General features: G+C 40.1%; 24 protein-coding genes and 41 non-coding genes across 76 annotated transcripts in view; 20 read left to right on the top strand and 45 right to left on the bottom strand.

Annotated features, from left to right (window-relative positions):
• The window catches only part of LOC108111612 (lithostathine-1), a 647-nt gene extending 528 nt beyond the window's left edge, over positions 1-119 (bottom strand). Inside the window, exon 1 of the mRNA XM_017221140.2 lies at positions 1-119. This exon is cut by the window's left edge and continues 528 nt beyond it. Coding sequence (XP_017076629.2) covers positions 1-99 — 99 coding nt within the window. The 5' untranslated portion in view covers positions 100-119.
• Positions 120-6325: 6206 nt separating this feature from the next.
• Positions 6326-6444, bottom strand: LOC121530098. The gene has a single exon (XR_005993780.1). It is a non-coding gene; the product is annotated as a 5S ribosomal RNA (ribosomal RNA).
• A 289-nt stretch (positions 6445-6733) lies between these two features.
• On the bottom strand, positions 6734-6852 carry LOC121530096. The gene has a single exon (XR_005993778.1). It is a non-coding gene; the product is annotated as a 5S ribosomal RNA (ribosomal RNA).
• A 290-nt stretch (positions 6853-7142) lies between these two features.
• On the bottom strand, positions 7143-7261 carry LOC121530095. Its single transcript, XR_005993777.1, has one exon. It is a non-coding gene; the product is annotated as a 5S ribosomal RNA (ribosomal RNA).
• Positions 7262-7552: 291 nt separating this feature from the next.
• LOC121530094 lies at positions 7553-7671 on the bottom strand. Its single transcript, XR_005993776.1, has one exon. It is a non-coding gene; the product is annotated as a 5S ribosomal RNA (ribosomal RNA).
• Positions 7672-7961: 290 nt separating this feature from the next.
• Positions 7962-8080, bottom strand: LOC121530093. Its single transcript, XR_005993775.1, has one exon. It is a non-coding gene; the product is annotated as a 5S ribosomal RNA (ribosomal RNA).
• Positions 8081-8371: 291 nt separating this feature from the next.
• Positions 8372-8490, bottom strand: LOC121530092. The gene has a single exon (XR_005993774.1). It is a non-coding gene; the product is annotated as a 5S ribosomal RNA (ribosomal RNA).
• Positions 8491-8780: 290 nt separating this feature from the next.
• LOC121530091 lies at positions 8781-8899 on the bottom strand. Its single transcript, XR_005993773.1, has one exon. It is a non-coding gene; the product is annotated as a 5S ribosomal RNA (ribosomal RNA).
• Positions 8900-9189: 290 nt separating this feature from the next.
• On the bottom strand, positions 9190-9308 carry LOC121530090. Its single transcript, XR_005993772.1, has one exon. It is a non-coding gene; the product is annotated as a 5S ribosomal RNA (ribosomal RNA).
• Positions 9309-9601: 293 nt separating this feature from the next.
• LOC121530089 lies at positions 9602-9720 on the bottom strand. Its single transcript, XR_005993771.1, has one exon. It is a non-coding gene; the product is annotated as a 5S ribosomal RNA (ribosomal RNA).
• A 291-nt stretch (positions 9721-10011) lies between these two features.
• On the bottom strand, positions 10012-10130 carry LOC121530088. The gene has a single exon (XR_005993770.1). It is a non-coding gene; the product is annotated as a 5S ribosomal RNA (ribosomal RNA).
• A 291-nt stretch (positions 10131-10421) lies between these two features.
• Positions 10422-10540, bottom strand: LOC121530087. Its single transcript, XR_005993769.1, has one exon. It is a non-coding gene; the product is annotated as a 5S ribosomal RNA (ribosomal RNA).
• Positions 10541-10833: 293 nt separating this feature from the next.
• On the bottom strand, positions 10834-10952 carry LOC121530085. Its single transcript, XR_005993767.1, has one exon. It is a non-coding gene; the product is annotated as a 5S ribosomal RNA (ribosomal RNA).
• A 291-nt stretch (positions 10953-11243) lies between these two features.
• On the bottom strand, positions 11244-11362 carry LOC121530084. The gene has a single exon (XR_005993766.1). It is a non-coding gene; the product is annotated as a 5S ribosomal RNA (ribosomal RNA).
• A 292-nt stretch (positions 11363-11654) lies between these two features.
• Positions 11655-11773, bottom strand: LOC121530083. The gene has a single exon (XR_005993765.1). It is a non-coding gene; the product is annotated as a 5S ribosomal RNA (ribosomal RNA).
• Positions 11774-12065: 292 nt separating this feature from the next.
• Positions 12066-12184, bottom strand: LOC121530082. The gene has a single exon (XR_005993764.1). It is a non-coding gene; the product is annotated as a 5S ribosomal RNA (ribosomal RNA).
• A 292-nt stretch (positions 12185-12476) lies between these two features.
• On the bottom strand, positions 12477-12595 carry LOC121530081. Its single transcript, XR_005993763.1, has one exon. It is a non-coding gene; the product is annotated as a 5S ribosomal RNA (ribosomal RNA).
• A 290-nt stretch (positions 12596-12885) lies between these two features.
• Positions 12886-13004, bottom strand: LOC121530080. The gene has a single exon (XR_005993762.1). It is a non-coding gene; the product is annotated as a 5S ribosomal RNA (ribosomal RNA).
• A 292-nt stretch (positions 13005-13296) lies between these two features.
• On the bottom strand, positions 13297-13415 carry LOC121530079. Its single transcript, XR_005993761.1, has one exon. It is a non-coding gene; the product is annotated as a 5S ribosomal RNA (ribosomal RNA).
• A 290-nt stretch (positions 13416-13705) lies between these two features.
• On the bottom strand, positions 13706-13824 carry LOC121530078. The gene has a single exon (XR_005993760.1). It is a non-coding gene; the product is annotated as a 5S ribosomal RNA (ribosomal RNA).
• A 292-nt stretch (positions 13825-14116) lies between these two features.
• LOC121530077 lies at positions 14117-14235 on the bottom strand. The gene has a single exon (XR_005993759.1). It is a non-coding gene; the product is annotated as a 5S ribosomal RNA (ribosomal RNA).
• A 291-nt stretch (positions 14236-14526) lies between these two features.
• Positions 14527-14645, bottom strand: LOC121530076. The gene has a single exon (XR_005993758.1). It is a non-coding gene; the product is annotated as a 5S ribosomal RNA (ribosomal RNA).
• Positions 14646-14936: 291 nt separating this feature from the next.
• Positions 14937-15055, bottom strand: LOC121530101. Its single transcript, XR_005993783.1, has one exon. It is a non-coding gene; the product is annotated as a 5S ribosomal RNA (ribosomal RNA).
• A 292-nt stretch (positions 15056-15347) lies between these two features.
• LOC121530100 lies at positions 15348-15466 on the bottom strand. Its single transcript, XR_005993782.1, has one exon. It is a non-coding gene; the product is annotated as a 5S ribosomal RNA (ribosomal RNA).
• A 292-nt stretch (positions 15467-15758) lies between these two features.
• Positions 15759-15878, bottom strand: LOC121530099. The gene has a single exon (XR_005993781.1). It is a non-coding gene; the product is annotated as a 5S ribosomal RNA (ribosomal RNA).
• Positions 15879-16167: 289 nt separating this feature from the next.
• Positions 16168-16286, bottom strand: LOC121530097. The gene has a single exon (XR_005993779.1). It is a non-coding gene; the product is annotated as a 5S ribosomal RNA (ribosomal RNA).
• Positions 16287-16575: 289 nt separating this feature from the next.
• LOC121530086 lies at positions 16576-16694 on the bottom strand. Its single transcript, XR_005993768.1, has one exon. It is a non-coding gene; the product is annotated as a 5S ribosomal RNA (ribosomal RNA).
• A 290-nt stretch (positions 16695-16984) lies between these two features.
• On the bottom strand, positions 16985-17103 carry LOC121530075. The gene has a single exon (XR_005993757.1). It is a non-coding gene; the product is annotated as a 5S ribosomal RNA (ribosomal RNA).
• Positions 17104-17719: 616 nt separating this feature from the next.
• Positions 17720-19843, bottom strand: LOC108110338 (probable cytochrome P450 6w1). The gene is given in 3 exon segments (XM_041818493.1): positions 17720-17761; positions 18461-19237; positions 19382-19843. Coding segments are annotated over 3 exon segments (1281 nt in total).
• Positions 19844-21096: 1253 nt separating this feature from the next.
• On the bottom strand, positions 21097-21169 carry Trnar-acg. The gene has a single exon. It is a non-coding gene; the product is annotated as a tRNA-Arg (tRNA).
• A 116-nt stretch (positions 21170-21285) lies between these two features.
• Trnak-cuu lies at positions 21286-21358 on the top strand. Its single transcript has one exon. It is a non-coding gene; the product is annotated as a tRNA-Lys (tRNA).
• A 303-nt stretch (positions 21359-21661) lies between these two features.
• On the bottom strand, positions 21662-21734 carry Trnar-acg. The gene has a single exon. It is a non-coding gene; the product is annotated as a tRNA-Arg (tRNA).
• Positions 21735-24844: 3110 nt separating this feature from the next.
• Positions 24845-24918, top strand: Trnai-aau. The gene has a single exon. It is a non-coding gene; the product is annotated as a tRNA-Ile (tRNA).
• Positions 24919-28949: 4031 nt separating this feature from the next.
• Positions 28950-29022, bottom strand: Trnak-cuu. The gene has a single exon. It is a non-coding gene; the product is annotated as a tRNA-Lys (tRNA).
• Positions 29023-30790: 1768 nt separating this feature from the next.
• On the bottom strand, positions 30791-30864 carry Trnan-guu. The gene has a single exon. It is a non-coding gene; the product is annotated as a tRNA-Asn (tRNA).
• Positions 30865-31126: 262 nt separating this feature from the next.
• Positions 31127-31200, bottom strand: Trnan-guu. The gene has a single exon. It is a non-coding gene; the product is annotated as a tRNA-Asn (tRNA).
• Positions 31201-31339: 139 nt separating this feature from the next.
• Positions 31340-31413, top strand: Trnan-guu. The gene has a single exon. It is a non-coding gene; the product is annotated as a tRNA-Asn (tRNA).
• A 1118-nt stretch (positions 31414-32531) lies between these two features.
• Positions 32532-32604, bottom strand: Trnar-acg. Its single transcript has one exon. It is a non-coding gene; the product is annotated as a tRNA-Arg (tRNA).
• A 5108-nt stretch (positions 32605-37712) lies between these two features.
• On the top strand, positions 37713-43554 carry LOC121530073 (ecdysone receptor-like). Its single transcript, XM_041818494.1, has 4 exons — positions 37713-38614; positions 42537-43033; positions 43103-43269; positions 43361-43554. Exons 2-4 carry the CDS (start codon positions 42594-42596, stop codon positions 43363-43365), a joined length of 612 nt encoding a protein of 203 aa, XP_041674428.1. The 5' UTR covers positions 37713-38614; positions 42537-42593; the 3' UTR covers positions 43366-43554.
• Trnan-guu lies at positions 41125-41198 on the top strand. The gene has a single exon. It is a non-coding gene; the product is annotated as a tRNA-Asn (tRNA).
• Positions 41488-41561, bottom strand: Trnan-guu. The gene has a single exon. It is a non-coding gene; the product is annotated as a tRNA-Asn (tRNA).
• Trnan-guu lies at positions 42415-42488 on the top strand. Its single transcript has one exon. It is a non-coding gene; the product is annotated as a tRNA-Asn (tRNA).
• Positions 43555-53227: 9673 nt separating the features above from the next.
• Positions 53228-53300, top strand: Trnak-cuu. The gene has a single exon. It is a non-coding gene; the product is annotated as a tRNA-Lys (tRNA).
• Positions 53301-53409: 109 nt separating this feature from the next.
• On the bottom strand, positions 53410-53482 carry Trnar-acg. The gene has a single exon. It is a non-coding gene; the product is annotated as a tRNA-Arg (tRNA).
• A 3751-nt stretch (positions 53483-57233) lies between these two features.
• On the bottom strand, positions 57234-58360 carry LOC108110346. Its single transcript, XM_017219379.2, has 3 exons — positions 57870-58360; positions 57389-57677; positions 57234-57335 (listed from the first exon to the last, which is right to left on the bottom strand). The coding sequence occupies exons 1-3, from the start codon at positions 58281-58283 to the stop codon at positions 57325-57327; spliced, it is 714 nt and encodes a 237-aa protein (XP_017074868.1). The 5' UTR covers positions 58284-58360; the 3' UTR covers positions 57234-57324.
• Positions 58361-66177: 7817 nt separating this feature from the next.
• LOC108110345 (ecdysone receptor) lies at positions 66178-101668 on the top strand. 2 transcript variants are annotated; one of them, XM_017219375.2, is made up of 6 exons: positions 66178-67006; positions 74217-75175; positions 98809-99326; positions 99436-99579; positions 99640-99792; positions 99852-101668. In XM_017219375.2, the coding sequence occupies exons 2-6, from the start codon at positions 74506-74508 to the stop codon at positions 100962-100964; spliced, it is 2598 nt and encodes an 865-aa protein (XP_017074864.1). In that variant the 5' UTR covers positions 66178-67006; positions 74217-74505; the 3' UTR covers positions 100965-101668. The 2 variants fall into 2 exon arrangements, with proteins under 2 accessions (XP_017074864.1, XP_017074867.1); XM_017219378.2 differs by lacking the exon at positions 74217-75175 and having other exon boundaries at positions 66179-67006.
• Positions 101669-108114: 6446 nt separating this feature from the next.
• On the top strand, positions 108115-113932 carry LOC108110352 (serrate RNA effector molecule homolog). Of its 2 annotated transcripts, none has more exons than XM_017219391.2 (8): positions 108115-108187; positions 108525-108677; positions 108732-108919; positions 108978-109254; positions 110708-110774; positions 110829-112816; positions 112873-112974; positions 113717-113932. In XM_017219391.2, the coding sequence occupies exons 2-8, from the start codon at positions 108535-108537 to the stop codon at positions 113784-113786; spliced, it is 2835 nt and encodes a 944-aa protein (XP_017074880.2). In that variant the 5' UTR covers positions 108115-108187; positions 108525-108534; the 3' UTR covers positions 113787-113932. The 2 variants fall into 2 exon arrangements, with proteins under 2 accessions (XP_017074880.2, XP_017074878.2); XM_017219389.2 differs by lacking the exon at positions 113717-113932 and adding an exon at positions 113321-113641.
• A 47-nt stretch (positions 113933-113979) lies between these two features.
• LOC108110353 (SET domain-containing protein SmydA-8) lies at positions 113980-115975 on the top strand. The gene is made up of 2 exons (XM_017219392.2): positions 113980-114540; positions 114607-115975. Exons 1-2 carry the CDS (start codon positions 114206-114208, stop codon positions 115931-115933), a joined length of 1662 nt encoding a protein of 553 aa, XP_017074881.1. The 5' UTR covers positions 113980-114205; the 3' UTR covers positions 115934-115975.
• A 40-nt stretch (positions 115976-116015) lies between these two features.
• Positions 116016-117289, bottom strand: LOC108110355 (mitochondrial mRNA pseudouridine synthase Trub2). Of its 2 annotated transcripts, none has more exons than XM_017219394.2 (3): positions 117067-117289; positions 116764-116976; positions 116016-116715 (listed from the first exon to the last, which is right to left on the bottom strand). In XM_017219394.2, the coding sequence occupies exons 1-3, from the start codon at positions 117194-117196 to the stop codon at positions 116105-116107; spliced, it is 954 nt and encodes a 317-aa protein (XP_017074883.2). In that variant the 5' UTR covers positions 117197-117289; the 3' UTR covers positions 116016-116104. The 2 variants fall into 2 exon arrangements, with proteins under 2 accessions (XP_017074883.2, XP_017074884.2); XM_017219395.2 differs by having other exon boundaries at positions 117044-117157.
• Positions 117290-117402: 113 nt separating this feature from the next.
• Positions 117403-119151, top strand: LOC108110354 (WD repeat-containing protein 74). 2 transcript variants are annotated; one of them, XR_005993756.1, is made up of 4 exons: positions 117403-117514; positions 117574-118621; positions 118687-119015; positions 119076-119151. XR_005993756.1 is itself a non-coding variant. In XM_017219393.2 (3 exons), the coding sequence occupies exons 1-3, from the start codon at positions 117427-117429 to the stop codon at positions 118799-118801; spliced, it is 1251 nt and encodes a 416-aa protein (XP_017074882.2). In that variant the 5' UTR covers positions 117403-117426; the 3' UTR covers positions 118802-119151. The 2 variants fall into 2 exon arrangements, 1 of the variants encoding a protein (XP_017074882.2); XM_017219393.2 differs by having other exon boundaries at positions 118687-119151.
• Positions 119152-132161: 13010 nt separating this feature from the next.
• Positions 132162-137586, bottom strand: LOC108110368 (neuropeptide CCHamide-2 receptor). The gene is made up of 6 exons (XM_017219421.2): positions 137288-137586; positions 134810-135029; positions 134583-134749; positions 133625-133818; positions 133393-133513; positions 132162-132622 (listed from the first exon to the last, which is right to left on the bottom strand). The coding sequence occupies exons 1-6, from the start codon at positions 137584-137586 to the stop codon at positions 132214-132216; spliced, it is 1410 nt and encodes a 469-aa protein (XP_017074910.2). The 3' UTR covers positions 132162-132213.
• A 3227-nt stretch (positions 137587-140813) lies between these two features.
• LOC108110367 lies at positions 140814-143007 on the top strand. The gene has a single exon (XM_017219420.2). It carries the CDS (start codon positions 140911-140913, stop codon positions 142975-142977), a length of 2067 nt encoding a protein of 688 aa, XP_017074909.1. The 5' UTR covers positions 140814-140910; the 3' UTR covers positions 142978-143007.
• An 8377-nt stretch (positions 143008-151384) lies between these two features.
• LOC108110340 lies at positions 151385-151620 on the top strand. The gene has a single exon (XM_017219371.2). The coding sequence runs from the start codon at positions 151410-151412 to the stop codon at positions 151554-151556; it is 147 nt and encodes a 48-aa protein (XP_017074860.1). The 5' UTR covers positions 151385-151409; the 3' UTR covers positions 151557-151620.
• Positions 151621-154473: 2853 nt separating this feature from the next.
• On the bottom strand, positions 154474-155175 carry LOC108110341. Its single transcript, XM_017219372.1, has one exon. The coding sequence runs from the start codon at positions 154713-154715 to the stop codon at positions 154563-154565; it is 153 nt and encodes a 50-aa protein (XP_017074861.1). The 5' UTR covers positions 154716-155175; the 3' UTR covers positions 154474-154562.
• A 2318-nt stretch (positions 155176-157493) lies between these two features.
• On the bottom strand, positions 157494-159776 carry LOC108110364 (tubulin-specific chaperone E). 2 transcript variants are annotated; one of them, XM_017219416.2, is made up of 5 exons: positions 159402-159776; positions 158867-159243; positions 158384-158807; positions 158040-158322; positions 157494-157987 (listed from the first exon to the last, which is right to left on the bottom strand). In XM_017219416.2, exons 1-5 carry the CDS (start codon positions 159495-159497, stop codon positions 157692-157694), a joined length of 1476 nt encoding a protein of 491 aa, XP_017074905.1. In that variant the 5' UTR covers positions 159498-159776; the 3' UTR covers positions 157494-157691. The 2 variants fall into 2 exon arrangements, with proteins under 2 accessions (XP_017074905.1, XP_017074904.1); XM_017219415.2 differs by having other exon boundaries at positions 158867-159339; positions 159402-159775.
• Positions 159777-161208: 1432 nt separating this feature from the next.
• On the top strand, positions 161209-164767 carry LOC108110357 (transmembrane protein 164). The gene is made up of 5 exons (XM_017219397.2): positions 161209-161452; positions 162582-162973; positions 163030-163222; positions 163283-163383; positions 163909-164767. The coding sequence occupies exons 2-5, from the start codon at positions 162638-162640 to the stop codon at positions 164275-164277; spliced, it is 999 nt and encodes a 332-aa protein (XP_017074886.2). The 5' UTR covers positions 161209-161452; positions 162582-162637; the 3' UTR covers positions 164278-164767.
• A 137-nt stretch (positions 164768-164904) lies between these two features.
• LOC108110356 (sterol regulatory element-binding protein cleavage-activating protein) lies at positions 164905-173866 on the top strand. The gene is made up of 7 exons (XM_017219396.2): positions 164905-166110; positions 168512-168889; positions 168953-169136; positions 169925-172199; positions 172256-172458; positions 172516-172870; positions 172936-173866. The coding sequence occupies exons 1-7, from the start codon at positions 165830-165832 to the stop codon at positions 173112-173114; spliced, it is 3855 nt and encodes a 1284-aa protein (XP_017074885.1). The 5' UTR covers positions 164905-165829; the 3' UTR covers positions 173115-173866.
• Positions 173867-176121: 2255 nt separating this feature from the next.
• On the top strand, positions 176122-178667 carry LOC108110366 (flocculation protein FLO11). Its single transcript, XM_017219419.2, has 4 exons — positions 176122-176486; positions 176549-177902; positions 177960-178371; positions 178459-178667. The coding sequence occupies exons 2-4, from the start codon at positions 176831-176833 to the stop codon at positions 178523-178525; spliced, it is 1551 nt and encodes a 516-aa protein (XP_017074908.2). The 5' UTR covers positions 176122-176486; positions 176549-176830; the 3' UTR covers positions 178526-178667.
• A 6168-nt stretch (positions 178668-184835) lies between these two features.
• LOC108110348 (peptide-N(4)-(N-acetyl-beta-glucosaminyl)asparagine amidase) lies at positions 184836-187197 on the bottom strand. Of its 2 annotated transcripts, none has more exons than XM_017219381.2 (6): positions 186755-187196; positions 186598-186695; positions 185706-186541; positions 185560-185644; positions 185409-185505; positions 184836-185352 (listed from the first exon to the last, which is right to left on the bottom strand). In XM_017219381.2, exons 1-6 carry the CDS (start codon positions 187113-187115, stop codon positions 184943-184945), a joined length of 1887 nt encoding a protein of 628 aa, XP_017074870.1. In that variant the 5' UTR covers positions 187116-187196; the 3' UTR covers positions 184836-184942. The 2 variants fall into 2 exon arrangements, with proteins under 2 accessions (XP_017074870.1, XP_017074871.1); XM_017219382.2 differs by having other exon boundaries at positions 185302-185352; positions 185420-185505; positions 186755-187197.
• Positions 187198-187575: 378 nt separating this feature from the next.
• LOC108110347 (actin-42A) lies at positions 187576-189422 on the top strand. Its single transcript, XM_017219380.1, has 2 exons — positions 187576-187712; positions 187911-189422. Exon 2 carries the CDS (start codon positions 187933-187935, stop codon positions 189061-189063), a length of 1131 nt encoding a protein of 376 aa, XP_017074869.1. The 5' UTR covers positions 187576-187712; positions 187911-187932; the 3' UTR covers positions 189064-189422.
• Positions 189423-192715: 3293 nt separating this feature from the next.
• On the bottom strand, positions 192716-227798 carry LOC108110349 (tyrosine-protein kinase Src42A). Of its 4 annotated transcripts, none has more exons than XM_017219386.2 (10): positions 226943-227798; positions 222507-222601; positions 196006-196127; positions 195834-195918; positions 195675-195753; positions 194567-194735; positions 194348-194506; positions 194009-194177; positions 193778-193944; positions 192716-193714 (listed from the first exon to the last, which is right to left on the bottom strand). In XM_017219386.2, exons 1-10 carry the CDS (start codon positions 227231-227233, stop codon positions 193506-193508), a joined length of 1545 nt encoding a protein of 514 aa, XP_017074875.1. In that variant the 5' UTR covers positions 227234-227798; the 3' UTR covers positions 192716-193505. The 4 variants fall into 4 exon arrangements, with proteins under 4 accessions (XP_017074875.1, XP_017074874.1, XP_017074872.2 ...); XM_017219385.2 differs by having other exon boundaries at positions 194009-194186; positions 226943-227797; XM_017219383.2 differs by lacking the exons at positions 222507-222601; positions 226943-227798 and adding exons at positions 203308-206942; positions 210902-211289 and having other exon boundaries at positions 194009-194186.
• Positions 227799-228174: 376 nt separating this feature from the next.
• Positions 228175-233854, top strand: LOC108110351 (dosage compensation regulator). 2 transcript variants are annotated; one of them, XM_017219387.2, is made up of 6 exons: positions 228175-228341; positions 228397-228916; positions 229316-229634; positions 229777-230467; positions 230928-233645; positions 233705-233854. In XM_017219387.2, exons 1-5 carry the CDS (start codon positions 228266-228268, stop codon positions 233141-233143), a joined length of 3822 nt encoding a protein of 1273 aa, XP_017074876.1. In that variant the 5' UTR covers positions 228175-228265; the 3' UTR covers positions 233144-233645; positions 233705-233854. The 2 variants fall into 2 exon arrangements, with proteins under 2 accessions (XP_017074876.1, XP_017074877.1); XM_017219388.2 differs by lacking the exons at positions 228175-228341; positions 228397-228916; positions 233705-233854 and adding an exon at positions 228935-229252 and having other exon boundaries at positions 230928-233278.
• Positions 233855-235672: 1818 nt separating this feature from the next.
• On the top strand, positions 235673-241301 carry LOC108110359. The gene is made up of 5 exons (XM_017219398.2): positions 235673-236092; positions 236158-236553; positions 237132-239930; positions 240298-240545; positions 240603-241301. Exons 1-5 carry the CDS (start codon positions 235766-235768, stop codon positions 241057-241059), a joined length of 4227 nt encoding a protein of 1408 aa, XP_017074887.1. The 5' UTR covers positions 235673-235765; the 3' UTR covers positions 241060-241301.
• Positions 241302-242862: 1561 nt separating this feature from the next.
• Positions 242863-243727, bottom strand: LOC108110361 (protein KRTCAP2 homolog). The gene is made up of 2 exons (XM_017219401.2): positions 243432-243727; positions 242863-243376 (listed from the first exon to the last, which is right to left on the bottom strand). Exons 1-2 carry the CDS (start codon positions 243433-243435, stop codon positions 242955-242957), a joined length of 426 nt encoding a protein of 141 aa, XP_017074890.1. The 5' UTR covers positions 243436-243727; the 3' UTR covers positions 242863-242954.
• A 106-nt stretch (positions 243728-243833) lies between these two features.
• Positions 243834-254094, top strand: LOC108110360 (putative inorganic phosphate cotransporter). 2 transcript variants are annotated; one of them, XM_017219399.2, is made up of 4 exons: positions 243834-244265; positions 252426-252562; positions 252622-253695; positions 253760-254094. In XM_017219399.2, exons 1-4 carry the CDS (start codon positions 244244-244246, stop codon positions 253976-253978), a joined length of 1452 nt encoding a protein of 483 aa, XP_017074888.1. In that variant the 5' UTR covers positions 243834-244243; the 3' UTR covers positions 253979-254094. The 2 variants fall into 2 exon arrangements, with proteins under 2 accessions (XP_017074888.1, XP_017074889.1); XM_017219400.1 differs by lacking the exon at positions 243834-244265 and adding an exon at positions 250928-251093.
• Positions 254095-279021: the final 24927 nt, after the last annotated feature.

Here is a 279021-nt window from a genome sequence, read left to right as displayed (position 1 = left end):
GGCCTCATTTCCAGGTGCCGGGGATGTTGGTAATGTCTGCAGTTCCGGCAAGGACCAGGCCAAACCGAAAAGGAAAGCGACCAGGAGCAGAATATGCATTTTGCTTTGTATGAACCAATCGAGGAAGAGAGCTCCCCTTATATAGCCAGAGTACTAATTGCCCCGGCCATTCATCAATGTCGCTTGATAATCAGCAAAATCTGGGTAAAACTAAGTACTTTCCCCAAATTGGTTTAGCGCGCTCCTTGCTGCTTGCCATAAATATCGCTCCCCAGTAAATCTCAATATTAAGCGCTGCGTAAATCCGCTTGCCATTTTATGTTAAGGTTTTGCGCTTGCTAATAATTTTATCCCACCCCAAAGCATTCGGTCCAATGGAAGTGCTGGAAATTTATCGAAAAAATGTAAAAAGCATATCTCATTTAACTCAGCTGTCAGCTGGGGGAATCGGAGGGAGAAAAAGAGACGTTATGACGGGTCAAGGATTGCCAATTGCCAAACGGAACCCCTTGTCCAACTTTTCCCCATTCAATCTAGATGCACATTTTCTTTTGGTGGCGCTCTATGTGTTTGTCTGTTAGCCAAGTGTTTACGAGTCTCGTTGGGATTGAACAGCAACGAAATGTGCCAACACAGATCGCTGGATTCTGCTACATTCCATTTTCCCCTCTTTTCGGCTAGGGGGAAAATGACATAGAATCAAAAATTGCTTCTGCATTGTGGTAAGTATGGCGTTCTGTAGGGCGTGTGCGTAATATGATTTCTGTGAACGGCGCCCCATTCGGAATTGTATTTGCATTTGTCAGTGTTGCATAATGAACCAAAGGTTTGCATGGCAAACAAGGGCATTCATTGTCAGGTGAAGAGAATGGTTATAGTTTTACTTTAAAAAGGTCTTACCGCAAAAAATGGCATTTTTAAATCGGGAGGTGCGCGCATCATGTTAATTTTGTACTTTACTTTACTTTACTTTCGACTTTCTTATAAACAAATCTGGTGGACATATTTGTTCATCAGTAATAGTGTAGGTCCTGTGGCGCAATGGATAACGCGTCTGACTATAGATTAGAAGAATCCAGGTAGGACTCCTGGCAGAAACGTTTTTCTTAAAATCATTTTTAATTATACCTGTTACTCGAAGGGTTACTAGATTCGTTGAAAACAAATAAAAGGAAGCGTTTCCGACGAAACCCAATAAAAAAGTGTATATATTCTAGATCAGTATCAATAGCGAAGTCGATTAAGCCATGTCTGTCTGTCCCGCCCGTCCGTCTCTCCCTATGAACGCAAGATATTTTGAACCTTAACATATACAAAGTAGAGATTAAGCATAAAGATTCTTGAGGTCCCTTCGCAGTGCAAGCATCCTGCCAAGCCCACTCTAACGCCCACAAATCACGAAAAACTAAAATCTTTGAAATCTCAGAAACTATTAAAGCTGGAAAGTTAAGATATTTAAGCATGTAAAATCTTGAGATGCTGGCGCATCTTATGGTGGTACCATTATCCACATATACCCACTGTTACGACCATCAAGTTTGAAAGACGGTTTTCACATTTTCTAGAAAAGCGGGTCGATTTTGTTGCGATTTAGTAGCAATTCGCATGCGCCGATACGGTCAACAATATTTTTTTGCTTAAATTCGTTTGGCACTGTAAAATATGCCGTATTTTCTCTTTATTTTGCTCCACGATTGCGACGCTATAACTCACGAACGACTTAAAAGAAAAGACAATCAATCAAACACGTCTTAGCGCGTGAAATTAGCTTTCCAAAAAGTTATAGTATGACCTCAACAAGAAACAAGAAACAAGAACTACGCGCTTTCAGCGTCAACTAGCGAAAATACCGCAAGACAACCTAACAACCTAATATTACAATGTGTGTCTTCGATTGACCTTTTATAACATATTTTAGTCAATATATACATATATCGATTTGTCAAAGATTTTTCAAATCTGAAAAATATTTCGCTATTTATGAAGAAATGTATAAAGGTTATCACTCCTCACATGGGCAGTGACGTCACAATCAGTTACTCAAACTCCTTTCTCTGGCGCTTTGTCAATTTCCACTAGCAAAATGAATATTTTCAAATTGTGTAAAACAGTGACGGGAATCTTATAGTCGCGGCTTTCGACTATAGCTTTTCTTATTGTTTTATTTAAATATGTGCCAGAGAGTGGTATTATTTTTGATTATCCGAATTAGAGATAATGCATACACCAAAAGGTCTTTTAAATATTTGTTATTTGTTTGTAAATCAAGACGGTAAGTAGTATTACTCGTAAATATCCACACCGATTCTGTTTACATCGCAGCATGACAAGTACAAGTAAATAACAAACTGGGTGTTACGAATCTGAAAGCTAAACATGTCTGAGAAATAGTTGTCTCTTCAAAAACTAGAACGCATCTCCCTCCACCAATTGACACAGTGTCTACTAAATTGTTATTTTGAACTGTTTTTAGAATTAAAGAATTTTATTATATTTGGGATTTATTAAATCGAAAACTTGAAGAAAAATAATGCCGCCCAACGTTGAGCTCGAACCCCCTACGGCTGAGCTGGCCGTGACCAATTTTGACAATTACATACTCAACATAACAACACTTGCGATCTATATACGGACCAATAACTTATTGTTAAAAAATTTATATGTAGTTTTTTTTTTTATTTTATAGACTAATACATTTAATTATAAAAGTTTCAAATGTCACTAATATTAATGCCCATATTCATCTTTGCTGCAAATTGAGATGTTCTTGGCTGTGCCATGTTTAATGCGCAATTAAATTGTAAGACTTGATGACAAGATGACATGATCTATTAGCTTAAGTTATTTGTCTTTGGTCGGTTGAAAGGAAAAATGGCAATTAAATTGGATGGCTAGTGCTACTAAGGTGCGGTTGCAACAAAGGACGACGACTAGATGGAATGAACCCCACTGACAACGGAAAGTCACGCAGGATAAATGCACCAAATGCTCCTCGCCCACTGAGTGTCCCATCCCGTGCATCTCCTCCTTCAACTTGATTTATGTTTCGAGCAGGGGAGAAAGCGAGGGGATGAGCTTGGCTTTCATCTATTGTGCATTTTCGCAGCACGTAAAACGAAGGTCGTCAAACGTAAGTATTTTTTCTAAACATAATATGAATCAAAGGAAGCCCAACTTGCATATCTCAAAAGTCCTAGAATAGCAGGAAATCAGTATAAGGATTATTTTATTAGGATTGAAGAGGCATGATTATAACTAGCCTTAATAAGTTTAATGTATACATACTAAACACTAAAAAGACTAATGTTTATAATAGCTTCTCATAATAGAAGAATTAAATTAAATTAAATTCAAATTAACAAATTTATGTTTAAATTAATAGTAAAAAACTCATTTATTGAATTGCAGGGACCAATTTGTGCCGCACAGAATCGATTGAGCAATGTTCGTCGTCTGTCTGTCTGTCCGACTGTCCGTCTGTCCATCTGTCCGTATGAACGCTGAGAGTTCATAGTTGAGTTGAGATTAAGCATGAAGTACTATCTGTTTCCCTGCCACCATTGTTTCAGCCAAAGGAAAAAGGCCCCTGGACCAAAAATGATAATCGAACTTCAAAACTCTGCCATTGAGGTTATTTGTAAGCTCTTCAATGGGATCATGGCACTCGGCTACTATTCAAAAAAATAAAAAAAAACTATTGTCATTATGATACCAAAGCCCATACAATTTCGTCATCCTACAGACCAATCCTTCTATTATCGAGTCTGTCTCAGTTTTTCGGAAAATGTCTTCTAACTCTCATAATACCATATGTAGAAGCACACAATGTTATCCCTGCTCATTAATTTGGCTTCCGTCAAAACCATGGAACAATTGAACAAGTAAACAGAATAACATCAGAAATTCGCACAGCCTTTGAGCATAGGGAATAGTGCAGCGCACTATTCCTTGATGTGTGTCAAGCCTTTGATCGAGTATGGCTAGATGGTCTCATGCACAAAATTAAAACACACTTGCCTGGATACACTCATAAGCTTCTTGAGTGTTATCTATACAACAGAACCTTCGCAGTAAGGTGCAACACAGCTACATCCGGCGACTACATTATTATAGCTGGAGTCCCGCAAGGAAGAGCGATGGGGCTTACTCTGTTCCTCCTATACACATCGGATATTCCCACGAATGAGCAGCTAACAACATCTACTTTCGCTGACGACACCGCAATTTTAAGTCGCTCGGATTGCCAAATCTCCTTCTCGTAGTAGAGAGGTGGCTATCTGATTGGCGGATTAAAATAAATTAACAAAAATGTAAACACATAACGTTTACCATCAACAGACAAACTTGCCCTCCACTATCATTGAATAATACGCAGATTTCCCCAAGTTAACGATGTAACGTATCTCGGCGTCCACCTTGACAGACAAAAAACCCTGGAGGAGACACATCCAATGCAAGAATGAACGTCTAAAACTAAAAACCAACAGACTCCACTGGATTTCTTAACGCCCGTTCGCCCCTGCGTCTGGACTACAAGGTCTTGCTCTACAACTCTACCCCCAAGCCCATCTGGACATATGGCTCCCAGCTAAGGGGGAACGCCAGAAGAACAAACATAGACATTATACAGAGCGTTCAATCAAAAACCCTCCGATTTATCACTGGGCCACCATGGTATATTCGCAACCAAAACATCCACAGGGACCTAGGCATTCTTACCGTAAAAGATGAAATAGACAAACAAAAAGGGCCCTACAATAAAAAACTCCCTGAGCACCCCAATCGCCTCGCAAGAAGCTTGACTTGGGTTCTCAACCGATCCCGTCTACAACGCAACGACCTGACAAGCCAGCAATAACTTACTTAACTTTAGTCTCCAAAGGGAGAAGATTCAAAAAGCATGAAGATTCTTGAGGTCCATACGCAGCGAAGTTTATTAACGCATCCTGCCACGCCCAAAAAGTTCGGATTAAGCATGTAGGTTTTAATGATGCTCCCAATGCGAATTGCCACGCCCACCCTAACACCCTCAAAACCCGAAAAACCAAAAATGCGAAAATTTCGGGAACTATAAGAGCTAGAAAGTTGTGCTTAAAAATACGTATTGAAGAGATGCCACTGCAGCTTGCACCTAGTTTTCATTTGACCGCGCCCACTGTAACGCCCACAAAAACGGCGGAAAACTGTGGCGTCCATAATATTATAGTGAATATTTTCGTTTGACCTTATATAATATATTTTGGTCAATATCTATCGATTTACCAAATATTTTTCAAATCGGAACATTATTTCACTATTTATTAAGAAATTTAGGTTACTCAACATACTTTCTCTGACAATAGGTGGCGCCATTGCGTTATTTTTATTATTAACTTCCCAGTTATGCTTAAAAGTACACTGGACCTTTATCAAGATAAACTCGCTTATACAGATAGATACTGATTCCCTCACATCTTTTTCATTGCGGTGACACTTACCGTTCCCCACACAAAAAATCTTTGTCACGAAATAGTTCATCAAGATTTTTTGATTATCTTTTACTTTACATCTGTCTGTAGGAAATGTCCCCATGAAAGCTAAAGACGTTGACGGGGCGTCCAGGCGCCCCATTCCTTAATTAGAAAATTTCTGATAAAGCCAGCACAAGGTTTTGGAGGGGTAAAAAGTTTTCAGCTAATTAGAAGACCGGCAACAACGGGGAAGCCGAGTAATTCGCGAGTTTATTAATTTTATGTCGATTTGCATGCAATTTCTGGCTCAGGGCGATGCATTATCAAAGTTTTAGTATCGTTATGATGCTGAATGCGAGCGTAATGTTACAAAAAGACATTTATTCTTTGGCTGCCACTGGTTAATTAAAACTAATGACCAAGCCAAGCCAGTAACGACCCACTGTCAGCTACCAGCGCCTGCAGGTGGATCTCCCCTAGCTGAGTGGCTTTCCTTGTTCGATTCGTCCTTGATGAGCTGCAACTCAATCGGAATACGAAACCACTACCGTAAAAGGTGGCAAAAGTTACGCAATACTCGTACATGAAGTCGCACGCGATTTTCCGATACGCCGGAGGGAGAAGCCGCTTGCAAATCCAAACGAGAAGGTCAGTCCAAAGTCATTGAGTTGCGTGCCACGCATTTGCCAATGCCATTGTCAGTGGCAGTTCCAGTTGCACCCTTAGAATAAGTCAACTGTAAAAATACTTTGGAAATAAACTTTGAAGATTTAAATCAAGTTTTCATTTGATTTTGGAATAAATTGCTATTTGAAATGCTTTAAAAAAAACACCTCAAAAAAAAAAAAAAAAAAGGGCCAAAAAGTTGTTGACGAAGCCAACAACACGCGGTGTTCCCAAGCGGTCCCCCATCTAAGTACTAACCGCGCCCGACGCTGCTTAATTTCGGTGATCGGACGAGAACCGATGTGTTCAGCGTGGTATGGTCGTTGGCGAAAATCGACGGGCTAAGCGTTGGCCTTATACTCCGAACTAGAGACTGCCTTTGCCTATACTTAAACCATTTTCTAACCAAGACAACATTTAACTTGCCTTTATTTTATTTTCGAAACATTAAAACATTGAAACAGTTTTGCTCCATATATCAGTGGAAGAAAAAATACTTTGGAAATAAACTTTGAAGATTTAAATCAAGTTTTCATTTGATTTTGGAATAAATTGCTATTTGAAATGCTTTAAAAAAAACACCTCAAAAAAAAAAAGGGCCAAAAAGTTGTTGACGAAGCCAACAACACGCGGTGTTCCCAAGCGGTCCCCCATCTAAGTACTAACCGCGCCCGACGCTGCTTAATTTCGGTGATCGGACGAGAACCGATGTGTTCAGCGTGGTATGGTCGTTGGCGAAAATCGACGGGCTAAGCGTTGGCCTTATACTCCGAACTAGAGACTGCCTTTGCCTATACTTAAACCATTTTCTAACCAAGACAACATTTAACTTGCCTTTATTTTATTTTCGAAACATTAAAACATTGAAACAGTTTTGCTCCATATATCAGTGGAAGAAAAAATACTTTGGAAATAAACTTTGAAGATTTAAATCAAGTTTTCATTTGATTTTGGAATAAATTGCTATTTGAAATGCTTTAAAAAACACCTCAAAAAAAAAAAAAAGGGCCAAAAAGTTGTTGACGAAGCCAACAACACGCGGTGTTCCCAAGCGGTCCCCCATCTAAGTACTAACCGCGCCCGACGCTGCTTAATTTCGGTGATCGGACGAGAACCGATGTGTTCAGCGTGGTATGGTCGTTGGCGAAAATCGACGGGCTAAGCGTTGGCCTTATACTCCGAACTAGAGACTGCCTTTGCCTATACTTAAACCATTTTCTAACCAAGACAACATTTAACTTGCCTTTATTTTATTTTCGAAACATTAAAACATTGAAACAGTTTTGCTCCATATATCAGTGGAAGAAAAAATACTTTGGAAATAAACTTTGAAGATTTAAATCAAGTTTTCATTTGATTTTGGAATAAATTGCTATTTGAAATGCTTTAAAAAAACACCTCAAAAAAAAAAAAAAAAGCCAAAAAGTTGTTGACGAAGCCAACAACACGCGGTGTTCCCAAGCGGTCCCCCATCTAAGTACTAACCGCGCCCGACGCTGCTTAATTTCGGTGATCGGACGAGAACCGATGTGTTCAGCGTGGTATGGTCGTTGGCGAAAATCGACGGGCTAAGCGTTGGCCTTATACTCCGAACTAGAGACTGCCTTTGCCTATACTTAAACCATTTTCTAACCAAGACAACATTTAACTTGCCTTTATTTTATTTTCGAAACATTAAAACATTGAAACAGTTTTGCTCCATATATCAGTGGAAGAAAAAATACTTTGGAAATAAACTTTGAAGATTTAAATCAAGTTTTCATTTGATTTTGGAATAAATTGCTATTTGAAATGCTTTAAAAAAACACCTCAAAAAAAAAAAAAAAGCCAAAAAGTTGTTGACGAAGCCAACAACACGCGGTGTTCCCAAGCGGTCCCCCATCTAAGTACTAACCGCGCCCGACGCTGCTTAATTTCGGTGATCGGACGAGAACCGATGTGTTCAGCGTGGTATGGTCGTTGGCGAAAATCGACGGGCTAAGCGTTGGCCTTATACTCCGAACTAGAGACTGCCTTTGCCTATATTTAAACCATTTTCTAACCAAGACAACATTTAACTTGCCTTTATTTTATTTTCGAAACATTAAAACATTGAAACAGTTTTGCTCCATATATCAGTGGAAGAAAAAATACTTTGGAAATAAACTTTGAAGATTTAAATCAAGTTTTCATTTGATTTTGGAATAAATTGCTATTTGAAATGCTTTAAAAAAACCCCTCAAAAAAAAAAAAAAGGGCCAAAAAGTTGTTGACGAAGCCAACAACACGCGGTGTTCCCAAGCGGTCCCCCATCTAAGTACTAACCGCGCCCGACGCTGCTTAATTTCGGTGATCGGACGAGAACCGATGTGTTCAGCGTGGTATGGTCGTTGGCGAAAATCGACGGGCTAAGCGTTGGCCTTATACTCCGAACTAGAGACTGCCTTTGCCTATACTTAAACCATTTTCTAACCAAGACAACATTTAACTTGCCTTTATTTTATTTTCGAAACATTAAAACATTGAAACAGTTTTGCTCCATATATCAGTGGAAGAAAAAATACTTTGGAAATAAACTTTGAAGATTTAAATCAAGTTTTCATTTGATTTTGGAATAAATTGCTATTTGAAATGCTTTAAAAAAACACCTCAAAAAAAAAAAAAAGGGCCAAAAGTTGTTGACGAAGCCAACAACACGCGGTGTTCCCAAGCGGTCCCCCATCTAAGTACTAACCGCGCCCGACGCTGCTTAATTTCGGTGATCGGACGAGAACCGATGTGTTCAGCGTGGTATGGTCGTTGGCGAAAATCGACGGGCTAAGCGTTGGCCTTATACTCCGAACTAGAGACTGCCTTTGCCTATACTTAAACCATTTTCTAACCAAGACAACATTTAACTTGCCTTTATTTTATTTTCGAAACATTAAAACATTGAAACAGTTTTGCTCCATATATCAGTGGAAGAAAAAATACTTTGGAAATAAACTTTGAAGATTTAAATCAAGTTTTCATTTGATTTTGGAATAAATTGCTATTTGAAATGCTTTAAAAAAACACCTCAAAAAAAAAAAAAGGGCCAAAAAGTTGTTGACGAAGCCAACAACACGCGGTGTTCCCAAGCGGTCCCCCATCTAAGTACTAACCGCGCCCGACGCTGCTTAATTTCGGTGATCGGACGAGAACCGATGTGTTCAGCGTGGTATGGTCGTTGGCGAAAATCGACGGGCTAAGCGTTGGCCTTATACTCCGAACTAGAGACTGCCTTTGCCTATACTTAAACCATTTTCTAACCAAGACAACATTTAACTTGCCTTTATTTTATTTTCGAAACATTAAAACATTGAAACAGTTTTGCTCCATATATCAGTGGAAGAAAAAATACTTTGGAAATAAACTTTGAAGATTTAAATCAAGTTTTCATTTGATTTTGGAATAAATTGCTATTTGAAATGCTTTAAAAAAAACACCTCAAAAAAAAAAAAAAAGGGCCAAAAAGTTGTTGACGAAGCCAACAACACGCGGTGTTCCCAAGCGGTCCCCCATCTAAGTACTAACCGCGCCCGACGCTGCTTAATTTCGGTGATCGGACGAGAACCGATGTGTTCAGCGTGGTATGGTCGTTGGCGAAAATCGACGGGCTAAGCGTTGGCCTTATACTCCGAACTAGAGACTGCCTTTGCCTATACTTAAACCATTTTCTAACCAAGACAACATTTAACTTGCCTTTATTTTATTTTCGAAACATTAAAACATTGAAACAGTTTTGCTCCATATATCAGTGGAAGAAAAAATACTTTGGAAATAAACTTTGAAGATTTAAATCAAGTTTTCATTTGATTTTGGAATAAATTGCTATTTGAAATGCTTTAAAAAAACACCTCAAAAAAAAAAAAAAGGGCCAAAAAGTTGTTGACGAAGCCAACAACACGCGGTGTTCCCAAGCGGTCCCCCATCTAAGTACTAACCGCGCCCGACGCTGCTTAATTTCGGTGATCGGACGAGAACCGATGTGTTCAGCGTGGTATGGTCGTTGGCGAAAATCGACGGGCTAAGCGTTGGCCTTATACTCCGAACTAGAGACTGCCTTTGCCTATACTTAAACCATTTTCTAACCAAGACAACATTTAACTTGCCTTTATTTTATTTTCGAAACATTAAAACATTGAAACAGTTTTGCTCCATATATCAGTGGAAGAAAAAATACTTTGGAAATAAACTTTGAAGATTTAAATCAAGTTTTCATTTGATTTTGGAATAAATTGCTATTTGAAATGCTTTAAAAAAACACCTCAAAAAAAAAAAAAAGGGCCAAAAAGTTGTTGACGAAGCCAACAACACGCGGTGTTCCCAAGCGGTCCCCCATCTAAGTACTAACCGCGCCCGACGCTGCTTAATTTCGGTGATCGGACGAGAACCGATGTGTTCAGCGTGGTATGGTCGTTGGCGAAAATCGACGGGCTAAGCGTTGGCCTTATACTCCGAACTAGAGACTGCCTTTGCCTATACTTAAACCATTTTCTAACCAAGACAACATTTAACTTGCCTTTATTTTATTTTCGAAACATTAAAACATTGAAACAGTTTTGCTCCATATATCAGTGGAAGAAAAAATACTTTGGAAATAAACTTTGAAGATTTAAATCAAGTTTTCATTTGATTTTGGAATAAATTGCTATTTGAAATGCTTTAAAAAAAACACCTCAAAAAAAAAAAAAAAGGGCCAAAAAGTTGTTGACGAAGCCAACAACACGCGGTGTTCCCAAGCGGTCCCCCATCTAAGTACTAACCGCGCCCGACGCTGCTTAATTTCGGTGATCGGACGAGAACCGATGTGTTCAGCGTGGTATGGTCGTTGGCGAAAATCGACGGGCTAAGCGTTGGCCTTATACTCCGAACTAGAGACTGCCTTTGCCTATACTTAAACCATTTTCTAACCAAGACAACATTTAACTTGCCTTTATTTTATTTTCGAAACATTAAAACATTGAAACAGTTTTGCTCCATATATCAGTGGAAGAAAAAATACTTTGGAAATAAACTTTGAAGATTTAAATCAAGTTTTCATTTGATTTTGGAATAAATTGCTATTTGAAATGCTTTAAAAAAACACCTCAAAAAAAAAAAAAAAGGCCAAAAAGTTGTTGACGAAGCCAACAACACGCGGTGTTCCCAAGCGGTCCCCCATCTAAGTACTAACCGCGCCCGACGCTGCTTAATTTCGGTGATCGGACGAGAACCGATGTGTTCAGCGTGGTATGGTCGTTGGCGAAAATCGACGGGCTAAGCGTTGGCCTTATACTCCGAACTAGAGACTGCCTTTGCCTATACTTAAACCATTTTCTAACCAAGACAACATTTAACTTGCCTTTATTTTATTTTCGAAACATTAAAACATTGAAACAGTTTTGCTCCATATATCAGTGGAAGAAAAAATACTTTGGAAATAAACTTTGAAGATTTAAATCAAGTTTTCATTTGATTTTGGAATAAATTGCTATTTGAAATGCTTTAAAAAAACACCTCAAAAAAAAAAAAAAAGGGCCAAAAAGTTGTTGACGAAGCCAACAACACGCGGTGTTCCCAAGCGGTCCCCCATCTAAGTACTAACCGCGCCCGACGCTGCTTAATTTCGGTGATCGGACGAGAACCGATGTGTTCAGCGTGGTATGGTCGTTGGCGAAAATCGACGGGCTAAGCGTTGGCCTTATACTCCGAACTAGAGACTGCCTTTGCCTATACTTAAACCATTTTCTAACCAAGACAACATTTAACTTGCCTTTATTTTTATTTTCGAAACATTAAAACATTGAAACAGTTTTGCTCCATATATCAGTGGAAGAAAAAATACTTTGGAAATAAACTTTGAAGATTTAAATCAAGTTTTCATTTGATTTTGGAATAAATTGCTATTTGAAATGCTTTAAAAAAACACCTCAAAAAAAAAAAAAAGGGCCAAAAAGTTGTTGACGAAGCCAACAACACGCGGTGTTCCCAAGCGGTCCCCCATCTAAGTACTAACCGCGCCCGACGCTGCTTAATTTCGGTGATCGGACGAGAACCGATGTGTTCAGCGTGGTATGGTCGTTGGCGAAAATCGACGGGCTAAGCGTTGGCCTTATACTCCGAACTAGAGACTGCCTTTGCCTATACTTAAACCATTTTCTAACCAAGACAACATTTAACTTGCCTTTATTTTATTTTCGAAACATTAAAACATTGAAACAGTTTTGCTCCATATATCAGTGGAAGAAAAAATACTTTGGAAATAAACTTTGAAGATTTAAATCAAGTTTTCATTTGATTTTGGAATAAATTGCTATTTGAAATGCTTTTTAAAAACACACCCCAAAAAAAAAAAAAGGGCCAAAAAGTTGTTGACGAAGCCAACAACACGCGGTGTTCCCAAGCGGTCCCCCATCTAAGTACTAACCGCGCCCGACGCTGCTTAATTTCGGTGATCGGACGAGAACCGATGTGTTCAGCGTGGTATGGTCGTTGGCGAAAATCGACGGGCTAAGCGTTGGCCTTATACTCCGAACTAGAGACTGCCTTTGCCTATACTTAAACCATTTTCTAACCAAGACAACATTTAACTTGCCTTTATTTTATTTTCGAAACATTAAAACATTGAAACAGTTTTGCTCCATATATCAGTGGAAGAAAAATACTTTGGAAATAAACTTTGAAGATTTAAATCAAGTTTTCATTTGATTTTGGAATAAATTGCTATTTGAAATGCTTTAAAAAAACACCTCAAAAAAAAAAAAAAGGGCCAAAAAGTTGTTGACGAAGCCAACAACACGCGGTGTTCCCAAGCGGTCCCCCATCTAAGTACTAACCGCGCCCGACGCTGCTTAATTTCGGTGATCGGACGAGAACCGATGTGTTCAGCGTGGTATGGTCGTTGGCGAAAATCGACGGGCTAAGCGTTGGCCTTATACTCCGAACTAGAGACTGCCTTTGCCTATACTTAAACCATTTTCTAACCAAGACAACATTTAACTTGCCTTTATTTTATTTTCGAAACATTAAAACATTGAAACAGTTTTGCTCCATATATCAGTGGAAGAAAAAATACTTTGGAAATAAACTTTGAAGATTTAAATCAAGTTTTCATTTGATTTTGGAATAAATTGCTATTTGAAATGCTTTAAAAAAACACCTCAAAAAAAAAAAAAAAGGGCCAAAAAGTTGTTGACGAAGCCAACAACACGCGGTGTTCCCAAGCGGTCCCCCATCTAAGTACTAACCGCGCCCGACGCTGCTTAATTTCGGTGATCGGACGAGAACCGATGTGTTCAGCGTGGTATGGTCGTTGGCGAAAATCGACGGGCTAAGCGTTGGCCTTATACTCCGAACTAGAGACTGCCTTTGCCTATACTTAAACCATTTTCTAACCAAGACAACATTTAACTTGCCTTTATTTTATTTTCGAAACATTAAAACATTGAAACAGTTTTGCTCCATATATCAGTGGAAGAAAAAATACTTTGGAAATAAACTTTGAAGATTTAAATCAAGTTTTCATTTGATTTTGGAATAAATTGCTATTTGAAATGCTTTAAAAAAACACCTCAAAAAAAAAAAAAAGGCCAAAAAGTTGTTGACGAAGCCAACAACACGCGGTGTTCCCAAGCGGTCCCCCATCTAAGTACTAACCGCGCCCGACGCTGCTTAATTTCGGTGATCGGACGAGAACCGATGTGTTCAGCGTGGTATGGTCGTTGGCGAAAATCGACGGGCTAAGCGTTGGCCTTATACTCCGAACTAGAGACTGCCTTTGCCTATACTTAAACCATTTTCTAACCAAGACAACATTTAACTTGCCTTTATTTTATTTTCGAAACATTAAAACATTGAAACAGTTTTGCTCCATATATCAGTGGAAGAAAAAATACTTTGGAAATAAACTTTGAAGATTTAAATCAAGTTTTCATTTGATTTTGGAATAAATTGCTATTTGAAATGCTTTAAAAAAACACCTCAAAAAAAAAAAAAAAAGGCCAAAAAGTTGTTGACGAAGCCAACAACACGCGGTGTTCCCAAGCGGTCCCCCATCTAAGTACTAACCGCGCCCGACGCTGCTTAATTTCGGTGATCGGACGAGAACCGATGTGTTCAGCGTGGTATGGTCGTTGGCGAAAATCGACGGGCTAAGCGTTGGCCTTATACTCCGAACTAGAGACTGCCTTTGCCTATACTTAAACCATTTTCTAACCAAGACAACATTTAACTTGCCTTTATTTTATTTTCGAAACATTAAAACATTGAAACAGTTTTGCTCCATATATCAGTGGAAGAAAAAATACTTTGGAAATAAACTTTGAAGATTTAAATCAAGTTTTCATTTGATTTTGGAATAAATTGCTATTTGAAATGCTTTAAAAAAACACCTCAAAAAAAAAAAAAAGGGCCAAAAAGTTGTTGACGAAGCCAACAACACGCGGTGTTCCCAAGCGGTCCCCCATCTAAGTACTAACCGCGCCCGACGCTGCTTAATTTCGGTGATCGGACGAGAACCGATGTGTTCAGCGTGGTATGGTCGTTGGCGAAAATCGACGGGCTAAGCGTTGGCCTTATACTCCGAACTAGAGACTGCCTTTGCCTATACTTAAACCATTTTCTAACCAAGACAACATTTAACTTGCCTTTATTTTATTTTCGAAACATTAAAACATTGAAACAGTTTTGCTCCATATATCAGTGGAAGAAAAAATACTTTGGAAATAAACTTTGAAGATTTAAATCAAGTTTTCATTTGATTTTGGAATAAATTGCTATTTGAAATGCTTTAAAAAAACACCTCAAAAAAAAAAAAAAAGGCCAAAAAGTTGTTGACGAAGCCAACAACACGCGGTGTTCCCAAGCGGTCCCCCATCTAAGTACTAACCGCGCCCGACGCTGCTTAATTTCGGTGATCGGACGAGAACCGATGTGTTCAGCGTGGTATGGTCGTTGGCGAAAATCGACGGGCTAAGCGTTGGCCTTATACTCCGAACTAGAGACTGCCTTTGCCTATACTTAAACCATTTTCTAACCAAGACAACATTTAACTTGCCTTTATTTTATTTTCGAAACATTAAAACATTGAAACAGTTTTGCTCCATATATCAGTGGAAGAAAAAATACTTTGGAAATAAACTTTGAAGATTTAAATCAAGTTTTCATTTGATTTTGGAATAAATTGCTATTTGAAATGCTTTAAAAAAAACACCTCAAAAAAAAAAAAAAGGGCCAAAAAGTTGTTGACGAAGCCAACAACACGCGGTGTTCCCAAGCGGTCCCCCATCTAAGTACTAACCGCGCCCGACGCTGCTTAATTTCGGTGATCGGACGAGAACCGATGTGTTCAGCGTGGTATGGTCGTTGGCGAAAATCGACGGGCTAAGCGTTGGCCTTATACTCCGAACTAGAGACTGCCTTTGCCTATACTTAAACCATTTTCTAACCAAGACAACATTTAACTTGCCTTTATTTTATTTTCGAAACATTAAAACATTGAAACAGTTTTGCTCCATATATCAGTGGAAGAAAAAATACTTTGGAAATAAACTTTGAAGATTTAAATCAAGTTTTCATTTGATTTTGGAATAAATTGCTATTTGAAATGCTTTAAAAAAACACCTCAAAAAAAAAAAAAAAGGGCCAAAAAGTTGTTGACGAAGCCAACAACACGCGGTGTTCCCAAGCGGTCCCCCCATCTAAGTACTAACCGCGCCCGACGCTGCTTAATTTCGGTGATCGGACGAGAACCGATGTGTTCAGCGTGGTATGGTCGTTGGCGAAAATCGACGGGCTAAGCGTTGGCCTTATACTCCGAACTAGAGACTGCCTTTGCCTATACTTAAACCATTTTCTAACCAAGACAACATTTAACTTGCCTTTATTTTATTTTCGAAACATTAAAACATTGAAACAGTTTTGCTCCATATATCAGTGGAAGAAAAAATACTTTGGAAATAAACTTTGAAGATTTAAATCAAGTTTTCATTTGATTTTGGAATAAATTGCTATTTGAAATGCTTTAAAAAAACACCTCAAAAAAAAAAAAGGGCCAAAAAGTTGTTGACGAAGCCAACAACACGCGGTGTTCCCAAGCGGTCCCCCATCTAAGTACTAACCGCGCCCGACGCTGCTTAATTTCGGTGATCGGACGAGAACCGATGTGTTCAGCGTGGTATGGTCGTTGGCGAAAATCGACGGGCTAAGCGTTGGCCTTATACTCCGAACTAGAGACTGCCTTTGCCTATACTTAAACCATTTTCTAACCAAGACAACATTTAACTTGCCTTTATTTTATTTTCGAAACATTAAAACATTGAAACAGTTTTGCTCCATATATCAGTGGAAGAAAAAATACTTTGGAAATAAACTTTGAAGATTTAAATCAAGTTTTCATTTGATTTTGGAATAAATTGCTATTTGAAATGCTTTAAAAAAACACCTCAAAAAAAAAAAAGGGCCAAAAAGTTGTTGACGAAGCCAACAACACGCGGTGTTCCCAAGCGGTCCCCCATCTAAGTACTAACCGCGCCCGACGCTGCTTAATTTCGGTGATCGGACGAGAACCGATGTGTTCAGCGTGGTATGGTCGTTGGCGAAAATCGACGGGCTAAGCGTTGGCCTTATACTCCGAACTAGAGACTGCCTTTGCCTATACTTAAACCATTTTCTAACCAAGACAACATTTAACTTGCCTTTATTTTATTTTCGAAACATTAAAACATTGAAACAGTTTTGCTCCATATATCAGTGGAAGAAAAAATACTTTGGAAATAAACTTTGAAGATTTAAATCAAGTTTTCATTTGATTTTGGAATAAATTGCTATTTGAAATGCTTTAAAAAAAACACCTCAAAAAAAAAAAAAAAGCAAAAAGTTGTTGACGAAGCCAACAACACGCGGTGTTCCCAAGCGGTCCCCCATCTAAGTACTAACCGCGCCCGACGCTGCTTAATTTCGGTGATCGGACGAGAACCGATGTGTTCAGCGTGGTATGGTCGTTGGCGAAAATCGACGGGCTAAGCGTTGGCCTTATACTCCGAACTAGAGACTGCCTTTGCCTATACTTAAACCATTTTCTAACCAAGACAACATTTAACTTGCCTTTATTTTATTTTCGAAACATTAAAACATTGAAACAGTTTTGCTCCATATATCAGTGGAAGAAAAAATACTTTGGAAATAAACTTTGAAGATTTAAATCAAGTTTTCATTTGATTTTGGAATAAATTGCTATTTGAAATGCTTTAAAAAAAACACCTCAAAAAAAAAAAAAAAAAAAAGGCCAAAAAGTTGTTGACGAAGCCAACCCCCTTAAACCCCCCTGTGTGGGGGGGGTTTTTTGGGTTGTTTGGTTGTTTGGGGAAAGGTTTTTTTTTTTTCCCCCATCTTTTTCTTTTATTTATTTTTTTCATTTTATTTTATTTTCGAAACATTAAAACTTTATTGAATACAGTTTATTGGCTCCATAATATCAGTGGAAGAAAAATACTTTGGAAATAAACTTTGAAGATTTAAATCAAGTTTTCATTTGATTTTGGAATAGAATTGCTATTTGAAATGCTTTTAAAAAACAAAACTTCAAAAAAAAAAAAAAAGGCCAAAAGTTGTTGATCCATTTTTCAGCCAACAGGACACGCGGTGTTCGTTATGATAAAGTTATACTGGAATGCACGAAAAAATCAATGCGTAGTGTTCGTCTTGCTCGAAAAGTTTGTAGGCGAATTTCCCGCCGTTAAGGTGATTTAGACGAACGGGTCTCAGCGGCATGCACTCGAAGACTTTCTGGCCTTAATGCTCATTGCTCGTCAGATTCTGAGGCCCGAAATACCCTTTTCGCTTACGCTTAAGGATTTTATCATTTATTTACAAAAAATTAAATAGAACGAAAAACATAAATGATTTTCATAGGAAATTTTAATAAAAAGTTGAATTGCGATAAAAATAAAACTGCTTAAAAAATAAAAATTTCAATTTTATAATGTAACGAACATGTTTTATAAAGAAATGTACTTAAAATATCCTATTAAATTGTTGTTGATTTCTTATCGAACAATTAAAAGAGCAAAAAGATGAATTTTAGGAAAAACGTTTTTACAAAAATTTTTGTTGCAATAAAAATAGAAACCGTTTTGAAAAAAACAAATTTTAGTTTTGTATTACAATTTACACCTTTTAATAAAAAGAGTCATACAAAAACTTACCCAAACTTGACATTTTATTTTACACACTCACAACAGTTTTTTAAACTTTTAACTAGTCACTTGCAATTGTCAGCTTTATAGCATGTTTAATACTTTTTTGTATTCTGATTGGCATTTTTAATGAAACCTTTCATGCCATAAAATATTATACCAAAAAACCCGATGGATGGCCAGAGTGGACATGTAAATGGACATTCCGTGCGGTAGAACCATGTTGTGGTAAGGATCAAGGCTGAACCGTTCACCTTCATCCGGCTGAGAGCATTCTCGTTCTATGTACCCCACGATTGGATATTTCCTGAGTGTCTCGTTAACGACCTGAGACAGGTAGGGCATTTCCTGAATACGCTCGTAGCTGACATGGTCCTCGTCCCCAAAGAAGCCGGAGATTTCCTGCCGCAGGCGTTGCTGCAGTTTATCGTTCCTGGGCAACTCGTAAAGCGCCAGAGTCATTGTAGAAGAGCTGGTTTCGAAGCCGGCTGTCTGGAAAATGGCCGCCTGGGCCGCCAAGTAGTCCAGATCAATAGTCTTCGACGACTCCTCGGAATCCGCGGCAGCCTCCCGCTTTATAGCTAGAAGGATATCGACAAGATCATTCCTCTTTTGGCCGGTTCTCTCGCGCTCCGTCAGAACATAGTTAATGCTGCTCCGGATGAACTTCGTTGTTTCCTTTGAAAAAAGCTTCACACGCGCCAGCGGCGCCAATGCCGGAAGCATGAAAATGATGGCAAAGTCAATTGCTCGACCCAAGGTCAACGAGAAAATAGCCTTATTGTGGTAGAAGAATTCGCTCCTGGCATTCTGCAAAGCATTGGCCTCTAGACCAAAGGCAATAGTGGCTATCAGGTCAGTGGTAAAGCGAGCGCACAGATCCTTAACCTGGATGTTTGAACCGCTGCCAAGACGTTCAGCACTATCCTCAAGGTTTTTTCCAATCTGCAAAAATTATTCAAATTTAAGTAAAATACAATAACGATAAACAGATCAAGAACGTGCACTAATTAAATTCAATTATAAGTTCCAAATAATTATTCTTCTCATTGTTCGATAGAAGATAACATGTCCGGTTTTTACACTCACCTTCACCATCAGGGGATACATTTGCTTGATCTTGCCAGTGGTAAAGACCGGAGAGATCTTGGTTCGTAACTCCCTCCAAGCCGGGCTGCGAGCGAAGAAGAGGTTGTTGAATCCAAGAGCGTCATTGTGCGGGTTCGTTTGAAGTACGCGGTTGTTAAAGTATTGGAACTTCTTGATCATCACCGTTTTGATCAGGTCTAGATCGCGAATGACCAGAGCAGGGCGAAATGCCATGTACACACCAACGAATGGTTCATTTTCGAAGCCCGGAGCTTGGTGAAACTTTTGGATCTTTTCGAAGAACGGCACTCGGCCGGTTAGAAACTCGCGGGTGTTACCCAGAACGGGCAGCGATCGAATGCATTTCATCCCATGGCGCTACCAAAATGAATATGTCCGTTTTTGCCAAATATAAAAAACTATCGCTAATGTTCCGAAAAGAAATAGTAGTTCGGTCGACATGTTAGGAGCTTCGGAATCAAGGTGCTACTATACATGCGACCTCTTCGTTAAGCGCTTTTAAGCGATCGCCAGCGAGCAGGCAAAGTGTAGATGCTCTGAGACTATTGATTTTGAATGTTGTCGCTATAACAAGGGCGAACGATATAAAAAGATAACACTTTTAAAAATTTAGACTGACATTAGGGTAATCTTTCATTTCAAATTTATAAGCGAAGAGGAAAAAGTTACTTCTGAAGTATTATTGCAAGGTCAATAAAACATTGATATTATTCTTAAAATTTTAAAAACTCCAAAGTTTTTCCTAATGTAATTGAATTAAAATGTATTCAAGTGTTTTTGTTTCTTATTTATAAAGCATTTTTAATTAAATATATTTTCCACTTTTTTTTAAGTAGAAAAGTAGTAGAAGAGAGTAGAGTAGAGAGTATAAAACGAATAAAATGTATATATAACCAACACAGTCCGATTTTTTCCCGTGAATAAATACCCCAAACATGATAAAAGTATTTAAAGCGCAATTTAATGTTTAACACGGCAAATATGGCTCAAGTTTTCTTTGCTTAGGCTTCGTGACGTAAGCAAAACGTTCAATGAATCGCGAGTTGAGCCGATGCGAACTTAGATTTGATTTAAACGAGTCAGCGTGCGCTGTTAGACTTAAGCAAGCGTTGAGGGAACTCCCAGACCAGTATTATCGGAGTATAAGCGAACTGAAAGTGTTTGCTAGGCTGTGTTATCATCGATATATAATATATTATTTTGTTTGATCAAAAGCTGTTTGTCTTCTGTCCGGAACCGGTACGAGTTATCTGACTTCGCTTACACCCTTATATGCTCTTTTGTATCTAATGAAAAAACTCCCATGAAAGTACTAATCCGCGCAATCAAATTTATGTGGTGTTCTGGTAATTGGTAATTGTGGTAATTGAATATTATATTTGGGAACCTTTATATATAATATTCTTGTTATTATAAATAGCAATATATTATGTTATATGTTATCAAATAAATATTAATTCAATTGTACTCAACACATTTGTTATTTATTGCTTACAGTATTAAATTAGTTAATACATTTTTTGTCCTTATTCCTCTTTTTCCTTCAATTATAAAGGGTCCTTCTTAAATTAGGTTATTTTGTGGTTCAATTGTGTTAAAAAGCTAATCCATTACATTGATTAAAGTTTTTGGCCAGTTTTGTTTTCGAATCATTTTTAAAATGGCAAAACAAACTAAGTTTCATAAAAAAGAATCGATCCTGCCAGGAGTCGAACCTGGAATCTTCTGATCCGTAGTCAGACGCGTTATCCATTGCGCCACAGGACCGCGCTGCTGCGAATTGTCTAAAAGTCATAAAGAAATCATTCTTTCAATAAGTAATTTTTTTCAGACCTGTTTTAAGCGTGCTAGCTCAAATATAACATTGTTGAACTTTACCGCAAGCCCGGCTAGCTCAGTCGGTAGAGCATGAGACTCTTAATCTCAGGGTCGTGGGTTCGAGCCCCACGTTGGGCGGAATGAGATTTTTTGCAACTATTATTAAATATTAAAGTATTAAATATTTTTTTGTTTTTCATATATACCATTCTGAGTACTTAAGATAAAAATGACTATTAACCGATTTTATTAACATTCTTCTGGAAATTGACGTTTTGCAGCTATCTCTTTGTAAAATTTATGTTAATGGTTGCGTGAGGCTTTTAGCCCGAAATATCGGTACGTCTATAGGCATTGCGGTAAAATACTACTCGTATAAACAAAATAATTCTGAATGGTCGATAACCCAAATGGATAGAACTAACTAATAAAAATAAGCATCGATCCTGCCAGGAGTCGAACCTGGAATCTTCTGATCCGTAGTCAGACGCGTTATCCATTGCGCCACAGGACCACACAGCTCAGTGATGTCAAAATCTGCTTCCATAATAGGTAAGTTTTTGTGCAACTTTTGCACACCTTTATCGACATTTTTTTTGAAGCAATATTTTAATTTTCTCTTAGAACTTGATTCTCTTTGCTGACAAAAGATACCTTCAATTTAATTATTTTTTTTATAAATATCTATTAGACTTATTTTGTACAGTAAGCGCTATTTTATTGAAAATTGAATTGAAATTTCATAGTTTTAATCCGATGAATGCTTTTATCCCATTATCTTCTATCTTATAAGGATTAGTATTCATTTTCATTTATATTTTTCGTACAAAATTCGTTATTTTGAAAAATACTTAAAAATATAAATTCCGTAGAAAAACAGTGTAGCTTTTTGCATTCAAAACGAAATGCATTTAAAGAATGCAACTCCACCCCCTCTGCGAGACCAAAGTCTACAGCGACGCCAGCGCGCCGTCGGCAGCGAGTCAAAGCGTCACTAGAGAGGGAGAAAATCAGTGGGTCTCAGTCCGTGAGTGACTTTCGAAGTGTTCAGTTCCCGAGTGCGGAACTCGCAAATATTGGCAACTCAATAGTCCAATCTGCCGACGCAAAATACGTGTTTTTAGGTTTATGAAACTTTTTAAGGCCAATCGACATTGTGGTCCTGCAAAATACTACCGGAATATACGCTTAAAAAGCGCCAACATTATTGTTCGTGGGTGTATCGTACGTATGTGTGTAGTGAGTGTGCAATGAAAAAATGCAAGCGAGGAGTGGCACAAGTAAACAGAATTTGTGTTCAGCTCCGGTAAGTTGCAGCTTAAAACGCGTAAATCAACAAAATATATCCGACATTTGCATCTTTCTTTCTTTTGGCGTTTTTCATCTTCTCGGCGCTTCGTTAACTCTGTTTTTCACATGCTTTTTTGTTTTCATCATCTGCTTCGGCTGGAGCACCGAATAGGAAGTCAAAACGAAATACCGAAAGCCCAAAGATTGGGGCAAGCAGACCCCGTCGCCGTTTTTCCCCTTTTGCTTTTATTATTGTTATATTGTTGTTGTTTGTTTAGCTGTCGTTTTTGCTTTCCACTAATGTACATAGGCCCGTATGTGTGTTGGTGTGAGCTTGTGGTTCTCTCTCTCTGTCACTTAAGTTTACTCTCTTCTCTCTCCCTATGTGTCTTTGTAGGCCTCGGGAGAAGACCTACTGCCTCTGCCAGCGTCGCCACTAACTCGTTTAGCGTATATGTTATTTAATGTTAATGTAGGTCTACCATAAAAACCTACTAAAAATATGAAAATACGAGGGCCATCTAACAATGTATATTTTATCCACTATTGTATGTAATGCTATTTTTTTTTAACAATTTAACTTTGCTTTGCTTAGAAGACACCAAACGCATAAACAAAATAATGTTAAAAGGAAAAATAAAAAATCGAATCTTTAGTTTACACATGATTGACACCGTACATGCACATATACTTTCATATAAGCAACTGCATACTTACATGTATGTACATACATATATGTACATATGTTCCTGGGTTGTAATTTTATTTAACTAAAAAGAACAACTTTAAAAAAAAAAAAATTATAAATTTCAATAAAAAAAGTGTATTATAAATATTTTAAATTCTTAACAATTTCTTTTTCGTAAGAAGCTCAAAATTTGTATGCTCCTCAGGACAACATAATTTGAAAAAGTCTTGTTTGTCAAATAATATATGTACATATGTATGTACATCGGTAGAATATTAGTTATACGTATAGATGTAGATAATATTATTATTTTAAAAAAAGTGTGTCCTGTTATAAAAGGTATAAGTATAAACATTTATTTATGGTCAGTATAATAGCATAGTGCCGTGGCCGTCTGTCCGTATGTAACTTAATGGAAAATGAAATATTGGATAAATAAAAATTTTAAAATTAAATTACATTTTTTAACACTCCTTTCTAACCTTCTACATAAACATAAATTTCATACAAAATAAATTTTAGAAATACATAACTACATATGCACATATACAACAATATAAGTCTTATTTTTGTTAACACTCCTTACGCATAAAATGATAATATTTTGTTAGTCCTATGGCTTTTTTAACTCTGAACAAAATTTGGTTGTAAATTTCAGTAACTGGAAAAAAACGATATTTTTGTGTTGTTTTTAGCCCTAATAATCTGCTTAGTGGACTGCGGAGAAAAAGTCTAACAGGCCGAGAAGCATCGTCGTACCCTTTGGGCTGAAACTTCATCAAAAGACTCTTCTGCGAGCATTCGTTGAAAGCGAAAATAGCGCAGAGAATGGTGCTGAAGCAGAGTTTTCGACGCGCGCTCTGCCTGTCTTAAATGTATCTTGCAGATACATATCTAAAAACTGCCACATAGAATGTAGTAGAACCAGACACTAGCAACTAAATATAATGCGCGCGCTCACACCAATGCAGTTTCTTGAAATATCCCGTCTGCTGTTGGGCCGCTTGCAATTTCATTTTCATTGCAACTTCATGCCCCTGACATCAGACTGAATGCCTAAATGTCCGTCCTCTGCCCCTGGCGCTGTAACTGCCGCTGCAATTCTGCAACGTTTTTAGCTTACCATCTTTTGCAGCCTTTTGCGCTGTCTGCCAGTTTCTACGCTCATTCTTCGGCAATTGAAGTTCTTTATCCCCACCCCCCGTGTTTTTTTCTTGTGAGTGCGAGTGGGGGAGCTGCTTGCCCTAACCTACACTACAGCAAACTTATTGCGTCGGCTCGTTCCAAGACGGAGCCCTCATATCGCTGTATTTGTATCTATGCGGCATACATTCTTCTCAATATCTTTCCTACTGTCCTTGCTTCACTTCTTTCATTTCGTCATTAGTTTCTCATGCTTCGCCTTTTTATCGTGTGTGAAAACACGTTTCATTGATGCATTTTCCACCTCAGAAGAGCTAAATGGTTGACTTCCATTGTTTTACAGAGCCCATGTCCTCTTCAATTCAGTGAAAAGTCTCAGTAGCGCGCGATCGGTTCAAAGTACAATAAGAAACTTAAATAGACAATTAACTAAGAAATCTTAAAGGTATGTTTGGAAAATTAAATTTTAAGCTGAAAGGAAACTGTACCTTTGGTTTTGTATAGGCCCATTAGCTCAGTTGGTTAGAGCGTCGTGCTAATAACGCGAAGGTCGCGGGTTCGATCCCCTCATGGGCCAATCCTCTTTTGTTATTTTATATATTCCGGTTATTTTTTCCTTCTAAATATTAAGTTCTAAGTTTAACAACAAAATTTTAAACAAGAGGAAACGCTATAGTCGAGTGCCGCGACTATAAAATACCCGTTACTGTTTTGCACAATTTTAAAATATTAATTTTGCTAGTGGAAATTCACAAGGCGCCACCTACCGTCAGTAGAAACATGTTGAGTAATTGATAGTGACGTCACAAACCATGTGAGGCCTTATAAGCTAAATTTCTTCATAAATAGCGAAATAATGTTCCGATTTCAAAAATTGTTGATAAATCGATAGATATTAACAAAAATAAGTTATACAAGGTAAAAATATTATAATATTATAGACGCCACAGTTTTCCGCGGTTTGTAGGCGTAAGAGTGGGCGTGGCCGGATGAAAACTCGTGACAAGTTGCAGTGGCATCTCATTCTTAAGCACAACTTTCTAGCTTTTATAGTTTCCGAGATTTTTGAATTTTTGGTTTTTCTGTTTTTTTTTGGTGTGGGTTAGGGTTGACAAAGATTCTGACAAGTCATTGCTTTTTCTTGTTTTGAGCTTTTTACGCCCAGATCTCCTGCAAAAGGTGGACCATACCGGAGCAGCATTAGTTTGCGCAAGGTCACGCCCAAAATATAATTTTCCAGTAATGCATATACAAATTCATGCATCTTAAGAGAAACAAAACAAGAGGAAACGCTATAGTCGAGTGCCGCGACTATAAGATACCCGTTACTGTTTTACACAATTTTAAAGGATTCATTTTCTTAGGGGAAATTCCCCCACGCGCAACCTATTGTCGGAGAAAGAACGTTGAGTAACTGATAGTGACGTCACTGCCCATGTGAGGCCTTATAACCTAAATTTCTTCATAAGTAGCGAAATAATGTTCCGATTTGAAAAATCTTTGGTAAATCGATAGATATTAACAGAAATAAGCTATACAACGTCAAACGAAGGCATTTATAATATTATTATAGACGCCACAGTGTTCCGCAGATTGTAGGCGTTAGAGTGGGCGTGGCCGAATAAAAACTCGTGGAAAGTTGCAGTGGCATCCCTAAAATACGTATTCTTAAGCTAACTTTCTAGCTCTTTTAGTTCCCCAGATTTTTGCATTTTTGGGTTTTCGGGTTTTGTGGGCGTTAGGGTGGGCGTGGCTAGATGTTTGATCCGAACTTTCTATCACTTATAGTTATCGAGATATCAGGTTTTCTTGAAAATGCGAAAACCGTCTTTTGAGCTTGGTGGGCGTATGGGTGGGTGTGGCCAGATAATAGTACGACTAAAAGATGCGCTGTGATCCAAAGTTTATACATACTGAATTTCAACTTTCTAGCTCTAATAGTTCCCGAGATTTTAGTTTTTCGCGATTTGTGGGCGTTAGAGTGGGCGTGGCAGGATGCTGTAATAAACTTGCGCTGTCCCGAGACCTCAAGAATCTTCATGCTTAATCTCATCTTTGTATCTGCTATAGTTCCTGAGATCTCAGTGTTCATACGGACGGACGGACAGACGGACATGGCTCAATCGAATTCGCTATTAATCGTGATCAAGAATATATATACTTTATAGGGTCGGAAACGTTTCCTTCTATCTGTTACATACTTATCAACGAATCTAACATTCCCTTTTACTCTACGAGTGAGGGGTATACAAATTTTGCGCAATTACCCCGTATAGTTTTTTTGCAATCCATCGTAACCGACTTTCAAAAATTTTTAGATGGCTAACTTTGTAACTAAAGAATATTTTATTGAAAAGAGCATTTTAAAAATATTTAAAAATTCGACTCGAATTAGGTAATTTTTGGACAGAAAGTAGGGTCTGATTTCCGCATGAACTTAGTAATTTTAATATTGAATTATTATTTTTTATATTTTTGTGTGAATATCCATCAAAAAATGGTTTTTACATCAAGGGCGAAACCGTCAGTGCTTTAGGTAGTGCTAGCATATTTAATTTGATAATATTTTGAATATATATTACTCGAATTAATCAACTCTCGCGTTTAACATAAAATTGTTTATCAATGTTTACCGATGCCAAAAGGATGGTTTACGTACACCTTCAGTATATCAAGTGTTAGTATTCTTCGAGAAAAACTGTTACCTCTTCAGGCATTTATCTCACATAAACAAAAAAAAATCAAAATAATCCAAATATTCATATTCAAATACCAGATATTTAGTCAATAACACGATACACAATGTGAGTTGATGTGTATTTTCATTCAAATATTCTTTACATTTCCTTCAATTATTATTTATATTACATGATTAAATCTAAAATAACCATTTTGGCCCGTGATCAGATCACCTTTTGCGTTATAGCACGTCGCTCTAACCAACTGAGCTAATGGGTCTTTAGAAATATTGTTAAACAGTTTGATAACGCCGTATAGAATTTAGACTATATTAAATAGTATAAAACATCACATTTGCATTCACTTAATATCCTTAATAAAAGATCACTGATTCTGCATTTGCTTAATCAAACTGAGCAAAAAGTATTAAGTGAGCGGAAATGATGATATGAGCAAAAAGGATCTATTGAGCAAAGATTATCAAATAAGCAAATAGGAGTAAGTGAAAAAAAACTAAGCATGTTAACCAAAACAAGCCAAATCGAAAAAAATTAAGTGCAATTTATTAATCGTTGACTAACTCAATAGCAACCCAATACTATCTATTAGTAATTTAATTTAAAGAACAAAATATATACCCACGACCCTTAGATTGAAGAGTAAAAAAATATACACAAATACTTCATTATTGCACGCAACACAATCATAACTGTTTAACAACTAAAAATAGGTAGTATTAATTTAATTAAAAATAAATTGAGATCAACATTAAGCCTATTTCTCGAGCTGATCGAAGTAAAGTTATATTCATTTTTAAATGCACTTCAGGAGAATAAATGTAAAGAAATTAATAATGTAAGGAATTGCCAGTTTTGTTTAAATAAATATAATATAATGCCTATAATATAATGCCTATAATATACATATATATATTATATAGGTATACTAGCGAGCCCGACTCGCTTTGTTGATAGTCATTGCGAAGGCAAGTCGCACTCGGAACTGCAAACGTTTAAATTCGAATGGCATATCCGTCGGAATCATAGGGATATGTGGCAAAAGTACGTCTTCACCTTTGAATTTTCTAGTCAAAAAATGTTTTGAATCATGCGTTACGCCTAAAAGCAACGATGAGAGTGGTCCAACACATCCCTGGCGTTTCGTTGTTAAATTTGGGTGCGCTGCAATACGTGCAAATGTGATCAATTTTTCCAATAGCAACACCTGGATAAAGACTTTAGTCAAAGATAATGTCATAATGGAATAAGTGCCTAAGAAATTAAGCTTTTTATTTCATTTTGAGGAACCTCCCATTTGGATCCACCCTCACTATTTTCTATATACATAAAAATTACATTACATTAAAAAACCCTTCAAAAAATAAACAAATTTAAAATTTAACTGTTTAAAAAAGGGACGCCAGCCTAATTTTTAGAATGTTGGCATATACTCCCTCAGCTGTTAAGAGCTAGAGCTGCCAACTAGAAATGATCAATGCTGCCAACTTAATCACTTTTCCAAATTTTCAAACAATTTTCTCAATTTTAAATTTTCACGCATTTTCCTCGTTTATGATTAAACACGCCCGAAGCCCCCTTGAACACATACAAAAAATGTTATACAAAATCGGTCTAGTTTACGAGTCTTTAGTTTACAGTTTACGAGTCTATAGCGGATATACATGTTTACATTATTTTTTATATATATAGATAGAAGATATATGGAAGGGTATAGAAGGAAGAAAGGAAGGAAGGAGGGTGGGAAGGAAAGATAGAAGGAAGGTTATACTTTTTCCATTTTTAGTTTTAAATTTCAAATTATAAAAGATTAAATATGTAGTTATTCCTAATCAATCTGAATTTCTTTTTACACGTACAAAAATAAAGGCCATAATCCTTTTACTGGGTTAGATAAAGAAAAAAGATTCTTCGCCCAACGTGGGGCTCGAACCCACGACCCTGAGATTAAGAGTCTCATGCTCTACCGACTGAGCTAGCCGGGCAATGTTTTCAATTCAATAGAATTTGCCGCAGGAGCAACTGCAAACTTGCACACGTGGGTGTGGACTACAGATTTATTTTTAGCCTCGTCTAGACACTGCTTTGAGTGCATCTTCCTCCTTCATTTCGTGTAATATGTGAATCTAGTTTTCCGTTTCATTTGGTATCCCTCTTAGCTGCTTCTGCCTCTTTCCCTTGTCCTAAAATGGATAATTATTTATGAAGCTGCGCACCCTTAGCCCATTTTACTATTTTCTTGTGCCAAGAATGTCTAACATAGCGAACCTACCTCAATGCAATGGTAAAAATTGTGACGGCTTTGGGGACGGGAGAATAACACAGACCCAAGCACTGTAGAGTAAAAAAGTATATTAGCTTCATCGAAAAGTATGTAACAGGTAGGAGGAAACATTTCCTACATTATATAGGATAAAGTTCAGTATCAATAGCGAAGTCCATTGAAGTAAATTCTTGAGATCCATACGCAGCGTTTATTTCAGCAAGTATGTATAGTCTTAAGATGCCAGCGCATTTTGGGCATCATAAAAACCGACATTCTTAATCCGAACTTTCTATCACTTATAGTTACCGAGATATCAGCTTTTCTACAAAATGGGAAAACCGTCTTTCGAACTTATTGGGCGTAACAGTGGGTGTTGCCGGATAAAAGTACCACTATAAGATGCGCTGGCATCCAAAGATTATACACAACGAATTTCAACTTTCTAGCTCTAAGAATCCTGCGATTTCAGCAATCTTAGTTTTCCGTGATTTGTGGGCGTTAGGGTGGACGTGGCAGGATGCTCAGTCGGTAGAGCATGAGACTCTTAATCTCAGGGTCGTGGATTTGAGCCCCACATTGGGCTGTTTTTTTCAAATCACCATAAGCGCAATAGGGAAGTGTTGCCAACATGGATGAACGAAAAAAGAGGATAGATTTTTTAAAGGACAAAAACTATGACAATTATTATTTTTTTATTTTAATTTATTTGAAATATAATTTCTTCGATTAAATTGTTATTTTCTAGTTTTCCTGCGCTGCATATCCTATGTACATTCGAACTGATAAGCTGGCTTACGTTTTTATTATTATGGTGTTTTGAAATTGAATGTCTTTGGCGCCAAAATTACTAAGGTGCCCCACCGAATCATCATTTGCACAATGTTGTGCACTAAAAATTGCAAGTGCACCATCCTGCCATCCTATGAGATTTAATGCTGCGACTAGCTTGCACTGTATTTTGTTTGCTTTGATGCAAAACATTTTTGTTTATAGTTTTTTATAAGCGTTTTTGTTTGCTAAATTAACTGATGCTCAACACGTTATGATCTGGATTACACAAAGGTTTAACATGGTAGAACCGCATTAAAAAACGTTAGCTGATCACGGTAATTAAAAATAAATGAAATGTAGTTTAAAATAGTAAAGCGCATAAACATTAAAAAATAAATTTTAAAAAATCGGACAAAATAGGACAAAATAAAAAATCGCACAAAAAATGACAAACTATGAAAAGGCTGTTTTACCGAATAGATTATGTTTTTAAACTTTTGATGACAAAGCAGTTTGGAAAGGACAGATCTGCCCTTAAACGGACAAATGGGCAACACTGATTACTAGTGAAATAGCGCTTTTGTCTTGAACCAGAGATACGTTCAAGAGAAAAGCGGTATTATAGAATATTCTGATCACATCAAAAATACGGAATTAATGTGAGGTTTGATAATTTCTGAAATATTAAAAATAAATATATACAAAAAAATTCATAGCGCCCCCGGGTGGACTCGAACCACCAACCTTTCGGTTAACAGCCGAACGCGCTAACCAATTGCGCCACGAAGGCAGATGCTTAATATTTTCCAAGATATTTTTTCAGAAATAGTTAAAATTTTTAATAAGAAAAATAATAATAAATCAATTTTTTTATAAATCACTATTTTACAGTATATTTTGAAGTAATCTTAATGCTTATTTACAATACATCTTAACAAAAATGTTAATTTTTATATATATAAACAATTTGTTTTACTTTGTTTAACATCTAATTAAGAAGTTTTTTGGTAATCTGTATCTTTGTTATTAGTTAGAACCAAAAAGTAACTTTACGCCCCCGGGTGGACTCGAACCACCAACCTTTCGGTTAACAGCCGAACGCGCTAACCAATTGCGCCACGGAGGCCGTTCTGAGTTAAGAAAAATTTTCAGTCTAAATATAAATATTTTCTCAAGGACTAATTCCTTAATAGAAAAAAAGGGTTTTAGGAATGTTAAAGAATCTAAGCATTAGAATTAAGCTTTTTTTTCGGAAAATATCTGAAGCCTCCGTGGCGCAATTGGTTAGCGCGTTCGGCTGTTAACCGAAAGGTTGGTGGTTCGAGTCCACCCGGGGGCGCATACACTTTTTTGGGGTGTCAAAAGAGCATATTAATTAAAATTGAAAAAAAAATGTTTGTATAGAATTTTGATCAATAAAAAGTACTCCTGCCAAGAGTCGAACCTGGAATCAACTTCTGATCCTTAGGTAGATGGTGTTATCCAATGCGCAACAGGTTCCAAATGTTGTTCATAATAACGTAATTTTTATATACGATACTCGTAGAGTAAAAGGGTAGGTATATTAGATTCGTTGAAAAGTTTGTAACAGGTAGAATAACAGGTAGAAGAAAGCGTTTCCAACCATATGATCAGTATCAATAGCGATGCCATTAAGACATGTCCGCCTGTCCGTCCGTCCGTCAGTCCGTCTGTTCGTCCGACCGACCTGTGTCTGTCCGTACGAACGCTGAGATCTTTTGATATATATGAAACACAGAGTTCAGATTAAGGTTATAAGGCCTCACATGGACAGTGACGCCACCATCAGTTACTTAACATACTTTTTCTGACAAAAGGTGGCGCTTTATCCATTTCCAAAATGAGTATTTTAAAATTGTGTATGACAGTAACGGGTATCTTATAGTCGTGGCACTCCACTATATTGTTTCTTCTTGTTTAAACCAGAAATTAAATTCAGTTATTGTAATATGCTGAAATATAGATTTATTGTTAATTGTAGAGTTTCCAAAAACTTTCTTTTTTAAAATGAAAGTTAAGTTAAGTTATCTTTGTTTTAAACCCGACTTCAACTTGTTTCTAATTGGTTAAAATATGCCTTCAAATGGTATAATTAAAGGGTATACTGAGCCAAGTTTTACCATTTTCTTGGGTTATTAAATGTAAATAAAAATGAACAAATAAATATTAAATAAACAAAATATAGAATATTATAGTTGTAAAGATAGTCAAAAAGTCTAAACTCTAAGTAAAAAAAAATTTGTTAGCTTTAAACAAAATTGAAAATGATATTGGAAAAATAAAGCAATATTATTGAATTGAATTGAAAGGGTATACTGTGAGGTTTTTAGATTCCAAGGTAGTATTGTGTAAAACAACAAACCTATTTCATGCTATTATAAGCTGTTCGGTTTTGGCAGTCAAAATAAAAACTAAAGGAATTAAAAAAAAAACTTTCGATCCTGCCAGGAGTCGAACCTGGAATCTTCTGATCCGTAGTCAGACGCGTTATCCATTGCGCCACAGGACCAGTTGAAATCTAAGTATTGTGTTTCCCAATATAAGCAACTGTAGGGCTTATATGTATATATTGTTTTGTTCTCTTGTTTGTTTTTGTTTAAAGCGGAACACACATTTGACCCCACTCTAGGGCATTTTCAATATCAAGCTGTCAGCTGTTAGTCGTCTACGATTGAAGACATCTCCACATAAACATGATAATTTATGCAAGCTAACGAGTTTAAAACTAAGAGCTTTAACCTTCATTATTATGTTTATGGGTAAATTAGTTAGTTTTTTTTTCTATCATTTAATTATTTTATCTACCGATATAAAGTATTTTTATATATACGTTTATCGTTTCTCAATTATTAAAACAAGCTCAATACCTGCCTAATTTAATGTAACAGATTCCCTGTGACAGGTTCGGCAGTTTCTCTCAAATTACTTCAATAACGTTCCAAGCTATAAGTAAAGTTATATTTTACTTTTTGTATTTGCTAAATCTGACTTTATTATACTCGTTACACGTAGAGTAAAAAGATATATTAGGCGTTTCCGACCCTATAAAGTAAATATATTATTGATCAGTATCAATAGCGAAGACGATTGAGCCATGTCCGTTTGTCCGTATCAACGCTGAGATCTCAAAAACTATAAGAGATAGAAAGTTGAGATTAAGCATTAAGATTCTTGAGGTTCATACGCAGCGCAGTTTATTTCCGCAACCTGACACGCCCACTCTAACGCCAACAAATCACGAAAAACGAAAATAGCTGAAATCTCAGGAGTTATTAGAGCCAGAAAGTCAGTATGTATAATCTTGGGATGCCAGCGCATCTTATGGTGATATCTCGGTAATTTTAAGTGATAGAAAGTTCGGATTAAGCATGTAGGTTTTTATGATTCTCCCAATGCATACTTTTTTCTGATTAAGCCACGCCCACTCTAACGCAAACAAAACCCGAAAAACCACAAATGCGAAAATCTCGTGAACTATAAGAGCTAGAAATTTGTGCTTAAGAATACGTATTTAAGAGATACGACTGCTGCCTGCCTCTAGTTGTCTGGCCATGCCCACTCTAACGCCCACAAACCGCGGAAAACTGTGGCGTCTATCTTATAGCGTATCTTATAGTCGCGGCTCTCGACTATAGCGTTTTCTCTTGTTTTTTTCCGGGTATCATCACTATTATTTTCTGACCCAAATTAGTGATATTTGAAAAAATTTTATGATAATATAATATGTAAACTTATGTCAGACAATCAGTTTCATATATTAGAAATATATAAACCAAATAGTTTGCCGTTGCTCGACAAAATAAAAAACTAGTATTTGCAAAAGTCTCTCTAGCGAAGTTAATCGATTTTTAGCAGCGATTCCTTTTTCACTAAACAACTATTTAGTTGTTCTGCAGGGCCGCCTGGCAGGTGTTATACCTTTCCACTTGGTCATTGCCAGTCCGCCTCCTTTCAGATCTAAGTGTTTTCTTGGAGCTCAACTTAACTTTCACTTCGTTAGACGAATAGGACGTTATCACCCACCGGCCCACAAATTGGTGCATTGTTTGGGTCAAGGATGCAGCTCAAAGGGTACTTTGACATGCTGCGCCCTGGGGTTAATGTGGGCGTTCATTCCACTGAGTTGTATGTCTTGGCCTGAAAGCTTTGAACTGAAAGTAGTTTTCCGTTTGTTCCAATGCTCTGTTCTTCTGAGGTGGGGTTGAAAATTATTCGTGTCGTGGGTGAAATTTTCTAGCAGCATTTATAAAACATTTAGCAATGTCTACCGGTTACTACTTATGTTATCTACGAAAGGTGTTTTAGTAGATGGGTCTTTCAGCAATAACTGATTCATAGCCATTCAGCTTGGGATACATATTCCCTAAACATGTATAATTTTTGTAAGATAAAGTATAGCAATTCTCTAATATTCTTCAATATATGCAGTAAAAATGAAACTTAAAAAAAAAAAAAGATGACATGCGTTTCAACCTCTTAAAGCATTTGCAGTTCAATAAATAGTTAGTTAGGATTGACCTACCAAAAACTTTTTTCTTGCCAAAGAAAATGGTAAGTGTTTTCTGACATCTGACCCCACCACCCAGTACCACACCCCCGACAGCTTTCGTCACATGATGTATCCACTCAATTGTACAACGCTTTTAAACAAGTAAAAGAAATAAAAACCCAAAACCCAAATCCCCAAAAAGAAGCAAAAAAAGCAAAGCGGAGAAAGGAGAGTGAATGCGCTTGCAGCGGCGGCTGCCAAAAATAAACATTCATCGGGAAATAGGCCGTTCTGCTGTCTTCCATAATGGTATAGTTATAGTTGTCTCACCGCCGAAAGAGCATCGGAGAGCTAGTGCAGCCGCCGCCAAGTGCAAGAGCAAGCTCCGTTCATCGGCATCGTTCGGCAATTTACGTCATCGCAATTGGGTGCACTTTTGGTTCTCTCCTCGCCTCTCCGTTAGGCGCCTATCCACCGCCCTCCATCCTTTCCATTCAAAATACAAACTGCACAGGCCAATAAGAACACAAGGCAAGAGTCAAGAATCGCTTCTATTTCACTGTCGCAAAATAAATATTGCCTATTGCCTATTAAATATATCACGAAGAATTGTACCTCGTAAATTTGCATATGGACTTTGCTGGATGCATATACGTAGGTCGTTTCAAAAGTAGTTACAATCCCATTTTCGAAATGATCAAAAAAAGGATAAAATTTTAAATAACTTAAAATTATAATTAATTTTTGCAAAAAAAAAAATTTCATTTTCCACTTTTTAAAGGTTAAACGTCTTTAAGACCAGTAAGAAGGTAATGCGATCACTTCCAGATCAGCTCGGCGTGATTCATAGCTCATTCACGCTTCCACCTCTAGATTCTAGAGCGTATCATGTGCAATTGGCCGCTCACTTCCTCTGCTGCCTCTTGGGATGGGTATGGGTGAGTAGTTTCGAGGGGGTGGACTAGTTCTGTGTGTATGTTATTATGTATGTATATATGTGCGAGAGAGCAGGGTCTGGTTGCAGCAGCGATTTTCGTCATGGCTCAGTGCTTTTGACGATTTCCTCTACGCTCCCGCTATCTCTCTCCCACATCGGACGAGCTGTAAAGCTGAAAGTTGCATGCGCCGCTCTCACACTCGCATTTGCATGTGCCCATTTGTGTGTGATGCGAGTGTAAAATTATTCATTTTTTTCTAAGGTTCAGTCTCAGAGTTGAAGGTCAGTTGATGCTTTATGTCATTCAACTTGGTGTCGGCGTTTGTTGATGTAGTTGTGGTTGTTGCTTTTAGCGTTTTCGTCATCGCTGCGCTAGTATTTTGCGTTTGTGCCTTTTCTACGCTAGCCGCTCGCGTGTCGTGCCATTCGTTTTGGGCGTGTATGCCGTCCCCTAGCCGCCCCAAGCATCCAATTCGCGCTCCCCTCAGGGGTGGAGAATGCAGGTCTGGTGGCAACTACAGGGCCGCAGACGCTTTATTGGATTTCCATTGCTAATAGGTTCAATAGACGATTATTGCAAATTAGCTTAGATGAATAGCGAGTGTGAGGTTATGTTGAAGGAATGCGCGTCATGGTAAAGGGTCATCCCCTCCAGGCCGGTAGTATACCAGCTATACACTGCTCTTACCTTCAAAATCGACAACAATATCAGAATTCTCACGGCCAACACAAGGAACGAGGGAATTGCGTGCTATTCTCCCGACCAAATGCAATTTAAGAGTTGATAAAAAATAAAATAAAGCGAAATTCCATTGAAAATTACAGAAAAAGCGTTAAAAAATAAAAGTCACATAGCAGTCATAGCGGCAGCGACGTCGGCTGGCAGCGAAATCAACACAAAAAGTGTGTTACAAAGTCACAGGCGCAAAAAAGCAGCAAGAACAGCAGCAACTACATACATAGGATATATGTATATCGGCAGCGCAGTCGCCATCAAGAAGAGCTTAAAAGCCACAGCGTAAAATACACAGAATGGCATCAGCAGCAGCAAGTCGGACTCTGCCAATAAGACCAGTACTAAAACCAGTTTTTATTTTCTCAAAAGTTCCGCACTCTGGCCCAAAGCCAGCAGAGCTACAACAAGAACACGTACATATATTTGGCCAAGTTCGCGCACAGTGGGCCGAATTCGGCTCTGAAACTAAATGCAAATGCATTTAAATATTTTAATAAGCTTACATCCTAACTGAATCTATTCAACGCTGTTCAACTAGAATAGGGTTAAAGGATAATAATAAATCTATGCGGTACTTTTTCCTTTAAAAAAAGATTGCATATTGTAAATCTGGATGTATGCGGTAATTTATCTGCAACGGTAGTCTAAGCTTTTATTTTGACAAATTCGAAATATGTTATTGATTTCGATATTTTATGACTCAAGTTTAAATGCTGATGCACCGTTAACACCAACATGAATTTGCAAGTTTGAAATCCATTATACCAACTTTTACGTATTTGAGCTTTCGACATCTTACAAATCAGATTCACAGAATTTTTTAAAGAAACCACCCACAGCTTTAAAAATATTGTACTCCAAATGGCTGCTATTTTAAAACATTAATTTACTTATTAAGAAAATAGATTCGCTAAAAAAACAAATTTGTATACATCAAAGGAAAACGGATAAATGAAAAAAGTTTCTAACCAGTTTTTATGACTTGATCGAAAATTATTAGGAAGAACATATTTTTAACAATATAATTTTAAGCACTGTGCCTGCTGACTGCTGCTGCTGTTTCTACTGCACCATGTTGTTGTTACTCTGGCCGCTTTAGACCGCCGCGAAAGTTGATCGAGCGCAGCTTAAGAGTCAAAATAGCGAAGCGCCAAAAAAAAAAAACAAAAATAGAGTCTGAGGAAATCACAGAGACCAAAAATCGGACTCGTGAGCAAAACGGCGGCATTGCCAAGCCGAAAAAGTCGGTAAGAGCGCATGCGCAACAAAGAGCAACAATTACAAACTGGCCCCCATCAAGAGAGGACGAGTGAAGTGGGATGAAGTGAGGCGTTTGACAGCGAGGGTGGTGGAGAAAAGAGAACTAGCCATAGAGAGACAGAGAGCTTCACCTGACAGCAGCGGCAGAGGACAAGCAGCGCTGTGAACGCAGGCGGTAGAGGAGGTGGCGTTGACGTTTCAGTTTCAGAGTTTCTCGAGTAATACAAATTACATCGCGCGCAGTTGTCGGTGGAAAAATGCAGAAAAATCGAAAATAAACTCGGATACCGTGCTAGAAAACCAGAGAACAACGCGTAGAGTGCCACAAATTTCGGATCAATTTACGCGCTGCACCCGATTTTGTATGTGCTCAAACTAATTTGAATTTGAAGTTATTGAAGCCACTGAAATTGTGCCGAGCTGGATATCTAGTGTTGTTGTTGTTGCTGCTGCTGGCGAGTGACACGTCCCCCTTGCGCCACCACCCCCTCGTCAATCATTTTATGCAGTTGGCGCTTGTTTACTCGCTCAGAGAGAGAGAGAGTCAGAACAAAAAAAAGAGAGAGTCAGAACGAGAGAGACAAAGGCAGAAAAAGAGAGCACAGAGTGTTTCTTTGGACAATGTTTAGCGAACGAAAAGAAAAGTAGCTTGTGCCTAAAACTGTTACACCTATTTCGACAGTGCCGTGTGCCAATCATACGTTCATTCAAAGTTTTGCTGACTCCTGAGTTTTTCAATTTAATTGCACCAACAACTAAATCGTCGAGATATGCACGTGTCTCGGCTCTGCAAATGCATTTCCTACCCTCTCTCTCTCTATTCCTCTCTGCAGCTTTCTCTCTCCTTACGCTCTTGATGACTCTCTCTCATCCTCTTATAGAAAATGCACTTGCACAGTGGGCCGATACTAGCTTTATAATACTGTTGAGCAGAGTTGAAAATGCAATAAAAATTTCGTTTTTTCCCTTTAGCAAGTGCTGAAAGGACAGATTTCGTGTTTTTGTTAATCTTAAAAATAAATAAAAAATATACACAGTAAAAAGTAAAGGAAAAAATCACAACAACGGATTATTTTAGAAATACAACATAAAAATGGGTGAGTGAGTGTAACTGCATCTGAAATAAACAAATAAATATTTAAAATAGCTTATGAGGGATTCTTGCATTGTGCTCTTGATTCTAGTTAAAAATGGGATTTTATACTCCTTAAATGAGTATAAAAGTATCGGTGCAAATAGGACAATGCTAAATTAATTATTTTAGGAATGTCAGTCATGTTAAGCAAACATTTAGTCCTAGTGAATGATCTTTCGCTTAATTAATGATTCTCTAATCATTTACTAATTAATAGATAAAAGGAAGCGCTTCCAACCCTTCAAGGTATACATATGTTTAATTGGGATCAATAGCTGCAACTATAAAGCGATGTCTGTATGTCTGTCTTTCCCTATAAACGCAGAAATTTTGGAAACCATAAGAGATAGAATATTAGGATTAGGAATGCGGATTCTGGTGAAGCTTACGCAGATTGTTTAAGAATCCTACTAAGTAAGAACATTTTGAATTAGGCGTGCATATTCTTAAGATGTCAGCGCATGTGTGTGCTTTTATCATACCACCATGCCCACTTTAACGCCCTCCAACCCCAAAAAATGTGTCGGTTTTCTGTATGAAGGTTGAGTCTGAGCGTGCAGGTTCTAGAGATGCCACTGCAGCGTATTAGTATCTAGCTACGCATCTATACCCACAAATTGAAACAAAACAAACTGAGTGCCGCAACTATGAGATACTCTTTGCTGTTTTACACAATTTTCATTTTTCTAATGGAAATTCACAAAGCGCCAGCTATTGTCAGAGAAAGCATGTTGAGTAACTGATGGTGACGTCACTGCCCATGTGAGGCCTTATAACCTACATTTCACAAAAAAACTTATTTGCGATATTATTTAACCACAGAAAGAGGGTCAGGCAATGCTAAATTGATCTTAATATACATAAAGGTATATATAGTACCTGTAACCTGTTACATTTGCTTAACGATTACATTTTAAAATTTCACTCTTCAAGTAACGGGTATAAAAGTATATGATTTCTTGATCAGAAAGAACAACCGTTTCGATCTAGCCATGTCAGTCTATGTTTTTCAACGAATTCAGAAATTCATGTGTAGTAAGGAAAATGTATTTAAAGCTTGTGTTACGTGTTATGGTAAAACTTGCATTGGGAAAGTAGTATTTTGAAAGACTATTAAACTGCAAATGAAATAGATTTAAAAAAATGCCAAAAGACTATTTGTTAATGATACAGAAATTTCAATATCTTCTTTTATAACACTTTTCCTGGACTTTTGTTATCATACATCGGAATGACTATGGTTTACAGAGCTCTGCGGCTAAGACCAAAACTGAAAACTGATTTCTTTCTCCTAATTGTTATGCACAGAAATTGCAGCTGCAATGTGCTCGGCGGCGGTGACAATTGGAAATGCAGATGAGTTGTGGTCGCCTCGCCAAGTTTTCCCTGGTGATTTTAGAAAAATACAACCCAAACGGAATTCTCCTGTTTTTTATGCAGCGGAAATGCATCATTTGCAGTGCGTCCCCCTCGATCGCTTCATCGCTCCGGCGGTCAGCCGGTCGTCAACCGTGTTTCTTGTCGGTCCGATTGTTTACCCACACCACGAAAAGCACAACAACAAGACCAACAACACGCCGGTCCGAGAAATTAGTGCAAGTGCAACATGCCAGAAGTAAAGCGAAACGAACCAAAAGGCGAATAAACTCTGTCGAATGCAAGAGGTCTAGTAGAGGGGTTGGATGGAAGGCTGTATAAAAGTCTGGTTCTGTTTTGCTATTTTTCATGTGCCACAAATAGATTTTAGTCTGCACAAGTGTCGCCGAAATTTTGCATTCGACTATCTTGTTGTGCTTTTTCCCGCCACACTTTCATTGGATATTTTTATTCGCCTGGTTGGTCAATTAAATTTTGATAGTCATTCTGAGGCAAAAGGCAGACTTCAGATGGGTTATGTAAGCATCAAATTAAATTGGGTCACAATGCTCGGATCTGGTCGGTAGATGGCTCGGCAGTGCTTCTGACCAACGCGGAACGACCTTATCAAGGATTCTGGGTCAATATGCTTACGCCATTTTGTCGGCGCCTCGCATGGTTGCGTACATTGTGTGGGTTATTATGGGCTTGTGCTTTGGGTGATTGCTTTGTGGGCGGTACACTTGAGATTTAAATTCTGTGCTAAAACAAAAAAGCCGCCTTTTGGGTGGCTTTGCTTTAGTTTAAGTCCTACCGATGCATGTAACACGTAGTTAAAATGCATTAAACTACTGCATTGACCTCGTTCGACTTCAGGTAATTTACAGCTGGTCATGCAATTTAATACCTGGGTACATGCATATAAATAATAAAATTACATGTCAAAGGGCGGCAAGAAAATTCCTCTAATAAAATGAATGATTATATTAGTGAAAATTCTAAGTTAAGGCCAATCAATATTAATAAGTTAACTTTTAATTCAGTGTACTTGTACATATTTTTAGTAAGGTGCACTGCTGTTTCTCAAAATCGCGACGTGACGAGCCGAGACCAACGGCCTCCGTGGCGCAATTGGTTAGCGCGTTCGGCTGTTAACCGAAAGGTTGGTGGTTCGAGTCCACCCGGGGGCGGATTTTTTTATGCTGCCATAAATGATAAATGATTTAATTTAATAAAAGAGTCTAACGATATAAAAACACAGACAATATTTTTGGTATATATTATTATTAGTTTTAAGTCTAAAGCTATAGTTGTTTAATGAAGAGTAATAATTGACCAAATACAGGCAAATCTAAAAAGAATGGTCGTCTTTGTGATTTGATTATATTTGTTTTCATCTTATAATAACTTATTCAATAATTTATTAATTAGGTTTTATTTTGATACTAAGAACCACTCTACTACAAAAAGAAAGATATTCGCCCCCGGGTGGACTCGAACCACCAACCTTTCGGTTAACAGCCGAACGCGCTAACCAATTGCGCCACGGAGGCTATTGAAATCGGATCATACTATAACTATTTTTATATTAGGGAAATTATTAAAAAATAATCAAAATTTTCAAAGGTTACAGAAAATATGAGAACCAAAAGGCGAGGGAACTCTGTTAAATGCACGGGGTCTAGTCGTGGGATTATAGGAAGGTCTGAATAAAAATCCGCTTCAGTATTGATATTTTTCATCTACCACAAATAAATTTCAATCTGCATAACTGACGCTAAGAATTTAATCTAAAGTTGACTTTTATCAAGGGTAAAAGTAAAAGTTATTGAAAAGTGTTTGAAAAGAAATCATTGTCATCCGCCGAATATTTTAAAACATTATCACAATTCATCATAAAATTATTATAATAAAATGAGATTTTCGTATTATGTGTCGATGAAAACACTTTTTAATAAAAATGTGCCCTAAAGAATTAAAGATTTCGAAGTACTTACATATGTAAAAACATATAAAAGTGTTGTTCGTTCATGAAAGCTTCCCACGTAACACCATTTGTAAGGTTATAAATTTGTTTGTTTTAATAAGAATTTTATTATATAATAAAGATAGTTTTGTAAAAGTTAAGAACTCAAAAAAAAAAAATATTTTACTAAAATGTATTAATTTTTTTTTTTATTTATAACTCCATATGTTTTAATTTTATATCTGAAATTTGTATTATAAAAGATAGAATAGCTTACAGAACCGAACTAATATATTTGATATAGCACTGGCTGCCGGGCTTTCGGCTATGTGAAAACTTCTGTTGTAATTCATAGGAGTTGTTTTGTAAATTTTGAATGCATTAAAAACTAAAGCTTCCCGCTTGACTTACTTTTGATATATGACATTACGTTGACGTAAGCCTCCGTGGCGCAATTGGTTAGCGCGTTCGGCTGTTAACCGAAAGGTTGGTGGTTCGAGTCCACCCGGGGGCGGATCCCTTTTTTCGTGATTATTATTTTTATTTATAATTTTTTTTTTAGCAATCGATTTGGTGAACTATGTGATCCTATGCGTACGGACACCATGAAGGCGTGGCCATGTTGAGCGGACAACCACAATCAAAGAAAAAGAGCTCGACGATACCCAGCCACATATCGCTGCAACAACAATTAGTTGCCTCTGCAGCCGCATCGTCCTCTGCAACAGTCTCCTTTTCTTCCTCGCCTGCCAGCAAAAGTCATGCCGCCCTGACCTTGCCTGTGGCCAGTGCAAATGGCGGCGCAACAATAACCACATGTGCAACCGCAGTCGAGGATAAACTGAGACCTATCCCCACGACAATTAAAATTGAGCCCATGCCGGACGTCATTGCCGTGAGCACGGCAGCCGGAGGATCCAGCGTTGCCGCCGGGGCATCTTCTTCAGCAGTATCTGCATCTTCCAATAAGACAAATTCGACAGCAGCGGCTTCGACGTCGGCTGCGGCTGCAAACGGGCATTTGGTGCTCGTGCCCAACAAAAGGCCACGTTTAGATGTGTAAGACTGCCATCTAAAAAATTACTTTGCCGGAAACCACTTGTGCCTCACAATTAATTTTCTCTGCAGCCCCGAGGATTGGATGTCCACTCCTAGTCCTGGTAGCGTGCCCAGCTCTGCGCCGCCTCTTTCACCGTCACCCGGCTCGCAAAATCACAGCTATAACATGTCCAATGGCTACGCATCGCCAATGTCTGCCGGCAGTTATGATCCTTACAGTCCCACCGGAAAAACAGGTAAGATATGTTTTCGTTTTTAATCAGTTTTTACATATACACGTTATTTTACTTACACATTACATGGAAAATATTGTAAATATAACTGAAGCATGAACAACAGGTGGCGCTCCATACGTGTTCAAATCTGACTCAGTTAAATGTGCCAGCGATGAAGAACAGATGGCGCAAAGTTCTAATTTTGTAGGTGTAAATTCGGAGTAATGTATTTTATGTGTAAAAAATCTCTGCTATCTGCAACTCAGATTCAGGAATAAATTTAGAAAAAGTGAAGCAAAAATAAAGCGAAGAAGAGTCGACTTAAAAAATTTCATCTCTTTTATAATTATACCCATTACTGGTAGAATAAAAGAGTATATTAGATTCGTTGAAAAATATGTAACAGGTAGAAGGAAGCGTTTCCGAACCACGCCCTCACGCCCACAAATCACTATCTTACAGTTGGCCACTTAGACTGTTTTTGCTTTTTGTAGAATCGCTGAGATCTTGGTAACTATAAGTAATAAAAACTTGGGATTAGGAATGCATTTTTTAATGATCCCCCAATGCGTTTTATTTTATTTACCATCTTTTACCATATTATTTTACCATCAAACCAAAAACGCTTTAATCTTGATAACTATATAGGTAGGGAGTTTTAAATAGACATACATATTTTTGAGATGATACTGCAGCTCGAAGTGGTATTTTCATGTAGCCACGCCCACTATAATGCCCACAAACCGCGAAAATCTGTGGCGCCCATAATATTAAAACGTACGTCTTTGTTTGACTTTGAGTATTTCTAGTTTAAATCTATGATTTACCAAAGATTTTTCAAATCAGACCAATATTTTGGTATACATTAAGAAATGTATATGGTTATAAGGCCTCACATGGACAGTGACGTCACCATCAGTTAGTAAACATGCTTTTTTGACAAAAGCTTTTTTTTCCCCATTTCCACTAGCAAAGTGAATATTTTAAACTTGTATAAAACAGTAACGGGTATCTTATAGTCGCGGGACTCGACAATAACGTTTCTTGTATCCAAACCTTTTCTTTAGGATTGACCTTTCTTGACCTTCCTTCATCAAATCATGAAAAGTGCAGAAAATCAGAAAAAGGTTTCCGTTGATGACGATGCACTGCATCTTCCATAATTTTTAACAGATTTTTAGATACAAGTGCACTTTCTTAGTGGCAGCGTCCGCTTAATTTATAAATATAAAATTTTGATTATAATCAGGAAAATTTGTATGACGCATGACAAAGCAAAACCAAACAGGGAATTAGGCACGAACGGGACATCGAAAGGAAACAAATACACTCCCCCGCGCTCAAAGATTCGGTCGAACACATAGACAGCGGCACACAGACATAAGCCGAGAACGTGCCTTTCACCTTTCACGTGAAAACGTGGCCAGCTCCAAGGTCATGGGCGCTGCAGACAAGGCAAATAAAAGGCCAAAACCCCCGGGCTAAGCAGCTACCACCCATCACTGAAACCCCGAACCCCCAGAAGGTCTATTCGCATCCAGACTAGGAGAAAATGTAAGCCTCGAAATTACCAAAACGCGCCGCAGTCGGGACGAGCAGACAGACAGATGATTATTCGGGGGAGGGTCGGTGGTAGGCGGCTATCTGACAATGGCAATAAAGTTGAAAGTTGAAGGTCACCAGACGTTTGACTGCACACGCACACACGGGCTGCGACTTCGACGCTGACGTCGTTTTTTGGCACTAAATGCTCGGCATCGTAAACTTTTCTCGTGAAAAGTGGGTGGAAGGCAGAAGGAACTTGGAGATGGAGCGCCCGCAAAACGCCTCACCGCCAAAGCCAACGCCCTCCAGCCTCCTAAAGTCTGCTCCTCTGGGTGGCTTTTACGGCTCCTAAAATAAAATGGCCACTGTCGGCCCGAAAATAATCGATCCCACAGGCAGGCTCCCTTTGTAACTCCCGCGAAATTGTGCGTGCGCTTGAACTTCCCTCGCGTTTACTTTGCTCACTTCAACTTGGGGATTCGTCTGGAGGAGCGCGGGCTGCGCCGACCCAAAAATCAATGGGGCACGGAGGTTGTGTGTGTAATGAAATCAAGCCAAGGCTATTGCCGCTCGGTGTAAGGACAAACTAAGCAGACATAACCCTTGTCCCCATCCTCTTCTTGGTTCTGTCTGGGGGGTGTTTTTTTTTTTGGCAATTTCACTTGCTATTGGTTTTCCCTCTCTGGTTGTGGGTTGGCTGCCGGAGGACGTGTGCAAAGTAGCGTATACGCAATTCCACAAACAATACTCTAAGAACCGAGTTAGCACAGAACACAGACCTTACTCCGATTTTTGCATTCTTACCACGCTTGATTTCTCGACTATTTTCCAACATTTTCTTGACAGTTTCATTTCATTGCTTTTGGGTTTTTGCTCGTTTGCTATAGTTGACTGCTGGAATCATTGATTTATGCGAGAGTGTGTAAGATTAGTTATTTGCCTGCTGCTGACAAGTACAAGGTCACTTTTAGAGAAGGCAATGTCCAGATTTTGGACAGCCTGGGCGCAGTATTTAATATATGGTATTCGTTAAGTTGGATGATTCTTGCAGAATTGAGGGAGTAACCTCCAATTAAGCTAACCGTCATTGCCCATGTGAGGCCTAATAACCTACATTTTTTTCCGATTTGAAAAAATTGTTGATAAATCGATAGATATTGACAAAAATATGTTATACAAGGTGAAACGAAGACGTACACTATAATATTATGGACGCCACAGTTTTCCGCGGTTTGTGGGCGTTAGATTGGGCGTGGCCGGAGGAAAACTTTTGTCGAGCTGCAGTGTCATCTCTAAAATACGTTTTCTTAAGCACATCTTACTAGCTCTTATAGTACCCGAGATGTTTGCACTTTTTGTTTTCCGAGCCTTGTGGGCGTTAGGGTGGGCATGGCTAGGTGGGAAAACAAACAATTCGCATTGGGGGCATCATAAAAACCTAAATTCTTAATCCGAATGCTGAAATAAACTTTCGCTATGTATGGACCTCAAGAATCTTCATGCTTAGTCTCAACTTTTATTAATAGCTTCGGAAACGCTTTTTCAACGAATCTAGTATACCCTTTTACTCTACGAGTAACGGGTACAAAAAGTGGACTCATAACTGTTAAATGCATAAGAGAAGCGAAATCCTTTCCTAAATATCGAGAACCCGAAGCTCTCCTAACACGCAAATTGGCATAAGAACTGCTGGCTGCATGCACTTTCCAGAGAAAACTTAGCCACGCCAAATCGAATCGATCATCGATTGGGCAATGTATGCGATTAGGTTTGCCCTACCTAATGTCTAGACGGACAAGAGAAAGCCCAGACTCAGCTTAATCTAAGCAGGACACGCAACGTTGGGCTAAGACCGAAAAAAGAGGAGGTGAAGGCCCAAAGACACAGCTTTTTCAGGCTTCCAATAATGATTATTCAATCATGCGCCTGAAACATGATAACCGTTGCCAGTCTGGCTCGGTGTCTGGACTCCAAAAAGGCTATGGGTATCAAAGCCGAGAACTGGTTTCGGCCGGTCCCCCTCACCTCCTCTTGCTTGCATTTTCTGATTCTACCTTAGAATTTGTAGCCTTACCAAAATGCGATCCTTCGTCTCTTCAAATTTGTCGCTGCGGTTCTGGTTCGTCTTGCTGTAGAGAGCCATTCAAGGTCTTTGCGGCTGCTTTGGGCTTCAGACGGAGGGATAGCAGATGCTTTTTGCCGGCCAGCAGGTACACTTGCTTGCCATTGTCTGCAGAGTGATGATCATAAAAAACAAACGACTCTTGCCTTAGTGTGTCAAATGGTCTGCAGGGGTTGCTAAACCACAGGGACGGACGGCGGTCTTGCGGACTTTGGTATCGTACCACGACCAAAGGCTATGCCATTGTGTTTGGGTCGGCACATGTTTGCGATTCTCTCTTCTGTGTCCGTTCTTGCTTGTATTCGCTATACATAAGCTTATATATATAGTTTGACCTTGATCTTGAACGTACATTTATATACATATTTATATATCTTCGTATATGAATGTTGGTTCCATGTGAGGAGGAAGACCGGCAGCGAGTAAGTGCGACAGCGGGGGGGACAAGGAAGCGAAGAGTCGAATGTGATAATACAGGGTCCTCACTTTTAATTGTATTCTTAATCTCGATCAAAATTCAAGATGTTGCAAGATTGTTATCCAGTTTTTGTTCAGAATTTTAGAAAAGATTGCTGCCGGATTAAATAAATCCTAACCATTAAAGAAAAGATAATGTGCAATTTAAAAATAATTTTGTGTATTTGTTAAAAAAAAAAATATTACCCTGCATTTAGAACTTTGATTTAGTAATGAATTGAAAGAGAATTTATAATCACAGGACCCCCCTGACACCCTATGCTAACCCAGTGCGCTTTTAACCCAATTAACTTTCCAACTGCAGCCTTCGCTGCCGAAGGGTTAAAAACGAATTTGAAACCATGGGACAAGCGTTACCTAATATTGTTGGTGTTGGTGCTCCCGTTGAGTGTGTGTGCGTGTGCTTCCGATACGTGGAAGCATAAATAGGCCAAATGCCATTAGCACAAGAGCTTCGTGCGACGCTGTCGATTCCAGAGTGGCGAGTTCTTGTTTGCCTTCAGCAGTTTTTTTTGAATATATAAATGCAGCATTAGCGAGGGTATGTGTGCGAATGTGCTTCATGCAGAACCCGCACAATTAATTCTGCTAAAAACAAGCAAAGCGAGGAAACAGGAGGAGGACCGACAAAAAATAACAAATTCCCCCGATACACTCGTATATGGGCGTATGGGGTATATACAACATGGGCATATGTGCGCATTGTTGTGTCCTTGAAATCCATGTGAAGTTTTCGCTTTCATGATAACGATCAACTATATAATGAAGCGGATAATCACACAGATAATCATGACGTTGCTGTTTTGATGGATACTTTGATCGGTGGCTCCCAGGCCTCAGATCCAATCCTTCGTTCTTGGGGCATACTAAACGGTAGCTAGGTGCCACAAATGAAATTTGGTCATTGTCTTCTTTCTAAGAAGAGCGAGAATGGGGTGTTGAATTCAGAGGACATTACCTTTAGCTTTTAAAATTTCAGAGTTTTCTGATGGCGAGCGACTAGAACTTTCGTGCCATTAAATAGGCATTAATAGAAATTATTCTCGATAGGTTTATAACCATTTTGTAAAAGGTTTGCCATTACTATTTCGTATTAGCGGCTTTTAACTGTTAAACAATAATGTTATTGCTTTTCGAAATATTTCCTTGATAAATCTCTTTGGACAACGTTAGTAAATCAAGCTCTTACAGAGAACTGACTATATGTTGTTCTGCTATTTGTATTCACAATCAATTAAAGTCAAGGTAAAAAGGTATAATTCATGAGAGGCAGTTTTATGAAAACTTTCTAAGAAACCCATTACAAAAGTGTCCGCAAAATCTGAAATGAAAATTGAGAACGAATACGATTGAGTGCCTAAAACAAGCAAGATCATTCTTCCATACACCTTGTTCACCGGATCAGTACTGATATTTGTGGCGATATTATTCACGAGTATTTCTGAATCGGAACAGCTCTCCGATTTGATCATATTGCATACTGTGGCAGTATTCAAATACCTCCCATCCCTCCCATATCTCTCCGCCCCACCCTGCACTCCACCAACAGTCCGGACAGTGGAAAGAAAAAGAAAAGAGAAAACATTTGCGCAACACATTCGCTAGTGATTCTCGGTGCTGATTTTGCTGATATATTTGCACTGGCATGGAAGTCTGTTCGAGCACATACGAGTATATATAAAATATATATCGCCTGAGTACACATGAATACTCATTGCTGTTGCCTCTGGCTACTGTAGTCGCTGCTGCTGCGCCGCTGTTTGCACTTTTTCGCGTATCGCACTTGGCCTTGAATTAATACAGCGAACTTTGGCTTTTGGCGAGCGGCGCAAGTTTATCGTGCATCTCTGTAAAAAGATAATTAATTTCATGGCAGCGGCTCTGATAATTACCGAGCGCATTTCATTTTTCCTTTTCTTTCGTTTTGGCCCGAACACACATATTTTTTAGCTGGTTGCATTTTGTCAACCATCGCGACGTTCGTACACGATCGAAATGAAAGCGACGGCGACTTTCGTGCGGAGTAGGGTACGGGCGGTGGGGAATGTTCGTATACCCGAATACAGCAACACGCGCGATAATTTCCAAAATGTGCCAACAACAAAGCACAACCCATTTCAAGGTCACAAACGCACACACTTTCACCCCCAGTCACTCAAACACTCACACAGACAAAAGGCAAATTTGGCAAAAAACAAAAAAAAAAAAAAACAAACAGACGGTGGTGATAATTTTCGCGTTATTACTTTTCGGTTTCATTGTACAGTGCGTTTCAATGCTGTATGAAACTGCTTTCGATTTCATTGATATTATTTCTATATTTTGTAATGTTGTGATTGCAACATTCACTACTTTGCAGGGAAACACCAGAAAGAATGCATAAAATATTAAAAGTTATATTTTATACTGATTTAATTCTGTTATTAATCTAACAATAATTTTCAAGTAAATAGCCAATATTATATATTTACAGAATACTGCAGTAATTTATAGGAACAAATACAAATTTGTTAACATTTTTTCACAAGTATAAGTAAAACCAAAAGCATCGCTATATATATTATTATATATTATAATATTTACTTGTACTAAATAGGTATTTATTGCTCATGCCTTGGACCTCGGCCCTCCGGTCGCCCGTCTCATGTTCTTTTCACTCGTGACAGTTTATTTATTATTATTAAATCAGGTCAGAGACCCATTAACACATATACAAAGTGAGTGCAAAAGGGGAGGCAGGGGCCCTGGGCTTTGTGTATTTCGTCAGTCGTCATCGTATACAGATGAATTTCTCCCTCTTTTCGGTACATGTGAGTGAGAAGGAGAGAGAACTGTCTGAGAGCGTTTATTTACTGTGGGGTCTCTCATTTAGTCAGACGGTCAGACAGTCAGTGAGTCAGGCCGTTCCTCTGCCAGTCAGTTGCTCAAGCCCAACGTCATCAAAATGGCCGCTGAGCAAAACAAGTTTAAATGCCAAAAGCTAAAAATACATTTCATTATGATACACGTAGGCTTTCTTTCTAGTTTTTTCATTTGGAGCAGGAATAGGATTGGGTACCCAACCCTTGTCATGCAGTTCATCAATGGGCTCTTCTTACAAGTATCTAGAAATAGGTAAAACCACACAAAGACATGCGGCTGATTTAGAAAACAAATCTGAAACAATAGCTCAGTAATATTCCCTAAGAATGAATATGTAGAGCTATGTTGATATTCTGATCTCTCAAAGACACTATAATATTGACGGCCGATGGACGCTGCAGACAATCTTTTCTTTTCCCTTAACTTATTTTGTTCTGTTCATAAACTACTTTACATTGATTAATCCATTTACAAACAGGGAAGTATCTTATAATCGAAGCATCAGACAAATTCATTCCTTTGTGTGTACTTTCTGTTCTTTCTTGTTGAGATTTGCACTTGTTGTTGTCTTACGTTGGTAAGTTTCATTTGAGAGAGAAAGTGTGTATATTCAATCTATAGATAAGTAATAGTAGACTATGGCCATTTCGTCAAAAGCTAATGCGATACCGATACTACCTTCACTACTCCTTTACCGCCTTTTCAACTGCACCCCAACCTTTAAATTTATTTACCTGTTGTGCACTTCAATGCAAAAACATTTGGTATATGCATATACACTTTTCGGCTGTATTAAGTGCGAAAAACAAATGCCCAATTGTAGAGAAACAATGAACCTAAAACGCAATAAATTCTGATAATACCTGAACAATTTACACACACAAGCTGCATGTTTAATTCATTCAAAATGTTTATATATATGAGAGAAATGAGAACAAAGAATTTCAAATCACTGCAACAGAAGCAAAAAAAAAAGATCGTCGAGTGCCGCGACTATAAGATACCCCTTACTGTTTTACACAATTTTAAAATATTCATTTTACTAGTGGAAATGCACAAAGCGCCACCTTTTGTCAAAAAAAGGATGTTTACTAACTTATGGTGACGTCACTGCCCATGTGGGGCCTTGTAACCTTCATTTCTTCATAAATAGCGAAATAATGTTCCGATTTGAAAAATCTTTGGTAAAACGATAGATATTGATAGAAAAATGTTATTCACAGTCAAACGAAGACATTCATTATAATATTATGGACGCCACAGTTTATCGCGGTTTGTGGGCGTGATAGTGAGTGTGGCCGGATGAAAAGCGGCATCGAGCTGCGGTGGGATCTCTAGAATACGTATTCCTAAGCGTAACTTTCTAGCTCTCATAGTTCCCGAGAATTTAGCGTTTTCGGTTTTCCGTGTTTTGAAACAAATAATACGGATTGGGGACATCATAAAAAACTACATGCATAATCCCACATTTCTATTACTTATAGTTACCGAGATATCAGCTTTTCTACAAAAAGCGAATACCGTCTTTCATGCTCGGTGGGCGTCAGAGAGGGTGTGGCCGGATAATGGTACAACCATAAGATGCGATTCCATCTCAAGATTATACATACTTAATTCAAACTTTCTAGCTCCAATAGATCCTGAGATTTCAGCTATTTTATTTTTCCGTTAGCGTGGCAGGATTCTGAATTAAACTTGCACTGCGTAGGGACCTCAAGAATCTTCATGCATAATTTCAACTTTGTATCTCTTATAGTTCCTGAGATCTGAGCGTTCATATGGACAGACGGCTCAATCGACTTCGCTATTAATCCTGATCAAGAATATATATACTTTATAGGATCGGAGACGTTTCCTTCTATCTGTTACATACATGTTCAACGAATCTAGTATACCCTTTTACTCTACGAGTAGTAACGGCAATAACGATTCCAGAACAAAGGCCAAAGAAAGGCAATAAGAGAAAACGAAAAGAACAAACGAGAGTAAGTCGTAAGGTGAAAAGAGAAAGCAAATAAACCAAATATATACAAATGTCTTTATTTTATATCGAATTTAGAATTTATGTATTAAATATTGCCAAGAAACTTCTTTCAAATGACAACTTTAAAGGATTGAAATGTGCACATAAATGCCTTTTTCTTTAGATATTTTGTATAATAACAAAAATCTCAACATTCGTCAACCGTAGACAATGTGGCGTATGCGTAATATGATTCATTAGCCACAAAAACAAATTTGGCACTTGCTAAAATTTTTTGCTGTTGCTGCCTTTACGTTCTGTGCGTAGAAAATTGTGCGTGTGACGATGGTTTCGGGCTGTTATCGCTTGAGAACTTAATGAACCGCACACAGAAAAAAACAAACCAGAGGCCAAAATACGGAATAAACAAAATAAAGCAACAAACAATAATAAACTAAATCAAGAGCAACGATGGCAAAAACTCTTGATAGAAAGCTAGCGACAACAACAATTTCGCCATAAATAGTTGACATTGTTGTTGTTGTTGCAGCTGTCGACCGAGAAAAGGGGTAGACGAAGCAATACAAAAACTATTGCGGTGGGTCAGGGTGAAATGAAATAGAAATCTATGAATAGTTGTGAGCAGAGCAACTAGAAGAGAGAATCGGAGAGCGCAAGCTATGACTCTGAAAGAAATGGAATTTCCCTCATTGCGAGTCCGCCAATTATAGTGTTATAGATGCGGGCCATGCAATCATACGTACCTTGATCACATTCATTCTAATTATCTTTGCCATGGCCAACTCATCAAAGTCGTTGATTCAATTTGCTAGCTCGCGATATTCGATAATTAGTTTGACCGGAATCACTCTATCCGAAGAACTATATTGCGCATACGCAATTTGAGCTACATTTTGCCGTAAGGTAGTTGCTATGCTGTACGTATTTAGCAGCCTGCTTGGCCCAAAAGAAAAAGCTTCTGGGTCTTATTTTCGTCACTCTTGCCAAGTGCCCGGCTAGCTCAGTCGGTAGAGCATGAGACTCTTAATCTCAGGGTCGTGGGTTCGAGCCCCACGTTGGGCGAAGGTAGATTTTTTTCTTGGTTCTTTTTACATTTGTTGAATTAAATTTAATGAAATATACACCTCACCTTTTAAAAACTAATAAAACTAAAAAAAAAAAACAAATACATCGATCCTGCCAGGAGTCGAACCTGGAATCTTCTGATCCGTAGTCAGACGCGTTATCCATTGCGCCACAGGACCGGTTTGTAAATAGCGGTTTTGGTGTCGTTTTAAAGGTTCGTTGCTTAGAAAATTCTTTACCTTTGCAACTATTCGTTGACAGGTGGAACCAGGCCTAAAAATATTTTCAAGTTTTTCCGCTTTGAATGTACTATTGGATGGCCTTTGATTATAATAACGCTTTAAGATATACTTATTAAATTTGAGTTTACTTGTTGTTCCATTAAGCTTAAAATACTTGTGATTATTCTTACTTGCAAAAGCACACCAAGCTCAGAATAACAAGAAACAAAAACGTACTGGCATAGACAAGCAAGAGAGTAGCAAATATTTATCCAACAATAACGACTAAAAAGTTCGTAAAATATATCGACAAAAAGCGAAAATAAAAAGCGGTGGCAACACGTTTTTGGGCTTCACAATACAAAACACAATGACGATGATTATGATAAAGGCGTGTGTGAGTGGGGCGTGTCGCCGCTGTATCCAACGCTCAAGTAGTGGCAGGGGCAGGGCGGTCTCATCCGCAAAAGCAGCAACAACAAAAATACGACAATACAAAGGCAACATGAAATTTTGCCAAAAAACAGAAGAAATAAAAGTAAAAACAAGATGGCTGACGTCGGCTGCAATTTGTATATAGAAATTTTCGTCTGGCCTTTAGGGGTGGTGATGAGAGGGCGTGCAAGAGCGAGATGGCAGCACGTCTGAACGTACGGCGCACTTAAATGAAATTAGAATGGGAGTCAAGAACAATTACTGGCCCCCTTCCGCGACGCCCCCTTCTCTAGACTGCCCGTCTGCGACTGTGTGAGTGTGTATCTTTTCGCTTCGCATGACACAGATACACGTTCGCAACCAGAGAACAAAACGTAGACGACACTCGATAGTGGGACAACTCTAGCCCTGACCCTAATTTTTGGGTAAACATGAAGTTTCGTTAGGGTCCCTATTTGAGGATCGCTGGCACAGTTCTTGAAATTTTTGTATGACCATTCGGCTAATCTGATCTAATCTCGAGGTGCCTTTAGGAACAGTCGTCTTGGTGTCAATGATCTTCCTTAACACAAAGCACAGTGACCCAGTATTTATAACGTATTTGATTTTTGTTTTTGTAATTAAAATTAACACTTTTTAGAAAAACAGGCATACGTGAGTCTTACGAACCTAACAAAGAGCAAATCATATTTTACTATATGGATATAAATTTTAATCATCATTAGTCATGATATAGCCATCCGTATCAAATCTAAAATCCAACTCTAAAACAAGAAGAAAGGTTATAGTCGAGTGCTGCGACTATAAGATACCCGCTACTGAAGCGCCACCTATTGTCAGAGAAAGCAAGTTGAAAGCAAGCAATCGATAGTGACGTCACTGCCCATGTGGGGCCTTCTAACTTTTTATCACTTATAGTTACCGAGATATCAACTTTTCTTCAAAACGCGAAAATCGTCTTTCGAGCTTGGTGGGAGTAAGAGTGGGTGTGTGGACAAATTGTGTAACACAGTAACGGGTATCTTATAGTCGCAGCACTCGACTATACGTTCCTTCTTGTTTTATTTTATTTTTCAGACCTTAAAAATGGATAAAAAAGTAAATGTTATTCTAAACCAGGGATATGCTTTTGTTATATTTTTTATATTTATTTACATTTTTTCGGTTATTTTCTTGTATTATTAGTTAGTGTTTTATTTATATACGATGAAAATGACTTGCAGTTTCTTAGGAAATTATTCGAATAAATATATCTCAAAACCTCTCATGTTTTAAATTAGAGATGAATCTCGAGTGTTCATGAAGCAATTTCACTTATAGAAACCTAATTGTAAAACGTTTTTAGCTCAGCATGCGGAAAATACTTCCAATTGAACCTAATATTCGAAGGTAAATAAACAAATGCCAAATGCACAAATGGGGGCATTATCTCAAGGTCGTTCCCAATTGTATTCGGCGCGGTCTATCTGTTCACACACCCTCGCAATCGGTTTGCTTTTGTTTGGCTTTTTTTATTTGCTTTTTTTTGGCAAATAACCTTGATAAAACGTAAACTATTTTTATCAGTGAGAGTGGAATGGGGCCAATGGCAGCGCAATTTCTGTTTGGGGTTAGTGTGCCAATTAACGATTAGATTACTTGCTGCTCTCTCTCCCTCTCCCCTCTCTAGCTATCTGTTCCACGCCCTAGTTGTCGGCGGATTCTAATTCTTCGCTTGAGTGGTAAAGAAATTAGCTATGCAAATGGCAGGCGATGCTGGTCAAGTGTAAAGTGCCATGCACAGTGGCTGATCTATAAATACTATAACTATAATAAGCCACTCCCCGTCTTACGACTCCCATTTGCGTAGATGGTGTGGCATAAAACACTGGCCACACAAGTATCCATCGGATCGGAATGCGTCATCCAAGATGCAATCTGGCTGGCAAGGGCGAGGCTAGTCTCGACTTGGTGGCAAGTGCATAACAATAAAATTGTTTAGGTAAAGTCGACCAGAATTACAGGATGCGGATGCTCTAATGACGTTGGTTGTGTTACGAGACCGAGACCCTGACCCACAAAGTGGGTTAATAATGAGAAACAAAAAAGTTGGACAAAGGCGGTGAGGAGTTTTCTTGCTTTCCCACTCTTTAAAGATACTCAGAACCAAAACTACTTTTATTTAATGTCTTCATGGCGCTCTATGCAATTAGAAATTTCACAAATAGTTCAGTGACTCCATCAGTTCAATTCGATATTCAGCATTCACCGCTAATCGATTTAGGCTTCATCAGCGTCACCGTTGGTAAGACAAACAGTAAAAACAGAGTGACAGAGAGGCAGGATGACGGAGCGGGGGAGAAGACCCAATCCAACGCACAATACTGATCCAGAAAGTACAATGAAATTGCATTTAAATGGCAATAAATCTAAATCAACAAAGTGACAATCGTGAATAAAAACGAATCAAACCCCATTCCAGTTCCAAGCGTACACATGCATACGCTCATGAGCCAGACAGGCAAATGACCCACAAAGTAGCCGCAGAAAACAACAATCCCGATACACTCGAACAAATGTTAATCAAATATAGCCACTCATGATATAAGCAAACCAAAACCGAATTCGAATTCGACGGAAAATGGGAGTGGAAAGACGCCCATACGACTACCTGCACCTACAGACTTTGTTCCACTGTGCCAGCGAGCATTTAACCTTGAGTCCTCAACTGATTACAAAATTGCAACGATAACTGCCACTGACCCCATGGCAAAGAAAATAAAATGGAGAGTGCCGGCAGAGCGGGAAAGTGCGAGAGAAGAAAGCAATCGCTTAATTCTTCTGCCTTGATAAGTCATCGTCTTCGCAGTCCCAGTTCGAACAAACAGACGACAGACTGGCAGACCAGCAGACGGTCAGACTGGCATATTTTGCATTTATTTTGCTTCGTTTCCGCCAGATGTTGACGCGAAGATCAGCCGACCACCCGGTGGGGGAGGAGATGGTTAGCGGTTAGGCAAATAAAAGCGTTTTGGCGTGGTTCGAAGCACTTAGCGGAAATTGAATTTGAAATACAAATGAAATAAATCAGCCGATGGGCTAGTTGACATTTCCGTTTAAAATAAGTCAAAAGTTTTTCAAAAGAAAGTTTATTTATCAGCGGTTGAGCCCTGCCCCAAACCTACTAGAAATCGAATGCTTTTGTTCGGTTTTTTATAAATGGAACATAAGTAATAAGTTTCCTATAATATTCCTGACCGGCTAAAAAATAGGAGAAAGGAAAAGCTTCACATTATCCTGTTACCCATTATGATCTTTTAGGGAACTGACTTATAATTAATATATCAGCCACTTGTATATTTTCAATGCACTTAAAACAAAACCAACTAGATCATGCCTGAAAGAAGACATTACTATTATTTGTACTTCCCAATATGGTAATCAACTCACCCTGCAACTCGGCTAACTGCTCGGTGGTCATAACAATGGGCAGCACCTGGTCGGGGCTCCTAGGAGCTATTAAATTTGGATCGGCAATCGGGCCCATGTAACACTTGCGCATCTTCAGATACTGCAGCCAGACATTCATAACCTCCCCGGAGGCTTCCATGGACTCTAGATTCTTTCCGACGGCGTTATGCACATTCAGATCGATGTGTCTTTCGTTTAAGAACACCTGCCGCGTGAGGTGGTAGTGGCTGTTGGTGATGTAGATGTTCGACTTTGTCGGCTTCGGTTTCTGCGTGAAAAACAAAACATTATATATAAATTGGATTTTTCTCAAAATCAATTAGATCTTTTTAGGGACTTATTAAATTCTGTATAAGCTTTGATTTAACAAGATAAAGCTCTGTCTAGCAAGAGAGAGTTCAGGGATTATATCACGGGACCATTAGTAGGGCCAAATGATTCATAAGTTAGCTGCCTTAACCTGTTCCTGCATCACAGATCGCATGAAGTTCTCGCTAATTAGGTGTATGTTGCAGTCGCGCAGCTCGATCATCTTTCGCTCCATATTAAGGTTCTTTTCGCGCAGATCCCGCACCTGTGCGTCCAGCTGGTGCTTGCCCTCCTCGTAAAGCTGCAGAGTCAGCTCCCACTCGTTTTTGATGGAGCGGACGTCGCACCATTGCTTCTGGCCGAGCAGTCGCTGGCCGAGGTACCGCTCCAAGAGCTGGACCACCTTGCACAGGACGTATATAAAGGCGAAAATCCACAGGAAGTTCACGTACAAGTCAAAGGACTTTCTGCCACTGAGGTTAACGTCTTTGCCTTCCTCGGATCCTCGCTGTCCCGGTCTCGAGGAGCTGCCCCACATCACTCCTGCCAACGTAAGGTTCTTCATGCTTCAAGTTCTCGTGTTTAAGTTAAGTTTGGTTGTGATAATCTTGGGGAAATCACATATGAATTTTAAAAGGTTGAAGCTCACCCGTAAAATATTCTCTCGACGCCTGCTTGATCCAATAAATGTATATTCGTGAAGGTTGGTCACTAGGAAAAACATGTGGCCTCGTTGGTGAGAAGTTTCTCGTTTATGAAATTTGAATTTTCATTTAAACTATTTGTTCGGATTTCACACAATTTTAAAATATTAATTTTGCTATTGGAAATTCACAAGGCGCCACCTATTGTCAGAGGAAGCATGTTGAGTAATTGATAGTGACGTCACAAACCATGTGAGGCCTTATAACCTAAATTCAATTCGCATTGGGAGTATCATAAAATCCTACATGCTTAATCCGAACGTTCTATCTCTTATAGTTACCGAGATATCAGTCGTTTGAGCTTGGTGGGCGTTAGGGTGTGTATGGCCGGATAGTAGTACCACTATAAGATGCGCTGGCATCTAAAGATTATACATTCTGAATTTAACTTTCTAGCTCTAATAGTTCCTGAGATTTCAGCGATTTTAGTTTTTCGCGATTTGTGTGCGTTAGAGTGGGCGTGGAAGTATGCTGTAAGAAACTTGCGCTGCGTAGGGACCTCAAGAATCATCATGATTAATCTTAACTTTGTAACTCGTATAGTTCCTAATATCTCAGCGTTCATACGGACAGACGGACAGACGGACGGACAGACGGACATGGCTCCATCGACTTCGCTATTGATCCTGATCAAGAATATATATACTTTATAGGGTCGCAAACGCTTCCTTCTACCTGTTACATACTTTTCAACGAATCTAGTATACCCTTTTACTCCACGAGTAACGGGTATAAAAATAGGAAGAGAGCTCCTCCTATTAGAATGGCTTTTTTTAATAAATGCGATATTTTAATCACGTTATCGCGATGCATTCCAAGCCCTTAATGATTACATATATTAAGCCCTGCCTATGAAATTAGATTCTGTTGTGATGTGTACTTGATAATTAAATTTGCTTTGATTTTCTATTTTCGGTGGTTTCCGGTCAATTTTGATACTTTTTCATGAAAGGTACATCGGCTATAGGCATAACTTAATCCTAGACAATCCTTGCACGGCATTTTATTATAGCTTATAAGGGTATATTTTTAAAAGATAATATGCGCGAGAGCTTTAAAAACTCAATGCTCTTTCTTTTGTTAACATGTAACATTAAGTCAAAAAGCTGCGATATATCACAGGCTAGAAAATATGTTTGCAAAGTCGGCAAGGATATTTCGTTTACACACTTTCGGGTCGTTGTGGTGTAGGTGCGTGTGTGTCTGCTGGTGGCTTCCACTTTGTTGACTTAATTAGGCAAAACTCGGCGCTAAGCGAAGAGCCGAAATGAGTAAGAACCGCAGCAACTGCGCCGCGACTCGTACAATGAACTTTCGGCGGGCGAAAGATTATTCACATAAATGAATGTGAATGTGTGTGTGTGCATTTTAAGAGTGCAAATGCGACATATGGCTGCCTAAATTAGTTGCTGGTGACAAATCGCTGGAATTTGAAAAAAATCGCGTTCATTGCTCATTGCTTTGAAGACGCAAATACGAGTATATATGTTTGGAAACCAGTATGCAATATCTAAGCATAAAACTAATCCATGACCGACGAATTCAAGTTCAAGGCAAATACACTTTGGTTTAGGAATACAAAATTAACGAAAAGCCAAACAGTGGGAGAATTCTGCACTAATTAATTGTTTGACATGCATACAAAGTGCTGCGACAGCGACGCGGCAGACTTCACACTTGATTAAATATGTGCAATTTAAAAATAATTTAAACAAATTTGCCTTAATTTGTATGGGTGGCCAGTAGGGTCTCCTGCAGCAGGGGTTTTTGGGGTGTACAGGCAGAAAAATTTACTACAACGCAGTCTGTGTTGTGGCAGGTGCGTGGCTATTTCTGTAACCAGAAGCTTTTCATCGGCCAACGCTGTGAGGGGTTTACTGGAGCATCAGTGGCCCAACCACCCGGCAAAAACAGAAGCACGTGTTGCACTCGCTCCACCCTGCAGCACCCCCAACACTTACAACTAAGCCACGAGGAGAGCTACCAAAATAAGTTGGCATGTGCACTGGCAACAAGTGCTTCAGCCGCCCGCCCCCTGAATGCTGATGAGTTGTTGTTTTGGCCGTATTGCGTTTCGATTTAACTGTGCAGGAAACTGTTATCGATAACTGGCGGGACAAGGGCACATATATCGCAAGCAATGGTCTTCTGCTTAGTATGCAATCTGGGGGCTGGCTGTCAGTGGGCATTACGATCAAATCGGCGGCACCCTGGAGGATGCCACGCATTCACATAAACATTAGGAACGCATTTGGGGGCACTCGAGAGCCGGCGACGCCTCAGATTGTCACTTTGAATGAAATAATTTCAGGCTCGTCATCATAAATTGGAAAATATTAGAATAATCAAAGGCTAAACTACGGTTTATCGAGTTTAGATGTGGTTGAATGCCACCTATAGACACAAAATTCAATATGAATCAGAAAATTATGAAATTATTGCATATGATGAGGAATTTTCATTTAATTGCTTTATGTTTAAGGTTCTCCGAACATCGGACTTTGTTTTCAGGCTACGCTCATAGCCCATAAACAGTAGTTTTAATATTTTACTTTTTTTTTGCTCTCCCACATATTGAGACTAATAATAATATCTCAAGAGTTATGGAAAAAATATTATTTTTTCCCCCTTAGTTTGTGTTCCTTATTGGAAAAAAAAAGAGTTAATTATATATTTTTGTAAAACGTTGGCTCTCTTGTCAAATTTAAGTTGGATTTTTTGACATTCTGGCGGCGAAAAACCACGGATAAATAATGTGACGACAATCTTGCGATAAATATTTAAATCAAATGATTTATGGAATATTCTTGCCTCAAACACCCCCTACCATCAAGCAGGGATTAACTTTTAATTTAACTTTTTATTTTCGTAGACAGCCCGTCAAGTGTCGGTTAGCAATTTTCAAATTAAATTTGCATTCATGTTTATGTGGCGACGCTTGACACAGGCTGCGCGTGCGAGTAAAGATGTATGTGCTCCGGCTGAGAGATTCCCAGAGCCAATACTGGCATTGACTGGAGCCTGGATAATACCTCAATCCAATTTCCAATAGCCCTCCAAGTGACTTCGACTCCCCATTCCCATCCTGCATTTCGAAATGCAAATTAGTCAGACTACGGCTAGGCCAGGGAAATCGCACGCTTGGCAGGCGTGAAACGCTTAGCTCAGTCAAGGCTTTTCCGCACCTAACAAAAATGAGGAAAAATAAAACTATAAAAGTAAAGCGAAACCAAGATAGAATGATTGTTAAATATATGTTAAGTTGAGCATTGTTGCTAATTTATTGTTAATGAACAGAGTTCCTTAATGAAATCCGTCAGAAGAGACCTTCATTAAGTCAGATCAAAGGGGGCTACTACTTAAGTGAAATTATAACACTTCTTATCAAGAAATAATTAACGATTTTCTTACTTTTTTCGTTTCTTTTTAGGTGAGTTAAAGCTCGGCTCTATATATTAGGTAAATATATTATTTATAAGCTTGTTTTTTTTATCCATGAGACCATTGATTGTAAAAACAAATTGTGCTGATAAAAACCAATTGAAATGTCAATATGCAGAAAGAGAGGCAGATAGCAACGCAAATTATTAAAGTGGACCTAATGCAAGCTCATAAAAATCAAAAGTAAAACGAAAAGAACAGTCGATCAATTTAGGGAACCTCCTAAATTGAAAACCCTCAAAATTGAGACCCAAAATTGAACTGATAAGGGAAATGCATTTCAGATATTGCGCACACATTAACACAAGAAATTCTTATTGACAATAAAGATAGCGTTCTGAGGGATAGGTAGTTTACATTTGTAAATAAATGTGTAAGTGGCTGTATTTCCAAAATATAAATACAAGTAAAAATATAGCAGCAACCGGAAAGTCTACATCGTCTTTCTGTTTTCTTATAAAGTGACAAATATCATTAATTCCAACGCAGCTAGAATTTTTATTGGTGGACTGAGTTATATAAAAACGCATCTTATACTTACATAGCTAGAAAACATGTAGGCAATTAATTTGGAAATAATATATAATATATATTAAGCAGTTTTTATACCCTATATCGAATTACAGAAGTTATATTTATATTTCGTGCATGCTATTGATTTCAATAAACGATCATCATTTTTGGCCCACTGTGCCTGGACACGACCTTCTCACCACCCATTTGTGTCAGCGCCTGTACCTATATGTAGCAGTACATACACTCCGGCCGGACAACTACGGCGCTGCCTCTCCGTCACCCACCAACTACTCCCATCAGCCATTCATAGACGCTTATCGGTAAACTACCACCGATGTTTGACTATTTGCCCACAGTCGCGCGGCGTCTTGTGCCTTGTGTTCCTTTTTACCCACAAGCGGCCTCAGCCCACTTTTGACGGCGTCGTCGTTCCACCTTCCAACCCCTCGTTAGCCGCCCATATCGGCCCCTCCAGCCTTCCACTGCCGTTTGCCCCTATCTTTGTCTCGTGGCTTCGACTACCTCAACTCCAAAACGCCGCCGCGCCACTGAACGACATTAAACCTGACTTTGCCTCTTTCCTTCTCCCACCCCCGCCCCTGGCTCTTTGTGGCACCCGATTCAAAGTCAAATCATACCAAAAGGTAAACTGAACCGATCCGATCCGAAGCGAAGCAAACCAAGCCACCAACAAGGCAAACCAGACTGGCAAAGAAAAGCCAGCGAAAAAATATTATGTCCGTGCACTGGGAAAAACAAGGTGTTCTAAAATTAAAAGCATATTTAGATACTTTTATAATATTTTATATGGGATATGATTTTGGGAATTAAAGAACGCTCTAGACTTTTATCCATTTCCCTGTGTGATTTAACAGTCTGATTGAGCCAGTGATTTCTTGATCGATCAAAAACTTTTTGCTCTGTGTCTGTGTCGGCGTTTTGTGCACTGAAAAAGTTCAGGTTGGAAACGAGGGTGCAGGGTGTGGCGGAGCGGATTGGGCCAGCCTGTCTATGGGCAAGAAAACAGAAAACACCAGGCACCGACAACAGCAACAAAAACAAAAACTACAAAAACAGCCAGCAATGGCAGCGTTGTCGGTCTCTCGTTCAGTGGATTTGTGTGTCTTCGCATAAATTTTGCAGCTTGTGCGACAGGCATGTAGACAAGTTTTTCTCCATTGTTGTTTCTTTTTTCTAGCCAGCTATCTCGCTCGCCAATTGCCCACGGATGCACATGCACACACACATAGACCAGATGGCTGGAGAGTGGTGCACAGCTATATACATAATATATTTGTGTTGCAGTGCAACAACTGTTGGTATCGGTGTAAATCACGATATCCCATGGGATAAACCGAATTAGAAACAACTAGAACTAGTTCCGACCTATGGCTAGCTGATTTGAATTGGATGTAAGAACCCTGCCTTATCTTATCTCTTGAGAACACGTTCTTGACTTTAAATGATTGTATTGCGCGTAATCGAATGGAAACAAATCTTTACAGTTGTAATTTCTGTGCTATGCGATTTTTAAGATACTTTTTAAGTGAGATGGAAGTGTGTTCATTTATAGAAAAAACAAGATCACGATCGACATATACATAAGTTAAATATTTTTTATATGAGTAAACTACAATGACAATGTGAAGGGTGTTGACTATTCGTTGCAATCAAGTCAGTTTCCACTATATAGCATTCGCTTCTTTTCTATTTCTTTTATTTGCCGGCGAACTACCCCAACAAACGGCTTGCACATGACTTCGGCGGGCCCCCTTCCCTCTATACACCGTCCACCTCACACCCCCACAGCTAGACGAACTCTCTCACTCACACAAGCAGATACACAGATACATATAGCTAGACACAGATATATGTTGCACCCATACTCTAAGAAATTGCTCCAGTGTACTACTGAACTGAGAGTCGTTTGGCAGTCGGCCAAGAAGGGACGGAGTGGAGTAGAATGATGGAGAATGCAGAATATTAAGAAGGAGCAGAGGGAGAGGGGAAAAAAAGAAGAAAAGGCATCATAGACACAATAATGGATGGCAGCTGTGTTTGTGTTGGTAGCTCCCCACATCCGAACAAATAGAAAGACAAGAAGAGAGAGGCAGAGAGAGACAGAGAGAGACCGCTTTGACAACCTCCTCCCCCGTCTACAACTATGTCGTTCCCACTACTCAGCTGTCATTGTTGATATTTTGTTTTTCATCTTGAACTTTTGTGGTTCAATGTGTCTAGCCAACCCCAAACAGAGAGAAACTCACCACATGTTCATCATTACCACCACCACCACCGCCACCCCCACAAACCCACACCCTGCACTATTGCCCTTGCATTTTGCCGGCTATGCGTAGAGAGCGCGAGAGAGACTTTTAGCTCTCTTTCAGGGGTTTCCTCTCTGGCACGGGAAAATGCAGTCTCTATTGCATTCTACACTTGAACTTGCCCATCGTCAACTTGACGCACACAGTGATATTAATAAACACGTACTGATGTTCGGGTTGGCAGGGGGAGGGGGCACACAATTATCTGCAGCAATGTATGCGTATCTGTATCTGAGTATCTCGGTTCGCTTTGCGCTTACTTTTTACCCACAATGTATTCAAAATGTGCAATTTATACGCCGCCCAACTGACGGCAGCGTTACGTGTATACGAACTCATAGATTCTTGATCTGCGTTCTATTGCCCTTTTCATCTTTTTGCCTTTCCATCAATCGCGCCTTAGCATTGTCAATATTCTCGTTCGATTGCCGGTGTCTACATTAGAGCCCACTTCAGCTGGTTTCCGATTGCAGTAAATTGGAACTTGTCCAATATGGAAGACTCTATGATGCTTTCTTACACGTTCTCGCTGTATTACTCATTCAGCTGACGTGAGAAAGTATTTTTGGGTAGGTGAAACGTTTACATTGTACTCTCGTTTACATCTCTGATATAAAAGATATACAATAGATCACTTTTCAGATCTGAAATTTCTATTCCACTTAGTTGTAAGACTTTTCTTAGTCATATAAGAAGATAGGATTGAGAATGTCTGAAAATGACTTGAAACCCCGAAACGTTAATTAAATATCTAGCAAATTGACTTTCTTTCAGAGTATAAGAGATGAATTTTCTACTCTTCTTGACTAAGAAACCTTATCGTAATTTTTCCCATCTGAAATCATTGATAACCTGCTGTGAAATCACGCGATAATCATTCATGCTGCATACCGAATGTTAACAACATATTCTAGTTAAATTCGGATTATTTTTGCCCCACTGTGCGCGTTCATTTCTAATGTACGTGTGAATTTGCACTTGTGCACCCGAAAGTAGCGACGAACGAAACTCAACGAAAAATACAATAAATAAGCGTACAAAACCAAAAATAAAGGCAGCCAGAAAAGAAAGCGATGATGGCACTCACACTCTGGCACAGTGGTCTGCTCACTCACACACGCCCGTACACGCACGCATACACAACTCACAGATAGTAGACTCACGGACACGTTTACGTGGTGAAGAGCGAACAAAGAGTATCTCACGATTGCATCGGCATTTTTCATTCAAGTCGATTGCTTAGTGTGCTGTGTCTTTGTGTGAGTGAGTGCTGACTGCGCCTAACATTCAACTTTAGCGCTGATTCCGCTTTTGACTCTCACTCTTTGGCTCTCTCCGCGCGCGTCGGTGTGAGTGCGAGAGAGAAAGTGTGTGGTGAGTTCGCTCGCGACTGAGCGACGCCGACGACTTGGACGTGGTTTGCCACTGGGAGAATTTCGTGTTTAACTTCTGCTCGTTTCGTTCATTGATTTAATATTTTTTTGGACTTTGTTGTTAACGGTTGTCCGCTCGCACGTTCGACGCCCGATCGCGTTCGTCTAAATACAAAATACCAAACACAACTTATTAGTACGGTTTCACCAAACACCGAACGCGTCAAAACAAAAACCAAAAAATGTTGCATCCAAATAAAATACATGTTTAAATCACCTATACACCTCTATTTATGAGAAATTGTTAAAAAAAAATCGCAAGTAATACCATACCCTTTGTGGGGAACGAAAAAAAAAAACCACAAAAACAACAAGTGCAATTTATCGGCAAAAATTGAAATATAGTGCAAATGCTTTGTAGCTGAACCTCAGAAAATAAGAAAATACATACATACGTAGTAAAGGAGACGGAAATAACACAAATCGAGAGCATATATTCATATTTGTACAGATATTATATGGCTGCATAGTGCAAATCGCGGATGAACAATTGGACGGGACCGAAGTGTAAATGGGAAAGATTTTCGAAGCAAGAGCAAACAGGAGACAGAACTCGGAATCGAACATCAACAAAGCGGCGCGGAGGCATTTAGGCACTCGTCCAGTGTCGTCTAGTGTCTAGTCGTCGTCTGTGGAGCCGGAGACATTATCCGCATCCCCAATATAACTTCGAAGATAGTGCGCGAGTGAGAAGGGATTTGTGCTGTGGATTTATGAATATATATAAATTGTGAAATCATATTTACCCAATTCCATTCCCAACTTTGCTTCGGCAACTGGAATACCAATCTTCCATTCAAGAGTACAGAGTGCCCATGGATACTTGTGGATTAGTAGCAGAGCTGGCGCACTATATCGATGCATATGGTGAGTGCTGGGCACCCGGGAACCCAATAAAACACCAACGGACTCGATTTCCAAAACAACATTTTGTGGTCAACTGCTAGCGTAGATGTAAATTGGGCAACAAGTTCGTTGTTCGGAAAATAGAGCTATTGTCGAGTTTTCTTCAACCCTAATGTGTTTCTCTTGGTCACTTGTCCCCTCGTGCGAACAAAATCATTTTCCATTTCTTTCTCGTCCAACTGAAATAGAATCTACATTACAATCAGGCCTTTTCAATGCCAAGATCCCCACAGAGCATACGCAAATATATAAATTTGTCTATATAGCCCGTCGATACAGGCATTATGATGTCCCAGAAAGATACACATGTTCTGGGATGGACGTTCGATTGGTAATACATTAATTATTGCCATGACAACTGACAGACGGCCAATTAAAGAGTGAGCGCTGAAAATTGTAAAATTCGCCTGCGTAAACATAAATAAAAATGTATCTTTCTATCTACAGTGCAGGAAATTTGTATTGGTCTAGAGAGCACTTGACTGCGTAATTGGTTTTGGTATCCATAAATTCAGTCCCGTTTTGATATTCAAGTGGGCATTGATTGAACTTGGCCGGCAGATTTACTCTGGATTTCAGAAACACTCAACTATTTCGTTGATTAGGCTTAATTTAAATTCTATTTATTTTATATATTTATTGAGTGCCGAAAGAAGGCTCGAGCGCAAGATGGTGTTATTTTTATAGCAATTTTTATGAAAATTTCAATAAGGTTGAAGTAGAAATTCCACAAGTGGAAAGTTGGGCACAATTTTAGTGGAGTTTAAGCGATGTTTGAGATCATAATTTTTCCCCATTATTTTTATAAAAAGTAAACTAATTAATTCCACTTCATTTCGTTTTCTTTATAAGATTCTAGTTTAGTTATTTTTGGCCAGTTTGGGTCAAAACTAATAAGTAAGGCGACATATTTAATGCCTATAAACCAAATCCCAAGATGCGTTTGAGTTTTGCCTAAATTTATGAGCCTAATGAGGCATTAGGTAACAACGTGGCTTGGGCTTAGGCTGCAGCACTAGAGCAAAGTCCCCCACATTAGTTAGACTCTCCCGCAATTAATTTGCCCCAGCCCCCTGTCGCCCCTACCAACCTATCGTTTCCTGGGCGGGACTGGTTAAGTTTCGACTTCTTGGCTCGTATTTTTATTCCCGCCCCTCGCCCCCGGCTCTATACCGCTTTTTGCACATTAAATTATTCGCTATTTCTCCTTTGCTACACTTTCTGGACACTAAGCCAACGGCACAAAAAGTTACTTGTTTCCTATGGCGTCGACATCGCCATAGCCATCGTCATCGTCTTCGCCGCTGTTGTTTGTGTTTTATGGTACATTAAAGTTGGCAAAATGGCAAATTTTAATGCGATTTTATGCAAATATATAGACTTATTTACGAGTATAGTGTGTCTATACATGGAGCCCAGTGTTTTGCGACCCATGCTGGCTACCACGTTGAGCATTCCGAGATCCCCATGTTGCACTCTTAGTTCGAGGTTCTGGGCTTAATGGGCCAGTTTATATCACTCGGAAGTTGTTTATGTCATTTTTCAGCGACTTTTAAGAGTTAAACAAGCATGAATTCCACAGCAGAATGACCTCTGCTCACTTGCCCTTTAAAAGAAAGTATATCAAATCCGAATCAGCCAATATACAAACTTACAATTACTGCGATTAAGTTACTTTTAAACAGTTGATGAGGGGAAACCCATTCATGGCAAATCATCACAACTATTTGCAGAGTGTAACATGCAACCACGTATACGCTCTCATTTACCCAGGTGCAATGTTACCTAGGCTGGGGCGGCCGTATCGATGGGCGCAGACCAGTGACCCACTGGACCCATAATACTGTGCAACACCCCTGTTACCAACCCCTGGACTACAGTTTTCCTTAGGGAGCAGGGTCGGGGATGGCACTGGCAAACAGGTGCCATTGTATGGCAATTGCATTGAGTGCCTTATCTTGTCAGCCTTTTTCTAGATGGCTTTCCTGCCCGTGTACGTATGTACGAGTATGTGCAATTAGCAGTAGCCTGTCATGTAGCAGTTAAGCTTGGTACGAGTTCTTCCCTCTCTCCGCCCCGCTTCCATTTTTGTGGACTTTCACAGGCCAACAACAAAGTCAAGCTTTCAACACTTTCGCAGACAATTGCCGATGACGATGACGAAGATTTTCCATGACTTTCCACAATTTTCCTAGTAGATGCTACAATTCCATTGTTGTTGTTGATTAGCCGAGCAACGCGAAGCGATAGTTGTAATACATAGCCAAGTCTAAGACTCGAAAAACTTTGGCTCGGCTCTGCTCACTTCTTTTGATGGGCAAGATGTATGAGTCGTCATTAAACTTTTATGGTAATGACCTCGACATTGACTTTTTTCCAAATAACTAAAGAAACTAATGACTAATGCCAAAAAACGTCAACAAATACCCTTCCCTTTCTCTCGGCCACATTTTGTTTGCAAATGCCGTTGCCCAAATACATTTGTTTTCGTAAGAACAGTTCAGTTTACATTGTAGCTTATCTTATCTCTAGACATTTGTTCGTCACACTGCCTTGTCATTCTGAATGTGGCTTCGCAGTGTCTTCATCGCCGCCGAAAGGTCAGGCAATCAGTCAGATCCACATATGCAAATGGCATTATCGATTATAAATGCAAATCTTAGACGGTACAGAATGCCAAAAGAGACGCCGCTTAACCGGAAAAGGAAATGATTGAAGCGCATTTTTTTTCGAGCCGGGCCAATCAACCTCAACCAGTTGTCCTAAACTTTGGGGCAACTGTGACGCTTCGCTTGGGGTTTTTCCTCTTTCCTCCTCTTGATCATTCTCATACTCGTATTTATTGATATCTGTTTGATGCCTCAAGGCTGTTCAAATGTTAAGCTGTTATGAGTTTTTAAATACCCAAAGTTCTTTTGCACTCGTTTATTTAATCATTTGTTAGGCTCTTAATTGAAAAGCGTGCTCTGGCACATATTTATTTGCAGCTGAAGTGCTCTGAAAAGGCCGAAAACGGGCCATTGCCAAATGACATAAATCTTGTTCTGGCCATAACATTAAAAAGTTTCTATCGCTCTATGCTTTTATTGCTAATTGAATTTGTGTGCAAAGACTTTTGTCTATAGAATTGAATACAACGTCCCAATTAATCTAAGAGAACTCTGAGATATCCGACATGTTCAGCAGATCTGCCTGGGAATCAGCGCAGCTGAAGGAATACTGAATACTAATAGGAAAAGTTTATGCTGCTTTTATGGAAAATGTAGGTTCCATGTTATAGCCGACTTATAGAAATCGGGAAATGGTCTTCTAATGGAAGTTTCACATTCTTACAATGCTCAAAACTTATCTTGATTTAGCATTAAGGGCAAGTAATAACATTGATATTTTACGGTTGTACATATTGTTTTAAGCCAAATACTGTATGTGTGTCAATTGAATGGCACCATTTTTTAAGTTTAACCGAATCAGCAAACGCCGAAGAAAATCACCAACAAAAAAAAGTCAAGCGTAAAACACAGCCATCTGAATTCGCGGAAAGTAAAACTCAACCTGTTCTCGGGTTTTGGTGGCTGGTTACCATTGATAGTGGGAGAGAGATGGGTATAGAACTGAAAACAAACAACCGTTACGTTTTCAGCGGTTTGCCTGTGACACATCTCATCATCGCTGAAATCTCAGGAACTATTAGAGCTAGAAAGTTGAAATTCGGTGGTATTATTATCCGGCCACACCCACTCATACGCCCATAAGGCTCAAAATAATAATAATAATATAAAAAAATTTAATTTCTTTTAAGAAAAACGTTAATATTATGCCTAAAAGCGTAATTTAACCTTAATTATGACCAACATCCTAGATTCCCGCTCTCGTTTGATAATCTGTTCAGCTTTCCTATTTTTCTTCAACAGAACATTAGTTAAAGTCTTTCGGTTGGCCTCAGGCCCATTATCATTTGGTTTTCTTTTCTGTCTCGGAAGGAGTTTATAGGAATGTATCGCATATGCTTTTCCCCTCCGTCTACATGTTTCCCCTCCCTTTTTCCATCTGAATCCTCGGCAAATGGAAATCACGCGGCGCTTGGCCCTACGTGCAGGAAAATAACAGCAGGAAATTAAAAGGATCCGCTGGCAGGAGCATGCGTACTTCTTTCCGTGTATGTGTGTGTATGGGCCCTGATGGGGATTTGTGTTTGTGGGCCTATTATACCTCCTGGACAAGCCGGCGCGGATGTTTAATTGTTTTCGCCCAGCCAGAGTGGGGCTTAAATGTCCATCACCCATCGATTTTGGTAGCGTGTACAACAATTGCTGGCGCTGTCGCTCTGTTAATAAAGCTTATTGCAATTGGTAACGTTGTTTTGGGCCAGTTGGTGGATAGGGTGGACGTAGACGTGAGCGAGGGACCGAGAAGTTGCGGGGCCTCCTGACAGTCGGTCGTCGCGTGCCAGTCATTGACATACTTTCATAGTGGAAACGTTCCAGCGGGCTATACCTGGTATAATCAGGGGTCAGCCAGCTTTTTGGAGTCAAATGGTTTGAGGGGTCAATCAATAGTTATAGAGACCTTTTAGAAATATACTTAAGATATTTTAGTTCCGACTCTCATGAAACTTCTGTTATGAAATATAGTGTTTCTTGAGTAAGGTCACGTTAGACTGACGTAGATTCAATTTCGGATTTTCAAGTCGATTATTCCAGATATTATCAGACCTTGATCTGAGACAAAAACTCCCATGGCATATATGTACTTTAATCTAAGGGAAGTTTGTTCTTGAACCTCCAACCTGTTGACTGCTGAAACTCCTATTATGTATTATACGATTCTATAAATATCAGTCCGTGCTACCCTCTCCTCTCTCCGCTCGAGGCGTAACAAATTTTTCATCTGGCAGAAAAATTTTTCCGTTTTGTTTTGTTCATATTTCTACCAATTAAAAGTAGAAGAAGTAGAGAGGGAGTTGTGGAAAAGACAGTTCTACTGAGTCTGCGCGCTTAGCTTTCCAACGTTTTTTTAACAAAAGCAGGGAAAACCGCATTAAAAATAAAACGAGCAATTTAAAGAGGCAACGCAACAGGGAACATGAACAACAACCAACAAGACAACGAAAATGGCATAAATGTCGCTTCGCTTACATATATATCGCAGCGCATCTCGTCTATTATAAACGATTTATACGCCCGTTTATATATATACGTATACATATATATATATATATATGTACATACCTATGTATGGATATACATCGCGAGTAGTATAATCCCGATGCGATAAATACGCGCTCCGCTCGCTGCTTCAGATGTTTTCAGAAATATTTTTGTAGACAACAAAGCAAAAACGCCAAAGAACAACCTGTTTGTATTGTTTTTGTGTTGCTGCTCTGATCGTCGGCAGCGACGCTGGCAGCGAGGGCGACAGGTTTTTTCCTTAATGCGGGCCAAAATCTCGACTCAGTGCTCAAACCCTCTCTCATCCCCACCCTAACGCAAGCTTAGACTAGTCTTCCCTTTTCTTTTTCTTTTTCCTCTGCCTTCTGATTCTTTTCGATTTTGTTCTAAACTTTTGCCCCGTCTTGCTCTTTCTTGGGGAAGTAGAAAGAGCAAGCAAAAAACCAGTTTTTGGTGCTTTTGAACACAAAGAGACAAAAAGTTACAGACTTTTGCTTTATTGTCGTTTGGCTCTTTCCCTCTCGTTACTGCTCTGCAGGTCTTTTAATGGTAGTAAGCCCATAAAATAAGGGCGCTCGGGATGGGGGAGATTCAGCTTGGAGCTGTCGATATCCAGTACCCAAAATATGATTCACCTGTAACTCGCAGAATGAGTCAAACGCGCTGCTCGGCATGCATTCCAAAAGCAATCGAAATACGAAAGATTATCGTGGTCAAGATTCCAAATCGCCTCATCTTCCACTGACCTGGCCGTGACTAGTAGGCTGACAATTGATAGCGTTAGCACGGGGTCGGTTGCATTAAATATTTATGCCAATTGTCTCGATTATCGATTGACTTTCTCTAATTAAGTGCCAGCAATTACCCGCCTTCGAAACGAGGCGAGAGTGGCAAAAGAAATGAAGAGATTGTTCGGCCAATAAATTTAACAATGTCAATTGGGAATCTTTAAGTTGCAATTGATGGATTTTACTCAAATGTATACGATTGAAACATAAATTGTCTCATCCCCGTATTGATTTCCTGGCATGTTTGGTTTGAAAAACATTTAACTAATACTACTTGAACAAAAGGTTCAAAATGTTTTAAAAAGGGAAATTCAGCCACTGAATGAATTTTAGAAGTAATGAGTTTCGTAGTAAACATTATGAGAAGCGCATTGAAGGGCAGACAACTTCCTCAAGTTCCTAGATTCCGTTGACTTCCTTGCCGACTGTATCTGTTTGCATTGCCTACTTTGTTAGGGCAACAAACAACCGTTGGACATTGAGGATTGGGGAACAGAAACGCTAGATAAAGCATTTAGATAAGTGCGACAAGTGTTCAAACAGAGTTACACACACGAAGAATGCGTTCAAATAGGGAAACCAAATTGATTGGTTAGGAAGTGTAAACAAGCTCTATTCAAAATGATAGATACGCCTTGGCGAAAATACACATGTCAGTTTTAGTTCAGTAGAAATCCGAGAACACGATACAGATAGACCATAAATTTTGGCGACAATTATATGTCCAAGATTCGCAAAGACCACAAATCGCAGCCTGGAGAAAAAAAAAAGATTAATTGTCACAGAAACTGAAGTAATCTATTCTGCTGTCGTTCCAACTCATATACATATGACTATAAATTCAGCTGGAGATGGCCTATCAAATGTTTGCAATTTCTGCAGATGAATTCCCGCTAAACGAGCTGGAGATTTCCCCGCAAGATACGCAACATGTGTCTGCCCGGCCCGGGTTGATCTATTCAAGAATTACGTATTCCTTTCGGCTGGCTTAGCTCACTTCTCTCCCGGCTTGGGTTTAGCCGGACGCCGTGTTCAAGGTAGAGCGAAAATTTGCAATTAAATGAAATGAAAATTTCATGAGTTTGCCCCCGCTCAGGTACGTTGAACCGTCTCATTTTCCAGTGTGACCACAAAATGTTGAAGGAACCTCTTGATTCGAGTGGAGAACGAGTTTCTGTCGGTCTCTTTCGATTTTGTACCCGCTCTCTATTGCAGGACTGATTGTTACGCGAACCCAATGAGCAGGAATTCGGGCGAAAATGTATTTTGAACGCAAGCAAGTACGCAAAAAATACTAGATCAGCCAGCAAACTCCACAAAACACCGACAGAAGTGACCAGAACCTCGGAGACCATATCCGAGCTTCGCACAGCAACAGAGGATCTTACCAGGAGAACGCATTTCTCCGCATATCGAGCAACTGCCAGGGACAAGCCCCTTGTCCCAGCCGACGCGGAGTGATTTGAGAAACGGCCCCAAAACGGCGACCATTGGCTACCAGAGAATGAAGCGGCGCTGGTCGAACAACGGCGGCTTCATGCGCCTGCCGGAGGAGTCCTCCTCGGAGGTCACCTCATCCTCGAACGGGCTTGTTTTGCCTTCGGGGGTAAACATGTCGCCCTCGTCGTTGGACTCGCATGACTACTGCGACCAGGAGCTCTGGCTCTGCGGAAACGAGACTGGTCCGTACGGCAATTCCAACGGCAACGGCCTGAGTCAACAGCAGCAGCAAAGCGTCATCACGCTGGCCATGCACGGCTGCTCCAGCACCCTGCCCGCCCAGACGACCATCATCCCGATTAACGGAAATGGAGGTTCCTCCAATGGTCATTATGTGCCGGGTGCAACCAATCTGGGAGCGCTGGCCAACGGCCATGGGATGCTCAATGGTGGGCTCAACGGGATTCAGCAGCAAATGCAGAATGGCCACGGACTCATAAACTCCACAACCCCATCAACGCCCACCACCCCACTCCACCTGCAGCAGAACATGAGTGGTGGTGGGTGCGGTATAGGGGGAATGGGCCTTCTCCACCAAACGAATGGCAACTCCAATAGCCTTATCAGTGTTGTAGGAGCCGGCGGAGGTGGAGGTGTTGTAGGAGCCGGCGGAGTGGGAGGCCTGGGAATGCAGCATACGCCGCGAAGTGATTCAGCGAATTCCATTTCATCAGGTAAGATCTTTGGCCATAAGGAGTACATTGTACTGAAGAGATTACCGAATTCTATTTTAAGCAAAACTCCTAAAGAAACTCAGTCTTTACTGCTATCCTACCTCTAAAGGGCTGCCTAAAATCAGTTTGTAAAAGTTAGAAAAACTTAAAATTTTTTCGTTTTTAAGTTGGTTTTTCTCCTTATATAATGTATTTTGAATTTGCCTGTTCCTGTAGCTGCTATATTATAAAGTTTCCAATTAAAATTATACCTTCAAATAATTCAATCGACAAATCGAAATACAGTTTCTGGGATAAAAGCGTTGCAGAAATTTGAGGAAGTTGTAATCAGAAAACAGCGGAAAACCATTCTACAATGTTGAGAATTCAACATTTTGAGTTCCCCAATATTGCGGTAAAGATTCGCCCTTTTTGGTGTAATTCAGCCAGGCAGTATCTGAAGTTCACGGCTTACTAATTATATTTTATTGTGCGAGCGTCTTTTATGAAGCACTTTTTATGGTATTTTGTAAGGTTCCCCTGGATCTCTACAGCTCCTCCGCTTGGGAGTGCAATCAGCACGCACACAAGCAGCCAGCATTGTTGTCCGCCACTATCAGCAGCGTCATGGAAGAGTGCGCATCATGTAGAGGCTGCACCGAGCCATGTGCAGTCATAAGGGCGGCTTTGGTTGCCCTTCCGATGCCGTTGATGCAACGCTCGTTTTCCAGCTCGAACCTACCTCAAGTCGTTCTATATTTAGGGTCTCCCCGCAGCGAGCAGCCGGTAAAGGGAAAACTGGAGGAATGCTGTTTCCTTTACTTGTTGTGTTCTTCGGCTCCTCGAGTCTTCGACGGCTCGTTTCCTGCTTGCGTTGCAACTGAAACTGCACAGTTGAGCAGGGCTGTGGTGACGTCACCTCGGGGATTCGTACTCGCCACTGCTCGCTGTTATGGCACTGACCTCGTTCCAAATTGAGAAACCAGGTCAGGTCAGGTCAGGTGCATAAGCAGCGGCAGCAACACCAGGACAGCATTTGCATTTGACCCAAATCGCCTGAGGACGTGGGCGGGAGTTCAAGGCCAGTATCTGCAATCGATCCGTCTTCGTTGGCGTCTGGGCCATGGGTTTGTGCTGCATAGTGCCTCCCCTCGAGTGGGGCAGGTCAAGGCTAGTCTGGGGCTACACTGAAAGACTTTGTGAAATAAAAAAGACTGAGTTTGAGCAGTACAGACACAAATTCTTATTGCCAGTTAATTGGGATTTATTAGCTTTTAGAAATAGCAACATCAATATATTTTTAGACCCAATACCTTGCTTAAATTTGCATTCCTGCAATGCTAATATCGCGGGTAAGGTTTTAAAAATATTGTTGTTGAAACAATTACTATGCAAGAGAGATAAGAGACTGCCCCATATCTCAATTATGGCAAATACCCTTAAGTGATGTTTTCTTATTGCTGATGATTTTCACATTTCAAAGTAGAATTGAATTTGTTATCTAAAGTGGAGCCTCCTTACACGCGTTAAGCTGTTTATATCTTGTGAGTGAAATATAAAAAAGCTGCTTATTTATACTTCATGCTTAAATCGGAGAACTTAGTTTAGGTTTGAATATTTGAAGGAACATAAAAAAAATGCAACTTTTTGAGGAAGAATCTCTTCCAAGGAACCTTAGTTCAAACTTGCTTTTCTTGCAGTTGTTTCTGAGTTCTTTCATTCGCCCAAAATTAACAACTGGGTCACAAATGCAACTGCAACTAGGCCAGACACGAGGCCTGAGAAAAGAAAAACAAACCGCAAGGACATGGACTCCCGGCCAGCTGTCCCGCTCTGCCGAACGTGCCTTGCCGGAGCAAAAGCTCAAGTACATAACCTTACCCCTTGAAAAACAGGCATTGTTGCAACAGCAGCAGCCACAACTCGTGTGCGTGTCTCACCTCATTTCATTTCAGTTCATTGGGCTTCCATTCGAGCCAGCTGATTTGCATTTCTTTTGTCAAAGCTCCTGGGGTGACTCCGGAGCTCGGACATTTCTATGACATAATTGGCTCTAAGCGAGTCCCTATGCTCAAGGGCGGCCGCAAGTGAAGTTGAAAAGCAGTTAAACAATTGCAAACAGAAAAAAAATTTAAATAAAATACACGTACTTGGGAACGATAACGCCAGTTGACAAGTTTTTCGTATTTATATTTTCTGTAGCTTTTTTATTTTTATTTTTATTTTTTCAACTTGCACTCGCGCACACCGATGCAATTACCCGCAAGTACCCGTGTGGATACTCGTACGTGTGTATATGTGGTGTTCGCATGACGAAAAAATTGAGGTCAATGATTTTGTGCCGCCATTTTACAGTGTTGTTGCTGTTGTTGCTGCTGCTGTCAGCAATCGACAATCGCGATCAGGCGGACGCGAAGCACTTCGTGGAGCACCGAGGCGGAGGCCAAGAACCCGAGTCCCCAACTAACGAGTGCCTCTCTCGTCGCCATTTTCTCTCTCTCTTCGCCACTCTCTCTAGTTCAATTGCAATCCAACCGCTACACCCCTTGGTCCCCTCGGACTCATTGTGTCCACAGTTGTTGTGAACGATATGTTCGTTGTGGCTGCGACTAGCTGTTTGTTTTGTTCGTTTGTAGTTGCAGTCCGAGAATGTCGCTTGACATTGATAAGTCCCTCTGACAGTCGCTTGACTTTGAATTTTAGTCGTGTTTATTAATATATTCGCGAAATCGTCATTCAGGCATTCTGATAACTCAGAAGTCATCCGAAGCTTCAATCAAGCGCTGCTCCAAAACATCGCTGTGATGGACTTAAGTTCCATAACTTTTCTTTCTTGAGCTCTTTTCAGATCAACATTACTAAATATACATAGCTGTTATGTCTGTTCAGATCAAAGGTACTATATACAAGCCACTTCCAGGGACAAACTTGATTTTGAGATAGTGACAGTTAGAACCCTAGATACTTGGTGAATTATGCAAGCTTAATCTTTCTCGTTCGTAAAAACATTTTTGTTCAGTCAGTTAGTCAGAGTCGATCGTGACGTCATGACTTCATATTTGCATCCAGATATATTTGTGTGCTGCATTCTAGATGGCTTTTTTCGTAGACTTGGCATTGATTTGAAATTGAACAGAGAAAGAGACTACCATTAGTTATCTCCCCCACTCCAGAACTGCCCCTCACTCTCTCTTGCTCGCACTGCCATTCTAGGCGAACACTTTTTTATAGGTTAATGACACAACCGGCCTGCAGCTGTGACTAAAAGCTAGCCAGCGCAACTAGAAGTGTTTGAAAAGCACATATGTATATAAGCACATCTTCCCGGGCGATTGGTGACCACAATTTCAAATTTGATTGAAAAGAGCTGCGATCCATCGCAGCTGCGGAGGAGCGAGAAAGGAACAGAGTTGAATATGGAGGGATGGATAAAAACAAATATATGTATATAGTTTTTAGGTTTAATTAAATTTATAATTGATAGGGACAGTGGTCTTCTATTTCAATAATGGCTTGTCCACTTAATTTTAGATTTTTATTTGATTTTGACGCAGAGAAATCCTGCTCTTGCACTACTGTTCGCCCGGAAATATTATAAATAATTATTATAGAGAAGGCCTAAGTATGTCAGTAGTGTGTATGCACAAATGTTGTCCAAAATAAAAAGCGAAAAAACGAATTGTGAAATATTTGTGTATAAAAAATACTCACATGCTGAGCGAGTGCGAGTATCTGTTTCTATTCTTAATTAGACGCTGAGAAAGAAAAAGTGAAAAGAGAGACTGAGAGAGAGAGAGAGTGCAGGCAAATAGAGGGATGTACAAACTGAAAAATATTCCAAGAATACCTGACATTAGGCAATGGCCAAGAGAAAGAGGCAAAGGGATAGATCGCCTTGGGGCAAAGAGAGAGAGAGAGTTTGGTATGAGATACGTGTATCTCCAGCGACCTGAGGTTTGAGAGCCGACCAACTAACACACTGGCCAGCCCTGGTCTCAGGCCGTCTCTCTCTCGCCGCCGACCAATTAGTGCAGCATTCTTAAAGCGGCAACTTTCTTCTACTCCCCAAACGAGTTTCAGCCGCGCACTAACACAACACTAACTCGGATACAAACACAGTTACAATTGCAACTATATGTGCAGATACAGATACAAATGGGAATTCTGCTTCTTAACTTTCTTCTTCACTTCGAGCTTCTATAAAAGCAATAAACTTGTTGTCTCACTTTCTTTCTGACCCATCTCGCTCTCTTTGGCCGGGTGAAAGTTGTTGTTGCTCGTCGGTAAGCCATGATTTTCCACTTTTTCTTTGCCCCCTTTTTCATTTTTTCATTTTCATGTTCATGTTCAGCTGCATTGCGGCAGAGAGAGATGGCCACAGAGAGGGAGGGAGAGGCCAGATGGCTTCATGAAAACTAAATTTTTGATTTATGCCCCGCTGATTGCTAGCAATTTTCCCCCACCTAACCCCCTGCAACAGCATAATCATTTTTGCATAAATTTTCCATTGTTTGCCGTCCGTCTGTCGATTGTGAACTTGAAATCAGCTGGCGGGCAGGATTTGGAGGAAAGTGTAAATTGGATGTGGCGAAAGGCTCTTGGGGATCATGTAAACGGTACGTGGAGAAATCTCAAATGTGGCAGCTTCTGTGTTGACTGATCTGGAAACTAAAATCGATCAGCGTAACTGCGGCAAAGTGTATTTGCCTCGCAGTCCTAAGCGATCTCGAGTTTCTGTTTGCTTAGCAGGAAACAAGAATTGTTTTGTTAGCTTGGGCTAAGGCTTAGAAAGCCAGATCTGGAAGGCCTAAAAGATCGGAATAGATTACTTCTCCGTGTAAAGAGTGACTGGCATAAAAATAACAAAGCCCTTTAAATGGAATGCGTACACAGTAATCATCTCTTTGGCATTGACACCATTCCAAATGCAATTAACTGAGGGGGGAAACTAAATATAAATATCAGAATATTCAAGCATTCAAACTACAATGCATTTTTGCTTCAAATTTGCTTTTGCCCACCTTGCCAGGCAGTCAAATTCTTTGCTTTCTGCCCATTAATTCGAGTCGAAAAAAAAGATTAATCATCGAAAATATATATGCTAGTTGGTGGGATTTTGGCGGATTATCACACCCCTCATGATGAGCTAATTAAAATAATTTTCGACTATAATTTGGCTTGTCCGTCGAAAATAAGGTGGTTTTGGTATTACGTGAGCTTAACCCTTGACCCTAAGAATCGTCGAAAAGTTGTCACGCAAGGTTCGACAACTGAAAAAAAGAGGGGGAAGTGTATTTTCAAGTCAGAATTTTATTTCATTGTGAGATATTAATTTTAATGGTACTAGTGTAAAACATACACTATCAATAAATAATATAAATAAAATTAATTACTTAAAAATAACTGAATTATTGATTAACTTGAAAACACTAAGTCTTCTCTCTTCTCTTCTTCTCTTACAGGTATGTTTAAACGAACAGGCATCGTATAAAAGCTTTTCTGATTACGCCCGTCGAGCGTCAGTGAGTAAGACCATTACAGGGGCTGGCCAGGGGCGGGGGTGGACTGATAGTGCGTGCCGGAAAGTAGGTCAGCTAGCTCGACCACGACAACAGTGATTAGCTTTTCATTCTCGCTTAGCGTGAGGCTCCCACGCTCCGCAGCGGCATTGCTGAGATGTAAGCAAGACACCAGGGAAATGCTGGAAAACTTTTCGGCAGGGGCTTTAAGTTCACTCTTACTCCCCCCTCCACTTCGCCCAATCAATTAAGGGAGTAAATGAGAGCATATGCCGGTGGTCAGTCCAATTGAAGACGTTTTGCGTACGGTTTCACAATCAATTAATGAAGTTTTTCCCCCTCTAACTAGGCAACAGCAATCGTATCGGGCTGTATTGTATTACTTGAAAAATTATTATTATGAAATTATTATCTAAAGCTACTTGATTATTCCATTTAATGGCTAAATATAAATAGATACATTTTTTAATACAAAAAGCTGAAATATAGAACAACATTATTATGTAGAAAGGGGATACCTAAATTCTTCAGTTAACAGACAAAATCATATTTTTGGCTTTTTCTATTTTTTTCTTTATTTCGCATTTATCGTAATTCTGATCCTGGGATAAAACTATCGGTGTCTCCGAAATAAGGGATCCATCTCTTGCTTGCCAGCTGGGCGACTGACCCGAATCTGTCAATTAACCCAAACGAAGCCGAAATACACCAAAAAGTGTGCCCCCCGAGAAATGGGTTGGGAAGGCCGGTCGGTCACTTATCCGGGTTAGCTATCGGTTGTTGTTATTGCCCAGAACGCATCTTGTGGCGGTCCCAAACAAACGGAACTCCAATCGCCGGCCAGGCAGCAACAACTGAGCTTATGGTGATTGTATGTGTATGTGCGTAGACTGCGGCGTTTCTGTGTGTAGTTTATCTGTATCTCGGAAAGTAGGGCAGCATTCGGCGCACACGAACAGTAACCCAAAATGGAAACGCACACGCATTTCTGGGGCTCACCTCGGTGCGTGGGAGGTACGGCCGGAGGGCGGACGAGTGCGGGTGTATGAGCGAGAGGGCAAGCACCGACGATTGTTGCGTTAGGCGTCATCTTTCACTCTTTCATAATTGCAAAGAGAAGGTGATTAAGGTGATTTGGCCCAACTAGAACGCACGCACACCGAAAACAAGAAACGAATAGTTTTCGTAATCGGAATTATTCCGCTTTTACAAATAAAAATTTGAATGGAACTGCTAGGCGATGTTCTCTCTCGCTCTTTCTACCTGAAATGTTCTCTACAAACTCTCGTTATGAAGTGTAGTGACTGCAAACAAAAAACGACGATGGAACGTCGCAAACTACCGTGCTTATCTAGAACTAAAAATAAAGAAAAAATGGGTTAGCCTTGATTAAAAATAAATATTAATACATTTTCTAATTCTACAAATTTATAACCAAGATGCTTTTCCAAGTAGACCCATTTGAACTTCGCTTATGGCTTTTAGCCAGAGACGAATACCCACACACTCGGCTCTGACATATGAATATGTAAATGTCGCCGAGTGGCGGCAAGAAACCAACTGCGTTATGATAGGGCTGGCTTTGAAAAGCACACTCGCATTTCCTATTAGCCAAACGTGTTTATTTTCCTTTGTTCAGAGCTATTTAGCCTTCACACTTGGCCAAAGAGTTCACGAACTGGCAGTCGGGTTTTGTGTTCCCTTTTAACAATTTTTGTTAATTTGCTGTTGGTTATTTTTCATTTGGCTCTTAGTTGGGTTCAAGTTCAGGGTCGTCGGGGCCCTCTAAAACTGCAGGCTGAGAAGTGCGGAAGTCCCAGCCATAATTATTTTAATTAGTCGTCAGCCATAAACTAACTAAATTTGCTAGTGGCTGCTCTAGTTCATTCAACCTGGGGCAGGGTAGTCCCCGGGTTAGTCACTGGATTCTAATTGAGGTTGATGCGTTATTTGCGTGCTGCCAATCAATATCTTAGTTTAAGCCCGTCCAACTTCCCAATCCCCATTTGCCAACTGCCCAATTGCCCAATTGCTCCGAATACATTTTTGGGTCCGCCTAATCGGGGTTTCTGGGAAAGTGCTAGAGGGAAGGTGGAAAAGTGACTGTCAACTTTCGCTGCCCATTTTATTTGCCATTCTTCCTGTGTGTGTGTGCTTGTTTTCATTTTTTCGGGCGTCGATGATAACATAGTGCCCCACAATCGTTCAGTTCAAATTGGGGTTACTGCCTGTGTGTTGGTGGGCCGGGGAGTGTATGCGTACGTACATTGTAGATACCAGCACTTGGCTGATAATGCACATTTGTGCTTTTTATTTTGCCATAAAAACACTGCTCTTTCTTGTTCTTAATATAAACAATGTTCCGCTGCCCCCTGCCCCTGCCTTCCCCCGTGTTTTCTTCGGCTGATAAGATAAGACGGCTGGGTGGTTGTAGCTATACGGAAAGCGGAAAACGCATATGCCGCTGCCGTAGACTGATACGCAGATTGCCTCAGCCAAGTAGAATGCCCACTAACGATTTTGAGAAAATAAAAGAAAGCAAAACTACTAAGCACTTTTCGTGATTTAAAATCTATTACTTTTCAACTTTAATTCTATGTCTCGATTAGGGTGAAATGTATATATAATCGGAAAACTTAGAAAGTAACTAACTTGAGGAATGTCCAGGATTATATTTATGCTTGTAGAAACCTTTTAATTTTTTGATTTATACAGAAATCGGCCAGCAATTAGCCCAATTATTCGAATTATTCAGCTTCGCTCATTCATTTTTTCTGGCATAAATGTTTTGTTTGTTCAATTTAAAAAGTAAATTCGTGCCGTTGCCAGGGCCTAACCTTGTAACATTTAATTTTTGCTGTTTTTTTTTTTTTTTTTTTCTAAACAAATAAGCAGCAAGTGCGTGATTATTTAACATTTTTATGTGTATACATTTTGTGGCTTAACGTTTATTTGTTTAGCCTGAGTTGTTTCGTTTTTTGCAAAAACCTTCATAAAACAACGGCTACAGCTCCGAAAAGTTCAAAATGAAAATAAAATAAAAATGAATAACAGCGTCTCGAGGAACACCCACCCATAGACAATCGATGGAATCAAAGAAATTTGTAACGCGAAACTCTTCGACTCGGACCTGGGCCTCGTTAGCCTTCAGCTGTGAGCCGGCATCTAATGCCTGCGGTTAAAGCTGACACAGTTTCAGGCACTTTTACTCAAGTGTAGGGGTATGTGGATGTTTTATATAATGACGGCGATAAACGCACTAGCCCCAAGTGAAGTGCGGCTGAGCAATTAAAAAATTACTTGGTAATTGCAGTCGCAGCCAGCCTCCCACACACAAGCCAATACAGCTTGGTAGTTACTTTCTTTTTTACTTTTTGTTTTAACGTGCTTAAAATGTGGACACCACATCGTAATTGAGCTGCGGTGTAGTGCGCATTAGTCTTTAACTTTAGGTATTTTCTTTAAAGATTAAATCTCTTTTGTTTTTCTTTAACCATTCTTTAATATCTGCATCGTTCATGCAGAACTCTTTGACTTGTTACACTTTAAAATAGAAATGTGGCCTCTTATTTTGTTACTAATTTGGTAGACCGTGAATGTTAATTCCACTTTTGCCGAGTGGTGACTTGCCCGCTGGTGAATATAAATTGAGCCTGGACGGTCGCTCAATTATTTTCGAGTCGCATAGACCAAAAAGCGGCGATGCGTACTTGAATTATATGAAATACAAACTTATATACGAGACAAAAGGCACCATTGTATTGCGCTTCGTTGTCTTGGGGTCTCGCCTTCATCATTTCCAGTATGTTTTAATCGCCATAAAGGTAGCTGTTTGGAAGGGGGACGGGAAACGGGGAGGCGTATAGAGTTCGGTGCGAAATAACAACCATTAAAGCGTTGTGCGAAAAAATCAGTGGCTATTAACCAAAACACGTGTTGAAGACTCTGACTGCGCCAAGTTCGAGGGTATTAAGATCTGAGACCGCACATTTGCCAAATACATATCATATTACGCTGTCCTATATGTACGAGTATATAGTGTATATGCCTATATGTATACTTACCAACAAGCAGGTAAAGGTCACAATCTCAAAAAGTCGGTGTCGGCAAATACGATGATCGTATTGCTAATGTACCGTTAAAAATTGTTTAATTAAAACTGGAGGTTTTATTTGCTTTATTCGAATGGATTTTGACTGCAGATCTGCTCGTGACAAGGTCAGTGTCAGTCTGCAGGGGGCGGAAGATCTCCCAAGCTGAACTTTCCTTGTTTTCTCAGCGGAGAGGCATCGGTCCATCTTAATTGAGATGTAAGAAGTGACAGATCTACCTTGCATTAAAGAAATTTGGTTAACAGCATTCATACTTCTCTACTAATTCCTTCCCGTCCTGCACACTTTCATTTATTACGCATACGCCTGGTATGACTGCAAAACTGAAATAAGCCGAAAAGAGAATCACCGCTCTAGTGATCGTCTGACAAAATCAAGTTGTGCTTTTGTAATTCCCATCAGGTTTGCCACTTATTTTTGTTATTGTTTTTTTTAATTCCGATTGTAATGGTTGTTGGGGCTGGTAACAAAAATCGTTAGAATTTTCGCTGGCGAAAACGGCCGTTGACCCGCCTTACTCAAGGTTAAATGCTGATGCGTAATAAAGCAAGAGCAGCTACAACAAAAGAAGTTTCACACTTTTGGCCCAAAACGTGTATTCTGGCCACCAGCACAAAGAAGTGGGAATAGGAATAGAAATAGAAATAATAATAATACAACTTCTGTGCGTGCTATCCGTCGCTCCCTCTATGGTTTTACTATTTAAAAATGTTTACTATGGTGTTGGTAGAAAGGTGGAGGGGGTGGCAAGGTGATGGCGGGTTTTCTGAATAGTAGAATTTTTAGTTGGATATTTTCTTGCCTGATTTTCTGCTGCGTCAGCGCACACGCGATTTTTATTTGCTTTGGTTCTTCGTTTTGGGCATTCCTATTGCCATAAATCCCGCCTCCCCTTTCAGCGGGTTCTGTTGGCTGTTTTCATTTGTAATTACGTGGTCGAACTGATTATGATGTTGAGATTATCATTCTCATTCAATGTCAAAGCGAAATTATATTTTCTGTTTACCTTAGAACGGCTTCTCCCCTCCCTTTTAGACTTCACCAATTTTTTTTTCACTCTAAGCCATGTGTGAGCCGGGCTTTTGTTCTGTTCGCCTTTTTTTCCCTTTGCCTAACCAAATTATAACTTTTGGGTCTGTTTTTTTTCTCTTTCAATAACAATGGCATAATCAAAAGTGATTTATGAAATTTTCTAACCATTTTTTTATATTTCTGCTTTGTGTTGGTCAGTTTTCAGTGTGCTTTTTTTGGTCGGTTGTTGTAGAGAAAAAGTATACAACATTCCTTGATGCGAAGCATAAAACTATTCAGAGCTTTGGACATTATTTCCCCTTCCGGACTGCAGAAGTTTGTTGTTTAAGTCTTTTGATTTTGCCAGATTTAGATTCATTTTGGAGGATACGCTGGTATTAATCTCTTGGGCCAGTAATCTACTTTCCAAAGCAATAAAAGGTAACGGAGAAATACATTTTTGGGCAAATGCGCCGCACTTCGATCAGCAACCCACATGCTTCCAACGAGTGGGCGACTAGCGGGACTTACCCCACGTATAAGGCTTTGTCAAAACAATCTTCAGAGGGGCATACAAATTTTGAAGCACTCTCCTCGAGCCATTAGAAACCACCTAATTGTCTTCGGTCCATGGAATTCCATAACGCAAACCCATACATTTTATTGTTACAATCATAAACCGTCTTCCGCGGCTAACAGGAAGAGGGCCAGATAACAGCGAAGGCAAATGGTAAAAGAAAGGGTCAGAAGCCAAGAAACGGAACAAAGAGCCAACAAGATATGAGACTAATCAATTCGGTTGTAGCAAAAAGGATCCAGCAGGATATGTACATCTGTCTACATCTGTATCAGTGAAACTTTTGATGGAGTTTTAATCCTGATACAATTTTAGATATAAGGAAGTGGCATTAACTAGCGTCTGCCTGCTTTTATCTCGATCCAAATTCCGGACTCTCTGCCATTCTCGATCAAGATCAAGCCACCTGCCACCGCAACAACCGGAACCGGAGCTCAAAGACGCATTTCCAATGAGTTTGCTGCTATTGCTTTTTGCTGTCGGCCAAAACGGCCAAAAGCGGCAGCCGTCGCTTGAATAAGTTTATTTCAATCCTTTAAACACTAATTTTAAATTAGATTCAAATTGCTGTCGTCCTCTGTGTTTTTTTTCGGCCTCTAGTGCTGCCTGCTCTCGGACTGGCAGCTGTTGCGGTCTCGAATGTGGCATCTGCCTGGCTTCGCTCTTCTACTACTCGTCCTCCTGCTGCTCCTGGCTTCAGGCTCCTGACTTTTTATTTATGTTTTAGGTAGTTCGCCAATGCCTTTCGTCCTCTTTTGAGTTCAGGCGATTTTTATCGAATTCGAAAATTTAATTGGCAGCACAAAGAACATAACAAAAGCGCAAAATGCAAAACATTTTCTTGCAATTTTCCCCGACCTGTCGGCCTTTTACCCTTTCGGCCTGCCTTATCTGCATCTTATTAATCAAACTAAAGATTACGAAAGTGCTAGGAAAGGCTGAGGGCAAGTGTCAGCATGCTAACTCAGAATTAACTTGAAATAAAGCCATCTCCTCCTAGATGCTTCGATCAGTTTAAAAATTTAGATTTCGGGAGCTATAAGTAGTCAGTCAGATCCAATAATACAATAGGGTTTATCGATATAAAAGAGTAATTAAATCCCCTTGTAGGATGGAACAGTAGGGCCAAGAAAAGTTAGTATCCGTTTCAAGCTTTTAAATCTGGAGAATTGATTAATTGCTACAGCACACTTCGGGCGTGACACTCTCGGCTAAGTAATGGCCGAATTCAACTTATGACGAATAAAGGCCCCTTGCTAAGACCATAACATGGAGTTCTGAAACCCGACTGGAGGTGGCTGGCAAAGCGAGTCAAAGTCAACAACACACATGTAGAATGTGACATCCGCAGGGCCAGAGGTTAGAGGAGGGCAATCGGAAAGAGTGTGGACTTTGCATTCATTTGACTTTTAATACCGAAATAACTCTGTGGAGACAAACAGACAGAATTGCACACACCCAAAATCAGCAAGCAGCAAACACTTTTAACAAGAAAACCATTTCAGAGATTGGTTGGGTTATATCAGCTCGGAATGCATTTTCAGTCAACGCTGAAATTGAATCATCCGGCGAGGTCTCAGCAGCGAGAAGTTTTTTCCCGAAATGCACATTATGCTTTTAGGTAAAGAAAACTCTTACCCAATCTTAAATGAAATAAAGTGGAAGAGCCACGATGAGAAGACCAGGAGTTAGGCAAATGCTAAAATATGCAAGGCCCAATAAATCAAAACTGCAGCTCATTTGGCAGTTGCCTGACTCGGTCTCCGCCTGTTTCTCTGTCTGCCCGTGCCGATTTCTCCGATCTGTCCAATCTGAGTATGCAAACACGTATATAATGTTTGTCTGTATACGGACATGTGCCCAAGAAGGGACTCTGTCGTTTCATACTTTGTCTTTTAAATGCGCGCACACAGGAAGAATGGAAGGAAGAGACCATTGGCCGAGAAAATTTGTCGCTTGTTTGGTTTGCGGTTTGACAAATTTTTGTCTGCTTGTATTAAGCAACATTTACACAGATGAAGGGAAATTGTTCAAACATGAAATAGAATACCATCACAAAACAGTCCACTATAATCTAAACGGAAAATAATATCCTAAGGCAATCGAACTCCCTAAGATTATTATAAATTATTTCCATAGTTAAGTCTGATTTCATTTTTCTGGCATGAAAATTCGATTTTGCAAGAAAACAAAAATAAATTCGCAAGGAGAATTGGAATTCTTTACGGGTTGTTAGTTGTTTCTTTCATTTTCGATATGAACTCTCTTTGAAAATATTCATGCAGATTGCAGAAACAAAGAAAAAGCAACTCGCGTTGGGTATATGATCATTGAAACCAATCCAAAATGTTATTTCAGAACTTTCCTAGAGAATTCCACGGATGGTTTCTTCATTTCGTGTGATATTTATGTCTTAATATCTGTTTTTGGCAAAGTAATTAAAAAATAAGCAGTCACTAACACTAACAAAATCCATGTTGATTAGTGTATGGATGGTTTCGGTATTGCTTAAATCATTCTCTTATTTATGTTGTTCCCTTTTTTCATTATTGATCCATCTTTCGTACACAGCGGGCAGCTTTAGTTTTGTTTTTTTGCTGTTACTTCTCTGTCCGTCCGGTAAATTAATATCTTTAACTTTTAATATATTATACACAAACGCAGCATTGTTGCCAAAAAGAGAAAAACTGAGATATTTCATTAATCATTTCGCAATAACAAAGTCAGAAAATTCTACAAAGAGCGAGGCGATACTTTTATTTTTATTTTCGTTTCTGATTTGCTGTTTTGAAGAGCATTGCCGAGCCATGTTCAATAGAACTTGTTTGGCCTTAGTGGCCAAAACGCAGACTCACAAAGTCTGCCTAAGACGAACTTAGCCATTATGACGAGGCTGTCCAAGGCAAAGGGGCTGGGGCGGGTAAACTCTTGCCTTTGGGCTCGGAGACTTGGAGAAACTTGATTAAAAATTCAAGGCCATGTTGTGGCACAAACGAGCGTTTGAAGCAATACGATACGAGCTGAAACAAAACGAAAGCTCGTTGACCGGCCAAGACAAGACCAGACCAGACCAACCAGATCTCAGACCCCCTTACCAGACCATGTGAGTCTGGAGCCGTGTTTAGAAAGCGGCAGTGCAGCCTGTTGCCGCTGGTGCTGTGCATCTGCAAGATGCAGATACAGATATACTGGCAGAGACCAAGATGGAGATTGCGATCGCAGCGCGGTCCGCTTGCCCAGTGCACTGAATGCACTTGGCAAACCTACTTAGACTCTGAAACTAGTTGCCGCTGTCTGAAAGTGGCTTCCATTTAAATCAGCCGATATGAACAAGGCTGCTACGGTCCCCGTTTGCCGTTTTCCTTCTCTAGGTTTTCATTTTCCGTGCATTTTATGGTAAATTATTTGCAATTGTTCGCTTTGTTCGACGGGCTACATATTTTTGTTTGCATTTCCATCTTTACTTTTATTCGTACTTTATTTTCATTCCGCGCACTTAATTGGATTTTATTTAATTGCCGTCAGGTGGACGGGCGGTGAGCAGGCCGCCTGTAATGACAATTGGCCATTAAGTTCAAGCCGAGCTTGACAGCTTATCGTAAGCCTTACTTCCGTAATCTTGAGTGGCCAATGGTCATACCCATGTTATTCTGTTCTCGACAGAATCCACTTACATGTCCGGTCACATCAGGTTAATATTAATAATGTTAGATTCGGTCATCCCCCTGGCAGAACTTGCTGAATGCTACTTGGAGGGCAATTACACAGAGCGCCGTTTGACGAGTGGCTATCAATTTGCCAACTCTCTTTGGTTACCACATCAGATTTAAACGGACCTGCCTCCCAGGGCAATCTAAGCTCTTCCAATCGCTCTTTTTCTCCTCAGGGGGATTGAGCCCCACGTAGCTTTTAGCTGCTGCCGATGCTGATTCTGATGATGATCGCATGTTTATAATTAGTAGTAGAAACACTCGAGTCGAACGCGATTTCAGAGTTCTCCCTCTGTTCTCGATGCTCTCGAGCTTTGCCTTGGGGTTTTGTTTCATTTACCCGGCCAAGAAAATCGCTTGGCCTCGGCTCCGGCTCTTACCTGTAATTAAAGTAGCCAGCGGAAGTGAGCCGAGCTGTGAGGTTCAGCCTGTTGTTGCAGCTCAGCCGCGGAAACGTAATGGGAGCTGTATGAGCTAGGTCGACCTGCCACCCAGCCGAACATATAATATACGAAAACCATAGCTCATTTACATCTCCACGTCTCTGTGTCTGGTTATCTGCAGGGAATGACACATGACAGCCGATGCTCTGAATTTAGCAAATGGAATTTCCCTTTCGCGACCACGCAAGGCACACACAGTTGCCCAGTTGTGTTTTTGTGTCTGAACTTTATGTACATGCTGGTATCCGTGCACCTACATATCAGTCTATCTTCGGAAACCGACTCCCGCACTCTGACACACTCGAAAATAGGCATTCACAGCTGCCTTTGCACAATTTCTTTTCGAGAGCAGAAAAAATTTGACAGGCAGGCTGAAATCCTATGACTGACAAGTTGCCCCTTGACACACATTTTGTCATAGCAACGCTAAAAATAAAATAAGTAAATATTTTTCAATAAAAACAAGAGGAAACGCTATAGTCGAGTGCCGCGACTCTAAGATACCTGTTACTATTTTACACAATTTTAAAATATTCATTTTGCTAGTGGAAATTCACAAGGCGCCACCTATTCTCAGAGAAAGCATGTTGAGAAACTGATAATGACGTCACTGCCCATGTGAGGCCTTATAACCTAAATTTGTTCATAAATAGCGAAATAATGTTCCGATTTGAAAAATCTTTGGCAAATCGATAGATATTAACAGAAATAAGTTATAAAAGGTCAAACGAAGGCATTCATAATAATATTTTAGACGGCGTTAAAGTGGGCGTGTTGGAATGCTGTAATATTTTGCCCTGCGTAGGGACGGATCTTCATGCTTAATCTCAACTTTGTATCTCTTATAGTTCCTGAGATCTCAGCATTCAGCGGACAGACGGACAGACAGACGGACATGGCTCAATCGACTTCTCTATTGATCCTGCTCAAGAATTTATATACTTTATACTTTGCTCACAAAACATACAGCCCGCAAAAACCAGAATACAATATAAAAAACGGCAACGAGAGCCATTCGGATTAGACCACAGTAACAAGCACGCAAATGAGAGCTATTAGGATTATGGAAAATAAATGCGAAATTAGAGGTTCATAAACAAGAGAATGATGCCTCCAATTTATCATAAAAAGTAACAAATCGGAAGGTAAACTTTTGCCGAACGTTGTGGGATTATTTAAATAGTTTTATTCAGTACGTTATATATTTCGTTATCATTCAGCCCTGTCTCGGAAGTAACTCGTATTTTTGACACTTAGTTTTCATTGAATTTTGCCTGGCGCTGCACAAACCGAAAGTTCAATTGTTAATCGGGAGAATTATGCTTGCATAAAAATTAAAATTCCTGGAAGTGGATTTTGTAAAATCGAGCGAATACCTTACCTCTTCCAACGCCTCCAGCCCTCTTCGACTCGACGGGGTTTTTCGGTTCGTTTTACTTCCAAAGTCGACGCTGAAATGTAATATGCCATACATAAAAAACCCCGCTTAAACGAAATATGTTTTTGCTGCACTCGACAAAAGAATTTCCCACAATGTCAAGAACCAGAGAAATCGCGCATACGCACAGTTGACGGCCGGCGGCAACGTTCAGCGCGAAATTGTTTTGCCTGCCAAGTGTAGCGTCTAATGTCTTGCGTTTTTTGGTCGGAATAATTTGTTGCAACAGTCTGCTTTTGTGTAAAGAAATCAGATACTATTATCTATAACCAATCTTTTTATTGCCATCAATTCCCATTAACGGCGATTGAGCACAAAAGTTTTGAGCTTTCCAACCCAACCATCAAGGTTACTGTAAAACACTTTTTTTTTCCCAAAATTAACCCTTTTTAAGGATATACTATAATATAGTAGCATACGCGGAAAGCAGGATGGTTTATAATACTTCTAAAATGCAGATTCTCCATTTCTCCTTTTCCATCTCTCTCTTTCTCTGCCATTCGGAGTCACTCTACGTTTCCATTATTCAGGTTCGCATTGAATGCATTATCTGACGGCCTGTTGAACCCCGCTGCCATCCAAGCCACGTCTGCGGAGACGTAAATGTCTTCAAGGACGGGGACTAGCCCACGCTCATTGTGTACACCGTATATAGTACACCGCATATCGTACATCGTGCATCGTGCTTCGCTCAAGAGTCAGAACTGCGACGGATGCTTTCCGAGTCGCCCAACAAAATTCACTGACCAGCAACAATGTGGCTGATACTTAATAAGTCTGCAGCAAAGACGACGACCAAGGCACACAAAACGACGCCAGGGGAGTGGATGAAGCGGTTCAGGGGTGCTCGGATGCTGCATAACATTACGCTGATAATGTAATAACAATAACCATAAAATGAAAAAGCCAGACTAGGCCGGAACGGGAGAGACAAGTCGTTCCGACTTTTACCTACCGCAACAAGGTTGCAATCCAGCTCAAGCTGTGCTTAAGGTTCTGCGTTCTGTGCCACGCTCGGGTTTTATTTTCTTTTTATTTTTTTTACATTTAATTAACAACTTCCGTTCACTGGAGCTCTATCAATATTAATTCCTTTTCTGACTGCTTAAAAAAAGAAAACTTTATTTACCACAATATAAAATATAAATTGTATCTGTTAGCTCGTAGCTAACATCTATCGATGTTCTGTACTATCGTACCGATTCATACTTTATATTTATTTCGAGCCTATAAGAAGTTTGTTAGGCAGCTTTTATGGCACTGTCTTTACCTTACTATCTTCTATGTATTGTAATATGTATATGCCTCTGCTGATTTCTGGGGGCGTTCACACCCCAAAAAACAATAAACACGACGCGACTGACTGTAACGCTTTTGTTAGCTACCCCGAAAATTCTTCATTTCTTTGCCCGTCGTCTAGTTCAGCTCTTGTTCTCTGCAGGTTTGTTTTCTCAATTTTTTTCTGGTTCGCTTTCCACTTTGTGTTTCTAATGGCTTCATTCCATTGTCATTTGTTTCGAGCTTCATTGTTCGCTGGGCTGCTGCTTTTATTTTGCCCATAAGTGTAACAATCGGGACCTCAGACTTCAGTTTCTGGCTGGGATTGCAGCCAGGAGCCAGTGTTGGTGGGCGCCGTCAGCGAGGAAGAGTTGCGTAAATAAAGCAGGGCGCATGGGTATGTCGAACATATGTTGGCTATAAAAAGCAAAGTGTAAACAAATCCAGTGCCTCGCACACGAGTGCAACTTTACACGCATGTGCATGTGATGCACACAAGTGCAAGCACATGTTATTAAGGAAGGAATGCGCAAAAAACGGGGCGGGTTCCAGTGAGGCTAAAACGGCATGTGCATAGCTCAGAGGCTTTGATATACATGCATTCATACATATGCATGTGCTACATACATACATGTATATTAACCGTGAACCGGCAGAGCGGGAAAGCTGGATTTAGGGATAGTACAAAGCGGATTTATAAAAGGAGTGAGAATGCCCAAAATACATATGTACATATATATACACATATATGGGGAGTAAAACCTAATGAGAAAAATATAAACAGTGCTTTCGACCTATTCAAAACTCCATTCGAAGACTTTGTTCTGCCACCTAACAGTAATTTTAATCAAATGAACTGTTGATGCAATGGAGAAACACCCAAATGTGTTATCGAATTACATCCCTACATCGGGAAGGGGATTCTTTAGGCGAAATTATATAGCCAAATAGTCACCATAATAGATTTTTTATTCAGCTCATTGTAATTTTTCCTTTAAGTACAAGGTATACCAATCCAACAAAAACGGAAACTAAGTCAGGCAGCTTTTTGGAAGCTATAAATTCCATAAGCTAAAATGGCGATTTCCACAAAGAAAATCTTTTGCACTTTCTACCAAGCCAGAACGGCATCAAACATTCCAAGGCAAGAAAAAGCTGAAAAGTCATGTAATGCGTTCCGAAACAGGCAAAAGGTCATGCGACGACCCTCGTCTAAATGTCGACCTGGCTTCAAAGTAGGTTAAAAATCATTTTTGAGCCACCTATTGCACACAGTGCATCCCCTACCTTCTTCGGGATTCGGAATCGTGTCCGTGTCCGTGTCCCAGCCCCTGGCCAGAAGCAAGAAAGTGCATGGCTAGGCGGCAACATGCCAACGAACTGAAAAAATCAATTCCTTTGGCAGGGCGGAAGGGGTCCTCCGGGGGCTTGAGGGTGCCAAAACGTGCCTAACAACTGACAAACTCGTGCAAAATAAATTGCAGCCTTGCACTAGAGAAACCCCTGGAACAGAAAAACGTGTGCAACCCCAAACAAACGAAAGAGAACGGGGGATTGAGAGGAGAAAAAGAGAACGAGAGAGAAAAGGAACTGTACACAGTGCATTGGACATGCGCTTTATGTGGTACAGTTTTTTAACTCCGGTTCTACGTTTACCTTGCTTAAACAAGCCCCAAACCCTTTTGGATGGGCCGACTAGGTTGATTTTGGTCTTAGCTACTCGACCAGCTGGCCATCACAAATCATCCTAGTTACGGCCAAAGCCAAGGTGGACCGACCCCGAAACCCCAACCACCTGCAGCAATCATCCCCTTTGTGGGTAAGCCCTGCAGTTTGGTGGTTAGTTGGGCCTGCTCAACTTGTTTTGATTTAGGGTCGTCGGTATTCGCTTATGTCAACTTTTTAGTATCTTTAAGTGTTAAGAATATAAGATATCGTTTGCTTGCGATCGAAAAGAACTCTAACTCCATTTTATTTTCTAAAATGTAATAAATACAAATGCTTTTCCAGACTTCATTTCGGTTGATTTAAAGGGAGATTCATAATTTACGATAAATGTGGCACCAAGAGAAAGCTAAGAAAATACAAACAGAATCCTTGCTTCCCCACTGAACATTAAATGCAACTTGTTTTTTAGATTTTGAGGCAATGACTTAAAAAAAACTGCATACGATAATCTGAGATTATATTATAAACTCTTGGTACCAACCAAAAAAATTGTTCTACAATCAGCTCTCGACTATCGGTTGAGACAAAACAATGTCAATACTCAAGCAATCGATATAATCAGTTGTAGTTTCCCTGTTTGGCTCTCATTTCGAGGCTGCTAATCGTACAAGCATACATTGGCTAGTCTGACATTTGATTATTTTCGGCTCTACTTGACTGCAACTTGCTATAACGCGAGGGAAGTTCTGATGTGGGCCTGCTTGGAACTTATTTACTTCGCTTCTCTATTCTATGCTCAGCCATGCTGCCACTTTTTTGCCCCTTTTATGCATTCATTGAAAAGAAGCCGCTTAAAAATATTGCATTCACACACACAGACACCCAAGCGAGCCAAATGCAAATAAAAAGTCATTTTCGCCATAGAATAGAGCTCAACAACAAAAACAAAGGGAATAGCAAAAACAACAACAACAAAAAGTGGTATGTGAAAAAAGCAACGAAAAGCCAAAAAGAACGGAAAAAATGAGATGAAAAATGCAGTAAACGGAGCCAGAAGGGAGAACTTACCTATACCACTGCAGAAGCTTGTGCGACATACTATCTACTCTCCAGTACACGCACACAGCCACATAAGCGCTCGCACACACATACTCACTCGAATGGGGTTGTTGCTAACGCCGACTGCGCTGCCCGCAGTGACAGTGGCAATGCCAAAGGCAAACTGCATATTTCGAGGCCTACATCAACATTTTTCAGTTTTTTCAGCAAGGGACAGCACAAACAGACAAAGAGGCGCAGAGAGAGCCCCGGCGAAAGAGCGAGCAAAACGGAAAAGAGCGCAGGCTGCTGGGCCCCAGTGTTGTGCCTTCTTCAACGAAAAAGCTAGGCAATATATCTATATGTACTAGCTACTTAAAAAGATATAGTAGCATTTTTAAAGTAAGCTGTTTTTCGGATTAACTACTAGTTACTACTTTTTTATGGCAAATATGGATTGAAATCGAGCTTCATGGTTAATTGGCATAATCTGCATTTGCATATCTGCATTATCTATAACGTTCTGTTACCTAAAGAGCGTAGACAATGGTGTTTAGAAAAGACCTTTTCTGACGGACCATTTCTTTCATGAAAAAAAAATCCTAAACCCAATCGATATTTTTAGTTTTGGAGTAAAAATGTGCAGCGCCAGCATGGATGTGGAATTGGTGTGGTTCAGGCTGCAGTTTGTTTTCGTGACGATGAACATACATACATATACGAGTACGAGTATATGGCTATAGCTTTCTTGTTGCCGCTTCCCCCGATCCGATAGCGCTGCCTTGGCCTTTGCCGGTAGAGTCGCTTAAATGGATTATGTGGGTATGTAGTGCGGACTGGCGAACAGAGACCGAGCGACTAAGCACAATAACACAATGAACTCCAAACGTGGGCAGCTCCAGAGCGGTTGCATGGCAATTGGGCGGACTCCGGCGTGTCTTTTCTGTTGCGATGGCTGCCGCTTTGGCGTCCCCTTTTTTCATCCATTGCCATTCTGCTTTTGTTTCTTACCCGATGGCGTTTCGCTCCTCTGCTGGCATTGCGTGCGATGGAAAATTTCTTTTCATAAATGAAAAATGTAATGTGACTCCTCTGTGGGTCTGTGTATGTGTGTGTTTGGTGTTTGTAGTTAAGTTGCATTTCAGCGTAAGAAATAATTACAGAGAGTCATAAAGCTGATGTTGCACAAACTCAGGCCTTTGGGTGAGCGGGTGTGTACTTTTCCAGTCACCTGGCGCTTACTAAGCGGTGCTCCATCGGGTCTGGAGTTGCAATCCCGTGGTGTTCAACCCCTCTTCCTGCTTGACATTGGCTTTGCTACCAGCTTAGAAATCAGGTTTTTACTTTTTGCCACGCGATTTTCCTGCCGAAGCAGAAGTAATTTTAACATTTCTACTTAAGCGCACACACACACACAGACACAAACATGGCGCTCTAGTGCAGTGAAAATGCAGTCAAGTTGGCGTCTCTTCATTTTCCATTTTCAATGAGCCGCTGAAGCAGACAAAGTTTGCATGACGCCGTCGTCGTTTATTTCATTTTCTCCGCTGCCCAATGCTACATCCTTCGCTGGCAGTGAAATTGAAACGCTGTAAATACAGAAGGGGAGGGAAAGTAGCCCTGAGCCAAGACCCAAGACTGAAGACAACGGGGCGTATGGGTAGTATTTATGGCATTGTATCTCGTGGGCAGGAGGAAGAAAATGGTTGCTAGAAACTGTGTTAGGCCGACAATGCACTGCGTTGCACTCTGCTGCAGTTGAAGCCCGAGAAGAGAGGTGGAACAAGAGCATAAGGAAAAGATGCAGGAGGAGGAGGAGCTCGAGCAGGAGGTGGGGCCACTTGTGGCCAAGTGACGTCTTAGCCACTTTGGCTTCGATTCCTTCTGCTTTATGTATTTTAGTCTAGTGTCTGGGACGTGTCTTGGCCAGCCTTCTATTGCCATTGCCGCTGCTGTCACTGACATTCCTGTGGCTATTTTTGTTGCAGTTGCAACAGCAGCACGTACTTAACGCTACCAACGCCCACTTCCCCCCTTTTGCAGACCCTCCCGAAGGCCGCTCCTCGGCACATAGTTAGCGCCTTTGTGGGGAAAACTTGCACTTGATATTCTTTTATCTCTTTGTGGTGGTGTTGCAAGCGTGACTATTCGTATAATGCAACTCCAAAACCATTCAGACTTTCCGATCCCCACTCAATGTTTTCTTTTTTTAACGTAATCGATAACGCGTCTTGATGGGTTCTGAATGATAATAGAAAGTATTGTGAACCTACCGCGGATGGTTCCGATAAATTTCGGAATTTTAAAGAACTATGTATATGGCTTTAATAGCAGCTAACAGATAATTATTTATGCTTAAGATATTAGCTACAGGAGAATGTTATATCAATAGTTTAGAAGTATAACGGTATTTAGTTCTGCAAGTCCCTTAAAAGCTAAAGTTTATCTGCAAATCCAATAAAATCTAAAGTTTATCTGCAATTCTCAAAAACCTTACCTTGTTACCCTGTTACCATTTATTCCGCTGCCCATACATTCCTTTGGTCGATTTCGACTGACGCGAATAATTTCGTGCCTCATTCCGTGGACTTTGAGTGACAACGTTAATTGAATTTTAAATTTCTCGGGGGACAATGGATGGGTGGGCGTTGTTAAGCTCCGTTTGCCAGTTATTGGATTCAGCAACGCAGATTAGAAGGCAAACGAGTTCCATCCGAATCTGGAGCTCGCAAAAGATGCAAATGGTGGAGAACATAGAACACCGCCCGATGAAATTTATGTATTTGAGTCTAATGTTTTATTGATCTCCGCTGAAAACCCATACTAACGACATGTGCCTTCCCCTTCCTTTCGCCGACAGGTCGCGACGATCTCTCGCCCTCGAGCAGCCTAAACGGATACTCGGCGAACGAGAGCTGCGATGCGAAAAAGAGCAAGAAAGGCCCTGCGCCCCGTGTCCAGGAGGAGCTGTGCCTGGTATGTGGCGACAGGGCTTCCGGTTACCACTATAACGCCCTCACCTGTGAAGGCTGCAAGGGTTTCTTCCGTCGTAGTGTGACAAAGAGCGCCGTGTACTGCTGCAAGTTCGGGCGCGCCTGTGAAATGGATATGTACATGAGGCGCAAATGCCAGGAGTGCCGTCTGAAAAAGTGTCTGGCTGTCGGCATGCGGCCGGAGTGCGTCGTGCCGGAAAACCAGTGCGCTATGAAGCGGCGTGAGAAGAAGGCCCAGAAGGAGAAGGACAAGATGACCACGTCGCCCAGTTCGCAGCACGGCGGCAACGGCGGCAACTTGGGCTCTAGCAACGCCCACGACTTTGTTAAGAAGGAGATTCTTGACCTTATGACATGCGAGGCGCCACAGCATGCCACTATTCCGGTAAGTGTTTACATCAAGTGACGTTCGAAATGAGTGCTCAGAATATTGCTATCATAGATCTGTCGCCAAGTTCTTACCCTAAACTTACGTTTCTTCTATTCCGATACAGTTACTACCTGATGAAATTTTGGCCAAGTGTCAAGCGCGCAATATACCTCCATTAACGTACAATCAGTTGGCCGTTATATACAAATTAATTTGGTACCAGGATGGCTATGAGCAGCCATCAGAAGAGGATCTCAGGCGTATAATGGTGAGTCCCGCCGAAATCTCACATAAACAATGAGTCTTATATCGTTTGTTATCCTTGCAGAGTCAACCCGATGAGAACGAAAGCCAGACGGACGTTAGCTTTCGGCACATCACCGAGATAACCATACTCACTGTCCAGCTGATTGTTGAGTTCGCTAAAGGTTTACCAGCGTTTACAAAGATACCTCAGGAGGACCAGATAACGTTACTAAAGGTGAGTAGCTAGAAAAGTACGGAGATTAACCAAAAAGACTTAACCCTTAACCCTTATAGGCGTGCTCGTCGGAGGTGATGATGCTGCGTATGGCGCGTCGCTATGACCATAGCTCGGACTCCATATTTTTTGCGAATAACAGATCCTACACGCGGGACTCTTACAAAATGGCCGGAATGGCAGACAACATTGAAGACCTACTGCATTTCTGCCGCCAAATGTTCTCGATGAAGGTGGACAACGTCGAATACGCGCTACTCACTGCCATTGTGATCTTCTCGGACCGGCCGGGCTTGGAGAAAGCCCAACTAGTCGAAGCGATCCAGAGCTACTACATCGACACACTACGCATTTATATACTCAACCGCCACTGTGGCGACTCCATGAGCCTCGTCTTCTACGCCAAGCTGCTCTCGATCCTCACCGAGCTGCGTACGCTGGGAAACCAGAACGCCGAGATGTGCTTCTCGCTTAAGCTCAAAAACCGCAAACTGCCCAAGTTCCTCGAGGAGATCTGGGACGTTCACGCTATCCCGCCCTCGGTCCAGTCGCACCTCCAGATTACCCAAGAGGAGAACGAGCGACTTGAGCGTGCCGAACGAATGCGCGCCTCCGTTGGCGGCGCCATCACCGCCGGCATCGATTCCGAGTCTGCATCCACTTCGGCGGCGGCCGCTGCGGCCCAGCATCAATCCCACCCTCCGAACCAGACGCAGAACGAGCCTCAGCTTCAGTCACAGGCACAGCCTCAGCTGCAACCTCAGCTTCAACCTCAGCTTCAAGCCCAGCTCCAACCCCAACTCCAGTCACATCTCCAGCAGCAGCCTCAGCTTCTTCCCGTTCCCGTGTCCGCCTCCGTTTCCGGTTCTGGTACTGTGTCCGCGGTCAGTACGAGCAGCGACTACATTGGCGGTGATGGGGCCATAGGACCCATCACGGCAGCGACCACCTCCTCCAGCATAACGGCCTCCGTGCCTGCCAGCTCTACCACATCAGCAGTGGCGATGGGCAACGGAGTTGGAGTTGGAGTCGGTGTCGGTGTGGGTGGTAATGTTAGCATGTATGCGAACGCCCAGACGGCGATGGCCCTGATGGGTGTAGCCCTGCATTCTCACCAGGAGCAGCTCATCGGCGGAGTGTCGGTCAAGTCGGAGCACTCAACGACAGCATAGCAGACGCAGTCAAACCGAAATCAACACCACCATCAGTCCATTGGGGTCTTTCTGGACTGAGAGGAATGGGTAGTTCTTTCCCGGAAAGATCGAGGCGAAAGCCGTGAGAAAAAAATGAATAACTAATGGACAAGCGTAAAATGCAGTTATTTAGTCTTAAGCCTGCAAATATTAGAGTTTAGTTATTATTCATACGATTTAATACATAACACAACCCATTAACAATTACAAAAAAGCTTACTGAAACAAGCTTCAATCATAGTAAGACAAACGCGATGAGGAACAGAGACAATTTGAACAGAGAAACATTGAAAACCATGAAATTTAGAATCAATTCCTTAATGGGTCGAGGAATCGCGGCTGCCTCTCGATCAATTCTCGAATTTTATCATTCAATTTGATTCTCCGAACTGCATGCGAATCAGATCAGATGAGATGAACAGAAAGAGAGTATGGCAAGACCAGAGGAAAGAGAGAAGAGAATAAAGATTGTTTATATTTTAAAAATATATAAAATAATAATTACTAACTGTAAAATTCATTAAATCAACTGTATAATACCTAACTATAACCCTAAATCCTTAATCTACCGACGCGAGTAAATCTGTTAAATAAAAGTAATAGTTATGATAATGACATTAACATCCACCATAACTAAACACATTTAAATTAATTCAAAACAAACAAATTAAAAAAGAAAAACACGCAAAACTTGGACTGATTTTATAAATATTTTTTTATCATAACAAAAGGCAAACTGTAAAAAATATTACAAAAAAGCAAAACTAAACAAATAAAATAAAATATTTTATTATGCCCTCCCTATAATTTTAAAAACAAAAATTTAAATTCTAAGATTATGATAATTTCCACCTTAAAGATTATTTGCAAGAAAAAACCTAATATTGGCATCGATTTAGTCATTTTTTCAACAAATCTTTTATATTGAACTTTAACAAATGAAAATGAAATTAAAGTGATTGGAGTCTTACTCAAAAACTTAAAGGCATCAAAAGGTATTAAGTATAAAAAAATATTAATTTCAAGTTCAACAAACCCTTTGGTAACAGCCACTCATAAATACACACATACACCAAAAGACTTCAATATATATTTTTAAAATTTACATTAGTAATTCAAAATTTGAATGAGTGACAAAATACAACAAATTTGGAAAAACCAAAATTTTTATGAAACCCACCAAAAAAAACGGGCAAATTTGTGTTTACTTTTGCAATTTTTATGTTAAACGAAATTTATGCAATTGATTTTCAAAAAATGTTTATTATATTTTATTAGTTTCATTTTGCTTTAAAATATACAATTAAATAAATTTTTTAAAATTGTTGGCCTTTTTTTAACGTAAATCAAATTTATTCTAATTTTAGTAGAAATTGTGTTTGAAGACGAAGAAAAGAGCACTGTAAAATATTAATAAAAGAAAAAAGGTAAAGTTAAAAGTGAAATTCTTTTATTGTTTAAAAAGAAGATAAACCCCATCTTATGTAGCTTTCTACTTGAATTGTGCAATGTTTTACTTTTACTACTAATCTTAATTTAAATATAATTTTACACACACGCATACACACACCTTCTCACACACAGCCACACATGTAAACGTTTAAGTGAACTTAATTTATAAAGATGAATTTGTGTAAAGATGAAGTAAAAGTAGCATGATATCATGGTTATACATACATATATATGACATCAACTCCAATCGATCAAGCGCAAGGCTTCAATGATGAGAAGTCTTATTAAATGTAGCCTGCACTTTGACAAACAGAAAGCAGTGAATTATTTATTCATCTAAATCTTAATCTGAAAAGAGGGAACCCCCAGGGAAGATCAAAACTAGAGATGATCCCGGATCATCGAACTCAATATATGTTTGGTTTTTACAATCGGTTTAAGATCGAGCTTTTCTAGCATGCACAGTCGAGTACGTTCAATTATTATAATATAAAGTATACAAAGTCACATTTATGCATACCTTGTTTTGTAGTTCTACATGTAATGTAAGGCATCGTAATATGAATTACGAATTACGGAATATTTTTACCTTTTTACCCAACTCCCGCAAATGGAAGAAGTGAAATCAAGCAAAAGTATATAATATATGAAAAAATATGTTGAAACAAAGCGAAAATAAGCCAACATAAAATGCAAAAACATAAACCAAAACCCAAGTGTTTTTATTTTGGCAAATATTTGTCATATTTCATGAGTTTCGTTTTGCTAAGGAAAAGTTAAGAAATAATGGGATGCGAGTGAAAGACTTATGAGCTAGGAATTCAGAATTTGAACAAAATTTTGCATGCGATGCAAATGGCTGTGAAATTGGCTAGGAAGAAAAGGAGGATTGAAAATGGATGAATTTGTAAGCAAGAAGCAAGAATCTTTACGATTTTCGATTTTGGATTTATGGTTTTTTACTATTTCAAAGGAAAAAACATCAATAAGGCTATATAATAGATTTAACATGAAATGTTTACATACCATTTATTTTATAAAACCATGAAAGTCCGAGTGTGGCAGAGAGCGGATGACCTGCCGCATTATTTAAGATTGATTCTATATTGGCATTTTCAGACCGAGTGTTGAATATAGTATAAGTCAAGCATAATGATTACTCTCGATAGACCCTCGCTAAATCTTTTAAATATTATATTAAATCACGCCTCAGATCTGTATATATGCGTATATTAATAAATACGAGTATATATTTATAGCTTTCGCTCTATTAGAATAAAAACAAAGAATGCGAAAAACAAAAATACAAATAATGAAACCTGATGAATTACGAAAATACAAGATTGTATGGTATAAAGTAACAATTTGTTGACAGATTCATTCATATACCAAAACAAAGCTAAAGCTTAAACGTGAAAAAAATCGTTATGTAGTTTTTTGAAATTCGACACTATGTTTAATTTTTATGCACGGGTTTCTGTTAGGTGTAAACTTGTAACTTGTTTTGCCCCCATATCTAGACCTAACTATGTATAACCCACTACCACGACCGTGTACACAGCCTATAATCCTAAGATAAATTGATTGACACTCACACACTTAAAAGCATTTTGTGTTCAACTTGTAGATATTGATCCTGAATTGAAAAACTACCTCAAGCAAAACAAATGATGATGAAGCAGACGAGTGACAGATGTAGGGTGATTGAAAGGTTTTAAGCAATATAAAAATACATGTAACTACGAGCGATACCTTAGCCGCAGAGCAAGAGCAGGAAAAAAAAACAAAAAAAGATATACCTTGAACAAAGATATGATTTCCTTTATATAAATTGGTTTCCCGAGCACTTTCAGCTAACGACGTCTTCGTTATTTTTGAACTAGGAACATATTAAAGAGCACTGAGCCTTGCTAAAGGTCACGGCTTGCCGCAAATCATTATATATGAAAGGAAGATATGCCTCTAAAGTTGACTTGAGTTAAATAGCTTAGTTTTTCCCACTGCCAAATAGAAATTACCATGCAGTTTAAGTAAATTATAGAACCGCAGCCATTTTTCGAACATAGAGTAAATAAAAGGGGAGACAGCATAAGTCTAATTTCATTTGCAATGTCTAGCAATCAGTAATATAAATCTAATTATAACATGAATATCTACGAAATATATACAATTACAAAAGCCAGTTCAAGATACGATTTCGCGTATATCTTTAAGTCAAAAACTACGTATATGAATTGACAACGCACACAATTCGAAGACGAAGAACTTAGCGAATAAAATCATTTTTCCGGAAAATACAAATAGAGAATACAAACTTAAAACAGAATTAATGGCATTTTAGTGTAACGAGGAATACAAACAAAGTCGATAATCTAATCAACATACCGAAAATATTCAAAACGAAGTCCATTACACTTCAGATACGTAGAAAAATATAAAATAGCAAATGGAAATCGAAAAAAAGAGATGTATGAAAGGACGGATCGAGATCTTTATCTAGAAATAGTTTTCTATTTCACTTGCATTATTATTTACATGCTACACTGCCAGCAAACGTTTTCTTCACCTTTTACTTATTCGCAGTAATCAATAAGTCAAACAACCAAATATCATTTCGTTTTAATAACTTGCCATATTTCATATATTCCCTGAGTTGCCGTATATAGATTTTGATAACGAGAGAGAAGTAGAGATTGTTAGCAATTAAACTGAATAAATAAATGCAAGCGAATGCATACCTTTTTCTTGCTGTGTATTTCCCCGGGCTTGACTATGGATACACCAAGATCGACCCTAGCTTGAGGTGAAGTGTCCAAAATAGGCCTTGGATATGTATCTAGGTACACTAATTTAAAAGTATGAAACTGACATCTAACTTTAAAATCTGTTTACTTAATGTTAATATAATTGCTAATATCTAACAATATAAGATGATGATTACTTGTATACTTTAAATATCGAAGTTTTATATTAAGTTGGAGGACAAGGGAGAGATAACTGATTGGGGCGATTATATACAGGTGTCTGTCGAGTATGGGATTTTCGATGGTCTGGCGTCAGCAGCTAAAGTTGCAAATTAATCCGTGAATAATTAAATTTTTAATGATAATTTCGTATCAACAAATTTATTTAGGCCTAGATACACTTACACTTTGTATAGTTGTATAAATAAGCTGTAAATATATACATACACATAAATCTAACAGAAGTCTATATATACGATATATGAAACGTGTAATAAAATAAAAATTATATATTTAAAATGCCTGGTTTTGGTTGAGTTGTTACATTACACTAAAGGAAGATAATCGTGTACCCGCGCTGATACAAACTTGCGCTACGAAGTCATCTGTAGAATATTCATACCCTTAATTAATTATACCCGTTACTCTTAGAGTAAAAAGGTATATTGAAGGGTTGAAGATTCAAGGTTGAAACTCCGTCCTTCTGTCCATCCATCTGTCCGTATGAACGCTGAGACGTTAGGAACTATACGAGATACAGAGTTGACAGAAATCACGAAAACTAAAATTACTGAAATCTCTGGAACTATTTAAGCAAAAAATTCTGAATTAAGTATGTATGATTTTAAGATGCCAGTGCATTTTGTTGTGGTACCATTATCTGGCCACACCCACTCATACGACCACCAAGCTCGACAGACGGTTTTCGCTTTTCGTAGAAAGGATGATGTTTCGGTAACTATAATTGATAGAAATTTGGGTTTAGGCATGTAGTTTTTTAGGATTCCTCCAATCCTTATTATTTTCTACCGATGTAGCCTCGCACACTCTAACGCCCACAAAACACGAAAAATCGAACATCTGTGTACATATAAGACTAACGATAAGAGCTGCAAGGATAGGCTTATGAATACGTATTTAAGAAATGCCACTGCAGCTTGACGTCAGTTTTTATCCGGCCACGCCCACTCTAATGCCCACAAACCGCGGTAAACTGTTAATGTTATAATGAGTGTCTTCATTTGACCTTACATAACATTTTTTAATAATATCTATCGATCTACCAAAGATTTTTCAAATCAGAACAATATTTTTTGACAAAAGGTTGGGCTTTTTGAATTTCCACTAGCAAAATGAATATTTAGATTTTTAGATTTTTAAACTAACAAAAAAATATTAATTTTAAATTCCTCACGATTTGCTGCTTCCTGTTGATTTTCCTAGTCTTGATTCCTGTGATTGGTTTTTGTTGCTGCGTGCTGCCTGGTGGCGAGGGATGGCCCTTCAGCTCTTCCTTGTTGTAATGTAGTGGTTGATTTATATTATTTTTATTTGATTTTGATTTTGTGAAACTGTTGTGATTGAAAAATTGTTTATGAATTTCCTAAGTTGTGCATATTTACGGGTTGGATAACATGCACAGTCATTAGCTTTTAGGAGGCAAAATATATTTTTAATTTTTATAATAATATTATAGACGCCACAGTTTTTCGCGGTTTGTGGGCGTTAGAGTGGGTGTGGCCGGATGAGTGGCAAGTTGCAGCGGCATCTCTTTAATACGTGTTTTTAAGCCTAACTTTCTAGCTTTTATATGTCCCGAGATTTTCGCAGTTTTGGTTTTCCGGGTTTTGTGGGCGTTAGGGTGGGCGTGGCTAGATATGATTGCATTTGGGGCATCATAAAAACCTACATGCTTAATTCGAACGTTCTTTCTCTTATAGTTACCAAGATATCAGCTTTCCTAGAACATGCGAAAACCGCCTTTTGAGCCTTGTGGGCGTATGGGTGGGTGTGACAGAATAGTAGTACCACTATAAGATGCGCTGGCATCTAAAGATTATACATTCTGAATTGCAACTTTCTAGCTCTAATAGTTGAGAAGATTTCAGCGATTTTAGTTTTTCGCGATTTGTTAGAGTGGTCGTGGCAGGATGCTGTAATAAACTTGCGCTGCGTAGGGACCTCAAGAATCTTCATCTTCTTCAACTTTGTATCTCGTATAGTTCCTGAGATCTCAGCGTTCATACGGACAGACGGACATGGCTCAATCGTCTTCTATATTCATCCTGATCAAGAATATATATACTTTATAGGGTCGAAAACGCTTCCTTCTACCTGTTACTTACTTTTCAACGAATCTAATATACCCTTTTACTCTACGAGTAAATCATATCAGTCATGAGTTTTAATGTTAAAAATAAAACTTTTATAATTGTCGTGGAACGTATTAGGGCTATCAATAGCTACGGTTGAATTTAGTATTCAGTATTATTTGTGTGAGGATTTCTAGGGTCATATTATTCGGTAACACTAAATCGGGCTTACGAGCTTAAAATTGGCGGCCCGGGCTAAACCGATTTTCGGCACCACAAAGAGAGGGAAGAGAAACTGCGGTATGTAGGCTAAGTAATTGTATTTCAGGTTGGGCTAACTAATGTACATATTTCAGAATAAAACACTATCTCCAACACACACTCTTGTTGTTTTTGATATCGCTAACCAATCGGCGATATCAACTAGTGTTCCGAAGGCATTTCCTGGTGATCGGCCTTGCGGCGACAATAATAAATACTGATTTATGTGGTAAATTTAAGTGCTCTTTAAACACTGGCATTATATATAGACTAAAAGAATATAGAAATCTAAAGCTAGTGGAAGCAGGGTATTTTCAATAATTCAGTATTTTTAGCTTGAAAATAATTTTAAAAATATTGCTTGCATGAAAGCGGTCACACTAATTGACAGACGCCCCGTTCTGCTGAAAAATTTATTTTATTTAAGTTGAAGGTGATTATTCTATTTCCTGTAGACGAAAAACTGTTTTAAAAGCCCGTATATCTTGAAGCACAAGACCTTTTAGTGACAACAAAAACAATTTGGTTTTATTGCCCCGTTGTTAAACACGTAAGCGCTTATGCGCAAATTGGCAAGATGGCGGCTGGTTTCGCCTTTAGAAATAAAAAATTTGAAGTTTCGGGTAGAAAGATAGTAGCCTGCAATATTATATGGGCTACTGCACAACTCTTAACGATAAAATCCTTTGGATGCTTTCAAAAGAAAGAATATGTGAGGTTAAGCACGATCATCACTCACTTACATACATACTTGTATCCCTCCGTTGCAGACAATCAACAATGGCTGATTCGGACGACGAATACGACCGTAAACGGCGTGACAAATTCCGAGGGGAGCGCAGCGAAAGTTACCGCACGGAACGCCGAGACGAACGTCGACCTGTGGGCGGATCAGCTGGAGCTCGGGACGAGTGGGCAGAACGGTAAGTAGTATATAGGCTTTAGCTATAACATAAAACCATTACTGGACTTTTCAGCAATCCCTTCAGGGGCGGAGCTTCTGCAGGCGGGAGCGGAGGTGCCCGTCATAGACCGGACTACAGCGACTACCGGGGTCCGGGGCCTAGGCCCCGCTATGGGTCACCCGGCCGAGATATGCCACCCGGTAAAAGAATGCGCCCTGATTGGGGTGACGCAGATGCGCGCCCCAATCCCCGGTTTGGGGGTAAATACTACAAGATGCTAGGATATTCTAGATTTAAATGTAATTTTATTTAAATCAGGTTATGACCCGTATTTAATGCAGGCCTGGAGTGACCACTACCAGTCCATGCACACACCCTATTCCCACGTGGGGCATGGCCCACCTTCTCGGGAGCCCGTGAGCGTCGGCGGGGACACACTAACACAGCCGGCTATGCTGAACCTGAAACAGTTCCTCGACACCCAGGATGAAAACATCTCCGACTCAGAGGTGATGCGCAAGTACACCGAATACAAGACAGACTTCAAACGCCAGCAGCTAAACGAGTTCTTTGTGGCTCACAAGGACGAGGAATGGTTAGTAGCTGACCAGAGGTGCATCCGCAACAGTTTGGTTGATACGGATGCCTCTGCAGGTCCCTTGCGTTTTTTGTTCTGTTCTTCTGTGCGCCACTCATAACTTTCTGTATAAGTTTTTCTCTGCAGCTTATTGGGTTTGTGAGACAGAGACTTCTCTGAGAATTTCTGCGTCATCTCGCAGAGCTGCTAACTGATATCTACTAAATTCTGTTCTGTTAATTACCCGGCGAGCAATGCCGAGGTGTGTTCATATTTAGAAACCGCGATTTATTTAAATTCGAATGTCGAGTAAATGCCCAAAAAAATATAAAGCAATCCCAAAAATAACGAAAGCGCTAAGCTTGGAAGGTAAGATTTTCGGTGATAATTAAAAAAAAAAACCTGTCAAAATCAATTAAAAATTAACCAAACTGACTACCAACAGCCGGGCGAAGAAGCAAAAGAGTAGAAATAATAGTATATAGAAACACAGAATTTTTTCCATACTAATAAATAAACTGTTTTTATAGCAGTTAAAAGGGTATATTCTATTCGTTAAAAAGTATAAAGCAGATAAAAGGAGGCGTATCCGACACTATAAACTTGATCAGGATTAATAACCAAGTCGATTAAGCCGTGTTCGTCCGTATGTCCGTATGAACGCTGACATCTCAGGGACTATAAGAGATACAAAGTTGAGATTAAGCATAAAGATTCTCGAGGTCCCTACGCAGCGCAAGTATATTATAATAATATTTCAACATCCTGCCAAGCCCACAAATCACGATCTCAGTAACTATTAGAGCTAGGATGTTGGAATTAAGTATGTATAATCTTGAGATGCAATCGCATCTTATGATTGTACCATTATCACGCCACACCCACTTACGCCCACCAAGCTCGAAAGACGGTTTTCACTCTTTGAAGAAATTTTGAAATTTTTTTTTGTAATTAGAAGTGATAGAACTTCGGGGTTGGGCATGTAGTTTTTTAGGGTGCCCCAGTCTGTATAATTTTGTTCCCATGTAGCCACGCTCACTTTAACGCCTACAAAAAAACGAAAATGAAAAAAGCAAAAATCTGGAGAACTGTAAGAGCTAGAAAGTTATTTTAAGAGATGCCACTGCAGCTCGATACGAGTTTTCATTCGGCAACGCCCACTATCACGCCCACAAACCGCGGAAAATTGCGTCCCCCATAGTATTATTATGAATGTCTTCGTTTGACCTTGTATAACATTTTTTTTTCCAATCTCATCGATTTAGGAAAGATTTTTTAAATCGGAACATTTCGGTATTTATAAAGAAATATAGGTTATACGGCCTCACATGGACAGTAACGTCACCATCAGTTACTCAACATGCACAGACAAAAGGTGGCCCTTTGTGAACTTTTACTAGCAAAATTAGTACTTTAAAAGTGTATAAAACTAAATGACTATAGCGTTTTCCTTGTTTTTTTACTCCTACAGGTTTAAAAATAAATACCATCCCGAGGACAGTGTAAGGCGCAGCGATGAACAACGAGGCTTTCTACAGGTACTGTTGCTTTATCCACCAATCTTCGCAACCATTATAAACCATTTATTACAGAGGCGAACTGATGTTTTTGTGGAGTTGCTAGAGAACGGAGCTATTGGGGGGGTCAAGGTGGATTCCTCTCAGGGTGATGCCCTGATCCGACTGTTGGACACCTGCGTTATTAAACTCGAGGGCGGCACTGATGAGGACCTCAAAGTGCTTGACGAAAAGCCTAAGGATCCAGTGATCTATGAGCGAAATTCCGATCCTATAGACTCTACAAAGTCGGTAGAGGAAACCATAAAGAGTCCCACTGGGGAAAAGCTGAATGAAAAAGATTCGTTGCCAGCAGTTGTATCTCCACAGCGAAAAAGTCTAAAACCTGTGAATTCTGACGAGGAGAACTGGGACGATGAGGAAGCAGAAAAGGTGCTGCCCAAAAAAGAGTTCAAGGAGGATTCAAAAGAAATCGATTTGAGCGCTGTGAACAAACAGTCGGATACAAAAAAGACAAAGAAACGCAAACGAAATAGCAGCGATGACGACAGCTCTTCATCTGACTCGGAATCTAGCTCTAGTTCAGATGATGAGAAGCTTAAAGAGAAGTACGATGTGGAAGAAGGCCTTAGAAGCGAGCAAAAAGCCGAGGCAGAAAGGGACAGACAAGATGCGGCCAAAGCAAAGGAGGCACCAGAAAGTCCTAAACCAGATGAGGTTAACGAAAAGAAAATTTCTGAACCTGAAGATCAATACCCAAAAAGTAAGACAACCGAGGATGATGAAGCAGAAAAGATACTGGAAACATCTTCGATAGCTCTTAAAAAGTCCGCAAATAAAGACGAAAACGAAACAGAAGAGGGAGAACAAAAGCCTTCTGCTGATGAAAACAAGGTTGTCGAAGCCGAAACTATTGACTTGGACAAAATAAAGGATGGACAGCCAAGGGCCTTGCACCGCACCTCTTCAATATTTCTTCGCAACTTGGCCCCCTCCATTACCAGAGCCGAAATCGAGGCTGTGTGCAACCGTTTTAACGGCTTTCTGAGGGTGGCTATCGCAGATCCTTTGGCAGAGCGCCGTTGGTATCGCCGAGGATGGATAACATTTATGCGCTACGTTAACATCAAAGAGATTTGTTGGGGTCTGAATAATCAGCGTCTACGAGATTGTGAAATGGGAGCTATAGTCAATCGAGACTTGAGTCGGCGGGTACGCCCAGCCAATGGCATAACTGCCCACAAGCAAGTGGTGCGATCCGACATTAAGCTATGCGCTAAAATCGCTCTGAATCTGGACGAGAAGTTCAGGCTTTGGACGTCAGCTACAGATGGGTCGAATGCAAACTGTACGAGTGAATCCTCAGGGAATGGGAGCGGCTCTACATATGGCTTTAATTCGAAAAATCCTGTATTGCAAAACATTACCGATTATCTCATCGAAGAGGCGTCGGCCGAGGAAGAAGAGCTTCTCGGCCTCACCGGTGAAAATAAGGACAGTGAGGGAGAACCCATAGAGCGGGACGAGCAATTAATAACCGTGTTGGACCGCTTGGTTTTGTACTTGCGAATTGTGCACTCCGTAGACTATTACAACCACTGCGAATATCCATACGAGGACGAGATGCCAAACCGCTGTGGCATTATCCATGCCCGAGGTCCAGCTCCCGTTCGGGTTACCAGTAACGATATTCAGGAGTACATCAAGACGTACGAGAGCAAATTGCAACAGTTTCTTACGAAGATAGAGTTACTAAGCGATGAAGAGATAAAGGACCTTGGAGCCAAGGACGCCGAGACTGAGGTGGAAAAGTTTGTGCAGGCTAACACTCAGGAGCTGGCGAAAGACAAGTGGTTGTGCCCATTATCGGGCAAAAAGTTTAAGGGTCCCGAGTTCATCCGCAAGCACATCTTTAACAAGCACGAGGAGAAGGTCGACGAAGTACGAAAGGAGGTGCAGTACTTTAACAACTACCTGCGCGATCCCAAGCGCCCACAGTTGCCAGAGCATCCAGGCAGCTCCAAGCGCTTAGAATCGGAGTCTGCCCGAGGAGGCGGAGGAGGGTAAGTTTATTACTTGCCCGTTAAACTTAACTTTAATTTTTTCGTTCCTTAAATAGCTACCGCCCGCCAATGTACTCACCCTTTTCGGCAATGCCTTACGGTTTTGGGACACTCATGATGGGGGGTCGTGGAGGACGCAATTTCCCTCCCGTTCGCAGGTTAGTATATCGTCTTAAATAGTTTTAGTCTAGGAATGATAGGAAGGATTTACAGCAGGTTTTCCATGAATCGATCAGTGGATAATATAATTTATTTGTTTGTTCAACTTCGTTCCGAACATAGTTCTCATACTCATCACCTTTTCCTTGCTGTACTAAAGAGAAGCGAACAAAAAACAATATAAACTAAGTTAATTTTTCACTACAGAGAACTAAAGTTCAATCTTAATACCCCCACACTTTAGCATTTAGGTATCTTATTCTCTTTTCTTTTTACTTTGATTTCTCTTTTGTTGGTCTAAATCGAAATTTGTCACAACTTTCTTGTGTCGCAAATTTTTTGCAGAGAATTGCCTTTGGAACACCAGCGCCGGCTTATCGGTTACCATGATTTGGATGCGCCTGCCAATTCCGATATGTTTGACTAATTGATTAGCACAATACTAATGAATATAAGCCATCTCGATGCAGCTTTTATCGTTTGGCGAGGTTGGCTCAAGTTTTAAAAGCAATTCAAGCAATGCATATAAATATGGTTTATATACGTCTACTGATATCCGTTTTCCTGTACAATACTATGCCAATTGTATTTAATAATCCGATAAATAACGTTGCTAACTTTCATTTTCCCGAAATAAATGCGAATTCATAGCCTAAAAAACTGTAATACTTTGTCTCTTTGCCTTGACCCTAGTCTTGCGTAAATAATTCCAATATCTTTATTCATTTTCGTTGTTTACAGACCCGGTGGTTTTGATTATCGACCCAGATCACACTACCGGGACTTGGACGCGCCGCAAGAACCATACTAGTAGTGCCCAGATAACAAACTAAATCAATTGTATTTATCATATTAATTGCTAAACAAATTAAGTTATTTCAATTGACGCCTATTTTGTACGGTATACTTTTGTATTTTACGGAAGAAAACAAAATAAAGTTCAAATAAAATGCGAAATGTAGAGGTTCCAACGTTGTTTTTAGCAGAGCACCCTGTGGGATCCCACTTTATAATAATAGTAAACAGAGAGCAGTGCGAGGCAGCTAGTTCTAAGAGAGATATATTAGTACTCTTGGCTGAAACCAAGAGATGATCATTTGGAAAATCGTGCTAAAAATAAGCGCGCAGTCGCCGGCATGCTGAAATCAACCTAGTCAAAAATAAAATTTGCTTTGCCGACGTAACATTGTGCTGCACTTTCCCAGTGGACAAAATATATATTCAGGAAATATGGGGTCGAGTGCGGATTGTCCTGTTTGCGGTATGGCTGCCTCTCAAGCTTGTAGCAGGTGTAAGATGGTGCGTTACTGCGACCAAGAGCACCAGAAGCAACACTGGCCGCAGCATAAGCGCAGCTGTAGACCATTTAGAGAGAAGCAGGATGCTCAGCTGGGTAGGTTTCTTATGGCTACCCAGGATATTGCCGCTAGACAAGTAGTGTTCATCGAGGAGCCCCTGGTGGTTGGTCCCAAGTGGCACCTCTCCGACGCAGAAAAGGAAGCCTCGATTTTTTTGTGTGTGGGCTGTTACACGCCATGCCGTCTGGGCAAGTACCAGTGTCGAAGGTGAAAGACCCTTTTTGTCAATCCTCACCAATACCCAATACTCCATTTAAACTATCCCTTTTCCAGATGCCTATGGCCAATCTGCAGTTCCGGGTGTGCACACGAGGCCCTGGAATGCAGTGTGCTTAGTCTTGGATCAGGTTCACCTGCTCGGGTCGATATCCGCACTTTGAACGATTATTTTAGGGGCGATGCCCTTTTGGTGCTCAAGTGCCTTCTGCTGCAGCGACAGTGTCCAGCGAAATGGGCTTCCCTCCTGGAGATGCAGTCCCACGAGGAGGAGCGAATGGGCACCGAATTGCATGAGGAGGCTGAAAAGAGGGTGGTAAGTTACCTGCAGCAGCGGTTTCTACGTAGGCTAAAGCAAACCAAGCCGAACCTATTGCACGATTGCGGACCGGAGTTGCTGCATCGCTTGTGCGGCATCATCGAAACAAACTTCATGGTCATAGAACTGCCGTCCGGAGTGGAATTGAGCGGGTTGTTTCGTCAGGCGTGTATGATGGAGCATGCCTGTCAGCCCAACTGCGACTTTCAATTCGATCCGAAAACACAGCAGATTACAGTGCGAGCTGGCTGCGACCTGCGGAAAGGCGACCACCTACGTATCACATACACCAACATCCTATGGGGTACTCAGCTCCGCCAATACCATCTCCGCCTGACAAAGCATTTTAGCTGCCGCTGCAGCCGTTGCCTTGATCCAACGGAATATGGGACTTATATAAGTGCATTGGCATGTCTGGGGGATGTAAACCAGACCTGTGTTGGCAGACATCTGCCAGTGGATCCGCTGGACGAGAACACACAGTGGAAGTGCGATTCTTGTCCAATGCTGGTGGATGGGACATACGTGGCCGAGCTTCAGACCCATATTACAGAGGAGGTGGACGGTCTAATGGCGGGTTGTCCTTCTGCGAATCAAGTTGAACTGCTTCTAGCCCGACTAAGCCAGATGTTGCATCCAAACCACTTTCACACGTTCAACTTAAAACACACGTTGATCCAGTTGTATGGGAACGAAGCTGGATTAGAATTGAGTGGTCTCAGTAATGTTCAACTGGATAGGAAGCTGCGTCTCTGCGATGAACTGTACAACGTATGCCGGCGTCTGGATCCACACAGTATCAAACTCGCTATTTACGTAACGGTCATTCTTATCGAGATTGCCCACACGTTGGAGGAGCAAGCACGAAGACGTTCAGGAGAGGGAAAGATGCTTCTGGAATTAGCACAGGTCCGTCTGAAAGAAGCTGAGGTGGTCATGAATAAGGAGCAGGATTCTGTAGCCTGCAAAAAGCTGAAAGACAAGCTGCAGAAAGAGATATTTGAGTGTGAGAAACAAATTATGATCCTTCCCTACAATCAAAAACGAGACAATGGTAAAAAATAATTTTTTATTTTACGAAAAACTACAACAAAAAAACACGGAAAAGATAAAACTAAAAATAAAAAAGAAATACAGTCAGTTTTAGTTATTTTTTTTTATCGAAATAGATAAATATTTTAATATGTTAGGAAATGTAACGACTACATTTATTTAGGTACAAAAAAGGCACTTTAATCATGCCGTAGCTTGTAGTTCGGCTCGGTGCTGACGGAGGAGCTGTGGGTGGGCCCGCAGGATATCACGTTGCTGGCGGAAGTTCTTGATGACTCCTGGCAAGTGCCAGGCATGCCGGAGTAAGCTGTCCTTCACATCGAAGTGAGCGTGTCGCACGCAGCGAAGCTGAGTGCAGTGCGCCACGGTGCGGAGTTCCAAAGCCATGTCGTGAATAAGAATGGCTAAATACTCCTGCGTCTCATTGATGGCATGAATTTCCAGCGTGAAGACCGGTCTTTCGAAATGGATGATCTTTATTCCGTAGACAATGGGTTGGCTGTCGTCCGCTGGACGGAGGAGGCCCTTGCAGGCGAGTTCGTAGGCCTCCTGGGTTTGCAAACCGAAGCCGCAGAGCTCGAACATTTTACGTTGGTGGGAAGCTTGCATGGAGGCGACCAGGCCGCTGATCTTGTCCGCAGACACATGTCGGTAGTTGGAGCGCATAGTGATCCGTGAATCTGGTAGGTGGTTCTCTGTGGCAATGCCGAAGTGGCCGGTTATATGATAGACCCGCACAGGGCGATTCTTTCGAATGCTGATGGACTGACCCGTTCCCTTGTTGATCCCGAAAACTAAAAAGAGTCTTTATTTGTCGATTCTAGGGGCTCTTCTTGACTTACGCAAGACTCCGCTAGTATAATCCCCAAGGCTCGAAACTGTGACGCAGCTAAGGTCTCGGGGAAGGTATCGTGGTCCTGCGGACAAAACGTGGTCCGACAGATCCGTCTGACCATCTATGTTGTGCAACACAGGATCGGCGGCGGTACCTGTGCCTATAAGAGGTCTGTCCACCTGCAAGTTACGGGGCCCCCGTTGCTCCATTTCGTTAAGACCTGCAAACGACCAGAATTAATTATATTAAATAAATATGTACATATGTGTACGCACATATGTACGTACATAGGTGTTCTTGATCCTCCTACCCTTGCAAATGTTGCCAAGAATGGCGTTCCGCACGTGCTTCACCTTCATGCCTGGTGGCTTAAACACATTCAGAATCCCGCCCAAGTGCTTAAATACTGTGGCAGCATCGTAGATCTTGGTCAGGGTCATTTATGATCCAAAGTTATAAACAAATGTAAATCCACACGTTCACGGTCAGCTGAGAAAATATCCAGTGCTCCCAATTCAACCAGTTATTAGCCAGATTGAGTTAATTTTAGCTAAATGCTGGAATGAGCAACACTGTTTCTCACATGGAAATTTCGTAGGTACAATTTCTGGTCACACTATTCATGCTGCACGTGGAAATTTCTTCACATTTTAAATTAGATATATAAACAATGAAGTGGACTACGGCAAATGTCAGGCATGCAAACTACACGGCGAAGCACGAATTGTTTGTGGGAACACACACGGGCTCCTTTAAACGTCAGTCTTAGAGGTTTTTCTTAGGAATAACAACTCATTAATCTTAGAAACTCTTTCAGACCTGGTTCCTGCCTCGGAAAATACCCCATATAGACAAAGTAACTTGAGCGACCTGGCAGCCCTGGATAAAGACTCCCGCGTCACAGCACTGGCCTTCAGCAACGAAGCTGCTACGGAAATTTTGCTCGGGAGGGCGAAGAATACCGCGGAAGTGCATTCCTTTGTACAAGGTGTGAGCTCCAATAAGGTAGTGACATTCAACGCCGCACCAATCGTTGGACTAGCCCGGTACAACGACAAGCTGATTGCCGGTATTGGCAATGGTCAGATACAGACCATATCGCTGGATACGGATGATGAGACTGAGCCTGTGGTCATCACTACGGGTGACCAAATTGACCATTTGCGCCAGTGCCCACAGGTCAGAGGCATTGTAGCCACAGGTGGAAAGGAGCGGCAGAATAATCTAAAGGTCTACGACCTCAGCTCCGATAGTAAGCAGATCTTTAGCTCTAAGAATCTACCCAACGACTATCTCCAGCTGGAAGTGCCCGTGTGGGACAGCGACATAGGCTTCGTAGATGGGCCCAATGTGTTGGCTACTTGCTCGCGAATCGGATACGTTCGTCTCTACGATACCCGGAAGCAGCGTCGTCCAGTGGCTTGTTTTGCAAGCGAAGAGCACGGAATGAGTTTTACGACTTTAGTGGCGAGAGGAAATTTCATTTACACTGGTACTACGATGGGCGCATTAAAGGCCTTCGACACTCGACGCATGAAAACTCACGTACATACTTACAAAGGATTCACCGGAGGAATCAGTGATCTTCACTTAGACGTCACCGGACAGTACCTAAGCTCAGCTAGTCTAGACCGATATGTTCGCATCCACCATTCTGAATCCACAGTACTGCTCTACCAATGCTACGTCAAATCGAAGGCCACCAAGATCCTCATTCGTCAGCTAGAAAACGCTTCAGCGGATCGAAAGCTTGAAGAGGAAGCAGAGGTGGAAATTGAAAATAACGTAAAGCCACAAAAAAACATAAAGGCAACTCATGTAGATAATGAATACGAGGACTTGTTCAACCAAATGGCCACTGTGGGGTGAGATAATATTTTATTTTCAGTGATTGGATTTATTTGCTAAACGTTGTCTTGTCTTACAACAGTGACAGCGATAATGACTCTGAAGGAAAAGGTGGGTCTGCTACTACGCAATCGGAAGGCAAACTAAAACGAAAGTATCTAAGACAGTCTTTAAAACCGACAAAAAAAAAAATGTAAATATTTAAAGTGTCTTTATAAGAAGAGAAAAAAATATTTTATAAAGATAGAGTTAAAGAAAATGGTTTACACCCAAGTCGATTTGGGTCATCTGATTTGATATTTGCATACCTATAACAAAGTGTATTACAAAACTTATTGGCGCACAGAAATTGAACATGTTGACCGGAGGCTGTATCTGGTTTTTAATATAATGAAAACCAAGAAAGAAGTAGTAGTACTAGTAGTAAACAGTATAAATTTAAGAATCACTTTTGTAACATTTTTCTTTAAGAAGCGGTCGTTTGCATTTGCATGCTAGACTGGCTCTTTCAAGCCACGGAACATAAAGCAGATTCCTTTGCACGTGAGTATTGTGAATATTTAATGTAAATTAAGAATTATAAGCAAGAACAAGTCGGGACGACGGTGATAGTTTCGCAACACCCACACAAAAACAACAGCAACCGGAACAGTGGAAATATGAAATGCTTGTCATAGAAGGCCGGATGAAAGAGAAAAAATGACGAAGCAGACGTTGAAGATGGTTCGTGACCCTCATCTCAGCTTTCCAGCACGACGTACGTGGACGACCTCGCTAACCTGAAGTGACAGTGAGCCCAATGAAGTGTTGGATCTTTTTAAGTTTGTAATGATTGATAATTATTAACGATCCGATCATAACAAGTAAGATATCAACATGTATATACAAAATATAATTTTCAATACCTCATGTTGGAACGCATGTAACGACTGAGTAAATGAAAATGTTATATAAGGAAAACAAAAACACAATTTTGAATATTATTGACCCCACAGTTTTCCGCGGTTTGTATGCTAATCCTAACTTTTTAGTTCTCATAGTTTTCGAGATTATAGCATTTGAGATGAGACGTGAAAAAAATAATTAGCTTTGAAGGCATCATTGGAAACTACACGCTTAATCCCAACTTTCGATAACTTGTAGTTACAAAGAACGCAGTGTTCCTATAACGGTAAACATTTTTATACCCGTTACTCGTAGAGTAAAAGGGTATACTAAATTCGTTGAAAAGTATGTAACAGATAGAAGGAAACGTTTCCGACCCTATAAAGTATATATATTCTTGATCAGGACGTATGAACGCTGAGATCTCAGGAACTATAGCAGATACAAAGATGAGATTAGCGCAAGTTTGTTACAGCATCCTGCCACGCCCACTCTAACGCCCACAAATCGCGAAAAACTAAAATCACTAAAATCTCGGGAAATATTAGAGCTAGAAAGTTGAAATTCAGTATTTATAAACTTTGAGTCCCAGCGCATCTTTTAGTCGTACTATTATCTGGCCACACCCACCCATACGCCCACCAAGCTCAAAAGACGGTTTTCGCATTTTCAAGAAAACCTGATATTTCGATAACTATAAGTAATAGAAAGTTCGGATCAAACATGTTTTTTTCCATCTAGCCACGCCCACCCTAACGCCCACAAAACCCGAAAAACCAAAAATGCAAAAATATCGGGAACTAAAAGAGCTAGAAAGTTAGGCTTAAGAATACGTATTTCTAACGCCTACAAACTGCGGAACACTGTGGCGTCTATAATAATATAATGAATGCCTTCGTTTGACGTTGTATAGCTTGTTTCTGTTAATATCTATCGTTTTACCAAAGATTTTTCAAATCGGACCATTATTTCGCTACTTATGAAGAAAGGTTATAAGGCCTCACATGGGCAGTGACGTCACTATCCGGTACTCGACATTCTTTCTCCGACAATAGGTGGCGCATGGGGAATTTCCACTAAGAAAATGAATCTTTTAAAATTGTGTAAAACAGTAACGGGTATCTTTTAGTCGCGGCACTCGACTATAGCGTTTAATCTTGTTCTAGCTTGGTTGGCGTAAAAGTGGACGGGGCTTGATAATGGATGATTTTCCCAACTTTCTAGGTCTTATACTTCCTGAGATCTCAGCGGTTTTAGTTTTTCGTGTTTTGTAGGCGTTAGAGTGGGTGTGGCAGGACGCTTGCTCTGTGCAGTCATCTCAAGAATCAACGTGCCTAATCCGAATTTTGCAGCTTTTAGAGGGATAGACGCAAATCGATTTTACTATTGATCCTGATCAAGAATATATACACTTGATAAGGTCGGAAACGCTTCCCACTATCAGTTACAAAATTTTAAATAAATACCCTTTTACTCTGCGAATAAGTTGTCTTAAGGGAAGACATTCTTTAAAATGACCCTCTTTTCCAGTCAGGAACTTCGCCGCTTTAAACGGTGTCGGAAAACTACATACCTAACAGAACTGTGCTCGCCAGGTAACTTTGCCTTCTTTATGGTTTATAAGTTTGGCCTGTTGAAATAACCTGCTTGTGGCTTCTAAGCCTGGAAAATAAAATTCCAAACTTGTGAAATTTCCGAAGTTCGAATCGGAGTTGCAGAAAGGAGTCAAATTTTAAAAACGTTTATACTCGTATAACTGCTTACTCCGTCGACTATTTATTGGCGTCCTTCGGTTCTTTGTTATCATCGCTCAATAACTCGGAGTGAATTTTAATTAGTTTCGAGTCACTTGCCTCTGTGAATAAAAGTTGAAAATTCTCAACGTTAATTAAAGTAAATGAGCTTTTGGCACTGTCAAGTCAAGGAATTTAATATAACCTAAAGGCAAGACGAGCAGAAAACTTTTACTATCTCTTTTCAACTAAAAGTCGGGAAGGTTAATACTGAAATAACAGGTAATAACTTTGAAGCAGTTTCCATCGCGAGCACGCATACTGATTTGTGTAATCCCCTGCTCTTGTCCTCAACACACATTCCCGAATGTCGGCATCACCATTGCCTCACAGTAATCAGCGATCATTTAGGTAAATTAGATATTTGAATTTGATTGAAACCTGGATGTCAGTGTAAAATCTCCCGGGGAAAGCTGCCTCAATTTTAATTTCATATTTCCGTTTCAGTTTTCGCGCAGTTTTTGTAGTTTCAGATACGCACCAGAAAACTTTTATTTTCTTAAAAATAATTTGGGTCCGAAAGTTGGCTCCTCGCTCTGGTTACCATCGTCAGAAATTTGGCGCGTGAGCTTTGACAACCGCCAAAGTTGGACATCGCTTGACAATGTTTGACAGAGCAGAGCTCAGCTCGGAATTTTTAATGTAAGACCAAACTTTGCGCTCCTGATTATGTTGCAATTCGCAAATAGCTTAAAAATTGACTATTTCGCCATCGGGGGTGTGTTTATTCAGAATTAGTTCAACAACGTCCTTATAACCCATCATCCCCATATACCAGCCCAGCCTATCGGCCTAATGGTAAGTCAACCTCGAATCGAGGATGTTTGCTTATTTGGATAACACTTGGGCACGTCTTTTTGCATCTCTTAGCCCAGAGTGTCAGCTGTCCGCGGCCGTAAAAACGAGCTGCGCGTTTATTTGCATGCACATCGAATGGTGAAAGCCACAACGAGCCTTATTACGACTCGAACACAATGAGAAATGGCCCATTAAAGCCCGTAAAGAAAGCAAGAAATTCAATGGCTGTGTGGCTCCCTCCGAGTCCCCCGGATTTCGGCCCAGATTTGTATCGTTGGCCAGCAGAAAAGCGTGGACGGCAGAAGACGTCGAGGAGATGCAGCAACAATGAAGTTCGCCAAGTTGGTAAAGACCGAAACGTCGGAAATTATATCCATTGGAGAAGAAATTGAAACGGAAGCCCTGAAGCCCCGGTTTAAAAAAACCCCTAGAGAACCCTGGTTTCAATCAATCGATGAAGTAGTTAGCATATTGGATGCCATTACAGAACAACACTTTAAACTACGCTGATAAGGTTTTTTCCCTTTTACCAGTTGACGATTGGTTACGAGTTACAAGGGCCAAGCATGCCCCTCGCCGAAATGGTTTCGTACCAATATCAAATACTTTGGGATGTGGGCCAACTTGGCAGGCTCGAAGTCAATTTAGCGGAATTTAGCAGGGACAAAATATGTGGGCTCCAGTGTTTACCCTTGAACATTTGTATTATTTTCTCAGAGGCCAGAAAGTTGTGAGAGTTGCATATGTGCTCTGGCAGTATACTCGACGACTGTAGACTGTCTGGCACTTTGCATTTCTGGCCCAATTGACTTTTAATGGCTCTCTATGGTCATGGAAAGCGGCTAAAACAACAAACGCAAATTCGCAAGCCTTTCGGAAAGTTTAAGGCACAGCTAAAAAGGGGCTCTGAAATATTGAAATGACTTTTGGGTCAGATAAAAAAGAAAGCCTCTTACTCAGCCGCCTCTTTTAGCTTTTTTCGAGGCGTTTCTCCGCCTTTTCTGTCAAACAGTTGCTCGAGTTGCTGAAATCAGCTTGGGAGTCTTACAGCAAATCCCATTAATGCCGAACAGGGCAAAAAGTATACTCAAAGGGGAGCGGACACATCTTACTTTTCATTTAATTTTCGATGACGCACGAAGCAGGTGACGTGGGCACCGATTCGTGAAGAACACATTTTACCTACATCAGCGCACATCAGAAAAATACATCATCCTAATGTGACTGTATGGCATTCCTTATTCATTAATTTTTATCCATTTATTATGCGTTCTCATAAGTCAATTAGTTAAAACTAAGAGCTAACAATAGTAGCTAAGGCCTCCAGCTCGGCTAAAATTACATATGACTTGTATAGAATTAATCTATGTTTAGCATATGAATAAATGACTAACTATTTACATTTTATTTACAAGATATGTGGTGATTAAATTAAATTTGGGAGGTAATTTGGCAGTTGTGTGAAGGATGTGTAGGGAGTTTGTATCTGTGGGGTTAGCTATTGCGAGGTACAATTAATATTAGAGATATTGCACAATGGGCATAAGCTGTTCTTTGATCTCTCAAAGTAGTGAGAGTTTGTTAGGTGATGATGATTTGTTATCGTCTCTTTAGGGAAGAGTTTTTGAGGGACCGGGTAACCGTTGGCAGATTGAGTATTTCTTTGTTACCAGTGCTGACTGTTTTTCTAAAAGGTATACTTTTAAAAATGAGATACGTCGTTAGGGTTTAGGTAAGGGGTGTAGGTTAAGGGGAATTTGGCAGAACGTTTGGCTGTATTGTCAGATTTTTCATTACCTGTAATACCCATGTGACTGGGGATCCAGATGAGCCTAATTTTTGGGAAGTGTTGGGTGATCATATTTCGGGTTTGGTAGTGTGAATAATTATCGTGGTTTAAAATCGCGGATACTGAGGAAAGAATGTCGGTACAGATGGCATGTTTGTCTGGCAACTGGGCGCAGATGTCTATGGCTTCTTGGATTGCTATAATCTCACTCGATAGTATCGAGGAGAAGAGGCCGGTTGTTTCGCTTATTATGCTGTTATTCCATCGGATTTAGATCCAACTGTGTAGATGAAGTTGTAATAGGATGACTTGAGGGAGTGAAAGAGTTGTTGGAACACGATTGGGGGAGTAGTATTTTGATTATATTTAGAGAGGTGTTTGTAGTTTTGATGTTGAGCATGTTGAATTTTTTGGATGATTGATTTTTAATTGGAGGTTGGGATAGAACGGGAGTTACAGATTTTTAGTATTAGGTCTATGGTACTGGGATATATATAGTTTCTTGACAGTTCTTATAGGGGCATCTTTAGACTGAGAAATGGTTTAAGAGAGTTTGCCGGTAAGAAAGTCTCTTTTGTGCTCGATAGTATTGATGCCCGACTCAGCCAGTAAGTTATTCATCGGCGGTGAGCGGAACGCACCCAGAGCTGATCTTATTGAAGAGTTAAGAGAAGATTCTAGGTGGTTGAGTTAGGATTTGGTTGCTCGGCCATAAATGGGGAGGCAGAAGCAAATTTTGAAAACTATAATCGATTTTACTATTTGGACAAGAGTTGTTGTGTTGGTATTGTAAATAAGAGAAGAGAGGTGTTTGATAATGACAATTTGTTTATGGAAAGAAAGGATGTTCGAGAAGGAATTGTAGGAAATTAGGAATAGGATTACGAAAATGGGTGAGCCTTGTAGGATACCGTTATGCAGCGGATATATGTTTGAGAGGCATTTCCCAGATTTGGCGATAATTTTCCTGTTAGGCATAAATTTCTTAATAAAGTTAAAGATTTTTTGTATAATTGTGTGTATTCCAATTCTATCTTTAGAGATCTAGAAGCTAGATGGTCTAAGTAGAGAAGACTGTCTAGTACAGATTTGTCTTTTTTAAAACCGAATTGGAACCACCACAACCTCATGGCCACTATTTTGGCAAGAACTTTAGCTAGGCATGGGATTAAGGAAATGGGTGTATACGAGAAAATGTCTGTTTTCGGTTTCTTAGGTTTAATAATGTGAAAAACAAAGCTAAGTTTAAATGATTGGTCGATGTGAGAAAGAGAATGTTGTTAAAGTGGTTGACTATTCTAGGTTTTACAGGGATATTTTTGATCATGGAGTAGGAAATTCTGTTGAGGCCTGAGGTGTTGCCTTTTAGGAAGTTCAGTGGAGATGAGAGTTCGGTATAGGAAATGTTCTTATCAATTTTTAGGGCTTTTCTTTTTTATAAGCGATGCTTCGCTGTTAACATGGTGGCTTGGATGGATTGATTTATCCCATTTGAAGAGAGTTAGTTCCTTGTTACACCAAGGAACTGTGCAGTAGAGGGGGAAAGTTGTGTTTTTTGGGTATTGAGTAGTGGGCACTTTGAACAGTGATCTTTTTTATAAGCGATGCTTCGCTAAAAACATTGTGGATTGGATGGATTGACGTATTAAGGAGAAGATATTTTTTTTCTTAAGGACGTCCCAGTCTACTGATCTAAGTTTGAAAAAAGCTTCGAATAAGAATTCGGGAGAGGATGGGTTGTTAAAGATGGATAAAAAATAAGGAAATTATAACTATCGTATACGTCGCCCAACACTTTTCAATGGATTTCGGATGCTTTGATGGTTGTTGCGAAAGATAAGTCAATGTTAGTAAAGGATTTGTGGGTGAAGAAGTGGGTAGGGGATTTGTCGTTAAGAAGCATGAAGTTAGATTTGTCTAAGTAGTCCGCTATTTTTTTCCCTCTGGCGTTCTGTTTAGTTGAACCCCAGTAAGGGTTGCCAGCTTTAAAGTTACTTAGAACCAGCGTGTGAGTGTTAGGCGAATCGAAGACTTTTCAAGGTTAATGGATGTAATTGGTTTGGAAGGTGAGATGTAGGCAGAAACACCATTGAATTTATACTTTGAGAGTATGTTAACCCCGACAGCATTGAAGTCTGAATTAAAAGAAGTAGGGTTTTGGGAGCTAGAGTTATGGATTAGGATGGCAGTGCGCCAGAGGAGTTGTGGTTGTTGATGCTAGTGTGAAATGTATAATTAATTGGGGAAGGGAGAGAGGACATGTTTGATAGGGTGGTTTCTTGTAGGGCTAAAAGGCGTGAATTATGGGATTTGATTAACAATTTAGTTCTGTGAAATTATTTCTATAGCCATTTATATTCTATTAAATGATTTTAACATACTTACTTGTTAAATGAGGAGTGAGGAGATAACTTTAAGGTTAAAATAAATCTAAATAAGTATTATATTAAGTAATTTAAATTAGTTGCGGAATATTGGGATCAATAGTAGATAGGGATTTCAATTTCGATTTGGTAAGGTATGATTTAAGGTATTTTTTAAAAGTCTTTTTGTTCTATTCGAAGAGTTTATCCCCCATAAGTTTAGCATTTTTTTTCGTAGTGCATTCGATCTGGAAGGTGCTTGGTGTTTTTGATTCAGTGACATGGGTCGTCTGAATTGAAGTTCGTTTGTTTTGTAGCGAGAGAGTGTTAACTCTACTCACTACTCTAGTGGTTGGTCGGTTTTTATCTTTGGTTTTTTTGCAGAAGGTGACCTCGCCTTGGAATGCATTGTGAATAGTTGTCTTGACAATTAACATTAAAAGGTGAGATTTCGGATAGCAATTCTAAGTTGGAGTCAGCACTAGAGGCGACTAGGTACACTCCGTCGGAAGGATACTTCTTCCAAAAGTCAGGAGAAGATTTAAACATTGTGGGGTTAGCGAACGTTAAACTGACTACATTTTGCGGAAGAACACAACCGATGGCTTTGGCGGTCGAAGGTGAACTGAAGTCATTAATAATCTTATCAAATGAATCATTTCTACGTCCATCTGTGAGGTCGACGCTGATTCGAATATGGACAACTAAGAAATTGTTATAAAATTGAAACAAATTTATTTCTTTTCCATTACCGTGCATTTCCTTGTAATGTAAATACTATCCATAAGTATGCCAGGAGAATTTCGACAGTATTGACCCACCAGCTTTTTTCGCTTCCCATGTAATTGCTTGTTTTTGCTTAAAACTGTCGTTAAATAAAGTGCGTGTTCATTTAAGCCGGCTTTGAGGGGCACATAAGCCTATTATGCCAGACCCACCTTTGTTTCAGGGCCTCAATGGGAGAGCACAATACTTGCGTGAGGAAGGTGCTGATTTGAGTTTAATGACGAAGCTGAAATAAAATTATGCCTGCTGAGAGGTCTTATTTGGCCGCTGGCTGACCATCAAAAGTACAACATTTATTAAAGATATACGAGAGCTTTAGCATTGTAAAGCGACGTCTGCCACCCACGAATGGCTAAGAATATAAAGGATAATCGTTGGTTCTCCCGTCAACAACCTTGTTTTTCCTTATGCTTTTAGCCATACATAACACATTTATTTTCCTTTTTAATTTGTGTTTTCCGCTTGCCAATCGAATTCTATTCGAATTTAATGGTTATGGTTATTATGCGAGCTAAATTCATTAAATCTAAAGGTGTAGATTGCCAAAAAACGACGTCTGCTTCATCTGAAATTCATTACATAATTGCCAATATGAATAGTTCGGAGAGCGTCGAAAATATTCAATAAATTCTCAATTGTGTTAACCCAACGTGCGTTTCGTAAAATGAATAAAGTTAAAAGTGCTCCAGTTAAAAACACAATTAAGTCTTTGTACCCAAAATTTGTAAACACCGGTAATCTAAGTAATGCCAGTCATGTATCCTGGCAACGAACAAATAATATCAAAGCTGTACGAGCCAGTATTGATGAGACTCCTACGACATCGACTTATCGACGATCTCAGAAATTAGGCATCGCTCGCACTACTCTCCGACGCATAATTCATAGCGATTTGAAGATGTTTCCTTACAAAATTCAAATGGCACATAAGATTAACCAAGCTGTTTATCCAAGACGCCTCAATTTTGCAAAATGGGCCATCGAAATGTCTGAAAACGAATTTGACTTTTGGCGAAAAATCATCATGTCAGACGAGGCACATTTCTTGATGAATGGAGGCGTAAATAAGCAAAATTGTCGATTTTATGCCACCGAAAATCCTCAATTAATTGAGGAACAGCCACTTTACTACCAAAAAGTTACAGTTTGGTGCGGTGTTTGCGCGAATATGATTATCGGACCGTATTTTTTCGAAGACAATGATGGAGCCACGATAACCGTCAATGGTGAGCGTTATCGAGCAATGATAACCGAATTTCTGATGCCTATTATTCGTGAAAATGTCATGGATAACTTCTGGTTTCAACAGGACGGGACAACTTGCCATACAGCTAGAGCAACAATCGATTTATTGCGAACATTGTTCCCTGGGCGGCTGATATCGAATAGTGGTGATTTTGACTGGCCCCCAACATCACCAGATTTGACGGCACCAGACTTTTATTTGTGGGGTTATTTGAAATCCAAGGTATACGCTAATAAACCAAAAACCTTAAGTCAACTAAAAGACAACATTAGACGTGAAATAGCCGCCATATCCTCTGAAACATTGACCAAAGTCATGGAAAATGTTGAAAAAAGAATGCATTCGGCTGTCAGAGCTAAAGGTGCCCATTTACGTGATATCATTTTAGTAATAATTCAAAGTAAAAAATCTCCTTGGACCAAAACAAATGATTTTTGGAATAAAAAAAAATTGTCCACTTTTTTTGTTTTTGTTTTAAGAAGCAAGTGGGTCAACTTTAAATTGCATACCCTGTAGATATTTAGGGCAATTCATTACATTCTAAGAATTTCCAAATCCGGAATCTACTTGCCGGCCTATAGCTTCTAGACATAAAGAAGCCGGAATGTAAATAAGAATTTATTCGCAATCAAAACACGAGTCTGCAGCAAACCATAACCAGACGGGATGAGAGGTTGACCTATTCTTCTGTCTGAGACACCTCCTTCGGCTTCTTTTTTTTATACCCGTTATTCGAGTGCCTCGACTGCAAGATATCCGTTACTGTTTTTCACAATTGTAAAATATTCATTTTGCTAGTGGAAATTCACAAGTCGCCACCTATTGTCAGAGAAAGCATGTTGAGAAACTGATAGTGACGTCACTGCCCATGTGAGGCCTTATAACCTAAATTTGTTCATAAATAGCGAAATAATGTTCCGATTTGAAAAATCTTTGGCAAATCGATAGATATTAACAGAAATAAGTTATAAAAAGTCAAACGAAGGCATTCATAATGATATTATAGACGCTACAGTTTTCCGCCGCTTGTGGTCGTTAGAGTAGGTGTGACAACTCGCGCCGAGCTACAGTGTCATCTTTAAAATGCGAATTCCTAAGCCTTATTTTTGAGCTTTTATAGTTCCCGAGATTTTCACATTTTTTGGTTTTTCGGGTTTTGTGGGCGAAAAAAACAATTCGCATTTGGGGCATCATAGAAACCTAAGTGCCTAATCTGATCTTTCTATCTCTTATAGTTACCGAGATATCAGCTTTTCTAGAAAATCCGAAAACCGTCTTTTGAACCTTGTGGGCGTACTTTCTGAATTTCAACTTTCTAACTCCAATAGTTCCTGAGATTTCAGCAATATTGGATATTGGAAATGGTAACGACCATTTCGACCAAAGATTTTCCAAACATTGCACATATGTAATTACAAAAATCAATACAGCGCAGTACGCGTGCCACATGGCGGCCAATAACGTTAATGTTAACACCATCAACATCACAATTCTGAATGGAATAACTGGCGAAATGACAACATATTTGTAAATCCATCGATATGTGATAAATCAGGACGAAGTTGACAACTGCGTAGACAACTGTTGGTGCGCTAGTTCTGGATAATGAGGACAGATAAATGAGTGACACGAAAGGTACAATTCTGGAGGGAGATGCCACTAATTTTTAGTTTTTATGCTGTCAAGGCTACACTACCCCTCGTTCGATAAATCACTTAGAACAATTTGTGTGGAGGTAGTATCGAGTCTTATTGAACACATTTTGCATATGTAATCTTGATACCAAATCTCGTATTTCGCATAATATTCAACGAAATCCTCATTTGAATCCTCCTCATTTGTATTTGCCACATTGGGACCCTTAACGCAAGAGCGTTGGTTCAACATGTGGATTCTCTCAAGGATACTAGCTGCTCCTTCAGAGATTCCCCAAATCCAAAAGTGGTCGTAAGGCGTACCCGTATAAATATTAGTGCTTTATGACAATGTCCCACTTACCGTCCCACTAACACTAACACAAGACATTCTATCTTTCAGTGGTACTCTTAGTAAACCTTCAACTTAACCGACCCTAACCCTGTTAAGTCTGCTCAGCCCAAACGACAGACGACTCACGAAATTCGGCGTGGGGTATAATTAGCTAATTGTGCGATGGACATCAGCATCACAGTTCCAAATCGGAGCCCAGTTGCTGCCAAATCAGCGCCGCATTAGTAGCGATAGTCAGTGGTATCGCATTTACCTTTGATCCAAGTCGGCTTGTTTGTCGAGGTCCGGAAATATCTCCCTGCCCTTCCAGTTGTGATTTACAGGGGCCATATGTCGATCGACTGCCAGGAACGCGGATGGACAGCCTCCTTTGTGATACTCACCCCGCATCTTTTGGATGCCAATAACTGTAGACTCGACATTTGTCGGGCATTCTACGATTATGGGGACGGTATGTCCTCAGATAATAGATGCCGTGTTTGACCAATTTACATACAGAAACTCCGGTGGCTGAGGCCTGCGGCCCGTGACCGCCTGATTGGCATACCATAATGAAATTTTGTGTGTGCTCGGGGCCAGATTGTATTTATTGTCTTTTCTGGCCCCGTCCGGCCGGTTGCCTTTGTCTAAATAAGCAAATTGCTTTGGTCGTGTTGAATAGTGAGTGGGATTTGACCTGCGAAGGGAGCTGGTGCAGTGGTAGTTGCTCGACTGGTCCAAACTTCAAAGCAATTTTGTGAATTTACCATGAAAAGGGTGGTCGGCCAATGTTCCTAAATAAATTGGAATAACGATATAAGTTAAGGTTGTTATTCGCTATTTGAGGGCTTAGGGGGCGCATACATTTTCACAAATTGGGGTATTCATGCACCGGTTTTTTACATTGCGAGAAATTTTCAATTTCGGATCTTAAGCTGACTACTTCGTTTCATTTTGGAAAGGACATGTCAATTTGGGATGTGGTTTTTATTAAAAAGCACCATTTACGTAAAACTTCGATTTATTTCGATTTGGGTTTCCTTATACAGTATTAATAGCACATATAAGACAACATTATCCGGAGGTTATCCACGAAGTCCGAACTTTCCGGCCGGGCTCTTATGTCTCCTTGGTCGTGATGCCGGTGTTTAGTATCGAATGCGGTCATTTTTAATAAGACTGAAGATATTCAATAAAAAAATATTAGTTAATCAGAAAGTAAACGTAGCTGTGTAAGACCACGATCAAAGCGATTATGTGTGTGCATCTCACGCACATGCACGTAGGGAACATTCCGTCTGAAAAATTGCGCAGTACTCAGCATAGTACGATAAGCTTTTAACATTTATGGAATTCATTTATTTACAGTGATAAATCCGCTAAGCGGATATACGTAATTTTTATATTCGATAATTAGCTAGGCATGTGTTTTCTTTTAGGTTTTTCGGTTTGCGGCTTATATAAAACTATTTTATTACAATAGGGCAGGTAATAACGAGTTACATTTAATGTGCTTAGGGACTTATTTAATTAACACATAACATACGACTAAAGTACGACATACAATAACGTTACATAAAATGTGTATTAATGCGTAAAAGTTTGTTCGTAACATACATATTTACAGTAGCGCTAATATTGGCTATTGATGTCCAAGTCGCCACCCCTTCCACACAGATCCAAACCTTGTGGAGGACTATTTCGAGTTACTATAGCCAAGGTCACTTCATATCCTCTTAAGCCATTGAACGCAGGACTAGTGCGATTGCAAATAAGACCAGCTCTCGGCAATGAGCAATTCAACTGGTAATGACCAGCAGGTCTGGGGAATAGTGTCGGGTGCAGGGTGCGTGATTCAAAGTGCGGGTGGTGCAAGTACAATGTGAGATCACGGGCCTATTGTCTCCGCTCAGAGCTGCTCGTCTGCTTGCAAGGATACCACCACTTCCTCCTCCTCCAGCAGCTCCACGATAAGCGTGCCTCACCTCTTTTCGCCCACGGCTGCAGACCGCACGCCGGATCCGCAGGCGGCTGCCCCACCCGTCCCAGTTCCGTGGCCATTTCCATGTTGCAAGGGCATCGAGTCCTGGCGGTGAAAACTGCCCACACGACCGGACCCTCTCCCTCCAGCACCACCGACTCCGTGATTGCTGTTCCTATGCAGGGAGGCCCGCAGATTGCCAGCGGCACCACACCCGTTAGCTCCCACGTAGGTGGAGCGACGCATTGACATTACGCTGGTATTGTCCATCACCCCCGTAGCGGTGGAGTGCTGCCGCAGGTGGGGCTGCCGCTTGACACAGATGCAGCATAGGTAGCGATTGAAATGCTGCCGGAACACCCCGGACACACAGTAGAGGGCCACAGGGTTGACACACGAGTTTAGGAAGCTGCAAATTGAAAACGCACGGGCTAGTTAGTGTCAATTACCGATCCAAAGTTTAGGCAGTCAAAACGCGTTAGCAACTACTGAATACATTTTTCGAACATTACCTTTGGATGGGATTACGGTCAATCTATGAAAAAGTAATTTTCTTTAATACTTAGTAAACAAGAAGCAAGTGCCATCCGAACTTTATCGGATCTCGATGCTCAATAATAGTGTAGCAATGCGATTCAGAAATGTCTGCTTTATTTTACTATCCTTTGTGGGGTTTACTCCCCCCCCCACTTTCCCAGAATGCAAATTGATTTCAGTCCCGCCGTTCGGCACCGAATTAAGCCACCAAATTGCTGACACATTATTTTCCGAGTTTTACTACGTTAAGTGACGCCCAAATTGGTTCCCTGAGCTGAAATGTTTTGCCAACGGGGAAGGGAATGTGCATGCATAATCTGATTCAATTAAAAATTATGCCAAAAGTCGCTGCCACGGGCAATGCAGCGAAAATGAGTGCATAAAACTTTAAAGCGGCGCCCCAAAACAAACAAATGCTCGCTCTCTGCTGCACTACCAGCTCCATTTCCCTTCTTCCCCAAGCAATGGGTGTGACTGACTGCGGGCTTGGCCATAAATTCCGAGCCCCTCAAGGCATACTTGGATGGCAAGTGCAAGCAGGGGATCAAGAAGATGTCCCTCTGAAGAGGGGGTAAGTGGCAGAGTGTTGCCACCGAAAACTGCTGAATGCGCACGAATTAACTTCGACCCGGCTCCACTCACCTAGTGCAGAATCCCACGATGCGCAGCACGTTCCAGAAGTCATCGAAATCCTCCTCCGCCGTGGGATAAAAGTGGTACCATAGCTCGAACACATGGTAAGGGAAGAAACAAATGAAGAACACTGCAAAGACAGTCCAAAGCCAATTAGAGTGACCGGCGGTCTTCGGGGATCAGAGTGCGGGATGTGGGATGCCTGAAGCAGGATGGCGGAATGAAGAATGCAATGACTTACCCACCACGAAAGCCACCACCATGCGGGCCACATGACGACGGGCCCTGGCCTGGGTGCGACTCTGCATGCTCTGCTGCTCGCCGGGCATGTTGCGAGCACTAATGTGGAGCCGCTTGGCCATCATGATATAGAGTGCTCCGATGATGGACAGCGGCAGCAGGTAATAGACAAGCGCCTTGCCAGCCACCATGAACCTGAAGAAGAGTCACCCGGAACCATGGCAGACTATCATTAAACCAAATCAACTTTTTAACTTAAACAAGAAAAATCCATCATTGGTTAAAGGTCAATTTTTGCCGGTTTACTCGACTATTCAAGCGACATGGCGGACTATAAAAATTTCCTGAACGAGCGACATCAAATTGCGGCTCTGTAAGGGATGACCAATTAAATCGAAAGGAAGGACTATCCCATATCCTCTCCATTTTGCAACCTTATTGGGGTCGGAACACATGCCACTAAGTGATATAAAAATTAAGCATGTCGGCATGCCGTAAATGAAAAATTAGCGACCAGTTGAGGGGCGAGTTCGGCTATTCAAAGGAGGCACTTGTCTTCCATTGCCGGACCTGTGTAAATTATATCACAAGCAGATTATGTGGCAACAGCTGAAGCCAGCCACACGAAAGGATTTCCAGCTTGCGTCACAGCAGCAACATTGATGGGAAAAGGAATTACGTTCAACTTGCGGGGCTTGTGAGCTTAAGCACGTAAATAAGGAGCCACGGCATCGGGGCGAAGTTGTTCTAGAGGAGCCGGTGTAAGCAGCTGCATCATATGGCCGGATAGGCATCTTGTATGAATGGGTGCATTAATGATAAATGTTGGGATGTGTGGTCCTCTTAAAGAGCCTGCAAATGACAAGATAAGGAGCCGCGCTTTCCTTTGCATTGATTCAACCTAATTGACCATTGAGAATTATACGCCCGACGACAGGCAAATTTTTTAGTTAACTTACTTCGCATACTCCGGGTCGCGAAACGGGGAACACACTTCGATAGTTAGGTTGCCCTTGTTTGTGAGCACCGGATAGGATTTAATATCAGAAAAAAGGACCGATGGCATTCCCAGCAAGATGGCCAAGATCCAGATAATCACAGCAGTGAAGACGGTGAGCGGCTTGGTCTGTACGGGATGAGGAATTAATGCTATGTTGTCCGGTAATATTTTCCTTCACACACTCACCTGAAGCTTGCGTAGGGGATTCACTATAGCGCAGTATCGCTCGCCGGACAGGGCGGTCAGTGTGAACACGGATACTCCGATAGAAATGTCCTTGAAGAACTCGCTGATACGACACATGTTTCGCTCGAAGGGCCAGCTCTCCTGCGTGTAAACAATAGTGGCTACGGGCACGCACACCAGAATCACCAGGAGATCAGCTAGGGCCAGTGACAAAATGTATCTGGAAGTAAAAGGATTCAGTAATGGCAATGGGTAACCTCCCTGCACACGAATGTGTCCACAATCCGGTCTGATTTGCTGTCCGCTCATTCGGAACGAGATCTCGTTTGCCTGGAATGCCTTTGTTATTTTTAAGAGTAAGTGAAAAGTCTTTGGGAAGATCCTAACGCCCACACCCTCAATTAAACTCACCTCAACCCATCTAAATGAATGCCGTTCAGACCGAAGTCAAAGGGACAATCAAGAGCAAATCGGCTTGACATTGACACCAACGACCTCCCTTGAACCAGTCAGGACAAGAAATTGAGTCCTAGGACGGGGGAATCCTTACAGCAGCTGGATTTGGCTGATTGCATGTGACATAAATTCCAACCTGACACGTTCCCAGCCATCGTGTCTAGACCAATAGTCGCGACAAAGCCGTCGAGCAAACTGCTAACTTTGCCATCAATGACCGACCATTACGTTAGCGGTCGCAATTACTGCCACAACTAGTTACTCACTGCAATCAGCCAGTTCAACCGAAAGCATTGAAAGTGGCAATTTGCGGGAAATCAGTACGAAATTATGAACACCTGCAGCCTGGCCGGTCCAAAAAGTCTTGTTGTCCCCCGACAGAGTTTCACTTTAATGGCAACCGACCGTAGGGGCTTCCTTAACTCATGCTGTCACGCTAGCATCGAGGCTCAGAAACTTTTGATTGAATCTACATTTAAATTATTTGAATTTCGCCAGTTACACTGTACACTGCTGAAAAGTTAATAAACATTTGCATAGCAGACGGCTTCCCTCCACAGTTCCACTTCCAGATGTCGGCTTCGTAGATTCGTAGTTTTCTTGGCAAAAAGTGAACTGCGACTGGGAACAGCTTGGATGTTAAATCGGATTTGAATGGCACACATGGCGTATAAGACTGCATACTTCCAAAGTGTTTAAATATTTTTGTAGCAGGACAAAGGCTGTAAACTTGGAATTCAAGAGGGTAAAGTATGGCTGAATTGGTTCAAATAGTGGCCTTGGGTGAACGAATGTGAATAAATTTTGGCATTGATTCAAGTTTGATAAACTATATTACTGTTCGGTGACTGCGCCACTTGATATTCGGGACTCGTATCCACCAGATGGCTTGACATCATTTCTGCTGTTCGCTTCTAGGAGTTAAGAGGTATTTTACCCATTACTAGTAGAGTAAAAGGGTATACTAGATTCGGTGAAAAGTATGTAACAGATGGAAGTATAAGTATATGTATTCTTGATCAGGATCAATAGCGAAGTCGATTGAGCCAAGTCCGCATTTCAGCATCCTGCCACGCCCACTCGAACGCCCACAAACTACGAAGAAGAACTAAAATCGCTAAAATCTCAGGAACTATGAGAGCCAGAAAGTTGAAATTCAGTATGTATATTCCTGGGATGCCAGAGCAACTTAAGGTGGTACCATTATCCGGTCACACCCACCCATTCGCCAACCAATCGCAAAAGGCGGTTTTCGCATTTTCTAGAAAAGCTGATATCTCGGTAACTATAAGTGATAGAAAGATTAAGCATGTAGGTTTTTATGATGCCCCTTATGCGAATTGTTTTTTTCTGATCAAGCCACGCCCACTCGAAAAAAATGCAAAAATCTCGGGAACTATAAGAGCTAGAAAGTTGTGCTTTAGAATACGTATTTAAAAGATGCCACTGCAACTTGCCCTCTGTGGCGTCCATAATATTATAGTGTATGTTTTCGTTTGACCTTGTATCTATCGATTTTCCAAAGATTTTTCAAATCGGAACAATTTTTCGCTATTCATGAAGAAATTTAAGTTATAAGGACTCACAAAATTCTTTCTCCGACAATATGTGGAGCTTGTGAGAATTTCAATTAGCAAAATGAATATTTTAAAATTGTGTAAAACAGTAACGGGTATCTTATAGTCGCGGCACTCGACTATAGCGTTTCCTCTTGTTTTTTTTAATTTTCTTTTCGGGCGAGGGAAGGATGTTATTTGTCTTGGAACAATAAAATCAAATACAGCCCATAAGACAGCCCATGAATTTTGAGTACTAATTCAGGCCATTTTTCGCGGAGCGACGAGCTCATTTTGGGTCTAAGTGTGCGGCCATATAAAGGCAATATTATTTTTGGGGGTCCTCGAAGAAGCAGACCGTATCAATGCGGAAGCCCGTCAATAAATATTATTCCTCCGACCTCCGATCCACTTATTTGAAGCCCACCCTGTGCGGAACCCCGACGGGAGCGTTTTATCTACTTACGTGTTCGGTATGTTGCGCATGGAGCGGTGGCGAAAGAAGATGATTACCAGCGTGCCGTTACCCAAAACTCCCACAATGAAAATGAGCGTGTACAGCACGGTGACAATGTACGTCTCAGGGCGGTCCAGCACTGGCACATAGGGCACCGTTACGCCGTCGGCGCTGGCGTTGGCTCCCATTCCCTTGCCCTCCTCCTGCTCCAGACCATGTCCCGTTGCCAGGAGTCCACTGTCGTTGCCACCGGCATCTGACAGACTAGCTGCGAACGTCTGGCCAACGTCCATAAAGGCGGCGTACATGTTCAGAGGAGCTGCTCTTGGGCTTCTGTTTATATGCGCGGCTTCTTATGGTCTCTCTTTGGCCACTTTTGTTTCCGTGGGTCTGCTTCCGTGGGTCCGGCGAAAGCCAAATGCCGCAGGTTCCGGTCTGGTACTTTGTGCTTATGCCGATAATGTTACTGCTGGTGTTGCCACAGGTCCGTGTTTTATTTTGCACATTGTGTTTGGCCGTAACCACTGAGCTCTCTGGGGAGGTTGCCTGCCTGCTCTTGCAGCATGGCTTCTGCAAGTCTGCGCCGGAAGCTGTTGGGTGAGAAAGAGGGGAGAGGGGGTTTCGTTAGTTCGGGCTAATTTGGTGTAGCGGGCAGATTGAACAACTTTAATCGGTGTGCATTCGCCTGCCCACAAAGCAAAAGCTGCGGCTTATCTAGACAGGCGAATGCATTACCTACGAGTCGCACAAATAACACGCATACGCAGCGTGTGCATCTGGGTGCACAAATAGAATTTATGATCCAGTGTCTGAGGCTGGTATCTGCATAATAAAGAATCTCCCTAACATGCAATGTCAATGTTTGCATTTAACACGAATTTACAGCGCCCATAATCATAAATTACCTATATCCAAGTATCTGCTCTGGCGCAATCAGAGTCTTTCGAATATCCAATTATTTCTGGCCCTCCTTCTTGCCGTACTGCTCCGATTATCTTTCAGGCTCACCCGGCGCTCAGTTGCCGTTGCGGACCCGCAATCCCACTAACACAAAATCATTCGTGAAGACGGGACTACTTTCAACTCGCAATCAAATGCGCTTATCCCCGGAATAGAAAGCGAAGCTGAGCCTGACGCCCGGCGTTCTACTAAGACTGACAGAGGAGTGACTCTTCGTCGGGACAGAGCCGGAGTCTAAGGCGGGTTTATCTCGGCTGCCTTCAGCTTGCGAGGGTGCCGATGGTCTGACTTTTCCGCTCGCTCTTTGGTTGTCCCGATGTTCAATGTTGGTTCAATTTCAATTTGATACTAGATTGCCCATGGATTTGCTGCCATTTGGAAGGCTGCTATTGTTTATTGCTATTTTTGTTATTGATTTATTTTGATTGCGCCCTACGAGTGCGTGTCTCACCATTTGCCAAATAAAATTCCATCAAATTTCAGCTTTTAAGACTCCTACAGTTCTGAAAAATCTAATCAGCCGGGCAATGTGAAAGTGCATTCCCAGGAGTTTTCTTGAGAAAGGCGCTTCCGCTCTGACAGAACGATGCGTTAACGCGACAATGAGCTATTTGTTGGGGAATATCTTCAAATGTTGGATTCGGCGCAAGGAAAGGGGAACTAAATAACCTTAAGGCAATTCAAAGACATGTGTTCTTTACAAATGGGTTAATGAAAGGACTGAAAATAAATCAGATTATAGCACGTGTAATCGTTAGCGTCATGAGTTTTTTTTCTTACCCCTTTTGTTGTTGAATTGAACTTATTATTTTTAAGGAACAAACATTTTTTGGTGCCAGTTTGGAGGAAGTCATCCCTTTTCCGTACGTAATCATCTTGCCTCTTAAAAGTTTTCTCCGTAAGTCAGTTAATATTGACACTAATAAACTATATAATAAAATGTCAAATAGCTGCTGGCAACAACAAAGAATACATCAAGGTTTTTTCGTCTAAGTCAGGAAACTTTTTCGCTTAGAACAACTTTGAATAAATTTTTTTACAAACGAAAGAGGAAAAGTTAAAGTTTCCGCTTAGTCCGAGCCTGTGGACATGCAATTTACTTTAAAAGGCGATCGCCGGGCGCCATCAAGAGAAATTATTAAACTTGTCTGACCAAACACGCCTCGAAGTCAAGACAACTCAATGTCGTCGATTGACCTCAATCAATTAAATTGAACAGTTTTTATTCCCCCTTCGTTGATTTCAGAAGTGTCTCTTTTTGGCTCTTGAATTTTGTGGTTCGACTGTAAAAGGCATCTGTGGTAGCCATTAGAAGGTGTTCTGAGGTAAAAACATTTTTTATGATTTACGATTTTTGTACGAAGTGAATTTGGTAGTCCAGACTTCTAATGTCAGGGAACGAGCTGTCTGTGTCGACTTAGGGATGTCTTGCGCTCCCGCTGCGAAGACAAAGTCTGATTATTATATGTTATAAGCAGGATGTATCCCATTCCCCAGCACAGTGGTTCATTTTACAACTAAAAGTGGCGAAAACTTTTTCAGTTTTTTGGCTTTTTTCCAGTACTTGCTGTGAGTCATGGCCTGTTTACTTTAAAATAAAAATATCAACAGAGTATAATGCCGACTATCAAAATAATAATAATAACATAATCACATAATAACATAACATAATAATAATAACATTTTTGATACCCTAAAAAAAGAGTGAACAGTTTTCAAAAGTTACTAGACTTAATGATAGTTCCATGTCTTATTTTGGTCTCATTCCTGTGGCACATCTTTTGTTTATGTATTAAAAATCAGATTCATCAAAGTAGCCTAGCTTATTTATATTTTACCAATTCAGACAGTGTACCACGTTTCGTTCTACTACGTATTAGATAAATCACATGGCAACAATAATTTAATACACTTGCGTGCTCCGTTTGTAGCAGCATCAACGCGGCATGTCGGTTAATCATTCGCCGAGCCTTGTGAGCAGTCAAGTCGAATAATAAGCCTACCGAGAAGGGAAATCTTAAAGCTTTATGCGGTGTTCTTTAAAGTTAAGGTCAGGACCCATCTGAATTCATCCCTTCACCGAACGGCAACTCATTATGCAGCTCTAATTAGAGTCAAAACAAGAAGAAACGCTATAGTCCAGTGCCGCGACTATAAGATACCCCTTACTGCGCTAAACAATTTTAAAATATTCATTTTGCTTGGGAAAAATGATCAAGAATATATATACGGAAACGCTTCCTTCTACCTTTTACATACTCTTCAACGAATCTAATATACCCTTTATTTTATCGGGTATAAATATCTGGGGTATCTAGAGGACCGTGCACGCCAGCCTTGGTTATATTTAATGTGAGCTAAAAGGACCGCGAGCTATGCAAATTTGCTTTCCTCTTTCATAGCGACAAATATTTACAAAATTATGCGCAATCGCTGCCCAGGCTTTGCCCCGTCATGGATGAACATCCCTGCTCGCCCGCGGGCCCTCCTTTTATTCGTTCATTTTCGGTAGCAGTACACCTAGGGGTCAACCGCAGTTAGTTAAGTAACCTCTGAGATAGATGGCAATTTGGAAAGTTATACACACATTTCATGTTTCGATTCATAAACTTGCCTAACAGTCCCAGAAGATTCATTAAATCGTTATCCAGTGTCACAATTAAATTATCAGTATGCCTAAGAGGGTGAGCATCGTGTTGCCCGAGGAGATGCCCGCGGATTCATTAGGCAGCAGTAAAAACTTAAAGCCCACTCACACTGTCAAAAGCTCCATCAGGAATGCCTCCACCGTTGGGACGGAACTCGCACCGCCCATCTTTGTAGTTGTCAGTCCGCACAGCAGCCAAATCTCGATAACCTCAAGTCAATGGAATACCAGCGTGACTAGCGATAGTTCCCAAAACAATGCGCCTGAGACGGACTCGAAAATTCAAGCTGTAACAACCCTTGAAAGCAGTGCCTTGGCCCAAAGTGGTTCTTCAAACTCCCAGGAATCCGCTAGTTTCGGAACGACAACAAACTCGATCAAGCAGTTCCTCAGAACCACAGTTGCTCTCGTAAGGGCAGGCGAGTCCTTTACATCTGTAAAACGCCTTTTTCACAATTTTATCAAAAATAGCGGATCTATCTCAAATTCCAAGCCTTCGCTGGTGACCGAAGATTCAACATCTCAAGGTACAGGTACGGAAAATCCCTATCTAAGCAAGTCTAACGACACGCTTTTGACGGACTGGTCGCTTCAGCTTACCGTTCCCAGCACCTCGAAAATGACACCTACTGCTCCACATTCGAACTTCGCAATAAATAACGCCAATTATGACCTGACGAGCCTCCTCTCCGACATCACTCCACTGACGGGCTACACCATCAGAAGCGATGTGGCCAGCACTGAGGAGGCTGGCGACCGAACCGATACCTCCGCATATACAGCTCCGAATAACGTGAGGTATGAGTTTGACAGCTCGTCGGAGTTACCATTGGGTAACGTACTGCATGGCGGTCTCTCGAAATGGGGAAGGCCCAATACACTTAAATTCAAGATAGCCAAACCATCGGGGTCACGATCGGTCTCAAAAAATCGTTCAAGCAGTCGATCTCTTCGCTTGAAATTTAACGCGTCCACGGCTAGGACGCCTAACGTAACACCCAGAATCGATCACACCGCATATCCAATAGAGCCAAAATTGGCCTTGGTTATTTCCACTGGTCCCAGTTCCGAGCGATCGAGTGGTTCACGACGATCAAGGCGGAGAAGCCAAGGGCCATCACTTAACCTGACGGCCAAGAACTCAGCCAGCTCTAGTTCAAGGGCAGAGCTTGTCAACTTGAAAATATCCAGTGGCGAGCAATCGCCAAAGTCATTCCAGTCAAGAAACAGCTCTAAGCGTACTTCCCCCAGAAGCTCACGTCGGTCCTTCCGTTCAAGGTCCCGTACCAGTGCGTCGGAGAACCTGAAAGGAGCTTACCAGCAAAAGGGAGAGCGTGCTCCTGAAGTGGAGTACGCCTTCACAATTGTCAGCCCCGAGGAGGCTGATAACAGCCATCCAGAAGAGAATACCGGCGGAGACGTCGAGGATGCCTCTTCAAACTGCCGAACATACCAAGAGGACTGCAAGTGCCACCACTGTCAGGACATGCGTCGTGCGGTCAAGAGGGCCGAATTTTTTCAGTCACCCGAGGGCAAGAAACGGCTGGAGGCTAAGTTGCTGGCCAAGAACTTTTTTATGGACATCTGCGCGTTGTCGGAGGTGCGACACCAGATTCAGGACGACCTGAAAGGGACCCGCAAGCATCCTTCGGCGCGGGTCAGTTATCCGGTGAGCATTTGTGGTGCTACACGGCTAGACGGGGGCTCTCTGTCGGTGCAGTGGTTCACCCACGATCTGGACAACGTGGACCACTTTGACATTTTCGTGGATAACGTTCCAAGCCGGAGTGTTTACAACCGGCTGGCCACCAATACCGTGCTCATCGACGTAAATGCCTCTAAAACGCATACTTTGCGCATGCGAGCGGTTCCGACGCGTGGCACTAGTGGCCGGGATTCGTCGGTAGACAAGTTCATGTCTGAGGTGGCCGCCGGGCACATGCGACAAGTGATGAAAGGCCAGCTCTTCGCCAGGTGTTTTGAGCACTTGGACGCTCGGCCGCAGCAGCAAACGCTGGTGGACTTCTGGACGGACAGCGAATTCCTATACATGCCCGCCTGCGACACCCTGAAAATCACTAAGGGTCGCTGACTGGCCAAAATAAACAGATTTATGAGCATATGTCTAGTCTGGGAGTGGGTATGTGGCGGGAACAGCTGCGTGGGCAATAATTGATTACGTTAATTTCTGCCTATTGCTGACTAATCGGCGTACAAGACACTTAGCACTTGCTCATTTCCCGGTCTAGGACCGGAAGACTGGGAAACCGAAGTTTCTGGCCTGCTGGGGTCATCAACGAGGCGTGTAGACAACATCAGCTGTCGCCGTTATTTAAAAATTTATCGTAATCCGGTCAGTCGGCCGTCAGCTTCCTGCGTCCTGCGATGATGAAGCTGTGTGCCTTTATCAGTGGCCTGCAGGCTGGCTGACCTGGTACTTGTTTCTGGGGGTTCTGTCAGAGATTTAATACCAAAAATTGATGTGGCATAATTAATTATTCTGCAAATATTTGAAATGCCTCTTTCCCTACTCGGCTAGATCAGCTATGACAAAGAGCGGTCGAGGAAACCCAAGCCGTTGAGTATTTAAATTAATTTTCACTTTCGGTTGACTAGTGAGCATTCCATCGACCATGTGATGGACAGTTGGCCCAAGTGCCCCTCCTCCTAGAGTCCTCTCTCCACGACGCACTGGCACTGTTCTGATTGGGGCTTTTGGCTTTAGCTTTGTTTTGGTTCCCTTTGACGCGTGATAGCTCTTGAAATAAATAAGGGGCTGTGGACAGAGTACTTAATTTCTAAATATTTTCGTTATTTAGATAATTTTCAAATATCGCTGATATTTTCCGCAGTCAGCAGTTCATTTATCCATCTCCCCCTGGTAGGTTCTACATGTTGCCACGCGGCGAATACACAGTTTTTATAGTCGCATCTTCCGGCGCACTTTCAATTACTTTTTATTATCATGGCCGATGCTCCCCCGAACGCTGTTTTATGTGCTGCAAGCAGTTGGCCAAATATTTTAATTGATTTCATGTGGTCGACGCCAGCCATTTGGTCAGGACTCTGCCTGATCAGAATATAGTGTTTTGTAAATATTTGCTTCTCGCCCACAAATCCGTGTCCATCCCCCCGAGTTGTTTACAATAGATTGTTTATGGAAAATTGCTTTGCCTAATGTCAGATCTTCTTATGGTCATGATGCTGCTGAAGATCATTGTTTAGCTGCGGACTTGAACTTTTAAATTTATCTTTAAGAAGTTTTCTTTACTCATTATAAAGTGATGGAAAATTGGCTTGGCTTCGTATGGAACCACACCTTCCGTTTCAGACGCACTTGAAAATTTATTACATATTGTTTAAATAAGACAAGTGTACCCCATGGGAGTCCAGTGTCACATTATGTTTTGGCATTTTATTGGTCGTTTCTGTGGCTTTCTGCAGCCTATAAGTGCCACACGCGCTCACGTTAAGTATATAGAAATTCCTGAACCATTGGTTTTTCTCGATAAAGTCCATTTCACCGGCAAAGGAAATATACAAAGGAAAGGAGAAGCCAAAAGAGGAGGTAAGGCGCAGATGAGTAAAAAAGGCCGGTTTACAAGGACGACACCAGATACCTATCAGATGAGATATTTGACCGAATACCTATTGAGTAAAAGTCAGGAATTAGCTCTTGAGAAAGTTGGACAAATTTACATGGTTTGATGCCAAAACGTCTTTTAAAGGCATATTATTATAGGAGTGGCTGTGCTATATTATGAGAACCGGAGGAAGGAGGACCACACTTATTGGGCAAGCTGGCCAGTTGAGGTTACCCCGCACTTGTCTCCAAAGTGTTTACACAAAAAGAAAATTCGATTCGGGGCCACACGTGGTTGTGAATTGCGGCAAGGGTAACTTTTAGTCAGCACAAAATAAATTAAATCCCTACGAAATTAACAGGAGAAATGAAAACACTTGTCGCACCGCTTAATGGAAAATTAAGCAATGCACACAGTGGGGGACCTTGGTCACCCTCATTGAATTTGAATCGGTACGCAATGCAAATTAATCATTTGTTCTTTTATTGGATTGTTCGCTTGCCTTTCCCTCGAATCACATTATTTTCTAGCTGGAAAGAGAAATGCGAAGCACACAATGTAGGACCCAAAAGAGGTGGAGCCAATGTGTGGAAAACGAAAAAGGATAAAAGATATAAGACGCAAACGTCTTTCTTAAACAGCTCTGTGGGATTATTTATGGCATTCTTTGGTCGACGTCCACTCAGCCGCAGGAGTTTTGCGAGGTGGGTGACACGGAGAACGATTCTATGATAAATGACTTCAGTCAATCTTTGACTACAAGAGGCCAACCAAAAACTGCGGGGACAGTAAAGCAAACTTTGATTTCCACCCAGCTCTACCTGACCTCAGCAGGTTACAAATGGAGCTCCAGAACTTTTCTTGTTCGATTAATTTCCATCGTTCAGTCAATCAAAAATCGCTCTTCAACTAGTTGGTTTCTATGTGACAACATTAGAAAAAACATTCTAAGTTCTGAAGTGAATTTCTGTCTTCAATAAATCACTGGGCCGCTTTAGACTCGGATTTATTTATAGCATTAGCAGAAGACCCTTAGCAACAACAGTTGATTATTGCAGACCAGTCAAGCTATCATTTATCAAGCCAATGAGCGGTTAAAATCACGCAGTGAGGATATCGAAGGAAATGAGTAATGCTCTCTTATGAGTCAGGTGAGTGCTGTCGCCGGAAGAAAAGACGATGTTCCCGTCACCGACTTCTCTGATCTTCTGCCATCATTGAGCATGTGTCACAAATTGACACGAATTGGCTCGTCAGATTGAATCGTTTCGTCCGCCGCTTTCTACGCTTATCTTCTTCACATATTTAATATCCTATTTATGTCATGTCTTGTTCACCCTTTCCTTGGCTGGGTGGATCGGTAATTGAATTCCTTGGCTTGGACAGCTGTCATAGATTTGAGCCGATACAGTATCCTTTGAGAGTGGAGATCAGGAAAACAACAGCTGCGTTGAACTACAAGGAATATTAACTAATTAATAGTCCGAGATTCCTGTGTAATAGGTGAGCCGAGCTAATGACCGCTTTATGGAATTCATTTGCGAAATGGATAAGGGGCTGTTGCATATTCATCAGTTAATAGACAATTCCGAGCGCCGATAACATACCCTAATTAAGCCGGACCCCCGAGTTCATCTTCATCGCCATCCGAGAAAGATTTCGAGACCTGGGCGCCTGTTGGCTTATGGTCATTAATAACATGTGCCGACATTAATCAGTTTTATATATCAAATTAATTCCGACGCACTTTCTGCAGCAAACAAAAAATATAGGGACAGCGAAAAACGGTTTAAAGTCATTGATAGCTGGAGGCAATCTATTTGGGAAACTTCGACTATGAGGAAAATGGCAAATTACAAAAAGAATCTGAAACGCCAATCACCTTAGAAAACGCATCCGTGGAAACGGCATTAAAGGAAACTTGTCATTCAGTTTTAAGAGCTTAGGTCGGAAACGGAATCGCAAAACAAAACTCAATAAGAAGATTGGAATGTCACCAGCATTTAATGTTCTTATCAATAAATTACGCAATGAATGAAGGCAGGGGGCGAAACCTTTTATCCGCACAACAATGTGGACTCAAAAGGCCTCCAAATGGCAATGTATACACATAAATATCAATTTGGTGGGGTCGTGACATTCTCGCTAATAAATTATAATATAATAATAAATTATAAATTGAAAATTGTGAAAATCGAAGAAAACGACTGTCAACACCTGATAAAACTATATTTGTATTACATTTATTATCAGTTTTTAAAAACTTTTCTTTTAGGCTATTAAATTGTAACAATTAAATGGGAAAAGTTCGAAAATTTTTCATTAAGACTGCGAGGCCAAGTACCCTAGGTAACTGGCAATTGCCACGGGCGGGAAAAGTTGCTATGGCTGAACTTCCTTTGCTGACATTTATGCCAAAATTGGAAATAAGAGAAACTTGATAAATAAATCCGATAGATTGCACTACCGCTCTGACACCCGTGTCACAAAAAGGCCCTCTGTTAGGCGACTTAAAAATCCGATTTTTTCGGTTGCGGGAATGCATTCTTTGCAGCATATAATCCATTAGCAACAACCAAACAACCCACTTAATCATTATAGTTCAAGGGGAGGCAGGAGTCACCATAAGTTTCCATCTGTCAATAAAGCGACGCGTGTGGTCAGCAGCTGACATCTGTCAGAAACGGCTTTAAAGCCCGATCAAGGACTAACAGGTTCGGCAGAGCCCCAACCACACAGTATTTTGTCAAATAGGAGAGAATGTGTCACTTACATCAACTAACGCGAAACTCATAATCATATGATAGTCAAGTTCAAGCGGTAAACAAATATGGCCCTGAGGGCACATTACGTACACACGTCGTTGGTGTCGTGCGCTCTTTCACTTTTGCTAACCGCAAAACTTTTTCGCAACTTTTTCGGAAAGTGTGCTGATGAAAGATGAGAAGCATTTCAAACCCACATTTGTGCGGCCACATTTGAGGTATGGGGAATTGTGACAGGAGCGGGTTATCCTAATCTTCTTGCCATTTAAAGGACTCCATATAGCCCGATAGTCAGTCTGTCCGTGGCACTGATTGCGATGCCTAATTACACATTGGGTTTGTGGGTTCGGCTGTCTGATGGACTAACGAGTATGCTAATTTCGCGGTAAGCGACCACACCGATCATCCGGAGAAGTCATCGAGGTGATGTGACACTGACAGCAAGGAAATCGAATCGAACTTGGTCAATGTCAAAAGAAGTCTGGTCCTTCTGGAAGCTGATTTTGGGAAACATAGAACTTTCCTTTCTGTCACGCTGAATATAGGATACTTTGTGTTTGGAAACTTTTAAGGATTGGCTTTAATTTGGTCGCCTGGCCTCTGGATCCAGGTCGCAAGTTAATTAGATTTGGGACCCCGCTGGCCTAATAAAGAAAATTGTAGAAACAAAGACCGAATGAGCGCTCAACAGCTTCTGTTTTTTTCCTTGCACTGACCGCCTTAATGACATGTATCCAGAAACGGATGATAGGAATACCCCAGCGTAATCTTCTCTAAATTATGAAATAAATTGCAGAAGGAATAGGCCTTTAAGTACGGTTCATTAGTTACAAATTGATTAGCATCTAATTAAATCTATTATGTTAGGACTCGAATTGAATATTTTTGAGGCAGGGCTGTCATCACAAAAAGGGATAAATAACAAGAATAACCGCTATAGTCAAGTGCCGCGACTATAAGATACCCGTTACTTTTTTAAACAATTTTAAAATATTCATTTTGCTAGTGAAAATTCACAAAGCGCCACCCTTTGTGAGAAAATGCATGTTGAGTAGCTGATGGTGACCTCACTGTCCATGTGAAATAATGTTCAGATCTTTGGTAAATCGATAGATATTGACAAAAAAATGTATACTAGGTCAAACGAATATTATGCACACCACAGTTTTCCGCGGTTTGTGGGCGTTAGAGTGGGCGCGGCAGGATGAAAACTCGTGTCAAGCCGCAGTGGAATCTCTAAAATTCGTATTCCTAAGCCTAACTTTCTAGCTCTTATAGTTGCCGAGATTTTCGCATGGGGGGCATCATAATCATGTGTAATCCCACTTTTCTATCACTTATAGTTACCGAGATATCAGCTTTTTTACAAAAAGCGAAAATCTGTTTAGCTTGATGGGCGAAAGAAAGGGGAGATAATGGTACCACCGCATCGCTGGATACGCAGACATCTCAAGAGAATACATATTTAATTCGTACATTCTAGCTCTAATAGTTCCAGAGATTTAAGCGATTTTAGTTTTTTATGATTTGTGGGCGCTAGAGTGGGAGTAGCAGGTTGCTTGCGCTGCGTAAGGACCTCAAGAATCTTCATGCTTAATCTGAAATTTCTATCTCTTATAGTTCCTGAGATCTTAGCGTTTATACAGACGGACGGACAGACCGACATGGCTTAATCTAGCCGTTACATACTTTTCAACGAATCAAATAATCCCTTTTACTCTACGAGTAAGGGGTATAAAAATTAAACTCAGATTCCTCAAATAACGACACATTCTGACGTGCTTTAATTAATTTCGTCAAACTTTTTCGCATTCAAACAACGAGTTTTTGTTCCCCCCTAAAAAAATAAATAATTTATAATTACTGGCAAGATGGGGAAAAGTTTAGACAGGGTATTTTGAACGGACGGGGTTGATGGAATTTGGAATTTGATGAGAACCTGACCCAGATAGGTGATAATTGACGGGAAATAACACATATATTTTTCAAATTTTGGATAGCCTGCAAGTCTCTGACTCATCAGTCAGATACTTTCTCAGATATTGGCACACCTATCTATGCCCAAATACTTACCAAAGGGAATGTCAGTAGCTGCTTAACTGTAAATAATGCGGGAATACAAAGCAGCAGACGGTGCCACTTTACATCAGTCAACTGCAATTGTTCCGCTTTTTTTAGCACTTGACTAAATTTTGTTTGTTTGTAAATCAAAAGCAGAGGCAGCTACTCGTCACAATGTTTTCCACAAATATTTGAAACTCAACCAAACGCGGGGAAACTTTTAAATTTGGCAGCTCAACCAGCAAAAATGACCAACGGTCAGCGCGCTTTAATAGAACTCTGAGCGAGTTCGGACTGCGGTTTATTTGGTTCCTACTCGGGTTTTAAATCCCGTTTCACGACCGGGGTGGTGTAGGACTAGCGAGCGACCTCGACCGTTTCTGCTGAATCCGTGCACAGGACTAACTCGGCGATGTCGGGAGAACCGGCGCCAAAGTCTGCGACATCAATGGGATCCACACGCGCCAAGCCCGAAAGCAACGAATTTCCAACGGAGTCCACCATGTGTACGACACTGCGCATGTGCTGGTCACCACTTGAAAATAATCACTGTCGAAGATGCTTTGTGAATTTTCATGGAACTGCCCGACCCTTCCCTTTTGGCGGCCATCTGTTGCTGGTGCTCCGTCGCGAATTTCATTCATGAGGCTGCGTATATATTCGCTCTCAATAGGAATTTGTTTTCTACAAACAATTTTTCAGTACAACATTGACTTCTGCATATTTATAATGATTTATTTTTATTTATAGCTGCTATTTTGAGCTTTGTTTTGTATCTCCGTATTTTGGGAAGATTTCACATCGTTGTCTCGCTTGATTCAAAACAGCTTTTTAAAGTGGACTTTAAAAAATATCTGATTAAAAATAAATAAATATCCCTTCCGGGAGCCATTAAGTTGAAATTGGATTTACCCTTGGTCATCACTTAGAGTTTAATAGCTAAAGCAAAGTGGGGCATTAAAGGGCTAAAACTAGTCAAAGAAGTTAATAAAGCAAGTCAATTCTCTAGACAAACGCGGATATTTACAAATGAACATACGAATTAGGTAAGACATTTGTAAGTATAACAAGATGAAACGCTATAGTCGAGTACCGCGACTATAAGATACCCGTTACTGGTTTACACAATTTTAAAGCATGTTGAGTAACTGATAGTGACGTCACTGCCCATGTGAGGCCTTATAACCTAAATTTCTTCCTAGCGAAAAAATGTTCCGATTTGAAAATTCTATGGTAAATCGATAGAGATTGACAGAAATAAGTTACATATATAAGGTCAAACAAAGGCATTCATAATAATATTATAGACGTCACAGTTCCTCGGTTTGTGGGCGTTAGAGTGGGCGTGGCCGGATGAGTGGCAAGTTGCAGCGGCATCTCTTAAATACGTATTCTAAAGCACAACTTTGTAGCCCTTATAGTTTCCGAGATTTTTGCATTTTTGGTTTTTCGCGTTTTGTGGGCGTTAGAGTTGGCGTGATTTGATCGGAAAAAACAATTCGCATTGTGAGCATCATTAAAACCTTTCTATAGAACTTTCTATCTCTTATAATTATCGAAATATCAGCTTTTCTAAAAAATGCGAACACCGTATTTTGAGCTTTGTGGGCGTATGGGTGGGTGATCTAAAGATTATACATACTGAAGTTGAACTTTCTAGTTCTAATAGTTCCTGATATTTCAGCGATTTTAGTTTTTCGGATTTGTGGGCGCTGCGTAGGGACCTCAAGAATCTTCATGGTTAATCTCAACTTTGTATCTCTTATAGTTCCTGAGATCTCAGTGTTCATACGGACAGACGGACAGACGGACATGGCTCAATCGACTTTGCTATAGATCCTGATCAAGAATATATATACTATATTTGGGGGTGGGAAACGCTTCCTTCTACCTGTTACATACTTTTCAACAAATCTAGTATACCCTTTCACTCTACGAGTAACGGGTATAAATATCATCACAAATATGTACAATTTTCGCTAGAAAACAGTGACTAAGTAAAGATCAACACCTTTTAACTGTTTACCATTCGACAGCTGCAGTTACGAGGGCTGGTATATAAAACCAGGAGATTAATCTCTCGGCCCTTGAGTTCAAAGCGAAGATCAGCAGAGATGATTGCCACAACGGTTTGTTTTTACCTGGTGCTTTTGGCCATTCTCATGGCGTTCCTGTCTCCCTCGGCAGACGGTTGCTTCATCCTGCTGGCGTGCCTGTTGAGGTCACCATACTGTCCATACAACACGACCTCGTCCGGATGATAGAGTAACTTCTTGTGTTGCCCTATTCCACATCCAATAAATACGATTATGCATTATAAAAATATATCTGACCACGGCCAACTTCATTAGCTGTGAACTGTTTAAACGACTGTTGAAACCGAGGGAAGGGGTTTTTAGAGAATACTTTAAGGAACGGATCTGCATCGACAATTCAGTTAGAAGGAAACTTTTTTGTCTAGTTTCCATTCCTTTCGATTTGTTTACAGACTGTTTCACTCAGCGCAACTTTGCTGAAAATCTATTTCGGTAAACGAAACTCAATCAATTGTGGCTTTGAGTTTAAAATTCCGACCTACGCCTTCAAATCCTTCAAGTCTTCTTTAATTCAGGCACGCTTCAATCCCATTACGCATTTGCACGGTGAACCCACGTGTTTCCCGCGATTGTTTGGCCAACTGACGGTTGCCGTAGCTCCCAGGCGAGCCGCACTGACGTATGAGTGATATTTAATTAATTGCCATCTCCCTACTGTTTGCACTCAGTAAATTTGAATTACAATCTGGGAAAGTCAAACACAGCTCGCAGGGGCAAGTGTGTGTTCTCCCGTGGTTCAGGCCCCTGTCTCGTCTGCCCATCAATGACAAGACAAGAAAAAAGTGGTTTAGTGAGTGCGGAAACTTTGACACGAGTTGGCGACGACTGTTTGCAACATTGTGTCGCCCCTAAACAAGTTCCTACTGCACACTTCGGATTTTAACACCTTTTCAAACACTTAAAGTTGGCTTTACATCGATTTCTTCCTTTTGTCACCATGAAATTAAAAAACCGAGAGTGTTTCTACGATGCTTGAAAAGCCATGTAAAGCACGCAGTTCATGATGTAAAATCCAGTATCAAGCTGAAATCAATTTTAATGGATGTATGTCCGTTAGAAAGTTGGAATAATCTTGAGATCACACCCACTCTTACGCCCACAAAGCTAGAAAGACGGGTTTCGCTTTTTATAGAAAGGTTGATATTTCGGTAACTATAAGTGATAGGAAAAACACAGAAAACCCAAAATGCTAAAATCTGGGGAACTATAAGAGCTAGAAAGTTAGGCTTAGGAATTCGTATTTTAGAGATGCCGCTGCAGATTTCACTTGGCCACTCCCAATCTAATGCCCACAAACCGCGGAAAACTGTGGCGTCCTTAATATTTGATTGACCTTGTATAACACTTTTTGTTAATATCTATCGATCTACCAAAGACTTTTCAAATCGGAATATTATTTCGCTATATATGAATAAATGTAGGCTACCATCAGTTACCATTCTCTTTTGACAAATGGTGGCTTTGTCCATTTCCACTTGCAAAATGATTATTTTACAATTGTGTAAAACCGTAACGGGTATCTTATAGTCGCGGCAATCGACTAAAGCTTACCTATATTTACATTCATTAACGGCTTTCTAAGTCGTAGAGGTCATATAAAAATCAATGGATATGGAACCCTGGTACTACTGAAAAACAGTGAGTTCAGTGTTAATTTATAAAATAATATTTTTGCTAGCAAAGATCGGCCTAGTAAACAATCTACTAGCGACATATTTTCTTAGATAAAAGTAGCTTAATTAACTAAATTTTAATGTGTTAATACATTGTGATATAATGTTATTTAAGATCCAAAATTCTAGCTCTAATTGTTGAACTTTTCAACGAATACATTATACGCTGTAACTCTAAAAGTATCATTAATAATAAATCTAAAATTCATGTAATTAATGTGAAATGAAGTGAAAATCTTAACAGGGTATATGAGTTCTGACGATCTCATCTTCAACAAACAAAAGTCCCAATATCAAATTTTTATTATTATTATTTATTGGACAGCCGCTTATCAGGAGTATAAGTTCTTCCTAAGGAATCTGTAAGTCATCGTCCTTAGGAATGAGCGATTAATGATCATCAGACAGTCTCTTTAACTTAGAGTGAAGCTGCTTCTTTGGTGCTCCCTGTTCCAAGCTAAATCGGTTGGCGGCCTGTGGCTTAAGCCCAACAACGGTCAGCAAAAATGTTATCCTTTGAAAGGGGACGAAGTCCTGACTGGTGGCCGGCCCACCTGCAAGGTCTGAAGGGCTTTATTTTCTGTCTATCGTTGGTTACATGCCGTTATTCATCGCTCCATGCAAATTAAATGCCAATTGGCTGGAATCGACTTGGCCTCAAACAATCCCTTCAAACTCCACTAAGCAGATTCCATTGATTTTCGTTTGACTCCTTTTTCGCATTAATTGAATCGCCTGAGGCGCCCATCGTTTTGTAAATTAAATTTCATTTTTTATAAAAAACCGCTCTTCGGGAATTGGGCAGGCAGGTCAACAGCCTGCGGTTTTCTGTGTTTCGCATACGAATAGCTCAAATTTTTGTGGATAATAAGATTTTTAAATATGGTATGTTTTCTAACTCTTTGATATAAACGGTTGTAAAAACAAGAATATCAGAAATTTTTTCCGTATTATAATGCAAGCAGAAACTGACCTCTGAGTAGTATTTGTTCGATTTAAAAAAGATTTAGGAAATCGATTTGTATTGCCACATAAGAATAAGTAACGTGCAATTTTAACCATATTGTTGTTCAAATCAGTGGAAAGAGGAACAGAGCTAATAGCTTCTGCGTTAGAGTTACATCTGAAATTAATGTTGGGGGTAAGTAAACTTAATACGTCAACGTCAGTCCACTCAAATGACTCGCAGATTTGGAAAGGAATTCCATTCTGGAATTAAGAAACCAGGACACGTACTGACAGCGACAAAAGTGAAAGCCACCGTTCAGCGAGGTTTACACTTAATTAGTGCAAGTAACTAATGACAAACTTTGCATTTGCCAGGAAACTTTGCCTCTTAGTCAAGCAGCAGGCCAGGCAAAACGCAAAGGAAACGGGATAGGCGGAGCGAAAATGTCATGAAATTTGACTTCGAAGAGGGCTTCTATTTATTTGTGGCAGTGTAAGTTTAGCTATGGGTTAATTTAACAGTGGATGTTTAACGATATTGAAATACAAATTAGCGGGCCGCAGTGGTGGTGGTCTTAAAAGGACAGATCTCCAGACGGTATAAGCAAGCCCATAGAAGAAAGGTGGACTCGGCAGTGGGTACCAAGATGATGACCAGTACGGACACGAGGAGCATATAAAGCCACAGCACTGAGATATCCATGGTTGCTAATTGAAGCGAGGAAGATGACGATCTGATCGTTCAAATCGAATTTATAGGCTCTTGGGTAACACCATACATAACTACAAATGTATTTGACCAGATGCACCTGGTTAAATGTTTTTGACCTCAATCCCAGGAATAAACATTTGCCCAGCCAACGGCGATGAGCTTACAAGCCCATGGGCAGTGCAACCTTTAAAGTCCCCTGCACAAAAGCGGACAAACCTAATTACCCATACGTAATTGTTACATTTTCAACTCATCGAAATTAAATTACGGCCTGACGCTAAATGACCCTGCAGATTAGCCTACAAAATTTGATCTGTCATTTCACATTCACAATTCACTTTGTGGCCACAAATTGAATTCGCTAATGTATAAATTGGGTGTGTATCAAATAAATCTCATTTGGGTATTTATTATGCCCGAACGTGTTTCAATGAATATTAAACAGTGGGTCCTGTCTTCTGTTTACTCCCTTTTCCAATTATATTCACAGCGTGTATATAATACGAGTGTGTAATTGGCGTGTATCCTTATTATTACATAACTTATTACTTAAATAGAAAACTTTAATAGAATAGAATAGAATAGAATAGAAAACTTTAAATAATAATCCTTCGGGCAGTGAGGAAGTGTTTGAGGACTTATTAAAGGTATGATCTTTACTATTCTGTGTCTGTAGTACAATTACAATGTGAATAACTGCGAATAGAATCATATATAATATTATATTACAGGAAAGAACAAATATTTTTATGCTACTACCATATTTGCAGCAACAGCATAATCAACATATATAATCAACCGTTAAAAACCTTAGTAAAATTTTCCCCTACTGGAAAATTATTATTTTAAAATTGGTATCTGTTAGTCAAGACACTGAATTACTGCGTTTCTTCTGAAACTATAAAATATTTTTGACTACAGACTTATTGGAAGAACAAGTTCATATTGAAAATAAATTGAAAATCTGTTTTTTTAACAACTTTGTACCAGAGTATCGAACAACTACAAATTTCTAACTTGTATATTTTACACTTTTACTTATCTTTATTCTGAAGCAATTTATTATTGTCAATACTTTTTATTTTTCAGTGTACATATAAATGTAACTTCCCTCATTCCCCATTTAAGTATGTGTGTTTGTAGTTGTTGTTCAATGGGCAAACTTGTATCGCATGGCTTTAATTAATCATCGAGATTAAGATATATGTTGCCCACGACGATGAGGGAGACAATTTCCATACAGAGATGTTATTAAATGCACTTGACAAGTCCAAAAAGAAAGAAGCAAGGAAATAACGCAGCCCCATACGAGCCCCATACGAGCATATTTATCTCCTTGGCCACGCGCCGTGGGCTCATTAATAATGCATGGTCTGCTTGTCGTAAACAACCTCGTGGGCGCTGCGCCTTTTGTTACATCAGTAACTTTAAATCTGTCGACAATTAATTCCAAAAGTTTTTCTTTTCATGCTAATATTAAGCGACAATTGGATCCGAATTATGCAAATACTTGCCCTATTGACGACGATATCCACCTCATAGCAGGTCGACAGTTGCCTTCATCTATGAATGAATTGTAGAGCAGGAAACCAGAACGACGAGCTCACGTATGTATGTTAACCTCACCAATAACCGTTGTCTTTAAAAATTATTTCACTTAATTCATTATTAGTAATTTAAAATTAATTTGAAGGCCCAATAACAATTCTCAATAAAAATAGCTGCATGTTAAATTCATCAGTCATTTAATGGCCAACTTACTTCGTTTTTTTATTAGGTTTTCCACAACAGCAATATATATTAGATATATTGCAGGTCGTCTACGAAAATGTATATCCCATAATAACGATCGAATTCAAAAACAAGAGGAAACGCTATAGTCGAGTGCCGCGACTATAAGATACCCGTTACTGTTTTACAAAATTTTAAAATATTATTTTGCTAGTGGAAATTCACAAGGCGCCACCTATTGTCAGAGGAAGTATGTTGAGTACGCTTATAGTGACGTCACTGGCCATGTGAGGCCTTATAACCTTAATTTCTTTATAAATAGCAAAATAATGTTCCGATTTGAAAAATCTTTGGTAAATCGATAGATATTAACAGAAATAAGTTATACAAGGTCAAACGAAGGCATTCATAAAAATATTATAAACGCCACAGTTTTCCGCGGTTTGTGGGCGTTAGAGTGGGCGTGGTCGGATGCAACTTCGTGGCAAGTTGTAGAAGCTTTTTGTGTAGCTTTTATAGTTTTCGATATTTTTCCATTTTTGGTTTTTCGGGTTTTGTGGGCGTTAGAGTGGGCGTGGTTTGATCGGAGAAAACCAATTCACATTGGGAGCATCATAAAACCCTACATGCTTAATACGAACATTCTATCTTTAATAGTTACCGAGATATCAGCTTTTCTAGAAAATCCGAAAACCGTCTTTTGAGCCTTGTGGGCGTGGCAGGATGCTGTAATAAACTTGCGCTGTCCCGGGACCTCAAGAATCTTCATGCTTAATCTCAACTTTGTATCTGCTATAGTTCCTGAGATCTCAGCGTTCATACGGACGGACGGACGGACGGACGGACGGACAGACGGACATGGCTCAATCGACTTCGCTATTGATCCTGATCAAGAATATATATACTTTATAGGGTCGCAAAAGCTTCCTTCTATCTGTTACATACTTTTCAACGAATCTAGTATACCCTTTTACTCTACGAGTAACGGGTATAATAACGTTTTTGGTAAGGAAAGGTGTTTTTTAAAACAAACCCAAATATAATTATCCTTGTGTTTAATTACTTAGTGGAAATTTAATCTTATTAGCACCTAAAAAATATAATTATTATTTTTAATAGGTAGTAGGGTAAAAAAATAAAATCGAACAATGAAATTTGGAGTTTTGATTGCCTAAAACTAAAATACCAATTCTGAATACGGATAAGGGATTGTATGCAAGGTCGAATTACGGGACCTTATCGAACCAAAACCGTGTCATGCTCCTGTACAGAATAAAAGTCCAGCGTTTTTGCATTGTTGTCTAGAGGAACAACTAGATCTGGATGCCGGGCATCAACATAGGACAGCTGAGGCACATTACCGCTTAGCCGAAATCGCTTAATAACCAGACCCTGCAGAGTCTGTACAGTAATCATTCGTGGAACTTTTTTCTCCCAGGTCTCGCCCGTCAACTGATGCCGTATGCAAATATTAATTAGGTTCGATTGCTTTGCTTGGCTGCGCGGTATAAAGTCTACCGGAGAACCATACTCTGTAAAAAAAAATCCATCATTTCTAAATCAACTGGAAGCACAACTGCATACTTGTAATCAGCAATGGGTAAGTGCGATGTTTTCGACAGAACTCCCGTAAGCTATCCGATCCTTGGTTCGTCGCCTGCATCCAGTCCAGTGCATACTTCTTCCAAATGTCGTATTCCGCACCGCGTCTTTTTTCTGGTGAAATCTCGGCATTGTTTAAGAATTGTAGCCCGGCTATGCTAGCCACAGCTTTCGAGACCATTTCATCAAAATTTGACTTTAAGTGTGGAGTCTTACTAAGGCGTTTTAGCTTGGGCAGCTTGTCTAGCTCGTTGAACGTATCAGCCTGCGCAGAATTCATAATTATATTATTATTTATTGTAATAGCCAAATATATAACTACATACTTCATTCCAAATAGGATTGTGAAGAAGGTTCAACTGCTCCAGAGAAACAAAAATATTAAGCTTTTCTTGTGGATCACAGTCGAGAAGTCTTATCTCCTCGATACCGTTCTCCATGAGATTTAACAATCGCAACGTCGTCAGTTTTCCCAACTTCGCAACCTGGTCAAAATCCATTATATTTGTGCGATGCAAGTAGAGCTCCTGAAGCCGCTTAAAGATAATCTTCCCATCGACCTCGTCCAGGTGACCGAAAGAGTTATCTTGCAATCCCAGAGACAAAATATTTGGCCAGAGCAGCGCAGTTTGCATCACATCCTTCCAGTTCGTGAATCCACAGCTGCCAAGGTTAATGCGCTTTAGTTGCCGGAAGGCAGGTTCTAGATCTGTGATTTGGGATGCCAAGGGTAGAACCAGTCGGTTGGAGCTAAGAGGTTTGGCAAATGTCATTAGGTATCAATAGATTATGGCTGGTACCCCACTCACCTTAGGTCCAGGCTATTCAGGGAGGGCAGCTGCTGCGCAATGCTGGCCACGATCTCCCAATTCCAGATCAAGGTGTGACTGACGTTCAGCGTGGTCAAATGAGTCAATTCCTTTAGGTACCCGGCTGCGTTTACCGACGTCTGCTCAACGCTCACCTCCGCCAGCTGCTCAAATTTGCTCTGCTTGCGAGCGATTTTATCCATTCCCACGACCTCGAAGAGCGACGCCTGCAGACTGGCCTGAGCCTCGCGGATGAGAGACTCGTCCACGTTGCTTGAGTCGTAGTTCAGGTACCGCTCCCGTGCAGCGTCCTCTAGAGTGGCGCAAGGTCCCACCTTGCCAGGACGGATAAAGCTGCCAGCTGTTGGAGTCTGCGTCTGAAAGAAGCGCTTACCGTCTACAATTCCATTATGCTTGCCACGCTGCCCATCGTCCCACTCAATGCCCAGCCAGGATCCCATGTGACCGCTTACCTGTATCAGGAATATCATATCGGGATTATCCAAGGATCCTGCGAAAATCTCATTTTGCTTACCTCTCCTACATACCGCACTGTGCCATAGTTGTCCGCTATCTTGATGCGAGTTCCTAACGGATAAAACAGCTGCGCTTCATCGATAATTCCCACCATCGCTTGTTTGTTTTTGTAGTTTATTCGGCGCCCACTCAAGTACACTTGGGTCACACACTTCCACACGCCTTTGTTTCGTCGTTTAGCAGCTGCTCCAAAAAGTGATTGATTTCAACTACGGCTTAGTTGACCGGGAGCCTAATCAACATTACACATTAGATGGTGATGAATAATGGCTGTGAAAGAACCAAACAGCCTAAATTCTGAGTCATAAACTATTATTTCTATTTTAGTTAATTCGAGTGTGGTCGCAAGCAAAAACCATCAATTTACCTAGAAACTGCGTCGTCTGGTCACACTCCGATGGTCAAAAAATTTAACGTAACGGAAAAAATGTTACATAACAATCATCTGTGTAAGGAACAGTAAATTTAAAAGCTGGTTTGGTCGGGAATGAACATTTGCAGATAAAAAATGCCTACATACATATGTATTTAGATCGAACTTATATCCTGTAAAACAAATTGTTATCTAATACTTAGATAATTTGAGCTTTCGTTTCATTTTTATTATTTATTTGTATTCATTTAATTTTCTTTTCTACGACACAAGATGCATATGCAACACGATTGTTTAAAAACAAGTGCTAATATGAAAAGAATTTTTACGATAGTTCACAAGCTAAATATGTTTTATTATAATTATTTTTAAAGTTTGTAATGCAGAAATGAATATATTAAAAAATGGTATATTTGTGATAAACAAATATGACTTTCTTTTATTAGCAAAAGAAGGCTCTGGGTAAAAAAATTCAAGGTACAATAAGAATATGATTTATCTTTTTACATTTTCGCCCGTTTTCTTGTAAAGCAGGAAAGCTTTAGAATTTACAACGTTTAATTTCTAGACTCGGGTTAAACTAATTTATTTTAATTTAAAATTCTCGGCCTATTAATTGTTCTTTGGATTGTCCTTTTTTTCGGCTATGTTGATTGTTTCGCCAATTCCTGTTAAATACAGTTACGTTTATCTGCTTGTCGAGATATACATATGTAAATTTATGTTTACATACCTATGTATGTTAATACAAATGTATGCAATGGTATGTCTAATCATTTGAAAATATGTATGAAAATATTAAATACATTCTAACCATTATAAGGAACTTACAGTTAGTCAAATAGTATTTGTTGCGAGGTACTACATGACTAAATTCATGTTTTTCTTAATAAAAGAGTAAAAAAAGGATAATTTCAGTTTTTATTTCAAATTAAACACTATTTTAACATTTAAAATGTAAAAAAAAATTAAAAAACGAGCTCCAATACATAGAAAAAAAGTATTCGTTTTTTTGGCACTAAATATTAAAGGTTTCTTTTTAGTTTTAGTATTTTTTGTGCAAGTAGTTGTATTCCTTAATAACTTCTAAGCCTTTCTGCATAAATTTCGGTAATTATATTCGCCTGACAGCACCGCCATTATCTTTTGTGGTTACTCAACCCCTCGACCATCGTCTATTGCTAATCCAATTTGCGACTACACAGTTTGAAATCACTCCCACAAATGATGACATTCATACATACATATGTACGTACGTGTACGCGGCGTATGAATATCATATGTTGCACCCCTTCACCCAAAGTAGCCAGTACAATGTTTTGGCGCACACTATCACAGAGAACGAGGAAGAGAGAGGAAAAGGTTAAAAGCGCTTGCGCCGAGAGCAGGAAAGTGAAAGCTCGACGAAGGACAATGCGAGGCAACGCAACTGAAACCCTCAATCGCCCGCAGCCAGTCGCCCTGCAAAAACGTCGCTCTGTGCCTCCCACAATTTGCATACTTAATGCAGATATGCAAGCGAAGTGTGATTAAAGAAGAACAGAAGGAACACAGAATGTGCGATAGACCCGGTTTTCACTGTCGTTAGATAATGTCGAAAGTGCGTCGGTGATTGGAGCGGAATCAAGCAAGCATTGCAACAGGCCACGTGCCATTTTCAGGCGAAGGACCTATAGGTAACGTATGGAAAAATCGAATTCAGGGGCGCTAGACGGCGACGCTATCAGGCTTTTATATTTTGTTAATGCCGTTAACTGGTAACTAACGAACAAGAGTTGAAGGCCCAAATACCAAAGAAGAAATTGATGATTCAAAATACGGTTCTTCAATTCTGACACACTCAAAAGAAAATTGAAGGCTTCCGTTGAGTCTTATGTACATATTTATTAATAGTTCTCCTTGAATATGGGTAAAACCAAATCAATATTCTCCCGCCTTGTTCTTTTACTTCCTGCAAGTGCTGTTTGATCAAAATGGTTTAATTCCGGTCCCTAATAACCCCCTCTGTTTGAGTTTCTTTTTTTATTAAGAGCCAAGGCAGTCCTTGGGTGTAAGCAACCCTATCCGTCGTGCTCTTGACAGTGAAAAGCACAATGTCAACGGCTGTTCGGCCGCTACTCTGCTTGGTTTCTTTTTATAGTCCCGCACCTTCACGTCATGACTGTGTGGACTGATCTGACATTATTCATAGGCTGCTTGCGGACAGGCGCTCAAAGTGTCTACAAGTCTCGGCCTTTCCGCTTTTGTATTTTGGCTCTCGGTAAATTACCAAAGGACAGCTGCGGCAACTGTCAACGCTGACATGATTTTATATTTCATTGCTTTTTGCTGGGTTGCTTGCACCAAAAGACCCGTTCGAGCCCCTTCGGACCCCTGATACTGCACCCTCTTGGTTAACTATATTCAACAGCACCCACTGTGAGGACAACACTGCCTATTTGGCGAATTAAACTTTTTTTCACGAAATTTAAAAAGCATATCTATATATAGTATGGTATACTTCCACCTACTAACATTAAAACTACCTTATCGATTTTTTTTTTGGAAAATAGAACTATTTTTCCGTTAAAAGAACACCAAATTCCTATATAATTCCTTTTGTTTCCAAATATTTCCAAATTCAGTAAATTAATTTCACTAATGATTTTTCATTAAATCGGTGTCTAACTTAGACTTATCTCCGTACCAAAGCTTAGAGAGCACGCAATCACATGAGTTTTAAATATTAATTAGAGATATTTGGTTGGTTTTGATTTATAGCAATTTATTTACCATTACTTCATCATAGCAACTATTTTTTTTCAGGACATAATAACAAAAGTTGTCATTAGCTATTGCGGCTGCAGAATAACAGCGCAATAATGGAATGGAACTGGGACTGGGCGATCGGAGGTATTTCCGATGAGATTCCCAGAACGACAGGGCCAGAGTGCATCAATTACATGTCAAACCGACGACGCTGGGTGGAAACGGTGCTGTTGTCCGCCCTTTTCATCTTTATAATGCACCGTTCTTGGCAACGCCTGGCGCCAATTAAGCTTCCGCCGCTTTGTGAGATTCAAAAGCCACACAGTCCTACAAGACTGTTTCTCCTCATCGCATTGTCCATGGTTTTTGGCATTGAGATGGGCTTTAAACTCTCCGGGCAGTCGATGATATTCGCCCTGAATCCATGTCACGTGCAATCCTGTCTGCAGGTTAACATGCATTACGAATGCAATACAAATATTATTGTTATGTGTAATTCTTATAGATCTTTCTCCTGGCCGCCAAGCCCACAAAGACCACAACAGCGCTATTTCGGATACAGATGAGCAACCTCAACGGGCCGTTTCTGGCTTTTCTTTTCCCCGAGGTTGAGGGACGTACCTATCCTTTTGAGCAGGCCACTTATTGGATCCAGCACGCACTTCTCTATATAATACCGATTTACATCATTCGGAGTGGTAACAAGGAGACGGTCTCTGTTTACTTTTAGCGTAACTTGCTTTTCTTTTCTTTTTTAGGAGTGTACACTGTGGAGGACCTCAGTGAATTCCATTGGTCTCACATAGGTACAGCCTTTATGCTGTTTTACCACTTTGTCCTGCTATCCCCGCTCTCCATTGTAAGTTATCTTGAACCTAAAACTATAGAACAGCCTACTTAGATGTTTCCAGATCAACTTGATCCAAAAAAGAAGACAAAAAGAATCGCTATAGTCTAGTGCCGCGAATCCTATCCAATTTTAAAATAATCCTTTTGCTAGCAAAAATTGAAGCATCGCCACCTTTTTGTCCGAAAACGCATGTTTAATAACTCATGATGTAACTGTCCATTAGGCCTTTTAACCAAAATTTCTTAATAATTCGCGAAATAGTTTCCCGATTTGAAGAGGTTTTGGTAGATTTTTTACAAGGTTAATGTTATGGACGGCACAGTTTTCTGTGGGTTGTGGTCATATAATGGTCCCACCTTTCTAGCTTTCATATTTCCTAAGATCTCCGCGATTTTAGTTTTGATTTGTAGGCCTGGCAAGATGGTGAAAGAAACTTTCGCTGTGTAGGCATCTCAAGAATCTGTTTGTTTTATCCCAACGGGTATAATAATCGGTCTTTATTTTTTGGCACTGACACCAATTTTGTCTTCATAGTTCACTGGCATCAATCTGGACCATATGCTTTGTGCTGCGATGTCGGATCCGTTCCAAGGCTCAAACTACCGGCTGTTCGCCTGTTGCCACCAGATACTGCTGTGCCCGCTGTTGAGCAAGGGGACGGTGCTGCTATTTGGCCGCCGGGGTAAGAGCATTACTGGCTTAAACGGCCAGTCGGAAGCGAGAAACGAGGTGGCGCCTCAGTACCAACAATTGACACCGGCAGAGTACACCACGCAAGGGGAAGCGCTCATGCGGCACCGATTTACCGACCAGGACGCGGACGACGAAGGACATGCACATAATGCTGGCGAGATGGCGTCACTATCAGCCGAATACACTATGCCGACAACCAAGATCGACTAGTACCTACAGCGCCTATCACTGCGCCTGTCAATTAACGAATAACTTATGGCAATTTCAGTTGCAGATAGCCGGGTAGCCCAATTTTACTGAAACACGAAAAATTTCATGTGAGAACTGAAAGCTGAATGTCTTGAACAAAGGCGTGTAGATAATAATAATTAAGGCAAATTTCATGCTCATCGAGGTTATACTTCTAAACAAACCAAAAAAAAAAAAATTTTAATAGTTACATATATAATTGTTCAATACAAATCAATTTTTGATGGTGAGCCAAGAGTTTCGACACTGCAATTATTAATAGTGTACATTTCCTAAATTGTAAGCCCATAGAGAAAAGGAAATTAATTTAAAAATAAAATCTGCCGGTAACGGTTGAGCGACTCTGGAGCGCGTATGATCTGGCAGCACTGATAAAAAAAAGCTGAAAGCTAATAAGCTGGTGAACCAGACAGCTGCTACCAAGTTAATGATAAACAGTTTAAATATAAAACGTTGCCTTAGTTTTTATTTTAATTTTAAATGAACCAGATCAGTTTCCTGACAGTGATACACCCTCTATGCAAACTCAGACTCAGCTGTTCATTGTTTTGGTTCGGCCGCGAACTAGTTCGCTTATGCTGACTCACGGCGAGTGAGCATTTTGTTCTAACATGAGTGACGGCGAGTCGCGCATCGAATTTTACTGTTTGGCGGAATTAAAAAACGTGCTTGGTGCTAAGTTAGATAAAGTTACTAAAAGTCTTTGATCTAGTCTTATCTCGTTACCTTGTACCTGTTCTGGTCAGAGTGGTCTGGAACATTGCGTTCTGTTTCCTTCACCCCTGCGCTGAAATACGACACATCCGCCCGAGAAAAGTAACCCATTCGGTGAAATATTCGTTTTTCGGGATCTGTGAATATTAATTTGATAACAATAAGTGGCGGCGGCAACTGCGCTTCAAATTCAATTGCACCTAAGTTAGCAGTGCGCGGCGACAGCAACGTTTACGTCGCAGATTTTCATAAGAATAGCCTATATGTTGGAGCGCAAGTGTGTGAGTTAGTGAGCGCCGAAGATGCGCGAAAACGTCATTTAATTGCACCCAACAACAACCGCACGGCGTAAATAACGTGGGGCCAAAAGGTGCGAATGAAGCGCAAGAAAAAGAAAAATCAATAGGAATATAATGCAAATCACCGGTAACCATGTATCAATATACGGCCCAGGCCCAAGCGCAATCCGAAACCCAGATCTAAGCAAAAACAACCGCCAGCAAAAGTTGATTTGGTGCTATTAATAAACAAAAATAATATCGCAATAGAAATATCAGGAGGCCGCTGCGTCGCCTACGTAGATGATGCGTTGCAAACGTCAAGTTGCGTAACTGCCGCAACCAAATGTGCGAATCCCAATCCGAATACGCGCAAAAACACCCAACAGCTAACTCGTATTTCGCCGCTAAAACGTTAGAACAAAGTTCGTGGGCAGAGTCTCCTCTCTAGCGTGCGTGCGTATGTGTGAGTGACTGTCCCCGTTCGTAAGTGTAAGTTCTGTGCCGCCAACAACAATAACATGGCCGCCGCAACAGATGGCTCTGCCAGAGCGGCCGCTGCTGCGGCGTCGACGTTACCACGAACAACAGCATCCAACGGCAGCGGTCTCACCGGCAAGCCGCCCGGATCTTCTTCTTCGTCCAAAGCTCCGGGGGGAGCAGCGGGAGTGGCCGTCGAATCAGCCTCCTCTGCTGGACTGCCCGCCTCTGTTTCGCATTTCTACTACAAGCACGGTCTCTTCCTGTCCAGCTACCCGACGTGCGCCTCCAGCATCGCCTTCATGGCGATTCTGCTTTCGTGGTTAGTACCAAATATGTGTTTTTATGCATGAACCATAGGCGGACTACGATTTTTTTTTGGGGTGTCGTGTTGAAATTTCGAGAGCCATAAATGAAAGCATTTGAACAATAATTGCACCGACAATCTAAGTGTTTGGGTGATAGATTTTCTAAATCCGTAACTTAATAATATACAAGATATATGTATACATTTTAGGTAGCTTATGGCAGATAGCTTTTCATGTAATTAGCTTTTTCAATTTAATAAAGATTTTTAAACCCCTTATTTTACATATTATTATAAATTATTAAACCAGACAAGAACTAAGTGGGCTGAGATTAAATGTTTTCAAACCCCGAACTGTTAGCAATGTAGGAAACATTTTCGATACAACAACCCCAAAATAATTAAACATATTTTCGAAATTTTTATACAACGAGAAGGGAAGTTACTTTCTGAATGCCGAACTTTTATTATTTTGCAGTTTTTAAGCAAATTTTTGTAAAAACCAATGTATGTATATTTTAACAAACGCTTCCGACGGTCATAAACCGGAATGCTGACCAAAAATAATGTAAGGGTTTATCTGACGTTTTATTGATTTTTAAAAGACAATAATTTCATACTTTAAATATTAAAAAAATTTCTTTCCTTTGGTCTTGTTTTTTCTTAAACGAAAGAAATAAACTTTTTGTTCATTTGGTAACTCTGTTACTCTATTTTAAAATAATTATGCTATCAAAACTTTCGCTGCTTCTAGCGCTATTTGTTGTGTTACTAAGAGGTAGTATTTTATTCACGGGTGTTATATTTAAACTATAACAAACGTGCGATGCTCAGACATTTTTACAAAAAATACGGACAAAAGGTCATGGTTAAATCAAATGTAGATTAAGAGCACTTGCGGTTTGATAATGCTAGTGAATATCAGTGACATTTATTAAACATCTGGCTCTGGGGGTTCAAAGTACGTCAGTACGTTCGCAATGTAAAAGTCTGTATGGATTTGAGTTGAATTGAATTGTATAATGCAAAAGATTAATAAAAGCATTCCCGAAAACTTGAACTATATACAAGTACATAGAGAAATTTCTCTAGACAAGTTCATCAAAAAACTCTGTGTGTACGCTGAGATCTCGGAAACTAATATATCTAGGGGATACCCTCGCAGCTGACGTTTCAAAAGTTGCCGCGCCCTAGATAATGGCTAATTGTAAGGTTTGTGCATAATTATGATTAAATTGATAAACACATTCGATAGTCAGATATTGATTCTAATTTATCATAAACAATGACTTGACTTTCGATAAATATATTTATTTGAATAAATAAAGTCAGATTTCGGAAACTGCGGCCCTCAACCATAACGGTCCTTATTGTGATTATAAGTTAACAATGCAACATTGATTCCAACTAACGGCCGTGATCTGTGCGAGTTAGGTTACGATTAAGTTCTCTCGTTTTTGTTAATTAATTCTGGGCTAACAGGGTTGTCGACATTTTTGAAAAGCATCGTATCGATGATAATTTATTTTTTTCAAAAACAAAAATATAAATATCACATAAAAATATCGATATAATCTATAAATTTAATACTTTTTGTGTTAAATAGAAAATTTTCCGACCACAACAAAAAGACAATTTTTTTTTAAATAATAATGTTATTATTATTTATATGTTATAACCAGTATTCAGTTTTTAGGTATTTTAAGAACAACCTTTGCGCGTCCTAATTCTTGCGTCACACACATTTGATGGCGAAAATATTAACGTTTTTGTTGATTGTATTCCCGCTTATTTAAGTTACTTTTTCACACAGTTTGAAATTCGCTGTCCCATTTTTTATATCCGTATAGTTTGATTTTACACCCATTTTTGTATTTTACGCTTGAATTTGGTCACTCGATGTCGATTTGAATTACAATATTTGGGCAAACAAAAAATCACTATCACTATATATATAAATATATAATTTTTAGAAAAAATATCTATATATTGATATTTCGATATATTATCAACAACCCTAGCTGACAGCAGAATAATAAAGGCATTTCCTTTGAGTCGGGTGTTTTCCTCTTTGTCAACACTATATATCTGAAGCTAAGAATTTGCTATCAGCTTTCAAGAGGAAGGTCGGTAGCACTATCATCACTATGCAGAGTCGAAACGAGACCGGGTGGCCACCACCAATATCATATAGCGACAGTATTTCAGTTTGGTTTAAATTACCTTTTACTAATTATTTACAGCATTATAATTTTTATTTTTGCTTTGAATGCGAATGCATTTTAAACAAACATACTATATTTGATTAGGAAAATAGTTGAATAGGCTTTCAGGTTTTTCTAAGGGTCGCTGAAGTCGGCGAGAAAATAGCGAATTAGCTGAGCACTCCCATTAACGACCTTTTTTTCTCGTACAGCTATCCGTTAATCAACATACCTTTGCCCGGGACAATACCTACCAAGATTGTGCTACCCTACGATGCGGGGTCTGGCTCTCTGACGACGTACAATTACAGTGACCCCACGATTGCACCGCATGCACCAACCGCCTCCGGTGAACCTCCGCCCTCTGGACCCGCCCAGCTCCTTAACGGCAGTACCTCGGACAGAAGTCCTCCTCTTCTGTTACCTTGGGCTCAGAGTAGCCCCGCATTTTTCTATGTACAGCAGGTAACGCTCCGTGCCAGCGTTCTCCCATGGTCAGAGGGGATGGAGTTGATGGATGCTTTCCGTGCACCGCTCTATGAAGTTTTTAAATTGCTTGAAATTGTGCGCAATCATCAGAGCAGCGAAAAGTGAGTATATCGACGATTCTTCCAATGACTAGAATAGTTAATTGATTCAATTATCTGTCACAGCCAGCGGACACTCGAGCATAACTGTCTTCATGTAGAGAACGTAAAGCGCGGAACCCACGGACAGCTGGACCAGATCTTCCCCGAGTACGGCTGCCTTCTGCTTTCGCCCGCCAACCTGTGGACGCAAAATTCTCAAAATTTCACCCGGGACACAAATATTCTGAACACGATTTTCCAGTATCATGTAAGTGTACACCAACGCACTCATGTATCACTAAACTCGAATTTGATGCACATAGTACGTAGTTACAAAAAAGGAAAAATTAGTTAGCTTCACCTCTGTCAAAACATTATTAGCTCTGGTTATAGAGGCTTAACAGGGACAGTTGATTAGAGAAGGATCTCCAGCTCAGACTGTAATTATTTTTGCCAATTCCGCATTCGATTGTGAACTGCAGTGTTGTCTAGACCGACCGATTTTGAGCTAACGAAAGGCACACAAGCCTTATACGCGGCTCTCAGCCTTAAGTAGTCGGCGACAGGTCCTTATATTCAGATATTTATGCATACATATGAACATATATATGTATATATATCGCTCAAATCTAATAGAACGCATTACACTTCACACGATTTGCTTTGAACATAACTTTTTCGACTCAAGTCCGAATCAATTTCAATTAGTTCAGAAACTGATTTTTTGGATATGATAATGGAGGAAATTGGCCTTCGTATAATCAGAGATAATACTGCTATCAGCTACAAACGTTTATATTGGGATTGGAAGGAATAGAAGATATCTGGTGATATTGAGCTATGCATAAACCTGACAAATCAGATCGATTAATTCGAGCTGGAAATTAATAAAAATGCCTAACACTGTTAGTGAACTATGTATAATGGATTCTAAATTTATGAATTGCTTCATGTCTATAAAATGAACACACCCTTCAAAACAGACAATTATTGGTGATAAAGCCCAAGTGGTGGTTCTGTTTGTTCAATGTTCGCTCATTTTTTACATATTTACAGAATTTGCAAAAGTCAAAGGTTTCTGCCGCTGAAATGCTTTTTGGCCTGCCCATGCAGGACACCGGTTTCAAACGATACCCGCTACGCTCCCGCTCTCGTATAATTCAGTATGCTTTAACGTTGGTCCTTAAGCACAACGACGTGGAATATCTGGAGACACTTAAGGAGAAGTTGCATCAGCACTACCCGCCACTACCACGCCCGGCAAGTGGGCCCGCAGATGACCCATCAACGATAACGTACATTTTTTACCCTGGAGAGTACAGGATGTGGGAGCTGGTGCCGTACACAGTGGCCTTTTTGCTGGTTTTTGCGTACGTCTACTTCTCTGTCCGTAAAATCGACGTGTTTCGATCGCGCTTCTTGCTGGCACTATGCAGCGTAATCACCACGGCCGGGAGCCTGGCCATGTCCCTTGGGTTGTGCTTCTTTTTTGGTTTAACCATCTCACTGCAATCAAAGGACATATTTCCCTACCTGGTAATTCTAGTGGGACTGGAAAATAGCTTGGTAATCACAAAAAGCGTAGTGTCAATGGACGAGACGTTTGACGTAAAGATTCGAGTCGCTCAGGCCCTCAGCAAGGAGGGTTGGCATATATCCAAGACGCTGCTGACAGAAATTACAATTTTGACGATTGGCTTGGCTACTTTTGTGCCAGTCATTCAGGAGTTCTGTATCTTCGCCATAGTCGGCTTGCTCTCGGATTTCATGCTTCAGATGCTGCTTTTCTCTACTATCCTGGCCATGAACATCAAGCGAGCCGAGTACACGACGGAGGCGAAGCACCTTCCCAAAATGCTGCTAAGCTGCACACAAGGGGCGTGTCGTCAGGACTTTCGATTCTTTGGAGCTGCTCCAACGATGCCACCCTATGTTCCCGGAACATTTCAACGCTCACACTCGCATCCGAAACTCTGCTTTGCTGATGCCGCATCTGGTAACGATCGGACAAACTTAGTTAACGGTCACTCGCCGCAGGAACAACGAATACCAAAACGCATAAAGATTGTAAACTTTTGGGCGCGTACTCGATTCTTCCAACGGGCTTTTATGATCTGGATGATTGTATGGATATGCTCTATAGTGTATAACTCGGGATGTTTGGAGCAGCTGTTTAGCATGCAGAGCAACGGCACGATGACAGCAACGCTTGAGCTCCAACGGCGCCTACAAGCGGGTCGTGGAGCCGTCAGCAGCTTTTTCGAGGGATGGCAAGCGAATGAGCAGCGGGTGACGACGAGTTCTCCGAGCAGCAGTGTTTTTTCCACGCCTATACAAGCATCATCCGCGAACTACATCAACGAGACAGCTGAGGAAATGCTGCGACTGCGCTATCCAAGCTTTGACCTAAACTATTTTCTCTCGAACTTCCATTGGTCCACGATTATGAAGCAGTACAACGTATCACTAAGCGGACACTACGTGACGCTGCTTCCAACCATTCGGCTGAGCCATGCTATCTCGCCGGAGCTGGCCACACTTTTACGGAATCCGCAGGAGCAAATGCAACAAAATTTCCAATGGAAGGCACTGGCTGCCGCGCTTGATCCGCTTGACTTCAATGACGACGACGTGCACCGCGAGTCTCCTATGCTTATGGCCGGTGGCATGCCGCTGGTCCCTAAAAGCCCCATGGAAATATTCTTTGCCATTCTTTTGTGCTGCATCAGCATTTTTGTGCTCTGCTACACGATGGTGGTTTTTTACCGCTGCATCTGTACCAGAAACTATGCAGAATGGCGTTCTAGCTGGCACGAATCCGAGGCACCGTACAAACAGACTGAACAGATCCTCGAGGGAGTGCCAACGCAAATTGCCGGACACAAGCATCGCATAGAGTGTCTGGTATCTGATGGGGCATACATTATCAGCTGCTGTCTTAAGGGCCAAATTCGTGTGTGGGATGCGCGCAGTGGCGAGCAACTAAGCAGCATTGCCCGCACCGACATACAAATCTCTCAGCCGCGACCGGATGGTCAAACGCTGATACGAAAGCTGCCTGTTTCACCAGTGTGGTGTCTGGACTTCTTTGACAATCTTATCGCAGTCGGCTGCGCTAACGGGCGCGTGGAGCTATGGGAATCCCCTGCCGGCTTGCTTAAATGTGCATACCAGGAAGACGCAAAGAGAAACCAAGGTATAACCCACATCCACCTGAATGGCGATCGGGTGATTGTAGCCCGTCTGAACGGCCGTCTAGATTTCTACCGTTTAGAGACGTATTACAAGGGCAAGCAGATCGACTGGGGTTTTACCTCAGCTTATAGACGCAGTATGTCTCTCTTGATAATTTTTTTTCTCTAATAAATAATAAAATTCTTTTTTAAGCTCATGTCCGAACTGGATCCACTGGAAGCCTTGGATTAATGATGCAGCAGCAGCGTTGCCAACACGAAGCAGCCCAGAAGACCACCAAAGAGGAAATGAAAATTACATTGGAGGGCGTGCGATTAGCCCATCAGCAGCCAATCACCTGCATGCAGGTCGTTAACGACATGGTCTTTACTGGCAGTCAGGATCACACCCTCAAGGTGCGTCCAAGATCTTTCTATTAAAGTTATTTTTCTCACTATAACCGCTATCCAAAGGTGTATTGTCTTAACAAGTCGGATGTGGAATATACGCTGCACGGTCACTGTGGACCCGTAACGTGCCTGTTCGTAGATCGCTGGCAACCGGGCACGGGGGGTTCTGGTTCTCAGGATGGGCTTCTTTGCGTTTGGGATCTGTTCACGGGTGCCTGCATGTATAACATTCAAGCCCACGACGGCGCCGTCAGCTGCCTGGCGTGCGCCCCCAGCTATGTGATCTCATTGGGTACGGACGAGCGGATCTGCGTTTGGGAGAGATTCCAGGGAAATTTACTGACTACTATCAACATCTCCAATGCGTATTCGAGTCTACTGATGCTAACACCATCGCTGTTGGTGACCAGTAAAATGGGTAAGACATTCACTTGCTTGCCATTTTAACTGGGTTTGTACTTTATTCCATCGATTTCATTGCAGGATCTCTTATTGTATGGGATGTGCGCACTGGGCAGCCGGCTCGCGAGGTCAAGCTGGACTTTGCCAACTTGCAGCTTTGCCCGAAAATTATGATGCTTGCCTGCGATTCGGTAGTTTGTGACTACGGAAATGAGATCCGCGTTGTTCGCTTTCCAATCGTAGCTGACAAGTGCCACTAAAGTTGAAAGGTTGAATTTACCGTCGCCGGCGTGCACCTAGAAATAAGTTGACTCTCGGCTCTCAAATTCATCGAAGCCATTGACGCATTCACTAACTTATACATATATTAGGACTCGAAACTATTTCCTAATTTCACAATAGAACTGTTGTTAGGATTTTGTTGTAATTTTCGGACAAAGAGCGCTGAAACTTTAGTAGGTTAAGGAATTAAACTAAATGAAAAAGATAAATACATATATTTTTTCGCGTGACTATACACTATGTAGTTAGTGCCTTAAAGGGCCTCAGCATGACATAAAATGACTAAATTAAATAATATATTTATTAGAATCACCTACGCTTAATTTTCTATATGAAAAGAAAAACCAGACAACAAAACAAAATCTTCTTTTAATTATTTTTTTAGATGCCTCATATGTTATAAGAGTATTGTGAATGCCAGTGTGAGAATATTTATGCGTAAGCCTATTATTTCACCATCTTATACTTATTCTAAGATTATGCAAAGTTTCGAAGAGAGATCTTCAAGTTGGTTCTCATTTTGAGTTTATAAAATGGAAACAAAAAGAATTATTTTTTAATATTAATAAACCAATCGTACCAACTCGTAAATCTTGATCAGCATGCATCCCAGTCAATGGCTCTTCGGTAAATGTATATAAAAGAAATTATAGCATATATTGTTTTTAAAATCATACTCTTCTTCTTTCTGATAGTTTTTGATAATAATAATTTTTATTTGAAATATCAATGTCAATGACGATTTCCTGATTATCACAAAGCCATCTCCTCTGGTAAAGGCTGGTCGCTAGTGGGTGGGTAATGGGAGTTACATTTTTTTGTCCTTAGGCGAACTCTAGCAACCTATTTAAGCTTTTTACCTAAGGAGGCATCTTATTTATGAAGTTAACATATTTTTAACCGGACTTACAGCAGGGTCTTTTTAGCCATGTCTGTATGAAAGCTGAGATCTGAAGAAAGTTGGAAACAAGCAAGCATATTTTAGAGATGCCCGTGTACCGCAAGTTGCTGGTTTAGTTGCAGTATCAAATTTAAACTTCGATTTATTCTTGCACGAAATAAGCTTGGAGCCACTGTACAATGTACACTGTCCTATCTGTCTTACTAAAGATTTATGATATCTACGATCGGACCTCACTCAGCAGCAGAGCGTCTGTGCCTCTGCTGCCGTGCTTTTCATTCAATCATCATCTATCAAAACAGAAGCGTGTAATTCCCAGAATTCAGATTGCCTTTAAAAATGTACTCGCCTCCGAGTACTAGGAGTCACTCTGCGACATATGTATATAAAAATTACATAAGTTTCACACTTACATAAATTTTAACGTAAATCACACAAAACAAAAACCTTAAAAAAATAAACAAAATTTCAAATTTAGCTGCTTAAAAAAGGGCGCTGTCTCTATAAAAATGCAGTGCTGCCATCACCTAATGAGACAGCTGATCAGATTTGCCGAATTTTCCTTATTGATTGAATGAGAACTGAAATCTAAAGTAGTAAAACGAGTAATGTTTTGAGCTCTTTATTCTTTTGATCTCAGCTTAAGACTAAATTCTTGTATTCGAATCTTAATTTACATAAATTTGGGAACGAGATTGTCCGCTTGGGATATTGATCGTACACATCATTGGAGAGTGAGATCGCCACTTAGGGATTACATAATACATAAATATATGTATACAAATGTGACTAAGTTACGAAGTATATTGAAAATATAAGGTTTTTCTGATATCATGTCAAACCATTCAAAGCTTTTTATGGCTTATGAAGATTATAGAATTTAAAAGATACTTCTTTACTCTTTTTTTTAATTTTTTACTCTACGTGTAACAGGTACAAAAATCCTACTAGAGTTACCAGATCCGTCATCCTATTTGACGATTCTTCTCTCCTTCTCATTCTCTGGATTCTCTTTTGAAAGGTATATTTTCATCGTGACATTAACTCGGTGAACTACTACTATGTACAATGTATGTCAAGGAAGGTTAAATAAAGTGTTATTTCAATACTTCTAAAGCATAAATCTATTGGGAGTGTTTAGCTTCAAAATAAATAATTGAATTACACAAATAGTTTTAAAGTAGGAAAAAAAATTAAGACAGAACAAACGAAAAAAAAATTTTTAATGGCATTTTTAGGTGAGCAAATTTGTCGGTGAATCGATCTAAAAAAAGAATCGAATTTTTCGCTCATCCAAAAAGATGGATTAAATCGATTTATATCACAATATTCAAAAGAACTATTATTTTCTCACGGACATCGATGTTTTCGATGTTTTTGATTTCCCCAAAAAAAAATTTGCAGTTATTTTAACGTATTTGAACTTTAATTTGTAATGTTTAAATATTAAAATTCAAATTTTCAACAAAAAATATCCAATTTATTAATCACTTATTAAATATAAACGAAAAGAAAAACAAATTAAAATAAAACTGTTCATTAAATTCATGTTCCACTTCTTTGGTATATAGTCCTATTCTTAATTTGTAAATAAAAACAAACAAAAAAACAAATTTTATATCAATGTTTCAATATATACATGGTCCAAAGAAAATAATCGTTTTTGGGATATTGTGATATTCCTACTATACTTACTATCCCGAACTCTACTCTATATGTATATTTGCATATCATTTACATGTTTGTTTTTGTTTAAAAAGAGGAGCTTATCGATAACGGTCGAAGATAGCCGCGTGCGACGTTCACTTATAAGTTGTCCAGCTATACTGAAAAATCTTTCAGATTCGCACGAAGATGCCGGATCGTAGAAGTATTATTAAGATAACGTTTTAAAAGCGTCGCCATTAAATTAAGTGATATACGTTCTTACAATTCGTCAATCTTCCTCAATGTGCCTTAGAAACGGAAAATCATCGGTGTTGCTCCAGCAAACATCGATGTTGCCGATGTTTCGAAAACATCGATGTTCGCATCGATGTTTCTCCACCTCTAGCGGGAACGCAAAAGTACTTTTTAGCTAATGTTTTAAACATCCCTGGTAAACATCGGTGTTGCTGATGTATCGAAAACATGTAAATGTGCATATGCATACATTTATGAACATAAATATAAATTATGACAGATGTAGTCGAATAATTACCAAAATCTTTCACAGGTTCTTCTGAGAAGCTTTATTTACTCAATAAATATTTTAGAAATAATGTTTCAGTTACAATTAAATTATTGTTATTTTAAGCGAGCCCGTTAGTTTGTTTAGTACAGGAAGTATTATTTGCCATTCGAAGTTTAGCCATTCTATATGATTACATGCATATTCTATGTACTTACTTACATAGGAGTGTACGCGAGGTATACCCAGAGATACTAACTTGGTAGAGAGGACGACATTGTATGTATATGTATGCATATGTACATAAATATATATGTATTAACATACATGTGAATTTAAAGAAACCTGGTTATCAGCCATGTCAGAGAGCGGATAACACACACGACGGCACGCAATTAGAAGTGGCGTAGTACCGGGGAAATGGATAAAATCAGATCAGAACGGGGGGCACCCGATGAATAAGCCACGTTATCTCGGAAGCTCTCTTTCCGCGAAATTCTGTTCGTTTTTCAGTATCGCGAGAACCGTCGGACCATAAGTACGCGCCAAAGCTACTGCGACACAGGGTGAGCAAGCGAAATAAAGATAGGAAACGAAACAAGCACACGCAGACCAAAGGGATAATGGTTTGGTGGAGCAAGAAAAGCGAGACGGATCGCATCCAGCCTAGTCTGCAGGACACGCGGACGCGGGTAAAGACGACGAGCGCTGCTACGAAGACGACCAACACTGCCGTGCAGAACTCAACCATCACGGACAGCAATAAACAGACTATTACCTATCTCTCCACCCGTCAGACGGTGACGCACACGCAGAGGGCGCTGATCACGGAGACGACAACGCGCCGCACTCCCAGCCAGGCGGAGTTGGAGGCCTTTTTTGCCCAGATGCAAATGGGTGGTAAGGGCGCAACAGGCACTACCACCGCTACCACCACAACCACATCCTCCCGTTCCCGGCCGCCAAGCTTAAACGGGGTCTCCTTCCGCTCCACACAGCCATTTAAGGCCACGGCCAGCAATGCCGGCAAGCGATCTAGTACGCTGGTTAAGACCGAACAGACAACTGTGACTAAAAGGAATGGGCAAACTGTTACTCAGCACGTGGAGACGAATCGGGTAGATCTCAAAGACAAGGGTAGTAAAAGTAATTGGGAGCCGTTCACTGCCAATAGCTCGTCCTCTACCTACGTCTCACCCTACGCCCAGAAACCCAGTCTGGCTTTAACCTACACATCTCTGTATGCCAAACCTTCAGAAACTACTAGCTCCAGTGCCAGCTCCGTTTCGAGTCTATCGAAGCCAGTGCCATCCAACTCCTCTTTTTCGATCTTCTTTAAGTCCACCCCAAAGCCATCTGACAAGGCCTCTACTGCATTTCCCAAACCGTACATTAGCCTGGGAACTTCAGCGCCCAGCGGCAAGTCCAAGGTCGCTGAGACTGTACGTACCCTTGACGCCCAAGGCACCAATCCAACTAACCTCAGTACCTTCAAATCTAGCGTAACTAAGAATAAACTTAAACCCGCCAGGGTGTATATTTTTAACAATGAGCGGTTTGATAACAAGAACGAGTTCCGTACGGGCAGTGGCCAGGATGTGAGGGTCTTACTTGCCACTTTTGAACAACTAAAGTGCAAGGTAGAGGTCATTACGGATGCCACTCTCGCCACTATCAAGAAGACGGTGCGAATGCGTAAGTATTTCAGCCTTTTTTTTTAGTCAATCCGTGTCTTAACCCAAATTTTTGCAGTGGAAACGAAAGACTTTGAGGACAAAAGCGCTCTGGTTCTAGTAATACTAAGTCATGGAACGCGACACGATAGACTCGCGGCAAAGGATGACGACTATTCACTAGACTATGACGTGATTTTTCCCATCCTGCGTAACCGGTCGCTGAAGGACAAGCCCAAGCTTCTTTTCGTCCAGGCCTGCAAGGGCGCCAACGAGCTGGGAGGTTTTATGACGGATGCCGCCCAGCCAAATGGGTCTCCCAATGAGATCCTTAAGTGTTACAGCACCTACGAGGGATATGTATCCTACCGTACGGAAGACGGTACTCCGTTCATTCAGACGCTGTGTGAGGCTCTCAATCGGATGGGCAAGACTTCTGACATCGACACCATAATGACTGATGTGCGACGCGTGGTTAAAAACCAAACCAGGTAAGTCGATAACATCGATCTATGCATATGTTTGTACATATGTACATATCTATGCTAAAGGCGCAATATATTTCTGTTTCTTTTTAGAGACGGCCAAATCCCATCTGTTACTAGCACCCTTACCTCTAAGTACGTTTTCGGAGACTACATTTGATGTACATAGTATTCTTAACAATATATTTAACTCAATATTAGACATTACACTTACATAAATGACAAGATGTAGAAAAGTCATCGTTGTGATTCGTGGACAATAAAACTTATAGTTAAATTCTAATCAATATACAAAGTAAAAATTTGAATTTTTTGTATAAATAAAATTGCACTATGTTCAGACATGGGTCTATTTATGATGAATTGCCAAACCAAACACGCCTCTCTCTCACGCAATCGGGACTAATATTGCGTTTTTACGTCATCAGTCGATACCAGCCAAATAAGACGACGGCTTCTAGAACTTCAATAAATCCAGGATCTGCGACATACATATGTATATGTATGTATGTACATATGTATATGTATGTATGTACATATGTATACGTACATGTCGAATTCTCGTTTTCCATAGCGCATCGCGTTTCCAAGTTTTCTCTCGCGATGACGACAGACACAGATCTGTCGTTCGAATCTCTACTTGCTTTCGACTCACAGCGACACAACGCTGTCGTCCCGCTAAACGGTACTTCCCAGAAATACCCGAAAATGCGAATTCGCACACTGACCCATTCACAACTATTCAGTTTCAAGGCACCGACCCTCTTTTCTTCTTTTGTTTATTCCAAACTGAACATTAAATAGTTTTATATCAAAAGCCAATTTTCTTATCTTCATTTATAACAAATTATAATGTTAAAAATTTCACAAAAAAGTATTGGGTTACATAACCACCCTTAAATATTTTTTTATTCATTTTTATTAATCATTCTTATAGTTGCATAATTAAATACCCCACACGCCATGATCAAAACATTAATCCACTGTATGTTTTGCACTTGTGCTTGCATTATATTTTATGGCCTCAGTATTCTGCCATTTTCGTTGGCCAGCAGTACAACTTCGTCACCCTTCTTGGTGTACTTTACTTTCTTGGTCAATACCCTCAATACTCCCAGTTTTTGCATTTTCGCTCTCCTCACCTTCTGCAACGGCTATATTACTATCAACAATATTATTATCGGGCACTTGCCCCTCTGCCAACTTTCGTAAATCCTCATGGCAATATTTATATTTTCTATTATTGTTTAAGGACTTTTATATGCACCTGTCACCTTCTAGAACTTTTACTATTTCAAAAGGCCTCTTGAATTTCGGACTTAACTTGGTCTGGTGTCTTCGCTTTTAAGTAACACAAAATCTCTAACTTTACATATGCTTTGTTACTTTTGCCTTCTTTCTATGAAATCGTTCCTTATCATAAGCTGCACTGGCTAATATAATCTCTGCAGCTTGCGCTCTTACGCTTGGCAGATGAATAACATTTTCTGTGTCACTAGGTGGAAGCAATTCTAATGGGCGTGCTACCTTTCCCAATAACATTTCTAAAGGACTTGCTCTCGTAGTGCGATTGGTTTTACAATTGATTGCCAACTGCAGCTCTCCTAACACATCCTCCCAAGACTGTGTTCCGGTTTCAACCGCCTCTAATATATTCTTGAATGTGCTCATGGTACCCGACATTAAAGTGCTTGCACGAAATAAACTTGTGCGTCAGAATTGCCCTATTTTTTAGTTTTTGTATGAAAAATTCTTTTGTTTTTTAAATTAGTAAAAACTGTTGTTATTATTTTAATTATATGCGACATTCTTAACATTACTGCGTTTAAATTTTTTTATATCTCTGCTGGTTTAAAAGCAGTATAATTTAAACTTCGATTTCTTCTTGCACGAAATAAGCTTGGAGCCACTGTATATATTTTTGATCAGGATCAAAAGCCAAGTCGATTAAGACATGTCCGTGTGTCCTTATGAACGCTAAGATCTCAGGCCATTATCCGTCCACGCCCACTTTTTAGCACACTGAGCTCGAAAGACTTCGATTTTTGTAGAAACGCAGATATCTCTGTAACTATAAGTGTTATAAAAGTTGGGACGAAGAATGTAGTTTCTAATGATGTTTTATTTTTTCCTAGCCCACTCTAAACGCCCGAAAAACACAGAAAACTTAAAACGACAAAATCTTGGGAACTATTATGTAGATATAGGCCATAGTTAGGCTTAGGCATCGAGGCAGCTCGAGGTGATTTTTCATCTGGTCTCGGACACTCTAAGGCCCACAAGCCGAGGAAAACTGTGTCGTCTATAATATTAAGCTTAATGTTTTCATCTGACCTTCTTTCACATTTCTAGGTTATTTTTATCGATTTATTATTTGGGATTTCTTAGGAATCTTATTCAACATTGTTTTGTCACGACTGGGATCTGGGACTGGGATATCGGGGATCTAACCATCGGGTTCCGCTAGTCATCGGGTTCCTCAGGTGTGATTGGGACCACGATGTTTGGATCTGTCTATCTGATGGTAATTCTGAGAGAGGAAACGAAGCGACTGCGGTCCTTTATTCGGGGGCAGCGGAATATACCCCCTATTATTAAGCTGCTGGAACATTTTTTGCGCAACTCCCTGGGCACTGGATACTCGGTCTGTACCGCGTCACCTCACCCCATTTCAAACTACTCACTCATTATCTTTTCGATCATTTTACTGGGTACCACAGGGACGAATACATGAAACATACATATATCAATAATAACAAGAATAAAAAAATAAATAATACTGGGAAGAGTTATACGAGGTAGATTGCTGCTGACACAGCGTCTGGCCGGATGCCCATGCATAGCCGGCGAACACTGCATATTTGCGTGGCCGCTATGAAATACATTTTTGTTATCTTTAAGTTTCAGTTGGTACTTGCGCTTCATTCAATAAAGAAGGCATTTGTCCCATACTCCGGCACAGCCGTTAAATAGTTTATTCATTTTATTAAATTGATCACCGCGCCTCAAGGGCCGTGATAACGGAGCATTTCCCTCGGCAACCGCCAGGGTCCCAATCGCTTACTACCTACAAGGAGAAGAAACTTCCTCGGCAACCGCCAGGAACGACTCATAATCTCACTAAACCAGGGCCCACCCAGATGAGAGCAGCAAATCTGCGCCTTCCTGTTAATTTCCTTTTTCCTCCCAGACTTCTAGAATTTGTTCTTGGCGCTGGAGTTTCTGGAATTATTTTTTTTCCGGTTCACGTCTAACTCCTCTTAGCCTTAGATCGCTATGATTTTCCCTTCCTGCAGTGGACTGAATTAGATCCTCGGGAGCAGTGCTGCCAACTTTTGACCAGCAAAAAAAGCTGTTTTAGACGGAAAGTTGGAGAAAAAAGTTAAAAAATTATTTAAAAAAATCCAAAAAAAAACTAAAAAGAAATGTATCAAAAAACTAAAAAAAATTAAAGCTTTAGCAAGTAACTATCGGAAACTGACACAATTACTCAAAAAAGAATACAAATACTACAAATTTTCCGTAGTTCGTACCTGATGAGAAAAAAAAAAAAAGTCGCTGATCTGGCAAATACTACGATATGTCTTACAACATGTCTTAACAACATGCTGTTTATTACAAAAAGTTTCTCTACGTCGTAAAACAACAACAACGGGCAACGCCGCACTCGACTAGCGCCTCTTCTTGTTTTTACACGAATATTGTATTTAAAACCGCATTAAGCTTCCATTAGGGCCAACGAAGGACCCACTAAAGATTAAAGTCCTTAAATCTTTGGAATTGTTGTTTTTTTTCAACATTTTTTGTGCGTAAAAAAATGACTTTTTTGTGTTATTAAGGAAATTATGTAGTATTAAAGTTAAAACTTGTTAATTTTATGTTTAAAATATATGTATTCTCGAAATGTGTACCTTTCATTTGAGATATTGCACTTTAATTTCCGTTACGTACATATTTCTCGAGATATTAGGCAATAAACGTGCAACTCATGGGTGTACGAATAAATTATGTGCAGACTGTATTTACAAAATATCTTTGTTATCTTTGTTGTTGTTAGTTCTTAAATTTATCCATTCATAAGTCGCAATAATATCGAAAAAACTACATTATTGTTAAGCATCGATAAAATGCTTCCATACCCTGCATAAAATGCTAGGCAATTTATGTACATAAATATGTACATATATAACTTATCGTTTTATATTCACATACATTTGAAATTCAATGGCAATGAATGGCATCTCTAATAAAGTTTGAATTTTAATTGGTTTTTTAAAGTAGAAATCCGATTAACTTAGTTTTTCCGCGTTTTTCGAGCGTTAGAGTGTGCTTGGCTGAATGGGGAAAGAATAAAACGTATTGGAGGCATCATTAAAAACTACATGCTTAATCCCAACTTTATATCAGTTATAGTTACGGAAATATCTGCGTTTCTACAAAACTCGAAGTCTTTCAAGCAATAATTCCTAGAAGTCGACCTGGGATACGAATTCCAGGTTCTCTCTTGGGAGCAAAAACGCAATATTAGTCCCGAATCGAGTTGTAAACAATTCGATTTTTAAATCGATTTAATCGATCTTTTTGGATAGGCGAAAAAATTTGCTCATCTAAAAAAAAATTAAGTAAGCGAAAATAGTATTTTAAAGTAATATAACTCAATTAAACTAATAAATATTAATCACTTCCAGAATCAGTGTGTGTTGGTGTTGAGGAAAAAAAGAGAGAAGAGAGAAAAATAAATTATGTAGATTGTTGTCCGCGCTGGATGCATAGTCACCGACCGCATAGCGTTCTTGAAACCCAAAAACGTAGACATGTATTCACAAATAAAAGCCCATTGTTTAAAAAAAAAACATTGAAACAAACAAATCAAACAAATTTTTTAATTTTTTAATTTACTTTTGTTTGGAACTGTAAATTTGGTCTTTTCCTTAAAACTTTTTAAGCAAAATGTTCCTTTTTTATTAAAATTTTTTTTTCGTTTTCGATCTTAAAGCGATTTAATCGATCTTTTGAAGAACTGAAACGAAAAGAATCGATTCTCAAAAAGTAGAATTGGTTACAGCTCTAGTCCCGATTGCGTGAGAGAGAGGCGTGCTAGTTGGACTAGGGATGGGGAACTATCGATGGTCAACCCATTCGATATTTTCGATATGTTGAGAGCGAAACTTCGATATTATCGATAGTATCGTTTTTTGTGACGGGCATCACAAAAATATAAAGTTCAATTAACTTCGAATGTATGTTTCAGATTTTATATATGTAGTGATTCTGAGATCAATTTAATGAAACATTTCAGCATATATTTATTACCTTTTAATATTCAGTAAGTATATCTGCCTAATCATGCAGTCACAACCATGATTAGACGCCACAGTTTTCTGCGGTTTGAGGGCGTTAGAGTAGTCGTGGCCGGATGAAACTTCGTGGAAAGTTGCAGTAGCATCCCGAGATTTTTGCATTTTTGTTTTTTCGGGTTTTGTGGACGTTAGGGTGTAGTGATTCTGAGATCAATTTAATGAAGCATTTCAGCATATATTTATTACCTTTTAATATTCAGTAAGTATATCTGCCTAATCATGCAGTCACAACCATGATTAGACGCCACAGTTTTCTGCGGTTTGAGGGCGTTAGAGTAGTCGTGGCCGGATGAAACTTCGTGGAAAGTTGCAGTGGCATCCCGAGATTTTTACATTTTTGTTTTTTCGGGTTTTGTGGGCGTTAGGGTGGGCGTGGCTTGATCGAAAAAAAAACAATTCGCATTGGGAGTATCATTAAAACCTACGTGCTTAATCCGAACTTTCTATCTTTTATAGTTACCGAGATATCAGCTTTTCTAGAAAATGCGAAAACCGTCTTTTGAGCTTGGTGGGCGTATGGGTGGGTGTGGCCGGATAATAACCACTTAAGATACGCTGGCATCATACTAAATTCAACTTCAACTTCAATTTCAACTTTCTAGCTCTAATAGTTCTTGAGATTTCAGTGATTTTAGTTTTTCGCGATTTGTGGGCGTTAGAGTGGATGTGGCAGGATGCTGTAATAAACTTGCGCTGCATAGGGACCTCAAAATCTTCACGGTTAATCTCATTTTAGTATCTCTTATAGTTCCTGAGATCTCAGAGTTCATACGGACAAACGGACATGGCTCAATCAACTTCGCTATTGATCCTGATCAAGAATATATATACTTTATAGGGTCGGAAACGCTTCCTTCTACCTGTCACATACTTTTCAACTCATCTAGTATACCCTTTTAATCTACGAGTAACGGGTACAATAATCTGATATATATATTAAGACGATCAATTAACTAACTGATACTACTAGATGAAGCAATTTATAGCCGTATCATCTGGCACTTACTTACGACTCGTATTATAGAGCGTCACAGTTATCAAACTTGTTCTTCTTTGGATTTCGTTACTCGGACTATCTAGCTATAATTTTAATTATAATGACACTGTGTGTAAGGATCTTACATACTTATATTACAAATTATCTTTAAACTTTTCCTCCAGACAGGAACTTTTACATGCATATATACAGTTACATTTTGATTTTTGAATATATTTATTTAATGTAATTCCACCTGCAATTCGAAAGGATAGTCCTGGGAATTTAGACTCTGCCTAAAGAGTTGAGTGTGCTGCCACGCTACGTCGCCCTTACCACCCGTAAGCTTAACCACAATTTTAAATCCATTGGTATTTTCAACTGAAGCGTTCCCATTCAGGGCTTCAACGGTAGCAGAGATTTTCCCATCGCCAAAAGTTTTCGTTCCGAAAACCAAGTTGTAGGACTTAACCTTCAGATTTGTTTTGCTAAAATCGAACTTCCAGACAATATCACCACAATCAGTATCCTCAAGTCTTGCCAGATAGACCATTTTCCAATCGCGTTCAACCTTTCGAAAAATGTTATTTGATGAAAATTGCGCTTTTTGCCAAGTCTTGTAGGTGTCCAGAATAGTGATGTGACCTTCATCTAAGGAGTTGGAAATTTAAAGTGTTCTCATTGTTATGGATAAATTTATTACGCACCTTTGACATACCGTTCGTAAGTATCGGTGGCACAGCTGTATCGCAAATTTAGTTGCCGTTTTTGAATCTCGACTTCATTTGGTTTGAAAACGAAAATCTGCAAATAAATAAGTTTTTACCGACGCTCTGCAACAAATCGCGGGTCACTCACGTTAGTAAACGTATGCTCCCCCCGCGATTGACGCCAAGTGAGGCTGCCCGAACTCCTTCCCTTTAGTTCGTTCTCCGACGGCTCTCTGAGAAGAAAACGTAGGGGTAGCTCAAAACGGATAGTAGAATGTAACTGTAAAAGCTTACCGTTCTAGGGTCATGCCGATAACCTCGGACATGTTGCGCTGCCCCAGGAGCAATCTTCGTTCGGCAGTGCAATTCTTCCGTCTTTTGGTGCGAATCTTCTCAAGGGTCTGCACCATTTCTTTTTCACTGCACAATTTGCGCAACTGCAGGACCTTTTGGTGATCGTTCGTATAGCGCCAAGTTACGTCTTGGATGTCGTCGTGCGAGTAGGCGAGTACGTAATCAATATGGCGTTTCCAACCGTGCTGATACATCAGTGGGGAATCCACCACATTCTCGGAGGGGTCAACGTGCAGCCAACGTACCTGTGCCTCAGAGTAAACCTCTGTCCACACGTGATCAAAGTGAGAATGCACAATACGGGCGTCGTAGTCGAGGGTGCGGCATAGGAAAGTAAAGCAGTTGGCATATTCTCCACAACGGCCCTTACGAGAGACCAAAAGCTGGGATATATCGTTGTATCGGTAGAATTTGCTCTCCTGACCGCAGCAAACGGCGACCTCTACAAGCACATCAGCCTCTCGTTGAGTGCGGCGGAGTTTACTCTCCTCGCTGCCGCAAACGCGACAGGGTATATTGTTAACCCACTGAAAGAACTGTGTGTTGAACCAGTTTACCAGCTCCACGAGCAAAAGGTCCCGAACACAGGGCTCCTTTTCGTGACACTCTCCCGAGGCAATACGCTCCTGCAAATCTACTAGCTTCTCGCTGGCCTTTTCAGTGAGTTTGTCCACCGGGATCAGAGTGCGGCCAGTGGTCATCAGCAGCTCATCCTCGTACTGCATGACTGCATCAGAGTACAACTCAAGGGACTGCAGAAAGTTATTGGTGGTACGCTGTAAGAAAGCTCTCAGGTTAGAATTTGGCCGATCAATCCCGTTTGATGGTTTACCAGAACACGCGGAAAGGCGATTCTCTGGCGATATTCCACTGAAGGCTTAATAAACAACGGAGAGGGCTTGTTGGAGGAGGTGCATTTTTGTGGCGGAGCTACCGGAGATCGAATGTTATGATGTTAGATGAGCTCAGCCATCTAGATTTAAGCTTACTCTTAGGGACTGCTCCGCTCAGCCAGACAGAGCGCCGTTCGATGAGAGCGTCTCGGTACTTCTGCACCTTCTGCAGGGACACCTCAGGGGGCAAGGTGTAAGCTTCGGAGCAGGAAGCCCTCACAAAGCCGATTGCATTCAACAATCTTATACAACCGGGAAGAGTGAGCAACTTCTCCTTGATAGCTTTGTTCTCCAGCCTTATGGTACGGTACTTTAAGTTATCCGGCTGTGCCAGAACGTTGTCCAGAAGAACCAAAAGAATGCGCACCGCCTCCAGGTAGGCTTCATGTTGTTGCTGCCCTGCGGATCGGGGGTTCGGCTCTATCTGGTGCACGCATTCGAAGTTGATGTCCACCATTTTGATGACTAGCTGTCACTATCAGTTTAGAAACAACGGGGTGTGCTGGGAGACGGGGTGGGCAAACGGCTAGAAATAAATGGTTTGGAAATTGCAATTGCAGACTCGCGATATATATCGTTACTTCTATTTATAACTGACTTCCACTGGTTCAAATTTTCATAATCTGCCAAATTTACACTTTATTTTTAAATGTTATTATTTTTTATTTAAAGCTATTAAATAGTGCTTATAATTAAATCAGTTGGTTTTTTAAATAATTGGTTACAAATTTAAGGAACCCACTACGGCTTACGTCGTTTGAAGTTACATTAAATAATTTATTTCATTGAAATGTTATTGCCTTTACAGGAAAAATAATAATACTGAAAAAATTAAAAAAATAAAACTAGTTCAGTTCATTAGTGGTGTATTTATGGTATTTTCCGAATATAAAAAAGGTTCCACATTTAGCGTCGCAGACGGTCATACAGCTTTTCAACCACTTTGCCTCGAAAAAGTAGGCGTCGGTCAATTCTATCTTAGAGCGTCTGTCATTGTGCTAAGTGTGCGCAGCGGATAACTAAAAGTTACTCGTTTTACATATTTCCAAAAAAGGTAAAGCTCCTGACGGTCTTTGTTCGTTGGTGCGTGCGCGAGTCCTTGCTCCGCTCACCCCTCTTGCTTTTGGGAAAGTGTCTTCGTGTTTTTTTTTTTTTATTTTTTGCCTGTATAGAATGATTTATTTTCCGCCAAAAGCCACTGCCTATTCTTTTTGATTCAAGTGTGCATATGCGTTTTTATTTACCATTACAGATCCCAATCAATCTACAGCAAAATGTGTGATGAAGAGGTTGCAGCTTTGGTGGTCGATAACGGATCTGGTATGTGCAAAGCCGGCTTTGCCGGTGATGACGCACCGCGCGCGGTCTTCCCCTCGATTGTGGGCCGTCCACGTCACCAGGGTGTGATGGTTGGAATGGGACAGAAGGACTCTTATGTGGGTGATGAAGCGCAGAGTAAGCGTGGTATCCTTACCCTGAAGTACCCCATCGAGCACGGCATCGTGACTAACTGGGACGACATGGAGAAGATCTGGCATCATACCTTTTACAACGAGTTGCGCGTCGCCCCGGAGGAGCACCCCGTCCTGCTGACCGAGGCCCCCTTGAACCCAAAGGCCAATCGCGAAAAAATGACCCAAATCATGTTTGAGACCTTTAATACGCCGGCCATGTATGTGGCTATCCAGGCGGTGCTTTCGCTATACGCCTCCGGTCGCACCACTGGAATCGTGCTTGACTCCGGAGACGGTGTTTCTCACACCGTGCCCATCTATGAGGGGTATGCCCTGCCTCATGCCATCCTGCGTCTGGATCTGGCCGGCCGCGATCTGACTGATTACCTGATGAAGATCCTTACCGAGCGCGGTTACAGCTTCACCACCACTGCCGAGCGCGAAATTGTGCGTGACATAAAGGAAAAGCTCTGCTACGTGGCCCTTGACTTCGAGCAAGAAATGGCCACGGCTGCTTCCAGCTCGTCTCTAGAAAAGTCGTACGAACTGCCCGACGGACAGGTCATCACCATTGGAAACGAGCGCTTCCGCTGCCCCGAGTCGCTCTTCCAGCCTTCGTTCCTAGGCATGGAGGCTTGTGGTATTCACGAGACCACTTACAACTCGATCATGAAGTGTGATGTAGACATTCGCAAAGATCTGTACGCCAACACCGTGCTATCCGGCGGCACCACCATGTACCCGGGCATCGCTGACCGCATGCAGAAGGAAATCACTGCGTTGGCTCCGTCCACAATGAAGATTAAGATTGTTGCCCCTCCAGAGCGCAAATACTCTGTCTGGATCGGTGGATCCATCTTGGCATCGCTATCTACATTCCAGCAAATGTGGATCTCCAAGCAAGAGTACGACGAGTCCGGCCCCTCCATTGTCCACCGCAAGTGCTTCTAAGCAGAAGCCGACTTGGGTGTGGTCGTGCTGCACCGAACACACCCATTGCAGACGAAGGACGGGAATCAAAAGTATTGGGCATAAGTACATTAATACCGGGAGCAGGCGCACAACAATCCCGCTGCTTCCAAAAGAATGCATTCCATCTACGTTTATACACAATTGTACACTTACGCATAAGTCCATTGTGTTCTATTCGAAATTCAAGTTGATATGCACATTAGCATTTATAAGATCGATTCATATTTGGCATTTTCTTTACTTCCATGCATTCCTACATATGTATTAAAATAAAACACCATACCACTAAAATACTTGTAACTGTTTCTTTATAATAAAGCAACGAAAAGAACTGAAAACTCCCATGTTCTTATCACTTTTTGATAGTAGCTACTACCATTCGACTAGTAGATGACTAAGCGGCAATCTGTAGCAGTGGTATTTCGATGGCTATGCGCTCATTCCAACGGCATGTGGTGGCGGAACGATAAAACGCTTACTAATAAGGCAAGCTGTGCCTTTTCTGTTTGTGGCAGATTTGAGCAAGCATCTACTCTGAGGAAGTTGCTTGTGAGAAGTCAATTGGTCAGCTCTGCCTGCGATTTCCGTCGAAATTAATATCTGTGCATGGGGGTGTGAATCAGTTTCGACTCGGTCCGCTTATCGCGCGACCCCGCCCAGTCATAGCGGATATTTAACGTTGATTGATTGCAAGCGAAGCCAGTGAAACCCCAAAAACAGCTGCATCAGCTTTACCTTAAAAGGAAATAGTAGAGGAAAATGGCACACTCGTATTGGCCACTGTGAATCGAGGCGAAAACAAAGCCGCATTGTTGACTGACTCACAAATGTTTGGAGTAGTTTTCGATGTCATCAATTGGCATTGCTAGCCCGAGTTCGTTTACGGGTGTGGTTGGGCGCCCCCATCCCATTGACAATTAGAGAATGTAACGCGGAGAATGATCTCTCCGTAAATTCACTTTTGACCAAATTAAATCAACTATGGCCAGAAGTCGATTAGTGAGTAGAACGACTGCGTCAGCTGCCAATGCCCATATATGGAGTCAGATTATTATACATAGATCAAAGTTTTATTTTATACCCATTACTTCTAAAGTAAAAGGGAATATTAGGTTCGTTGAAAAGTATGTATCAGGTAAAAGGAAGCGTTTCCGACAATATAAACTAAATATATTCTTGATCAGTATCAATAGCGAAGTCGATTAAGCCATGTCCTTCTCTCCGACCGTCCGTCCGTCAGTCTGTCTGTATGAACGCTGAGATCTCAGGAACTATAAGAGATACAAAAATGAGATTAGCCATGAAGATTCTTGAGGTCCCTACGCAGCGCAAGTTTATTTCCACGGCCACTCTATCTCCCATAAATCACGAAAAACTAAAATCGGTGGAATCTCAGGAACCAATAGAGCTAGAAAGTTGGGATAAAGTAAGTATAATCTTGAGATGCTAGCGCATCTGACGGTGGTACCATCATCCGGCCACTCTCACTCTTACGCCCACCAAGCTCGGAAGACGATTTTGCAGTTGCATGCAGTTTCTAAAGACGACTCAAACGCGTATTATTTTTACACCATCTGGCCACGCCCTCTCTAACGAAAAAACAAAAATGCGAAAATGTCGGGAACTATAAAAGCCAGAAAGTTAGGCTTAGGAATACGTATTTAAGAGATATCACTGCAGCTCGACTCGAGTTTTCATCCAAGCACGCCAACTCTAACGCCCACAAACTGCGAAAACTGTGGCGTCCATAGTATTATAACGTATGTCTTCGTTTGACCTTGTATAACATATTTCTGCCAATATCTATCGAGTTATCGAAGATTTTTTAAATCGGAAAATGAATTCTCTATTTATGAAGAAATGTAGGTCATAAGCCCTCACATGGACAGTGACGTCACCATACGTTAGTATTCAAGTTTTTTTGACAAAAGGTGGCGCTTTGTCTATTTCCAATTGTATAAAACAGTAACGGGTATCTTATAGTCGCGTCACTCGACTATAGCGTTTCTTGTTAAAAATAATTTCTTTACTTTATTTATTTATCGTCAAATACGGATAACATATTTTCTTAGTTTCTACATTACTTGGAATGGAAGCTTGAACCGCTTGGGTACCGGCTTATTTATATATAAGTCCAAATTGATCGTTATTCATACATGATTACTATTCGCTCAATATTATTTCTTTACATATTAATATGAATGTTTCTCAGCTGAATAATAATATTTTTATTGTTTCTGGGCTGAACAAAGTTGCCAAGGCACCATTTTTATGTTTTATGGCGCGTCAAATCGGATAACTGGGGGTTCGTTGATTAAAGTGCTTGTGTGACATTACAAGATATATAAATCATATTTAAATACTTTGTGCACTACAGTATAGACATAGTCCTATTTCGGGATAATTTACCAACTACACAAACACTCGTCCTAAGTCAGACTTCTTTCAATGCATTGTTAAATTAAAATTATTTAGCATTTAAATTATTATGATGAATGAAACTAATTTGAAGACTTTTAAGTGTAGTTAAAAAAACTAAAATTATTATCATAGTAATCTCATATTGACTGAATGTATATTCTTTTCAAATTCTCTCTTTAAAATATTATGTACTTAGTAGAAATTATTTTTCTAAACATTTGAACCGATTTGTTTTTTGAGAAATTATCTTTATTTATTATATCTTCAAGATATATTATTATCCGTTAATCGAAGAGTAAATTAGTATTATTTGGCCACACCCAATCTTACGAAAGCTCGAAATACGGTTTTCTCATTTTGTAGAATAGAAAGTTCGGATTAGGCGTGTAGGTTTTTATGATGCCCCCAATGCGAATTTTTTTTTCCCATCAGCCACGCTCACCCTAACGCCCACAAAACCTGGAAAACCAAAAATGCAAAAATGGGAACTATTAGAGCTAGGAAGATTTACTTAAGAATACGTATTTATACGAGATGCCAATGCAACTTTCCATCAGTTTTCATCCACGCTCACTGTGACGCCCACAAACCGTGAAAACCTGTATTGCCCATAATATTATAGTCTTCGTTTGATATTGCATAATATATTTTTGTCAATACCTATTGATTTACCAAATAGTTTTCAAATCCGAATTTATGAAAATTTATTTATTTCGATATTTATCAAGAAATGTAGGTTATAAGGCCTCACATGGGCAGTGACGTAATCATCATTTACTCAAGATGCTTTCTCTGATAATAGGTGGCGCTTTGTGAATTTCCAGTAACAAAATGAATATTTAAAAATTGTGTAAAACAGTAACGGGTATCTTATAGTTGCGGCACTTGACTATAGCGTTTCTTCTTGTTTTAAGCATGCAAAAGGATAAAATATATCGTAGCATTTTAGCTTAAAACCTGTAGTCGCTATAGCTAATTGTCTTAGAATTTTCGTGTAATTTAAATTACGGGCGAACTTTATAAATAAATAAAAATATCATAGCATTTCTCGCTCACCATTCTAAACATCCCCTGCAATGTAGAGAACTGATTTCCGAGTTGATTTCATGAATTCTGATTTGACTTTATATTTATAAATTATGAAGAAATTTATTTTCTTGGTTGTAAATGTACATATTTTCGTATATGTATATGTGTTTTTCATAAGCTGAATATTATTTAATGGTTACAAAGTACAATTAGGTTCTAAAAAATTAATTATATGGATTTTAGCTGTCGCAAACCGGAAAGTAGCGCACAGCTAGCACTTGATGATTGGCGTTTGTGTGTTTTTTTCTTTTTTTGTGATAAAGCAAAAATGTCGTTAATCATGTTGATTGAGAGTAGGGGTGAGACACGTATATAAGAAATTTACTGAAAGCGAAACATCCGTTTATATTTGTATGCTGCAAGTATCGTTCTCAGATTGTCCTATAACTAAAGAAAAATAGGGTAGGGAAGTAATTGCTTGCATATGTGAAAAATTGAGGGATCTCAGCATACATCTGACTATAACATAGATATACATCTTTATATAAGTGTACATATATATAAGTGTGTACGCGCGTATTTATATGCTATATGCGTTATATGAATAATAATACATGTGATATATTCATCGAAAAATACGACATGGATGTCAAAATGTACCAATCCGACCATTATGTTTGTCATAATAAACAACAAAAACGAATGTCAGAATGGAACGTCCTTTGAAATTGCATTCCACCTTAGAAACTATACTTTAGCTTAAACGCTAATAACTTGAATCGTACCGTATGCGGCTACCTAGACAGGCACATCCAAGACGATCAAAGATGTGCAGCAGTAGAAAATCTACGCAAAACTGAAGTAAGTAACTTTTTATGAATTGTTCATTTTGGGATGTCCGGTGATTATTTGCCGCTGTCTTGACTCACGTCACGGTTGCTGGCCGCGCCCGTGACTCTGTGAAGCATTTATCAGTAAGCTTGCGCCTCCTTGTAGTCACTCTGATCGGATGTATAGAAGTCTTCCAGCTTCCACTGCAGCGTCTCAAAAGTGGGTCTGCGCATTGGGTCCTTGTGCCAACACTCTAGCATAATCTCGTACAGACGCGGCTCGCAGTTGGGCGGTTGCGGCATGCGGTAGCCGTGCTCCACTTGTGTAAGCACCTCTGCGTTGGTCATGCCTAATGAAAAAATTAAGTTCGTTGATTAGACAGACCGATTACTGCTGATGTCGTATGTCTCACCTGGATATGGTATGCGACCATATGTAACCAGCTCTGTAAGTAGGATACCGAAGCTCCAGACATCTGATTTGATTGAAAATTTGCTGTAGTTCGCAGCCTCTGGAGCAGTCCATTTAATGGGGAATCGTGCTCCAACTCGGGCCTCGTACTCGTCCTCCTTTATAAGCCTGCATATCGAATTTATATATTATTATTAGGGTTTATATTAATGCCCTTAAGCCTTGGAATTACCTGGCCAAGCCAAAGTCAGCTATCTTTACGATATTGCCGTCGCCAACAAGCACATTTCGCGCCGCCAAATCTCTGTGGATGTAATTTTGCGACTCCAGGTAGGCCATGCCAGCAGCTATTTGTGCCGCCATATCAATCAGAGTTTGCATTTTGAGGCTACGACCCTTGCCTGCAATGGCTAAAAGATATTAAAAACAAAAATAAGCATTGGCCATGACATGATAAGCGATCGGTTGGGTGGTTGGCTTTGCGTGGCGTGAAAGGAGGTGTACCAAGGGTTTACATATATTTTGGTTAATGGTTTTAGGATGAGTCTCAGCCACTTTTTTTCTCGCATACCTTGGAGGTATTCCAGAAGAGAACCGTGCTTCATTAACTCTGTGATTATGTAAATGGGCTCCTCAACAGTGCACACCGCATATAACTGAATCAGTTTGGTGTGGCGCAGTTTCTTCATGATCTGGGCTTCAGCTAAGAAGTCCTTGGGATCCATTGTACCTGAGAGCAAAAGAAAACATTGACATCATTGTGCAAGCAACAGTTCGGATGCCGACATACCAGATTTTAGGGTTTTAATGGCGACAGGGGTCGTGTTGTTCCAAAGTCCCTCCCACACATCGCCGAATTGCCCAGAGCCTAGTTTGCGCACGAATTTAAGGGATGTTCTATCGATCTCCCACTGATCGCGAGTGCGATGCGAAAGACCTTCGGTGACAGGCTTCTCAATCTGTGACGCGATGGTTATGGTGGATAAGAAATCGATTAGCAAATGATTTTTATTGAACATTTTCAGGAGCAGCAGTGTTTAGCTTGGAGAAATGATTGTGCCAATTGAGTAATGAGTTTGTAGCGTACATTAAGGCCTTATTTACAAATTGCAAGTATCTATTGCATTAGTTGGGACAGATTTGAGTAAATTAGAGGGTCTTAATTCGGGGATCAATGCAAAACAGTCAGAGTGCAAAAGATCAGTTTCAACCAGTTTATACCGATGTAAAGAGCACACTGCCAAGTAGCTGGGACGAACACAAGTGTCTGTTTCCTTTCAGTGCGTTTTGGCATTAATTAGACACTTATTATTAGTTTATAACTTTATGACATGGAAGAATGTCACGTGCCAGGTATCGTCTCATCTGAAATTTGAACGCTGACTGCGTATGTATATTTATTTTTTCCGCCTGAAATCGGCGTTAATTCGATTTACATTAATGGAATATGATCGGTCAATTTGTTTCTTTGTGAGGGTGTTGATTTCGGTGACAGAATGGACTTTGGTTTTTGGTACTGTTGTGTTAATGGGAAATAAACACACGCACATCATAACGCCTTAGACAGAAATCCTACCTCAAGGATACCCGAAAAAGAATTGGTCTTTTGATTTTGATAATATTCAAGATGGTTTAGTTCGTATTATATTGTTAGTATTTTACAGACATAATTTCGTGTTAATTAAAGAAACATGAAAGAAATACAAGGAAAATATAAAACAGTTTTTTAGTATACACGTGTTGGGCATTTTGCAATGAACAAACCAGGGCATAACAATGTAAAATGCAAATGTTATCATCCCACGCATCCAAACGTTTGGCGGCAGGCCGTATGTATAATGCGCGATTAAACCAAAGCAAACAATGGCTACTGTGGCCCCATTCGCTTCTCGACTTACCTGGACACACGGTTTGCAGAGGTTGACGCACAGGCCATCCGAGTCCTTGGAGTAGTGTTCTACCAGTTCCTGGAGGGTTCTGTTTCGATTGAAAATATGTCAGTGTGACAAAGTCATGGGGTATCTAGATACCCCGACCAACGGCTGCTGGGTACTTACCTGAAAGTCGTACGTCTGGCGATGAAGAAACCGCCCTCGTCCAATTGTCTGATGCGATAGTGCTTAACCGTATCGCCATCGCGCACTGCAAACAACATTTGAACACCACCACATTAATACCTCGTAATAAAATGCACAATAATGCTAATTAAATGCCTGATTTGGCACGCACCTGATAACGAATAGTCGTTGTGACGGCTCTCGGAATCTCGAATTAAAAATGCACCGTGCTCGTTCTCTGGCAGTAGGAGTTTTTTCTCAGCCTCAATACGTTTGATTTTGCGGAAGTACCAGCTGAAATAAAAGCGACCGGCGAGAAGGAAATTATTAGTATGGAAGTGAAAAGTATGTTTTATTTAAAAAAAGTTCCTCGTTTATGTCATAAATCGGCTGACTTTATTAAGGAAACTGCTCTATCGAGGTTACACCGCTCTATGCCAGTCTATCTCGCACAGAGGGAGGGACTAGGGGTCACGTGGGAGGCCTATAGATACTCTCCATCTATTAGTCATATTTGTATCATCTGATACCCGCTGCCATTTTAAAGCGATAATTAAATGACGTTTTTGTGCCTCCGTTCTAAAAGCTATAATTTAATGACCATTCAATTTAAGCTGTAATGCTGCACTTCCTAATCCAAATTTAGCAATTAAGGAAATTCAAGGTGTCTGCTATGCATATTCATTGGGGTAAGCGTGAGTTTTAAAGAAAGGAAATGAAACGTTTATTAGAGCTTCTGCCAATTCAATGGCTAACAAAACTTGCGATACATTCGACTAGATACATTTCTCTGTAGATATCGCATGGGCCGACGTAAACAGTCGAAACAATACCATTTGATGCAGCATTAACATTGACCTTAATAAAGAAAAGTAACTGGACGTGGTTTCGGCATTATCTCTTCATCTATGTATTTGTCTTTCTTTTCGTCGCCGCGACAGCTGGAAGTGGGAAATTAAGAGATGTGTGTGACAGATCTCTTACATAACAGTCCAATTCACATTTTGAAGTTCGCGACGAACGTCAGATAACGGATGATGACAGAAGCGTGGCCAAATCTGCGCAACACACTGTGACAAGAAATTATGAAGTCGTGATGGTTAAACTTTTGTATAGCTTAGTTGCTCCTCAAGGAAACAGGACAGAATATATAGGAACATTTAAAGGGGAATTCTCCTGTTCAATGGCTACACAAGGTGGAGATCTAAGCGAGAGTGTTGCTGTAAGTGTTGTAAAGTAAAAGCTAACTTCGCGAGAGGGGACATAATAATCTCTTTACGTCAAAATCCGAACCAAAGTTAGAACAAAAAAAAAAACAATCGTTGGATTGATTCGGTTGCTTTCGGGCCTTTAGGCCTTTGGTCTGCGAGTTAGTCGAGTCGCAGAGTTAATAATTCTGATGGCGCAAAGACATTTAAAGGTATTATTAACAGAAAAAACCTCTAGCAGCCAAAGTCCGCACTAGTCCGAAGAGTTTTAATTTGATGTCTATTTGAGCAGGATTTTTATAAATCACTTGACTTCCACCGCCACAATTAGCATCGTCCAAAGTGGCAGTCAACATGATGGTACCTTGGCTAAACATGCTCATGAATGGAAGGCGTGTTTGCATACGGCTTGATTGATTGGCGAGGTTTGATCACGAGCGCGCGGCTGGATGAATCCTCGCCAGCACGTGTCTATTACGCCAATAAGCGTTTATTAGACGCCATTAATTGTGAGGGGTTTGGCCTGTTTGACTGCTTCCCGTAAAGGCTGCTGGCGAGCGAAGAGCCATTCAGGCGTATTTATAGACACTCTCCTGACTTGGTCGAGTTAGTCTGGTGTGCTCCGACCATTTATGTGCATGCATGACTTTCATAAATATGCAACACGATTTAATTACACACAAGACAAGTCGACGACGGGTATGGACATCCTGTCGGAGCTGTTAGGAGCGGCTAATGCCGGTGGCTAGTCAATCCAGCCGGATGAAAAGCGCAAACAAAATACATATGATACTCCTCGATCGATCATTTTCTACCACGAATAGTGGCTGCTCTTATAAAAAATAGGTTTGTTTTAGGTTGTTTTTAAAAAACTCACACTTTTATAACGTATTCACAATTTTAGTTAAAAATTTATTTAAGTAAAGTTAAGAAAATCTTAGTCGGATTTTTATGTATAACTTGGTTGAATTTATATTATCAAACAACCGCAACAACCAATCTAAACTTGGCTTAGCACGCCAAAAACCAAAATAAATTTTCGAAGCCAGTCTGTACGCAGCTGCCACAAGATAGAGCTACGGTTGCTGGCTCGTCTTACAACAAATTGTCAGCGACTAGGAGCTATTTTTAAACACGGCTTTGCGCATTTCGATTTTGTCTAAAAATATTTGCAACAGCACTCGGAGCTTGCAAGATTTTTGTGTTTTTCTACAATTTTTCTACGCCCCAACATGGCTTTAAACCTTTTAATGCCATGGCATTGGAACAGCAACGGTAAGATACTTTTCGATCTTTGTCCCAACAAGTTTGGTTGGTTCTAGTTGGTAATTTAAGTGCACTTCGGCTTCCAGGCATCCTGTAGCATGTTTTGAGTTAAATCAAGAAGAAACTCTATAGACGAGTGCCGCGACTATAAGATACCCGTTACTGTTTTATGTAATTTTAACGTGTTCATTTTGCTAATAGAAATTGTAGATGGTGTAAAAATAATGAGAATTCGTGGCGTCTTCTCAATTTTGTACCTCGTATAGTTCCTGAGCTCTCAGAGTTCATACGGACAGACGGACATGGCTTAATCGACTGATCAAGAATATAGATACTTTTTAGAGACGCAAACCTTCCTTCTACCTGTCACTTACTTTTCAACGAATCAAATATACCCGTTTACTCGTTTCCATACACTGGAGACAATTGAACCAGACTCGATCAACTTTTGCAGTTCGAATGGATTCGAGCCACGAATTGGTCCGACGGCTGTCAATCGTTTGTGGTCAGTATCAATTCCTTCCATTCCTCAATTCCTGGAAATGCCATTACTATTATTAACTTATTTAAGCAGGTCATGACGGAATCCATCCACATTGTTTGCGCAATCTGTTGCGGACACCTTTGAAACAAGTTGGTTCGGTTTGCAAGTCGAAACGTCACGAGTATGAGTAAGAGCTGGTGTGAACTTCCCAGCTTGAGGAACTTGAGAATTACATTTGTGAATTTGTTGTTTAAGCTGTTTCCCCGAATGGTCTTCGAATAATCATTTAAATGTTTATTATTACCCATTAGATATTTCTAATGAATTCCTACATGCCGAAAATCCCCATCGAAACCTCCGTCCCCTCTCTCTTGGAATTATCTTATTAATTGGAGTACCATTTTGATTGGTGGATCCGCAAAAATGGACTTGACATGCAGACTTGCAGTCCGGCTGACTACTGCACTATGACTTTCTCTGTAATTGGCTTTTGGTCACAAAGATCCACTATCCACTGAGCGTCTCACATATTTATTTTCATATATTTAAATGTAAGCCAATATATAATACAGTTGAGCCTCGTCTGGCAGATATCTTTAGAACTACCTTCCGGTTTACGTCTTGGAGAAATCTGTATACATTGAACTTCTCAATTTTATGAAGAAGTAGACATTCCTATATAAAAAGTGATGATGAGCTGCATTTCGTTAGCGGAATGGAAACTTGTTTGGGATGAAAAGCCTAATACCTGTGCCCATTTGTAAGTATAAAATAGCACTAAGCAACCCCCTACGATTACTAACATGCTAGATTACAAACAACACCAAAGATGCTGATTTCGTTTGCCGTGTTTGACAGCGGTCAATCAGCGGGTTAGGGAAACATATTAATAATTTATTTAATTAAGCAAGTTTTAAGTCGAATAATAAATAAGGGATTGGGAAAGCTTATCTATGTACGCAAATGGAGTATGAAATTTTTTCTCCAGTTTTCTGGAACTTCTAATATGTATTGAAGTGTAAATGTGTTGGTTAAAACTCAAATCATTTCCGGCTTATGAGCTGCGTATGCAACCATTGTAGTTGGTCATCTCAAGCCTGAGTGATGGATTCGGCAATTAACAGTTGTGGACCATAAATGGCAGGCGGAGCGTGTGTCTATTTTTAAAACCAAACCAAGCCAAGCCAAATTAAGTTAAAGCGATTGTGGAGCCACGCAGAATTGTTGGATGGCGCCAATCGCAGTTAATTTCCAATGCAATTTCATAGCTGGCGGTGGGGCCAATCGGGACTTGATGGTTAAATAGGCACACACCACTATGCATAGATGGATTGATCGAAAAATAACAATGTGCCTGGTCAAATGCAGGTTTTCTTCTTGTCTGTGAAATGCGAGCTCCTGCACTGGGACTCATTTAATTTAGCCCGACTGCGGGTTGGACAGGATGCCTAAGACGGAGTGCGCAGCTCACAGCTTACAATACCTAGAAACACTTGCTGCACGAAATCCAATTCAATGCAGGCGAGGACCAGCTGGAAGCGCAACCAGTTAGGGGCATCTAAAAATAAATATGGCCAGGCATGGCTTTGATTAGTCTGGACTGTTGGTCAGGTTATAACGAATGTTTTTCCAGAATCGTTTAAGCGGTGTCTGCCTTTGCACTTCCTTTTAAAGTTATAATGGAAGACTAGCAAATTATCTAATTCCGGCTACGTTTTCTGTGGTCACTTTCTTAGAAATTCGCTTTTGGTTATCGTTCATAAATTCTCTATAACGCAAATGCAATTGTCGAAGGGTTTATCAAATTCTTAAGTTTTGTCGCGGAAAATTTATTGAAAACATTTTCATTATCGAACAGCCTGAAACGATTTGAATTCTCGTTCGAGTATTTTTTATGAATATCGTGTGTAAAAGCAGAAACAATCGGAATACGGCACATAGGCGTTACGTTTGCTATTTTTGCGACGGTACAAAGCTGCAATCCGCTTCAGAGAACTCAGAAAAACTAATTGCCCAGGCATTCTTTGCGTATATGGAACATCAACTTGTCGCCATTTGATAATATTTGATATCGGAATGACCAAGACCAGCAAGACACGGAATGACGTGAACAGGAAATGATCGACTTTAGAACGAACAAAGTGAACACTAAGCGGAGATGATCACAAAGCCCACAACCGCACCCAGGCCATTTTCTGATGTTATGGATATAGGTCAGTCAGATCCCGCTTTAATCACAGTGTTTAGGCGCGCTAGTTGTCGGTATACTGGAACTTTGTCAACGAAACTAAATTGCGTTTCACCACGCCAACCAACTTCTCCGTTGCACTGGCTTAATGGTTTTTATACCCGTTACTCGTAGAGTAAAAGGTTGTTGAAAAGTATGTAACAGATAGAAGGAAGCGTTTCCGACCCTATAAAGTACATATATTCTTGATCAGGATCAATAGAGAAGTCAATTAAGCCATGTCCGCCTGTCCGTTTATCTTAGCATCCTGCCACGCCCACTCTAACGACCACAAATCACGAAAAACTAAAATCGCTGAAATCTCAGGAACTGTTAGAGATAGAAAGTTGAAATTGTGTATGTATCTTTAGCTGGCAGCGCATCTTATGGTGGTACCACACCCATTCCTACGCCCACCAAGCTCAAATGACGGTATTCGCAATTTCTAGAAAAGCTATAAGTGATAGAAGAGTTTGGATTAAACGTGTAGGTTTTTATAATGCCCCAAATACGAATTGTTTTTTCCGATCAAGCCACGCCCACTCTAACGCCCACAAACCTCTAAAAACTGTGGCGTCCATAATATTATAGTGTATGTCTTCGTTTGACATTCTATAACATATTTTTGTCAATATCTATCGCTTTAACAAAGATTTTTTAAATTGGAATATTATTTCGCTATCCATGCAGAAATTTAGGTTATAAGGTCTCACATGTTCGCTGCACTCGACCCCCTCTCGTTCCCCCTTGTTTAATTTTTGTTCCCAGAACAAGACAATTGATAACTCGTAGTTCGAGCAGTACTAAAGCAGATTAGTGTCAATGTCGCTGAAATTACTGACATTAGTGGGAGCGGTGAGAGTGTGCTGCTCAGTTGGTTGTGCAACCAACAAATGGCACACAAACTGTTCTGATCGTTACGTAAATAAATTCTTATTGCACGAAACCAAAAATGTATAAAAATATATTCCAAATCGATATTTTATAGTAGAGGCTAGCAGCATGGGATCTCAGTCGCATGCTCTTTCCTTTTGAATCAAACGACTTTTATGATTAATCAGTCTAGAGAAGAGTATACTTCACATTTAATCAAATGCGATTTCATTTATTTAGAAAACATTCACTCATTTATTCTGGAATTCCGCAACTGTTCCAAGATACTAACTTTGAAATTAAGTTTGGTTGCCAGCAGTTTGCCAGTTCGGATTTGTTCTAGGGAAAACCAATCAACAACAAAGGTGAGTAATGCATAGGCTATAGGCAAAAGCAAGGCACTTGGCCAAAACCAAAACAAGTGCGAGATAATGTCACTGTCGAACAGTTAGGTTCATCCAAAACGGGTAGCTCGGATAAGTTAGAACACCGGGCTTGGGGCAGGGGAATGTTTACGGCTAAATGGACAAATACATATATTTGTCTCTCCTTGTCCCACCGTTCGCCGTCAATTTGTGTCCTCTGTATGGGACTTTTTGTTTGAGTGTTGTAACCGCATGTGTGATTGTGGGTGCGAGTGAGAGAGACGTTCGATCACGTCCCAACGTTAACGCTAACGTTATTAACCTGCTATATTTGACTCTCGAATGAAGTCGACATTTTTGAGGGGGTTAGGCGCATTTACCGTTCATTTACTGTCTAGTGAAGAAGTTCATTCAGCGATGAAAGTCGTGACACTTTTTGTTTTTTACTTAATTAAACGATAAACAAACATTGTTCAACTCATTTTTAAATGTCTGCTCGTGGACAAGTGGCACTTGGGCAGTGGAGCTGGGATCGGAAGATGGGCAAGGAGAGGTGTCTTTTTCTTTTCCTTTTGGCCTCTCTGAGTGCTTCAGTTCGCCCTCTTCGAATTGCCCGCGCAGCACGTTTGTTGAAGTTTATTCAGACATTTTTTCTGCTCGCCTTGATATGCAAATTCCAAACGCTGAACTAATTTCAAGCGTTTTGGCCTTGAAGTTCCGCTTGCTTAACCAATTTCTGTTGCAGTGGAAAATTTTGCTTGGGCAAAGCAGACTAAGGAAATTGAATCAATTCTGAACAGCTTTTGCAAATAAACTTATCAGGTGATAAGCATGTTTGAAATATAATTGATCCGAAAATCCCCTTTTCCTGCCTCTCTCAGTTTCTATTGCTCAAACTTTCAACATTGAACATTAAAATTAACAACAACAAGAAATATGAGGATTAAATTCGAAAAATTGAGCCTTCGATCAGACGCTGTTATAAAAACTTAATTAATAGAATGCAAAATAGGAAGGGCTGATTAATGAATGACTTGGGGGCTAAACTTACGATTTTTCATTTAAAAATTCACCGCGCGTAAATTCTGAAAGTCGACGTGATTTGCCTTTCTTGGCTGAAGTAGTCGATGTTTTTCCGAAGGACGTTGTTGCTGCCGGATTGTGATCAATTGAACTTGAGTTTGCACACGTTTGAGAGCAAGTAGCGGAGAAGGGAGTTGGTAGCGAGCGGGATTTCTCATTAGCTGTTAGCGAAAGTTCCTCGGCAACGTGGTGACAGGCGCACTTCAAGGGAGGCTGATTTGAACAGCGACAAAGCGACTGCCGACTGGAAGTTGCTGAATTAATCTGGAGGCAGTTATCCAGAGAGTGCTTTTTAACCAGTGGCATTTGCTGTCGCTCTTGGAGGCAGCGGTGTTGCTTGAGACTGCGTCGCGGTCGCGGGGGTGACGGCGAGGACGCAGGTGAAATGGCCACCGACAGTGAGATGGCATCAAGCGAGCTAGACTTGGTCAAAGGGTTGCGAGGGCCCAGCTCTGGCTCGCTACCACTCTCTGCCTCTGCGTCCTGTCCAGGCTCCTTCTCGAACCTTCGCTGCTGCGCGATGATGCGGGTGTAGAGCTCCTCAGAGTCCAGAGGAAGCAGCAAGTTGGTGACACCGATTCTTCGCTTGGCTTGAGTCCGTTTCTGCTTTGTCTCCTCCTTGCCAGCCGTATCCTGCGGATCCTCGACAACGTTTCGACTGTAGCTAAGGATGTGGGACAGGCGGCGCATTTTGTTTGGTTTACTGGTCTTTGTTACCCCACGGTCCGGCCCAATCGGGTCTTGCTGATATGCCAGTGGAGAATGGACGGATTCCTCCACCTGGCTGACCACAAAGCGCGTTGGCTTAGCCATTGCTGGTTGTTGGTCGGTCTTAATGTGGACATGGCTCGCATCTATCTTTTCGCCCTGGAGAATATCGTAGATCGTTCCATATTTGTGGGAACTGATCGCAGGTAATAAGCCGGGACTTAAGGATTCCAGGGTACGCTGCTGACGCTGCTTTTCCCGTTCTCTCCTCTGGACGATGTCGTAGATAACGTCTGTGGATCGTCCACCTTCCAGGATCGAGCTGAGACTTTTGCGCTGCCACCGGTCGCCGTCCTGCGAAGTCTTGCGATGCAGGATCTCATAGATGGTGCCGTAGGTCATGTACTTGTCATACTTCTGGTATATGTCGTTTTTGCGCTGAATGATATCATAGATAGTGCCGTAAACTAATTTATCGTAGATCTTGAAATTGTGCCTGTAGTGGGATCCATGTAGGTCGCTGTCGTTGCTCCGGTTGGGCGGCATCTTGCTGTAAGCCATCAGCTGATTGCCGTGCGGTGGCACATTCAAATCCAGGGCACAGTTCTGCTTGTCAGTCTTTCGTTCTTTGGTTGAGTGCCGGCGCGGCAGAAAGTAACTAGCAAAGCTTTTACGCTGTCGCGAGTTCTGCCGGTTTAATGGCGATGTTGCTACCGCTGCTGCGGTTGTGGGTGTGACCACAGCGGAGACTAGTGGCGCGGTGTCCGGGCATTCCAGCGGCTCAATTTCGTTAACTAGACGTTTAAATTCCTCGTACGATGTGCGACGCTTGTGCGCCTTGGCTCGCTCCTTCGCCGCAAATTGATGATCGAGAATCCGCGATAGAAAATCCGAATTCTTTCGCATCGCCTCTGTGGTGGAGCTGCTAACTGAGCTTTTTGCTGCTACGGTTGTTGTTGCTGTTGCTGTGAGATCGCCTTTAGCAGCAGCGCCTTTTTCACCATCGATGTCACCGTCGCCGGTATCCATTTCATCGGCGGTAAACTCGTTTGCACAATCCGGTTTGCCTCTCTCATCCCGGTTGCCTCTGGTTTCTTGTTCTGAAATGGAGGAAAGTGTGATCTCAGTGTTGCTGGCTGCTGTTGCGTAATTCTCTGTTGGTGCCACCGGCGGTGGCAGGGAAGCACTAATAGTTGCTTCCGTGATGGGTTCAACAAACATAGCTTTGAACTCCTCGTAAGATTTTCGGCGGTTGCGCGACTGCGTCAGGCATTCGTTATAGTTGCGACGTTCGATTTTCTCGCCGCTTGGCGACGATGTTGCTGCTTCGGTCGAAGACGCTGCTGCTGCTGCAGCCGCTACTGCCGCTGTTGCCAGGGCGTCCAATTTGTTCTGCATCTCCATGAAGCCAGAGTCCAAGGAGCTGAGGGTGCTGGTGGAATCAAAGCTGGTCTTGCGGCTCGAGTTGTTGCTTTCATGCGAGTAGGGCTTGAAGGGAGTGGCTGTAGGACCCTCCAGCAGGGCTAACAAGGTGTCCTCCTTAATTGGGGCGCAAAGCAGGTCCACAGCAGTTCCAGCCTGCTGGCCTACATCAGCCGCCTCAATACCCACTTGCGCTTGAGCGTCGTCAAAGCTGATCAGATCGCCTCCGTCTGCAGGATATAGCGATGGCTCCTCGGGCACCACGGCCAGCATGGTTGTTGTGGACACCTCCTCAGTCTTTTCACTATTCACAAAGTCGCGATTTTTATTTACAACAGCGTATATAGGCAGAAAAGTTGCGCCCGGATTGGCCAGTGTCGTCGAAGTTTCTGTTAGCGATGTAGATCGCGTCGCTGTTGGTGACAAACTAAACGCTTCACTGCCGACGATCGCTCTAATCGCTGGGCTGGGCGTGGAACTCGGATTCGAATTCGAGCTCGGACTCGGAATCGGACTTTGAATCGGCAATGCAATTGTTGACGCCTCTCGGCCTTCGGCCACAAGGAAAGCTGCTCCTGTAACTGTGTCCGCTGGCATGTAAGTGCTCCGATTTTGAAATATTTTAACGCTGTGCATAGGTAATTTCTGATGCCGATGGGTGCGATTGCGTGCGATGCCCATGGAGACGGTGCCGTGCTGCCTGTGCCTCTGTTGCCGGCGAGCGTACTTACTGGCCAAGCTACTGACAGGATCTAGTTGCAGTTGACACGTAGGTGGGTCATTGACCGGCTCGTACTGACAACTTTTGCCACTGGCATTGCCAGTTCCACTGCTGCATGTCCTCAAATAGCGCTGCAGACGACGACTCGCGCAAGTGAGTCCGGTCCGCTGGTCATTCATGCACTTGGCACAGCATAGGAACTCATACAGAACCTCCCCTGTCAAATCGCCCTCAGCCACACCTGCATTGCCTTTCCAGTCTGGATTTGATTTGGGCGTGGGCGAATACTTGGGTTCCAGCAAGAACTCCAGTTGGGCGGCGGCGGCTGCAATCGCTTGTCCTGAAGATCCTCCCCTTCCGGTCAATGCTTCTGCTCCTTGCCTGGTACCCTCCGCCAAGCTTACGGGCATAAGTATGTACGTGTTTTTGGAACTCTTCGGATAAGCTACTGGCCCAGGCTCACCAGAGCTGATAGTTTTGCTTGACTCTTGTTCTAAGATCGAACTCTCGATGCTTAGACCGCTGTCCAGCAGTGTGAAGGTGCCATCCGAAGGCAGAATGAGACGGCCCTCCGCGGCGGCGCTTACCAACTCACGAAGAGCGTGGACCTGCTTCTCGGTTACATTTCCCTGTAGTTGAATTCCGTGCAACGCGAAGGCTGTAGGTTTGTTGTTCGCCGAGTTGGGATCGGTGCACCAGACCACTGGCATGGCCGTCATGATCGCTTTTAGGTTAGGTAAGTGTATTTAGTTCTGAAAAAGTTAGGAAATATTGGGAATGCCTTCTTGTGGATTTCTTTACTGTTTGTATGCTTCGCTGGTTGCTACAGCTGAAAGATCGTTGCTGAGGAATTCGATTCCGACCCTTATTTACTCAAGATTTACAGCGAATAAAAGTGCGTGGCCTAAAATATTTATGTAAATTGCGGCAGCGATTTCAAAAATTATACGGTTTTTCTATTCTGCTCAACGTAGCCTTGAAATTTATTTTGAGAGCTTCGGTGGGCATGCACAATTTCTTGAATAAATATAAGCCGTTTGCAGCGTGTGCATGGAACACATTGAAGCCGTTATAAATGCTTTATGCGATTTAAATGTGATGGAATGAGTAGGACCTAATACTCGAAATTCGAGGAACGTTTGAGAGAAATATGCAAGAACCGAACGTGATAATCATATTTGAAATAGAACCACCATTTCGCCTTCATTGAGTTTGTAAGTGTAATGATTCGTGATATTTTGCAATAGCCTCTATTGTGGAAGGAATGGTTAAGATACCTCAGATAGTTTTTGGAACTGCATGATTCACTATGACCATCTCACGAAAAATTAGAGTGCCTGTTGGTAGAGGGCAATGGAATGTATCGCCATTAATTATGTCATGCGGCTACTTTTTCATTGACCCCTGCCATCCATATCAGCAAAAAAATCTTGAAGATTGGCTTTCCGAGCTCATACGCTTAAGGTGTCTTTTAGCTGACTACTGAACTGCTCTTATACATATATGCACCACGTAATCAACATTTTATATCTGCCTCGAGATGGAATCTAAGTTCAAGGCAGCGGCTCTGACTTAAGAGTTACGCTCGACAGCAAAGGAACAGCTAGCTGCCGAGCCGACAAAGAAGGCTCTTGAGACGGAGTGGCCAAGGAGACGATAAATCGCACAGGAAGCATTAAGCTGGACATTCTGCAGACATATTTTTTTTTATCGATTTCGCCAGATTAATCAATACGGTTTGCTCTGGATTGAAGTTCGTCACAATACTATAGACATCAGCAATTGTCAATGTCATAGGAAACACCAAAGTAAACAAAGAAGAAGCTCTTTTCGAGCGATTCGTCTATGAGATACCCATTACAAGGCGAGGTTCTTCAACAAAAACTACTATTTCGGCTATTTTACAAACACATGACAAATTGTGATACAGGTAATTTGTAATCTTTTTCACTAAGCTTTCGCTTCTATGAGGGTAACTGGTTTAAATACCAAATGTTTTAAAATGCAAGTCGACATTTAATCAAAATAAACTTCACATTCATTCGACGTGTGTATATTCGATATTAACAAGAGTTAAAAAAATATTTAAATAAAATAACTGCTTTAATGGTTAACACCAACGATAACCATAATAACAACGGCGTCAACGACGGACAAAACCAGTTGAACCCGTCTTGGTTACTCTCAGATGCTCGAAAGGAGGAAAGCTCCTATGGAAATGGTAATGTGTTCCTTTCAGCTGACTTTTGTCACGCGCTAGACGTCAAGAACTAGCTTGCCGAGTACCTAGAACCCAAGTACATATTACACCTCTAGTTGTATGAATTCCATTGCTGCCGGTATTCCACATATAAGTTGAAAATGTATCACTGCATCAACAAACAGTATATATACATATAAAACTGGGCAAATGCTATCAAGAAAGGCTGTAAGAGACAAGCCTATTTACCCAGATCTCATAACATTTTCTCACATCATGTATTAAGATATAATTCATATTTTATTACTTTTTATACTAAACTGACTTACCTACCAAAGTGAAAATGAATTAACTGAAACCCGACTCACTGACTGACCTATGCTAACCGATTCCAAACATGGTCATTACAAAATATCGCTCGGTTTGTTTTCGTTTGCTTGTGTGGGAGTTGGTTTTTTTCGATGGCAGCGCGTGCCAGGAAAACTGAACAAGACCAACATAATAGCGTGTATAATGAGCTGCAGAGCGAGTGGAATGGAGTGCGACTGGCGAAGTTTCTGTTGTTGTTCCTGACTGAAAAGGTAACAATTGCACTCAAAAGTACTACGACCCAATTTGAACCGGTTTAGTGTTGTTTCTGTCTTGCTGTTTGTCTGCTTTATTTGTTGTTTTCTTCTAGTGCGCCAATCCGCAAACACCAAACCTCGAAAATCAAACACAAAATCATTCGGTTGGTACCATCGGAATATTTGATGGTTTGCTGCAACATTTATGGGCTAGCATACTCGTATCTTGCTAAGATACTCGAAACGATTGCACCGGTGACTGTAAACCCGTGAAGCTAATAGGAAGTCCGTTTATGCGAAGAGCGAGTGGAAGTGAGAAGTCGTTGCAGACCAAAGAAAAGCTTTAGACAGTACTTTCTCCGATGATCCAAAAACCAAACCAACTAATTCGCAAAAACTATCCGCTCGCTAAGCCCAAAGCCAGATTGTTTCTGAATTGTAATTCAGAAAGCTTTTTGGCCACCAAAAACATAGCCAACGACCGCAGCTACCAGTCAACCAGCAAAAAAAAAGCTGATGGCCAATGATTGAGTTTGGCTTTGATTTTGTGCCCATGATTTAGGTCATTGCACAATGGAACCACTGCCTAAATTTAGTAGCAGCCATTTCATGGCATATCATTTCAATCCAAATCTCCTCTCTCCTTATTCACACTTCGATCCCAAATCCGCAAAATGTTTGAGATGTTAAAGGATGTTTTAAACATCTTTATTCTGACGACTAAAAAAAAGCCTTTGTTATTCCAGTTTAGTAATTTGCAATTCCCCAGCCAACTTCTCCAAACCTTCTGAAAGCACCAACGCATTCCTAACAATTTGCCAAAAGTGCAAGAGAGATCTCTACTCGGTCAAATACTAAATTAATTTTAATAAATTAAGTCTCGATGATTTAGCCGAAAACAAATTATCAAGCAGAACTGCAGTTCTTTTTGGAAACTTCCCATCAACTTCGTGGAAATAAAAAAAAAACATGAAACAGCTGAGCAAGAAGAGCGATCGCATCAATTGGTTTGTGGATCAGTTTGGCCGTAAGTTGCTTCAGCACTTATGGCAAAAAATCGAAAACGATCGGGGAACGCCAACAGAGGTTACTGCTCGCATTGGCAACCACAATGAGCGGACTACAAAGCCAGCCCCTACAAACAATGAGCTTTTTCGCCTCTCTCTAGCTTATCTGGCGCTCCACACTCAATACCTTTGAAAGCAATTTTCATGTGTTGTCAACTGAATATTATGTATCTGTATCTTTATCGTTTTTGTGTTGCCACTGCTGTTGTTTAGCGAAGCCGACTGACGGACATGACTCATGCCACAGGAAATTCACGACCACAGCACTCTGAAAGAAGTTGCCATAGAGCCCGCTAATTCACAGCTTGAGCGCCAATTTAAGCCTTAAGCTTGAACGCACAGAATATGTGCGAAATGGTGCAGTTTGTCCAAGTCACGTAAGTCAAAACTGATATGGTTTCTTCGGCTTGGGATGGTGGCTCGAAAAACAAAATCACCGTCGGTGTGAACCGCAGTCTGTGTATAAAAAAATAAAGTGCACGGAACTCTGCGCACCCGTATTCAGTATTCACACTAATGTATCACTCGCCGTTGAGCAAGTTGAACATTTTAGCACATAGCAAACGATAAAGTTAGCAAAAACTTGAGGACGACTTTGTGACCAGGCATGCATTGCGTAACCCCGCGGATCCAGTAAAAACGTGTCGAGACTCTCAGGAATTCTCTTACGAAATTAACTCAATTTTGTATTCCGGACGGAAAACGAACTTCTAATTCCATGGGTATCCGCCGAGGTAAGAAAATTTGTTTGCTTGACCAGCGAAGCACACGCAAAGCAGTAAAGAAAATAGAAAGTTCTGTTCCGATCTCATTTGGATGTGGGATCCACGATCCCCATTGGGAATAGTCCGCATTTTGCAGATGGCCAGGGGTTGTACCTTTCCAGTTTTGCTGCTAACGTTGCTCCGTTGCTACTTATCCATATTAAAGTGGGGCTTCTATCAAGACACTTTTGAACAAAGGAAACACTGGCTGTTAAAAGTATGCCACCAGCACGAACAGGTCGCGTATGCGTTGTACCGCGCAGCGAGTAGTTGGTTGTTTGTGATTTCGCGTAAATGAATAGAGAATAATTCGTCGGCCCGGGAACGAAACAAGTTGTAACAGCGGTCCGGGAGCTAAGTCCGAATTCGATTAAGATATTTGATTCGGATTCGATTTCCTATGAGCTGCGTGTACAGGCGCTATTCCGATTCCCGAACCGAATTCATGCTGCTTCCGCTTACACGTCCGTTTTGTACACCGCTTCGCAGACAACTGATACGTTTATGAAATGGTTATAGAAAGGTTTTAACCGCTTGCTGAGGCACCGACACACTCGCATTCGCTGTCTTGGGGTTTATGTGTGTGCCATTTGAGCCAAGCTCGTTGCCCTGGTATGGGTGAGACATTCGCGCTCTTTTGCTCGCCGATTCGCCTTTTAGTTTAGTCTCTTATAACTTGGCTAAGAAGTCCAACAGCTGATCGAAGAGTAGGATCGCTCTTTGGCCCCAAGTGCTCGCTCTTCGATCGCTCCGAAATTAACTGCACAGTTTAGCAATTAAGACAACAATTAGTCACAAAGTGCGTTGATTGCGAAGATCAAATCGAGTTGAAAACAATTATCTCGACGCTGTTACTGACAAAATGTCAGCTTGTATTAATTTGTTCACGTAACCAAAATAACTCGCAGTTCTCGCGGCACTGGAAATCAAATTATGCGTTTCTAAATGTCTCCGTTTGGGTTCTTGTGAACGCCATTAAAACGTCATTGGTAAGAAATTTTAAGACCAGGAAATAGTTACAGGTATTCCAGGAGCTGTATGGAATTAGTTTGGAACTGGACACCTGTCTTCAATGAATATAGACTAACGTAAGCGCCCAGGATTCTGTCAAGAAATTCCCTACAGCCATGATCTGCAAACCTACTTAATGATAGCACCTGTCATCAGGCTTCAGCTCGACTAAATGTACTTCTGGAGGCATCTTGTGTAAATAGAAATCAGCATGCACACATAAACACATGTGTTGGCCTCAATGGCTCATATTACCCATTTCAAAAAGAATCCTAACTGTCTGTATATGGAAATATCAGGACTTACCTGGAAAGATAAGATAAACAAGAAAAGGTATTTTTAATGCTTTGCCTGAAAAGTTTATTGTAATGTTACTTTATTTCATTGTTCAATGCATGTTAAGTGTTTCCATATTTAAGTACCCAAGTATTGTCCTTACTTTAGAAACAATACACAGAAAATAGCGTAACGACAAATCTCGGTTCCGACGTCTCCTTCGACTTCCCTAACCTGATTGAAATTTTCACATTACCTGTGAATAAATTACGTGTACTCTGGTTGTCAATTAATGACCTGCTAAATAATTGAATGTTCGCTTCCTGTGCAATTTTGGAATTCCTTTGAAATCAACAAATTCACCGTTAATTTCTGTAACTTGTAACTGAAAAGTGAAACTTATTTGACTGAGACAAGTAAATATAGTCGTTTGACCTCCCCTGAGATCGTTGCCCTGGCGCTTTTGTTTTTGTTGCTACTCCCAAATTAAAGCAATTGCCTTCTATTGGTATTATTTGACATGCTACACACACGCCAGCAGAATAGCGCTGTATTCAATAGGTCTTCATGCTTGTAGGAAAATATGAAAAAGCCTGACACGCCGCTTCCACGAGTATGTACCAAATGACTCCTTCCTAAGAATATTTTCAACCAGCCGCAGCGATCATCGTTTGATACGTTTTAATTAATCAAACAAGACGAACCAAAATGCAGAAAGCGAATTTGTGCCACTGACATTGAAATTTGCCAAAAACGAAAAACTCATAAACCGATCAATTTCGCTGCGACAATTTGAAGCCAACAACAAACAACAAGAGAGGAGCAAAGCGGATGCGGGCTGAGCCTCGTTGCGTCAGGTGTCGTCTTCCGTATCGGAAGATGAAACAAATTAAATGGAAATAAATAAACGATCGAGCAATAAAACAGCATGGCAAACAAACAGTCGACTATTAGGCGACTTTTCTCAACGAGTAGTAGCTATCAACGAAATCCCAATTGTTCCATTATAAATTTCAGTTTCGATTTAAGCCTGCATGCGCTGGGGCTTTGCATTTCAATCACTACGCCAGATGATTGCTTAAAGCTCAAGCAAATAAAAAAATTAGTATATTATATTTTCGCAAGTTTTCTGAATTCGTTTTTTTTTTCGCGAGTGATTTACGATCTGAGCTGGAAACGAATAAAAATGGGCTTTATGGATTTCGGTGTTTGTGGGTGGCTCGGGTCTAGACGTTCTTGTTTATTTTGTTTTGCATTCGAAATTATGAAATGTCCCAAGATCCGAAAAGCAAAATTCCACGTTTCGGGTCAATGAGCTAGAAGAGCTTCCGACTGGAAGCGAATGCTCCTCACATAATCTCGATGGGATGTTTACGTCCGTTGAATCATTGGTAGTCAGGGGGGCCAGTGTGACATCAAAGCATATTATTACCGATTTATGTAGCTGGTTAATAGTCAATTGGGAATTTACGGGTAAAACGTTTAGCACTTTGGCAAATAGTTCGCCTCATTCAATGGAAGTTATGTCAAGCAAGACATTATTATAAGCAAACAAAAAACAAAACATCTGCCCGAGTGCAGGTATTTCCCAAAAAAAATTCACTTGAATTAAATTAAGATCCGACCTCGTCACGACCGAATTCTGTGTAAACGATTACCAGGCATCGGTGCTTATTGACGTCACTGCTTTTCATCCTCCGTAAAATCACAGTACCATGCACTGGCCATACCAATATCTCTTTGACCTAAATTCCGAACTGCAGAGCAACACTCTCGAGCGGATTGGTCAGCGCCTTCCAGAGGAAAAGCTGTGCGGCTCTAACAATCGTGTGGCAATCGGGCAGATTTCGTTGAAACAAAAGGGCATAAATATTCATTTATACATGGTAAAATTTTCTTTAGATTTCGACTTGTCAATTAATCAAACTTGCCGATTCTTTATATTTCTTAAAAGCCGTAGTCCCATAAATTTAAATATAAAATATTGCGACATTTAAACTGTAGATACATGAACATTTTATAGTATAAGGAACCGCGTTTTGTGAGTCGATTGCTGTTAACTTAAGATCTTTTTATGATCAAATATGTAGGTTTTCCTCAACTTTACCCATTTTATATAAAGTAAGCAAAATATAAAGATAACTCTTATACGGAGGGGGAGGACCAAGGGCGACTTGTGTTGTGCAATGATCATCGAAATTCGAAAGCCACATTAACGGCCACCAAAAAGGCTTCTCAGAAAAATGAAAATATTTCATTGGGGAATCCTTAAAGCGAAGAAAGAAGAAAGCACAGTTAAATGAGGGTCAATATTTACTGCATTGCTAATAAATTAAAGAAATTGAACAAGGACTGATTATTGCCAGCCGATTGGGCTCAGTGTTCTCATCAGTAAATGCTGATTTATGGATCTGGTCAAGAGTCAGAGGTGGCGGATGAAAACTGGCCTTAATTGGGTGTAAATACTATTAGGGTATGCGGGGAGGGTCTGCATATTGAGCTGATAGCACGAACATTAGGAAACATGAAACATGAAATCTATTTTTATGCGCTTCGGACTAATGAGTCTTAACCAGACAAAACAATTTTCGACTGGCCTACTGAACAAACATCCCGGCAAACTCCTGGCCGATGGATGCTAAAAGTATCTTCGGGGCTCGATTTATGTGCGTTTACAGTTACACGCGACCATTGTGAGATAAATCCAATTAACGGCTTCAATGATAATTATTTTTGTTTTCGTCCGATTTACCGGTTTTTGAACTTTTCCCTACGCCCAGACCTGACCAGCTTCGACAGCAGCTTCGAACGAGTCTTTCTTAATTTATACAGCTGCTTCTTTTTCTTTCAAACTTTTCCATTGAGTTTCATTCCGAATATGTGAAATGCATTTCTCTGGCTTATCGACATTTCGTAGCTTTGCTGTTTGGAATGTGTGCCAATGAAATCGAACCCAAAAACTTCCTTGACAATTAAGAGTCTTGTCTCGGAATCAGGTTAAGTGTAATGCACTTGACATTGATACCGAGCCTGGCCGAAACAAAGCTAAGCCGCTCACGTGCCATAGTTAAATTTTCTTCTATCTATTTATCTATCTATATATAATATATTAAGAAGAAACGCTATAGTCGAGTGTTTTACTGTTTTACGCAATTTTAAAACATTTATTTTAGTAGTGGAAATTCACAAAGCGCCACCTATTGTCAGAAAAAGCATGTTAAGTAACTGATAGTGATGACGCTGTCCATGTGAGGCCTTATAACCTATATTTTTCATAAATTGCGAAATAATGTTCCGATTTGAAAAATCTTTGGTAAATCAGTAGAAATTGACAAGAATATGTTATACAAGGTCAAACGAAGGCATACATTATAATATTATGGACACCACAGTTTTTCGCGGTTTGTGGGCGTTAGAGTGGGTGATAAAATGTAGGTTATAAGGCCCCACATGATCAGTAACGTGACTATCAGTTACTCAATACGCTTTCTGACAATAGGTGTCGCTTTGTGAATTTCCACTAGTAAAATGAATATATTTAAATTGTGTAAAACAGTAACGGGAATCTTATAGTCGCGGCACTTAACTATAATGTTTTTTATACCCTTGCAGAGGGTCAGAAGTTTGTAACGCAGTGAAGGAGACGTTTCCGACCCCATAAAGTAAATATATTCTTGATCAGAATCAATAGGGGAGTCGATATAGCCATGTCCGTCTGTCCGTCTGTTTTAACACTGTCTATATCCTATAGCTCCCATAGGAACAATATAGTGAAAACTGTATTTTAATTCCGGTTGCTATTTTAGTCAGATTTTGATTCGTCTGCAATCTGCAAGGTTATTAAAACTTCGGCTTGCCGAAGTTAGCTTCCGTCCTCGTTCTTGTTTGGTATTATATTTTAAGGTATGGGAGGTTTCATTTCAAATGTCAAACAGAATGCAAATAAGTATTAAACATACTTTAAAGGTGACAAGTGCAAGTAAGCAGTTTAAAGTTTACAAAAATTGTTGAGAGTGTGTGGAAAAAAATTTCAAGTTTGGGTAATTTTTTTATTACTCTTTTTATGAAAAGGTGTACATTGCAAAACAAAATTAAATTTTGTTGTTTTCAAAACACTAAAAGTTTTTCAATAAAATATTTGTTTTATTGTGCTATAAAAAATAAAAAACAATTTAATTGAATATTTTGAGTAAATTTCTTTATAAAACGCGTACGTGTGCATTATAATTTCTTGACAGTTTTTATTTTTGTTGCAATTAAACTTTTTATAAAGATTTCCTCTAAAATTCATTTAAGTTTTTAGTTTTTTTAGACCTTATTTTTTTGTATATTTTTTCGAAAAAATATTCCACCAAAAGGAAATGCAATTGGTCGATATACATCTCGAGCGCAATCGAAAAGGGTTTTACGGGCCTCACAATCAGACGAGCAACGAGCATTATGGCTAGAAAGTCATCGAGTGCATATCGCTGAGACCCGTTCGTCTGAATCACCTTAACCACGGGAAGTAAGGTTAGAAAGTAATCGGGTACACGATGCTGAGGCCCTTTCGTCTGCGACACCTGAACAACGGAAAAGATGCCGACAAAATGTTTGAGGCTCGATCAAGACGTAGCAGTAGCATTAACTACAGTCATCATCCAGGTGCCGCAATTGGAAAAATGGATGAACCATATTGCAGCGCACTCAAATTTAAAAACAAAATCCCAGAGCTGTGTTGCGCCAGTGGAAAAGTCAAACTGCCAGAATTACATTCACCACCTAAACTACTATCATCGTTGCTTTCACATGATTTAAATTATTTTTTGGAAAACACCCGTTCTGTTCTGTGGTAAATCTACAGAAATTCACAAAAATAAGTTATATAAGGTGAAGCAAAGGCGTTAGTAATAATACTAAGAAGTCACAGTTTTCCAACATTTGTGGGCGTTAGAGTGGGCGTGGCCAGATGAAAACTACGGACAAGTTGCAGTGACATCTCTTAAATACGTATTCTTAAGCACAATTTTCTAGCTCTTATAGTCCCCGAGATATTAGCATTTCTGGTTTTTCGGGTTTTGTGGGCGTGGCTTGATCGGGAAAAAAATTAAAATTAAAATCATTAAAACCTACGTGTTTAATCCAAACTTTCTATCAATTACAGTTACCGAGATATCAGCTTTTCTAGAAAATGAGAAAACCGTCTTTTGATCTTGGTGGGAGTAAGATTGGATGTGGCCGGATAATGGTACCACCACAAGATGCGCAGGCATCCCAAGATTATACATACTGAATTTTTAACTTTTTAGCTCTAATAGTTCCTGAGATTTAAGTGATTTTAGTTTTTCCTGATTTGTGGGCGTTAGAGTGGGCGTGGCAGGATGCGGAAATCAACTTGCGCTGCGTATGGACCTCAAGAATCTTCATGCTTAATCTCTTCCTATTAATCTTATTCCTATTGATACTGATCAAGAATATATATAATTTATAGGGTCGAGTATGCTTTCTTCTACCTGTTACATACTTTTCAACGAATCTAATATACCCTTTTACTCTACGAGTACCGGGTATAATTATTTCATTTTTCCCGCGCATGGTACATAAGCCTTAGAAGACTATGTCAAGCTTGAAAGGCAAGCTTGCCGAGCAAAGAGAGGCTGGCGGCTAGTTGACAATAAAGCGCAAAAAGTGAATTAGAACATTTGTCAAAGCAGAGTAATTTGACTGCTATTGTAATCGAAGATACTGCTAACAAACATATGTAAAACCATCCATGAAGTAGATCGTTAAGTTAAATCCCTAATGGTTTCTGGCAAGGGCTCCAGCTAAAGGCTAAGAAATCCTTTACACCTTAAAAACCTAACATGTTTTTTGATTGCGTCGACCGTTTGTTTTGACATTGGATATTGTTAAAATAAAAAGTAAAGCATTTGGCTGATGATCAATAACAACTTTTAACCGTCGACAGTGAGTAATCAGAAAATTATGGAATACAAGAAACCACTTTTAAATAGATAAAAAACAAGAGGAAACGTTATAGTCGAGTGCCGCGACTATAAGATACCCGTTACTGTTTAACAAAATTTTAAAATATTATTTTGCTAGTGCCACCTATTGTCTGAGGAAGTATGTTGAGTATGCTAATAGTGACGTCACTGCCCATGTGAGGCCTTAAAACTTAATTTCTTTATTAATACCGAAATAATGTTCCGATTTGAAAAATCTTTGGTAAATCGATAGATATTAACAGAAATAAGTAATACAAGGTCAAACGAAGGCATTCATAATAATATTATAGACGCCACCGTTTTCCGCGGCTTGTAGGCGTTAGAGTAGGCGTGGCCGGATGAAACTTCGTAGCAAGTTGCAGAGGCATCTCTTAAATAAGCAAAATTGTTTAGCCCTTATAGTTTTTGAGATTATTGCATTTTTGATTTTTCGGGTTTTGCATTGGGAGCATCATAAAAACCTACATGCTTAATCCGAACTTTCTATATCTTATAGTTACCGAGATATCAGCTTTTCTAGAAAATCCGAAAACCTTTCTTTTGAGCCTTGTGGGCGTATGGGTGGGTGTGGCCGGATAGTAGTACCACTATAAGATGCGCTGGCATCTAAATATTATACTTTCTGAATTTCAACATTCTAACTCCAATAGTTCCTGAGATTTCAGCAATTTTAGTTTTTTGCGATTTGTGGGCGTTAGAGTGGGCGTGACAGGATGCTGTAATAAGCTTGCGCTGTCCCGGGACCTCAAGAATCTTCATGCTTAATCTCAACTTTCTATCTGCTATAGTTCCTGAGATCTCAGCGTTCATACGGACGGACGGACGGACGGACGGACAGACGGACATGGCTCAATCGACTTCGCTATTGATCCTGATCAAGAATATATATACTTTATAGGGTTACATACTTTTCAACGAATCTAGTATACCCTTTTACTCTACGAGTAACGGGTATAAATATATTAGATTTGTTTCGATACATAGTTTTATATCTAAGGAAACACATTCGTGCTCTTAACCCTAAATGAATAGTAAAAAATTGTAAAAACCAAAAAAAAACGAGAAGCAAAACTATAATTAAGTGTCAGATTAACTGGAATCGACGTCACTGCGAATTTGAGTCCGTATAAAAAGGTGTTATACAAGGTCAAACGAAGAGATTCATTATAATATTATGGACGCCACAGTTTTTCGCGGTTTGTGGGCGTGGCAGGACGCTGAATAAGGCTTGCGCTGCGTAGGGACCTCAAGAATCTGCCTGCTTAATCTCAACTTTCTATCTCTTATAATTTGGACAGACGGTGGGACATGACTTAATCGACTCGGCTATTGATCCTGATCAATAATATATATACTTTATAGGGTCGGAAACGCTTCCTTCTAGACATACATACTTTACATATATACTTTACATACATACTTTACATACTTTTCAACGAATCTAATATACCCTTTTTCTCTACGAGTAACGGGAATAAAAATATAAAAGAAAAACCAAAACATAAATCTTAATATCCTCATATGTCACATCCTCTAGAGCTTTCCTCTAGAATTTGCATGCTTAGTCCCAACTTCATGCTATTATACTTCCCGAGATCTCAGCGTTTTTAGTTTAATTGTAAAATGTAATGTAATAATACTACATGGCCATATTCACAAAATGGCCATCAAAACAAGAGGAAACGCTGATATTTTACACAATTTTAAAATATTCATTTTACTAGTGGAAATTCACAAGGCGCCACCTATTGTCAGAGAAAGCATGTTGAGTAACTGATAGTGACGTCACTGCCCATGTGAGGCCTTATAACCTAAACTTCTTCATAAATAACGAAATAATGTTCCGATTTATAAAATCTTTGGCAAATCGTTATATATTAACAGAAATAAGTTATACAAGGTCAAACGAAGGCATTCTTAATAATATTAAAGACGCCACAGTTTTTCGCGGTTTGTGGGCGTTAGAGTGGGCGTGGCTAGATGGGAAAAAATTAATTTGCATTCGGGGCATCATAAAAGCTATATGCTTAATCCGAACTTTCTATCACTGATAGTTACCGAGATATATGCTTTCCTAGAAAATGCAAAAATCTTTTTTTGCGCCTTGTGAGCGTATGGGTGGGTGTTGCCTGATAGTAGTACCACTATAAGATGCGCTGGCATCTAAAGATTATACATTCTGAATTTCAACTTTCTAGCTCTAATAGAAAGAGATATACAAACGGACATGGTTTTATCGACTTCGCTATTGATCCTGATCCAGAATATATATACTTCACAGGGTCGGAAACGCTTTCTTCTACCTGTTAAATACTTTTCAAAGAATCTAGTATACCCTTTTACTCTACGAGTAACGGGTAAAAAAACTGGCCATGTATGTCCAAGGCGCGTTCGTAAAACAAGTTCCGCAAAGCTCCGTATCCAACAGGGGCGCTGTTACGCGATACCCGGCGACAGTGGAGTGTAGGTTGCTTCCAGAGAACGTCAAGGGTGTCTTTTTTCGGCACCCAAATCACACTTATACATTTCGAGTGTTTGTCGCACTCATGAACAGCAAGAAAAGAGCACACACCCGAGTGCACAGATCGGTTTCTGTGTTTTGAGTGTTTGTGTTTTTGTCACCCACTCAATTCTATGCACATGATTCTAATGCACAGACACCCGACACACTCATAGCAAATGAAGGGAGTATCTGAGACACCCATGTTTTTGGGATGACTGAGTCGGGTGTCTTCAAATGATTCGGGTGTCTTCAAATGATTCGAGTGTTTCGGGTGTCTTCAACTGATCTGAGTGTTTCGGGTGTCTTTAGCTGTATTGCATGAGCAGGTCATTGAGGGTTGACCGAATAATTTTACTTGAAAGGAAGGAAGGAAATCCTTCCTCAATGACCTGCTCATGCAATACAGTTGAAGACACCCGAAACAGTCAGATCAGTTGAAGACACCCAAAACACTCGAATCATTTGAAGACACCCGAATCATTTGAAGACACCCGACTCACTCATCCCAAAACATGGGTGTCTCAGACACTCCCTTCATTTGCTATGAGTGTGTCCGGTGTCTGTGCAAAAAAGTACTGATTGCGCAAGTGCACATTCGAAATGAGCTGTGCAAGACACCCACCCTTATTTTAAGGTGCCGATCACACTCTGAGTGCCGAAAAGGCACAAATGCCCTTGCTGTTCTCCGGTTGCTTCCCTTACTCAAGTTCCGCCCCCTCCCGCTTCGCCGCGACGCTCAGTCTCGGCTTGGCAGCCGATAGTGATAGAGATTCCACTTCAGTCAGCTCCGAATTCCGGTCTGTCATTCGGTTTTTGTCTGCAAAGCAAATGTCTTACAAGGATATTCACTCCGAACTTTGTGCAGTTTACGGAGAAGACTGCATGAGTTCAAGAATGGTGCGAGGATGGATCAGAGACTTTTAAAACGGTTGAACCGACGTCCACGATGAGAAGCGCGCCGGACTGCCGTCGTTGCCAAAAATTCGACAAATAATGAATGAAGATCGACAGGTGACCCTTGAAGAGCTGTCCGAATTGAACAAAAATGTACAAGATTTTGACTGAACATGAGAATATACAAAAGGCGGTCTTGAACTTTTTTGGTAGCCAGGCGGGGGATACAAAAATGGATGCCCCAGATGCAAAAGTGTATGGATCGAAACGGAGATTATAAGAATATAGATCGGTTTTCTGGGTTTCGTGGGCGTTATAGTGGGGGTGGCTTTATTGGAAAAAAACAATTCGCATAAGGGGCATCATAAAAACCAAACTTTCTAGCACTTATAGTTACCGAGATATCAGCTTTTCTAGAAAATGCGAAAACCGCCTTTAGAGCTTGGTGTGCGTAAGATCCGGTTTGGCCGGATGTTGATACCACCATAAGATGCACTGGCATCTCAAGATTGTACATGCGGATATGGCTCAATCGACTTCGCTATTGATCCTGATTAAGAATAGATATACTTTATAGGGTCGAAAAGGCTTCCTTCTATATGTTACTTACTTTTCAATGAATCTAGTATTCCCTTTTACTCTACGAGTAACGGGTATAAAAATAGAAAAAGTCCAAGCTTTCCAAAATTGTAAGCTTCCCATTATTGGTATTAAACCTGTTTTCATATGCGAAAAAGGCTTGTGGAACTTATTTTACAAACGCTTCTCGTATACAACTTATTATAGCGAAGTTTTAATACAGTTTTGGGACAACCTCATTATTCATGGTGTTTCTAAAAGTATGCTACAAAAATATCGGTAACTGTGAAGTAGAATTGCCATGTTGTAGAAAAAAGTCGACAATTTAAATCAAATTTTACAATGCTTTCCAAAAATAAATCAAATTGCACTTAATTGTCTAACTAGTTTAGAAAAATGTTATCTTAATGTTAAGGCGTTTTACTAACTCAGTTATGATATTAATAATTATAAAAATATTCGTGCTTACGGTTCTGCTTCAATAGATTTCAATTTGGCCACGTAATTCGACGGAATGTATCCCTCCGAACGAGTCTTCTTGCTGCGCGCCAGCCACCAATCGCCCTGGAATAATGTAATAATTAAAAACAAAGGCAATCAACATATATTTTCTAGTGGGAGTCCTGAAAACGGGATTGTAAAGGACCTTTTATAAAATCCGTTTTATATGTGTGTCAATATTGAAATGATATGTTTATGACAGGATGTTAATTGGAGGAAAGGTCAGTGTTTTTTTTCGAAACGGAAAAAAGGACTTTTTTTTTTTGCTTTAAAAAAGTACTGTAGCAAAGATAGGATTAATGGTTCAATTATAAATGCTTGGCACCGGCTATGCCGAATTCCTACAGAACTTTCGGCTTCTTTGTCTGATTATTTATATTCCCATTCACCCCTGCTAGAAACCGGGCGGCAACTCTGAGCAAGGCAGAGTCGATGATTGTTTACGGCCTCTACCCCGTGATAAGGATCAAGTGCTTACTTACTAGACTTGGCCCACTGCTGGTAATTGTGTTTAGTCTGTCATAGGGTCAATACACAGACATAGTTCATAGTTTATTTGTTGCTGTGATTTGTATTTCATGGTAGAGCTACTTTAGCGAGTGCATTTGGATCTATTTCGGATCTACTGCATTAAGTCGAATAGGAAGTAAAGTGATTTGTGCTGCTTCTTTTTGATCGTCAACTAATTTATTAGTTGCGTTTTCTTTGTGGCTTGCAGTTTACAAGTGAAAGAGAAGGAACAGTTAACAATGTCCCGCTACCTGTTACACTGGTGAATACCCCTCGCGTTTAGCATATGATAGATGAATCGCAGTAAGGACCGACCAGATTTAGTACATCAATGTGAACAATCTGTATTGCACACTGCGTTGCCCTTTTAATTTCCAAAACGAAACCTACATATGTTCCATTATATGTTATTGATAAATATATCTTTGAATAAACTAGTCATGTCAAAACCGTTAGTAAAAGGGCAGATTCTTAAAGTCCCTACGCAGCGCAAGTTTATTTCAGCATCATGCCACCCCTACTATAAGCACCGTAAATCACAGAAAACTGAAATCTGTGAAATCTCAGGGACTATTAGAACTAGAAAGTTGTGATTAAGTATGTATAATCTGTTCTTATAGTTCCTTAGATCTTAGCGTTCATACGGACAGACGGACATGGCTCGATCTTCTTCACTATTGATACTGATCGAGAATATATATACCTTATAAGGTCGGAAACGCTTCCTTCTACCCTTTACATACCTTTCAACGAATTTAATATACCCTTTTACTCTACGAGTAACGGGTATAAAAAGCTAAACATTCGGAATATTCGTAGCGTAGGTATCTTCTAAACCAAGTCAGTTTAACATGCACTTTTCTGAGACGACGCTTGGCAAAGTCGATTGAAGTCAGTTTTCTGCTCCTGCAGGAGTAACTGTGACCACATTTTGCTAGAAGACAAACGAAAACTAACACAAAATTTACCTCTAGTGAAGGGAGTCCACTAACCCACTAACAATAAAGCGACAACGAAAGCCCTTACCCACCGCCTATAAAATATTTTTATTATAACTCATACAATTTTGATTTATATGCTTTGGGCTCGGCTTAAGGCTTCACTATAGTAAGCGAGAGACAAATAGTCGCGTCCACAAAAGGAAGCGGTAGCGTGGTTATGTCCACAAAATACACTTCACTGTTGTTTGTTCGGTCGAAAGTTTTGCGGTTGATTGTGTTGTACATTAATTAGCCACTGCTTCACCGGAAATGCCAGCCAGAAGGCGAGAAGCTTAAAGATGCACCTCGAATTGGCCCTACAATGTTATAGAACACTTGCGCTAAACGCTTAATTCAAAAAACCAACATGATTTTATCGCGCGGAGAGAGCGCAACTTTTGGCCCATTGCCAATAAGGAACGTCATTCTTTTAGTGCCGTCTGCCCCTGAGAGGTGTTCGCGGCTATGTTGACGTAAAGTTTTATATACAATTTTTTGAGCGACCAATATGTCACAACATGGTTAGCTAGAATGAGTGTTGCTGTGGTTGGTGACCTCCAATTGCTAATTATAGATTTATTTTTATAAGTAAAATTATCTAAACTTTATTCCCAGTAGTTGAATGCTCTGCCGTCGTAACAGTGTATAAACAGCTTCATCAGAGCCAATAAAAATAAAGTAAAACAAGATGTAACGCTTTAGTCGAGTGCCGCGACTATAAGATACTCTTTAATGTTTTACACAGTTTGAAAATATTCATTTTGCATACATACTTAATCTCAACTTTCTAGCTCTGATAGTTCCTCAGATTCAGCGATTTTAGTTTTTGTGATTTGTGGGCGTGACAGGATGCTGAAATACTCTTGCGCTGCGTAGGGACCTCAAGAATCTTCGTGCTTAATCTCAACTTTGTATCTCTTATAGTTTCTGAAATCTCAGCGTTCATACGAACGGGCAGACGGACATGGCTCAATCGACTTCGCTATTGTTACTGATCAAGAACATATATACTTTAAAGGACGGGAAATGCTTCTTTCTACCTGTTACATAATTATCAACGAATCTAAAATGCCCTTTTACTCTACGAGTAACGGGTATAAAAATTTATTTGTAATAATTGCTACTTTAAAATGGTTTAAATCTCTCTGGAAATAAAGTGCACAAAAATTACGTTTTTGTGTGTTTTTTTTATTACGAGTTACTCACTACATGTAAGTGCAATAAACAAATAATATTTCTTGGTTGCAGTTCGGTGTTCTTTTGCTGCTGTATTCAAGCTGGTTCAAATTGCAAGTACAACCGTCGCCCGCAATTAAGGCGTTTGATTTTAAATTATTAAGCAAAGAGAGACAATTGGACAGAGAACATTGGACAGTTCGTTTAGCATGACTCATCTTTGCCGGGAGAAAGTGGTAGCAGCAAATAATGTATATACATATATATATAGTAAATCCGAACTGCTCGAAATTAAGTGGCATAAAAGATTTTCCATAAAAGATAATGATATCAGGCACTGTTTAAACAAACGTCAGTCCATCATTACAAATGTCACTATATAATTTCATATTTCTTAACTGGCATTGACGTCATTTAATTTTTTTAAACTTCATAAATAATGGCCTGTTTTGAAAATTATTTCTCAGGTCAATGAGTATTGGAAAAATTACATTTCGGTACAAAACCCTACTTTTGGCCTATTTTAACATACTGTTGAGCTACACGGACAGCGCCAGGGTGCTAAATCAATCAATCTAACAGACATGGTTAGACCAACTTGATGTATTTGCACAGCGTATTTAAAACAAGTATACCCTATTTTCTTATAGTTTATTTTAAAAAAACAATGAACCCTTCCATAAAAATTAACATAGAAATAGAAATAATTTATAACTAAACTTCACTTTAACTTTCAAATTGAATGCGCATCAGTTTCAAATATCAAACTGTTTATATATAACTCCCGTCCACAATAATACATTGCATGAGTCGCTTTTCGCGTTCAGTGAATTGAGCAATTTAAACACACGCCAATTGTTAAAGGCCATAATGAAAAAGTTTTCAATTATGAACAAGAGAAACTGCCAGTAAAGATATACGAAATACAGAGACGTTTACTACTATAGACGGTTACTTAATAGAACGTTATTTTTTAGCTCTCAAAAAGATGTACCTCACGTTATGTTCCTACCTTCTTTCTCAATGCCTGAATTGGAAAAATCAAACATAATACGAATTTACTATCTATCTGTATAACACATTTTAGTTTACAATTTTTATATTGATTGACCAAATTAGAGATAAGAACAGATAAATCCTTTTTAAGGAATGATAAAATAGTAACAGAGGAAGATGATTTCTTTAGTAATAAGTAAATATCATAAATAGATTAATCAGATATCATTCTCATTATCGTTATCAAGTTTATTATTGAAGATATTGCTGAGAATAGCCCTATGAGTATTTCCATAACAATATCAACAGCAAGTAGGCGAAAATACGACAAGCGCCGTTATCAAGCGTTTTGCACTCTTTATCAGGCACTCTCTCCCACATTCTTTCGCTCAAACCACAACATAGCTCATCTTTCCGCATGTTCACATACTCATATTGTGTTTATTCCCGAGTTATTTGAAATAAATAGTTATTTGTTAGTAACTAACGTACTGCTAGGTATTCAAATTAGATCAGCGTTGCCAGATATGTAAGTATCTACAAGTGTGGGTTTATTTAGATTTCAGTTTTTTTGGTGTATGTTTAAATGTCTAAGTCATTGCTCATACGGGGTTTGATCAAACACGGCCTTACAACAAAGCGAAATAGGTTCTTGCACCTGCCTAGTTATTGACAAATAAGAAACGTAAACGAAACATTTATATTTGCTAGTAAGACGTGTGCCAAAAGTAGTAACACTCACCTGTGTGTCATTCAATATCTCTAGATGCTCTCCCTTCCGGAAGCTCAAATCCTCGTCGGTACGGGCGTCATAGTCGTAGAGGGCGACAAATATCTTGGCGTTGGCGCTGGCTGTATCGCTTTCCGGGATCTGGGGAACTGGTCGAATTTGCTCCTGCGGCTGTCCGGCATGAGAGGGCATGGGGATTTGAGGTACCCCGACGCCTACACCAATTGTGGGCGGGTCGTCCAGCTTGATGCGATCGGCGGGCTTGTCGGGCTCGCCCTTCTGTGTGGTGAGACAGTTTCCCATTGTCGTATAAGTAGAAGTACTAGTGGTGCTCCCGAATCCGAGAACTAAATGCAACCAATGGAAGCCAAAATGCAACGACTGCGTTTACTGTTACTTTCACTGTTTGTTTAATGTTTGGGGCTGCGAGATCGGCGCTTGGGTGTTGGCACTAATCGCCGCTCTCACTCGATCCCGATCCTCTCTGACTTCAATTTGTGCAAGTTGCTGTCTCGTTTTTGCTCTACTCTCTGTTTTACTGAGCAGTAACTAAATTAAATGCTTGTCCACGACTAAAAGTGTGCCTTTGTGTGCGTGTGTGAGTGTTCTCTCACGTTTATCTATATTCGCTCGTGTGAGTGTGAGAAGTGTGGGTGTAGTGTGATGCTGGGCTGCTGGCAAACAAAAACAAGTCCAGGATGACGGTAACGGAAAACGCGAAATGAGTTCGAAATCTGCGATGAAAAGAGTAACTCGCGCGTTTACTATTAATCAGTTGGTCTGACATACGCGTTTACATTTTTAACTCAGTTATCGCCCTCTTTTCCCATCGCGTTGCACAGATACAGTGTGGCCGAGGTTATTATGTTGAAAAAAAATACTCGGTAGATATACTAAAATACTGTCTTAAGGCCTCGTTCACACAATAAATATTGAAAGACTATCTATTAGTACTGTTAACGACAACAACACTAAAAGACAAGAAAATATTTTGATGCATTTCTTTAAACTGATTTAGTCATGACGTAATAATATATTTTTATTGGGAAAGACTGATGTTTTAAACCATATTGAATTCTTCTGAAACCCGATTAATAACGTAAGAACCAAAAAATGTTTTAATAGGATATAACATTTTTATTTTTAACATACATGTAGATCAAAATTAGTTTGGTTTTCAGACATACATACTTATACCGAATGTATATACCAAAAATGCGTTAAAAGTTTGCTTTCGGCATTTTATTCTTCCCCCAATCACACTTATCGATATCGAAAAGGTAGAAAATTGTAATTTGAGCTTGACAGTTTCAATTATAATTTAGAAGTTTGAATATGGATATAAAATCCTTTTTGTTCGAATATTGCGCCAAGTCGCGTATAGAACCAAAGTTTGACATTCGCCAAACGGGTAAGGTCTCTTATTTAATTTCTTCTCAATTTATGGTACCAACTAAATTATTCAGGTCCCAAGAATCGTCAGCGCTTCCTTTGTGAAGTGCGTGTGGATCAGAACAGCTATATCGGTGTCGGTAATTCTACGAATAAGAGGGATGCCGAAAAGAACGCATGTCGTGACTTTGTCAACTACCTTGTGCGCGTGGGCAAGTTAAATGCTCAGGATGTTCCGGCAGATATAGGTACTTCAGTAGGGACGACTCCCAAAACCGCCTCGCAAGGTGAGGCAGTGGCCGCGAGCGATGGATACCAAAAGCGAGTTTTTGGTGGGCAATCTGGTCCGCAGGATCTGGGCGAAGCCTACCGTCCCCTGAACCACGTAGACAAAAGCAGCGGAAGCCGGTTTAACATAATCGACCATGTCCAGGAGCAGAAGGACATGAATGAGGCTGAGTCCATTGATGTCAACGCCGCTATCCACGGCAACTGGACTATAGAGAATGCCAAAGATCGTCTTAACATGTACAAGCAAGCAAACAACATTCGTGACGATTACAAATATACCCCAGTTGGTCCGGACCATGCCCGGTAAGTTTATTATTATGAGCTTGCATTTCGGATTTGTGCGAAATAGTCATACGCCCAAATCTTAAATGCAGTTCGAAATACTTAAAGAACAGTACGCGATCCGTTGGGAGCTGGGCGAGCAGAGTGATGTGGTACGGATACACTAAAAAACTACAAAAACGTCTAGCTACTTTGCATGAGGTCTGTGAGCAAATCGGATGCTCATGAAAGGCTGCGTAGGTGGCAACAACCCAAGCGCTGGCTTGCCGGCTGCGTCTTCCACATTAGTACCACATCACTCTGCCAGCTGGTTTATCCTTCGATGTATGAATGAGTGGTTGCCCAAAAAGCTTATCGGTAAGTCACGGATCTTTGCCCCTTGTCGGTAGTGTACTTGCTCAAAAAACTTTGTCAATCTAGGAGTTTCATGGCTGAGCTGTCGATTTACGTGGCGGCGCTCAAGCGAAAGGTGACGGCCCGCGAGACGGGTTCCAACAAGAAGTCGGCCAGCAAATCGTGCGCTTTGTCTCTGGTCCGCCAACTCTTCCATTTGAAGGTGATCGAGCCCTTCAGCGGAACCCTAAAGAAGAAGAAGGATGAGGAGCTAAAGCCATATCCGGTGAACCTAGATCCCGAGCTGATCAACAAAATTGATGAGGTGATCCAGGTGCTGGACCTTCCTGTCGTAACCCCTCGTAATATCAAAATCGAGCCAGATGGCGCTCCCATACCTCTTATCGTAAGTTATTTGCAGCTGTTATTTACGCTGTATTCATGTGTATCGCCATTACCATTGAATTGCTATTGTAAGGGATGACTAATGAAGTTGAATTTTTGTTATTTCTAACATTTGTTTATTTATAACAACCCTTTTTTTCTAGGTTAATGTAAACCGTATTGATTTATTGCAACAAGAAGTTGAAAAGCGTCCGGAAAGCTCAGTTATTCCGTGGGCTCCCCCTCAACCCAACTGGAACACCTGGCATGCCTGCAACATTGATGAAGGCGAATTGGCTACAGCCTCTATTGATGACCTCTCTATGGAATTTGAACGCATTCAGCGAGAGCGCCGCCAAAACGACGCCGAGTATCGACAATTTCTCGATTTTCGCGACAAGCTGCCCATTGCTGCCATGCGATCTGAGATTCTTTGCGCTGTAAATGAAAACCCAGTAATAATCATTCGTGGCAACACAGGCTGCGGCAAGACCACCCAGATAGCGCAGTACATTCTCGACGATTACATCTCATCTGGTCAGGGCGGCTATGCTAACATTTACGTGACTCAACCTCGCCGCATTTCGGCAATTTCTGTAGCGGAGCGCGTAGCCCGCGAGCGTTGCGAACAGTTAGGCGACACAGTGGGTTACTCTGTGCGATTTGAATCTGTTTTTCCACGGCCGTATGGAGCTATACTCTTTTGCACAGTGGGCGTTCTACTGCGTAAGTTGGAGGCAGGCCTCAGGGGAGTTTCGCACATCATAGTTGACGAGATTCATGAAAGAGATGTGAACAGTGACTTTTTGCTGGTAATTCTTCGCGACATGGTGGACACCTACCCGGATCTGCACAGTAAGATTTTGTCAATTTTTTTTTTGTTGAGATAGAAAAAAGAAAATAAGAATTATTAGAAGCATTACACACTGCTTTACGATTACGTGTTTGCTAAATAACGTAGTATTAATTATAAACAATCAATTTTTTGCATCACATTTAGTTTTTAAGTATTTTGCTTACTCGTAGAATAAAGGGAGTGTAATACAATCTTTGGAAGAACGTAACAGATAAAAGAAATAGTTTCGACCATATTCTAAATATATTTATAATCAGGATCAGAAGCTGAATCGATTTAGCCATGTAGTTTTGTGGGTAAGAAGGCTTCGACTTTGGAAAGAAGAGCTAGAAGAGCTAGAAAGCTTGGACTAAACAAGCAAACTTTTGTTTAATGTAATAACTGTGGTTCTTGTCAGGAATAAAATACATAAAAAAATGTAAACTTCCCTTTCCTAACAGTTCCTTTCTCCTTTTTCAGTTGTTCTTATGTCGGCAACAATTGACACTACGCTGTTTTCTAAGTATTTTGGTGGCTGTCCAGTATTGGAAGTGCCTGGCAGGGCTTTCTCCGTGCAGCAATACTTCTTGGAGGACGTTCTACAGATGACAGACTTTGTGCCATCAATAGAATCGAGGCGCAAACGCAAGGAGGCAGATGATGACGAGCACCTACAACTATCTGAGGACAAGGAAGAGGCTGAGACGAACTTTAACAAGGTGTGCGAGGACAAGTATTCACAAAAGACTCGAAACGCAATGGCCATGCTCTCCGAATCGGACGTTAACTTCGAGCTTCTGGAGGCATTGTTACTGCACATTAAGTCAAAGAACATTCCCGGCGCCATCCTGGTATTCCTTCCAGGATGGAATTTAATTTTTGCGCTGATGAAGTTCTTACAAAGTACAAATACTTTTGGTAATTCAGCCCAGTACCGTATTTTGCCGTGCCACTCCCAAATTCCTCGGGACGAACAACGCAAGGTGTTCGAGCCTGTGCCAGGAGGTGTAACAAAGATAATTCTATCCACAAACATTGCCGAGACATCTATAACTATCGACGACATAGTCTTTGTTATTGACATTTGCAAGGCGCGTATGAAGCTCTTTACTTCACATAACAATCTAACCAGCTACGCTACCGTATGGGCCAGCAAAACTAATCTGGAGCAACGGAAGGGTCGAGCTGGACGAGTTCGGCCGGGCTTCTGCTTTACTCTCTGTTCACGCGCCCGGTTCGAAGCACTCGAGGATACCCTTACGCCAGAGATGTTCCGCACGCCTCTGCACGAGATAGCTCTCACCATTAAATTGCTTCGTTTGGGCGCTATTCATCATTTCCTGTCTAAGGCACTAGAACCACCGCCAGTTGACGCCGTCATAGAAGCTGAGGTCCTTTTGCGAGAGATGCGCTGTCTAGACGTTAACGACGAACTTACCCCATTGGGTCGTCTGCTGGCACGCCTGCCAATCGAACCAAAACTGGGAAAGATGATGGTGCTCGGAGCAGTGTTCGGCTGTGCTGATCTAGTGGCCAGCATGGCATCCTACTCAAGCACTTTTTCCGAGGTGTTCAGCCTGGATATGGGCCAACGTCGCCTCGCTAATCATCAGAAGGCGTTAAGCGGAAGCAAGTGTTCCGATCACGTGGCTATGATCGTAGCCTCACAAATGTGGCAGCGTGCCAAGCAACGCGGTGAGCACGAGGAGGCCCGGTTCTGCGAGAGAAAGGGTCTGCAAATGAGTACTATGAACGTCATGTGGGATGCGAAGCAACAATTGCTCGATCTACTTCAGCAGGCCGGATTCCCAGAAGAGTGCATGATATCGCACCATGTGGAAGCAGATGCTACTGGCGATGACCCGGAGCTTGACGTGTCGCTGGCCCTGCTTTGTCTTGGCCTTTACCCCAACATTTGTGTGCACAAGGAGAAGCGTAAGGTGCTAACTACTGAGTCCAAAGCAGCGCTGCTTCACAAGACCTCTGTGAACTGCAGCAACTTGGCCGTCACCTTTCCGTATCCTTTCTTCGTTTTTGGCGAAAAGATCCGCACTCGAGCAGTATCCTGCAAGCAACTATCTATGGTCACGCCATTGCAAGTAATGTTGTTCGGATCGCGCAAAATTGATTTGGCCGCCAACAATATCGTGCGCGTTGATAATTGGGTTAATTTCGAAATGGAACCGGAAATTGCAGCAAAAGTTGGGGCCCTGAAGCCAGCACTAGAGGATCTCATCACGGTCGCGTGTGACCGGCCAGCCGACATACTTCAGCTGGAGGAGCCTTATGCCAAACTGGTCGCGGTGGTAAAGAACCTTTGTGTCAAGAGTGCCGGCGATTTTAAGCTACAGCGCGACTCTGGAATTCTTCCGTACCAGGCTCGCCAGTTCAACACCGGCGGTGGAGCGGCCAAGCGAGGTCGATTCGGTGGCTACGGCGCTGGTAGACGTTTTGATAACGATTTTGGAGGTTATGGAAACAGGGGAAACAGCTTTGGCGGGGGTGGAGCTCTGGGCTATGGATTTAGCGCCGGAGGTGGATATGGAAACAACCGAGGAGGGGACTTCGGAAACAGAGGTGGATTGGGGAATATTGGTAGCGGGAGTTTTAGAAACAATAGAGGATCAGGTGGCTTTGAAAACTCTGGCGGAAATTTCGTAGGTGGAAACCAATCAGGCAGCTGGGGTCGCTTTTAATGAATATTAACCGGTATTCTGCTTTGACTTTGTCAGTTTATACATAAAAAACACGGAAATCTCTTTATTGACCATAGACCATACATATATACTATAGTACACTATAACAAAAATAAAGGACAAATATTAAAACAACTGTGAAAGTAAATATTGGTGCGGAAAATAATGACAAAATTAATGTGTAATAAATTCAATTTTATTGGAAAATTGGGATTGTTAACGCAGAATTTAAGTAAGATACATATGTGTATCCACTTGTGACTTATTCAGCCACTGATGTCATCTCTCGTTTATTAAAATTTACAAAAGAGTATACTGTTCTATACAATTTTAAAATATTTATTTTGATACCGGACATGGATGACATTGACCTTTTGTCAAAAAAACATGTTTCTAGCTGATGGTGAAGTTACTGCCCATGTGAGACCTTATAACCATGTATATCAAACACGTTATGCTGCTGCAGCGTATCTACAAAAAAGAAAAACGTTTTTCGAGCTTGGTGAGCGTATGCTTTACTAAAATTATACATGCTTAATCCAAACATTTTTGTTCTTACAGTTCCTGAGGTCTCTGAGTTCATACGGACAGACGGACTTGGCTATTGATCAAAAATATATTATATATAAATATACTTTATGGAGTCGGAAACATTTATTCTATCTGTTACATACTTTTCAAAGAATACAATAAACCCTTTTTCTCTATGAATAGCGAGTATAAAAATTTAAAAAGTTCTATAAGTGATGATACACCATTGAGTACACTTATTAAAATTTTGTAAATTGGATAACAGAAATAATATGTTTATTTCCCAGTGCTGTTATATCCTTCTAGTAAACTCTGAATGGGCCATCCTTAAAATAAACACATTATATTGGTTTCCTCACAGAATATGGCGTCATCAGAAGAGTCCTACGGCTGGCTGACCAGCAAAATAAAATTGTATTTCAATGCATTAGGCGAAAGCAGAAAAATACCCAATGAGGAGTACTTGTGCCGTAGGATACCCTGGGGACCTATATTAGATTCGTTGAAAAGTATGTAACAGGTAGAAGGAAGCGTTTCCGAACCTATAAAGTATATATAATCTTGATCAGTATCAACAGCGAAGGCGATTGAGCCATGTCCATCTGTCAGTATGAACGCTGAGATCTCAGGAACTATAAGAGATGCAAAGTTGTGATTAAGCATGCAGATCCTTGAGGTCCATACACAGCGCAGTTTATTTCAGCATCCTGCCACGCCCACTCTAGCTCACACAAATCACACCTTGAGATGCCAACGCATCTCACGGTGGTATCTTTGTCCGGCCACACTTAATTCTTAATCTAAACTTTGTGTTCCTGAGATCTCAGCGTTTATACGGACAGACGGACATGGCTTAATAGAATAGGCTATTGATCCTGATCAAGAATATACATATATGTACATATACTTTATAGCAGGGATGCTCACCGCCTATGCTCTGAATTCTCATTTGTTTTTGTAAATGTTCGGAGCCCCTACTTTCTCGCACATACAGCTTGGAGCGCTTGCGGCGATTTGTCGTTTTCTTCTTTCTTTTTTCTTTTCCGTCACCAAACGCAATATATTTTGTTTTTGTTTCTTTCGGGAACATCTTTGAACACTTGCACTGCAATTCATTCCTTATAGCTTCTGCTTGCAATTTAGAGTATATATTTCGCATTTGGCGGGTCAGTAAAATGAGTGATGATATTTTACTCTCAGTGGACAGCGGCAAACCAACATAAAAACGTCACTAAATATGTGCTTTCTTGTATCTGTGTTAGTAAATGTTCTGCCGTAAAACGATTTTGAGTACGCCTGCTTTATAGGGTCGGAAACGCTTTCTTGTACTACTTGCAATACTTTTCAACGAATTTAATGTACACTTTTACTCTACGATTAACTGGTATAAATATATAGTTTAATTTTTTGTGCAAACAGATCTTTGAGGTACGTGCTGAATCTTAGTTTCTATCATAAAGCTCTCAGCCCTTTTTAGTTTTTAGTGTTTTGTGGGTCTCACATGCGGTGGCATCTCTGGCATATGCTTGCTTAGTTCAAACTTTATGTCTTATAGTTCCTAACATCTCAATGTTTTTAAAAGAATCGGAAGGCCTTCAAAAAATTATTTCCAACTTATTATGAAATTATTTGGAAGACAAATGTATGGTTAGCGATTCCCGAACCTAAAAACCCAATAAAAAGAAAATATTGCAAAACTTAGCTTGGCTTAGGGATAATTTAACCAGAGAATAAAAAAATAGCTCCTTATTTTATCTGAAACAGATAGTGTGTTATTTATGATTTCAATTCAATTTCAATTTCAAATTTATATTAAATTATATATCAAGTATTATTTTTGTATTTAAAATAAATTATAATATATTATGTATTAAATTTATTTTTAACAGCTCTACACTCCTTTGGCTGTTTTGCACGGTGAGAACTGGTCTTTAAACGAAATATCGGTAAACTAGTAATGCACATATCGCAATTTCATGTCGATCACTTCTTCCATCTCTATAATTTCTTTCCCGCTTCCTTCTGTTTAAACTAACTGTTTCAATAATACAAAAAAGTAGCGAGTTAAAAAACGTGTACAACGACACCAAGATGGACTTTGACAAGGCGAAAGAGAACATCCAGCCATTGGCTTGTGGTCGCAATGTGAGTCTACTACAGGCCTCGCTTAGTCAGGACTCCGCCCATGGCCAGGAGCTGCTAGCGCATCGCAGAGAAATGGAGAATGAGGTGCGCACCTACGCGGGCGAAGATCCTCTCGGGGCCTGGTACAAGTATATCTGCTGGATCGAGCAAAGTTATCCGGCAGGTGGCAGTAACTCCGGCCTACAGGCGGCACTTCACCAGTGCCTTACCCAATTCGAAGATGACGAGCGCTACCGACAAGACAAGCGGCTTATCAAGCTGTTTATAAAATTTGTAAGTGTAATTCTATTTAAGAGTGTTGTCGGCTCACCCACCCATTATATCTCCTCGCTATTTAGATGGAGAAGCAGAAAGATAAAATAGAGTTTTATCAGCAGATGTACAACAATGGAATCGGAACCATGCTAGCAGATTTTTATATTGCCTGGGCTTACAGCTATGATCTGAGCGGTAACATGCGCAAGGCCGACGAGATTTTCCGTCTCGGGCTTGAATGCCGTGCTGAACCACTAATGGATCTGAAAGAAGCGCACCAGCACTTTGGCTATACTGTGGGTCAACGCATGCTTTACACAACTGGCGAGGAGGCTAAAGCTGTTAACCGGGAGCTCAACGAGCGACGGCTGGCGCTGCAGTCGCTACACGGTCGACTCCAAGAAAACTCTAATACCATTACTGTAGGAAGTATTCGTACCGGAGCAGCGGTCAAAAGCGGCTTACCGGGCGTGGTCCAGGTGGGTGTTATAAATCTATCTATTTAAAATTTTTATTTTGGGCATTAAAGGGATTTTAGAAAAAATAGTCTGAGTTTTCAATAGGTATATAAAAAAAGTGTAGAACGTTTTTTCTACCAACAAAATATTACTGTTAGCTGTAAGGACAATCTAACTTAAACTCTCTCGCTCTTCTATTTAAACGGATCTCGAACATTAATTAATTTAACTATTTTGGGACAAAGAGCTTTTCAGCTCAGAGACAAGTTATTTTTTGGGTGTTTGTTAATCCTGACAAAATGAGGATGGCTTTTTTTTTATATATAAAGTGACTAGCAGCTTTAAAAAATGTAGGCGCAGTATTAAAGGTAAACATATTTAACATATTTAATTATTAGCTTCCTTAGAAACTATGGGTTTGTTTAGATACAAAAAAGAACAGACAAGCTAAAAAAATTGTCTTAAAATCAGTTGTTTAACATGTTCGTTGATGAATTCCGGATAAGGGTTATAAATCGGATAAGAAAATATAATTATAAGAAAAGTAAGTTTAATAACCCCATTAAAAATAAATCAACTTCATGTTATCCATCCTTTAGACTAATGATACAATCACTACCGATAAGCTAAACGACGGTAGGAATGTCGAAGTGTTTAACGACGAAAATGCTCAAGCAGATATACGACTGCCTGTGGTCCAGACGGATGCAAAATCTAGCCTGCGTTCTATTATCGACGCAGCTCGCGGCCAGGAGAACATGAAAGAATCGGTGGCCTGGAACAAAGCAAACAAGAGAGGCCACAAGCGTGGAAAAATTTTTGGCAGTAATGCCTCTCCGGACTTTGGTTTTGACATACACGTGGATGTACAAGCGATGCCCCCCATCACCAACTATGATCGTCGTCTGGATCAGCCCTTCAGATTTCCTCCAAATTTTGTTGCCAAGAACAAGCGTCAGGAAGCATGGGTTACGCCAGTTACAATTGAAGATGAGCCAAATGCAAATGGACTCCCTTTCTACAATAAGTGTCTTCTCTATCCTCGACCCAACTTGGAGTTCTCTCCTGAAGAGTACCGCGCCCACGCCTACCTGAAACGCCGCAATCCACAACATCCTTTTGTCCAGAGCAACGAGGAGTGGTGGGGAACTGGAAGTGTGCTCAGAGGAATTCGATGTTACCCAAACTTTGCCAATGTTTCTAAGCCACAGCCACGTGACGAGCTAGACAAGTTTTGGAAGCCCCCACTCGTACCTGGCCTCCATGTCGTTTTTGACATGGTCTACAACGATGAAGAGAAACAGGAATACCAACCAGAGGAGCTGCTGGCAGCCAAAAGGCTGCAAAATCGAAATGTGACAGTTCATGGCGATTACGACATGGAAGAAACTGTCTGCTTGCCCGGAAGCAAGATGCCTCGCCGCAAAAGTTTTTTCTCGTCTTCCTCCAGGAAATCCATGTTTCCCTCTGTGCAGGAGCAGAAAGAAAAGGAGGCAGAAGCGCCATTGTTATCGAGAGAAAATTCGCCGCCGCCGCTTGTGATACCCAAGACGGTTTCTGTGCAATTAAATGAGGACTCAATGGCCTGCACGGATGCTCAATTTGCGGTACCAGCTCCACCTGAACGGAAAATAGATATCTATGAAGACTTAGAAAATCCGGAACCAAAAGCAAAGCCATTGAATAACGGTATATTTTCTGACGGGGACGAAACTTGCTCTACGCAAATGTTTAATATGTTTATAAAGTCGCAGGCTGTCAGCACGCCCAAGGGCATACAAAAGCAAGCATCGTTACGCACATTTGGAACAGTGCTAAAAGATATACAGCAACCAGAAGAAGCAGCTTTTGTTCCCTTCGTTGAGTCTCCGTGTTCACCAACGTTGCGGAAGCAGCTTTCCACCATTTTGGAGACCTCTGAACACGGCACTCAAAGCTTGGCGGCAAGCGTTGCTAACACTAAGTCGACCGTTACCTCTTCGTCGTCGCCCGGGTCCAGCACTGTTTCGAAAGCAACCAACAAGAATGAAGAGTGCTCTCCTGGGCAAATGCGCCTGCGGCACCTGGTTGGTTTGGGACTACCGGAATGCGTTGCTGAGTCGGAAAAACAGGGTGGCGACAACTTTTTCCGTCGTGAGTTATGGGAACCCAATGCCCCTAGCTTGCCGATGCTAAAGTCTCTGCGTTTCCAAGAGGATAAGACAGAAACTATTCCTAGGCCCCTTATCTGCTTTCAAGAAGATAAAACCGAAACGCTTCCACGAATACCCGCTCTGCCGGACGATTCTTTGCTTCCACGCTCAATAGCTGTTCAAAATTCTCTGGATGATGCAACCGACTTGTGTGGATTGTTTGGAAAGACGCCGCCTAAGGTAAAGTCTTCTGGTCTTACCAGACCCGATTTTTTTAAGTCGATGAGTGGCACACAAGACGAGATGGGCACCCTGGCCATGCAGAAGTTTGAAATATTTCTTGACGATTCACAGCCAGAAAAGAGTGCTCCAGAAGTAGTTACTTCAGTTGTCTCGAGCCTTGCCTTGGAGTGCACCCTGCCGGAAACACTGCAGCCAAAATATAAGGAGCAAGGGAACAAGCAGGAATCTTTTGGGCAATCGCATATGATTGCCTCGTTTATGAAGGATTGCTCAGAAATAAGCAGCTGTATCCCACCGATGCCAATTTCAATTGCCACAATCAACCCTATTAAAACTTTGACCGAGCTTTCGTATTCCAACGATCCTATGTTAGTATACAGTAAAAATGTTTCACCAAATGAAAACCAAGATGGTTCAAAAGAATCTGATGACTTTTTTGAGCTAAACGCAGCCACTGAGATGTTTGCCACCAACATTAGTATGATTAAAAATTCCACCCTGCTGATTCCGACTGCAGAGTTAAAGTCTCCTGCAATAAAAGCTGAGGAGGCCGAATTAAGCATTTACTACAAGGAAACACCACTAACACCGAAGCAGTCCCATCGCTCTTGGTCGCAGTCTGATTCGGAAACTCATCTGCTGGAAGATTATGTCCACCCCAAGTCGACCGGCGATTTTTCTATTATGAATGATACGATGGCTGACGCCAATAAAAACCCTTTCAAAAAGGAACTTCTTAGCTCGCTGCTGGATTCAATTGACTTTTCCATGTACATCGAAAAGCTGCCCTATTGTCATCTGGTGGGTCATGTCAAGCGCCTGCATCCTAACTCTAAGCTGGAGGTAAATAATGAGAAGTTTGAGGTGTTGAAGATGATAGGCAAGGGAGCTTACGGCTCAGTTTATGTGGGAGAGCATCTTAAATCTGGCAAGAAAGTAGCTCTTAAACAGGAACGACCAACCAACTACTGGGAGTTTTATATATGTTTGGAGATCCATAGCCGCTTAATCAGCGAGAAAATGGTAAGTGAAAAGTTGTATCTTTTTATAAACATTTCAAAATATGTTATATATCAAATACGCAATATGTCGAGCGGGATCAACACTTTTTTTTAGCAAGAAAGATATTTGAGTACGTGCAATAAATATTAGTATTCTTAAGACTGAGAATGTGCCTTGTGTTGGCACGGAAGGGCTGTCATATGAATATCAACTTTGTTGTTGCTGTCCCATTCACTGCGACTGACAGAGATTTTGTATGGGTATAAATATTTTTGTAATTTATGAGTCGTAATTTAAATATGAATTTCATTGACTTGTGACTATTGCTAATAATCATATATAATTATAAAATAATTTTTATTAAATCACGAAATAAACATTTTTATAGATTCCAGCTTACGCAAATATTGATTACGCGTTAGTGGGCAACAATTCCAGTGTGTATATCTCGGAGTTTTCAGAATATGGTTCATTGATCGGTGTATGCAACAAGTTTAAGAGTGTAACCAACAGAAATCTGGACGAGTATGTAGTAATGCATTTGAGCTGCCAGATGCTCGATATTCTCGATCACCTGCACGCATTGGGTATCATCCATGCTGACATCAAGCCGGATAACTTTCTGCTAATGAGACCGTATGTATATGAATCATGAATATTTGAGATGAATCAAATTTGCTTCTTGTTTTTCAGGTTATGTACAGATCCCAACGATATCAGTCTGCAGCTCATTGATTTCGGAGTGTCCATTGACACCAAGATCTTCCCGAACAATCAGTCATTCAATTATGTCCATCAAGATGATCTGTTTAAATGCATTGAAATGCGTACCCACCGCCCATGGACATACCAGTTAGATTTGTTTGGTCTTGTGGGCGTCATACATGTGCTGCTATTCGGTCGCTATATGGAAGTGGCACTGCGAGCTCCGAGCACCTTTTGGATGCCGAAGACAACGATACCCCGTTATTTTCAGCGGCAACTCTGGGAGAACATCTTTCGAACACTGATTAACATTAGAGACTGTCGCACCATGCCCAATCTTCAACAATTGCGCGTGCAGCTTAAATGTGCGTTGGCTGAAAAGGAAGACTATGTTAGTGAAGCTATAAAAAAGTTTAATATGATACAAAACGGCTTACAGAAATAGTAATCCTATTTATTTTATTTGTATCAGTAATCCTGCCTGCTTAAATGTACCACCACTTAACTACATTAGAAGTTATATTAAAAAATAGTTCGTTGAGCTTATGGCAACTTAAGTTTTATCAAACATGGAATGCCAGACGTTTTTTGCCTATTAGGTAGTAGTTTTTTTCGTGATTAAGATTAAACTCTAATTTTTTTTATATCTGCTTACTTATAACCCAATAAACAACCCAAATCCCAAAATATAGTATCGCTTCCGACGTCCGCTAGAATGGGTCACAAGCTTCTTTGTTTCAAGATCTTCTGAAACAACGGAGATGTATGTATATGAAACCAACAGAGATAGAGACCTCACAACTAGAGGTGTATTTCGAAAATGCGTTTACGGCATTTAGAGTGTGATCCGCACCCTAAAATAAGGGTGGTTGCCTTGTACTGATAATTTCGTATGTGGTCTTATTCTGTTGCACCAGACACCCGAAACACTTTGGTTCGAGATGTGCCGCGACTATAAGATGTCCCAATAAATGTCCCAATTGATTCAATTGAAAGGGAGCTGAGAATCTCCAAGCCAAGAAGTAACCATTCGGACCTTAGCCAAAGGCCAGATAAGGTTGGCCTTGTCATAAATAGTTAGAAGTTGCGGTTTAGTGGGAATTCAGAGGGGCTCAGCGTCAACAATTTTATTTATCGAGTAGATGCGTCGATCTGAGATGGGAATCTTTGTGAGACTTGGAGATGCTTGGACTTAAGCCCCGAATTTAGTTTGGGTCTAAGCCTAGAATTTATCTTGGGTTTAACGACAAACCTATTAAAAAAGATAAAATTTGGTAGCACTACACATGACTGCACTCTTTGCACTTGCGGCTTACCCTGGCGGATCTAGCGCTGCTCCCAATATTCATTCTCAAATTGCTCTTGAGACCACCTGAGCGACCCTCAGTGACAAATCGACCTGAACACGATGACAGCCAGAAAACAAAAGAACAGCGGCTCCTTGGAGACTCCGGCGAGAAGATATCTTCGCTCTCCTTGCCAAATCCGACTTCCGTCCCGCCCACTAACAGATGCCACTGTTGCCACTTTCTTTCCGAAAACTGTCCCTCTCTTTTTTCCGGGCTTGACAGACAGATGGCGCCCGCAGCCTCACTCGCCTACCAGGTTGTACTGCCAACCAACTAAGTGCCACAAGCGCTACATAAGTAGCTGCAACTTGAAAAGCTGCCCCCAAGGCAGCAATAAGTAAAATAATGAACTAGTAGATAAAAACTATCTTTACTAAAAACAAAATAAATATAAATACAAAAAATACTTAAAAACAAAAATGTTGATTTATGATAAATATCCTGCCAAAATTACAAAAAATATAAAAAAATGTTTATCGCATTGTAAATTATCCATCTCCACTGATTAACATTTGACTGGGCTGCTGGGCAGTAGGTAGAAAAACCACATACTTTTTATTGTACATTAGGCATTACTGGAAATGCACGTAATTTGCAAAGCTGGAGGAATCTTGGATTTATGATCATATGATTACTCTTACTGGACTTGGTTTTCTTGATATTCTGCCCCCTAAATCTAAATCAATGTCGCCCTCAACGTCACAAAAGGCACTGCCGATTTTTGGTGGCTTCTCCTCGTTCAATACGTGCGTAGACCTCCACGATAGTTGTTAGTAGGCCCGCACCTGAATTGCTTATCTTTGCTTTGTTTTTTAATTCACTTCTGCAATTTAATTTTATTGTAATAGCCATTATAGGATAGGGGCGCAATTCAGGAAGCGACCTATTATTTTAGCGAATAGGTTATAAATAATGTTATTTATTAAAGTATAATAAAGGTGTTCGAATGTTTAAGTTGGCATATATGACCCAGGACTGAACTTAAATATACTCATTTGAACTTTTTGCCGCCCTTCTTCGCCGCAGGCGCACCTATTGTCGGCACCTGCACCGAATAGTACTTTGTTGAGATCCTATTCAAGAAGTAGAGGCCCAGAAGTGAGAAAAGAATACTGGTGGTGGCACAGACGCGATGAACGATTCCCGCGGCAGCCACTGTAAGAGAGAGGCAGAAGAGGATCTCCGGCAGGAGCTTGGCATGGAAGTCCTGGCCAAAGATAATCATCTCCGCATTGGAAACAAAAGTCAGACTTAGGATGAACAGCCAGGAAAAGAGGTATCCGCCCAATAGGACCTTCAGCTGCGAGTCGTTGAACCAATTAGAGCAGAAGCGCAGTATGGCAAATAAGACGATGCTCAGAAGTCCAGAAATTATGGAGGACATCAGGGTGCTTTTGCTGTTCATCGAGGCCGCTGCAAAGGTTTGGATATTGATTTTTTTGGAGAACATTTCTCTGCTTTTGCTTACACATATTGTTTTTCTACTGTAGTCTTATTTTTGCACAAGTGACGATAGTACTTGGTTAAAAGATGTTAGCTTATGTGTTAAACTACAATATTAGGGATATTCAAACTCTGTTATTTCGGGAAACGCTATCCAAATGAGTCTGAAATTCCGTTTGGTTTCAAATTTAAAACACTTTTCAATCAAAAGAAGTTAAAGATTAAACAAGACAAATTATGTATGTGTAAATTAAAATTAAATTGAATTAAACTTTCATTTAAAAACTTATAATAGAAAATTCTAGTGCATATATTAATGTAATATCGATAACTTTAAACGGTAGTAATGTCACTACTGATGTGGCAACCATGCGGCTCTCGTGGTGAATGGCGAACAGACCGATAACAATGCATTTTGAAAAAAAAATGTATAATTGTAAGTAGATGACACCTTTACATGTCCTCTCTGCTGAAAGTAGCCACAACAATCCAAAGTGTCTTCTTACAATCGCGCAGAGTTGCCACTGAAACAGCGAAGCAGATAAAAGAAAGATAGTTTAATTTTAGTTTATTTTAACAAGTAAAATTTGTTTTTATTGATGGCACAAAGTACATACATAGGTCATAAAGCAATACTTATTGCTGCACGGAAAAAGTCCTTCTAGGGCCGACATAAGAACAACTGGAACAGGAGAAACATACTTTTTGGGAAGTGTAGTATAAATTGGTTCTGTATTTTATTCTGGACCGGGTAGGTGCAGAACCCCTTCACTACAGAAAATGCGGAAATGCGGGGTGATTGAGTAACTTAAATGTTATCATAGCAGCCCTGACCGGATGAGATGTAATCGACGACAAGGTACTGCGCTGGGCTTTCATTTACTGGGTTGGCTTCATGTGATTATGATGGCTTCATGTGATGAAACATTGTATTATAATATATATTATGACAGCCTTAAGCCCAAATACCAATGGCTTTAATTTAAATTTTATGCAAACAGGTATACGTATGTAAGTAAATAAATAAAATGTAGGTTGTTAGGCTTCTCATGAGCAGTGACGTTATTGCAGGTTAGTAATTGATAGTCGCAGCTCTTGCATATACATAGCTCCTCTTCTTGTGGGAAAATATGTTAGTTTAAGCTATTATTTTTGGGTTATAATACCCGTCGTTACCCATTACATGAAATAAATAGATTAAGAAATAAAGAGATTACTCGATGCAAAACTTAAGTTTTCCGACCATATTTCCTCCTCCAGTATGGGTTTCACCAGTGCCTTATTGAATCCATCCAAAAGAATTTTTTAATATTTGCTCTCCGCGGTCTCAACTGGGATGCAAGCATACACCTTCCCTCTTATAAAAGTAGACTCTTACTAATTAATTTGCCATCCCTCGCTAATCGAAGGAAAATGCTTGGTGTCGTCTTTATCCATAATCTTCTTAAGGGTGAAATTGATAGCCAGACCCTTCTAGGCCGCTTGAATATGCATGTACCCCTTAGGATTACTAGAAACTATATTCCTCTATCCTTAGAGCGTTGTAGTTCGAACTTTGCCCAACATGAACCATTTCGGGTACTACATATGTTCAAACTACAATGATCTTTATAATATTACTTCTAACTCTTCTCCTAACACTTTGAAAGTTTCGATACTAATCCATTTAGCACAAAACTAACTTTCCTCGTATCTTTACTAATCCACTCAGATTTATCCCCGTGTTTCGAGACGTACGTCAGATGGCAGCGCGTCAGATGGCTGCTAATGAGACCGGAAGCATATGAATCATAAACGTTTGACGTGAATCAAATTAGCTTCCTGTGTTCTGGGTTATGTGCAGATCTCAGCTTTCTAGTCTGCAGCTGACTGATTCGGGACTATATAAGGCCGAAACGGCCTACATGTTAATTTATCTTGAAGTAATACTTCAGAAGAGATAGCAACCATTTTTAGATCTTTCAAAAGCATCAGTTCGATTCACTTAAGAGGTTTTGTGAAAAATTTACAATGCGGAACCACGAACCACGATAACGCTATTTTCAGCTCTGCACCAATTTCGGTTACGCCAGCAATGCAAACTACCACAGCTTTTTCATTTTCAATTTGGAATTTCGCATTCCAGTTTTTGCGATGCAACTCGTTATACATAAATTGTTTTCCTACGTTTTCGCGCTGAATGTGTAGCTCATACATACAACTGCCCACTTGCTTGACATATATGTATGTCACAGCATATAAATCAAAGTCCGCAAGACTCACAAAACATCAAAAAAGGCAACCGTCCCACAGTTTCTAAATGTAGTCTTATAAATCAAAGTCCTCTGCTCTTCCGGATTCAACTCGGCTGATGTACGCGGCCATGTATGCGCTTAACTTTACGACTACGGTTAAAAACGCCCACGCTGCACACAATTGTTGTGGCTTCGTTGTAAAATGTACATACGCCATTCTGCCGAGGTTTATTCTTCCGTCCGGCATATTGGAATTAAATATTGCTTTGTATATTTTTAGGAGACCTAAGTGTTTTTATTCGAAGACTAATGCTTCTCCAATGTATCTGATGTGAACGGAATTCTCAAGCCCGGCTCTTTAAATTTTGGAATCACAAGTTAGGATAATAGAGCAATCTTTCCAGCCGAAGATATACATATGTAGCTCTACAACACAATGACTAACACACTAATTCAAAACAAGAAGAACCCGTATAGTCGAGTGCCGCGACTGTAAGATACCAGTTTCAATTTTAAATTATTAAATATTAATGCTAATGGAAATTCACAAAGCGACACCTTTTGTCAGAAAAAACATGTTGAGTAAATTTCTAAATTTCTTCATAAATAGCGAAACAATGCTCCGATTCGCAAAATCTTTAGTAAATCGATAGATATTGACAAAAATATTGTATGAAAGGTCAAACGAAGACATTCATTGTAATATTACTTGACGCCACAGTTTTCCGCGGCTTGTGGGCGTTAAAATGGGAGAGGCCAGATGAAAACTTGTGTCGAGTTGCAGTGGCATCTCTAAAATACGTGAATAATAAAAGTTTTTATTAATTTAAATTTGTGATTTTTATTATGACTTTTTATTTATGACTTCGAAATTGAATTTAATGCGACAAAAGGGCACGGTGCGAAACGAAAAGAAGTTTTGATGTGAACTAATTTATTCGACTTAAATTACCTTATGCTATGGTCAGAAGACACCACGACAGATGGAGAGAGGAGAGCGGCGGCCGAATTCGCCTGAGCGAAAAGCTTTTTTGGGTCCCGCTCCCCTCTTTACATTGAAAGACCGGACAATGACCTAACAATACAAATTTCTAAGCATAACTTTGTAGCTCTTAAGTGGCCGTGGCTAGATAGAAAAAACCAATTCGCATTGGGGGCATCATAAACTACATGCGTAATGTCACTTTCCATTACTTATAGTTACCGAGATATCAGGTTTTCTGCAAAAAGCGAAATCCATCTATCGAGTTTGGTGGGCGTAAGAGTGGTCGTGGCCGGATAAGCGTATGAACGTTGAGATCTCAGAAACTAAAAAGATACATCATTTCGATTAATATTGCATAATATTGAAGTTCCTAGCAGTGCAACTTTATTTGAGCATCCTGCCACGCCCACAAATCACGAAAAACTAAACTATCTTTGATATGAGAGTTGTCATTAAGACAATTAAGATCATTTTCTGGCCACGCATACTCTTACGCCGACAAATCGAAAAACGGTAGCCGTATTCTCTAAGAACGCTGATATCTCGGTAACAATAAGTGATATAAAGTTGAGATTAAGCATGTAGTTTCTAATGATGCCCCCAATGCGTATTATGCCATAGACATACTTATTCTTGATATGACACCGCAGCTAGAAGTGGTATTTTCACGGCAGCCACGACCACAAACCGCGGCAAACTGTGGCGCCCATAATATTAGAATGTATGTCTACGTTTGATATGGTAAATATCGATTTACCAAAGATTTTTCAAATTGAAAAAATATATTGCTATTTATTAAGAAATGAAGGTTTAAGGCTCCGCTTGGACAGTGACGTTACCATAAGTTATTCAACATGGTTTTTCTAACAGAAGGTAACGCTTTGTGAATTTGCACAAAATAAATATTTAAAAATTGTATAAAACAGTACCGAGTATCTTATAGTCGCAGCACTCTTGGAAAATAAGCTATTTTAAATTTGTATAAAAAAATAATTTCAAAATAATTAATTTAGCAGGGGGACAGCGAATTTCCAATCTTGGTAACATCTTGCACTAAGACATGATTCTCGAATGGCAGTAACTTCACATGCAAACAAATTAATTAATAAAAAAAAACCTTCATAAGTAAAGGAGTAAACCCCTAATATCAAATCTTCTACAAATAAAATTCTCAAATTGAAGAAATCTAAAAAATAAAAACCAAAACATTGCTTAAAAAACGCCATCAAATTCGGTCAATACCGCGCCCCTCTCATCCATAGTGCAGACTCCACATCAACGTCTCGAAAACGCAAACAAACCTAAAACAAACAAAATATAAAAAATAAACAACTTCCTTTCCTCCTCCCCCATCACCATTCGCTGCCTTCAGTCAATGTATAAGTTAACACTACTGAGGCGTAACAAACAGTCGGTAGAAATCTTGGTTGATCGAGCGATCGTCACCATTTTCCACTGCCATGCGGTCGGCCTGCCGACTAAGCTTCCTTTTTCGTACATATAAGTTCCTCAGTTCTGTTTTATAATTATTTGAATAAAGAGCACTTAGCTCCATAAACTTTAATCCGGCAATCGCCGTCATATTATTTGCATTCGCCCACTGAGCTTAATGCCAGGGGTATAGGGGGGCAGTCACCCTCTCGACATGCTATTAGCGGCCACCTGGGAGCAGCAGTCCGGCCGCCAATTCCCATCTATCTTGACACTCCCTACTACTCAGCAAGCACCCTACTGGTGCCTCCTTATCGGCCTGACCTGGAGCAGCTTTACCATCGAGCAGACGACTATAAGATAACTTATACATACACATACATATGTATATATCGGCGACCAGGCTACTTTTTCTATATTCCCTCATTTTCTCCGCGATAGCACAGCAAGTGGCGACCGTTTAAAATCATTAAGTAGAGGTGGAGAAACATCGATGCGAACATCGATGACATCGATGTTTTCGAAACATCGGCAACATCGATGTTTACCGGAGCAACACCGATGATTTTCCATTTCTAAGGCACATTGAGGAAGATTGACGAATTGTAAGTACATATATTACATAATACAATGGCGACGATTTTAAAACGTTATCTTAATAATACTTCTGCGATCCGGCATCTTCGTGCGAATCTGAAAGAGTTTTCAGTATAGCTGAACAACTTATAAGTGAACGTGCACGCGGCTATCATCGACCGTTGTCAATAAGCTCCTCTTTTTAAACAAAAAAAAACATGTAAATAATATGCAAATATATATATACATATATATATATCGTAGAGTTCGGGAGAGTAAGTATAGTAGGGATATCACAATATCCACAAGAACTATTATTTTCTTTGGACTTATTGATATTCAGCGTGTATTTCTTGAAATTTAGTACATGATTGAGGAGTTATACTTGTGTTGAACAATGCATTCTGTATGTTAGTTGGTTACATATGTAAATATGAGATTGTAAGGATGCTTGCGCATCTCAAGATTATTTGTTTTACTTTTTTTTTTTACCGATACAGCATTTCTGTATATATTTAATCCTTAAAATATTTACTGGTACAAAGAAGAACGATCCATATTGTCCCTAGAATATTGCCCTAATCACATCTGACCCATATAAGGAGCCATCACATTATCTGAATCTAGTTAAAGAGGTATCCGATGTCCGAATAGGCTTACGAGAAGTCTTATAGACGTGCAATGTGCTTGAACATCTATAGTCGGATAACTCCAGTTAAATTAGTAGCGGGAAATTCTAGACGACTCTAAATGGGGCTTGTGTATCATTTACAATTTTCTAACAGTTAATAAGTCCAGATAACAATCATCGATTTTCTGTCTGCTTGAACCGAATTCTTTAATAACACTCCTTAACTTTAACAATTTAACACAAGAAAACCATCAAACTAAAGAACAATAAACTTGATTTATATACTCTATAGGGTCGGAAACGCTTCCCTCTTCCTTTTCAACGAATCTAATATACCCTTTTACTCTACGAGTAACGGGTATAACTAGAAACACACAATCTTTTCTCTATAATACGCCACAGTTTAATACCACAATATTACCAATAATATCCCTTAAGGATCCCTGCTATTATTATTACTGCAAATTAATAAAAAGAAGCGAGAGGAAAAATTATATAACTATCAGTAACACGTTACTGTGTTTACTAATTTTAAAATAATAATAATAATATTTTTATAAATTGACGCCGTGTACAATGTTACTATCGCCCCACCTATTGTCAGAACAACAAAGAGAATGTCTTATAACTGACGGTGACGTCACTGACATTTTTTTTATTAATTTGAATATTTTTTTTAAATTGATCGGTATTGACAAAAAAATATAACACAAAGCCAAACTAAAACATAAATCTTATTATTATGGACGTAGTTTTTCGCCCTGTTTTGGGCGTTGGAGTCAGATGAAATCACCTTGAGTCATACTGGCATCTTTAAAATATGTATTTATTTATATTAACTAAGCTCTGTCGCTCTTATAGTCAATACTAATACTACAAACAATAATAATAATAATAACGTTCCTATTCTTCTTACAGTTTTTCCAAAATCAATGATACGAATATTATGTAATTTTTAATCGAAAAAACTGTAGAAATAAATTTTTTTAGTAACTTTTCCTTATCAGCAATGATAAAGATATAACTATTGTTGGAAAAATATACGGCTTAATGTGTCATTGATTGCGGCTATTGAAATCAATTTTATTTCACATGACTTCAATAATTTTATTTTAATTTATGCGAAATTTCTTTAATTAATAAAATGATAGGGTTAGATAACTTGAATAACCATTTTGTTATTTTGCAGTGGGTACTACAATTTATTTGAAATGAATTTACCACAGTAAGTGAAGCATCCGCGAATTTTTAGATTTTCTCCTAAAGCACGTACGAAGAGTACATAATAGGCAACAAATAAATCTAAAATAATCGTTGGTCAAGAACAGCCGGCTTAATTTTTAAACACACCACTAATATAGTCGTCCGTTTATTAAAATTTAATTATGCATTTTCTGGTTCTAATCAATGTTGATGTTGCTCAAAAAGATTACTGATTAAATTACTGAATGACTGGTAAGAAGGAGCAGTTTTAGTTTCTGTGTTCGGATCACGGGTGTTTGTGTACGTATAGAGGCAATTAGTCGACAATATCAGGTTTGGAATGCGGCAGGTAGCATCCAGCTATCGCTTGGGTAATCGGTACTATGATAAAACATATTAAGCAGAGGCCCAATCTTGATGTCTAATTGCAGTCATATACACTATATGGTGGGCAGAGCTTTAAATGTCACGCTCAGACGCATTTTAGCTATTGACACGGTTGGCAGTGAGTTTTTGCTGTCTGGCCTAACTGATATTCCGAACTGGTCGAATATCGAATATTTATAACATTTAATTGAAGTGCGCGAAGAGATTTGCCAGACGACAGAATGAGCACTGACCAAAAAGGTGAACAAATTTATAATAATGAAGATATATATAAACAAAAGAAAATTATCCGGCTAATAAATACTATTAATATAATAAGCGGATGGAATATATGACAGCAATAAAATCATGTGTTAGAAACTGAGCGCGAATAAACGAAATAAAAAGTTGAAATGTTTTGTTTATAAAATTCTTTCAATTATATTATCAGTATTTAGAGGCGTTTTTATTTATACAATTAAGTTAAAGCTTTTTAAACCCTTTGCACGGAATGAAACACTACTCTTTGTTCTGTAAATGAACTAATAATTTGCAATAATTACACATTGAAATGGTCATATCAATGTAAGATAAGATTAAAAACGATTTGTTAATTTCGACATTTCACCAATAAACCGTCTTACGCATTAGTATTAAAAGGAGTTCATTGGGCCATGAAACATTATATTTATTGAATTTTATTGTGACCTAAAGCAATGGCTATCCGAACTGGGCAATGGGCTTTGCAAAGGAATTTAGTCTGCAAACAAAAATACTCATAGTATCTAGGGCCAACTCTGTTAGGTAACTCATTTAAATTACAAAGTGAGCTGGCTCGATTGAACTCTGATGCACTATGTGTGGAGAATGTAATATAAACTAAGTAAATACCTTAAAACTGTGCTGCACATAATAGGTCGAAATCATTATATTAAATTGTATTAAAGTATTTAGGTAATTTAGAAAAAATAGTTTTGCTCTAAAATTGAAGTTTGTTACTTAAAACAAGATTGTGCCTCGACCTTTGTCTATTTTAGCTCATTTCAAATTAAGTACGTTACATAAATGTCTGACCATCTAAATTTCCTCGATTGCCAAGGAATTCGATTTTGTAAAGTATGCACTTCTCCATAAATATAATATACCCTTTACCTCTACAAGTAGCGGATTGTGTAATAGCAAGTATGTATAGCAAGTATCACAATTTAATCGTTCCGTAGGTACATTATATCTCCGTCGATGTTCATTTTACAATACAGATTATCAACTTCAGAGACCTATTCTTAGATAATCGGGCATGGAGTGCTATAAGTGAGTTGTAAAACTTGTTATGATATGTCCTATTATGTATACATACTATTTTCGGTGGAACAATTTTTCATGCTTAATCTCTGTTCATACGTCCAGTTATATGTAAAAATATCGAACAAGACCTTTCCGAACCAACAACCAGTAGTAGTCTTGATTAGGAGAACTAGCCAGGGCGATCTAGCCATGAATGTGTTTGGGTCTGATAATTTAGGTACTCGGGTATAGCGTTGTTCTGTTTTCCGAATATATTACTTTACTTTACTTTACTTATTACTTCCTTAGGACCTAATATTGGCATTCGTCACCTGCAGGCTCTTCTGCTGTTCTTAGCCATCGTCGTGAACTACACAGCCCGGCTCAGCGTGAGTGTGGCCATAGTGGCCATGACGGATGCGGCCACCACCAATCTGGACTTTCCGGTGAGTACGATTCGATAGATGTCTGCATCGCTTAGTAATTACTGAAATCCCGCCTGCAGGAGTACGATTGGACTGGTGCGCAGCAGTCGTATGTCCTGTCTAGCTTCTACTGGGGCTATATCGTCACCCAGTTTCCAGCCGGATTTCTCGTACGGAGATTTGGAGCTAAGACCATTCTGCTCATACCAACAGTGGGAACGGCTTTCCTAAGCGGACTCACACCATACTGCGTAGCATGGGGAGGATGGAAGGCTTTCAGCGTCATAAGATTTGTGGAGGGTCTCTTCCAGGGTCTGATATTTCCTTGCATACATGAGCACCTAGCCAAGTGGTCTCCGCCAGAGGATCGCAACCGATTGGGCGCCTTTGCGTACTCTGGAGCCGACTGCGGATCAGTTCTGGCCATGGCAAGCAGCGGATTGATTGCGAACAGCGGCATGGGCTGGCCCGGAATATTCTACGTGTCGACAGGTACATGTGGGATATGGTGCCTGCTCTGGGTGATTCTCGGTGCGAATAACGCGCCTAGTTCCCGGCTTATTGGCGACCGCGAAAAGGAGCACATCGAACGCTCTATGAAGAGACCCGAAGGCTTTCACGCCCAAAATATTCCTATTCCATGGAGGGCCATCTGGACATCCGTTCCTTTTTACGCATTGCTGATTGTGCGGGGTGCCCAGGGTTGGGCCAACTCCACAATGCAGCTACAGACACCCTCCTACATGCACGGCGTCCTGGAGATGGACATCAAGAGTAACGCGCTGTACTCGGCTCTACCCTTCTTGGCCATGTGGGGTATGTCCTACGTTTACCTGGCCTTTGCGGACATAGCCATGTCGCGCAATTGGATGACGCTAACCATGCTTCGCAAATTGATTAACACAGTTTCCTACTGGGGTCCGGCTGCGGCTCTCATTGGAATTGGGTTTCTAGACAAGAATCAGACTAGTCTGGCCATCGCTTTGATGACAATTAACGCCGGCCTAAATGCGGGCTCTGGAATTGGCAGCATTCTGACCATAATCGACATGTCGCCAAACCACTCCGGGATGTTGATGGCTATTGTGAACGGAATTGGCAATATATTTCCGCTTTTAACGCCCCTATTAGTGGGTGTCATTGTCACCGATCAGGTGAGTCTTTTAACCGAACAATGCAATATTATAATTACTTTATTTCTGAATCTTTTTTAATCAGGGCTCGCGAAGCCAGTGGCAGATTGTGTTTGCAATGACTGCCATTGTTTTTTTTTTCGGCAACCTGGTGTACCTTATTTGGGGCACTACCGACCAGCAGGCTTGGGATGCTGAAGACTATCTCAAAACCCGAGACCCAGGGTGCATACGGATTGACCATCGAATGAATCTCAAGCCCATGGCGGACACGAAACCCAAAGAAGTCATTAAAGCAACATAATTAGCGGCAGGAAATTCGGGAATTGGCGCGATGAGTGTGGAATGGCTGATCTGCGGCCAGCTCTGATTCATAGTGCACCGAGCGTTGCCATTTTAATTAAAAATTCTTAAAACGTTTCGCCGCACTCTTGTATTTTAATTTCTTGTTTGTACGCATTTCTTTCACAGCACGCGGAAATGTAATAGAAAGTCCCTACTATTTCTTTGAACGAATTCAATTTTTATTTCTGCCTGCATTTGAATGCGAAAAGCACAGTTTGGGGGACAGTGGAGTCTACACTTAGAGTTGCGCTGAAATGTACAGAATTTCTCTAAAATTCCGAACGATTTTTATTGTGTAAGCTTTTGTTCTGCAATTTATCTATACTTATAGTTTAAATTAATAAAAAAATGAAAATAAAATATTAATAAAAAATATCAATAAATATTATTATTTATTTTAAATAAGCTCATCCGATTTTCAAAAATGGATTTTTTATTTCAGCGCAAGGCATCAAGACACCAGATCCAGTTTACCAATCATCCCTCTCGAAAACCCCCAACACCACTTCCATCTGCTTGCTTATCCTTGTCCCTGTCCTGTGTAGTCAGTCAACGCTGTGCGGCGGCTGGCAAACAACAAGGAAAAAAGTTTGCACACAAATCAGAAAAATGGACACTTGGTAGAATTTATGCATGAACGCGTGCGCACAGTACGTATGGCCATATTCGGTATGGTCTTGCGGTGGAATTGTTTGCCACCAAGCGGCAGAAGGCAACTGGCCGAAAGTGGCTGGGGCGGACCCTGAAAAAGGCGTATGGCGGCAAGTGGCTGCGGCACGATTTTCTGGCCTATGCAAAAACCAAAACCAAAACGAAAATGTTTTTCAATTAAAAGCGTTGCGAAGCGAGCGCAAAAATTCATTTGAATTGCCCCATCGCTGTCGTGTCCCAGCGTCATCCGTCCTCTTCATCCACCTTTTCCCGAAAGACCCCCAAGCAATGCTGCCTCCAATGAAAAGTCATAAAGTCATATGTACACTGGCCCGGTGGCCAAGAACCAGATGGAGCTCCTGGACAGGACTGTGGGGATCCAATGTATCCACGTAGAGAGTGCATATGCCGAAATAGCTGTTTAAAGTAGAACCCGTGCCATCATGTACTAAGCTGCTTAAGTTAAGGCAATAACTGTATAATGGAATTTTTTTAAATTGGTACACTGATAAAATGTCACCATGAGAGAAAATACATTCCGCAGTTTTTATCAGGTCTTATACGGGTTTTTTTGGATCGATGAAAACCTAAAGTTCTGCGAAAGACTAATCAAGTGGGTAGGTCAAGTAAATATCGATTCAATTCATTTCAAACTTTACACTAAATTACATTGATAGCTTGGTTAGTAAAAAAATAATTTTTTTGTACATATGTATTCACAAACGATTATCAGAAGAACGAGTTTTTCTTAAAACTATTTTTAATGTGGGCCATAAGCCCACGAAAGATTTGCGTTTTAAAATCGCTATAAAAAAACAACGAGAATATCTTTTTCAAAAATATTTTTTATTGGATAGCCTCAACATTGCGGTTCATGTATGAAACACCACTTTGTTCATATGGCATGGTTTCTATGGCCCTGATGGCGACTTCAATCTCGTGCTTTAGGTTGTCAATCGTCTCTGGGTGGTTGGCGTAACACTTACCCTTGACGGCACCTTACAAAAAATATTCCAACGGGGTAAAATCGCAGCTGCGAGGCGGCCTGTTGACATCGCCGTTTCTGTTGATTATGCGATTTTCGAACGTTTTCAAAGAAAAACGGCCCAATAATGCCAACCCACCACATACCGCACCAAACAGTCATTCGTTGTGGATGAATACATTGGCTTCTTCAAGACGAAGTGTGAATTTTCTGAACCCCAAATGCGACAGTTTTGCTTATTAACATTACTACCAAAGTGGAAATGGGCCTTATCGGTAAAAATAGTCATCTTCGACCAAGCGCTTCTGAGCCCGCGAACCGAAAACGCATTGGATGGTCAAGCGGCTTAACCTGCTGAACCAACTGAATCGTATATGGCCTTAGACAGAGGTCTTAGGCTAAAATCTGTTGAAGGGTAGTGGTAAAAGGGGGAATAGGGTTCAAAACGAGGACTTCCCCTAAAGGCCCCCAAATTCACCCTACCCTAATATAATATAATGGAAAACGTATAGGGGTTTCTATCGCGCTAGGAAAGAGTCAGGAAATTTTATTGCAAAAACAATTTTAGTGGCGGCAATTAATTTCGCAGCAAATACTGAAAAATTTGTGTAGCTCGATTTCCGATCGTTTAAATTCCTTTCAGAAGAAAAGTAATAAGGAATAAATAATATGTTTTTGAAAAACAATTTACAACCAAGTGTGTATGGGTAAGGTTATGTGACTATGTGTCACTTACATATGCTAGCGTAACCGACTGCTACATTATGTAATTCGGAAAACTGGTTTAGGAATAACAGACAACTTTCTACCCCTTTATTTAGTTGATCCGCAATGTATAGTTCCTGAGATGTCAGCGATTTCGTTTTTCTTGATTTGTGGGCGTTAGAGTGGGCGTGATAGGATGATGCGTAGGTATACCAAGAATCTGCATGCTTAATCCCAACTTTCTGTTTCTTATAGTTTCTGGAATCTCTGCGTTCGTACGGACAGCCGGACATATGTTAGCTTAATCGACCTTTCTATTGATTATACTTTATTCCACGTGTATCATACTTTTCGAATATATTATACCCTTTTCACTACGAGTAGCGGGTATTAAACGAGGTCCGCTCAACGGATTTTAATAAAATAGACAACAAATCATCAATAAGAAATTAAAAACTTCAAAATATTATTTATAAATTAGGCTCCATTTAATGTAAAACCATTTTCCAGAACCCATTTGGTTTTATTAAACAATTTTATTATCTAGTCAGCTTTTGAAATTTTCAATGTGTCTGACGGGTTTTCCATCATTAAGCTTTTCCTCGTTGGAAGATCAATCCAGACATTATATTTTTACCAATATAATAAATAATTAAATAATAAATGATAATTTAGAATATGACGTTATTAAGAAACTGTAATACGGTTCACAAGTAGAGAAAACAACTGAACAAACTTGTAATAGCAGAGATAAGAGTAATTGTGATATGGATTCATTGAATTAATTCATTCCACCTGCTTTCCCAAAAACTCACGAGACTATCAATTAAGGTCAGCTTGAATGATTCTAATGATTTGACCGCATGAGTTTAATGCAGATTAGAGTTCCACAGTAAGTGCACTTCACAATTGCAAGCTGCAGTTATTGTGCTGAAACAAGTTGTACAGTTCAATATTATTTACTTTGGAAAATTAATGATGCCGCCTGATGCCTTGTGGGATGTGTTGTTTGGATTTTAGCAATTAGATACGTAACGCATAAATTTTCGGCTTACGATACTTGTAATCTCGTTTCTTGGCGTCCATATCGAAACTATAATTAAGCTAGCTGGCGGCGGCAAGTGCAACAATGGACAACTGGAGCCAGGAGCGGGCTTTGATGATGTATTTATTGTTCACCAAGGGGACTTCGACTCGTTGTGTGTATGTAACAACAACGTCGACATCAAGTGCCGTCAGGCACAGCGATTGCTTAAAATTAAATTTATGCCCAACGCTTTCAATTGGAGCCCAGGCCGGACCGGCGCCAAACCGAACAATAGCTGGAAATTAACAGCCATGAAAGAGACATTTGGCTCGTGGCCTACACAATATGTCCGACTATAGCCCCGGCTTCATTTTCTGGTCGGGACCGGCACCGGTCCCGACATGGGATAAGGCTCAGGCTCTGACTCTGGCTCAGTTGTCCTGCCTGCGTGCACAATAAGTCAATGTCAAGTTTAGTGAGTGCTACCGCAGGCACACGAAATTCGTTCTCTTTTCGGGCCTGTACTTCATCGGAGTGCACGCTTAATTAATATTGAAGCAGCGCAGGCGCCGGACCCAATTCGTTTGCAGCTGTTGCTCGCCGTTGCTCCATAATTACGGTCCGTCTCCGGTCAGGTCTTCTTTCTCCGGTCCTCTGGTACTCTGCTGTTGCTGCCGCTTGCACGTTATGGTCCTGCCAACGAGCGCAGGAAATTTATTCATCGCTTTCTTTTGTGACCGGCTACCGAAGCGTTTTCATGTTTATCGAGTACATTGAGTGATGTTGTGTTTTGTCCCTTGCGAAAAGAACAAAATGCCCATCAGCGGACAAAGGGAAAGAATTGGTCAATTTACAGCCCTAGTAGTACATACGTGTTTATTCACATATGTAAATATATGCACATGTTAAAATTGTCTCTTTGCTTTTCGCTGCTTTATATTTTTGTTGGAAAGGGTAGTCATAAATTTCGTGTCCTTTAAGGGAATTTCTTTTCAGCTTCATATGTATATTAAATATTATAAAAGGTCTAACCGAAACATAAACCTTAATGACAACAAGGTTCTTCGCCTTAAGATGCGCTGTCATATCAAGAATACGCTTTTTATACCCGTTACTCGTAGAGTAAAAGGGTATACTAGATTCGTTGAAAAGTATGTAACAGATAGAAGGAAGCTTTTGCGACCCTATAAAGTATATTTATTCTTGATCAGGATCAATAGCGAAGTCGATTGAGCCATGTCCGTCTGTCCGTCCGTCCGTCCGTCCGTCCGTCCGTATGAACGCTGAGATCTCAGGAACTATAGCAGATACAAAGCTGAGATTAAGCATGAAGATTCTTGAGGTCCCGGGACAGGGACGCCCACTCTAACGCCCACAAATCGTGAAAAACTAAAATCGATAAAATCTCAGGAACTATTAGAGCTAGAAATTAAATTTCGAATGTATAATCTTTAGATGCCAGCGCATCTTATAGTAGTACTACTATCCGTCCACACCTACCCATACGCCCACAAGGCTCAAACAAATGCGAAAATCTCGGGAATTAAAAGAGCTAGAAAATTAGGCTTAAGAATATGTATTTTACAGAGGCCATTGCAACTTCCCACGAGGTTTCATCCGGCCATCCCCACTCTAACGCCGACAAACCGCGGAAAACTGTGGCGTCTATAATATTATTATGAATGCCTTCGTTTGACTTATAACTTTGACTTTATAACTTATTTCTGTTAATACCTATCGATTTACCAAAGATTTTTCAAATCAAAACATTATTTCGCTACTTATGAAGAAATTTAGGTCACTATCAGTTACTCAACATTATTTCTCCGACAAAAGGTGGCGTTTGAGGAATTTCCAATAGCAAAATGAATATTTTAAAATTGTGTAAAACAGTAACGGGTAAAACGCTATCTTATAGTCGCGGCACTCGACTATAGCGTTTCCTCTTGCTTATATTTAAATTTGAAACTTGGAAATTGACAATTATCTTGATTAGATTGTACACAAGATTTAACAGAATTCTAAAATACTGGTAGAGAAATGGATCTGTAGCAGAATTGAGAGCGCTATATTAATATTTAACTATAGATATATAGTAACCGATAGTAACTAAGCCCACATTACAGGTCTTTAGTTCAATGGGATTCTTAATCAAAACTCAATCAGATAAATCTCAAGCTGAGAATGGCTTCCATTTTAAAGGGAAAGATGCATTATGCACTGAAAAGGCTAATATGCCAAAAATAAACGAACGAAACTAATGTATTATAGCTATAAAGGCTGTAGTGCACAGTTGAACAATTTTAAGTATTGGTGTGGTCGCTTATAAAATGTTATTTGCAAGAATTTCAGAATTGTTCCCTCAATTCCAATCTTTTGTTTTGTCATAATTTGCCAGTAATATCGATGCTTTTAATTAAGCATTTATATCTTGCGACCTCTACAATGGCCTGCAATGGCATTTTTCTTATTCCCTGCAGCATTAAAATAGTAAATTCAAATATTCGAGCCAGTTATGCAATTTTCTTTACTTATAATTATAAAAGCACAATGTCCTTCTGGTGTATCCGATACGATAACTGATATTCCATTCATTATACCGTTCGTACGTTTCGATCAAAAGCCAAGCTGGTAATGCACACCAAAGTCTCGTTAGTAGAGTGACAGCAATAGAAATAAATATTGTACAAGGTAGCACTGATCTGGAAAAAGTCTGGTTGGATTTGTAATCTAGAAATATTCTTTTGCCTTTCGACTTGGGGACAGCTTTACAACTCTTTCTTTATTTAAGGTTATTTTCTATGCTCGACTGCCTTTAATCAGTGTTGTCTCTGACACTATTTTGTTTGAACTAGCATTTGCATTTACATTTGAATTTCCCTCTCTCTCCCTTTTTCTGCATCCATTTGTCTCTGTCCATCTGTCCCTTGCCGCCCGTGCGCGGCCTATGACCTTGTTTCTGGATCTGTGCCACCTTTGCCCGTATACATATGGCGTGCAAAGATAAGGACAGAAGATCGTAGGCAAGCGCTGTTGCTATTGTTAAGGCTCCGGCTGCAGGTTCCATCGACTTGTCGCTATCGTAGTAGTTGTCGTAGTCGTTGTCGCTGGCAGCCCGGCACACAGATACCCAAGCTCTGAACAGCGGGCGGGGAATTTTTAGAATTCATTGAATTTTAAAACATAACAATAAAGCACTCAAGATGGGTGATGTGCCAGATGTACCAAAGGTAAGCCGAGCATATACTGCTCTATGCTGTGTTGCTAAATGTGAGTCCGGACTGCATGTCGCAGACAACAAGCTTGAAAATTGCGTTTAAGGCTTTCCGCGCTCCTTGCTGTAGCCTTGATGTAGCTTTAGCAACATCAAGAACATCAAGAACATCAAGAACAAAGGCATCAAATTCTTGGCCAGGATTTGCAATTCACTGGCGCGTTTGTACTACTAGAGTGCAAGCCTGTTTCAAGTGAGTCTGTGAATATTTTGTATAAATTTAATTCGCGGCCATAAACGCCGCCGAGCTGAACCGCACTTACCCAGTTTTCACCCAGCCCCGTGGCAGCCATCTACAGTTTCCACACAGGGACACAAATACGTTTACAGCAATAAACGTGTTGATTTATTGATTTTGCATGTCGCATAATTTACTTTACCTGCATGATGGCATCAAAAAAAAGGGCGCCACCAAAACAGCAACGACAACAGGCGACAAGGGGATCCAGCACCGATGGCAAATAAAAATCCTGGATCCCTGTTTATTTCTCAGCTTGCACGAACCTGTACCTGTGTGTTGTTTCCATTTTGTATTTCCCATTTACTCCTCTCCGTTGCCCATTTTCCATTCCACTTTCTTTCTTTCTCTGTTGGTTGTTGTATGTGTATCTTGTTGTCAACTCTCGGCGTTCCTCCGCCAATCCCCAAACCTCTTGCCACCTGTCTGCCATCCTGATTGTCATCTCCACCCCACTGTGTTGTTGAGCTGGAGTTGCTACTTTTTTGCACCTACCTATCTGATGGCAGCAGCAACCGGGTGACGGCATGCCGTGCGCCATTTTTAAGTCGCTTCTTGCACCGGAAACGAAAGCGGTTTATATATGCATTTGCGCTCCCCCTAGCACAAACAAGCAGCCTTACGTGTGTGTGTGTGCATGACTGTGACACCAACCGAACGCCCTCACCTTAATTTTTTCCAGCTTTCTCTGCAGTCCGCTTTCAGGTGCCGACAATATGAAATGTGCGGCGGGACTATGGCAGATTTCTTGTTGACTCGCCGTGCTTGGCGATTCGGATACAGTGACTACGGGAAACATGGTCATAGAAGGGCAAGCCTTTCCAGTGGCAACCAACTTAGACGGCCTTAAAATACCTATTTAAATGGATATGAATAAAACAGGTCACTAAGTTTATGGCATCATTTGGTTTACTAACGGTATTAGCAGATTAACAAGAAGAGAATAAATAGCCAAACTAAGAGCTGGCACGTTTTTCATTTCCTTTGACACACATATTTGGCTACTACTATTTCGGCAAATGGACTTTGTGATCCCGATGATTGTTTATGTACTTTTTGCTGCATACATTTGCTTCGGAGTCTCTTAGCCACCTGGCGCCCCCGTTGCGCGCTCTTCCACCAGTATTCCCAGAGCTCGACGAATCGTTCGATTTCTTTTGTGCAAGGGTATGTTAAATAAATTTGCATACTTAAGTTCATCGTTAGTTTGGCAAAAGCAAACGAATTATAAAGCCAAACTAAAGAAAGATAGCAACCAGAGAATTAACCTGCAAATTTGAAATGTTCAGAATGCGGAAGAGGAAACATGTAATATGGCGTTTGTTCTGCCAAATATTCCTGTCCTTCCTGGCCTTTGTCCCATGGATGATTTTCAGTCAGCACAAAAATCGGCGATTCCTGTCAGCTCGCTTAGACTTTATTTATAAGCCCACAATGTGTGGGCATCTCTTTTTTCCCCAAACCCTCCACTGCCCAAATCTAAGCATTATACTCCTCTCGTGCTCCATTGGAAATCTGGACCGTTTTTGCCTGCCGTGGCTTTAATGACACACTTAAGCGAGACCGCAGCCCGTAATAACACAACATCAACGGCAACAATCCTGGTTGCATGTGTGCACTTTATGTACTGGCGATGACTGTAAGGATGCGTTGTTGGGTGTGTGCGGCTTGTTCACAGGAGCACGTGTGCCAGCCGTGGCATGGCATGGCCCAAAAACCAGTTTTGGTTAAAACGCCGAGACACACGATTGCCCGAAATTTTATGATAGTATTTTGGTGTAATGGCTTACCGCATTGTAGCTTTCGGCACAGCGCCTCTCCCACTGCTGTTGCTGCTTCGGCTGCTGCCTGTTTCTGTAATCTAGTGCTGAAATATGGTTTTAAGGTAGATTCAAGGCAATTTACCATATTGACCGCAATACAGTTTCCGCCGAACAGCACCGACAGCGCGACTGAACAACGAAAACTGCCGCATAAGACCACATAAATACCCAGCAGCGGCGGTAGGAACAACAACGGTAGCAGGAATAACAACTGCAATGCCAGCGACATGTGTATTTAAATGTGCTCTGGCTTATGTTATTTGTCTTTGCGCTGGTTGTTGTTTTATTATTACAACAGAGTTGCAGCAACAACAAAAATGGGGAAGAGCAATTTACTTATGATAATAAGCCTCAGATATGTGTATGGCGCATATGAGCTTATAATTCCTTAATCTTTAGGCGTAACTCTCCCAAGGCGATAGCAGAGAATTTCGATTCATTAGGAAAGTCCTTTGATTCCCACCACAGTATATTGGGCAGAGTAATATGATTTTCAATCCCTCTTTTTCCTGCTATAAATATTAATATCGCTATTATTTAATAAAAACTCATTTTTGTGAGGCTTTTTTACTTTCCTTAAAATATATTTTTATACCCGTTACTCGTAGAGTAAAAGGGTATACTAGATTCGTTAAAAAGTATGTAACAGATAGAAGGAAGCGTTTCCGATCCTATAAATTATATATATTCTTGATCAGGATGAATAGCGAAGACGACTGAGCCATGTCCTTCTGTCTGTCCGTCTGTCCGTCTGTCCGTCCGTCCGTCTGTCCGAATGTACGCTGAGATCTCAGGAACTATAAGAGATACAAAGTTGAGATTAACCATGAAGATTCTTGAGGTCCCGGGACAGCGCATCATGCCACGCTCACCCTAACGCCCACAAATCGAGAAAAACTGAAATCGCTGAAATCTTAGGAACTATTAAAGCTAGAAAGTTGAAAGTCTTACAGTGGTACTACTATTCGGCCACACCCACCCATACGCCCACAAGGCTCAAAAGACAAAAAACCTGATATCTGAGTAACTATAAGAGACAGAAAGTAGGTTTTTATGATGGCCCAAATGCAAATTAATGCCCACAAAACCCGGAAAACAATACAAAAATCTCGGGACCTATAAGAGCTAGAAAGTTACGCTTAAAAACACGTATTAAAGAGATGCCCCTGCAACTTGTCACCAGTTTTCCTCCCGCCACGTCCATTCTTACGCCCACAAACCGTAAAAAACTGTGGCATTTAAAATATTCTTATGAATGACTTCGTTTGATCTTGTATACCTTCTTTTTGTTAATATCTATCGATTTGCTAAAGATTTTTTAATTTGGAGCATTATTTCGCTATTTTAGAAGAAATTTAGGTTATAAGGCTTCACATGGGCAGGACGTATGTACAAATACGTTCAAATAGGTGGCGTCTTGTGAATTTCCATTAGCAAAATGAATAAAATTGGGTTTCTCTTGTTTCTCCTTTTTAAATTTTGTCCATGTCGTTTACTTGCCTCATATATGTTTTTTTCAAGCATCTGTTATGAAACTTGTACAATTTTTGAGCGCAATTAGCGCACATTATTACGCCAATTATTATCTTTTTTTTACATATATCCTACCGAACTCCTAAGGCATCACATTGGCAGTGACGTCACTATCAGTTACTCAACATGTTTTCTCCGACAATAGGTAGCGCTTGGGGAGTTTCCACTAGCAAAATGTATATTTTAAAATTGTGTAAAACAGTAACGGGTAGCTTATAGTCGCGCACTCAACAATAGCGTTTTCCCTTGTTTTATTATAGTTTTTCGAAAATCTAGGGATAAATATTGACCACGACCCATTTCGCTCAATTGCAGCAATAAAAGCAGCGAAACTTAATAACAACTTTGAGAATAGTACAACAAAGCTTGCTCCGAGGTACAGCTTAAAAAAGAACCACGAATTACCGTTGAATTCAGAAATAGAAGTCAAGAATGAGAAGTTCAATTTTTGTAATTTTTGTTCGTATAAATAAGATCTTTTTGTGTCATTTAAGAAATTATCAAGTATTTAGGTTATAACTTGTTTATTTTATTTTTAAAATATATGCTCGAAATGTATACCTTTTCATTTGAGATATAACATTTTAATTTCCGTTACGTATTTCTCGAGATATTAAGGAATAAATTTGCAACTCGTGGGTGTACGAATTAAATGTTTTGGTTGTTGATAAACTAGTACTAAAATTCCATCCATACTAAAATGTTCTGCATTTTGGTTTGATTGCGGTTGTGATTGTTGACGAGAATGCCAGAACTGATCTTGTAACTGATAATTTGTGGTTGGGAAAAGTGTTTTGAAAATTGATATTCCAAAATTCGCAATAGTTTCCTGCCTTATGTGCCGTGTTGTTTCTAGTTTTCTGATATAATTCCCGTCCTTTTAGATGTATTTTTCAAGTATGTAGATTGTTGGGATTTCTGCGGAAACTAAACCAAAAGCCATGTTTTGGTTCAAAAACTTGATTGGCCCTAGGATAAATCCACTTTATTTTCCGCACAAATCGTGTCATCCCATTTACCAGCTGCATTTAACAAAAAAAATCTAGGATTTAAAAACCAAACATTCCAGCTAATTTCTTTTAAGTTTCTGGCAAATAACTTCAGACAATTGACAATTTTAGCGCTGACCCTGGTCTCTGGGTTGTCTAGCGCGGTTGTTAGCTCTGGAGTTGAGGGGCTGCATGTGCTGTTTGTACACCAACGAAATTCTGGCCTTTCAGCTAGTTCTTGCACTAGAGCTGTAAACAATTCTACTTTTTGAGAATAGATTCTTTTCGATTCAATTCTTAAAAAGATCGATTAAATCGATTTGAAATAGAAAACGAAAAAAAGGCACATTTTGCTTAAAAATGGTAAAGAAAACACCAAATTTACAGTTGCAATAAAAAAAAAATTCGTTTAAAAATTTGTTTGAGATCAATGTTTCTGTTTTTTTATTTAATACCCACCCTATGCATCCAGCGCAGACATCTATCCACATTATTTATTTGGAAAACGAACGTAGTTATCCATCTCTCTTTTTTTCCTCAACACTAACACACACTGATTCTGAAAGTGTTATATTTTTTTAGGTGAGCAAACTATCCGATGCATCGATTTCCTAAAAAAAGAATCGATTTATTCGCTCAACCAAAAAGATCGATTAAGTCGATTTTTAAATCGAATTGTTTATAACTCTACCTTGCACACCACTATACCCATCACGATAGCAGCCACAACTAGATTTTATGTTGGCTCGTTGCTGCGGCGTTGGGAAATTTGTTTTTCATTGCAATGCATGTGTGGGAACACTATCGGTAAAACAACAAAGAAATAATTTTCTATACTTTCTAATTAAAAAAAAAACGTAATCGAAATTTAAACTTTCATTAAGCAGGCAATCCCAGAATCAGCGTGCCAGGTCCAAACTATAACACTGTTTTCTACGAGTATCATAAAAAATATTAGAACATTTTTTTGCAGTGTGACCGTATTTTGGGGATGGGGGTGTCTCCGCTTTCCTTTGGCTCATACGTTTTGCGTCCTTGCCATTCTCCCCCGAGGCAACCGTCGGCGATGGCTAAAGCCCAGGCAAGAGATTTATGCGCTCGCCAAGCTGCAAGAAAGCAAACAGACAGCAATTAATTTGCATTCTGGTAATTAATTTTGCATTTCTCCAGTTTCCCCTTTTTCTCTTCCTTTTTCTGTCACTGCTGTATACTCGTATGTTTCTTTGCACAACTAGATTCCGTTCCAAATTGCTGTTTGCGTTTTAAAGTCCTTAAAGCTAATCAACCGTTGGCTGCTTCTGATGCTATTAGAAACCTGTTGCTGGGGTGCAGGTAAATCAATCAGCAGGAATTCAACTGCACACCTCTTGTTTGCTAAGTCCCTTAATTATGTAGTTGACTTACCAATCTCGGGGCTGCAAACAGGTGGACAAGATGCCTTCCTCGTAAACACCGAAAGACTAGTAAAATCGTACAAGGCGTCTATTTCTGATATTACATATATTAAATTATTTGTAAGTAATAATTAAAAATTAATAATTTAAAATTTTTGGGAATATATTTTCTAGAATATTATGTTTCGAATGAATCGTAAATATAAGCAGCTCATAAAAATAGGTTATTGGAAATTTTTAATCAATTTCCGTAGACACATTTTAAAACATGCTAAATTTAATGGATTAGTCTATAAAGTCTGTAGTCATGACATCAATAACAGACAACTTACGAATCAATGATAATCTTATAATCTTAAAGTGTCAGCTAATAATGATTCGATTATTTCTCAAAAAACGGTCATGATCTGACAAATATATGGTAAAAGTATTCAAAATTCTCCTTACTTTTATTTTTGGGTATTTTATAAATATTACTTAGCAATTTGGCAAGTTGTCATCAAGACACTGGAAGGCCCTACATAGGTCCAAACAATTTAAATTTTATAATCGTCAGAACGTTATAGTCAGCACAACATTTCTTCGTACACCCATGAGTTTCAAGCTAATTCCTTATTATAATAAGGATTATTGCAAATAAATTATATTATAATATCTCATATGAAAGATATACATTTCGAGCATATATTTCGAACATAAAATTAACAAGTTTTTACATAAATCTACATTTATCTCTTACATGCTTCAATCTCTTTACATGCTTTTTATTAAGTTTCCCGTCCCGTCAGCGTCAATTGAATCGTCCCGTCAGCGTCAATTGAATCCAATTGAATTCAATTATTAATGCCGATTTTAAGGATTAAGGATTCCGAGGATATGTCGTCCTTTTCTGAAGCATATCCTGTACATGTTCTATGGGAATCATATCTGGTAATTACAGAGGCGTTTTAAGGTCCTTGCATTGATATAAAAGCCACTTTTTAACTAGTCGATAAAGGAGGCTAGAAATCAATTGTTTCTGTAGGGAGGATGTCTGGTGTTTCGAACAGTGTGCGAGGGGGAGTCGAAAGCCGACTCTTGGTAGAGGCTGCTTATTCAGCTTGCACTTCTCAGTGTATCTGAGAAGATAAATCCAAAGAATTTGGTAAGATCTTTACGGTCATTATCATAGGGGCGTAACGTGTGTTTGTTAATTGGTTGGGAGTAAAATATAATATTTGTAATGCTCTTATATGGTTGCCGTTTGTTATACCCGTTACTCGTAGAGTAAAAAGGTATATTACATTCGTTGAAAGTTATGTAACAGGTAGAAGTAACCTTTTCCGACCCTATAAAGTATATATATTCTTGATCAGTATCAATAGCGAAGATGATTGAGCCATGTCCGTCTGTCCGTATGATCGTTGAGATCTCATAAACTATAAGAGATAAGTTTAAGCATGAAGATTCTCAAGGTCTCTACGCAGTCCTCCCACGCCCACAAATCATGGAATAATAAAATTGCTGAAATCTCAAGAACTATTAGAGCTAGAAAGTTGAAATTCAGTATATATAAACTTTGGGTGCCAGCGCTTCTTTTAGTGGTACTATTATCTGGCCACACCCACCCATACGCCCACCAAGCTCAAAAGACGGTTTTCCCGTTTTCAAGAAAACCTTATATGTCGGTAAATATAAGTGATAGAAAGTTCGGATTAAACATGTAGATTTTTTTGATGCTCCAAATACGAATGTTTTTTTTCCATTTAGCCACGCCCACCCTAACGCCTACAAAGCCCGAAAAACCAAAAATTCGAAAATCTCGGGAACGAAAAGAGTAAAAGCTTACGAAAAGTTAAGCTTAAGAATACGTATACGTGGCCACGCCCACTCTAACGCCTACAAACCGCGGAACAATGTGGCGTCTATAATAATATTACGAATGCCTTCGTTTCACGTTGTGTAACTTATTTCTGTTTATATCTATCTATGTACCAAAGAGTTTTCAAATCGGAACATTATTTCACTACTTATGAAGAAATTTAGGTTATAACATGCTTTCTCCGACAATAGGTGGCGCTTGGGTAATTTCCACTAGCAAAATGAATATTTTAAAATTGTGTAAAACAGTAACGGGTATCTTATAGTCGAGGCACTCGACTATAGCGTTTCCTCTTATTTGTTTATCAACTTATGGCGTCGCCATTGTCCACGTAAGGGTTATTACCTTAAATTGGTTACAAACTGTTTTGATTTCTGTTCACAAAATAATTTAATTAAAAGTGAGTTATCCACTTAATTAAAGGAACGTTACAGTCATGTGTCAGGTACGGTTATTCTTTTATTTTAAATTTAAGTCAGTTACTACACTGTATAGGTAATATTTACAAAATACCCTCTTGTTCATAATGAACAAATTATTCTTAATATTTTTAACCTAAAAAATGGTATAAAAGAACTTAAACATTGCCTTCTGTCATAGATTCATAACACTTTCCTTAAATCAATACAATGCAATAAACATATAGTACATATGTTTACGGCAGAGTTATTTTATTTGGGCTCAATTTTGAAATGAGCATGCATCCATGTACCTTCTACATACTTTTAAACGAATACAATCGATTAAGTCATTGACTTAGGTGTTAGGTTTTCTATTTTGTTTCTGGTCGTTGACAAGTCCGCGCTGAACTACTTTGTTGTTAAAGAGGAAACTAATTTGGACTTTTCGATAGGAACCATATGTTTATGGGACTAAGGGCTTTTTATTCATGAGAGGCGATATCCAGGCAGGAGCATACTTTGCACTTGCCACGCTGTTAGCTACGAATTGCCATTGTCGTAGTTGTCGCGGCAGGAAAACCAGACGTTGGCGTAAAGCGGGACGGGGGAGTGGTGCGGTGCAGTGCGATTGACTGCACTTCATTATTTTGCTCATTTCCTTTTAACGACAATATCAATGGCTATTTTACGCCATTGTCTTGTTCTGCATTGTCTTTTGTCCCAGCTGGGATGTCATTTTATTTGATTTTCAATTAAGTTTAATTAATTAAGTGTAAATGCGTTGACACACCCTTCCTCGCAGAGCCAAACTCACCCAGCGGCAATGCTGGTCCAGTATCTGAGACCCAATGTGTCAAACGGTGCGTAAAAGAATTGTTCGATGTTTTGTGAATGTCAGCATATCAACCCATTTAAGTCAAACGAGGCAACTCATTACACACGCATACTTGCGGAGCACATGTGATTATAACGAAAGCAAATATTAAAACAAGAGGAAACGCTATAGTGTAGTGCCGCGACTATAAGATACTCATTTTTCTAGTGGAAATTCCCAAAGCGCCACCTATTGTCGGAGAAAGCATGTTGAGTAACTAATAACCTAAATTTCTTCATAAATGTTCCGATTTAAAAAATCTTTGGTAAATCAATAGATATAGACAATAATATGTTATACAAAGTCAAGCGAAGACATACACTATAATATTATGGTTGCCACAGTTTTCCGCGGTTTGTGGGCGTGTCGACTCGTGTCAAGTTGCATTAATTTCCGGGTTTTGTGTGCATTAGAGTGGGCGTGGCTTGATCCGAAAAAAACTATTCGCATTTGGGGCATCATAAAAACCTACATGTTTAATCCGAACTTTTAATCACTTATAGTAATTGAGATATCAGCTTTTCAAGAAAATGCGGGCGTAAGAGTGGGCACCATAAGAAGCGTTGGAATCTCGAGATTATACATAATTAATTTTAACTTTCTAGCTCTAATACTTCCTGAGATTTTAGCGATTTTAGTTTTTTGTGATTTGTGGGCGTTAGAGTTAGAGCTACATAGGGAACCTCAAGAATCTTCATGCTTAATCTCAACGTTGTATCTATTATAGTTCCTAAATCTCAGCGTTCATACGGGCAGACGGACAGACGGACGGTCGGACGGACGGACAGACGGACATGGCATAATTGGCTTCGCTATTGATACTGATTAAGAATAGGTTATAATAGGTAAGATCGGAAACGCTTCCTTCTATCTGTTACATATTTTTCAACGAATCTAGCATACCATTTTACTCCACGAGTAACGGGTATAATTATTACTCCAATTGAATGAAAAAGTTTCGGATACGAAATAAAAAAATCAAATTGCAATTTAGCATATCGAGAAATAAATGATTTCTTATTTTATAATTGCCTTTTGAGTTGTGCAAAAACAAAAAGGAAGAAGTTCGAAAAATCAGTAGGCATTAAAATTAACTGAAAACAAGAAGGAAGCCTATGGCAGACTTCCTTGACTATGATTTTATTATTTTCTTTAATAATATATATTCTTAAAGAGTCGCTTTTAACTCCGCAATGATTATTTTTCATGCCATCCGTATTACAAGTCATTTTCAGCAATTCAAGTTTTGGTCAGGAGAATAAGCCTTGCATATAACCTGGACGAAAAGGAAGGATAGAAGGATTAACTATTGAGACAAAAATGATATTTGCAGTCGATCCTATATTACATTTATATAATGGATGCTGCAGTTTTTTCTTCTTCCTGAAATATCAGCATAGCAAAATCGATTCCGCTGTCGATCATAATCAAGAATATATATACATACATACATATTTACTGTAAAAGATCGAAAATGCTTCTTTTTTCCTGTTATCTTATTTTTAACGATCGAATAGGAACTGAATAAACATTGTTTAAAATTTGAAAAAGTCCAGCATAATACATTTATTTATTTATCATAGATATAGGATATGTTTCCTGGCTGGATCTGTTAGAAGAAGAAGTCAGAAGCTACAACTCCGAATTCAACGTCTGTGTTCATTGGTTAGTCATTATTCATTGCACATTGGGGTGAAATGCCTTTATTTTGGCCAAAATCTAAAAAGTTCATGTTAATATATATAAAATGTTACAATTATTTCAAGCTTAGAAATGTCCCTAGACATCGAAAATATTTAATTTGAATTTTATTGCGCAGCCCTCGTCTTGCACCAGCTGTTTAAGGTCAGCTGTTCTTGCCACGTGGTGCGTGAAAGCTTGCTGATTAGTGAAGTTCCTAAATCTTGGCGTTCTCGTATTTTTAAGCAGTTTGACCAATTAAAATACCTTAAAATGGAAAATGTTTCGCATGGTTTGTAGAAAATATTTGTATAAGTGTTTAATTATATGTACTTTTGTGTTGTCATGTTTTTAATGTAATACGTAAACAGTATTTTGTTGATTCTAATCTTAAAATATTTGTGTTTCGTGGAGCATATCTAGCAAGATACAACAGGATTCAAATAACATAGTATAGTATGAGTTATTATATGTATATTCAGATAGCATTTAATTAATTTGCGGGGGGTTAAATATTTCAATAGATGCAAGCAAGGTTGCTATTCGTCGAGGTGACTTGCTAGAAGTTTGGCTGGATAAAAATCGCAATGTCAACGCTACTTATGACTGGGTTTGCGTCGAAGTAATTCCAAAATTTCCGGGAAACGATTTGGAGGCGATTAAAAACAAAATAAAAACCTTTATTGTTCAAGTTAAGAGACTGCTGACCAAAGCACACCGAAATATTCGTCGTTTCAAAGAAGAACATGCTAGCTGGCTTGCATCGGAGATAATATTTTATTCAAAAGATGATTGTTATCGTAATGTTGGTGGACGACCTCGGGTCTCTTATGACGAAGGAAGTTTACGGCATAAAAGAAGATTTGCTTCCGAACTTGCAAAGGAAAATTCAACACTTCTACTTATTGAAGCAGCTGCTATGTCTGCTAAGAAGGGAAACAATGATGAGGCCTTAGCATTTATTATAGAAAACTCGTTTTCCAAGCAGCAACATATTAACATACGCTTAAAGAGTATCGAAAAAACTGCAATATATATCCAAGCTACGAAAAGGTGAGAGAAGCTAAGGAAAAGTGAGGTTAACAGTCAAAAGTTCAAGCCTAAACCAAATTCATATCAGTACGGAGTTAGTCCTCTCCACGCATGGATTAGGTTTTTGGAATTTGTTCTCAACATCTCATATCGTGTTAGTATTCAAAAGTGGCGAATTAGTACGGACTCTGAGAAAGAAATAATGATGGTACGCAAGAAGGACATTGAGCGAAAGCTTTGGTCTGAAATGGGGTTACATATTAACAAACCAAGTCAGAATGGTTCTGGAAATTCGAACGATGGTAATACGGCACGAAGAGCATTTTCGGATGTTAAATTATTTGCCTCAATATTACAACTGGATGAGGAGCTTTTAAAGAAACTACATATCATTTTAATAGTTTTATCATGCGAATATGACGTTTGTTTAAATAAGTTTAAGAAATTTAGTAAAGAAACGCTGCGTTTGCATTTAATTAAATATCCGTGGTATCCAATGACCGCTACGGTCCACAAAATTTTAGTTCATGGTCCAGAAATAATTAAATCATCTGCACTTCTTGTTGGTTGCTTAGGCGAAAACGCATCTGAGGCTCGCAAGAAATATTACAAGCGCGATAGGATTCTGATCCTTACTTATCAAGCATCGCTCAAAAAAGGAGTTATAAATCACACTCATTGCCAAGTGAAGTTATTGCACTTTTAGTTTCTCCAAAACCGGAAGATGCAGCACAAGTATATAGTGTTGAAGACGAGATTAAAAGTATACCATATTTTGATTTTGATTTAGAAGAAGAACGCTATTAATACAAGTTTATGTACTTATTTTTAAGTTTTCGTTAATTAAGCTATATTATAATATGCAAAAATATTAAAATATAAAAATTTTCTAACAATTGTGGATAAAAAAAAATGAAGAGTATAATTCATATGAATTTTATAAATACAGCAGTTCTATTATGTGGGCGGCACGGAAGGCAGGGTTATAGTGTAAAAAAAATCCGAAATTCACAAATAATATAAGCAGCAAATTCTCCAAGTTTCAACTTTCTAGCTTTAAAATTACGGTTATGGCCAAAAAAAGGCATTTCATACCAATGCATTGGACGGAAACTGTTTTGTGTTAGTCCGAGTTAGTTGCCATTAAATAAATAATTAGAATTAATTCGGCAGAAGCCACGAATCCTTTCCCCAATATTATGCTCTTTTTTGAGAACGGCTCATATGTGGGTCGGGCATTATCTGCGGTTATAGTAAGTTAATTTAAGTTTATTTCCAACAGTTTTCACGTTCCATTTTATTCATAACCCTTGCTGCATTCCACGTAATAAATTCATTACAAAATCGTCGCTCTATAAAAAAAAAAAAATGCAAACGAACGAGTTTTTCGGGGCGTGGCACAATGGAAAGCTGGGCGGAAATGCAGACTACACAAAACACAAAAACAACAAGAAAACATTTTTATGAGCTTGAAAACGGAACTCGAAACTTTGGTCCAACGGGAAAATGGACTCGAAAATGAAACAGCAACGCGGGGGAAAAATGGGACAGAGAAAAGCAGTGAAGAAATTCGCTGAAAATTTTCGGAAAATGTGCACAAAATGAGTGTGCACAAATAAATTCCAAAGTTTTGCTGTTTGTATTGCAAACCATCGTTGGAGTCGTCACTAGAGAATTTTCTATGGGGTTAATACATTATATGAATCAGTTTCCGTTTTCGCAATGTAATTGCACAGTGGAAAGAGGAACTAATGAGTAAAGTTATGACCTGTGCGACCCTTACTCAACAAAACCATTGATTTGAGCTTTTTGCTCATACTACGTATGTATGTATGTATGTTGATTTATGCACATATGTAAGTCCCAATAAAGTGAACACAATCTGCGAAACCAGCACCTAGCATAAAACTCCCAACTTCCTCTAGCTAAATGAAAAAAATATCAAAAAAAAAGGAAACGTACAAAAAATTCTGAATTGTGCAGAAGTAATTGGAATGGAATTTGTCTTTGACTAACCCAGCATAAACTTGAGCACGTTTGGCTTAACATGTTAGAACGCGTTTTAAGCTCCGTTCGTTTTAAGCTGCTCGGCAAAGGCATAAGTGTACATACATACAAATGCACCCTACGATGGGGAGAGAGTTGTCAGACAAAAAGCGTGGCAGAAAATATCCGTAACGTAATCAGATGAAATCGCGGAGCTGACGAAGTAGGGCTAGCTATGTCTACTCCAACATGCACTTTTTCACATATGTATGTATGTACATTCATATAATATATAGTGTGAGAGACCGGGGCACATGACAGAATCTCCTAATGACGGTCCCTCCACTTACACTTGACTTGTCTCATGGTGCTAAGGCGTGGCAGAAATTTGTAGGCAGCTGAGTTCCGTTAGCCAGTCAGTCAGGCAGCTAACCAACCAGGCAACTGTCTTTTAATTACACGACTTAACTTCAAATTCATGAAAGCGCACGAAATGGTAAGCGTATGACTGCCAACGCCCCTATTCACCAGTGACGTAGAGCTATGGGGGTTTTTGCGGCGAAGAGGATAGAATTGTTCATGGCAGCATCAGAAATTTTGGGTCTAAAAAAATACAACGCAAGATTTGATTTGGTTGTAATAGAGTAATAAAACCACTCATAGCCCCCCCCTTTTTTTTTATCAATAATACAAGCATACATCCATATGTATGTTGTTCCGTTGCCCCGTCTGTACAAGCAGACGCACATTTAACGTTGTTTCAGGAAAGCCACAATACGTTTATAGAAAATATGCCAACAGTTTTATTAAGCCGTCTTGAAAAATTTACAGTCTGTTGCGCAGTGCAAAATGGAGAAGCGCCTTTTTTCCGCTTCCTTTCTTGCTTCGAGTTGTGCTCCAATCCTGTACTCGTGGCCAAGCCTGCCAAGTTTGGCTGCAATTATGCCTGATCTCGCTCCCTGAAGTGTTGCTCCTTCCCGCGGTTCCCCTGCCTGTGGCCGTTTATATGCCTTCTTTCGTCCATTTAATGTATTTCGCAAGTTTTTGCTTTTTGTCTTGCCCTCACTCTTTTTTGTGGGCTGTCTCGGTGTTGCTGATGCTGCTGCAGAGCTTTTGTTTTTTAGCCGGAAATTGTTCAAGTGTTAATAATTTCATAATTTCCGTAACGCTGAGCACACACACACACTGACTCACACGCCGACACATGTACATCTATGGGCACATATGGGCACATTACAGCTGCGACTGGCAGGCCGTGCTCCTCCGACTTTGGACATGGACCGCTCTACTCATCCCAATCCGGGTATTTCTACTACAATATGTCCAACTTAATGGCTTGCATTTGCAGACCAGAACGGCGAGGAATTTACACTATCAAATTCTCGATTTACTCTATACTTAACCCTGATATCGTCAAAAGCTTTTTAAGTAAAAATTAAAAATAAAGTCTTCCAAAAAAGATATAAATTAATCTATGTAGCATTTGAATTGAAAAATTAAATTTGTAAATATAATTAAATTATGTTTTATCTGAATTAAAAAAAGTAGAATATTTTAAAAACTTTAATCGTTTTAATTTCTTAGTACTGCAATTTTTTCAAAAAGAGTTTTTAAATTAAAATTCACTTATTTTTTAGTTTTATCGTGAAATAGGGGAAATATAGGAAACACATAGCCGGCCATAATTTCATTCGCTGGTCGAAATTCCCAGGTTAAAAAACTAAGAAAAGTGCATGTGTAATTTTAGGTTTTTCTTGAATAAGGCCTGGGCGTAGTTTTTTTGTGTGGTGTCTTTTTTTACGACTTTCTTGCCCTCGAATGTGGTTGTATGTTTAAATGAACGGACGGGGTAAAATGTAATTACATACGCCAAAAGTAGCAGGCTGTGGGTGTGGATGGCTAAGCATAACGGGCTTGTAAAAAAGAGTGTCGGGTTGATGTGGATGGTAAGGAGGCAATGTCCTCCAATGAAATGTATGCTTTACATCAAAGGATATAATTTAAGGGTCTTAAATAAATTAATACGCTGCCCGGTTTAAATTTGAAACTTTTTTAATCTGCTTTAGAGAGGGTATCCCTTTTCAAGTCCCGTTCTGCGTGTCTGCGTTAGTTCTGCGGCAGATAAAAAGCGACCCAACGTAGTTTGGGCACATGTCAAAGTCGCCGTCGGAAAGTTTTCTCCCTTTTATACTTTTGCTACATATTAGTTTGCTTGTTGGTTTCTATTTTTGGCCATTTTAATCTTTTCTAGTAGGCGAGGACTACTGCAAGTCCTGTCACGATCCATCATGGATCATGTCGTGTTAAAAAATTGAACGTTTGTCATGACAATTAGACGGGCAAGTTCATTGCAAACAAAAAAAGGATACAAATATTTTATAACTCTGCTAAAAAACCATAATCTATTTATGTATGTACGAGTATATTAAAAATAATGTAACCATGTATGACCGCTATAGAATCGCAAACGTCTGGACCGATTTTGATGACATTTGATGAACGTGAAAAATTCGTGAAAATTTAGAATTAGGAAAATTGATTGAAAATTTGGAAAAATGATTGAAGCTGGGAGCTCTGATTAGCTGTACATTAGCATAAGGCAAATGTCAGCACTGCATTTTTATTGGTAGCTCTAGCTCTTATCAGATAAGTAAAAATGTATTTAAATTATTCAATTTATGTCATCTATTCACACCAAACGTGTATAACGAGGCAATGATTTTAGTTGACAACAAGGCACTGGTGCAACTGGGAATGCCTGCTCCAAATGACCTGCTCATTTGTGAATTGCAACGAGCTTTGATTCTGTTGTTCTCAGGACATCTTTTCAAAGAAATCGACCACAGTTGGTTCGAGAACAAGGCACTGCGTATGACAGATTTATGTGTGAATACTGACAATACTTTTCTTCTATCGCTCATTTTGGCAATCATACGAACACAAAATAATATTGGATCATCTGGAATTGCGCCAATTCTTTTGGATGGTGGACGAACAGAGCATTTAATTATTGAAGCTACTATTGAAGTTATAAAACACAGGCTCCAATATCCAACATCAAAAACAAGAGGAAACGCTATTGTCGAGTGCCGTGACTATAAGATACCCGTTACTGTTTTACACAATTTTAAAATATTAATTTTGCTATTGGAAATGCCCAAAGCGCCATCTATTGTCGGAGAAAGCATGTTACACAAATGATAGTGACGTCACTGCCCATGTGAGGCCTTATAACCTTAATTTCTTCATAAATATCGAAATAATTTTCCGATTTGAAAAACCTTTGATAAATCGATACATATTGACAAAAATATGTTATTCAAGGTCAAACGAAAACATACAAGTGGCAAGTTGCAGTGGCTTCTCTTAAATACGCGTTTTTAAGCACACTTTTCTAGCTCTTATAGTTTTCAATCAACTAACTAAAAACTACGACTTGGTGCGACTTGCCTTCGAATTGACTATCAACAAATCACATTGAAAGTGTGTAGACTAAATTTAGAGAATCCATGCTTCTCACATGGGCAGCTCATTCTTCTGATTTATTCGTTAACGCACCTGATGGAAAACAAGAAACAGTGTATATGTAATGTAAATGTTGGATAGAAAGCTAAACGGAAATTATTTTATTTATTTTATTTTGCCATCGCATGGTACATAAGTCTTAGACTATGTCAAGCTTGAAAAGCGAAGCGAGAGCGAAGGTCGCCATTCTCATTGAAAGACAAGCTTGCCGAGCGAAAACAGTTTCCCAATTCTTATTTCTGTTGCAGGTAATATATACATATGAATATAATCTTATGATTAATGATGGGTCGTACAGTTGTAACTAATTAGCTGTAGTAATGCATTACTTATTAGAAACCACAAAGAAAGGCAGATCGAAATTTGCGGCTATCACATACGCGTTACTCTATTACTACATTATTTTGGATTCTTGAAATCTTAGCATTTTTTACCAGTTAAACTTTTTCAGAATCTTATAACTGTCAGGTATGTGTTCCACAGTGGCTTAAATGGGTTGGCACACTGCTATCGCCATCCACTGCTAGGTAACTACCCACAAGGTGGGGATGATGATGAATTCATAAATATAAATAAACCATTTATTCGGAATGCAGTCATGCGTTTGATATTGCGGTTATCATTAATGTTGCTCCTGCTGGGCAGTCGGGCAACTCACGCCCACCACCCAAACCATACCCCAACAACTGCATGGCTAGTCGGCGTCCCTGGAGCAAGCGAAGCAATCAAAATAATGACGGAAAATGCATACAACGACCATATTTGCCGGTAATCCTTGATTGCTAATTTGCGCCGGCTTCGTTGCCGTGGCTGGTTATTGCCCGCGGTGATGGCTTTGCCCATAACTTGCACACATCTGCTGAGTTTCGGAGGCATTTGCAGTTGTTCCGAACGTTTATTTGGCTAATGGTTACGTTTTCATTTATATTAAATATCTTGCTTAGTTTTTCCGTTTTGTGTGTGTGCAGCACCCCGTGCTTGTTTTTAGTGTGCGGCTGCACCCACTCTTCCTCCATATCATACC

The sequence above is a fragment of the Drosophila eugracilis genome, unplaced genomic scaffold (genome assembly GCF_018153835.1).
Source record: "Drosophila eugracilis isolate 14026-0451.02 unplaced genomic scaffold, ASM1815383v1 contig_2171, whole genome shotgun sequence".
NCBI lineage: Eukaryota > Metazoa > Arthropoda > Insecta > Diptera > Drosophilidae > Drosophila > Drosophila eugracilis.
This window is presented reverse-complemented; position numbering and strand designations above follow the sequence as displayed.

What these genes read in the sequence shown, in the direction of transcription:
- LOC121530073 (XM_041818494.1), top strand. Translation starts at nt 42,594, where the DNA reads ATGTTGAGCGGACAACCACAATCAAAGAAAAAGAGCTCGACGATACCC. An exon ending in AAAAGGCCACGTTTAGATGT is followed by an intron (nt 43,034 to 43,102) that starts GTAAGACTGCCA and finishes TTTTCTCTGCAG; the next exon opens with CCCCGAGGATTGGATGTCCA.
- LOC108110346 (XM_017219379.2), bottom strand. Translation starts at nt 58,283, where the DNA reads ATGAAGAACCTTACGTTGGCAGGAGTGATGTGGGGCAGCTCCTCGAGA. An exon ending in GATCTGTGATGCAGGAACAG is followed by an intron (nt 57,678 to 57,869) that starts GTTAAGGCAGCT and finishes TTTTTCACGCAG; the next exon opens with AAACCGAAGCCGACAAAGTC.
- LOC108110345 (XM_017219375.2), top strand. Translation starts at nt 74,506, where the DNA reads ATGAAGCGGCGCTGGTCGAACAACGGCGGCTTCATGCGCCTGCCGGAG. An exon ending in AGCGAATTCCATTTCATCAG is followed by an intron (nt 75,176 to 98,808) that starts GTAAGATCTTTG and finishes TTTCGCCGACAG; the next exon opens with GTCGCGACGATCTCTCGCCC. An exon ending in ACCAGATAACGTTACTAAAG is followed by an intron (nt 99,793 to 99,851) that starts GTGAGTAGCTAG and finishes TAACCCTTATAG; the next exon opens with GCGTGCTCGTCGGAGGTGAT.
- LOC108110352 (XM_017219389.2), top strand. Translation starts at nt 108,535, where the DNA reads ATGGCTGATTCGGACGACGAATACGACCGTAAACGGCGTGACAAATTC. An exon ending in AACAACGAGGCTTTCTACAG is followed by an intron (nt 110,775 to 110,828) that starts GTACTGTTGCTT and finishes CATTTATTACAG; the next exon opens with AGGCGAACTGATGTTTTTGT. An exon ending in GCCCGAGGAGGCGGAGGAGG is followed by an intron (nt 112,817 to 112,872) that starts GTAAGTTTATTA and finishes TTCCTTAAATAG; the next exon opens with CTACCGCCCGCCAATGTACT.
- LOC108110353 (XM_017219392.2), top strand. Translation starts at nt 114,206, where the DNA reads ATGGGGTCGAGTGCGGATTGTCCTGTTTGCGGTATGGCTGCCTCTCAA. An exon ending in GGCAAGTACCAGTGTCGAAG is followed by an intron (nt 114,541 to 114,606) that starts GTGAAAGACCCT and finishes TCCCTTTTCCAG; the next exon opens with ATGCCTATGGCCAATCTGCA.
- LOC108110355 (XM_017219394.2), bottom strand. Translation starts at nt 117,196, where the DNA reads ATGACCCTGACCAAGATCTACGATGCTGCCACAGTATTTAAGCACTTG. An exon ending in TCTTGGCAACATTTGCAAGG is followed by an intron (nt 116,977 to 117,066) that starts GTAGGAGGATCA and finishes GGTCGTTTGCAG; the next exon opens with GTCTTAACGAAATGGAGCAA. An exon ending in TTATACTAGCGGAGTCTTGC is followed by an intron (nt 116,716 to 116,763) that starts GTAAGTCAAGAA and finishes GACTCTTTTTAG; the next exon opens with TTTTCGGGATCAACAAGGGA.
- LOC108110354 (XM_017219393.2), top strand. Translation starts at nt 117,427, where the DNA reads ATGAAGTGGACTACGGCAAATGTCAGGCATGCAAACTACACGGCGAAG. An exon ending in ACACACGGGCTCCTTTAAAC is followed by an intron (nt 117,515 to 117,573) that starts GTCAGTCTTAGA and finishes AAACTCTTTCAG; the next exon opens with ACCTGGTTCCTGCCTCGGAA. An exon ending in AACCAAATGGCCACTGTGGG is followed by an intron (nt 118,622 to 118,686) that starts GTGAGATAATAT and finishes GTCTTACAACAG; the next exon opens with TGACAGCGATAATGACTCTG.
- LOC108110368 (XM_017219421.2), bottom strand. Translation starts at nt 137,586, where the DNA reads ATGTACGCCGCCTTTATGGACGTTGGCCAGACGTTCGCAGCTAGTCTG. An exon ending in CGCGACCCGGAGTATGCGAA is followed by an intron (nt 133,819 to 134,582) that starts GTAAGTTAACTA and finishes ACTCTTCTTCAG; the next exon opens with GTTCATGGTGGCTGGCAAGG. An exon ending in ATCGTGGGATTCTGCACTAG is followed by an intron (nt 132,623 to 133,392) that starts GTGAGTGGAGCC and finishes TTCAATTTGCAG; the next exon opens with CTTCCTAAACTCGTGTGTCA.
- LOC108110367 (XM_017219420.2), top strand. Translation starts at nt 140,911, where the DNA reads ATGCCTAAGAGGGTGAGCATCGTGTTGCCCGAGGAGATGCCCGCGGAT.
- LOC108110340 (XM_017219371.2), top strand. Translation starts at nt 151,410, where the DNA reads ATGATTGCCACAACGGTTTGTTTTTACCTGGTGCTTTTGGCCATTCTC.
- LOC108110341 (XM_017219372.1), bottom strand. Translation starts at nt 154,715, where the DNA reads ATGGATATCTCAGTGCTGTGGCTTTATATGCTCCTCGTGTCCGTACTG.
- LOC108110364 (XM_017219415.2), bottom strand. Translation starts at nt 159,497, where the DNA reads ATGGTGGGAATTATCGATGAAGCGCAGCTGTTTTATCCGTTAGGAACT. An exon ending in CTGAATAGCCTGGACCTAAG is followed by an intron (nt 158,808 to 158,866) that starts GTGAGTGGGGTA and finishes CAAACCTCTTAG; the next exon opens with CTCCAACCGACTGGTTCTAC. An exon ending in ACAATCCTATTTGGAATGAA is followed by an intron (nt 158,323 to 158,383) that starts GTATGTAGTTAT and finishes AATTCTGCGCAG; the next exon opens with GCTGATACGTTCAACGAGCT.
- LOC108110357 (XM_017219397.2), top strand. Translation starts at nt 162,638, where the DNA reads ATGGAATGGAACTGGGACTGGGCGATCGGAGGTATTTCCGATGAGATT. An exon ending in ACGTGCAATCCTGTCTGCAG is followed by an intron (nt 162,974 to 163,029) that starts GTTAACATGCAT and finishes TAATTCTTATAG; the next exon opens with ATCTTTCTCCTGGCCGCCAA. An exon ending in GATTTACATCATTCGGAGTG is followed by an intron (nt 163,223 to 163,282) that starts GTAACAAGGAGA and finishes TTTCTTTTTTAG; the next exon opens with GAGTGTACACTGTGGAGGAC.
- LOC108110356 (XM_017219396.2), top strand. Translation starts at nt 165,830, where the DNA reads ATGGCCGCCGCAACAGATGGCTCTGCCAGAGCGGCCGCTGCTGCGGCG. An exon ending in TACCTCAGCTTATAGACGCA is followed by an intron (nt 172,200 to 172,255) that starts GTATGTCTCTCT and finishes TTCTTTTTTAAG; the next exon opens with CTCATGTCCGAACTGGATCC. An exon ending in GTCAGGATCACACCCTCAAG is followed by an intron (nt 172,459 to 172,515) that starts GTGCGTCCAAGA and finishes CGCTATCCAAAG; the next exon opens with GTGTATTGTCTTAACAAGTC.
- LOC108110366 (XM_017219419.2), top strand. Translation starts at nt 176,831, where the DNA reads ATGGTTTGGTGGAGCAAGAAAAGCGAGACGGATCGCATCCAGCCTAGT. An exon ending in CAAGAAGACGGTGCGAATGC is followed by an intron (nt 177,903 to 177,959) that starts GTAAGTATTTCA and finishes AAATTTTTGCAG; the next exon opens with TGGAAACGAAAGACTTTGAG. An exon ending in GTGGTTAAAAACCAAACCAG is followed by an intron (nt 178,372 to 178,458) that starts GTAAGTCGATAA and finishes GTTTCTTTTTAG; the next exon opens with AGACGGCCAAATCCCATCTG.
- LOC108110348 (XM_017219381.2), bottom strand. Translation starts at nt 187,115, where the DNA reads ATGGTGGACATCAACTTCGAATGCGTGCACCAGATAGAGCCGAACCCC. An exon ending in GAGCGGAGCAGTCCCTAAGA is followed by an intron (nt 186,696 to 186,754) that starts GTAAGCTTAAAT and finishes GATCTCCGGTAG; the next exon opens with CTCCGCCACAAAAATGCACC. An exon ending in ATCGGCATGACCCTAGAACG is followed by an intron (nt 185,645 to 185,705) that starts GTAAGCTTTTAC and finishes TTTTCTTCTCAG; the next exon opens with AGAGCCGTCGGAGAACGAAC.
- LOC108110347 (XM_017219380.1), top strand. Translation starts at nt 187,933, where the DNA reads ATGTGTGATGAAGAGGTTGCAGCTTTGGTGGTCGATAACGGATCTGGT.
- LOC108110349 (XM_017219383.2), bottom strand. Translation starts at nt 206,909, where the DNA reads ATGACGGCCATGCCAGTGGTCTGGTGCACCGATCCCAACTCGGCGAAC. An exon ending in GAATTTTTAAATGAAAAATC is followed by an intron (nt 196,128 to 203,307) that starts GTAAGTTTAGCC and finishes CTTTTATTTCAG; the next exon opens with CTGGTACTTCCGCAAAATCA. An exon ending in CAACGACTATTCGTTATCAG is followed by an intron (nt 195,919 to 196,005) that starts GTGCGTGCCAAA and finishes TGTTGTTTGCAG; the next exon opens with TGCGCGATGGCGATACGGTT.
- LOC108110351 (XM_017219387.2), top strand. Translation starts at nt 228,266, where the DNA reads ATGGATATAAAATCCTTTTTGTTCGAATATTGCGCCAAGTCGCGTATA. An exon ending in GTTTGACATTCGCCAAACGG is followed by an intron (nt 228,342 to 228,396) that starts GTAAGGTCTCTT and finishes TAAATTATTCAG; the next exon opens with GTCCCAAGAATCGTCAGCGC. An exon ending in CACCTACCCGGATCTGCACA is followed by an intron (nt 230,468 to 230,927) that starts GTAAGATTTTGT and finishes CTCCTTTTTCAG; the next exon opens with TTGTTCTTATGTCGGCAACA.
- LOC108110359 (XM_017219398.2), top strand. Translation starts at nt 235,766, where the DNA reads ATGGACTTTGACAAGGCGAAAGAGAACATCCAGCCATTGGCTTGTGGT. An exon ending in GCTTAATCAGCGAGAAAATG is followed by an intron (nt 239,931 to 240,297) that starts GTAAGTGAAAAG and finishes ACATTTTTATAG; the next exon opens with ATTCCAGCTTACGCAAATAT. An exon ending in AACTTTCTGCTAATGAGACC is followed by an intron (nt 240,546 to 240,602) that starts GTATGTATATGA and finishes CTTGTTTTTCAG; the next exon opens with GTTATGTACAGATCCCAACG.
- LOC108110360 (XM_017219399.2), top strand. Translation starts at nt 244,244, where the DNA reads ATGAGATGTAATCGACGACAAG. An exon ending in GAGATGTAATCGACGACAAG is followed by an intron (nt 244,266 to 252,425) that starts GTACTGCGCTGG and finishes TTACTTCCTTAG; the next exon opens with GACCTAATATTGGCATTCGT. An exon ending in GTGTCATTGTCACCGATCAG is followed by an intron (nt 253,696 to 253,759) that starts GTGAGTCTTTTA and finishes TTTTTTAATCAG; the next exon opens with GGCTCGCGAAGCCAGTGGCA.